General features: G+C 40.8%; 4 protein-coding genes across 13 annotated transcripts in view; 1 reads left to right on the top strand and 3 right to left on the bottom strand.

Annotated features, from left to right (window-relative positions):
- Window positions 1-3403, top strand: part of LOC139444856 (phytanoyl-CoA dioxygenase, peroxisomal-like) — a 15798-nt gene extending 12395 nt beyond the window's left edge. For both annotated transcript variants that reach the window (XM_071225845.1, XM_071225843.1), the window contains exons 8-9: window positions 923-1063; window positions 2590-3403. In XM_071225845.1, coding sequence (XP_071081946.1) covers window positions 923-1063; window positions 2590-2643 — 195 coding nt within the window. In that variant the 3' untranslated portion in view covers window positions 2644-3403. The remainder of the gene's footprint in view (window positions 1-922; window positions 1064-2589) is intronic.
- Window positions 3404-6900: 3497 nt separating this feature from the next.
- Window positions 6901-118152, bottom strand: LOC139446075 (ras association domain-containing protein 1 homolog). 9 transcript variants are annotated; one of them, XR_011651912.1, is made up of 9 exons: window positions 116882-118152; window positions 22646-22956; window positions 21690-21716; window positions 15333-15488; window positions 14216-14409; window positions 12360-12469; window positions 11398-11516; window positions 8834-10855; window positions 6901-8738 (listed from the first exon to the last, which is right to left on the bottom strand). XR_011651912.1 is itself a non-coding variant. In XM_071227348.1 (9 exons), the coding sequence occupies exons 2-9, from the start codon at window positions 117015-117017 to the stop codon at window positions 10682-10684; spliced, it is 1227 nt and encodes a 408-aa protein (XP_071083449.1). In that variant the 5' UTR covers window positions 117018-117029; window positions 117700-118152; the 3' UTR covers window positions 6901-10681. The 9 variants fall into 9 exon arrangements, 5 of the variants coding, with proteins under 5 accessions (XP_071083449.1, XP_071083450.1, XP_071083446.1 ...); XR_011651913.1 differs by having other exon boundaries at window positions 8929-10855; XR_011651911.1 differs by having other exon boundaries at window positions 6901-8979; window positions 9024-10855.
- Window positions 118153-125362: 7210 nt separating this feature from the next.
- LOC139445768 (high mobility group protein B1-like) lies at window positions 125363-130058 on the bottom strand. The gene is made up of 6 exons (XM_071226979.1): window positions 129960-130058; window positions 128962-129101; window positions 128677-128787; window positions 127756-127912; window positions 126699-126805; window positions 125363-126504 (listed from the first exon to the last, which is right to left on the bottom strand). The coding sequence occupies exons 1-6, from the start codon at window positions 129961-129963 to the stop codon at window positions 126361-126363; spliced, it is 663 nt and encodes a 220-aa protein (XP_071083080.1). The 5' UTR covers window positions 129964-130058; the 3' UTR covers window positions 125363-126360.
- Window positions 130059-163815: 33757 nt separating this feature from the next.
- On the bottom strand, window positions 163816-277010 carry LOC139445527 (uncharacterized). The gene is made up of 24 exons (XM_071226669.1): window positions 276771-277010; window positions 260059-260130; window positions 236705-236788; window positions 218203-218274; window positions 214601-214672; window positions 212311-212388; window positions 211517-211588; window positions 210837-210908; window positions 210255-210323; window positions 209603-209674; window positions 208727-208798; window positions 207138-207301; window positions 200689-200832; window positions 198582-198722; window positions 195729-195911; window positions 176176-176238; window positions 174995-175110; window positions 173665-173896; window positions 172033-172143; window positions 171093-171301; window positions 168916-169038; window positions 168221-168429; window positions 166482-166587; window positions 163816-165856 (listed from the first exon to the last, which is right to left on the bottom strand). The coding sequence occupies exons 1-24, from the start codon at window positions 276974-276976 to the stop codon at window positions 165677-165679; spliced, it is 2922 nt and encodes a 973-aa protein (XP_071082770.1). The 5' UTR covers window positions 276977-277010; the 3' UTR covers window positions 163816-165676.
- Window positions 277011-288358: the final 11348 nt, after the last annotated feature.

Genomic DNA, 288358 nt, shown 5'->3' with positions numbered 1-288358 from the left:
CACTGATAGACACAACAGCCCTAGTTATAAACACACTGATAGACACAACAGCCCTAGTTATAAACACACTGATAGACATAACAACCCTAGTTATAAACACACTGGTAGACACAACAGCCCTAGTTATAAACACACTGATAGACACAACAACCCTAGTTATAAACACACTGATAGACACAACAGCCCTAGTTATAAACACTGATAGACACAACAGCCCTAGTTATAAACACTGATAGACACAACAGCCCTAGTTATAAACACACTGATAGACACAACAACCCTAGTTATAAACACACTGATAGACACAACAGCCCTAGTTGTAAACACACTGATAGACACAACAGCCCTAGTTATAAACACATTGATAGACACAACAGCCCTAGTTATAAACACATTGATAGACACAACAGCCCTGGTTATAAACACATTGATAGACACAACAGCCCTAGTTATAAACACACTGATAGACACAACAGCCCTAGTTATAAACACAGATAGACACAACAGCCCTAGTTATAAACACACTGATAGACCACAGCCCTAGTTATAAACACACTGATAGACCACAGCCCTAATTATAAACACACTGATAGACACAACAGCCCTAGTTATAAACACTGATAGACACAAAAGCCCTGGTTATAAACACACTGATAGACACAACAGCCCAAGTCGTAAACACACTGATAGACACAACAGCCCTAGTTATCAACAGACAGACAGACAGACAGACTCTAGGATGAACACTTACAGATGAACACAGACTTGGTGATGACTGTAGGATGAACACTGACAGTTTCTATGATTGACTCTATGACAGACACTTCGATGAACAACTCAAGAGTGAACTCGGACTCCAGGATGTACTGACTATGTGAGAGCCTCCATGATGACCTGACAGACTCTGTGCTTCTCCTTTCAGTCCATCTCTTGCCACTACGCCTCTGGCAACATGGAGTACATTGACATAGACAAGGGACATGTCCAGTCCACCATTGCAGACGAGGTGCTGGACCTGGCTCAGAAGAAAACAGGCCTGGATCGGGACCAGATCAAATTTGCTGTAAGTGTTGTAGGAACAATGAATGCAACGTACCTTGGTGCAATATGTTCTCTTTTGTCATGATGCAATAGCATGCTGTCGTGCCATGATGTTTGCTAATGTAGGGGAGGCTAGGAATGTAGATTACCTTGAAGTCATGGACATATATGTTCAGTTGTTTGTTTGTTTGTTTGTTTATTCATTTAATGCCGCACTCAGCAATATTCCAGCTATATATTGGCGGTTTGTAAATAATCAAGTCTGGACCAGACAATCCAGTGATTGGTATCTTGAGCATCGATCCCCACAATTGGGATATGATGACATGCATCAACCAAGTCAGTGAGCCTGACCACCCGATCTCATTAGTCGCCTCTTACAACAATCATATTCGCCTCTTGTCGCAAACATGGATTGCAGAAGACATATTCTGACCCGGGGTCTTCATGAGTCCAGTTATTTGTAGTTTGAGTCAGTCGAGCCTAGGACCAGTGTGTATGGTGCTGATATTGATTGTGATGGAACATTTTAGGAAGATAATGTAGTACGAGCTGGTGACGGAGTTGGGTTTCACACCACTGTGAACAGCATTTCAGTTATATCACAACGTGTTAGCTTGATTATGGAGGAAAGCCTGATGTAATACAGGTCTTAGATGTTTACCACTTTGGTGAAACCCACGAGCATTGGTTTGGTGCTGATGAAACTAGAATTATTTCGAACCTACAATCAAAGATTCCTGGCACAATAGGGGATGCCGTTCTGCACAGTGAAACGCAGCTGCTGAGATGACTAGGTCTTTGACGCCCGCCCAGGTTAATGAAATCTCACTTTGTTGTAGGACTTAATAGTTTTAAGTCTTTACTCTGTACAGAAGTTTCAATATAATATTTGAAGGTCACAGTTGACTTGAATGTCTTCTTTGAAATATATTAAGCAGTTTGTCATGATAAGAAGTAATTAGTTATCCATGTCCATTGTTTTATGTTGAGTGTCAACCTTGAAAATAACTTTGCACTAATATACCGTATATGACCGCGTATAAGCCGAATTTTGAGGACCAGAAAAAAATCCGATAGATTACAACTTCCCGAAAGTTGGGAAATTGCCATGACTAGAGCCATTATTGTCATAAATTATCAATAAAGTTATTATTATACACCAATGTTGTCATTATTAAAAAAATGTTATGCATGTTACTACTTCCGATAATAAGTTTGCAATTGAATGTTCCAAGTTTATCATCTGTATGTAGTATATTTGTCTTTTTTCATAAAAAGAACTAGTAACGTCAAAGTTAGTTTAAGGATGGTTAGGATGTTTTTGTGCTTTTAGCAATTTTCTGGAAGGGTACATTGTTGCGAATCAAACTCAGGTAATTGGTATTATAGGTGAAGCTTGAATTGTTGTGCTGACTACCACCTTAGTGTAATAAGGGCAGATAGTGGAATTAATGTTTAGTTTGGACAAGAGTTCTGTCCCTTGGACTAGGTACAAGGTCACTATCATCTCCAGTATTGCTGAATGTATATTTGTTATTTTTGCAGGATATCTGGAAGTTCAAGAGTCGCCTGGTGAAAGGGGAAGACTGCAGCACTTAAATCTATGAACACAGAAATGTAAACTGACCACTGAAGACAGAGCTTCAAGTCCCTAGTTGATTAATTCTTGAATTCTCGTACATGGTACTTGATTGACTTATCTCCCGTTAATCCCACTGGCTTCGTCATATTGTTAACTTTGTATATTAATCCTACCTTTAATCCAATTTAGGTACTCTCATGAAAAAGACATTGTTCACAAGACATGGCACTAAGTGTGTAACATTAGACATAATAGTATTTATACTGATGGCCAGAGTATGCAATCATGTGATTCGTCACATTCGTCCACAAGTAAGTATTACCTTTGTCCTCCATGAAATCCCAACAAAGGGAGCCTGTGAACTTACCAAGTTCGAGCCTGGCTGTGTCTTGACAGTCTGTAGACCCATAGTACACTGTGTGTGTCACACAGCAAGATGGAAGTGATGTTTGTATTCTGCAAGTGTTGATTTCAAACAGCCTATACCCAGAATAATGGATTCATGAAAAGAAAATACTTGTTATTGTATTTGTACCAGTTTTAGTTGACTATAGGCTGTGGACGTACAATGTTGACAAGATGAGTACATCGGCTTCCTGTTGATCTGGTTGTAGAATGTTGTTGATAATGTACAAATATGTCACAGATTATACGATGTATCATCCCACTGATGTAATTAATGTAATGTAATTTTGGAAATGAGAAAATGACATCAACTGAGTGTCTGTGATTTGTAAATAAAATTATTTGTTGATGAGTAACCAACTGTCTTATTGCAACTCTATAAATATCAAGAAATTGGATGAGAATAGTGTCCAGATTGAAAAGTCCGATCATCTATCAAGGACTTGGATGATCGGACTTTTCAATCTGGACACTCCAGTATCATCTATCAAGGACTTGGATGATACTGGAGTGTCCAGATTGAAAAGTCTGATCATCTATCAAGAACTTGGATGATAATGGAGTGTCCAGATTGAAAAGTCCGATCATCTATCAAGAACTTGGATGATCGGACTTTTCTATCTGGACACTCCAGTATCATCTATCAAGGACTTGGATGATACTGGAGTGTCCAGATTGAAAAGTCCGATCATCTATCAAGAACTTGGATGATAATGGAGTGTCCAGATTGAAAAGTCCGATCATCTATCAAGGACTTGGATGATACTGGAGTGTCCAGATTGAAAAGTCCGATCATCTATCAAGGACTTGGATGATACTGGAGTGTCCAGATTGAAAAGTCCGATCATCTATCAAGAACTTGGATGATAATGGAGCGTCCAGATTGAAAAGTCCGATCATCTATCAAGAACTTGGATGATAATGGAGTGTCCAGATTGAAAAGTCCGATCATCTATCAAGGACTTGGATGATACTGGAGTGTCCAGATTGAAAAGTCTGATCATCTATCAAGGACTTGGATGATACTGGAGTGTCCAGATTGAAAAGTCTGATCATCTATCAAGAACTTGGATGATAATGGAGTGTCCAGATTGAAAAGTCTGATCATCTATCAAGAACTTGGATGATAATGGAGTGTCCAGATTGAAAAGTCTGATCATCTATCAAGAACTTGGATGATACTGGAGTGTCCAGATTGAAAAGTCTGATCATCTATCAAGAACTTGGATGATAATGGAGTGTCCAGATTGAAAGGACAGAAGTTGATGTAACACAGCATGAACTGATCAGTCACTGCTGAGTATAGCCACATGTTACACCGATAAGCAAGTTGGGCTTCTGTCCCGACATGCTGGCTTAATGCTGCCATTGCTATTCTGTAGAGCAATTAAGTTGCAACCCCAAAAGACACTGAGCCAGCCATGGCCACGAACTGAAAGCAAGTTGTTCCTCTGTCCCAAGTTGGTCTAGTGCTGCCACTGCTAACAAATCACAGCCCCTAAAGACACTGGGCCAGCCTTGGCTACAAACTAATAATCATACCCAAGGTGATTCTTGTCCCCAAGACCAGCAGCAGATCCTTACATGACCAAGAGATGCAACTCCGTCACATAACCTACAAGATGTGTCTTTAATGAACTATGTATGATGTGAATGATAAAATACAAACATATGATTCTGAATTTTAAAATATTTTATTCCAAAAATCATTCTACAATGGTATTTTTCATTCCTCAACAATTAAGTGAGCTGATTTTGTGACATTTTCAAGTATGCTAGACAACAATATTTTAATATATATATGTACATTTGTACAATGCAACATTAACGACACTGTCGACACACTCGTAATGATTTCAACAACATGATAATAACACTTCACTAATCGGAACCACATGGGCACCAAGCTAGCTCAAGAAAGATCTTGTATTACTGATACTGTGTGCAAAATAATTTATTTAACAAAATACCTCTTACAATGATTGTTCATATCGTTAAATTGTGGAAGACAACATCAGACTAAAACGAGAACAATGTTAACATTGGGAAGAGAATACTGAATTGTGCATATTAGTGAAATGTACAGAAAACCAGACTTGAGTATGACAGCAATCGTGGCCATGCTTGAGTAAATGCTTAACGGTAAACGAGAGAAATAATATCTATCAGAAACTTGACATTACAAAGAAACATTTCTTGTCAAGTGACTGACATCTTGAAAAGAGCATTAGACAAACCCAGTACCCAGATCAATTGAAAACTAACTCATTTCTGAACATCTGGGATGAGGCCATGCATGTAGCAGCAAATTTGACTTAGTCGTAAATGAACTGGACATATGATGAGACGCCCCACTATATATGTATCAAATAGGCATCCTACTTTGATTCAAATCTGATTGAGTTAGCAACATACATTAGCCCATAACAGGGATGTGATGTCGATCACTCTTGCCGAGATTGAAATATAGGGTGCAAATAGCTAGCCACTTGCTGTAGCAGCCTGAAGCAATTTTCACTCACTTGCTCATTCACTTGTGAGATATATATACGAGCAAAAAACAATGGCAACTAGGTATAGGCTAAAAGTAATGTTTTTCAGGCAACACCATATCACTAAAACCACAGACAGTCGGTCGTATATCTTCCCATGGCAGCATTGAATTTTTGCTTTAAAATGGCGCTGCCTGAAAGCCAATTTTGCAGCCAGATATCATAAATAATGACTGAATGTACATCACTGGTCCAAAGAAATGAGTAATGTTATTAAAATCAAACATTTTACTCGGATGGAGTGGTGTCGAATTGGAGTAAAATATCTGACTTTAATGAGATTTAAGAAACGAGAAAACAAATATTGTCCCCTGTAACTGTAGGTAGAAGGAGATAAACATGAAACGGTTACATCACGTGGTCACTATCTACAGAAATATTTCAAAGGATGAAATAGGGTAACAATTATGCACATAACAATTGAGTTTTGCCAATAGGAAACCGCGAATCCAGTTAATAGAGGATCGAGGTGTAACACACTGTTGATTGTATTGCAAGAGTGTTAAATAAGCATTGAGGACACTACTATATACTAGGGCTATGTTGCCATACAAACAAAAGATTGAACCTAACCTCAAACATTAGATCAATCAGAAAACAATGTATGAATTTTAATTCACTTAAAGGACATGGCAAATATGTTCATAGAGAATTATTCTGAAATTCTCGGAGCATGAAACAACAGCTTTAGCCATAACTCTCTTCTTAATGGCACTGTAAGATTCCTGAAAGACATATTGTCAGTCCTTTGAACATTTTCATTAATGTTCCTTAACTATATATCCATTGTTGTGAACCTCAGTGCACCCCGTCCTAAATCATACAGCAAATAATTATATTTTTCACAACCTGATATATTGTTACATCCCTAACAATATCACACAGTCTGGTCAAAGAATGCTGGTAAAAATGTTACAACAATTACATAGTTTTTTAAACAGAGTTTTCTTATCTACCTTCCCAATAGACCAGGAAGGTCAAGGTCAAGGTCACATATATAACACAGCCTGGTCAAAGAATGCTGTTCCAGTGGTAGCAAGATGATATATTACATAAACATGTGATGCTTACACATAATATAGTCATGTTATTAACATTAATCTTTATCTGATGAAAGACAAGGAAGGTCAAGGTCAAATATATTTGTTAATTGTATAATGTCATGTGACGTTCTTGTACCAGTTTGAAGTCGATAATTTCTCTGGTTATTAAGTTCATTCTTAAGTACATGTCTGATGTTGTGACTTGGCAATCCTAATCCGTTTTTTTGGCACAAACCATCATCACTGTTTCATAAGTTTTTGTTACACTAGTTTGCAATACAGAATATGCAAGAACCAGATCCATGGTTGGACTCAACATCTGTGTAGGTTGTCAGATCCCAGGCAAACTTCCTCCAGATAGTTCTCATTATGGCATATCACCCAGAACCTAAATGAATAATGGTTCACATTTGTATAAACAGGACCATCCTAACCTAGAATATAACTGACGTGTAGGAGAGTAAAGGGTGTCCATGGGATGAGATAGGAAAGGCTGTACAAGAAGCCACAAGACCCACAATGATTAGAATATTTCTTGATGAGATTGCATAAGAAGTCATGAAATCATATCAACATGACACCACATCAACATTGACATCATGACATCACATTAACACGACGTCATGACATCATGCCATCAACAAGATGGAATGAAACTTTATAGGTCTCATTTATGACGAGGGTATCTAACACTTCCGTCAGGAGTCAGACAATCTGACTCAGTGCAACATTTTTTGTCGAATCAGTCACACCACACAACCCCAGTCAGACAACTGCAGCTCTAAACACAAATATCAGGAAAGATGCTTGCTTGGTCAAGCAGCTGGCACATTGTGCTCCAACACAACATGTAAACAATGGGAAGAAGTCCGACAGAATGTGCAAGCACCTGTCACAAGTCACAATCACTCTGAGTGAAAGTTCAACCACTCGGACACAAGGTTCAACCACCCCGACACAACGTACAAACACTTCAACACAACTTACAACCACTCCAACACAACATTCAACCTCATTGACACAATGTAAAACCATTTTTCACAACATTCAACCACTCAACACAACATTCAACCTCACTGTCACAAAGTAAAACCATTTGTCACAACATGCAACCACTCGACACAACGTTCAACCTCACTGACATAATGTAAAACCATTTGTCACAACATGCAACCACTCGACACAACGTTCAACCTCACTGACATAATGTAAAACCATCTGTCACAACATGCAACCACTCGACACAACGTTCAACCTCACTGACACAATGTAAAACCATTTGTCACAATATGCAACCACTCAACCAACGTTCAATCTCACTGACACAATGTAAAACCATTTGTCACAACATTCAGCCACTCAACCAATGTTCAACCTCACTGACACAATGTAAAACCATTTATCACACCATTCAACCACTCTGACACAACATTCAACCTCAGACACAATGTAAAACCATTTGTCACACCAATTAGCCACTTGACACAACGTGCAAGCACTCGACACAGTGTGCAAGCACCTGTCATAACTTTCAACCACTGACACAATGAAACATAGAACCACTCCAACACAATGTTCAAGCACAAGGACACAACATACAACCACTCCTGCATACATTATGATTGTGAGTCGCGGGATGCCTTGCGGTAAGGCACGTGTGGTGTCCCTGATGACAGAGGATGGACATGATAACGAGGAGAATGACGACTTGGGAGGGATATGTACGATGGATTTCTCTGAACCAGTTTTGTGTAAAGCTTAGCAAATTGTGTTCCATTGAGAAGAGATTTAAAAGGAACTGACTAGATGTTACCATAGTTACCAGCACCAACAGGTGATGACCTCATACTGAAAGTAGTGAAATAGTTCAAAGGAAAACAGTACTACCGCACTGACCATTGTACAGTGTAGGACAGATACAGGTGTCACAAGACTAGTTATAGATATTGAGAAGAAAAGGGAAGGCGTCATATGGAATTATGACAAATATACACAGGAGATCTGTTGAGAGAAAGTGCACAAGTGACAGCCATGTGATGAGAGAGCAAGCCTGTTGAAGCTAACAGACATTATTTTAACTAACAGTTCATGGACAATATTCTGTATGTTAACCTATCCATACATATTCATCAATGGAGAATATTCTGTATGTTAACCTATCCATACATACTCATCATCAACTGATGGAGAATATTCTGTATGTTAACCTATCCATACATACTCATCAACAACTGATGGAGAATATTCTGTATGTTAACCTATCCATACATATTCATCAATGAAGAATATTCTGTATGTTAACCTATCCATACATACTCATCAACAGCTGATGGAGAATATTCTGTATGTTAACCTATCCATACATATTCATCCATGGAGAATATTCTGTATGTTAACCTATCCATACATACTCATCAACAACTGATGGAGAATATTCTGTATGTTAACCTATCCATACATACTCATCAATGGACAATATTCTGTATGTTAACCTATCCATACATACTCATCAACAGCTGATGGAGAATATTCTGTATGTTAACCTATCCATACATACTCATCAACAGCTGATGGACAATATTCTGTATGTTAACCTATACATACACTTATCAGAACAGCTGATGGACAATATTCTGTATGTTAACATACAAACTTTAGGCTGTGGATACATGGCGAGAGGGAGCTCATGTACAGGGCACCTGTCACATAACATGCATCAACAACCTGCTACTGCTACGTGCTGTGCAGGACACATGAGAAACAGACACACACCCTACAGATTATGCAGCAACGAGAATTATGGGAGTGAGTGAGATTATCATAACACACATACATTCTTAATCTCCAGTTCTGAAAGAAAGAACATGAAAATAGTGTAACCAGTTGAAATCTAACTGTGTAAGTCCCCCTAAAAGTCTACTATTCCTCCAGTGATAAACAGTGATAGAAACACAAGCCCTCATGATGCATCAGTATTGGAAAGTGAATGAAACATGTTGAGAGTCAGACATTGCATGTATTGTCTTCTCACCTCCATCTCCAGCAATATCACATGGTTTGTCACAGTATCTACAGTGTTAAGGCTCTCTCAGGAAACCAAGGCACTGGCAGTTGCAGACATAATACAACAAGCTAGGTCTGCATGTACAACCTCAGACAGAATTGATATCATGTGGTAGAGAAATCAATGCCAATATCGATAATGTACACGCTTCATCAACGGTGTCAGTGTTTCTATATTTAACAGAAGCATATCATTGGCTTTCAATGTTCGGGAGTCACATCAACCTATTAAAAGACCAGACTAATTTAATTTCTTCTTTTACAAACATCTCTATGAACAGGCCAAGAGGTAGCACAAACCAAAAACACATTGTTTTCAGGGTTTGTTTGATGTTAAATCCTTAAAGAAATATTCTAAACCATATTTTTAAAAAAACATATTGTAGTGCAGTATTTCTATTTTTGCAAATTTCTTTACTTTCTGAACAATTTGAGTAGACTTGTTTATAAAACAAGAAATTCTTCTGGCCTAAATAGTATACTGTATTCGACATAATAAGCGCCCATGGCACTCTCAAAATTAGAAATAGGGGGCTCTTATTAGAATATTATTTTGGTGAGAAAAAAAAACAGAGTAGAAAGATGAATTTCGTGGTTTATGCTGACAGCCTGAAATGTTTATGTACAACATATATTTTTCCAGAATTTAATTGCCCATAATTAAGGGTGCATATAACAAATGGTTGCATTTTATGTGCGAATAAATGTTTTGTGTACATTGATCAATCGGAAGGGGTGCTAATTGGGATTGTTCAATATCCAATATAGTAGCAAATATCGCCGTGGGCGCTTATTACGTCGAATACGGTAACCCAAGTGAGGATGAAAACAGGAATGGCTGATAGTTAGTCGCAACAAAGCTCAAAATCCTTTCAGGTCTTTCGAAAGGAAGGGCTGTCTCCTCTTTGGTGGGGGTTTCCCGGTCAAGAGAGTCGTCTTTGTAGTCGTGACTGTGGAGTGGCGGCGGCAACTACGGCAGGGGTTTCCCAGTGTCAGGACGGGCTGGTGCCAGAGGTCTTGCGCTCCTTCCTGAGTTCCTTGAGTCTCTGGTTGATGATCCGTTTCATCACCTTGTACTTGTAGTGGAGCTGGCTCACACATTCTTCCTCCTCACGGTCCAACACCTTCAAGAAGTTGTTCAGCTCTGGTCTGCTGAACCCCTCCCACTGGAACAGAGATGAGTGAGTGAGTGAATGGTTAGGTGAGTGAGTGAGTGAGTGAGTGAGTGAGTGAGTGAGTGAGTGAGTGAGTGAGTGAGTGAGTGAGTGAGTGAGTGAGTGAGTGAGTGAGTGAGTGAGTGAGTGAGTGAGTTAGTTGAGCCTCCATGACACTAGTCAGCTTCAAAGACTTTGTGACCTGTGAAGATCCGGGTAAGAACTGGTCTTCAGCAACCGATGCTTGTTATAAGAGGCGACTAACAGGATCGAGTGGTCAGGCTCACTGACTTGGTTGGTGCATGTCATCATATCCCAAATGAGTGGATCGATGCTCATAATATCGATCACAGGATTGTCTGGTCCAGACTCGATTATTGACAGACCATTGTCATATACCTGTCAATTGCTGAGTGCGGCATTAAACAAACAAACAAACAAACAAAGACACTGGAATATTCATATTTTAGAGGTTCAATCTTGATACAGAGGCATCTGCAACCTTGTGTTTATGGTGGTTAATGATAAAGGTATTATCAACTAATGCAACTTACCACTATCTCTCCTGTCTCATTTTCTTGTAGTACCAGGCGATAGTTGGTAAATCTACGAGGGTCCCAGTTGAGGAAGACCTGGAGAGGAAAGTCCTTATCCCCAACTCTCTTCAGCCTCACTGAAAAGTACAATCAAAATATTGTTATATTCACTATTCTGTCCTGTCATAATATCCACCTCAAATAACGCCATATTACATTCAAAACATATTGGTATTATCAAATCCCTTATTGCAGTTATATTCAGCTCAAAACAATTTGAAAATCAACGCTTGCACACATTACTTCAATTTATTTGGTAATTTCTGATAAGAATGACACTGAATTAAATTCACAAGCATGCTTGCTTTAAAAGGCAACTATGCTTGTAAGAGGCGACAAATGGGATTGGGTGGTCAGGCTCGCTGACTTGGTTGATGCATGTCATCGATCCCAATTGTGTGATTCGATGCTCATGATATTAATCACTGGATTGTCTGGTCCAGACTCAATTATTTACAGACCGCCATCATATAGCTGGAAAATTGCTGGGTGCGGCGTTCAACCAACCAACCAACCAACCCAACCCAACCCAACCCAACTAATACATAAGGAATATGACAGATACAAACACAGATTCCAATAGATTGTCTCCCCTTGAATGTGCCCATCTAATCTTGAATGATTACCTCCCCTTGATCAAACAGCCACTTCACTCAACTTGATCTCAAACAGGAATGCCTGTCAGTCACATGACTCACCTCAACCTGCCCTCTACTGTGAATCTTACATATAGTGTTTCTGTTCGCTTTTGTCTTGAAATCAAAGTGCTTAAATAATTTCTGTTAAGCACAGGAAAACTATTGTCATGTTATACGAACAATATGGAATGGGATCTTGCGGAATTCCTACGATATCACTCCTCCATTGGGGTATTATGTAGGTAGTGGAATAAAACAGGAAGCAAGTGTGTGTTTGCTCACCCAGTTTGTTTTTGGAGAATTCCTGTTCATACATGGCAAACTTGCGTGGGTGATCCAGAATGTGGAACTTCTTCAACAGAGCTGCTACAACTTCCTTCGTGGTCGTCTCGCTGGAAACATATCCAACTCACATAAGTAGCTGTTTCTACAGATCCAGGGGTGGGTTAGTTGTGTATAACACCGCTTTAACATCCTGTTGGTTTATGTCAGGCGTGGGATGACCAAGGATCAAAAGTAGGGTATAACTAGGATTCAAACTCTTTGTCAGATCCTTGCAAGGCAAAGGGGCATAACTGCCCGACAAATAGTGACAGCTCAGTGGCATGACTTTATTCTGTCAACAGTTGTTTAATGACCAAAGTAAGCAGGTTCTGTTTAGAAATGTTACATGTCTCCGAGGGTACGTGGACATTAGAACGAACTTGATGTGTCAATACTACATATATACATGTCCTTGGGTATTGATTGTTTGTAAGATGTTTAACGCTGCACTCAGCAATATTCCAGCTATGTGACGGTGGTCTGTAAATAATCAAGTTTGGACAAGACAATCCAGTGATTAACATGAGCATCGATCCACGCAATTGGGATACAATGACATGCATCAACCAAGTCAGCAAGCCCGACCACCCGATCCCGCTTGTCGTCTCTTTCGACAAGCAGTTGCCTTGTGCAGCAAGAATGGGTTGCTGAAGACCTATTGTAACCCCAGTCTTCACTGGTTCTTGGGGCATGTAGAATGTTCTATATATACCTGGCCACATGTATGGACTTGATGGTGTCTCGGGGCATGTAGAATGTTCTGTATATACCTGGCCACATGTATGGACTTGATGGTGTCTTGGGGCATGTAGAATGTTCTATATATCCCTGGCCACATGTATGGACTTGATGGTGTCTCGGGGCATGTAGAATGTTCTATATATACCTGGCCACATGTATGGACTTGATGGTGTCTCGGGGCATGTAGAATGTTCTATATATACCTAGCCACATGTATGGACTTGATAGTGTCACGGGGCATGTAGAATGTTCTATATATACCTGGCCACATGTATGGACTTGATAGTGTCTCGGGGCATGTAGAATGTTCTATATATACCTGGCCACATGTATGGACTTGATGGTGTCTCGGGGCATGTAGAATGTTCTATATATACCTGGCCACATGTATGGACTTGATGGTGTCTCAGGGCATGTAGAATGTTCTATATATACCTGGCCACATGTATGGACTTGATGGTGTCTTGGGGCATGTAGAATGTTCTATATATACCTGGCCACATGTATGGACTTGATAGTGTCTCGGGGCATGTAGAATGTTCTATATATACCTGGCCACATGTATGGACTTGATGGTGTCTCGGGGCATGTAGAATGTTCTATATATACCTGGCCACATGTATGGACTTGATGGTGTCTCAGGGCATGTAGAATGTTCTATATATACCTGGCCACATGTATGGACTTGATGGTGTCTTGGGGCATGTAGAATGTTCTATATATACCTGGCCACATGTATGGACTTGATAGTGTCTCGGGGCATGTAGAATGTTCTATATATACCTGGCCACATGTATGGACTTGATGGTGTCTCGGGGCATGTAGAATGTTCTATATATACCTGGCCACATGTATGGACTTGATGGTGTCTCAGGGCATGTAGAATGTTCTATATATACCTGGCCACATGTATGGACTTGATGGTGTCTTGGGGCATGTAGAATGTTCTATATATACCTGGCCACATGTATGGACTTGATGGTGTCTCAGGGCACGTAGAATGTTCTATATATACCTGGCCACATGTATGGACTTGATAGTGTCTCGGGGCATGCAGAATGTTCTATATATACCTGGCCACATGTATGGACTTGATGGTGTCTCGGGGCATGTAGAAGGAGACCGACTGTGTGTTCTGCTCGATGATGTGTTCCTTGGTGAGCAGGTCGTAGATGGACGGCGGCCTCATGCTCAGCGACATGGTGATGGGCCTGATGAGGTTCAGAGTGACCTTGATGAAACCCTGGAATGCTTCTCCCTGCTCCTCCTACAACACAACACAAACACTGAAGATTCAGGTCATGTTAAATACCCGGGGGCTGTTCCACAAAGTGATCATTGCGCTACAACTGCCGAAAGTCTATGTTAAAGTACGAGAGTGACTATCTCAGCGCTATAATCGCTTTGTGGAACAGAGCCCAGACAAAAGTTACTCCAACACTGCTTACATGTCTGTCTGTAATATCTATGGCACACGTTTCTTTCTCACGATCACAACAAGAATGAGTGAGGGAGTTGGGTTTATACTGCTTTGAACAGTATTCCAGTTATATCACAGCGTGTCAGTTTAAAGTAGGAGTGAGTGAGTATGGTTTTACGACGCTTTTAGCAATATTCCAGCAATATCATGGCGGGGGACACCAGAAATGGGCTTCACACATTGTACCCATGTCGGGAATCGAACCCGGGTCTTCGGCGTGACGAGCGAACGCTTTAACCACTAGGCTACCTGACCGCCCCGTTTAAAGTAGGAGGAAAACCCTCAGTGATGCAGGTCGTACCTGTTTACCACTTTCATGAAACCCATGTGCACAGGCATGGTATCCCCAGCCAAGGATCATAGTTAGTGTGAATCGGGATTCGAAGCCATGATCATCACATTCTGGAAAGCCTAAGCGACACAGCAAATGGTAACAATTGAGAGGAACGAGCTGCCTGCGTCAACATGTGACCAAAAAAAACCTCTGTACTTGACGCATTGCCTTGTTTTGTTTTAAGAGGGGAAGCTGTACTTGTCAAAGTCTGAACAAATGCCACTTATTAAAGACTTGGTTGGTAATGTGTATGCTTTAAAAAAGACTCATAAAATATCCTCTGTCCTTTTTAGTTTTTACAACCATTAATCAATTTCATGTCTTATAAAAAAAACTCATGACATCCATCCACCATGAGTTATCTCCCTTGTCTCACCGTTAATTCAAACTCTGAACCAGGCACCAAGTGGTTATATTCTGCAATCTTTCTTCTCAATTCATCCCGATTGAGCGTTGCCTGGCTTGGCATTTTGGGAAGTTTCTCATCCGGAATCGTCCCTGACCGGTACCCGCTGTCTGTCTCATCCTTCTCCTAGAAACAATACAAATGATTAGGACTCGGACTAGTACTAATCACACATTAGTCTGACCTATTGTAAACTAAACACAAACCCACCCATTCAATATTACAACTGTTCTCCAGAAATTAACAGAGAGAAGTCACTTTGTCTACAGTTACCATGATGATGAATGATGAATATGCCCATACTGTTGCTGATCCAACTGATAGTAATACTTCTGACATTGATAAGATTTAATAACATGAATGTTTATTTAATGTCGTATTCCAGGGGGTGGTCTGTAAATAAACAACTCCAGAACAGACAATCCAGTGATCGACATCACAAACATTAATCTACGCATTTGGGATATGATGTGAGGCTTTAAGTCAGCGAGCCTGATCCCCCGATCCTGTGAGTCGCCTCTTACGACAATCCTGAGTTGCTAGAGACCATTTCTAACAAAACCTTGATAATATGAAGTATTATGAGCTACTGAAAACATATCAAGTTATCCAAAGTTCAAAATGCTTATTTTAGGCCCTAGTGACAATGATTCTATGAGCATGATAACATCTCAAGGGACATGTCTAGTTTAGAAACACTGCGATTAGCTGCAAGATTGCTGATGCGTTATGCAGTAATCACTCCTCATTCTAGCTTACAAGGTAAACTGTAGAAAGATTAATGTGACCATGTAGGGATTGAAATTAATCAAGGAGGTCTACTAACCCTCAGCATACCTTCAACATGTGAGTGAGTGAGTTGGGTTTAATGCCGCTTTTAACAGTATTTCAGTCATATCACAGCGTGTCAGCTTAATGTGGGAGGAGAGCCCCAAGTGATGCAGGTCTAAGACGTTTACCACTTTGGTGAAACCCATGAGCACAGGTATGGTGCTGACCAACCTAGAAACACAATCAGGGTGAAGCGGGATTTGAACCCACAAGCATAGGTTTCTGGCGTGCCCAAGGGACGCAACTCTGCACAGCGATTCGCGGCACCTTAGATGACTGGGCCACCTGTGGCCCCCCTTCAACATGTACAAAACTAGTCCGGGTTAGCGGGCTAGTACTTATTTCCATCCCTGCCGTCTCATACTGATCACATGGATTTTGTTTTCTTGTAAACAAATGATAAAACATCAAACCAAAGACACGGTTTACGATAAATCACAACAGTAATTCGATCATTTAAACTTAAACTTGGCATTCTTGATTTCACAAACATTTATGAACATCCTAAATAAACACAGAAATATATCACACACAATACATCAGGTTATGAAAACATCATGCACAATCTACAACATGGCTCGTGTATGGTGGGTTATGATGTGTCTCCATGGCAACAGACATGCAACAGAATCGCTAACCTGTATCAACTACATGATGTAAATATCAACACTATTTCTAATATAAAACACATCATCACACACAAACATAGAAACATGATAAACCATATCTGTGTTGGCCTCTAACCAGGTCTCTTCACGTGGCCATGTCGACGTCAGCTGTGTGGTGGGGAACATGCATGCTTGTGCATCAACGACCCCGCCCCTACAATCTCTCGCAGGAAAAGGGTGGGAGCCGTTAATTATTTATTTGGGTTGTTACTGCCGATGTATCGGCTTGGTACAGATAGCTTAGGTTTACAACGTAATGTAAACATGAAAGCTCTTTAACTGCTGGAAACTGAGCTCTTAGTGATGCAAGATTTCAATTAATGGAAGGTAAGATTGTATCTAGATTTATTCTACTGGAAATATATGGTGTGAAATTTTCACACAATTGTTTCAACTTTCCCCCATTTACTTTATTTATTAAATTTCCTTTTAATTGGGGATAGGAAATAAGACCCTGCTGCTACAAATGACATGTTGGGAAAAACTATGCTGAGAAAATAACTTTCCCTATGGACTCTGCCCAATAAGGAAGAAAATTTATGGATGACAACTTCTTTACTATGAGGAACACAACGTTTTGTATGGTTTATATTGTTCCTGCTTCATCAGGTGACCAATTATGAAATCATTGGATTCTGACTACATAAGGTATATATTTAGCAGGCCTCAAAGTTGCGACTAAAACGGTGGCCAATGCCACCTAAATTTCAGTTTGTCTACTGCCTAAAATTCAGAGGTAGCCAAATGACTACCTTGAAAAATATCTTGTTGCGACTAAATTCTATTGCTACATATCTGTAGACACAAAAATAAATAACAGCTGATCTTGGAAAACACGTCTGCTAACAACTGTACTCGCAAATAATTCCTCCTAAAGTTGACAATGAACCGAAATACAAAAATATTAATGTATTTAGTACTTTATTTTAGTTGACAATGCTCATTTGATAAGCAAGGATATACCTATATATTCTGGTAAGATAAATTGCATCATTATTCGTCATCTTCGAGTCTCAACAAAAGTCAAGTACAGTTTCCACTAATATACAATTCCAAGACTAGTGTTGTAACTTATATATTATAATAGTTATATGTTTAAAAATGATTTCAAATGATTTTGGCTACCTACAACATTGGCTTGACTTCTTGATTTTACCACTGGCTACATGGAAAAAAAAACTTGTAGCCAAACGGTTACTTGATAAAAATTTAAACTTTGAGGCCAGATTTAGGGTTGCTCAGTAAAACCTTTTTCTCATATTTTAACAAAATAAATACAGACAATAGTTCTGTCCTCATTTGATTATATTTTACGCTTATTACCCACCACATGAACAGGATTAAAATAGCATCTTTGGGACAGTTTACAGGCCACAAGCACCTGCTGGATTGTCCATTGGTCATGTGACTCTCCAGCTGTTGCCCATCTACATAGCTGTCACCCATATAGATCAGTACTGACATACATAGATCTATGTCTTGATACAATGCCAGCTGATGCTATCATTGTACACGTAACAGGAATATTGACACACACAGGACTAACAGAAAACTTGAAACATAACACGCCATCCTACACCAATTATCGGTTCATCCTATATTTTCACAGTACATAGACCAATTTATGTAATACTATATTTCATATTATATTGCTTTTTTTACAAATAATTATTCAATAAGTTAAGGATATGTTTTTAAAAAATATTGCACAGTGTTTATAAACATAACACTAAAGAATGGATCCTAATTATTTGCACTTCGATTCCCATGGGATACAAAAAGGTCATTGAAACCAATTCAATTTTAGCATATAATTTAACATTCATAATGTTGGCAAATAAGGCACTCAAAATCTAAGATTTGATTGAAATGAGAGTGGTCTAAGGATTCACTCATCCTTCATCTGTTGTTGGTACTGGGGTCACTTGGACCCCCATTTTTATGTCTGGGACCCCCCTGGAACTCACAAATAGGATGGTCCAGAAACTCCCTAAATATCTGCCACTAAATTGTTTAATTTGTTGCGAAAAGTTGAATGTTTTTTCTCCAAGATTCTGTAATAAATTTCATTTCTGCTGAAATGAAAACAAGCAGTAATAGTAATAGATTTACCATGATTTCAAATGATTGTAATTTTAAATGCAACTACTCAAAAACATGAGCTGAGGAGCGTACAGGTAAATGGGCTGTGGAACAAGTTCTTCCACTCTGCTCTCATCCATCACTGGAGATAGATTGGAGACAGAACTCTCAGGCTAGGCAACCACAGATGCTTCAGATTACACCTTAACTCAGGAACACGCCTCCATTTTAAACTTGTGCACATGTGCTAAGATGTTCTACTATGACAACACTCAGTCCATGTCAAACTGACATTTACAGGCTGTTTACTGTTTCAGTCAAAAATGATGTCCCTTTGTTTGAGATCATCATCATCATCATCATCATCATCATGTTCTTATATTTCGGGAAATCACCATATCAGAGTGAGTGAGTGAGTGAGTGAGTATGGTTTTACGCCGCTTTTAGCAATATTCCAGCAATATCACGGCGGGGGACACCAGAAATGGGCTTCACACAGTGTACCCATGTCGGGAATCGAACCCGGGTCTTGGGCGTGATGAGCGAATGCTTTAACCACTAGGTTAACAGACAGCCCCGAGTTTAGAAGTTTTGAATGCCATAAACCGACAGCAATATTCCAGTGATATAACAGCAGCCTTTGAATAACCAAGTCTGGATTAGACAAACCAGGGATGAAAATCATGAGCAACAATGCACACAATCAGGGTACAATGACATATGGAGTATTATGACATCCGGGGTAAGATAACATCCGGAGTACGATGACATCCAGGAGGCCTGAGGTACTGGGAACCTATTCTGACCCAGAATCCCCACAGGAAACCAGAAGTTGATCACTTGAGCAGGGATCCACATTGTTGGTGTACATGGCTACACAATCCGGTTGAACATAGTAACCAGTTAATGCCCATGTCCGTTGGTCCTCATGGGAAGTATGGCGAACTGGGAACCTATTCTTACCCAGAATGCCCACACAGGAAACCATTGGCTGATAGCTTGAACAAACATTTACGTGGTACACAATCAGCCAGATCACATATTGTAACAATTTCCTAATAAAGTTGACTCTTAAGTATGGGGTACTGGGAACCTGCTCTGAAATCCCATCAGTGACTGTGCTTGGGGGCTGACTGCCTTTTATGTCCACATGGTGAAGGTTGTCTCATTCAAGAGAGTGAGTGAGTATGGTTTTACACTGTTTTTAGCAATATTCCAGCAATATCACGGCAGGGGACACCAGAAATGGGCTTCACACATTGTACCCATGTCGGTAATAGAACCCGGGTCTTCGTCGTGATTAGCGAACACTTTAACCAGTAGGCTACCCGACCGCCCCCTCACTGAAGTGATTAAAGTAAAGATGGTCCTATGTCTGAGACACTACAGTAATGTGAAAGGGTCATAACCCACGTAATCACCCCATCAGGGCAGATTGGAATTGAAAATGCCATTACCCAAGATGCTACTTTACATTTCCAAGTAGGTAATCCAATCTTGAAGTGAAAGTGATGAAAGTTATTTTAGCAAGTGAGAGAGTCTCTTACACCGTTTGACTTCCAGCTTTGATGGAGGCACCAACAGTGTTGGTATTCCAACACAGAAGTAGTCTGACATTTTGCAGCATACTTATCATTTATATACATTTGACAGTGTTATTGATGAATGTGTACTCTCAGAGTAAACCACTACAGCACTATGATTAACTTGTTTTGTGATCTGCACAACCATATTAACCATAATATGCGACCATGGAGCTAAGAAATTTGACAAAGAGGGCGCTTATTAAAACTATGAATTAAATTTGTTTCATTGTTCAAGTTTTGAACAAACATAGTTCAACATCGATGAAACTAAAACTGTTTTGATAACAGTTACTAGGCAACTGTAGACATCTTTTGCGCTGCTGACTTTTTGGTAAAACAAAATCTGTGACATACACATGAAAATATGGATTGAGGTGTAAATATTCAGTCTCTTGTAAAGAATACAGATTGGTCTAGAAGTTGGTCACGGTGGGCTTTTTGAAACATGGTAGGCTCTTGTTTTTAGATTACTGGGTCTACAGACTATTGTATTCTCTGTTAAATACATGTGTATTGTATCCTGTTTACCCACTGGTCTGCAACTCGGTTGATATGATCATTACATTAATGTCTACCCAGGCAGCCACATCCTGGCAATAAAAGATACCCCTGTAACTCCTGACAGTCTAAGTCACAGTTGTTCCTATGGAAACTTGAAAAATTTATGTTGAAAACCTGTCAAAAGGCATCAGTTTACCACTAGACCAACCATTGTGCCAAGTTTGAGTTTTTCAAGATCTGTTCGGGAAAGTAGCACTACCACCATTTGAAGTCTAATTCAAAGTTGTTGCTATGGAAATTTGAATAATAATTTTTTTTTAAATCCCAAACTATCAAAAGCCACCAGTTCACCACAAGACCTATCTATGTGCAAAGTTTGGTAAAGACATCTCTCATGATTTTTGAGTTCTGTCCCCGGCAACAAAATGTGACAGACGGACGGACGGATAAGCAGACAGCACCCATTCTTATATCCCCCCTATCCACTTCGTGGCAGGGGATAACAAGCCATATTTATCTAAGGCTGACATGAAACTACACATGCATCTTGTCTACAGGACAGAGCTGCTCACAAACCATCTGCCAGCTACAACTCCACATACACTATTGAGAAAGAAATATCACAGATGCAAAAACCTAAACTGGTACCAAATACTTGCTTTTTTTAATTTTCCTATATGTGATTTCTGCAATAGACAGAAAGAGCAGGAATTGGGAGAATGCCATGCAATGTTTGACCTGTGTGAACTTCCTTACCATGTGTTCTGTGGGTGACAGGATCATATTACCCAACAGAAACATCCCATTCATTTAAAAACAAAAAAACCAGATGGGCCAGATGTTGGAATGTTACTTTTCAAAAGAATTTAAAAGATACTGGCAAAAAAACCCAATCCAGTTAATAAACTCCAGGAATTTGAGAGCTCAGAAATGTTGTTAAGACAGAGTTGTCTTTTCCTTCCTCACGGAGAGGTTTAAAATCATATTCATCACTTTCTGACATTAGAAACCTTGTTTGCATCAATACATATGTACTGGCTGAACAATATATTAGAACAGTTTGCAACCAACTAACATAATTTAATTCTCATTTCTTAATATTCCAGCATGCTTATGCAGTCTGTGCCTTAGCATTTCGAGTCCAACGAGCCCGAACAAGGCTCCAAGCATAATTTTCAGTAGAGTCTTATAAGTGTCATATGGACTATTATTACCTGAGCTAACTGGACCAAACAAAATATTACTAGACTTCGGCTTCAGGCTAGTGGCTAAAGTCACAGACTGCTTATATATCTTAGAATCAATAACAGACATCAACGCTACTATCAATGTAAACATTCTCCGAATCAGTGTAACATCAGTCAGATTTCTTGATATTTCATAAAGGTTGTGCAACAGTTAATGATAGTTGATCCGCATTAAGATATCACATCAAATTATTTCCAGATTAGTTGATCAGACACATCAACTAAGCAAGAGGAGTTAGTTATGTTAGTACTAACATAAATCTTACCTCGGTAGCAACATGTTAGGAATACAAAAAATCTACATTAACCAGAACCCAGTGCTTCAATCGCCACATATATCCAACACAGAATATCACGGAGTTGCTTACATTGGTATTGTCCGCTGGCACATCCACCGAATTATCCACGGTATGTTCCACCCGCTGGGCCACGCCCGGTACCGATGACGTCGACAGTTGTGCAAGTCTTTGTGAAATATCCTCATTTTGGGAGCTTTGTAACACATTGTTTTTAGATATGACAGACTTTGGCGAGTTGCGTAATTTTGGTTGTGATAATGAGGTTTCTGCTGCGCTGCCAGTTTTGGGCGTGTCTTCCCCGTTGGGAGATCCCTGGGACACAGAGGTACAGTCTAAAGTCACAGACCCTACACAGTTGTGATGGCAGGTGTACTGGCAGTCTGAAAACAAGAGAACACATGTCACAATAAGCAAATATACATCAGAATATGCAAACATACTTAAGAATATGCAAACATACGTCAGAATGTGCAAACATAAGTCAGAATATGCAAACAAACGTCAGAATATGCAAACATGTCAGAATATGCAAACATATGTCAGAATATGCAAATATATGTCAGAATATGTAAACATATGCAAACATATGTCAGAATATGCAAACATACATCAGAATATGCAAACATACATCAGAATATGCAAACATACATCAGAATATGCAAACATACATCAGAATATGCAAACATACATCAGAATATACAAACATACATCAGAATATGCAAACATACATCAGAATATGCAAACATACATCAGAATATGCAAACATACATCAGAATATCCAAACAAGAGAAAGGTAGGGAATATGAAAAATAAGTGATTGTGAGCAATGAATGGTGTTTGTTTGTTTGTTTGTGGTTCTATGCCATCTTCAGCAATATTCCAGCTTTATGATGGGTGCTTGTAAAAAATATCAAGTCTGGACCAGACAATCCAGATCCACAGAGTCTTGGTAATATGACACGCAATCAACCATGTCACCAAGCCTGACCACTGGATCCATTAAGTCACCTTTCACAAGCAGTGTCGGTGGCTAGGGATCTAACTAAACACCTCATGGATCACTTGTATTTAAGTGGGCAAAGAATGTGTTCTACATGTCTCCAAAAAATACTTGATTCTGATTGATCAATCAGAGGTTTCAAATCACAATATTATCATGCCATAATGATATGGCAATTTGTCCTAGAGTCGCCGTTTGTTCGTCCATTCGAGAGTGAGTGTTGTTATGAATGAGTGAGTTCTGTTTTTTAATCATCACTCCTCCTACTGCCAAATCATGTGACCATTTAATCAGGACTGATCAAATCGTGGGACCAACAATAACACACATGTGGAAAGATAACATGCAATCAACATGTCCACAACTTGTCTGACGATCACCAAACTTATATTTATCTTCACATATAAATAGCCACATTCCCCAAAAACAACCTTAAATATGATGACTTGACACAAACTTCATCTTTTCTAAAAACACTTTAGCTCAACTTCTACACTTGTGCAAACAGTGTTGCAGCTTATTTAAACAGTTGTATCTGGATAGTCTATATTTGTCTAAGAAGTTGTGGACAAACACAAAGTACTACACCAGACACTTTTACAAAGCAATTCTTGCACTAGCAGAGCCCTCTAACATCTCACCACAGATGTTGAAAACAATTATGGCAACCAATGCATGTCAGCTAAGTGATCAAGTGCAATTCAATTTGGTTTTTTTTTTAACCTCAACTAATTTCATGATGATATTTACAATAATTATCCCAATAAAACACTATATCATTCTGGGCAGTGACATTTCATTGCCTGGTCCCGGACTACAAATTAATTCCTTATGGAACAAATGCCACCGACATCACGTAGAGCAAGCTATGTAACACTCACAAATGAAATAGTTCTATTTCATTTTCAAACTCTAAAGGTCGACAGGAAGTAGCATAACTTCCTCTTGAGAACATTACCTGTTTATTTTCACATTCTTCACGAGGTCTGAAGAATAATGCCCAACAAATCCTGCAGTGCTAACCATCAGTTCTTATGTCAGAGCACCCTGCCATGGGTGATAATTGAAGAAATGTAATTAAAGGAAGACAGCAGTAAACACGAAGATGGCATGTTGTACTCGATTCACTCTGGTAGCCAGGCTATGATGTTCAGAAACTGGGTATGAGTGAGTGAGTGAGTGAGTGAGTGAGTGAGTGAGTGAGTGAGATGGGTTTAACGCCGCTTTTAACAGTATTCCAGTTATATCGTGGCATGTCAGCTTAATGTGGGAGGAAAGCCTGAAGTGATGCAGGTCTCAGACGTTTACCACTTTGGTGAAACCCACGAGCACGGGTATGGTGCTGACAAACCTAGAAACATAATTGGGGCGAACCGGGATTCGGACCCACAATCATACGTTTCTGGCGTGCCCAAGGGACGCAACTCTGCACAGCGAATCGCGGCGCCTTAGACGACTGGGCCACCCGTGCCCCAACTGGGTATGACAGGGCAGTAATACAGGAAAGATTCAGAGTAAGGATCTTATCGCATATCGCGATATCGATAAAGTTTTTAGTGTCTATACTGTATCAATACCACAGAAACGTTAACATTTTCTGAGTGAGTGAGTGAGTGAGTGGATATTGTTTTACGCCGCTTTCAGCAATATTCCAGCAATAACATGGTGGGGACACCAGAAAAGGGCTTTACACATTGTACCCATTTGGGTCTTCGGCATGACGAGCGAACACTTTAACCGCTAGACCATCTAACCGCCCATACATTTGTGTAAAGATTACAATGAGGAAGACGGACAATAAGAAAGTAGAACATGTAATTTTGAATATTGGATCACCCTAGTTCATATTAGAAAAACCCGCTGATTAAGGGCAGGTCTAAAAAGGAAATTATTCTGGCTTGTTCTCTATACACATACAGAATAACTTACTTGGTTATTATTTATCGATATATGGAAACAATTTTGAGTCAACATATCAATACTAAACTTTACTTCAGAGTGAGTGAGTGAATACTGTTTTGTGTGGTATCAACTGTTGCCATATTGTAGGCATGTCAAGGAAGAAAGACCCCAAAACCTCATCAGGTGCTTTGAAAATGAAACATTAGACTTTGCTGGGAGTTTCATGGCAATATGGCAGTCATTTATATAATGTCTTATCTTTGACTTTCATCACACCAGTAAATATACAGAATCAAACTCAGTCTTTGGCATGCGGTCACCACTGAGCTACCCTACTGATCCTAATGCTTTAGAAATTGAAACAATATGACATACAGCATAATACCTTCAGCAATCTAAAAAAATAATCAAGACAGGGACAATACTTATAGGATGTTTTCTGAACACCATCTTGTGACACTGTACACCATAAATGGCTGAAGTAACACATGTACTAACGGCGCACTAGACAAAAAAGCAGCAATGACCCATTCCATACATAACCGTAGAACGTATCACAGCATACAGTTCCTTCAAGGTTTGGTTTATCCAATGCTAACAAGGGGTGATGTTGATCGTAAGAATTTGGGTACACAGTAGTTGTCATTAGTGGCGTATGTTCATGGCACTTTGCCTCCAAATGTCAGCTCACTGAAGACAAGAACAGGTTAACCAATTACTGGCACATCCCTGCACGTGACTAACGATCGACTCGGGACTTTTCACAATTCAAAATTCTCTGCCTGACAACCATTTTTTAAAGTCACAAAGAAAACATAACAGTTTAAATGGTTGACTGAAAGGCTGAATCTATTGGGAAGAGAAAGGGCTTTGTTTCCAGACACAGGAACTTATGGTTAAACAAACCCTTCATATTATTTCTGATTCAGCCTCCTCACATTCAACTCAGGCTCTTTATCAGTGAAAGACTTCCAACATCAACAATGGCAATAATTATCCAGACAGCTCTACTCTAGATGCAGCTACTCACGCCACTAGATGTCCTACTTCAGCACATGTATGACCAATCAGAATACCTAACAGACAAGTTACAAATAACACGAGCCCTCGTCCTAATTACATCCCCATCAGCCTCATCAATCCGGGGACTGCTGTTCAATGTGCCACATGTCGCGGCAGCTGCTAAGGAGTCTCTACATGCCTAACACACACACACACACACACATATCTACAGTAGGCTGGTCCGATTCGTCACCACATCAAACTTCATCACACGCTTTATACATGTTAAGTCCATTGTTGAATCTGATCATGTAATCGTGTTCTCTTAAAATAGCTTAGCCTGTGATGTAAGAATTATCCAGAAACGTGTAATTCAGACTTACCATAATCGACATAATAAGCGCCTAGGGCGCTCTCAAAATTAGAAATAGGGGGCTCTTATAAAAATAAAATTTTGGTGAAAAAAAACAGAGTTGAAAGATCGTAAATTTCGTGGTTTATGCTGACAGCCTGAAATGATACAAAAGAAAAGTCTGTGTGTGTTATACACGACAGATATATTTTTCCAGTGAGTGAGTGAGTGAGTGAGTGAGTGAGTGAGTGAGTGTGTGAGTTGGGTTTAACGCCGCTTTTAACAGTATTCCAGTTATATCACGGCGTGTCAGCTTAATGTAGGAGGAAAGCCCGAAGTGATGCAGGTCTCAGATGTAAATAAGTTTTGTGTACATTGATCAATCAGAAGGAATTGGAATTGTTCACTAGTCAATATATCACCAAATATCGGCATGGGCGCTTATTAGAGCAGGGCGCTGATTACGTCGAATATGGTAATTAAAGAAGTGCGACGCTTTCAGCAGTATTCTAGCAATATTTCACAGCAAAAATATTGTTATATGTTCCAGTAATATATGGCTGCAGCATATATTGTATATCACGGCAACATTCGACAGCAACATATCAAAGTAAAACTGGTTAGTCACCTTATCTGAGGCAAGGTGAGTTGAAAAGGGGTTTAACATGGCGTCCAGGATTATTGCACTTATATAGCAACATGCATGCATGCTTGTGTGTGTGTGTGTGGTTGCTTGTTCTAATCTGGACTGATGCCGATTTTATAGTGCTAGCCCACTGAGAAACCATGCTGCAATTTAACATGAAAACTCCACCCAGTATACCGACCAGTCCTTGTTTTAGCCCCTTAATGCTGAGTGCCAGGCAGGGTAACAGCAAGTACCATATTTTTTAACTTCTTTTGGTATGACAAGGCCAGGGATTGAACCCCACACCTTCAGCTCTCTGTGCAGACACTCTACCACTAGACCACGGAGGGGTCTCACCTTGCGTGAGTGGGTAAATCAAACCAAGGTTTTTCAGTGAGGTATGGTAACTTAAGTTTTACTTGTTCCTTCTACTTTAAGAGTGAGTGAATGACTTCTTACAGCTGTTTTTATCTATACTTCAGTCACATCACAGCACTACATGGGAGGAAAGCTTGATAAGACATGGGACAAAGACGTTATAATCACTGGCAAAAATTTGCTAACACGGCCAAGGGACACACCTCTATACAGTTTATTGGGGCACCTTACACAATGGGGCCACTCATTCCTTCTTCACATTCAGACACCTATGTCATTATATACAGGGTCTACCAAGGTATAGCCAGGAGACATTTATAACCAGGATTATCTCCCCATTGTCCTAATTATTTGCATCTTTTTCACATCAGAAACCTAGAAGGAAACAGAACCCGTCTGAAGTGACAGAACCCTAAGTCCGCCATCAAAATGCCATTCATTATCTACAGTACCCACAAGACACAGCTTATCACTCAACGTAGCTCACTAAACCTTTGTACAGACAGTTTTATGTGGGGAACACGCTAACAAAGTAAAAGTCATTAAATTGACTTCTTGATGGCAAAAACCAAATGGCTCTCCACATCATGAACAGTTTAGTCACCATAATATTCAGCAATTTCAACATCAGGGTTCGACACCATGGTACCAGGTCTTAAAAAGTCCATAATACCAAGTGATTGATTGAATGCTTGAGACTGATAAGTCAAATTTGATTTTTATATCACAGTGAATGAGAGAGAGAGTGTGTGAGAGAGAGAGAGAGAGAGAGAGAGAGAGAGTCACAAACAGAGAGAGGAGAGAGTGGGAGAGACAGAGGAGAGAGTCACAAAGTCACACATAGAGGAGAGAGTCAGAGAAAAAGAGAGAGAGAGAAAGAGAGAGTCTAATTCCAGTTTCAGAAGCACTTCAATCATTGCCGAGTGAGTGAGTGACTATCACTTAATGTTGCATGCGACATCCTGCTACTATTCGTTGTTATCATTACAGTGGTTATCTTTAAAGGAAAAAAGTTCAAAGTGATTATTTCGACTTCCACCATCTTTTGAAACTGATGAGAGTTGTGTAAGTACTCTAGACTGAAACATTTTCTTATTTCATTTTGTTTGAGACAATGCTGGTAGTCAGTTCATTATTGGAGACAAGCGAGCATCTTATCTTTATCATTGCATAAACATTTACATGGAGCCATTCTTTAGAAAGTGTACATTACAGCTCAGGCCTGGGAGTATGGGGGAGATGAAGATGAAAGGAAGGCAGATGGGGTAGACGCGTGTACGTGCAGTGGCAGGACACGTGTCATGGCTGGCTTTAAGCACTGGAACCCACACATAAACCACACTTTCACTGATGTTTTGTCATCTCAAGAACCTTGTTATCAGTCTGTGACCCACTGTACTCTGTGAACAAAGTATGTCCCAGGACTTTGCTTCAAGATATCTCAGCTGTTTACAAATATTTCTTGTGTAATTTCTATCAAATCACATACAAGTTGAGAATTTATCACCTACATTGTGAAGATCATCTTCACCACCGCCAACCATACGCAAAAATCAGAGAAGCTAATAATAGAGGTTGTCTTCCAACCCCTTGATACAAATCAGATCAACCTCCAGTCCAACAGGCCTTCCGGACAGCTACCTTAATGACCCGAGAAATTATTGGACCACCTTGTGGTCATCTTAGGTCCCCAACGGACAATAAATATTGAAACCTCATTAGCAGCGGTTCCTTCATGGCAGCCAGCAGCTCACAGCATCAACTTGAACCCTATCAGTCGGACACAAGAAACTTGACAACGAGAAAATCCTATTAGAAGCTCAGAACCATCAATGCCAAAATGTCACAACAGAAACACTCGTATTTCATGGCACAGTGGTAATCATGAAGGCAGTGGGAAATATGACAGGTCATTATGGAATGATAACACCTTGTTGGAAAATCCAGGATAGAATATGGTTATAAGCTACAAAATATTGGACAAGTAATGGCCATTATCACCAGATTGACTCGGGAGTGAGCATGCCCCGAGAATGTTGTAGAAAAGGAAATTCCTGCCACGACTGCGCAGCCAATAATGCTACAACTGCATTACCCATAATGCCTCATCAAATCATAGAGAGACATTGTGTATCGGCTAATCTGTACCAATTGAACATGTACCAAAGAGATTTAACTAAGATTTCACTGTTTGACAAAAAAATCAATAGAATTTCCTTTTTGCTGCAACCAGATCCAAGCTAAACTGATTCATATTCACTGGAATATTTTGGTGACAAATGGGAGATGTATGTATGTATGAAGTGTAGAACCTGAATTAATGGCATAGTGTCTGACTGACAATCGCTTTGAATCATAAGAGAGGACAAAAAAAATCAGTTCCAAGGTCTTCTATCAGCATAGAACATATTTTGGAATGATAAACCCCTGATTTTCATAACAGAAATGGGTTAGATCGGCATTTTCCTCTGAAATGTCACATGGTCAGCAGAAAACCCAAAACAGAATCTTCCCCATCCCTGAATCAGGACAAGACAGCTGTAGCAGACGTCATCATCTGCCAAAACAAGCAGCCGTAGAGGAAGTGGCATGTGCATGTAATTGGTGCATTGTGGGAAGATAGTGTGTACCTGTTCTTTTTGACGTTAGCATTCAATGATAAGTGGTGAACGAAACAAAGGTCGCATGAGGATGCACGAACCTCCATTAGATTCACGTGTGTTTAATGGTGGCTTCCTAGAGAAGAACTTAGCAGGTATTTGGATGATAAGTGAAGAACATAAACCATTGCTCAAAACCAAATATGAAACAGAAGTGTACTAACATGATTAGACAGTTGTGAAAAATGTTTTGGAGAAAAAGTATCAGTTCACTTAACCTTGTTGAAATGAAATACAACAAAGAAAATTGTTAAGGTATTTTTTCTACCAGTGATGATTCCAGAGCAAAATTGGTCACCATCAACCACATCTTGTACGAGGATAGAATGGTGTGACCCTACTGATGATGTCTTTTATACCCCGGCTGTGTGGATGTCTGTGTGGATCGTGTAGTGTGACTTGAGTGAACGTGTGTCTTTGTACCCCGATTGTGTGGACTGTGTAATATGACCTGACTGAGTGTGTCTTTGTACCCCGATTGTGTGGATTGTATGGAGCGTGTAGTGTGACTTGAGTGAACGTGTGTCTTTGTGGATTATTGCTCATGCAATCCATCATAGTTAGCCTGGCCCATATTTGATTATTTACAGGCCACTGTGACATTGCTGGAGTATTGCTCATAGCAGAGTAAAACAACATTCACTCACTCACTTTGATCAACTCAAAACCACACAGAGGAAAATACAGCAGAGAAAACAACACAAGATCCGGGGTAGAATAGGTCTTCAGCAACCGATGCTTGCCTTAAAATGCGACTAAGCTTGTCGTAAAAGGCGACTAACAGGGTCAGGTGGTCAGGCCCGCTGACTTGGTTGATGCATGTCATCGATCCCAATTGCATGGATCAATGCTCATGATATCAATCACTGGATTGTCTGGTCAAGACTCGATTATTTACAGATCGCCGTCATATATCTGGAATATTGCTGAGTGCGGGGTTAAACAACAAACCAACCAATCAATGGAAAGATCTTTACAGTATTAATTATTACCAATCTTTTAGAGAAAATCCCCTACCTGTCATTATATTACTGGATAGCATCACATGTCATCTGTGACATCAGCCAAGGAAACAGAACACAGGAAATAGAGTACATGCTTCCTGGTGATGCATAACAGTCAAGGGACAACGACTAACGTCAACTTTCTGTTTGCATTCGTTTTAAGGACAAATAAACAATGAATCTTGTGACTTTGAATCAAACAATGACTTAGCATAAATATTCATCAAACTGTATAAAGATATAAGTGCTCCCACATGTTTAAACTAGAACTATTTATGAACATGTAAAGATGAGCAAATCTTAAACAGTGTTAAGTTTGCAAAAGTACACAAAATATATGAAAATGTTGTGTTTGATTGTAAATATAATTTCATAAATATCTTTTTTGTCTGCAATTTCTTAAATCTTGTGATGAGGTTTGTTTTAGTAAAAATTCAACTCTTATCTCTTGGGGGTGGGGGTGGGGGTGGGGGTGGTGTGGGGGGTTGGTGCTCCTGTATCTTGTCTTAATGATAAACATTACACTTTGACGCACAGATTGTAGTAATAAGATACCATTTTCAACAACTCATTGGCATCTTGCAGAGACGTTACACTTTCTTCATGACTATTCTCAGTTGCAGATGAGCTTCTCCAGAAAAAAAATAAACTACATGTTCAGAAAAACATTTCGGAAGGGCTCTTATTACAGCAGTCGATTCGTGGGTAAAAAAAATAAATTATATTCTCTAAACCTCCTCACCATCTGTTTGAGAAAACAAGGAAATATCGCATCATTAAGACATTTTTAACAGCGGGCTGCTCAGAATATCCGCCATTGTTGTCAAGAAGCTAATTGCAACTTGTGAGCGACATGAGACATTTTTCACCTATTTGACGACTGGAGTCCAAGCCGACCATTGAATGCTCCACATGATAATGACTTTCACCCAAAACAACTATTATGGGATGACAACCTTCAGGTGTTTGGGTTCAAAGTGAGGACTGTTATAGCTCTCATCATCTTAGTATCTGTTTTAAGGTCAAATTGCTGTTTTGTTCTTTGCAAGTCTGTAATATTTTTACCATGTCATAAAGAACATTCAAACAAAGTATGAACAGCTAAAATTACAAATAATGTTTGTTTCTTAAAGTTTATCATCAAAACATGTCACAACGTGTCAGCATCACGTATGTGTGTTTGTCACAAGCTTACTTTACACATTGACAATGACAGTAATACAATCAGGGGCTGAAGCCACCACTTTGTGCCAACTAAGGACCGAACATTTCATATCCTGAGTATTGCCAAGGATTTTATTGGTAAAAATTATTGAAAAATAATTATTATTATTGCATGCCACAAAAATTACATTGTTACAAGGTATTTTTTCTTAAAAAAAATTCAGGTGCAGAGTTTTAAATAAAAACATCTGGTTTTGTAGCTGAAGCTGTAAAAATATCTAATCTCCATACAAAATCCCAGGCCCGCCCCCCCAACCCCAGAATATCAAATAGTTGGTTCCTAACCCACGGCTCATGTTAGTCGATACATGTATTGGGTAATATATGTTTGCTTTGCTTGTATCTTTCAAAGAACACTTTTGTTGATCTATCCCCTCAGTCAGCCGAGTGACACTACTTCTCGTCAACTAACCCAAAGCTCATGTTTGAAGTCAATTTTGGCTAGTATATTAATGACTGGCGTGTATGTTTCAGTAACACCTTCCCCAGCACCTTGTTCCAGATGGTACAAGGCCAACTGACTGTAAAATATTGAATGTGTTCCTCATAAAATTAGAATTTAATAGATTGATTTAAGAGAAGCAGCTGAGAGCGGCGTGTGACTGTAGTGTGGCGTTTTAGGTTTCAGTGTTAAACACTCCTTCTCACAGAGACTTGTCATTAATTGGACTCAATAAGTTTATGAATGCCCCAATAACCCAATTAATTAACAACATGAGTGAGTGAGTGAGTGAGTGAGTGAGTGAGGTTTTACGCCGCTTTTAGCAATATTCCAGCATTATCACGACGGGGGACACTAGAAATGGGCTTCACACATTGTACCCATGTTGGGATTCGAACCCGGGTCTTCAGCTTGTCGAGCGAACGCTTTAACCACTAGGCTACCCGACTGCCCCTGAACAAAATGAGGAATGTGTTTCTGATAGATAACGTTATATATCTGGAGATATGCATAAGAAGTCTAAATTAGTTGAAGTGTTGACTGTTGATCATCTATAAGAATTAATTGTTCCTCAATAACTCCCTATGAGTGGGGCATTAAACAACAAACAAACAAACGGACCCGCCAAAACGCCATCTTTATATATTGTCTACAATGATGTCACTCTGATATCCCACTGAAACCTTATCTGGACTATATACTTATATAGGTTTTCAGCTTGCCTTGAACAATGGATGCCGGGTGGATATACTGTCACCAGGAAACAGACTTGTCCTTCCAACTTGTGAATGTGAAAGCCGTTCTCCACACACACTTACTCTGCCTTGAACATTTTGTGGCATAGTGTCAACAAGAATATAAACCTGCACGGCATAATACACATGCTCTGCTGTCTCAAACTTTAGATAACTTGATAAAACTTTTAAAAGTTTCAAATTAATGAGGTTTTACTGTAGGCAAAGCAATAATTATGTCAGTCACTGGGACACAAATGCTGATTACAGAGAGACTATCGGTGTTTGACTTCTTTAAAGGTCTGTAATCACCATCTGCAACACAAGACAAAGCTGTAACTGTTGAAGTTCTGTTGATTCATTTGGCTTGGATCCAGGACACTCCGGTCAAACCCCCAAACAGTCTGGTCCAATTATCAGTAAAGTATCTGTTCAACAGCACTAAAACCTAAATGAACCTATTTCCTGGCTACTTTGATGGTTTAAGACGTTACATAATCAATATGTTGGCAAGTTGCGGCAACACGCTACTCTGAAGGTGACGTCCCTTGTGTGATGTTTGCCCGACATTCTACCATGACACCAGAATGACTTGTAAACAGCAGGATTGTGACATCTGAGGATTAGTGTACACAGCAGTGTCAGAAGTTGTAAGGACAATGGCCACGATGTAGTCAATGCCGATGATGTTACATCGTGAGATGGTGGGCTACTTTGCACACAGACATTCTGAAACGTGATGGGAGCGGCCATCTTGATGTGTGTTCTCTCATCATGACATTAAGACATTCCAGGAGCCTGTTATTGATGGTGCGTCAACCAGGGGGACTCAGATGAGTTATTGAGGGAGTATGGTCTCATAGTCCTCTTAGCATTATTCCAGCAGTATTAGGACCAGAGACAAAGATTTCATACAGTGAGTGAGTATGGTCGTATAGTCCTCTTAGCATTATTAGTATTAGGAGTGAGTGAGTGAGTGACTTATTCCTCATTCCTTGGCACTATTCCAGCAGAATTAGGACCAGAGACAAAGATTTCATACAGTGAGTGAGTGAGTGAGTGAGTGAGTAAGGTCACATAGTCCATTTAGCATTATTAGTATTAGGAGTGAGTGAGTGACTTATTCCGCATTTCTTAGCACTATTCCAGCAATATCCAAACTGGCGACACCAGATATTGACTTTGAATTCAGGCCTTTAGTGCGATGAGTAAATAACTGGGTGTCCTCACCGCCATCCCGTTTCCCTGCTAAAGAGAAGCAATGACAGGACATAATTATATTCCAAGCATGTGTAAAACCATCATGTAGTGAGTAACCAGTGAGTAGGCCCTCTGGCATTCCACATTTTTACCATTGAAAAAAATCATGATGATTGTTCAACGCAGTATCATGACACAATCTGGACATCATCCAGAAACCATCAAGAATGTCTTCAACAGGTTTCCACCAAGTCAGACACTGGAAGAATGTAGTGAAACGAGTCCCAAGTTCCAACAAAGCGTTTTCCCAGGATCTAGTTCTATTTGTCAGAACCAAACCACTACCCCCAACTTTCAACAACTGTAATGTCTATCAAACACTTGGTGTCTATCAACACCAAGTCTTCCGTCTTGTCTACCTTCTGCCCTTGAAGACATCTGAACAAACAAAATGAACCAAAGATTTTGTAACCAAGATACAATTCTTCCAATCACAACATTACACGACCTTCTGGAACGGAGGAACCTCATTAGATATCAGATCTGATGATCAGGTGTGGCCGCAACAAAGGTTTTCGACTGACAAAATACACACCGCTCTGATCCGTAATCACCTCCAAAGCCAGGTTTGGAGGGCACCATCTAACACAGCCCATCTAACATAGCCCAGACCAAGGTTTGGAGGGCATCTGCCACTTGTTGGGATGTGAACATATGACTGTGTCTCTCATCTCTCATCTCCCTACAGTGTTACCAACACATCTGGTGTGAGAAGTTGCACCATTTCACCAACAGAAATGTCTGTGGGAAGGACCCAAGCTTACATAGTATAGATATAGTTGCTACTTCATGAAAACCATAATTTGATCTTATAGACTTGAAATTGTAAAATACATTATGTACTCACAGCTCCAGATAAGTTTTGGTGTTGTGGGTATTTTACCAATGCATTTTTAAAACATTGGTATCAGTAACTCTATCTGCGTATTAAAATTTCTGTCACCCACTAGTTTTTACACATGTGGGTATTTAAGTTAAATATTTAACAACACTATTCATCTGGTCCCTGCAAACTGGTGTCATGTGGGTTAGAGAGCTTTATAGGACTCACAAATAACACGATACTTCCACAAGAAAGTGTGATGGCAAATGATCATGATGTAACTGTCATTGTGGAGTTTGGCAAGGTTGACGGAATGCCCGTTTATAATTAAAAAATAAGTTGCTGATTCACTTATCGAATACGCAGGGTTACTTCACAATATTTTGATGATACGCACAAGTTTTATTTTTGTAGCATATCAGTAATGTTCGTTGCGTATTTGATACGCTTGGATTTTATTTTACTGCATATTTCTACATTTCTGATGCGTATTTTAAGCAGATTCGCAGCTTATCTTGAGCTCTGGTACTGTGCATATTGCACATACTGTGTTCACTATAGATAACAAATCTACCTGCGAATGTTAATAGTCATTCCAACTTAATTACCAAAGATTTGAGATCAAATGTAAAGACATTGCTTGGCAGTACGGTGTTGGGAGGATAAAGTCTGACTGCCAGTCAAATCTTGTTCACTGCTTTGATTGGAGGGTTACATATGACAAAATAACCATTTTTTTCCAAACTAGGAAATCTGTAGAGTGACAGCATTTTCCAACCAGATTCCAACACTGATATAGAGCTAAAAGGAATTACTTCAAGGTAAACTTTGAGTGAAACATGTAGGTGTTAACTCTCACACCAATGTGTGTGCCAGATAGAATCAATGCCACATTGATTAAGACGTTTTCAGACATGACTAGCCAAGGTTGGGGCAAAGAACATTTCTGGTAATGGCTTTAATCCTGAAAATTGTGTTGATCCAAGGACCTCTGTCTGGCAGCCTGGTGACCTTGAAGGTCATACAAAATCACGAGAATTGCAAATGAAACAAGATACCTAGGATTTGAGATGTGGCAAAATGTTATTATCTGTTAATATCCTACTCGTTCTTAGAGACTTGTTGCATTCTGCAAGCAAAGGGAAAATTACAAAACTGAAAGGTTCACACATTAGACTTCAGGGACACAGAACACTTCCACAGTTTAATGGACAAACATTTTTTGTCATCCAAGAATCTCCCCTACATTCCAGAGAAGGTGTACCCTCACTGGTGAATGAAGAGGTCAGATGTGCCCCACCATGCATTCCCTGACCACACCACGACTGCAAGTACATCAGACCAACTCTGTATTTATGGAATCCCAACCAAAAATGGGAAGATTTCTCTTTAAACAACAAAACATGCTGATTAAAAATGCGCTTATTGAAATCCTAACTTTTCTGTGTTACATAAAAATACTGATATTATCTTGTCTTTAATTTAATTTTATATTTGTACTTGACTTGACAGCAGCAACATAATGCAAGAGGCTTGACATTGGAGAATCAACGAGTTCAAGGAAGGCTAGTTGGGTATGTTTTTAATCCCTGGCCCCTCCCCGAGAGATGCCACGGTACATTTTGAAGTTGCAGCAGCAGGAGGAGCATGTACTGAACCCATCCACCAGACGGATATCTCCTTATCAGACTATATCTCCACCTTCAGGGGAGCTACACTGCTTAGAAATAACCTTCCCTCACCTAGAATAACAAACACGTGTCGCCCAGTAGGTGGCTCACTTGATGAAGATCCTCACTCATAACACTATACTGTATCAAACAGTCGTTGCATCAAAGACGACTTTCACAACACGTTGAAGGACATGCAGTACAGCAGTCTCCGTAACATGGCTGCACCACAGAAACATACTTGCCTCCAAACTGTACTATTCTACTTTTCATAGGGATATTTTTATCTTTCCATGATACACAAACTGATTCATAATGTCAAGTGTATATTTGAATACAATGACATATCGCATTATCCCTATCAAAAGTGCAATAGGAAAGATTGTTTTTCTAGGGATCTCCCAACTCCTGATGTCTGTTTCCAGGTAGTCAACACATGATTTGGGGATCATGCCCACTTTCACAAAGAATCAAATTTAAATTGAAAGAAAAAGGTTAGTCAGTATTCAAATATATCAATGAACTAAATGGGTATTCCACATAAAATGAAAGTCAATAAGACCATCTTGAATTTTACTGTCATAAGCTGATGTTGGTCGGTTGATTTAGCAGCAAAAATCATTTCTAATGATATTTAAGCTAAAGATAGTTTAACCAACAATATTCCTGCTTAGATATGGTGTTATTCAGGCGATACCCTATGTTTTGTTAATCAGAGCCTGACTGCTTTACATATATCCAAAGGGGGGCTGTATCATAAATAGTTCCCCTTATTTGGGAGATAAAATCTCTTTACACTGTTTGTTCAAGCTGTGGTTGGTTATCAGCCCTCCTGCCAGTACAATGTTCCATTTCATTACTCTAAGCCATGCATTAAATTCCAATTATGCCTGCTCTTTGAAGTGGCCAGTAAAACAACTGACCAGCATGTATCTAATGGAGGCCTCCCAGGTGTAGTGGCGTTGTATCAAAGGAACCCAACCCCATTTGATAGGGACAAAGGCTACATTTGGTGGTCATCTTCCTCTTGAGCTGCCTCTCTGTAGTCCTATCTAGACTGTTTACAGACCTACCTACAGGACCACTTGGTTATAGCAAGCACGACTGAAGCTGTGATAGCATGCACTGCCTTGTTTTCAATAGACTAAAACGTTTTGTAGCGTTTCTGAAAAGTGTTTTGTTTTCTTAATGAACGTCTTTTTTGCAGTAATGTTTTTGAAAAATGTTTCGCTTAATAAACGCCTTTTATTAAGTGAGTGAGTGAGTGAGTTGGGTTTAACGCTGCCTTTAACAGTATTCCAGTTATAACACGGCTTGTCAGCTTAATGGGAGGAAAGCTTGAAGTGTAGTCTGTCTTACAGACCCTGATACATTTATATCAACTACAGCCCATGCAAGTCTATAATGTTTGGCAAGTCTAGATTACTGCAGTATCAGGAAAATGAAGAGAATCACTGGGCTCCCTTTTTATTAGATTTTATTTTCTGTATGATATGTTCATTTCAGAGACTATATGTTAGTCTACTTGAAGTGATGCAGGTCTCAGACGTTTATCCTTGTATTAAGCAAAATGGACGACATTGTACTGCAGTTCTCTTATGTTAATTAATTGAGGACGACAGCCAAATCCCAGCGAATGTAGCAGCTGCACAATTACTAACATCATCAACCATGGTTGTTGGTATGTTGTTACCACAAAGCCAAGAACAGCTGTCCAGTGTGAAGGGCTATGTCGACGCACAAGAACACAATCTCTTATGTACTGGGTGATTTTCGATTTGTTATACTGTTGTCACAATTAGGACAATTGCGCACACTAATAGTCTCTATTACGACTGCTTTTGGACACACTAAGTAATATTAACACTACAGTCATACCTACAGGACCACTTGCTTATAGCAAGCATGACTGAAGCTGTGACAGCAAACCCTGCTGTAATCCCATTGACTGTTTACAGTCACACCTACAGGACCACCTGGTTATAGCAGGCATGACTGGAGCTGTGACAGCAAACCCTGCTGTAATCCCATTGACTGTTTACAGTCACACCTACAGGACCACCTGGTTATAGCAAGCATGACTGGAGCTGTGACAGCAAACCCTGCTGTAATCCCATTGACTGTTTACAGTCACACCTACAGGACCACCTGGTTATAGAAAGCATGACAGTAAACCCTGCTGTAATCCCATTGACCGTTTATATTCCTAATTGGCTCAGTTTAGCTCTCGCTGCATTGATTTCGAGTGCCTCCTCTATCCTTAAGGCTAGTTGTGTTAGAGTTGAAGGTTACCCCCTTTCAAATCATGAGGATGAGGCACCCCTTTACGACCCTTAGGATTAGTTGTGTTGCGGCTTGTGTAGGTTACCCTTAATTCTATCCTTAGCCCTGTGATCCCCTTTCTGGGGAGACATCCCTTGACGATCCTTAGGGTTAGGCTCCCTATACGATCGTTAGGGTTTGGCACCCCTTACAGTCCTTAGTGTCAGTTAAGCAGCAGGGTATGGGTTAGCTATCTTTTAACAAATTAATCCAATTTAATTTGAGGAGAAAATGTCCACTGTGCATGCACAGGACGGTAAACAAAATAGGGCCCAAGGTGAGTTCTAGGTGAGAGAGAAACTTGGATTAATTACTGCGTGTACATATGCTGACAGCCACCCATGTCTAATCCATGCTGCGACTCCCGGCAGATGATTAGCTGTGTTATCTGGGAGGGCAGCAGGATGTTCCCGAGATAAGTCACACATCGACAGCTATAAATACACCTGCTCCTCCCTGGTGTGGATGCAGACTAAACTCACATGGAGAATGTTTTCATCGGCTACTCAAGGTGATGAACTGTTTCTCAATCATCTATCATGATGTTACAGCTTTAAGAGGCTTAGTGATAGATCGTCATCAGAGAGCTGCCAGCATGATCTTATACTAAAAACATCATCAGATTATGGATAAAATGTTTCATCATCAAACATACATGCTTATAGTTCTCAGTCAAAGAATAACTGGAAATAATTCTTTGACATGGTACTTGTACCAGTCCTCAAAAGTTTTGCTTCTTATTTTCTCACTCATTTAGATTTCCGTTTTCCATAGAAACCATGCAAGCTATATTTTCATTTTCAAACATTTCAAGTAATTCTGAATTCATATTTTGTGGACTTCAAATCTCAAATAGGGTTTGTAATATTAATCAAAGTATTCTTACAAAAGTTTTTTTCCATCACTCCAACTTCAGAGGTGAAGGGAATTAGGGTTTTATGTCTATCAATATTTTATGCACAGCTCTTTGAATTCTGCCATTTCAAATACCATCTGTATTTCCTCTTCTCACCCAGACATCTAAGCCCTGATGTGGAATCCTGTCTATCTTCATGCTATCATCCCAGAACACATCAATGACCCATCAAAGCCCCACGGGGCATCAGAAGAAGTTATTCCCGACCCTGGGGAAGGATATCTGCCTCATATTTCCCACAATTCAGCTCTGCCACCTGAATGTCTGCTGCCTACACAATCTTTCAACTCAGTGAAGCCATATAAATATTGAGATGATCACACCCTCCATGAAGAAAATAAATCAGTATTTCACAGCCTGGTATTTCAGATACCGTATGTAACGCATTCAACTCCGTCATGAAATGACAATAAATAAATTGCAAGTGATTCCATGACAACTGATTGGCTAACCAAGCAATATTTTTTGTGTTATGTTTCCATAAGTTCAAAAAGAAGTAGGCTACACAGATTTAGACTGCGTGCACACAAGTTTTTAAGTTTAAACCTCCATAAATGCATAAACTATTGAAGCCAATTCTCAAGTAAATATGTTGATATGTCCTTATTATCTCGTAACTTGTAATGAACTGTTCACATGCCTAAAACATTTGGAACAGGGGTCCAATAAGGGTTCACAAGTGGAAATATTTCATGGCCTTAGCACGTAATATGTTGATCAAAACATTCCGAGTCAGAAAAACAAACAGACCATGGATGCTTGATCATATCTCTAATAACAAACATGCTCTTCCCAATACTGAATAACTTCACATATTTCATGATAGGAGTCAAATTACAAAGCAATTCTGTGACAATTATAACAAAACCTTTTTTTATTACACCAAAACATATGGCATCAAATTTATCATAATTTAATTCATCATCCAAAACTGGCTCCTACAGTCACAATCAAATGGCATCACTAATGGCTCTGCTCCTAAAGCTGTTAGCAGTACTTTTTACACTTAAGACACTGCTAATTACTGTCTACAAATTGAAAAGGTTGGAAGAATGATGTTGGATGATAAATAAAATCTCACTCTCGTATCTTTTGATATCAAATATACCAACACTGGCTAATAAAAGTGGATAATAAAAGCCTCGGGATGTTTCCACTTTTATCAACTCTTGTTGATATATTTGATATCAAAAGACACTTGGGTGAGATTCTCTATATAAGATATTGGTCAAGTAAGTCTGGATCTGGGATTTCAGTAACTTATTCAGTTCACCAGCATGAGACCAATCTAATCTCACAGGCTATAAGGAAAATAAAAAGTCCATAAAGTCCCTGTAAGTATAAACTGACCACAATAGACCATTCCCTTAATTACAGCATGTACCAGGAAGGTAGGAAAGCAGCATCCATCAGGTGGGTGGTCATTTATCCCATCAGTGGGTCCAGGGAAGGGCAGATGCTGAACAGGATGGGGGGGCAATTTACTGATGCCAATTCTCAGCATCCACATCTGCTTGTGATCTGGAAATTATTGTACTACATCTAATAATCAAGCACACAGCTGTTTGAAACCCCTGGCCTCTGAATATGTTGCACATCGGCGTCTGATGGAACACCCAAATGAAATCAATGAGTGAGTGAGTGAGTGAATGATGTTAAATGGCTTGAATCTGGGACAAGCACACCAGTTGCAGATAGCTTAGCGAAACATGCAGTCGGTGTAAAACTATGACGGACTATCTGTCACGTTAAAATGATGAAGGACTAGGGGTCAGGGTTAAATAATATGAAGCACTAGAGTCAAGGTAAAAACAATGACGGACTTAATCAGTCAGATCACACACTGTAACCATCCATTCCTTAACTATGGCACTTATCGCAAACACAGGAGTGAGTGAGTGACTATTGTTTAACACGGAATCAACAATCTTGCAGCTACTTGGATCTGACAACCATAGGATGATAGGAATCTATTCTGACCCAGAATCCCTATGGGATAATTCAAATTAAATATCTGTCCAGCGATAGAAACCAATATTTTTTATCTACCTTTAAGTCTCATAATGACAACATAACCCTTAAAAATGGCACATTCTACTTGTCCTAATAATTAACTATATGGCAGTTTGGTAAGGACTTTTGGGCTAGTGCAAATTTCTGTCGCTGCAGTTTCTGAGAACATTCTGTCAGTTCTGATAAAGGGGAACTTTCCAAACAGAACATTTAGATGTCCTTCTCTCATTGATTTGACACCAGGGTTTGACCTTGAGGTTCCATTGTAATGTTTGCAAGTTCCATCACTTCCCAGACCCAACTGATGATGCTCGGTACTTCACAGCGATACTTCACTCAAGTCCTCCAGACAACATGGAGTAGAATACTGACATGCCATCACTCAATACCAGACAGGCTGTGATGAGATGATATATATTCTATAGAATTCAGACCTGCAAGGTCATAAATCTGTCCTAACAATGTCATAAATAGTATATAAAAACAACTATAAGAAATATCCACTTAAACACATCAAACGCTTATCATGAAATGAAATCTGTATCCCAAAATGATTTCTTGGTAAGCAAAAAAGTACTTAATTAAAATGTGTAGAGAGATTTGGCCTACTAAAAAAACTGATTCATGTCAAGAAAAAAACACATTTGCAAAAAGTGATCTGCACTAGGACTTTGAGAGAATGAGTGAGGTGGTTTTAACCCCACTTTGAATAGTATTCCAATTATATCACAGTGTGTCATTTCGATGTGGGAGGAAAGCTTGAAGTGTTTGTTTGTTGTTTAATGCCGCACTCAGCAATATTCCAGCTATATGACAGCGGTCTGGACCAGACAATCCAGTGATTGATATCATGAGCATCAATCCACGCAACTGGGATATGATGACATATAATCAACGAAGTCAGCGAGCCAGACCACCTCTTACGACAAGCAAAGCTGCCTTTTATGGCAAGCATGGGTTGCTGAAGACCTATTCTAGCCCGGATCTTCACGGGTCTAAAGCCTGAACTGATGCAGGCCTTGGATGTTTACCACTTGGGTAAAACCCACAAGTTTGGGTATGGTGCTGACAAACCAAGAAAAATAATCAGACTGAACCAGGATTCAAACCTACATTTAAAGGTTTGTGTGTCTAAGGAACACAACTCTGCTAAGTGAATTGTGATGCCTAAGACGACTGGGCAATCTGTGCACCCAAACATCAGTATAAGGTGATTTGCACAGTCATTTGAAATCCTCATGCAGATCAGGGTTAGAATTACTCTTCAACAACTAATGCTTGTCCTAAGTGGCGACTAACACGATTTGATGGTCAGACATGGTAACTTGGTTATGTATGTCATTGCATCCCAATTTGAGCACATCAATGTTCATCATGTCAATTACTTGATAGTCTGGTCCAAAAGTGATTATTTACAGACAGTTGTCATATAGCTGGAAGATTGCTGATTGCCACGTTTAACAACAAGCAAAACATTTGAAAGCATCCAATCACACCACACCAACATGCCGGGAGCACGGCTACTACCCATGGAAGCCAGAACACAAAATCCATGATAATTGAGTGTGTACCTCACCGAGTCAGTAGTCTTACAATGCTAGTTTCTGGAATGCAGTAAAGCCGCTAAATCAGCGATTGTGTTCTATAATAATATTGTCCCTTAGAACAAAGAAAACAAGTCGAAATTTGTGAATTGGTCGGTAAGTGGCCTTCATGGAATGGATACAGGACATTCTGTGGGCAGAGACAAAAGGGGAGAATAATTGGGGGCATGTTCATCTCTTAAGTATATAAATACACAAGTCAGAAACGATGCCAGCAGATTGGGTTGCTCTCTCCACTAAAAGGCACAAAGACATAGACAACTAACAGGGCTCTGTGTCCCAGAAGAGGTAGAATTCCCAAGGAGGAAGCGTCATGGTTAATTTACATCACTACAAACCTGAACATGCAGTTTTTACTACTTTATAAAATTATGAACGAACAGCACAATCTTCAAGGGACCATGAAAGAGGAATCAACATCTTTACAATAAAAAACTTTTCAGAGCCATTAGCTTTGCAAATTAAATAAATACAAAGCTGTCGGTAAATTACGCACAAACTAACGTTGTCTGATCATCATAGGAACCAATGATCACTGTGGGAGAAACAAAGAAAGGACTTCTCACATCGTCGCCCTGATCTCCAGCAGCATTACTAGGCAACAGCACAATTTCCTACATCATGCAAGCATCATATTCAATTGCAAAGCAAAGGTACATTTAGCTAAAAGACACTTGAGACACTTACTGAGGCAGCTGCACTACGCTTCTAATTACGCTATGCAGTAGAATTAATATTTCTGAGATCGCAAGTCATTAAGCAATATTTTTGTGTGTGTGATTCAGTTAATGTCTTGAAAGAATGGCATACATAACTAAAAAAAAGTTTAAGAACATCAATTTTTTTCATATAACTACAGTTAATCTGTCATGGATGGCGGTTATTGCCACACACAGCCTTCCTGTTGTAGGTGTTCTTTTAACTTGTTTTGAGCAGAAAATGTCTACAGTTGGTGCCAAACAGTATTTTGGTCATCATTTTGACCATCATTTCAGCAAGTTTTAAACATTTAAAGTGATGTTTCAAATGATATAAAACAGTATTGTTACACTGCAACCAAGCCTTACCCTCTATCGATACCAACTACCATATACAAGCAAATCTTAATTTCCAGGCTTGTCAGATGTTGAGTACTGTGAATGAATGAATGAATGAATGAATGAATGAATGTCACAAGCTTGTCATATGTTGAGTACTGTGCATGAATGAATGAATGTCACAAGCTTGTCATATGTTGTGTACTATGAATGAATGAATGAATGAATGAATGAATGAATGAATGAATGAATGTCACAAGCTTGTCACATGTTGAGCAATGTGAATGAATGAATGAATGAATGAATGAATGAATGAATGAATGAATGTCACAAGCTTGTCACATGTTGAGTAATGTGAATGAATGAATGAATGAATGAATGAATGAATGAATGACACCTGTAAGGTGACTGTAGCATTTCAGTAAGGGCTGGGCAGAACGAAAAATAACAATGTTCAGGGACTGAAAGACAGACTAGGGTACCAGATATGATGTCAGTCTTGACTTTGGGCTATGTCTTCTGTTGTGGATTGGAGGCCAATCTTGGGATACAAATTGAAACACCAATCAGAAAGTATTCTTTGAGTTATCCAACTCTTGTTCACCACGATCACGGATACGTCCCATATTGTCACCCACTTCAAGACACATGCTATATCATTGTGGCCATATGTAACACATAGTACTCTTCTTCTGTCCACATTTGGCAATGAGATGGCTATGGCGCATTGATCTTAACACCAATAGGACTTGAATGTCAATTAAACCTACATCCTAATGTTTATCCCAGCCTGCCCAAAGACCTCCTTTTTCACATAAGTTCTGCTTCAAGTCAATTAAATGTTATTTTCTAGTCTGGAAATTGAATAAAAACTATTGGATAACTCAAACATGTCACGTTGACATCGATCAATAAAATTGAAGAGAAAATTGTCAGTCACAAAGTACTAGAACTTTGGAGGAAACGGAAAAAATGCTGATCAAGCAAGTTTTTGCAGTGACACTGACCTTCCTCAGGGCAGAAGCATGATCCCAGCATGCAACAGGATACAAGCGTCATTTGTCCCGGAGTGATTGCCAGGAACTATGATGCAAGGCAGGCACAATCAATAAGAACCCAACATTGAGAGCAGCTTCCACAAATATAGATAGGGAAATTAGGAATTATTTCTTGGCAACCAAATTTAAGAATTGATGTTTTCCCCAATTTATCATTTGGCTCTATGCCGTCTTTAACACTTAAGCTTGGACAGTATCATTATGTCATTTCTTATCGCAAAAGTTACATGTCCATGGGGATGCTAAATTTTCTAAGTACAGCAAAGGTTTTTGGATCAAAGTGAAAATAAAATAAATTCAATCCAGCTGTTAGCAACCAAACTTGATTCCTGGAAACAATAGTAATGCCATACTTTCAGCAAATCCAGAGGCCCATCTTAATTGTATTTCTATATTGTTATTTATATCAGTGAAATAGACACATTCACACTCCTAAATGAAATTCATGCACCCATCACTCATTCATGCATCAACTCACTCATTCACCCACCTGAGGCAAATCATGCACCCATCACCCACCCACCCACCCACTCACTCATTTACCCCCGCACAGACTCATCCAATCCCACTCACCCACCTGACTACCCCACAACACTGAGTTGTAGCAGTACCCAGAGCTATTGTTGCACTAATAAAATTGTCATAAATGTGTTGTTAAGCTGCTGAACATACGCATCTTATAAACCCATCTCAGGAACAACAGAGATTGTCAAAGAAAACAGTTGTGCAAACAAGATGTGCCCACGCATACCACCACGGCCTACACCTCACGGTGCCAAGAGTTCACAGAATATCACCTTGTCTACAGGGACCCACCAAAACAGGTGTCACTGCCAATATACCACCACTACCCTCTCACTGGGGGCCACTGAGTATCACCTTGACTACAAAGACACCATGGTACCAGGTACATGAGTCACTGATAAGTATTAGAAACAGGTGTCATTGATAAACTGGCAGTGGTTCTCCAGTATGACTGGTTCCAGGTAAGATGGCCATGCATAGCTGCCCATGTACTGCCATCTTGGGCATCTACACGCCATAGAGCATGTTGGCACCTCAAGTGATATAGTCAGTAAGCATTATGGTCAATTTGCCAAAATATTTGGGGGAGACAGTGAGTTTGATTGTTTTGCAAGCTCCACTAGCATCAGATATATTCTACAAAGGCACTGTTAAAAGGTTAATCATCGTGTTCATACCCCATCAAGTTTCGTTAATGACCGAAGATTTTTCAAATGAACCATTACAATGGTCAGTGTTGTGCCAGTCATAAAGACAGACAATCATTGGCTTATTTCTAGGGATCGGTGTTATTGTCGTGCTGTGTAAGTCAGTGTGAAAGTAAAAGAGTTACGAACATCAGCATTAAGGTCGTTTTGTGAATGGATTCCCGTCCTAGAATGAACCTTGGCATTCATTTGTTACATAGCAAAGTTTGTCACTAAGTCCCCCTTAGCAACATATCAGCACTATTACAGCAATGTGCTGCCCACAACAGACAAACAAATGAACTTGAACCACAAGACACTAGCCTACCATCCCAGTGTAATGAGCACCCCTCTTGGTGAATAGTGGATACAAAGAACATGCACAGATGTTAACACTGACAGAAGGTCTTCATTCTCAGATCTACCCCTGCTGGACAATGGTGCCAGTTTGAAAAACACCAATGTCAGCATTCTGTGTCCAGGGAAATCTAAGGCTGATTAGTGTAAAGGTCATACTGCTGGTTCTTCATGGAACAAATGGAGGTCATTTCTGCGTGTAGGTGTTGCTGAATGTTTTCTATACCAATGGTGTGTATTAACCCACACTACTGCTACAGAAACAGCTGTAGTGGCTACAGTCAGATGGAGGCGGATCTGCACCAATGGTGTGTATTAACCCATATTACTGCTACAGAAACACAGCTGTAGTGGCTACAGTCAGATGGAGGCCGATCTGCACCAATGGTGTGTATTAACCCACATTACTGCTACAGAAACACAGCTGTAGTGGCTACAGTCAGATGGAGGCCGATCTGCACCAATGGTGTGTATTAACCCATATTACTGCTACAGAAACACAGCTGTAGTGGCTACAGTCAGATGGAGGCCGATCTGCACCAATGGTGTGTATTAACCCACATTACTGCTACAGAAACACAGCTGTAGTGGCTACAGTCAGATGGAGGCCGATCTGCACCAATGGTGTGTATTAACCCACATTACTGCTACAGAAACACAGCTGTAGTGGCTACAGTCAGATGGAGGCCGATCTGCACCAATGGTGTGTATTAACCCACATTACTGCTACAGAAACACAGCTGTAGTGGCTACAGTCAGATGGAGGCCGATCTGCACCAATGGTGTGTATTAACCCACATTTCTGCTTCAGAAACACAGCTGTAGTGGCTACAGTCAGATGAAGGCCGATCTGCACCAATGGTGTGTATTAACCCACATTACTGCTACAGAAACACAGCTGTAGTGGCTACAGTCAGATGAAGGCCGATCTGCACCAATGGTGTGTATTAACCCACATTACTGCTACAGAAACACAGCTGTAGTGGCTACAGTCAGATGGAGGCCGATCTGCACCAATGGTGTGTATTAACGCACATTATTGCTACAGAAACACAGCTGTAGTGGCTACAGTCAGATGAAGGCTGATCTGCACCAATGGTGTGTATTAACCCACATTACTGCTACAGAAACACAGCTGTAGTGGCTACAGTCAGATGGAGGCCGATCTGCACCAATGGTGTGTATTAACCCACATTACTGCTACAGAAACACAGCTGTAGTGGCTACAGTCAGATGGAGGCCGATCTGCACCAATGGTGTGTATTAACGCACATTACTGCTACAGAAACACAGCTGTAGTGGCTACAGTCAGATGAAGGCTGATCTGCACCAATGGTGTGTATTAACCCACATTACTGCTACAGAAACACAGCTGTAGTGGCTACAGTCAGATGGAGACTAATCTGTCTGGTACGTGGTATCAATCATAGCAGCATAATGTTTGACATTTTGACAGATCTCACAAAGGTCAAAAGCTTTGACTAATGATTTTTGTATTACCTATTAGGTATTGAATGAATGTCTGTACCAAAACCTTTTGAGTCTAATCACCTTAACCTAGCTCTTAGCGTCATTTTCATTCGATTATAGTAGTTTTATATGCCATCTTATTAGATGAGCTAGCTTGAACGAAAAACATATTACTAGACTGGGACTTCAGTGTACACAATGTATTACAATACAACAGTGTTACAGATCTGGGACAATCCATGGACACATGATGTGTGGCATACCAGACTGATATAGCCTATATCTACCATGACTCACACCACCACAGATCAATGACAGGTACAAGACAAGAAATAATAAATCGCAGGTGTTTCCATCTTATCAATAAAGCTGGTGCTTAGACTGAGGAGGCGGGCCATTTCCAGGGACTATTTTCAGCCATTTGGCTGCTTATTTTCTTCAGATAGAGATATTTGTAAGGGCTTTTCAATGAGCCACTCTTAGCAGCAATACATGCTGGGATAAGTATTAATGGGGTCCCAAATTTGAAACAGTGCTGTGAGTAAATAAATCAAATATTTCAAAGAAGACCTCAAGTATGTGGAGAAAATCTCACCCGAGTGTCGTGATATCAAACATATCAACACACTGCGATACAAGCTTTAAAACCAAGGCATCATTCAATGGTGTTATTTTAACTTTCTGTCAAGTAAATCAGTTTTTCTAAAAATTGGTTGTATCATTTTATATTAATGCTACAGTTCATATATATATTCCAGCTATATCACGGCTGCAATATAATGAACAGCAGCACTGAACAGAGTTATACAGCTGGTTTCTGTTACTTTGATTTGAAGTTTCTTGCAGGCCACTGTATCATTGGCTGGTTGGTTTGTTTGTTTGTTTGTTGGTTGGTTGGTTGGTTTGTTGTTTAACGCCGCACTCAGCAATATTCTAGCTATATGACAGCGGTCTGTAAATTATAGAGTCTGGACCAGACAATCCAGTGATTGATATAATGAGCATCGATTCACGCAATTGGGATTGATGACATGCATCAACCAAGTCAGCGAACCTGACCACCCGATCCCGTTAGTCGCCTCTTTCGACAATAATAGTTGCTTTAGACCTATTCGACCCCGGATCTTCACAGGTCACCAGGGTAAAGAGAGGATACACTATAAAAGTTGTACACTTCAAACTAAATATAGCCTTGTTCATTTCTCTTGAACATATTTACATATACTGATATAGGTAATCAAAACTCAATCTGGTGATTAATTGAGCTTCACTCATCCTAGGCACAACTGAAATACTGAAGTCCGTTTCACATGTCCACCATTAAACAAGGTGACACACTGAGATAATTCTTGCAACATTCCCAGCACCATTGGGTCAGTAGCCTTGGGGTTGACATTTTCACAACCTAATCATAGCAGCAGTGTGTCACGAACCAACCAGCACATTTACACAAACTGTTACACATAATATCATTCTGGTGTGATGTTCGTTCACTCTGCATCAGATGGTCTGGGTAGACAGTCAGTCACTGTAGGTCACGGCTGACAGTATAAGTGAGTTGGGGTTAGCAATGAACTATATTTCAGTTATACCACCCCATCAGACAGAGAAGTGTCAAGGGAAAGCCTCAACATTGATGTTGATGTGTACCCCAGGAAAATGTAGACACTTTCAACATTCATATAAATAACTGACACTATTTATTTATCATTAGTACAGCGTGTTTGAAGGCTGAAGAAATGAAAAACAATTGTATTTAAGTGAGTGAGTGAACTTTCATGCCATTGTCAGCTATATTCCAGCAATATCTCATCCTGGGACACCAAATATGGGCCTCACACAATTTATCCATGTTTGGAATCAAACCAGGGCCTTAACAGGTGAACTCTTTAATCACAAGGCCAGAGCTCCAGATAACTTTTTGAGCAATTGAGTTTTTACTCTTGGGTTTCTATTTAATAATTGGGTTATTACATTTTTCATTGGGTAACCAACATTTTTTCACTCATCTATTCATCAACCTATTGGGTTTTTCACAAAATTAGTAAACATTTTAAGATTTAAAAAAAATGAAATAATGTTTTAGATGTATATAACTGTTATAAATATATAGGCTTGACTCGGAAAGTAAATTAGCTCGTATTTGTGTTTCAGAAATTAGCTCTTTTGAGTTAATTGAAAGTAATTGGGTTTTGAATATTTTGGGTGTGTGTGTGTATTTTATGAAAATACACTGTTTACCTGTAGATCTGCAAACTAACCCAGTGCCCCCCATTTCTAAGGTGATGACTTTTCTACTAACTGATTTCATTTCATCAAAGAGCACTTTCAAGATGTAATTTTGTTGTTGTTTTGTTTGTTGTTAAACACCGCTCTCAGCAATATTCCAGCTAAATGCTGTCTGCAGTCTGTATATAATCGAATCTGGACCAGACAATCCAGTGACTGACATCATGAGCATCGATCCACGCAATTGGGTCAAGATGAAAACAGTGAATCACAAAGCATTGACAGAATGTTCTGGTAGTTCATTATAACAGGCAGTACATGAAATCATAATTTTTTCTCTTGGTTTTACCCATATTTCTACAAATGTGTTTACATTTTAAACAAATTCAGGAACTGTAGTTATAGATCAGTTTCACTGAAAAAATAATATCAACCAGGGAGATTATGATCATATAACAAAACCAGAAACAGAACAATCTGCCAGAACATTTGGCATTACTCCAAATAGGTGAGTTAGTATTGGTTAATACTGTATAAACAACTTGGCACCTATTTACAGAGAAAATACCACCTTTAGAACGCTTATATTCTTCGACTTCTTTCAGAAAAAATAACAGGTGATGTAATTAGGCACTTTATTATTTCAGAAATGTGGTAAGCCTTGCCCTGATTATTTTTGATTCAAATAATCATAATGTGTGTTTTAAAGTTATATCAACATTCTCCCATAATAAACTTTTCCTTTTTCATAAACACGAAAAGAAATATCTTGTTTGTACCTAATTGTTCATTTACTTGTCTACTAAACACGACCTCACTTCATAACCACATGATATGTAATCTAAGCAGGCCTTGGTTGAATGCTGTTTGTATGTCATTTCCCAGTGTGATCTACAGCGTAATGGACGTGGTGAACAATTCTGTACTGTGTGGGTGATTAGCAATCTTCATACAGCTTCAACACTTGTGGCTGGCCCAGTAGGTTGGATATTTAAAGAGAAAAGTTTGACCTCATTGCACCGCTAACTTGACTCGCCTAAAACTTATGTGCAAACTTATCCAAACATCAACACTATAGTGAGCCCAAATCATTTAAATTGGGATTTTCTCATTTTGAAAAAACAGGTGAAGATATAATGGAAAAGAGATTTTGAGCATGAACCTTTTGAGAAAAAAGAATATTAAAATGTTTTCTAGTGTTTAACAAGGTATGATTTTTTTATCAAGGATTTAGAGTAGCACATGAAATAGTGAGTGAGATTAGTTTAACGCCGCTTTTAACAGTATCCAGTTATATCACTGCATGTAAGCTTAATGTGGGTGGAAAGCTCGAAGTGATGCAGGTTCGGACGTTAACCACTTCGGTGAAACCCATGAGCGTCGGTATAGTGCTGAGAAACCTAGAAACATTTTTGGGTGAACCGGGATTCGAACCCACAATCATAGGTTTCTGGTGTGCCCAAGGGACGCAACTCTGCACAGTGAATCGTGGCCCCTTAGACGACTGGGCCACCCTGCCCCAGGCACATGAAATATAAAGACACACTTAGTCAATGGTGTCTTCGGAAACAACACTTCTCATGAATTACAACCAATCACACACATTGGAAATAACATTATCCAACCACACCTACAGAAGGTTGACTAAGTCTCAATAATGTTTTTCTAATATAATGTATTGCAATAGTAGGACATATCAAAGTATCCTTATCAAACTTGGGTAGTATACATTCCCAAACCATTGACAGCAACTGAACAGACATTACACTGGATGAATCTCTGTCGGTATAAAGGATGGTTGACAACACTGTTCTGAAACACACTTCATCAAGATCCACATCAATTCAACGTTTTCTGTTGCACAAGTTAGGAACCCATTTTCCCCATCTTACAAAGACAACAACCTACATGCGAGACACGAGGTTCCAAGAACAGACTACATGACGGGGGGCTGCTGTCTGCCACAATGCTAGGAAGATAGATACAAAGTGGAGCTTGTAGCATCAGTTTCATCTCCTGATAACACATGATATATTCATTGCCATCCCAGCAGGGGACAGCGGTTCACAGCACCAGCAAACACAGCCTGGCAGGCTACTATGTCATTATGTAACAGACACGAAGTGGGCTTACTGTACATCTATCATTAGGCACTCTACTGTAGAGCCACAATTAGGCACTCTGCTATATAGCCGCTCTACTGTATAGGCACTATTAGGCACTCTGCTATATAGGCACTATTAGGCACTCTACTGTATAGGCACTATTAGGCACTCTACTGTATATCCGCCATTAGGCACTCTACTATACATTTATCATTAGGCACTCTATTGTATAGCGACTATTAGGCACTCTACTGTATAGCGACTATTAGGCACTCTACTGTATAGCGACTATTAGGCACTCTACTATACATCTATCATTAGGCACTCTACTGTACATCTATCATAAGGCACTCTGCTATACATCTATCATTAGGCACTTATCTGTATAGCGACTATTAGGCACTCTACTGTACATCTATCATAAGGCACTCTGCTATAAAGCCACTATTAGGCACTCTACTGTATAGTCAGTATTAGGCACTCTTCTATACATCTATCATTAGGCACTCTACTATACATCTATCTACTGTACAGCAACCCTAATCCACTCTATCAAACATCCAACACAAGGCCCTTTATCACCTAAGTTTTCTGAAGTTTCTGTCAATACCATTGTGTATTCATTTCTGATTTCTCCTATTCATTATCACAATGACTTATGCTGACTGAGAAACGTTTCAAAATGTTTTTTTTTAAAACCAATATTGCCCATGTGTTAGAATAACTTGAGAACATGATCATTCCTCTCCGACAACCATGTACAGAGATAACCATTAACAAGGATTGTTAAAATAGGTTTGCTGTCTCAGCATTTCGTTGTCTAAATTTTAATCATGTTATTCATAACACGTACCAAACAAGAACAGGCCTATCAGCCTTGTACATATCTGATTGTTTGTTCCATGTGTAGCCATTTTAAGTGGCTTTTCCACATCTTCCTTCTTCCCATCAGTAAACCTTGTGGCCGTAGAAAACTTTTTAAAAGAGGGTTAACTAGCAACGTTAATGAGGAGTATGGTTTTAGCCTGATTGTCAGCAGATGATAGTCAAGCCAGATCATGGCAAGGAGGGAGCCCCATGAATGTCAACTTCACACATCTTACTCATCTGGGTCTACAGCACTGTGAGCAAACACCTTCACCATTGGGCTACCCTACCACCAGTTAAGTAAAAGAAACAGAGTCCAGGCCTGGTGGGATGATATCTACCACTCTCAGACTTATTTAGCCGTTCAGGGGCTTCTGCATCCGAAAAGTCTTGCTAGTCTTGTAGCAACTGAAACTGCTTCTGTGCTAACAAGCAACCTTGATATCACCCTCTGATGTGAAGACATGCACTTCATGCTCCTTGGACAGGCTACATGTACAGAGTGAGTGAGTGAGTGAGTGAGTAAGTATGGTTTACTGCCGCTTTTAGCAATATTCTAGCAATATCACGGCGGGGGACACCAGAAATGTACTTCACATATAGTACCCATGTTAGGAATCGAACCTGAATCTTCGGCATGACGAGCGAACGCTTTAACCACTAGGCCATCTGAACACCCTACATGTACAGAGAGAAAGATAAGTTGCAAGACCATGTTATTCCATTCCCGCATTCACCCTGCTTCATCAGCCAGTGTGGCAGTTGCAGACTGGAACAAACACGAATCTGTACCCAATCAGATGACATATGCACAAGGTGACGCTTAAACTCTCAATACTTTTCATCAAAGGTATCATGTTACGAGGCTAAGTCAATACAAGCTGAGGAGGCGTCCAAGAATAAGTCATAAACTACAGAAATCTCATGAAATACATTTTGCAGCAGACGCAGCCAATCAACTTTCAGCATGGTGGTGACTCAGAGTGTGATGTCCGTGCATCTTGTCTTCATCTCCTGGTTATCTCTATCAGATAGATATCGAGGTGGCGGGGTGAGGGGGAGAAAATCAAGGTGGCAGGGTGGGGGAGAGGAAATCGAGGGGAGCTGAGGGAAATGTCTTCTAGAAGAGGGATAGTGGAGGTGGCTCTCCGCCATCTTTGTGAAGGTGATGGGACAAGAGAGTTGACAGGATAAGACAGACTTACATATAGTCACTGAATTAAAGTTATGTATACGGTTAAATATAAATAATTCTACAAGGGAACCTACAAGTGTGAAAGGAAATCTCAAGTTTCTTAATTTCAGAGCTGAAATGGGGATGAGAATAGCATTCTGGCCATGTTTCTTGATTGTGTTAGTGTATGTTCAAGTTCAAATAATCTTAACAACAGTTATTGAGCTAAGGTTTATTTCTGAACAAGGGGATTGTTATTCTACCACTGTCACTACTTTCATTATTCATCTTGAATTGAAATCTGAAAGTCTGGCCAGTTATACAGTTTGACCAAGATTCCTAGACTAAGGTGGGGCGGGGAGGTCATTGTCGCTCAGGTTCAGGTCCTTGACCTTTACATATGGTGCTGAAAAACCAAGAATCACAAACAAGGCAAATCTGGGATTTGATCCCACAACCATAGGGTTCTGGCACACTGTGATGACTTGATGTCATGAAGAGATGATGAAGAGCAGTAGCGGACTGGTAGATGGTTTTCTCCACCATTTCCCCATAGAGAGAAACACATGCACGTAACATGGCTGTCTCACTTAATGTAGGACCCAGACTATCAGTGTGTTTCAACAGCTGACGTAGCCTCTCAGCACTTCAGCCAGACTGGCCCAGCCAGCAGCCATGATGACCTCCCCTGCCATGTTGTCAAGATATGCATGTAGACTTACTCCTTCTTCTTCATTCAAGGGCAACCTGAGTCATAAACAATTGTCAATTTGGGCTGAACGCCATAGCAAAGAACAATCCTCATATTTGTAAGATTTCTTTCCACCTTGAAAAAAGTCACAGGAGATAACACCACGTCGACATAAATACTGGTAATGGGGTGACATTCAAATTATGTGTACATTATCTAAGTGAAAAACACTCAAGTTCAGGAGGATAAGTGACTCAGTCAACAAACACTTGAAACAAATATCACAACTTGAAGAATTCACATCAAATCAAATAAATCAATGCAAATAATTACATCCAATATACTGCAAATTTAATGGAAATTACCATTCTGAAAACAATTGCCTGTAAGATGATGTTAAAATCTCATTTTTCACTTGTACTGAAAACATGTATAGCTGCTATTTTTTTGGCATTGAGGACAGTGATCAGTTTGAGGAGATAGATAGTTGTCCCCCATTAGCATCAGGCTGACATGTGGACTCCGGGAGAGGCATGACTGAGTGCAGTGCAAACAACGCAACCTGCAGTAGGTGGGCGGCCATGGTCAAGTGTACACACATCACTCATAATTTGTCAACAGTAGAAGCAATGTTTTATAATCTTTTTGTCAGTTATCAGTTGCTTGGCTGTTTTGGGGAGCGAGTGTGTGGGTTATGGCAAGGTGGGTGCAAGGTGGGTGCAAGGTGGGTGGGAGATAGGGTGGATGAGTGTTTTGGGGGGTGAGTGTGTGGGTTATGGCAAGGTGGGTGCAAGGTGGGTGGGAGATAGGGTGGATGAGTGTTTTGGGGGGTGAGTGTGTGGGTTATGGCAAGGTGGGTGCAAGGTGGGTGCAAGGTGGGTGGGAGATAGGGTGGATGAGTGTTTTGGGGAGCGAGTGTGTGGGTTATGGTAGGGTGGGTGATGGATGGTATTTTGGGGGGTGAGTGTGTGGGTTATGGTAGGGTGGGTGCAAGGTGGGTGGGAGATAGGGTGGATGAGTGTTTTGGGGAGTAAGTGTGTGGGTTATGGTAGGGTGGGTGATGGATGGTATTTTGGGGGGTGAGTGTGTGGGTTATGGTAGGGTGGGTGCAAGGTGGGTGGGAGATAGGGTGGATGAGTGTTTTGGGGAGTAAGTGTGTGGGTTATGGTAGGGTGGGTGATGGATGGTATTTTGGGGGGTGAGTGTGTGGGTTATGGTAGGGTGGGTGATGGATGGTATTTTTGGGGGTGAGTGTGTGGGTGGGAGATAGGGTGGATGGGTGTTTAGGGGGTAGGGGGGAGGGGGGATAAGAGTACAGGTTGATGGTAGGGTAGGGATGGTTTTGTTTTGTTTTCTTGCTTAACGCTGCACTCAGCAATATTCCAGCTATATGACAGCAGTCTTTAAATAATCGAGTCTGGACCAGACAATTCAGTGATTGATATCATGAGCATCAATCCACGCAATTGGGATGGATGACATGCATCAACCAAGTCAGCGAGCCTGGGTAGGGATGGTAGGTAGGTGGTACTATAACCTTAACAAGCATGAGCTATTACCACAATCTGAAAACTTTCAATTATGGACCAGACAAACCAGTGGCTGCTCCAAATTTCTATTAGAAGTTCAATTCCTGAAATTGTGCACTGCAAAAATATGTCGTAGCAGTGGTTTTCTACACCACTTGACGCATATGACAATGAGTGACACCATAATTAGGCTTCACACGTTGTATCCGTGTCTTCGACCCACAAAAAATAAGACTGGATGGTGTGTTCATTCACAAAAATCTAAGAATGGGGTCTCCCTCTCTATCTGCATAATTTGCAAAACCAAATTTGAATATATTCCAATAACCAGCTTCAGTCTGTACCCACTCCCTCACTCATACTGAATCTGCTGTGTAACTTCATGGACCATTCTTATCACATGAGTGAGTGAGTTGGGTTTAACACTGCTTTTAACAGTATTCCAGTTATATCACAACGTGTCAGCTTAATGTGGGAGGAAAGCCCAAAGTGATGCAGGTCTCAGACGTTTACCACTTCGGTGAAACCCATGAGCACAGGTATGGTGCTGACAAACCCAGAAACATAATTGGGGCGAACCGGGATTTGAACCCATAATCATAGGTTTCTGGCATGCCCAAGGGACGCAACTGCGCAGCGAATCGCGGCGCCTTAGACGACTGGGCCAGCCGTGCCCCATCTTATCACATGAAGAGGAAGCACTACAGCAAGACCATCCTGAAATCTGCCTCCATGTTGACACAGTACGCAGGTACAGATAACGGGTGATTGGAAACTATCTCACCTCCACCATAGTACCTGTTTCCCTTGCCCTCAAACACTGACAGTTCAAGGTGTTCATAGTTACATAAATATCTCTCCATGCTAAAACACACAGCTGCCTCAGTCAACCTAATCATACTGAGTTTCTCATGCCATTATCGTGAGACTTTTGATATGAGGGTTCTTGATGATCTGTGACAAACCTCAATCAACAGATAGTATTACTTGCACAACTGCTTATGGATAGTTGATGTCAAAGAGGACTTCTGTAGAAAATCTCAAGATTTTATAGTGTGATGACAGCCAAAATACAGGATTTATGACTATGATGTAGAAGAGGTGGGAATTCGCAAAAATTCTCATGTCATTTTGTGACCTAGATTGAGTGAGCCAATCTCCACTCTGAACAGTATTTCAGACATCTATCACAACATGTCAGCCTACTGTGAGACAAACGCCCTCAGTGGGGCAGGACAAAGACTTTTACAACCTTGTTGAAATCAGGCACTGTTTGGACAGACAAATTCTCAAACTTTTGAGGCTTGCCCCATAACCAGCTGATCCTGGTAGCCCAAGGGACACAACTCTGTAAACCACTGGACCACCAATGCCTGCATGAGACATGTACACATGTACAGATTGCTGAGTGTGTTGGGCTTAATGGGGGTCTGAACAGAAAACATATTGCAACCAATCAGAACATGTCAGCTCAATATGAGAAGAAACATGAAGTTGTCACCACTAGATGTCACCACTTTAGTGAAACCCATGCAAGGGTATGGTGATGACAAACCAGGAATCATTATCAAGGAGAATCTGGGATTCGAACCCATGATCATTGGGGAAGCAACTCTGCACAGTACATTGTGGTGACTTTGACCACTGGGCCAACTAGGCCGCTGTGAAACACCATAAATCTGTTCCTTTAACCCCTGACCACAGCAGGCTGAGATAGATCGTCTGTACCTTCTAGATGTACTATGGCAAATTTCCACACCAGTTCACAGACTCAAGTACAAGTACTACAAGTCTTTGAGAACACAAGCCCTTCACAAGCAACCCCTCATCCCAAGTTCATCGGTTCACACCGACAATCAGCAATTCACCTGGCGACTCGCACCTATCTCATTCACCCTCCCCTGTATACTACAGAGTACTTCATTACATACACACGACCTGTGTTGCCGCAGGGGAAGTGTTAAATCTTCACCTGCTTAGATTCCAGTTATTCATTATAAACAAACACATGGAAGAAAGTGAGTCTGACCGATTGTCCTGGCCGGTGACCCGTCACATCTTCTGCGTCAGTGAATGTCTCAAACTGGACTAATGAACTGCTCCATATAATCTGATTCAAATCTCCATACCACCCTCTACATGTAGGCCTGTCTTTTCATTGAGAAATGTGGGCGAGTATAAAGACATAAAAACAGTTGCCAATAGGCATGTGTCATGAGCTCTCGCTGATACATGTTTCCTCTTTTTTTTATTTCCAATAAATATTGTGCAGTAAACCTTGAGCACTTCAGTCAATAATAAGCTTAACTGGATATACACTACATATTTTTCTAATTCACACAACAAAGACATATCAGCCCACACCAGAAAGACCTCATTGAATTCAAAACACCACTGAAAACAAACCTGTTTAAAATTGCATACAAGGTTCTATCATTTCTAGACTCATGTTAATCAACTATGAGCACTGTATTCTGGTTGTTAAAGCCATATAAATCCCTACAATATTATTAAAAAGACAATGCCTTTTAGAAAGAGGTACAATGTAACGTAAGTTATATTTAGGATTAAACTTAATTAGTAAATACAAATACTAGTTCTTTTTTGAATTCGAACCACACTATGATACTATTTTTTACAAAGTGTTATATATTATGTAATTAACAACTGGTTGCGGAAGTTCTGACGTACAATCAGTTGCTATCAGTGTTATTTCCTTACAGCTATTGAACTGAAATCTCATTGCAAGTCAGTGAACTTTTCTAAAGCGTCATTTATGAAAAGATGATAAAACCTGATGCAATAAAGATAGTACACAGATCCAACTTGTGTACGTAACACTCGAACGGGATCTAATGTCCATATTGACTTTCAAATGCGTTACCTGTCACGCCAGCTCTCTTGGAGAAACCCATTTTCTTCCTGGTGTGTCATGGCTAAGCCATCTATAGGTGTTACCTTATATGTCGTCCATCATTGCAAGGAAATAGGTACAACGCAATGTCCCAACATATTGTTCTCAGTAAAGGTTTTTAAGAAACATTTTTTATCATCAGCTTGAGTGGCTGAGTGAATAAAAGTTACTTTTTTATCATCAGTATTCAATCTTTATTATTTTTTCACGTACTGTCATAGATCAGATCAACAAAACGATCTTGTTTTTAAAGGTGTCTTTATTACAGTAGTCAATCAAAATAGGGACCATCTCAAAGCATAAAAAACATCTGCAACCTATTTCCTGGGTAACATGACTGGTTCAATGAAACTGTACTGGGTTGCCTTTACTACAAAACCTAAGGTCACCTAAACATTATGTAGTTTGTTGATGAATGACAGAGATAGAAATTATCAACCGACTATCACAGAGGTTGTATACTTTTCAAAGGGCAAGGGTTGGAGTATAACAGGGCACCCATGGTCACCCATGTCATGTATCACGGAAAAGCTACATTTTAATTGAGCTAACATCATTCTGCACTGACTTCCTGCTAGTATTCTGTCAATTTACATGTGAATTAAAACATGCACATATGAAAACTTGTGATCACCTTGATAGGTAGGTAGTATGCACATCAGTCCCTTTGAACCAAACAACCAGAGCATGGCTAAACCTGGATCTGCAATGGCTACCCCTGGCTAGTAAATGATTTGTCAATCTGGATAATAAAGTTCTGGTGTTTATTTTCAATGCTATCAAACATTTAAAACCAAACATGACAAATTAACATAATAAAGTAATTTTGCCAAAAAAATTATTTTAAAATATGTTTTTGATGTGCCATTTTGAACATCTTGAACATTTTTTTGCAGTTTCATCACAGCGCATCAGCTTGATGTGGAACTCGTCTCCAAGAAATTATATAACTTTTTTATCACAAAGAAAAAAGCCTTAAGATTGAAGAGATGATCCCCAGCATCCTCTCAGGGCAATAAAACAGTTATTGTCCTCCCTGCTCAACCCAAGCAACACAGCACAATCACCTCAAGGAGAAACCTCAGCTTTGTCCTCCATGCAGATGTTGCGGGTACAAAGACTGCTGTCACTGCCGTCTCCGAATCACAACTGACAGATGGCAGTGGTCCGACAAAGAAGGTAACGGACAGCACCAAATAAACGCCATCCCTTCGTTGTTGGAGATTGATTTGACAGGAATACATTTCTCATCAACAATAGTGGATCTATCTTACCCCTGAAAACTTTGTGTGACGATGAGGTTGAAAGGGAAGCAGCCTGGCTTCTTATTACTCAAATACAAAATCAAATGTAAGAAAATAGAAAAAAACTATTTTTTATATTCTTGAACACTGGCAACATGACTTTTATAATTAAACAGCAACCATGCGTGGCAAGAACGGTACACTCTATATATCTAGACCGTGAATATCTTCTGAGTTTGGTTTAAATAGATTTTCACTTTAGGCCAGCAAGGATTTAACTCCTTGGTAATAAACCAGAGATTTCCATGTAACCACCAAGACATCCCACCTTGCAGTTACATGAACCGGTCAGACAAACATGCAGACTGTAAATTGGCAAAATGTTGAAATATCCTTGATACAGATGGTGAACTAGTCACTGCATTGTTGTTAGTCGTTGATGGATAACAACGGACAATACCCCACGTTGTTGTGTAACAATCCATCATCAGGTCGTCCAGGTACAGAAAAAATGCTGCATTGATTGTGTTCTTATAACATGGAGATAATAACTGAAACAATGTAGGCCACCAGGCCGTCATGGATGTCGGGACATTCTATATTTACTGATTAGATGTGTGTTCTTTGTGTGATCCTACAAAGAGGATTATGTACAAGGTCGATATTACTCCTCACATGGACCCCCTGACTATACCCACATGGACACCCCACCCCTCTACCCCTGTCCTCAAACCACATATATGGATGCCCCCAACCCCCATCTACAAAGACATCCCATCGGGTCCTGCCCATATCGTCAGGGCCCAAGGGCAGACTACTGTACTGTGGGCGCTGCAAGCTTCTGTTTGTTTGTTGTTTAACACCGCTCTCAGTAATATTCTAGCTATATGACAGTGGTCTATTAATAATTAATTCTGAACCAGACAATCCAGTGATTTACACCATAAGCATCAATCCACACAATTGGGATTGATGACAAGCATCAACCGAGTCTGTAGGCCTGAACACCCGATCCCGTTAGTTGCCTGTTACAGCAAGCTTCCGACTCCCCATGGGGCTAGAGAGAGTGAGCCTATGTCAACCCTGTACAAAGCTCCCTACAACCCAGGATCTGACTTGGTTCTGACTCCCCATGGGGCTAGAGAGAGAGCCTATGTTAACCCCATACAAAGCTCCCTATAACCCAGGTTCTGACTCCCTATGGGGCTAGAGAGAGAGCCTATGTAAACCCTGTAAAAAGCTCCCTACAACCCAGGTTTTGAAATCAGTCCATCACAGAATGGTGCAACTCATTATAACATCGACCCAGACATGGCCTGTTTGTCATGTTTGTTATCCTACAATGGTTACGCATTTGATTAAGACACACTGAGTAATACTAGAAGATTTGCATTACAGCTTTCTCGCATCTCAAAAGGATGTTCACAATGGCAGGCAAGATGAAAAAATGTAGAAACTTGTGTAATGGAAATCTGTGTAAGAGAAATTTGAATAGATTCATGGGAACGTTTAAAATCTGATAATGTGAGGCAAGGTTATAACAAGGTCCTAGCGCCTGCTTCCTAGATGACTGGAGATGAAAGGAGGTTTGTGGCTATCATAATCAGCTCTCCTCATGGCGACAACTAACGACTCATGCACATATACCAATAGATATATAGCAAGTGGGGCATTAAGTACAACTGAAAAGACGACTCGCCACAGTCAAACTCCAGGAAATATTTGCAACATGGAATTTTACTTTCGTTTTTATTTTTAATCCTAAGGAAATACTTCATAAAAATCATGATATGGCAGGTTGTGCACATATATAGTCTACTCAGCTTATGCAAATATCCCACGGCATGGGGGCTTTAAATACGTCCTTGACTTCAGGAGTATTTTCACATAACTAAGTATTAAAGTATGTTTCCTTTATCAATGGAATCAGAGTGAGTGAATGAGTACAGTTTTAAGCCGTTTTTAGAAATATTGGGGGACACCAGAAATGGGCTTCACACATTGTACCCATGTCGGGAATCGAGCCAGGGTCTTCGGCGTTACTAGCAACTGCTTAAACCACTAGGCTACCTGACCGCCCCTAATGGAAGAAAAAAATGATATTAAGATACACTTAACAAAAACATACTGGAAAATAATTTGTAATCTAATGCAGAAATGTTACTGACATTTGCCTATAATCCCAAGCAGGTATCCCACAAGACATGACCACAGCTAGATTCTCCCTTGCTGACGTCCTGCCTCCAACCGGGCAGGGAACCCCAAATAATCAAGTTAACATGATGCACCCAAGACGATTAGCATAGATCATCTCCATTTTACGCCCCATGAAAACTTATTTTCTCTTAGGACCCTTATAAACTGTAATACAACATCCACAGCACACACTAGACGTGCGGTGACTGAGTGCATCTATCTGCCTCTTGCCCAACATCATCATCATCATCATCATCATCGTCATCGTCGTTGTCCTTATCAGTAGACAATTACACAGACCTCCCCAAACATGTCTTGATGTCTGATATCCACATTATTTCAAAGCATCGGATTACGATAAAACACAGACATGTGAAGGACCAGGATGTACTTCTGACAACAGACAGGCAGGATTTCATCAGGGCTCACATTGATTCAGTCTACAGCTCATTTATAGCATCAGGTTTCACTACAGGGACTTCATGACATAACAAAAGGCGTTCTTGAAACACTTCTTGACTTTTATGAGACAGCTATCCTTCTCACGACGTAGGCAGAGGCATTTAATGCCAACAATTGGATTGCAGGAAAGGGTGGGTATTCCTGTCATTCTTGTTTTTACTTGGTATTCTGACATTAATAGCCACCTTCATCGGGGACAAGAATGTAATTATTCCACTTTGTGAATATATAAGAAGTTTTACACATTTTGCTAAGGGAGACAAATATCTCAGATTCAATAACTCTTAGTATATTTGTCTGTTGTTTAATGCCGCACTCAGCAATATTCAAGTTATATGATTTCGGTCGGTAAATAAGCAAGAGTGGACCAGACAATCCAATGATTGATATCATGAGCATCGATCTACTCAACTGGGATACAATGACATGCATCAACCAAGTCAGCGAACCTGACCACCCGATCCTGTTAGTTGTCTTTAACAACAAGACTCTTTGTGTAACACGTATGACATGGATACACGTTAAAATTACAGTTAAAATACTAACACAATTCACCCAAGCTCAAAGTTGAACTCGGCAATATTCCAGCCAAATGACAGCATGCAGTAATAATAGAATCTGGACCAGATAAACAAGTGATTGATATTCTGAGCAATCATCCATGCCATCAAAGTACTATGACATGCAATCAACCAAGTCACTGAGTCAGAATCCCTCCTAGGTAGACTGTTTATGAATTGAAAATGTCTCATCCCAGGGTGAACATTAGACATAAACAATACAATATATTTCCCTGTGATAACCATAATGAGTCATAACCACATTCATGAACTTTAACTTAAAACAGTGGACCGCCTCCGTGGTCTAGTGGTAGAGTGTCCGCCCAGAGAGCGGAAGGTCTGGGGTTCGATCCCCGGCCGCGTCATTCCAAAAGACGTTAAAAGATGGCACTTGTTGTTACCCTGTCTGGCGCTCGGCATTAAGGGGTAAAAACAAGGACTGGTCGGCTCGGAGTCAGTATACTGTGTCTGAGTGGGATAGTCATGTTAAACTGTGGCATGGTATCTCAGTGAGCTTAGCACTATAAATCGGCATCGGACTAGTACAAGCAGACACAAACACACAAACACACACACACACACACACACACAGAGCTATACAAATGCAATCATCTTGGACGCGACGTTAAGCCCCATTTAACCTCACCACACCTTGTAACAGTGTAATGCGTGAGGCATGGTAGCATAAAATCTTGTGATATTCAGAATATATACATATATTCTTATATACCAGCATCTACGACAGCTTGGTATATAGGCACATATACAAGAAACACATTGCTTATTTATTGCATTGTCCATGTAATCGGATCCAAACGATTCTTTCAGGAACATGATTAGCCTATTTTCATGTTCCCTAAACTTAGTTTTATTAGAAGAGATATATAAACATGCCTCTTACATTAACAAAAGTTAAGGGAACTGAAGGACTTTACAAGACCTGAAATCATGTTGTGTACAAAGACTTGCCTTTAAGTAGGACATTCAGGACTACTTTGTGAGAATAAATTAAGTATTCCCCGAAGGCCAAATACCCACCTATTCATATACGCCGTCTCACACAAGGATATACAGTCAGTCATCCGTGAACGTGGGCTGAAGTGCTTGTAAGCTGGCTATCCAGATTGCCCCACAGCAATATGAATCACCAACTGATTGTATCTCCATCAGAAAAGCAGTTATTCATTTATATACAAACTTAAAGATAAGAGATTACTCTGACAGATCATTCAAGCTTAATGACCGATATATAGTCCAGGTGAGTCGGCCCCTCATCTATTAGTTCAAGACTTGAGATGATTTGTTGATTCTAGTGAATACACCTTAACACATCCCCTATACATAAACCCCACTGCAGTGAATAATACACCAATGCCATGTCTCACTTAATGCAATTGACACACATTTATCACTTGTTTGACCTTTTGCAACATCTGACAAATTTTGGGCAGAACATGAACTAAAGAAAATTAGAGGCAACCTGAAACAGCATTTTAAGCAGAATTTTTAAAAATACATTCTACTCATTGGTTTATTGAAGACAGAGTAAAGGGAGATCTAAAGGGGTAAGAAATAACAATACCACAAAAAACCCGGAAGCCATCGTTGTTGATTTTCTACAACAAATGCACAGATTGTTATGAACAGCTGTCACAGTGAGGCAAAACGTGTTCTTGACCACTTCTGAATAATATTCTCTAATTAAAACACGAATCATTATTTCTGATATTTGCCACCTGTATAACAGTACCAAATGACTGTATGAATTACTTAGAACCGCTGAAATCATCGTTGCTGACTTTCTACAACATAGAATTTTATGAATGGCTGTGATGGTGCAACAACATCGTGTTCTTGACCATTTCTGAATAATATTCTCTAAAGCGTCAATTTTACGATTACACAACAAACATGCATAAAACTTGAAAATAAGACGCCTCGGAGCTGTTTGATCAGCAACTTTACAGAAAATCAATGTCCAATCAGGAAACGTAATGTCTATTTCATGCATCCAATCAACGTGAATCATCGAATATTAGGCGAATTACTGTACACAGAAGAGGACAAAACTAGGGTGAGCCCTGTCTTACAGAGATGCAATACAGCCATTTGACTGAAGTCTACATATCTGGAAAACAAAGGAAGATCCTTCAACCACTGCTGCATGACTGAATGAGGTTTTATGTCTTTTTAAAGCGTATCCTATATCACACTGGGGGGGGGGGGGGGGTCAAGAATAGATTTCAAATGATATCACATCGGAGAGGGCATGAATAGATTTCATATATCACATCGGTGGAGGTCAAGCACAGATTTCAAATGATATCCCATTGGGGAGGTCATGAACAGATTTCATATATCACATCGGTGGAGGTCATGAACAGATTTCAAATATCACATCGGGGAGGTCAAGCACAGATTTCAAATGATATTCCATCAGGGAGGTCAAGATCAGATTTCAAATGTTATCACATCGGGGAGGTCAAGATCAGATTTCAAGAAATGTATCAATGCTTAGTAACCATTTCGGCTATCTGATTCACTTTCACTGATGTGATCTTTCAATAACTGACATCACTTGACAGGACACTTATGATGACCTATTCATACCATCTGATTATAACCTATACACAACTACCTCCATCTACAAAACCTACTCTTGTCCATGACATTACTAATTGCCAACTGTCTCCATTGTGCAACCAGCATCACAACAACCATTATCTCTTCAAAGTGGTGCGTCAGAGCTATTACTATCTGGACAATCAGTGACAGGAAATCAACCTACGAGCTCCATACAGTGACTAGACAGGTAAATGGGACCCCCTGACTTCAACAATGTATGGCTCAGTGTCACATAGGCCTACATGCCATGAAGACACAACCATCCTGTTTCAGTGTCACATTAATACAAGACTGACACATTTCCTCCTTTATTGCAAATATACCTCGACAAGATCTCAGTAATAACTCATGTTAGGCAAAAGACAAGGGATAGCAAATGACATGGATGGTACCTACCGAATTAACTTAGTGAGGCAGTTTATATCAGTGAGTGAGTTACTGGTTTTAAAGCAATATTCCAGACGTATCTGTCACATTATTTCAATTGTTTACAAAAATAAGCGTTCACATTAGGACAAACTTATCAATTATTTTATTAGATATTGGTCACAAATCTATATTATATATACATTTTCTTTACCATGCATCAATCCTCTTTACCAATTCGCCTTGCAAACATTCCATCAATAACCAAACATGGCAATGTACCCAAATTTATATATTCTACCATTGTCAAATGCCACACAAAATAACAAATATCTCCAAATATCACCTGTGTGCATCACAATACCTGGGGAGGCCTTGGTCACGTGGCCTTTGATACCGAATAAACTTCTTCTTCTTCATATTTCAAAGTGTGCTTCCTAACAAGTGGTTGTGTCAAGGATATAGCAAGACACGATCACAGAACATTAAGCATCGCTAGTCTGGCTCACCAAGATGCCAAACTGACACATAGCTTTCATTATAAAGGACACAGAATGCTGTCTTTCTCTGCCATCAGTTAATAAGAAGAAAGTCAATTTATTATGAAGAGATATAATTCCAATATATTATGCTTAAATAACGCCAAAACAGTGTTAATAATATGACAATATCAAATATGAAGCACAAATCTAGCCCTGTTGTGTAATATACTATGGTGGTCTGGGGAATTTCATTATCAAAGGGGGTTAGTATATTACAGATGACAGTGGTTTATTTACAGTCTGCCATCAAATGACGGTATGCACACATCAGGGTGCATCTCTCTGCCCCATGGCCGCCACCACCACAACATCACTACCGCAGAATGCACAGGCAACTCAAGACACCTGAACAAATGGCACACTGCCTGAATGTAAACATCACACAATCAGTTCCCCATGATATTTTCAGCAAATGCCAAGAACTGCGTCACCCTTCAACCATACTGGGTACAACAAATCTCAGAACAAAACACATTGCCAAATACCTGATTATCACTCTACTCCCGAAACTAATGTAGTTTGTTGTGGGTTAAGTAATTTGCAATCTACAAGGAAATTAACAATGAGGGATAATCATGTTTGACATGGACGACTTGAGTAGGTCGTAAATAGGGAACTAACCTAAAACCAACAAAAACATGATTCTATTCTTACATGGCTGAAAAAAGATGACGAAAGATTAAAAGAAAAGAGATCTATTTCCAGGGAACGCTCGTAAATCAGAAGCTGAGAGTCTATCCAACTTTAAGACGCCTGAGGTTGTCATGGTCTGCTAGCATCACAGTAACTATGGCGATTCTTACACAATCAGGAAATCAGCAATACAAAGAGATGCTCAGTGACAACACAAGGGGGAGTCTAAAAATATAAATAGCTTAGCGATGGTCAGAAGAACTTATCTTACTTAAATATAGATTTCATGTTGTTCTTTCTCAAAATTAATAACAATCTGTACATCATTATCACAAAGACATCACAAAAAAGGACAGCCATTAGATAGGGTCACCTCCAAAAGACATGCAATGTTTCAAATATATCCACATCTTTAGGACAGTATTTAACATGACCAGCCCTGTCTTGCCCCTAAAATAAATAACCCCTATAATCCTGATCCGAGGAAGCATGAACTGAATCTTATTAAGCTGATTAACATCAATCACAGGCTGTTGCAAGTTATTATGTAATGGAATGTAATTTGCTCAACTCAGATACAATCTCACAGGTGTTACAGCGCATACCCCCACCTCCTTTTACAATTGACAAGGAGTCCCTTCAGTAATTTATCAATCAAAACAATGTCAAGCTTCAAACATGAAAGGGTTGTTTGGAAAGTTTCCAAACAATATATAAATCAGTCATACTAAGCTGAACCCACACAGATGATTTGAACCTGTCTGAACTACATGGAAACATCTACGAAATTTGTGTATGAAAACAAAAATAATTTATTACAGCATTATGACTATCGGAAAAATCCTGACAAAATAGGCCTTTGTCCCTGAACGGGAGTGACAGTCTCACAATACACTTACCTTTATCACGACTGGGTTGATCTTCTACCTGGATTTTGTGTACATAAATAGGTTCTTCACTGAATATATCACAATCAGGGGGTGGCCCTTTATCGGAGAATAATCGGCTATTCCGTTTTAGTTTGTTGAGAACAAAGTCCCACTCCTCGGCCGAGTTCCACATTTTACTGTCTCTATCACAGTGGTCACTACCTTTAGTGGAGTCTCTGGAAGAATCACTCTTCAGACTTCTATCACAGAAAGCTTTCACATCTCCGAATATATCACAACTACTGCGTCGGTTGAGCCCATCCAATACCCGAGATCTTCGATTACTTTTGAACTTTTCCAACTCATGCTCAAACTCCATAAAATCTTCATCATTGTTAAAAAAATCCAAGAAGCTGTCATCCATACTGAGATCCGAGAAAGCATTCTCATAAGCGTCCCCCTCTGTCCTTCGACTTCCCCTGTCTCCCCCCACCCTGTCCTGACTCGAGTCCCTCCCCCCACACGCACCACCCCCCTCCCCACTACTTGCAGTAGACCCTTTCCCTGTCCACTTGAATGGGTCAAAATCAGTTGAAAATCTTTTTCTGCTACTGATTGTGTCAAACACGCGTTCAAACTCCTGAAAATGCTCATCCCCTTTAAAGAACTCCATTAGGGGGTCGTGAAGAGAGTCTCTGCTCCCAGTGAAACAGCGACTACGCCGGTGAGTCGTTTTTGTTATGATGCCGTTCCGCGAATCAGAATATTCATACACCTCTTTCACTTCTTCTTTTAACCTCCTGAAATCCCTCAAATCTTGTTTGAACTCTTCAAAATCCTCTTCATCTTTGAAACCATGTCGAAAATACCTGTAAGACTTAGACTTGCCTATATCACTGAACTTAAGATGGAAGATGTCATCGGGAGGAAAGTTTTCACTGCTGCCACCACTGTTGAATTTAAACTGATCCGACCGCTTGCTGTAGTATCCACTATCATCCATCCCTGCTACCCAGCTTGCTATTACTGTGAGCAGCGTGAGGTAAAGAACTCATCCTCGGTTTTGGCTGTCTTTCAACCCTGGCAGTAACTTTTAGATCAACCTGTAGCCCTGAGAGCAGACGGCACAGTATATCCAAGCTCTACTCCGATTACCCTCTCGTACTCTAAATATAGCTACACGACTTCTCTCCCTGATAATGTGCACACCGACTCTTAGTATCCGTGTGGTATCCCTACAGCCACATCAAATGTACTATTTCCCATTCAACATGTTCAACAGTTCCTGTACTGTGCCTCAACAAATTTTGTAATGACAGCGGACGTCCTTCTTTCTGAGCATGTGCAGACAATCCTCGACTCAACTCCTGTTAGTCACCCCATACGACGCTGTACAGGTGAACGTTTAGGCTACAGGACACAAATCTGCGTTCATTCAGCTGTGTCACTCTGTAAGGACCATGGTAATGTTATGTCTATCATTGATGTGGACTCAGCCACCCTTCCCGACGACTCATAGGAGTGGAAAATGTAATGTATGCCGTGAACCCACTGAATTACTTGCTATACACACAAATAAACACACACCTTCATAAATACATCACACTTCCCTGAGAGAAACAGTCCACATAACACCAGGACAGTTATCGATAACCCGTCTACATGTCAATGGTCTGCCGAAATTCTCATATCAACAGCTGTGACATGATCAGAGGTCATAGGTCACAGGACAGGGGTTGAGCCCCTTGTGGATAGAACAGTTGGATACGGCTGTTATACCACATGTGTGAAAACAATCTTGGTGTCACATTTCAAATCAAGATCAAAAGATGGTAATCAATTGTAGAAGTTTAAATTAAACCCATTCAATAGAAACTGCACACACTAATGATTTAGGGAATATTCTTTCAAAAATAAGTGCTTTTAAATTAATTATTGGCTGTTTTCGTGGGAAAATGTCAGCATTTTGAAGACGCATGTCATGGAGACTTAATGTTTGCGTTGAGAGGTACAAATGGGGACGTTGAACTCATATTGCAACCTTGACAGCATTGACTCTCTGTAGAGCAGGTGCTTGCTGCTAGACTCCTTATCAGGTATTAGAAATGATAAACAGCTTTGTATGATATAGGCAAACTCAAAATTACTTCAACCAACCAAATTAATAAATCTGAAAGATCCATTTCTCTTAATTAATTGACTATAAATTCATTGTCATTTAGAGCTCCTATGCAGTATTGGACAAATTGTTTGATAGGCATTACTTAGAAGTTGACAGATGACAAAGTAGACACAATTTCTGGTAACAGTATTATTAGAAGTTGTTATACTATCATGGAACTGTTCTAGGTGAACAATACCTTCCAAATGACGTGCTGGTTTTCTTGGGGAATTAGTCAGCAAAGAGCCAGAGTCACAGGAGACTAATTACAATTTTATTTACAAGAACAATTAACAATTTACAATTTATGCTTAGATAATAACTGAGGGTGCCACAGAGAGTCGGTACACACTCTGGGCTGTGGGAGAGAGGTCTGCTTTGTAAGAGAGTCAAACCCCTTCTCTCCTAGAACTTGGCTACAGTATGTATTTAATGAAAGTTTGAACAATAGAAAGGTATGTGATTGGTTGATACACGATTGGTTGTGTCCTATGCTAAATGGATGGCTGGACAGAGGGGAATACTAAATCCTGTTAATCCTGTTGGACTGGCACTAATCTTGTTGACATATTTACTGGATGCTTTGAAAGAGATTAGGGTGTCACTATAGATGAGCTTGTGTGGGGCTAATCCTTAATGCCCTATAGACGAGCTTGTATGGGGGCTAATCCTTAATGCACTATAGACGAGCTTGTATGGGGCTAATCCTTAATGAGTCTTAATTGAAGTAATGTTATTCTAATATACCCCGGTAGGTGATGACAGATATACTTAAATAAATATCCTTTGTCTGGGAGATGGGATCTTGATACCTTAGGCTAGCAACCATCTAAAAAGCTATAACTGAAACTACTGATATTTTATATATGCATTTTACCTGATGATAATTATTACTTGCTAAACTATAATTATATGAAATGGTGTATAAATATTACACCATGATAACTCATAAAAGCACTTGATGTAGATCTAATTATTATAAGATAACTTAGTATAAATGTTAACCATGATAACTTCCCCTCCGTCTGAAAAAGTTTGGACCCCAAACGTGTAAAAATAAAAATAATGAAGGCTTAGATGGACAATGTATAAAGTTACACTGGTAGTAGTGAATAATAATTATTATAGAGTCTCTTTGATATAAGGAAAACATAATATAAAAATGCTGTCATCAGGGAATCTGGATGTGGAGCTGGCTTGTCTTGGCACTCTGTACTGGTGGTTTTATGGGTGATGTAGGAGGCCTTGAGTTCCACATCCTGGATTGGGGTTGTAAGATAGTAAGCTGTGTCCATGGAGGTTTACATGGAAACAAAGAAAAGAGAGTTAGCATGTTCAAATAATATGTCATATATAAATACTTCCTCAGTTTGTCTGTAATAACTAGAAAATAAAACAAATATGATAATTATGATGTAAAAGATCAGTACATAATTATTACTAAACGGTGTCATGGCCAGGAAGAATGTATTGGCGGCAAATTACAAAAGTATATCATGAGAAAAATAGTAATATCCTTCTATTTTTGGATACAATCATTAGACGAATTATATATACATATATGTGCATGTGCATATAACAAGTGCATCGTTTATTACACTAATACGGTATACAAAAGGTGTTAGAAAGGTGTATAACCTTTTTAGAATTCTTTGTTAGTTTTCGTAACTATTTGGTTTGCCTTTTCTTTGTTTTGGTTCATTTCGGTTGTTAAGTTTGCTTTATTTCAATTTGGTTTGTTTCGCTTTGATTTTCGTTCGGTTCAATGTGATAGGGTTTGGTTTATTTTGCTTCGGTACGGTTTGCTTCGCTTCGGTATGGTTTGGGTTCGATTCGCAGTATGGTTTGCTTCGCTTCGGTACGGTTTGGGTTCGGTTCGCAGTATGGTTTGCTTCGCTTCGGTGTGGTTTGGATTTCGATTCGCAGTATGGTTTGCTTCGCTTCGGTGCGGTTTGGGTTTCGATTTGCAGTACGGTTTGCTTCGCTTCGGTGCGGTTTGGGTTTCGATTCGCAGTATGGTTTGCTTCGCTTCGGTGCGGTTTGGGTTCGATTCGCAGTATGGTTTGCTTCGCTTCGGTGCGGTTTGGGTTTCAATTCGCAGTACGGTTTGCTTCGCTTCGGTGCGGTTTGGGTTTCGATTCGCAGTACGGTTTGCTTCGCTTCGGTGCGGTTTGGGTTTCGATTCGCAGTACGGTTTGCTTCGCTTCGGTGCGGTTTGGGTTTCGATTCGCAGTATGGTTCGGTTTCGTTTCACTTCGCTTTTGAGATTGGTTGATCAGGTCAATGCTCAAAATTTGCTGTGATACAAATAACTCAGATGATCAGGCTGATGCCATTTGTTCTCAACTGGCAACCCATAGTGAAAAGACTGGACACAAGTAAACATAACAAGATACAGCTAATAGCTGTTTCGTGATTTGCACCGTTTATTCAGGAGATTTTGTATTTTGATCAAGAATATGTTCAATTGGCATTGTTCGGTATGTACGGCGAGTTGATCCTGGTATGGTCCATGGGGACTAATGTCTGTGAGTGAAATACGGTAGTAAAAGGTGTTCATGTTTCCAAAGTCTTCATGTGGAAAAATAACCCTTTGGGATTTATAAATTGGTGCTTCCTCTGGATCATATCGAGGATTATCTTCTAGACAGGACCAATTACGGAGATCCTCCCAGCTATCATCAAGGTAGCGCTGTATGAGGTGGGGAGGAACACTTTCAAAATAGCATGTGAAGTCAGTATCAGGAAATCCTTTATATAAGACCTTGACATAGCAGTCTCCTTGAATAATTTCAATGCCCAGAACTCTTTCTATTTTATGATCTATTTTTCGTAGGTGTTTTGGAAAAAACAGATATGGTTTGACATCTAATTCTATGCATGGTTTGGTGTTGACTTGCTGGACATTCCCTGACATTGAATTACCTGACAGAACATTGACTGATTTATTGTCTTGTGCTGTTTCCTTTTGGTCGAAAAACTTATGATTCTTCAGTGGACGTTTTCGACGTTTTCCTGACATACTTCTTTTGAGGTGAAATTCTCTCCGAATGGAGTCTGGAATGCTGCTGCCATACTCCCATGTGTTTCCTCTTTCCTGATCCTTCCATTTCACTCTGTAGTAGATTTTGCCATTTGCTCTCTTGGAACTAACAATTGAGTGGATGTCCTCTGGTTTGAAAACCTGAGGGATATCCTTGGTTTGATTACCTGATGTTGGACTTGGAGGTTGTACCGGGCTGTCGTCAGGTTGTTTTCTGGATTTGGGCTGGTGATGCTTACTATTCACTCCTCTTTTCCCTTTGTTTACCTTTTCATTTACCTTGGTTGGAGCACTAGGACCTGGTGTGGCATGATTTTCCTTCATTGTTGCCGTGGGACTGGTAGGTTTTTCTGTTGTACTTGAAGCAGGGTTTTTCTTCTTTGTTGGGGTCTTTTGCTTCGGACTCTTGTTGCTGGAAGTACCTGCCTTTGTTTTGGAATTGACCTTCTTACCTTTCTGTTGTGGAGGTGACTGATCAGTAGCCTGGTAAGTTGAACTTGTTGATGGGGAATTGTTGCTGTCAGGCTGTGAATCACTGACTGGTTCCTCATTGTCATCCATGACTCCTGAATCTATGTTACTGGTGTCATTGAGGTATGGTTCTGGAGGATACTGTGGACGATCAGCAGGATCAAAATATGGCTTCAGACGGTTGGCATGGACCAGTGGTTTGTGTATTTTGTCGTCAGAACTTCGGCGTAGTTTGTAGGTATAATTTGGACCTGTATGGACGATATAATAGCTACCATACCACTTTTTGGTTAATTTGTTGGAAAGGCCTTTTTCAACTTTTTGACAGTAAAGCCAAACTCTTTGACCTGGGGCGAATTCTGGTTCTTTAGCTTTTCTATTATATTGTTCTGAATACACCTCCTTAGCCCGAGCAGTGTTTTCAGCTGCGATTGTTCTAGTGATTTCAAGCTCCTCAAGCAAATTGGAAAGATAACTTTTGTTATTGTGGCCTAAATTTTCTTTTGGAATTAATGCTACATCTTGTGGAGCTCTCATTTCTCGGCCAAAAAGCATGACATATGGGGATTTTTGTGTTGATGAATTTGGGGCCATCCGATAGGCCATCATGATGCCAGGAATAAAACGGGGCCAATCATTTTGAGACTTGTTACAATAGGCTCTTAGTGACTGATTGATATAGGAATTGAGCCTTTCTACACAGCTGTTTGTTTGAGGATGGTATGGGCTGGTATGGGTAAATTTAATTGCCAAAAGTTCACAAATTGCTTTGATAAGTTTGGACATGAAGTTCTGACCTCTGTCTGAAATTAAGGTCCTTGGTGCGCCATACCGACAAAATATTTCTCTGACGAGAACATCTGCTACTTCTTTGGCTTCTTGGGTCCGAAGTGGGAAGGCTTCACACCATCTGGATGATGCATCTGTGATAACCAAAATGTACTTGTACTTATCTGGTGTTGTTGGCAGGGGACCGAGAATGTCAACGTGCCATCGGGTGAAGACCTCTTCTACAGGTAGTGGACGAAGTGGTGCCTTCTTAGCATGGTAGTGCCTCTTGGTCTGTTGACATACCTCACATGTCTGGACATAAGTAGCAATCTCGCTGTACATTTTGGGCCAGTAGTACTTAGGTCTCATGGTGTTGTGCATCCTTTCTTTCCCATGGTGGCAACCGCCAAACTCTGAGTCATGATAGGATTGCAGGACTTGATTTCTGAGGGTTCTTGGGACTGCCAGCTGTTTAATGAACTTGTCTGCATGGCCTTTCTGTCTTTGTGGAACAAATCTGTATAGGATGCCTTCATCAATTTCAAAAGTATTGGCTTCGATAAGAATCTTTTGACGATCCTTTTCATTTTGTGGAAGGACATCATCCTCTTTGTAGTCAAAGATTTGGATGAAATCTGGACAAATCCTTTGTAGGTGACGTAAATTTGGATGTTCTTTTATACTTACTTCAACCAATGCGTCTTGGGTAACATCAGCATTTGTAGCATGTAATGCTGCGACAACATTAACTGGTACTGACTGATAATCCTCTTCATATTCAAAGGTGACTGACCAATGTGTTGTCTGTGTGTCTGATTCTAAGTGATTGACAATAGGTGTGCAAATATCCTCAGTCTGAGTTGTCTGTGTGACCCGTGTGGATGAATGGGTGTTTGGCAAGATTGTGGTATTGCTAGTTGATTTGCTTTGCTGAGTTGAAGTTACTGAGAAGACTGTTTTCTCAGCATCTTCTTCTGTCTGATCATTACAGTTAATATTTTCCTCATATTCCCTACGTGAGAGAGCATCGGCATTCCCATTGGCTTTGCCGCTGCGATGAACAATGTCAAAAGTGTAGGTAGAAAGTTCCAAAGACCATCGCCCTAACCTACCTGTGGCATCCTTGATGGATTTCAGCCATTTCAATGCTATATGATCAGTGTAGACTGTGAATTTGGAATTTGCAAGGTATGGACGAAAGGATCTAATGGCTTCAACTAGAGCTAAGCCTTCCTTTTCTGTAATGCTCCAGTTCTTTTCGCTGCCATGAAGAGCTCTACCACCATAAGCTATTGGATGTTCATTATTTTTCTCGTCTTTTTGACTCAAAACAAAACCTATGCTCATATCACTGGCATCAGTTGCAAGAAGAAATTCTTTGTCAAAATTTGGATACGCCAGAACAGGTGTATTACTCATGGCATGTTTGAGTGTGTTGAATGCCTGATCACACTCAAGTGACCATTGGAACTTTGGTTTCTTTCCTACTTCTGCCTCCGAATGCTTCTTTAACAAGGCATTCAGTGGAAGCGCTATGTGAGCGTAATTTTTCACATACTTCCTGTAGAAGTTCGTGAGACCTAAGAAGGAGCGGATCTGCTTTTGTGATTTGGGCACTGGAAAGGTTCTAATTGCTTCAATCTTTTTGTCATCAACTTGAACACCTCCACATGATAAAACATGACCCAGAAAAGAAACTTTGTCTGTTGCAAAATTGCATTTGGATGGCTTTAGTGTTAATTTTGCCTGTTTGAGATAGTAGAATACTTGCTCCAAATGTTGGAGATGCTCTTCAAAGTTTTTGCTGTAAATTATCAAATCATCAATGTAAATCAGCGCAACCTTAAAAAGCAATTTTCTTAGCACCTTGCTCATGAGCTGTTGGAAACAAAGTGGAGAATTTGTCAAACCTTGGGGTAAACGTTTGAACTGATAAAGGCCTTGATGGGTGACAAAAGCAGTTTTATGCTTTGAATCTTCATGTAATGGCACTTGGAAGAAGCCATTAGCAAGGTCTAAAGTAGAGAAGATCTTAGCTTGTGCATTGGCGATGTTATCAACAACATCATCAAAAACAGGAAGAGGCCATGACATTGGTAAAGTGACAGAATTCAACTTTCTGTAGTCACAAACAAATCTATATGAGCCATCGCGTTTCTTGACTAGGATAATGGGAGCTGAATACATAGAAGTAGACTCCTCGATTAAATCATACTTCAGAAAATCATCTATAAGTTCTTCAGTGACTTTTTGGAGATGAGGAGATTGGCGATATGGTCTACTCTTAACGGGTGGGTGGTCGCCAGTGTCAATGATATGTTGGTGCATGTCAGTCTTTCCTAAATCTGCAAGACTCGTTGAAAACATGTCTCTATTTTGTCCCAAGAATCTAAGTAGTCTGTGTCGTTGGTCTGGAGTCAGTTGTGTATTGGTCAAATCAAATCCTAATTCTTGTGCAATTTTAACATAATCCCTGGTGTCATTGTCTCTCTTCTCATTGTCAGTGTTAACGGTACTGATGAATGGTTGGTCACAGTCGATTGCATAAACAGAGTCTTGGTCAATGTAACTAAATTTGCCTACAACTGTTCCCTTGTCAAGAACTTTTTCTTCTTGGGAGGGATTCATAAGCCTAAATGTAGCAGTTTTGCTTTTCACTTTGGAAAGAGTTCTACCACCTGCTACTTCAGTATGAGCAGTGAGGGAAGCAATGGGTTCAATGAGGATGAGGGAATCCTCTTTGGTCTCTGACAGTCTGACCTTGAAATGAATTTCACTCTGAGGGGGGATGTAAATCTGATCTATTGTTTTTGCTAATCCACTAATCTCTTGCATTGAATTGGCTATGAAATTGATATATTGCCTATCTGAGGTGCTGTTGTTAAGTATCAAGGAATGACAGCTATAATCTAAGACTGCATCATTGTCATCAAGGAAGTTCTCGCCTAGTATCACTGCTTCTGGTAGTGTAGGCAGAACATAGAATCTTTGAGAAAATTCCTGATCCTCAATGACAAAATCTAACACAACTGAACCTAACACTTTATGCAATTCGCCGCCAACACCTTTAACCTGTGGAAAGGGTGAGTTTCCAAGAGTAAGGTTTTCAAAAGCTGTGCTCAGAAAAGCAGACGAAATACAAGAAATGGATGCCCCTGTATCTACTAAACAATTTGTTGTTTTTGTGCCAAATTTTGCCTGAATTACACTTTTGGCAAGGGGCGTAACTAAAGACACTGTTGGAATTTCACTTTCGAAGTTACTTTCCATACCAGACTCCATATTTGCCATGACACCTATTAGTATGTACCGTACTAAATTAAAGGAAGACAAGTAATCAACAATGTAGTACTTACAATATTTGAAGACTTTTTCTTCCTTTGTTGGTGTCGTTGGAGGAGTTGGTTGTCTTTAATCCAGTGTTGAGGTCAGAGGTAGATGCAGCTTGCTTGTTATTCCATCAGATGATCACGGTTGGACATGTCCTCCAATGGGTTCTTGTAGTTGGTTGTAGTTAGTTCCTGGACTCCGTGGTTCCGAAAACGATGATTCTCCGCCAAATTATCATGGAACTGTTCTAGGTGAACAATACCTTCCAAATGACGTGCTGGTTTTCTTGGGGAATTAGTCAGCAAAGAGCCAGAGTCACAGGAGACTAATTACAATTTTATTTACAAGAACAATTAACAATTTACAATTTATGCTTAGATAATAACTGAGGGTGCCACAGAGAGTCGGTACACACTCTGGGCTGTGGGAGAGAGGTCTGCTTTGTAAGAGAGTCAAACCCCTTCTCTCCTAGAACTTGGCTACAGTATGTATTTAATGAAAGTTTGAACAATAGAAAGGTATGTGATTGGTTGATACACGATTGGTTGTGTCCTATGCTAAATGGATGGCTGGACAGAGGGGAATACTAAATCCTGTTAATCCTGTTGGACTGGCACTAATCTTGTTGACATATTTACTGGATGCTTTGAAAGAGATTAGGGTGTCACTATAGATGAGCTTGTGTGGGGCTAATCCTTAATGCCCTATAGACGAGCTTGTATGGGGGCTAATCCTTAATGCACTATAGACGAGCTTGTATGGGGCTAATCCTTAATGAGTCTTAATTGAAGTAATGTTATTCTAATATACCCCGGTAGGTGATGACAGATATACTTAAATAAATATCCTTTGTCTGGGAGATGGGATCTTGATACCTTAGGCTAGCAACCATCTAAAAAGCTATAACTGAAACTACTGATATTTTATATATGCATTTTACCTGATGATAATTATTACTTGCTAAACTATAATTATATGAAATGGTGTATAAATATTACACCATGATAACTCATAAAAGCACTTGATGTAGATCTAATTATTATAAGATAACTTAGTATAAATGTTAACCATGATAATACATTAATTGTGTCTACTTAGTATTTGACAAGTATTGCTCCTGGAAAAACTAATTAATCTTCTAAAACATGTAACAAAAGGTCATAGCTTTCAAACATTTTGCCAAACATTTCAATTCAAACCCCGGTACAAAAGAGGCAGTACAAACCTAAAAGTTTTGATCAACATAATCATCTCCCACTAGATGAAAAGGGGGATCCAACAAAGCAGCCACATTATCTTGCAACTCAACCAACCATCTCTTCATTTCCCTATCAATCTAAACTGAGAACACAGGCTTATTGTCCAGCACAAATGACATGTGTTTTTTAATGACTGTGACAAGCCTTGGCCTTGCCACATGTGGATCTCCTCACAATGAGTGTGTATATAACATTACATCCACAATGGTGTTGTAAACCCCCTGTCTCACCAGGTCTCCAGACAGACAGACAGTGTCACAGCATAGCTCCACCATCATACACTGGTGTGAACAATTGGCTCAAATTACAACTCTTATCTTCTACATCTCCTACACACAGTCTCCCATGAAAACAAGAGCTATTCTTCAGCCTAAAACTTTTGGCTAACATTTTGTGTCTTCATGACATGACTAAGGTTAATGGAAGACTTGGATGGATGCACAATGTTGATATTGTGATATACATGGATTCAGTCTTTTCAACACCAAAAATTATTATTTTGCACCTATTTTGTTCAGTTAGAATGTCATTAATTATAATACACAGACGATACAGTGCTGAAGACCAGATACATACATGATGCCCCACACTGTCAGAAGGTCATTGATACACATCTACAAAACCACCAACATGGCCCGTCTGTCAACTCAAAAGTTATTTACTCCGGTATCAGCTCTACGACTATCATCATCCTGTGTAAGTGTGAGCGCTGAGCGAGTGAGTGAGTGAGTGAGTGAGTGAGTGAGTGAGTGAGTGAGTGATCCCGTTAGTCGCCTCTTGCGAAAAGCATAGTCACCTCTTACAGCAAGCAGGGGTTGCTGAAGACCTATTCTACCCCGGATTTCCACGGGTCCCTGAAATGGGAATTGGCTGGGCACAATGACAGCTGGGTATGGCTAGGACCTCTTGGATGGACTACAGAGGAAGTATTTTTATATATACTACTCAAAACAAGTTAAGGAACACCCAATTCTTTCATATTACTACAGTAATATAGTCATGGCATGACAGATTAACTATAGAAAATGAAAGATAAGTTTATTCATTGATTAATGCGCACTCAGCAGTATTCGTGCTATATGAAGGCATCCTATAAACTGACAATCCAGTGAGTGAGTGAGTTGTGTTTTACGCCACTTTTCCAAACTGACATGAACACTTCAACCACTAGGCTACCCCATCTCTAAGATCACTTTGAGTAGCTAAGAAATATACACAGTCTCTCAAAACAATTCTTATGATTTCATTCCAATGTATACCCAATTCAAGAAACGTATACTAAAACTGTAGATAATTAAAACAGACAGTTAAGGTGACCTTCCTGCCTGTTAAATAGCTGACATCACTGATACAACTGTTCAAATACACAAGACATAGGTACAATCTGTTCCAGCCGATGCCAGTCATACAAGTTGCCAGGTAAGCCTAATCGGCCTGCTGCAGCACAGGTAACAATGCAAGCAAGGTGTGTTTACGTGTCTATTGTTACAAGTGTCAGCGCAATCCCCTCACCGTCAACTGTTACTTCGTTGTCCCCACCGTCACAGGCGCGTGGTGACCTTCTCTTTAGGATGCTATATTTTTTCAAAACTTTTTTCTCCGTCACTATTCACTCAAACCGGTGTCTTTGTCTTGAAAGTTGCTTGAAACCCCTTCCAAAACCTTCAGAACACACTCACACATTAACACTATTTCAGTTCTTTACGAAATCTGGGATTTTCTAGCATTAGCTGCTTCTCTGGTGCAGTCATTCCTACTGGTAACAATTTTTAACATTTTTAACTAACTCAACATTTAAACAGGTAATGACTATTAGACAATACATAGGCAATGAAATATACTTCAATAACACCTATAAGAGGAAATATGCCTCCAATTATAAACCCATGTTACAATATTCCACACTCCAATACTCCTACATCAACATATAGTCGATGACATTTTTTAATACTTGATTACAACTATTTTTACTAAAGCTGGTATCATATAATGCAACATACCTAGCTAGGCTTGTTTTTTTTCATAATATGGTTTTGATTAAATAAAATGCTGGTATTTCTCATGAAGCAGGACAAACTACTCCATGTTTCCTGAAATGGGTTGGTTTGTTGTTTAACGCCGCGTTAGGGGTGTTAAAAGTGTTCGCTCATTATGCTGAAGACCTGGGTTTGATTTCCGACATGGGTACAATGTGTGAAGCCCATTTCTGGTGTCCCCTGCCGGGATATTGCTGGAATATTGCTAAAAGCACCATAAAACCATACTCACTCACTCACTCACTATTACAGGTGGCTGCGACTGACTCCATCCAGGAAATAAATACTGTGACATCATCACCCAACTGCTTTGAATCAATTGAAGTTATTGGTTTGTCAGCTCCAGAAACAAACTCAAACATATTCACTGTACAAAGAACATTGGTTTATTGTAGCTGATCATGTGTCTTTTTATTTAAAAAAAATAATATATACACACATACTAAAACATTGGTAGTAAACTTGATAAAAAGAAATTGTTATTCCTATGTTTTTTATATACATTTGTCTTTCCAAACATCACAAAATGATGTTTGTTATTCAACAATGCACCCCATAACATTAAACCATACAGAAGTCCAAGCTAGCTCAGGTTTGAAAAACTGTACATGTTCCGACATAAACACCTCCTGTGATTAACAAGGCAAGCTCTCCTGTCAGGTAAAGAACGTATATTTGTAGAAATGTAGAAAGGCCTTGCAAAAAATACCATATACATCTTTGCCAATGCATCTGAGAGCTGAAGCTGTTTAGCGTCTGTCCACAAAGAAATGCTGTGAGGCTTTAGTAACACCATGACTCAAACACAGAGCAGATCACAGGTCCTGAGGATCCACAGCCTTCCCTATTATTCACTCATTGTGAAAATATTATCATACCTGACAATATCCTTAACAGAGCTATCCAGCCTTTGTTTCACATCTTTCCATGACATCTAAACACTCCTCTTTCAAAATTGTTTTTCAACAAATATAATTAATTCATATTTTTAGCACACGTTATGGTCCAACTGTTCTCCACAACCATGAGTTATTTCATATCTATCCAATAATGAGAAAACTATTTGGCACAACATACATAAAACCCTCAGACAAGAGGGGTATGTGTTACCACCAAACTGCATGAGCTATTCCAGAAACATATCTAGCCAGCAAGAGTTACTTCCCTTCAGTTGTACATGAACAAACTTCTTCCAAGCGTTTGACACCTTCGTTACACTCCAGGTAACATCGCTGCAACCAGTATGGAAGCGGCCATTACAAGAATCTTGAAATTTGCCCTCTAACCCCAAATGTAGTGACAATGTTATATTTATGTGTGTATTATTCGGAAACGCCATCATAGTGCATTTTGAAAAGGTTTACTAATAACTTCCCAGATGTTTTTACCTTTTGTTTGCTTAATCATGTTAATCAGATTAGTTCGTGATTACAGATTAATAGCAAAACACACAGGCTTCCCCCTTATATTCTTACTACAGTGATCGCTCGCTATTGCGCTCTTCGATAAAGCGCTACTTCGGTTACTACGCGCGGTAACGCATGGCTCCCAAAATTTATGTACACTTTTATTACTGATAGTTTTACACAGACATAATTGTATTGTTGTTCGTTGTTCATTTGCACATAACGCTTCTAATTGCATAATCAACCGTTTATCGCTGAATGGAGTTCTAATAATCTGTTTGAAAACATCCGCGGCAAGTCCCGGAAATACGATTGTTCAACTAGTTAACTTTTCACAGTATCGACCTTTGATCTTAGAAGCGCATGCATGCAATAAAAGAGAACCACAAGCGAAGTTTATATTCTTAATTAGTGGGCAATCCAATTTGAGGCGACACTGTCACACACATGTAGTTGCTGTCACAACACGGCGGTCATTCATTTCGTAATCGCGCTTTCGTAACATCGCCTGGTTTTTTCCGTAGTTATAACAAGCGATTTCATTGGATTAAAATTTGTTTCTAATGACGCTTTCTTGCCGAAATCTACTACAAATTTCGTGATTGGTCAATTTTGAGCACGTGACCTCAGGCAGCCAATCAAATTATAGCTGTGATACCAAGCTCGTGTTTGATAAATTTCAGAAGTTGGCGAAAGATTTTTTGTTAAATCGTGTTAATCTGAACGTTTTAAGCAGGAAATCACGTTTATATTTTAAAAATATGGAACTTCGCGAATGTATCGTGCTAGGTTACGAGCTGTGACAAGATTTTTCATGCATATATTTTTGCATTAAACATTGTGTCCGAGCCGAGAATTCAAGGCGACGAAAGCCGAGATGTCATGTGACTTACATTACACGCGATCGCACGAAACGATGGAAATAATAACTTAGATGTAAGTTTGATTACTTTTAGATATATTTTTGTTGATTTTATTTATCACTTTGTATAATATATTTAAAGATTTGTTTAAAACGTCTTTATTTTGCTCTTTGATGTGGACCCGTTGTCGAAATGTGTGTCCGAGAATTTTATTTTCAATAACATCGCGGGAAATAGTGAATAATTTTTTAATTTATCGATTAAAAATGATAAATTGAAATGGAATACGTATTTCAGACATTGTGAAATGTGACAGATTTAATAAATGAATGATATTACAGGTAGATCTAGGTCCATAAAAATATATACTATTTTGATGTGACGTGAGATAAACACATATTGATGATTTGAGATTTTCCGAGCGCGCCCATTGGCCTCGGTTAAACGGCTCATCGTCTATAACGCCCACCAATTATTTGGACCCCATTGGTAGCGTTATAGCGAGCGATCACTGTATATGAAATTACATGTTAGTTGAAATAGAAATTCAAATTGACAAAGAAAATGATTTAGCCTAGGAAAGAGCATTTGGCATTATGACGGTCATCGCTTGTTTGTAAACATAATGGTCAGTCCGTTGCGAGTTCAACTCCACATATGGTTGTGGCCAGCTGTCACAGTGGGGAGCTCTGACTGGTAGCAGTTATAGTATAGACAGCACCGCAAATGGCCTATCAATGTAAGGAACTTGGTGCATCATTGTCAAGGAATGAATTCAGACTAACTCATTCAGAACAGTGAAAATACCCAGCTAATTATTTTTGTGATTACAGAAGGAACATCAAATGTAAAAAATCTATCAAGTTAATTTAATATTTAGATGATAAACCAGTGATGTAAAAAAATACATACATGCAAATCCTTAACAAGGGAGGTAACTCCTGCAGCCTTAATCTCTGAAATACAGACCTCATAAAAAAACTTCTCAAAATTAACATATGATTAACCCCCGTTGTTTCGTTTTTGATATTTATTTCTGTGAAATAATATCTATAATTTTCCAATGACATTGTATTGTTCTCTGTGTCTAACCCCTTTTACAACCTAGTAACTTTAGACACATTTAGATTGATAGGATGAATTATGCATGTTGCTGCATACACTTGCCCCAATGTTGGTGGTAACTGTATGATGGTACTGTCAGGGCAAGCTGACATTCAAGACCTTGTGATATTTCCACACTTCTGTAGAAGGCATCTGCTCCTAGCCACAACATAATAATGCATGTTTTTGAGGCAGAATAAGTCTTACGAACAGACAAATTGAAGATCTGAGGTCAAACTGAGCTGTCATTTCCCAGCCCAAATAGCCAAAAGGACCAAGCAGGTCTTGTTTTTGTTTTGTTTGTTTCTTTGTTGTTTAATGACGCACTCAGCAATATTCCAGCTGTATGATGGTGTCATGAGTATCGATCCACGCAATTTGGATACGATGACATGTATCATCCAAGTCAGCAAGCCTGACCACCCAATGCCGTCAGTCGCCTCTTACGGCAGGCAAGGGGTGCTGAAGACCTATTCTACACCGGATCTTCACAGGTCAGCAGGTCTTGTGAAAACCTGGGTACCTTTTCCACCTAAGAAAATCCCTGGTCAGATTGCTAACTGTTCAAAGACAAAATGTTGATGCTGCAATACTCATACTTCAGCATGAAGAGACTCCCAGCACGTAGCTTGTTTGACATTCGGTCCATACCGGTTGGAAGCTCAGCACAGTGCCATATGTTACCTGTGTTGGATCTATACACCGAGAATACACACATACCAAGGCTGCCCTCTGATGTAGAGAGTTATTCATCCTTCATGTATCATAATCAAGTCATTATGGCAGGCACAAAGATATTGCTGGGTTATCATCACCAGTACTATTTCACATATCAGGGTTTCTTTGAGAGGCATTTAGAGTAAGTGAGTGAGTTGGGCTCAACGCCGCTTAACGCCACTTTTAACAGTATTCCAGTTATATCACGGCGTGTCAGCTTAATGTAGGAGGTCACAGACATTTACCACTTCGGTGAAACCCAAGAGCAAGGGTAGGGTCCTGACAAACTTAGAAACATAATCAGGGCAATCGGGATTCGAACCCACAATCATAGCTTTCTGACGTGTCCAAGGGATGCTACTCTGCACAGCGAATTGCTGGGCCACCCGTGCCTCGAGAGGCATTTAAGATTTGGGAGTACTAAGTAAGGATCAGATATATGGATGAGCAACTTCTTTATTACAATTAGGCGTAGGTTCCACACGGTTCTAATACACATCACTTGCTTGATAACAGTGTTAGATTCAACACCGAATCATGGTTCCTAATTGTAATAAAGAAGTTGTTCGTCCACAGAAATAATGTTTTAGTTGCCAATGAGAGCAGTAAACAAGATTGGTTGGTTTGTTGTTTAACGCCGCACTCAGCAATATTCCAGCTATATGACCGCGGACAAGACAATCCAGTGATTGATATCATGAGCATCGATCCACGCAGTTTGGATCGATGACATGTATCAACCAAGTCAGTGAGCCTGACCACCCGATCCCTTTAGTTGCCTTTTCTTCCCCGGAATCTTCACGGGTCGCAGTAAACAAGAAAACATATTCCACAGAGACTTGTCACCAGTTTATAACCATTGTACTAAGTTTTCACTTCTTTATATACCACATATTTGAGTTTCATTACTCATTATGTTAGAGGTAAACAGATATAAAAACTGACAGTGTACACTGGGGATAAGTTAATTAGCAAACAAATATTTTTAAAATATCTTCCAAACATCGAATAACGTCTCACAATTTATTAAGCAATCTGTCTAGAGGTACCTTTACATAAGCCAACGTCCTTATGTATATCAGTACACTCCATTATCTTGTTCGATGAAAATAGACTGATAGCCAATGGAAACAAAAAACTGTCTGACTAAAGAAAAATGACCAATGGTACAATCTGTTACAGACTGTGCCTGATTTAGCAAGTTTTAAAGGAGAACTGTAATGCAATCTCTGCTAATCTCTGAGTTGATTTGTCTGCACTGAAAATAAAATCATTTATTTCTAACCCAAAATAAAGGTATGAGGCCAAACCAGTTTGTTTTAAATGTTAATGGTTATTTCTAAATATCTTTTTGTTGGTTATTTTTTCGAACATAAAATTTCAAAAGCTTTGAGGATTTAACTCAAACTAACCCTGCCAAAAATAACTGTATCATGCATACCAAAATAATTCATTCCTAAAAATCTGTTCTAAACGTTTTGTTTTTCTACTTCATGGTTGTATTTGGACAGAACAGGGTCACAGATATTGCGGGTGGATTGGTCACAGCAAACGAAATATTTCCCTCCTAGTGGCAAGTAAGAGCCAGAAGCAGGGGAAAGGATTCCAGCCTGTGCACTACATCCTAGGACAAATCTCAGAAAATAAGCACAAAAACAGAGATGCATCTCTAGCTGACAGATGTGGGGTGTCCTGGTGACTCAGAGGGGGGTGGGGAGGGGGGTGGGGAGGTGAAGAGGATAGTATAGGGGGCCAGATGGCTGGCTTCTCACAGGATAATCCCAGTGCTCTGAGGTCAAGCTATTGGTAGAGATGTGAATGTGTTGGGTTAAAGTCTCAATCAGGGGCTGGCTATTCACATGGGGACTTGGACCAAGGCTGTGCTCTGTGAAGGGGCAGACAGTACAATGGCCTTCAGAAGTTTCTACTGAAACTAAAGTAGGTTAATGTAACATTTCAAACTGGGGTTTAAACTCTTGCTTGGTACCATTAACCTGAAAAGCCCTACCATGGATGGAGAATCATGTGTAGTTTCGGTAGTTTCATCCAAGGGATAATAAATAAAAGAAGGAATTAATGGATATGCATCCACCATATATCATTCTGGAAAACAATCATAAGGAATTTCTAGGCTGTTAATTGTTTCTAGCTACACTCAGCAACATTCCAGCTATATGACAGCAGTCTCTAAATTAAGTTTGGACCAGACAATCAAGCAAGTGATATCATGAGCATCAATCTGGCTGTTAAATCATCTTAAAATCTATATTTGTATGTTGCGATACTTAAAAACCTTCTCTTGATATTTACACAAACATAAGAACACAGATTCTTGATCATGTTGATTGAATGGACTTCACACAGAACAGCAGTAACCAAAAGCATGTGTGACTTTAACAATGGACAATGAAATACAGTTCATGTTTATAAGTCATGCCTCAATCCAAAAATAAACTTTCTGTTTCTCCTTGAAAGAAATCTCCGTTAATGCTTACTTCAGAAAAGATGCCATGTTCTATACATGTTATGGTGCTTTGTTTACCAAGGTCTTAGCATCTCACAAACTCTGCAACAGCGTGTGATGTAAGAAGCTCCTGGCAGGGTGTGGAGGAATGTTCTCCTGACAATACAACCAACACACAGGAAGTGACCTCTGACCTGGGTCACATGTGTCACAAGGCCCAGATGGGGAGGATGTGATCAGCTGATGTACTTGAGTGTCTCACATGCCATTATAATTGTCACAAGTGTCTCCACCATTTAATCATGAGAGTCATTAGGCTCTGTAGCTCACCTAAATAATCATATGAAGGTGTGTGTTTGGTTTTACACCGCTTTAAGCAATATTCCAGAAATATCACGGCGGGGAACACCAGAAATGGGCTTCACACATTGTATCTATGTCGGGATTTGAACCCGGGTCTTCGGCGTGACGAGTGAACGCTGTAACCACTTGGCTACCCGACCGCCCCAATAATCATATGAAATAATCATGGAAGACAGTGTTTGAAAAAAATCATGATGGATAGCTTTGCACCCAATATCACTAAAAATACTATTAAATCCACCAGAGCCTTTTGCAAAAATTATCTCCAATTTCATTCATAAAATGTTCTGGTGAAGAAAATCTGCATCTCCTCTCTTGCAATATAATCATAGCAATATTTGTATTCTGTTGTGTATATCAATGTTTTTAATTAGTCATGTTCATGTTTTGCCCCTTGTGGATATTTATGTACAATGAATCTTCTTCTTTATGGTGTTTTATGAAAATGTGCAAAACTCACAATACAAGATTCTTCTGTGATATCCATAACACCAGCAAATAAAAAACAGTGATGACTAGGTCAAAATTACAGTTTATAATCCCATGAAGATTCGGGTTACAGTTTATCTTCACCAACCCATCTTTGCCGTAAGAGGCAACTAACAGGATTGGGTGGTCAGGCTTGCTCACATAGTTGATGCATGTCATCGTTTTCAAATTGCGTAAATTGATGCGCATGTCAATCACTGAATAGTCTAGACCGCTGTCATGTAGCTGGAATATTGCTGAGTGCAGCGTTAAACAACAGATATAATGTCATGAATCCCCACATCTACACATCAGCACGATGAAAAATGTGGTCATGTGTTTATGCAACAGAAATAGCCAACTTTCCATTCATTGATTATGAAGGATAATAAAACCATATTTTAAGGACATGGTCACAAAAAACGATAAGGATATAAAATGTACATTTTACCCATCAATCGCCCAAAACAGTCTGTAACTTCTTCCATGGTTTAACCCATCCTGGAAACATTGTATTGATCAAACACTAGTCACTTCCCAGGATATATCATGCTGTATACCATATGGAATAATCCCATATCAGTGAGAGAGAGAATTTAAGATATTATTCATACATGATGATGAAGAAGTGCCTGAGTACTCTGGAAACTTTCCATGATCAACCTATTTGGTTACATGACAGATGTTGGTTGGTTGGTTGGTTTGTTGTTTAACGCCGCACTCAGCAATATTCCAGCTATATGACGGCGGTCTGTAAATAATCAATTCTGGACCAGACAATCCACTGATTAATATCATGAGCATCGATCCACGCAATTGGGATCGATGACATGCATCAACCAAGTCAGCGAGCCTGACCACCCGATCCCGTTAGTCGCCTCATACGACAAGCATAGTCACCTTTTACGGCAAGCATGGGTTGCTGAAGGTCTACTCTACCCCGGATCTTCACGGATCACATGACAGATGTGGATGCAAGCAATGGATTCATCCAACATCTCATCCACGACAAATGGATGACAATTGCTCATATCGCTTTAAGGCGATACATCTATGTAGACATTTGTTTCAAACTGTATTAATACACAAAATTGAATATTGACATGAATATAATTTTTATCAAGATCATACCAAGACATCATTTGAACAACTGGTTATGATTCTGTTTTTAAAACATACTGGTCATGTCATGATTCTGTTTTTAAAACAAGCTGGTCATGTCATGATTCTGTTTTTAAAACATACTGGTCATGTCATGATTCTGTTTTTAAAACATACTGGTCATGTCATGATTCTGTTTTTAAAACATGCTGGTCATGTCATGATTCTGTTTTTAAAACATACTGGTCATGTCATGATTCTGTTTTTAAAACATACTGGTCATGTCATGATTCTGTTTTTAAAACATACTGGTCAAGCCATGATTCTGTTTTTAAAACATGCTGGTCATGTCATGATTCTGTTTTTAATATTTTACTAGTTCTAGCAAGATGAATTTTGCACAGCTGGTTCAACAACCCTAACCTGATTGTTTTTAACGTCTTATGCGCAACGTGCAGTAAATGTCAGAGTGGCACAAGAGCAGAAAACATGAGTCTGAAGTATCCAACAGACTCACGTAGTGGCCTAGTCACCATAAACCGTCATTCACAAGATATTTATAGTCTGCATCTGGGATTTTTGAAGCTCTTATGTTTTTATTTTCAGAGGTATTTAAACATTGCCCTATAAGATTATATTGAATACAATAATGTAAAAGTTAGCTGCATCCTCTTTTTCAGTCCTGTTATCAATGGAATACAAGTCACCTTGACCAAGCCATCACATCATTTATAACTGTATTTGTATGAACTTGTTATAGGCCAGTTAAAACAAATACTATAAACGACGTAATAAGCGCCCAGGGCGCTCTAAAAATTAGAAATAGAATATTATTTTGGTTAAAAAAAAAAGGAGCCTGACCACCCGATCCCGTTAGTCGCCTCTTACTACATGCATGGGTTGCTGAAGACCAGTTCTAACCAGGATCTTATTGTACTGTATTGCATTGTACCCACTTGGCTTAACATGGCAAATGGACTTTCATGTCTGACATTTTTCTGGGGAATTTATATTCATCAAATTAAATTAGACAATTTTCCACCAAGATATGTTTACCATAATCTCTTCATATTTGAACGAACTAGTCATGTCCCAAATCTGTTAAGCCTTTAGCATGTTTAGTGAAAACTAATTTACACAGTGAAAACCCGTATCTGGATGGGAACAAGGGACAATTATCTGTACCTATGATTCAAAGGGACATTACTTCATTCCTATGAATTGTTAATCTTTGGGATTTGTATGTCAAGTTGGATTATCGGCTTGTACCTTTCACTGAGCCATGATCAAGCCATGACTTTAGAAGTCCAGTTTCCACCCTTGCCCAACTAGGCTGCAATTTCTGGGCTCGATCGTAGCACCACCAGTGGTTATTACCAGTTATGTCCCTTCTATGCCTCTCATGACCAATCAGATTCCACCTCTCGTATCACTTGCATTTGCTTCAAACAAAATGGCAGCGCCCAGTCAAGACTATCTATATATTGTGATAAAACGAGTCTTACATCCAGAAGTGCATCAAATCACGTGAGCACCTTGATTAAAAACATGAAAATGTTGACAAGTTAGCTGTGCACACGCTTTGCAAATCTTGCTATCGACCTAAATCTGCATGACAGTTTATGAACCGGATTACAGTTTTGTAGCACGATTTTATTAACTCCATAATACCAGCCTAGTTTGTTCGGCAAGGGTAGAAACTGGACTTTTATAGTCAGTTTACTCACTAGCCTCAGGAAGATGGAACAAGCCTGTACATAATAACACAAAACCCTTGAACGAACTAAAGCTCCGAAAGAAGACGAACCAGAGATTTAATTACATTTCCAAACTAAGTGCTCTTGGCAAGCAAATTTTGATTGATTACTATTATGTTCAAAGTGGGATTTTTGAAGCTCTTATGTTTTTATTTTCAGAGGTATTTAAACATTGCCCTATAAGATTATATTGAATACAATAATGTAAAAGTTAGCTGCATCCTCTTTTTCAGTCCTGTTATCAATGGAATACAAGTCACCTTGACCAAGCCATCACATCAGTTATAACTGTATTTGTATGAAATTTTTTATTCCCATTGGGGAATTGTAACTGACAATTGCTGCAGACTTGGGGCTGATTACATCGGCCTCTAGATAAATCCCTGCAGATGTTACCATCTGTACATGCCTGATGAACGAACCTGGGAGAGTCTGGGTGATCAAGAATAAGGTAATAGTATTGTACACATGTTACAGGGATATTTAGGTTAAATAGTGGGTGGGTATTAAGCATTAACACAAACAAAGTTAATGTCAACAACAGTGTTTACTTCAATCAAATCTCACTATAAATAATTAGAAGTACAAGATAACAATTCCACCTCTGACAAAATCCCTTTCTGCCCCATAGAAAGTCTTGTCAGCAAACTTTGAGTGCCAAATCAAAATGAAGGCTGTATGGGTTCTTTGAGCCAGTCAAATGTCAGCTATCTAAAGCAATTTGGCTTCAAATCTTTACAACCTTGATATAGAAATTTTGATCTCAGCAAAATAAAACCATTGTAGAAAATATCCATGACAATATAATAGCACAGCTTTATTTGTTTGCATTCGGAACTCCTGATTATGTCTGTTTTCGAGAAAGCCTAGGCAAGTCTCTCTCTCTCTCTCTCTCTCTCTCTCTCTATATATATATATATATATTTATATATATACATAGTTATACATAGTTATAATATATATAGATATATATAGATATATATAGTTATAGTTATACTAAAAGCCTAGGCAAGTCCAGTTCAAACTAACTCAAGTCTAGATTCCTTGATTCCAGGCACCAGGGCCCACTTGCACAAAGAGATCTTAGCGCTAAGACCACCATAAGCCTATGTTAAAGTATGGGAGTTACGGTCATCTTAGTGCTATGCTAAGATCGCTTTGTGCAAGTGGAAGAGCAAAAAGAAGAGGAAAGGTTCTTTCGAAGAAAAGAAATGAAAAATTACAGAAATGTTTTCATTGACTGAATGTTAGTCTATGACAGTTGCTGCAAATAGTTGCAAAATCCTGTGGAACTAAACATCACTCACTCACTCACTGAGTGAGACCAGCTCAAGTTAACTCCTGCTGACAGACTGTGGAAGTGTTGGCCAGATAACCCTAACATGTGCAGACTCAATCAAGGATGTAAAATAATGCCTCATCGCAACTTGTGATGTTTGTTTAGGCAGACTGTATGGTGCTGCCAAAATATGTCTGCTTCCACAGTGTTCACGTAATCTGTTGAGCAAACAAGATTCTGAGGGTAAAGAACCCAAGACAGTCTCCCACGGAGGGTCAAGTCCTGCTAAGCTGCCTTTGTCGTAAATGCATATGAGTGAGTGAGTGAGTAAGTAAGTTGTGTTTAACACAGCTATGGCAGAGTTAACACAATCATAACATTGCATGTATGCGCTTAACAGAGTGTGTGGGGGGGGGGGGGGGGGGGGGGGGGGGGGAGAGAGAGAAGAGGAAGAGGGAGGAGGTTGTAGACTTTCACCATGATAACAGTGTTTGATTGGCATTCTAGAAGTTGGTGAGTAGAAAAGACAATTTACAATTCATGGGATAACAACTTCTGGTTTATTGCAGTAGCAACATTTCAAGGCAAATTCTTCCACTGTTATCAAGAAGTGTAAGAATCTACATTGAAGCTTTGTTAATGCAGTAATGCAGTAGTTGTTATCCATAAAGTTGTACATTGTCTTCTTCACTGCAATCGGGTGAAACCAATGGGCGTCAGTGTGGGGTTTCGACATAAGGGTCATGTTCGAACCCACAATCATTGGTTTCTGGCATTCCCAAGGGATGCAACTCTGCACATTAAATTGTTACATTAAGTAGATGATTGGGCCACCCATGCCCTCCATGACTAAGCTGGCAACAAATCATTTGATGATAGGGGCAGTATAATGTTAGATGATTAGTTTCAGCAAGTAGTAGCAACAGACAGTAGGAAGTGCAACAAGCCAGGAATCCAGCAACAGTTAGACAAGGTATTTGTACAATCCCTCACATAATGGCTAATCTATGTTGCTCAGTGGCATTCGTCACCACTCGACCCTTTCCATAACTTGCAAGAAGTCTCGCCCCCCCTATCGATGAATGTTATGTGCGAAAATACGACAAACCAAACCAATGATTTCAAGTTCTTCGTCGAAGAATCCCCCAGAAAAAGTTTTTGATTTTACATGTCTTGCATCTAAAAATATACCCAAGAAACAGTTATATGTGTTCAATCATACTGTATGATTTCGCATGTCCCGATGTGCTTTAATCGCATCCGAAAAATATATAATATATGGGGAAATATATGTGAACCTTTACCCAACGAGTTGACAATTGTTTCAGGTATGCCCATTTGCGGAACCCGGTCGCAAAAATGGCCTTGAGAGGGCCACAAGTTGCTAATCAGCTTGTCCAAGAATAACACAAGTTGGTCATGAATGGCTCAGTGGAGCCAATAAACTAAACACATGCCCGAGTACTTTCCTGAACTGTATCCCATATGATATGATGCAATGTGAAAATGAACTCACTAGCTTATGGCCTTTGACCTATCCTGTGAATGACATCAAAGTTTTAATTCAAACTGCATTGCAATGAGATTGACCATAATGTTTCGGTGGACAGAAGTTGGCACTACATCATTGGTTTGCTGCTTTCATCATCTTTATTTACAGATGTCATCTTCATTACTATGTGATCTTCATAATAAAGAATAATAAAGAACTTGACATCCCTAAATTCTCTTCCTTGTGTGCATCACTTCTTATGCCAATCAAAGACTTGATCTTCATCAATGTTGAGTGGAGACATACTACCTGTGTTCAAAGAGGAAACCCCCTGTTTAGAATTGGTGCCCTGCAACTGTGCTAGTCGTAAGATGTATTGGGTGGTCAGGCTCAGTTGTTTTGGTTGTGTGTCAACCTACCCTGACGGTGTGGATCGTTGATCACAATATCAATCACTGGATTGTCTGGTCCAGACTTATTGCTGAGTGCGCTTTTAGCAATATTCCAGCAATATCATGGCAGGGGACACCAGAAATGGGCTTCACACATTGTACCCATGTCGGGAATTGAACCTGGATCTTCGGCGTGACGAACGAACGCTTTAACCACTAGGCTACCCGACCGCCCGAGTGAGACATTAAACAACAAACACACACTCACTCAAGATAAAGGTGTTTAAGATTTTAATACAATGGTGAATCAAATATTCAAAACAGTGTAAAGATTCAGATGTGCAGGTCGTTATTAATGTTTGTTTGTTGTTTAATGCCACAGTCAGCAATATTCCAGCTATATGACAGCGGTTTGTAAAATAATCAAGTCCGAACCAGACAATCCAGTGATTGACAGGCATTTATTTGGCTTCAACAACCAAAATACAGTGCCCATAAATGCTCACCGTGAATCTAGAAGTGATTGAACCTTGTATGCAATTTTATTTGTTTGTTTGTTTATTTGTTGTTTAACCCCGCACTCAGCAATATCCCATTCAATGACATCGGTCTGTAAATAATCAAGTCTGGACAAGACAATCCAGTGATTGACATCATCAGCATCAATCCTTGCAATTGGGATACAATGACATGTATCAACCAAGTCAGCGAGCCCGACCACCCGATCCTGTTAGTCGTCTCTTACATCAAGCATGGGTTGCTGAAGACCTATTCTAACCCAGATCTTCACAGGTCATAATGGCTTTGTTGAGGTACCGGATATATCACGGACAGCAGGCCCAATAAAGTGAAAAAGTCCTTAATGTTTAGTTTTACATTATTGCGCTGAATGCAACGTTAAAATATATCTGTATTTAGAAAAATAAGATCTTTTTAAAATCCCAATTTTGAACAAAATAATGATGTTTTCCTAAATATCCTGCCATGGGTGCTGACTTTAGAATCTCAGATAAATCACTGTCTTAGCCGGACCATATATGTTTTTGCTCTGGCTCAGTGCAAGTTAAACTAGTAGAGAAAATATCTAAAACTTTCCATCTTCAAAACCAAATCATGACATTTCAAAAAGATATAACATTATTAACTGTACCATCAGTTTGGTAAAAATCCAACAGTAAACAATTAACATGGTACGGCCAAGGAGACACTGGGAGGTACCTTGACCTTTTCAGAGGTCAAGGTGGATCTGCAGCAAATGACAGTAAAAGTTTCCACTTTGAATTAAAAAAAAATCCTAATTCCTCAGAATTTTCAAATTACAAACATTAAAAATATCCAATTTTGAACAATATCACATTTTTTTTTCAAATTTGCCGAAATCACTTGGTTCGGAATCCTAGATAAATCCCGGAGACATCCCCCAAGGAGTTTCTCACAGACTTCATCTCACTTCATCACCTGAAACAAAGCCTCATCTCCATTCCATCTTTCTTATACTCCCCAGGCGTGTGGATCTCCCAACTTCAACTCTGACCTATTGGTGCATGTAGATTCATGCTGCCATCTGTGTGAGGCACGAATCCCGGCAGCTTGTACTTGGTGCTGTGTGCTGGTGCTGTGTGTTACCCTTGCCAACATCTCACGCTACATGATAGTGAGTTTCGGCTCTATTTCTGTCGGGAGATATTGATGTGTATATGAGAATTTTACCTCCAAATGCATTGCTTATCATTTTTAGCAAGGTCTAGGAAACACTTGCCACGATGTTCCTAGTTTCATGTTTCAAGCGTGCAATATACAGTACTCATGATGAACTTTTTAAAGCAAGATTGGAAGATTACAAAAAGCTATCTTCAGCCATAGGGGAAAAAGAATAACAGTAAATGAAATCATTGTCAACAACACACTTCAAAGAATATGAAATATTCACAATAAATAGTTGAAATAGTTCTAAATGATAGAAATGTCTTAATACTATGTATGAAATCTTGATTTTTTCGATCAGCATAATTTCACATCATCAGCAGTTGATTGAATGTTGTTTATTGCTGCAGTATCCCAGCTGGCTGTACATAGTCAATTAATCAATACTACATTATGTAGGCCAGTAACAGCAATGACTGAAAGAATGAGACACAAGGAGACAAGTCAGCAAGCTGGACCTTCCAATCCATTTCAGTCAGCGCTGTGAACATCCGGGTTGAATGGAATTGGTGCTCAGCAACCTATACTTGTTGTACGGGGCGACTAACGGGATCGGGTGGTCAGGCTAGCTGACCTGGTTGATGCATGTCATATCCCAATTGCACAGATTGAAGCTCATGTCAATAACTGGATTGTCTGGTCCAGACTTGATTGTTTAAAGACAACTGTTCTGAAATACTGCTGAATGCAGCGTCAAACAAGAAACAAAAATTTTGTGAACACGTACAAGCCCAGACCCGAGAAGATCCCGGATAGGAAAGGACTTCAGAAATCCATGCTTGCCATAAAAAGCTATAACGGGATCGGGTGGTCAGGCTTGCTGACTTGGTTGATGCATGTCATCCTATCCCAACTGCCTGGATTGATGCTCATGATGTCAATCACTGGATTGTGTGGTCCAGATTCGATTATTTAAAGACCACCGTCATACAGCTGGAATATTGCCGAGTGCAGCATTAAACAACACACAACCAACAACCAGCATAGGTTACTTGGTACCCGGCCTTCCACAGAATCCCCATGTGGTTATAAATGATAAAACAAACTTTCTGCTAATTAAATCCTGCATGAAAACGAACAAAAACGCCACTTCAATAATAATCATGATAATGAGAAAATGTACTGCAATCTACAGCCAAGAACCTTGATTACATAACTCCTGGATGCACACATTTGTCAATAACAGGTCACTTGTGATCAACACAGTCGACCCACACATGTACGACATCTCCCTTCCCAACACATTTCTCCTCAGTTTATGACAACCTCATAAATCACTGCCTTAAGCAGGTCGCACAAACATGTCTATTTCTGACAAGCCTTTCTAATCAATATGTCTAATTAGACATCCTACTATATGGACAATGGGCAGTCACTGACCAAAGGTGGTGAAATAGGTCACTTCAAACAAGATGAGAGTGGGGTTGTATGGACAATGAGCCCAAATGATGCTCTTATTTTGAATCAGTGCAAATGTGTTAGGTTAAATAATGATTTGTCATGACCTAATTCTTGGGATAACATAATATATGTATATATATAGGTATGTAGATTTGAAATTACTGGTACTCCATTTCAGCTAAAGGTCATGTAGAATAGGGCAAGTTTTAAAGACAATTGAGCTTCTAGAGTGTAAGGTAGGGCTTGGACAGAGTACCCTGGTACTCGGGTCGGGTAGGAACTGAGAAGGACCCGGGTACCCACAAGACTACCCAGACTCGTGGTTAGTCATGTGATGTATTGTTAAATGACAAAAATTATCAAAAACTATATGGTCACACTACTAGTCACTAATGTTCACATTTCTTTCTGACTATGAAGCCATTCCTTCTGACTTTTATATGTTTGAATAACGATGAATCTTCAGTCAACTTCAGTGTATGCATAACCAGATTGTTATATACCTGTATCTAAAGACACTTTGTCCAGGACTACAGTCAACCTATTCCCAATCGGACATTTTCTACCTATCTATTGAGACCTACAGCGGGAACCCGGGTAGGGTCGGGTAATAGGAGGGTTGATACCCAGGTAGTAAATTTGGACTCGTCCCAGTCCTCGTGTAAGGATACTTATTTATTTAACTTTCAGGGCGCTGTAATAGTCTGTGTCTAGTGTCTATGTAAGTGGCCGAGTGAGAGTTGGGTTCAGCATTGCTCATATTAAACAGTTATTTAGTCATATCATGTTGTGTCAGCTTCATGTGGAAGGAAAGCCGGAAGTGATGTTTATCATTTTTGTCACACCAACGAGCATGGATGTGGTGCTGACAAACCAAGAATCAACCCAGGGCAAATATGGGATTTAAACCTACGACCCTAGGAGTGAGTGAGTGAGTGAGTGAGTGAGTGAGTGAGTGAGTGAGTATGGTTTTACGCCGCTTTTAGCAATATTCCAGCAATATCACGACAGGGACCCTAGGAGTCTGCTGGCTAAGGGTTGCAACTCTGCTCAGAAAATGGGAGCAACTGTAGACAAGTGTATCATACTGGGACGCCATGTATTCAGCCTTTCTGTACTCCAGCGTATACCAGATACTGACTGATGAAATATGGCTGGGACTGACAAATCTTTCTGCCCAAGTGTCAAGTAGAAATATATACATTTTTGGTTGTTAGCTTGTAGGCATTATGTGACCCAACAGAATAAAATCCTTCCGTCATGTAAATGTACGACAAAAAATAATGTAGAATGCAAGTGAAATGACATACAGGGATTTCCGTTCTAAATATAAACATCACTCAGACAGATGAAATATCAACATTTGTGGCTTTGCTTTCATTGGGATAGATTCCAGGTCATTATCAATTCAAAACTTCTCACAGGCCAAGCACAATGTGATGATAACATGCCAATATTACTTGACTGGGCCAGTGTTTGATAAAATTTTAAAACCCAACAAGACAGGAGGGCCGGTGACCCATAAATGTTGCCCGTTCATCTTCAAAGTTACCTACCCGCAGACATAAATATTGAGAAGTCATGGAAAATAAGAGACAAATTATGTCTTGATTCAGTTGACGTAATGCTATCAATTACTTGAGAATCTATGAAGAGTTAAAATAAAAATGAATTGGAAGTAGTCTTAAAATAATCTGTCAGGTAGTGGAGGAAAACTTCATGCAGCCCGACAGAAAAGTTACCAGCCACGGGCAGGCGGGCAGGCAGTCATGTCAAACTGTCAAAATATCATTAGGGGAAAACGGTATTCTTACTCTGACAAGGATCCGATAGATTGAAATGAACTTGAAAGACAACATTTAAAAATATCAAGTATCCAAATGGTTGAAATGAAACTGACTGGCAAAATTTACACATTTCAAAGATCCAAAAGGTTGAATGAAACTGACTGGTAAAATTTAGAAATGTCAAGCTTGTGTTTATTAGATAAAACAACCTGAAACACTGAGTAAGGCTACGAAACAATAGATGATGTTTGGGTGCTTATTAAATTGATTTCACTATCTGAATATAAGTATAAGTGTATCCATAGAAATTATTTTTATTTAACATCCTAAGATTAATATTGGTAAAAATTTCAACAAATTTCAACAAATTCTTTTCCTGCTCTGACTTACTCCATAATTTTTTTATTCATCCATAAATCGTTCCCCTTGTCCATCCATGTGCAAAGAGTTGGCAAATGACAGATGCACCGCATCCCTCATCAGCAAACAAACTATGTTCAGACATGTTCAAAGCCAGCCGTGACCCACTTACCAACTAAATCCTACTTTCCCAAACCAGCTTATTCCAGCCATGCAGATAGTTCATTGACACAACAAAAGCAATGTCACATAGGATAAACCCCATAACACTGACTAACCGACTTCCTACAAATCCATACTCCTTTTATAATGCCTAAATCTTCATAATACATTAACAAATCCCTCCAGTGAAAATATGAGTTTTTTCTAAATGCGTACTATTTATCAAGAGCTATCCGAATAATCCTTTTCATAAAGGACTGACTGTCTGTTTGTCGGTGTGGATATCATCCATGTTTTCAGACAGTGGCATGTTATGGAGTCGTCTGACAACTCACACTGGGAAATGTCAGACAATGTTGAGCTTCACATGTCATGCCGCAACATAAACACTTCCTGTACACAGTGGAATGTCAGTGTAGTGCATCTGTTGGTAAATGTTGTGCTTGGGATGCAACTATCTCCACTACTTATGGTATATGTGACACTATTACACAAGTGATGGAACATCTCCACTGCCTGTGGTATATGTAAACGTAAGTGATGAAACATATCCACTGCCTGTGGTATATGTAAACGTAAGTGATGAGTCGTATACACTGTCTGTGGTATAAGTAATACACAAGTGATGAAACATATCAACTGACTGTGGTATATGTAACATACAAGTGATGATACATATCCACTGCCTGTGGTATATGTAACATACATGTGATGAAACATATCCACTGCCTGTGGTATATGTAACATACAAGTGATAAAACATATCCACTGCCTGTGGTATATTTAACATACAAGTGAAAAAACATCTCCACTGCCTGTGGTATATGTAACATACATGTGATGAAATATACCCACTGCCTGTGGTATATGTAAAATACAAGTGATGAAACATATCCACTGACTGTGGTATATTTAACATACAAGTGAAAAAAAACATCACTGCCTGTGGTATATGTAACATACAAGTGATAAAATATACCCACTGCCTATGGTATATGTAAAATACAAGTGATGAAACATATCCACTGCCTGTGGTATATGTAACATACAAGTGAAATAACATCTCCATTGCCTGTGGTATATGTAATACACAAGTGATGAAATATATCCAGATATAACTACTCAAACAATATATCCTATCTGACAAGTGAGGTTACGCTTTAACCAATTCAACTTTCAAAACATAGTAGTTGCCCAATGGCCTGTTATTTTCCTCATTTGCATTATTCCAAATCACTACACAACAAGGTTTTGACATTTGTACACCATCTACCCAACCCCTATAAAGGAGGAGGTATGATAAGGGCCCTATTTCGCCCATTGGAAATGTCAGATTCTCACTTTACTGAAAACTTTAGAGCATTGGCATGAAAATTATCAGACATGTTCAAATGGTTGACAACTAGCCATTTTTCTATCTTACACTAGCATGTTTTGGACTTCTGGCATGACCAAGTACATAAGAATGGCTGCAAAAAGGGAGAAAGGACAATTGTTTTGTCAAGAGTAAATTTAACTATGAGTAAGTCCGTGGCCCAAGATGAATTCTTCACCATATATTTGTACTGTCTACTGCTCCAAAGTAAATTAGCTTGGGCAAAAGACTTGCTCATGTTCAATTTGTAAAAAACGGCTTCCTGTTAGCCTCTAAATTCATTCTTTTCAAAACATATCAGCCTCACATACTAGCCTCAAAAATGAAAATATTTTACAGAAAAAAACAGTTCTCAAAATATCTGTTCATTTTCAGAACCTGAAACTGCAGTAATCAAGACTTGCCAATTGTCCTGATCTATTATAGACTTGCAGGGGCTGTATCAGATATATTTGTTTCAGGGTCTAGCCTAGCCCTATACATACCATGCACATAATGTCTACATCTAGTGTTTGTATAATTTTAGTGTTAAAATAAACAAAGTGTACATAGCCTTGTTCTCATTCATGTGTCGTAAAAGGCGACTAACGGGATCAGGTGGTCAGGCCCACTGACTTGGTTGATGCATGTCATCGATCCCAATTGCGTGGATCCATGCTCATGATATTAATCACTGGATTGTCTGGTCCAGACTCGATTATTTACATACTGCCGTCATATGGCTGGAATATTGCTGAGTGCGGCGTTAAACAACAAACAAACAAACAAAACCATTCATGTGTTGTTATCATTGTCATTGTCCTCTCCAACAAAGTACAGTAAACTATGTTTATAACAAACTGACTGATATAACGAACAGTTATTTATGCTGCATACATGCTTATAACGAACTACAGTTCTAATGAACTAAAGGAGTGAGTGAGTGAGTTTGGTTTAATGCCGCTTTTAACAGTATTCCAGTTATATCGCGACGTGTCAGCTCAATGTGGGAGGAAAGCTTGAAGTGATGCAGGTCTCAGACGCTTACCACTTCGGTGAAACCCACGAGCACGGGTAAGGTGCTGACAAACCTAGAAACATAATCGGGGCGAACCGAGAGTCGAACCCACAATCATAGGTTTCTGGCATGCCCAAGGGACGCAACTCTGCACAGTGAATTGCGGCGCCTTAGACGACTGGGCCACCCGTGCCCCCACTAAAATTAGGAGTCCTGTGAGTTTGTTATAACCGTAGTTTACTGTAGTTGGTATACAGTCTGCAGTGTTAATGTGCAGTCCTGCCCTGAGACAGCAAGAGTTAAATCAGGGTTTTCCGGGATGCATAAATTTGTGTCCTGTACGCACAAATGTTGAGATTGGATGCAGAAAAAAAATAAACTGAGGGACGCACAATAATATTCACTGCACCTACAGCGCATCAAGAGCCGTTATGGGTGTCTGTCACTTCATCCTCCAATCATAACCACCGATTCATTCCAGGCTCTAAAGTAATTATCAGAACATACAGTACACCACACCATTTCACGACTTTACAGGACTCATATTGCCTGCAAGGCCCCTAAAATTAAAAACAGTAAACTATGTTTATAACAAACACGCCTGTAACCATGATAACTAACAGATATAACAAACTATTTCTTGGTCCCGTCCATTTGCTGTATACATGTTGTACATGTGCTTATAACGAACTACGATTATTAAAAAATAACTTTGCGGTCCCTCTGGGTTCGTAATAACCATAGTTTACTGTATTTGTGGTCCCTGGACCCCTATTTCTGCAAGAAGATAAAACTCACAAATTATCACATCATAAAGCTTGCTTCCCAATCTAGGCAACCAGACATACGACTGGACATTCCGGCCATCACAAAGCCAGACTAGTCATTTATGTACATGTGCAATCTCAACTCCAGGTTATCAAACCATCTAATTTTTTTCTAAATCTCAATTTACTTTATAAACAGGATGTAATACAAATCGAATACAATGTTTTAAAATGCAGGTTTAATGATAACCCACATGTATTATCACAGGCCTGCACAAGATGGCAAAACGTGACACAAACAAGTCGTGCACCTCATCATATTTTTAGGCCTTGCACCATGCACAACATGACCTTTCCCTTCAGTTAGAAATACACTCGTTATCAACTTTCAGCTATAGCATTACAGCGATAGTGGTTGGCGAAAAATATCCTACTCATATTTGTATCTGAGATAACGACACAGGCATAAGTATTACGGGAAAACTCAACAACACTTTGGGTTGTTAATAACTCCATAACACAACACTCAAACAAAAGGCAGTAACTAAGGCACTTGTGCAGTACTCTCATGTTTTCACTCATAACCAACCACTAACAAGACATATTACAGGGCAATAATTCCCTCCCACTGCACCTACACCAGAAGTAGGTTTGTAAGAACATTATCGTGGCGCTAATCTAACACCTGAGTCCTGGGCTTTATCATGGAGCACATCTCAGCTCAGGCACAGCATGTAACCTAGAGGGCCTGGGAAATAAACACTGACTGTATCTTCACAATTACTGTATACTATCAGACTTATCTCATTTCAGTTTGTTCACCATGACATACACATAACGTTTTCATTTTTTGTTTAACATGTTTAAGCAAAGTGTTTGTTTTCCTGCAAGTACCAATCAAAGAAAACAACCATTTTCCCTCAGGGAATAAGTCCCAGCAAAGTACACATTTTTATATACTGTATCCATAAAACCTATAGTCCAGTTACAACCTTGTCATCGTGACCAGCGTCTACCCTGCAGTCAGGTAACAAGCCTTGTGGCTCAAGCCAGTGTCTACCCTGCAATCCAGTAACAAGCCTTGTGGATCAAGCTAGTGTCTTCCCTGGAGTCAAGTAATAACCCTTGTGGCTCAAGCCAGTGTCTACCCTGCAACCCAGTAACAAGCCTTGTCACTGCAGCCAGTGTCTACCCTGCAGTCCAGTAACAAGCCTTGTTGCTCAAGCTAATGTCTACCCTGAAATCCAGTAACAAGCCTTGTGGCTCAAGCCAGTGTCTACCCTGCAGTCCAGTAACAAGCCTTGTTGCTCAAGCTAATGTCTTCCCTGCAGTCCAGTAACAAGCCTTGTGGATCAAGCTAGTGTCTACCCTGCAGTCCAGTAACAAGCCTTGTGGCTCAAGCTAGTGTCTCCCCTGCAATCCAGTAACAAGCCTTGTGGATCAAGCTAGTGTCTACCCTGCAGTCCAGTAACAAGCCTTGTGGCTCAAGCCAGTGTCTACCCTGCAGTCCAGTAACAAGCCTTGTCACTGTACCCAGTGTCTACCCTGCAGTCCAGTAACAAGCTTTGTGGCTCAAGCCAGTGTCTTCCCTGGAGTCCAGTAACAAGCCTTGTGGCTCAAGCCAGTGTCTACCCTGAAATCCAGTAACAAGCTTTGTGGCTCAAGCCAGTGTCTTCCCTGGAGTCCAGTAACAAGCCTTGTGGCTCAAGCCAGTGTCTTCCCTGGAGTCCAGTAACAAGCCTTGTGGCTCAAGCCAGTGTCTTCCCTGGAGTCCAGTAACAAGCCTTGTGGCTCAAGCCAGTGTCTACCCTGAAATCCAGTAACAAGCTTTGTGGCTCAAGCCAGTGTCTTCCCTGGAGTTCAGTAACAAGCCTTGTGGCTCAAGCTAGTGTCTCCCCTGCAATCCAGTAACAAGCCTTGTGGATCAAGCTAGTGTCTACCCTGCAGTCCAGTAACAAGCCTTGTGGCTCAAGCCAGTGTCTACCCTGCAGTCCAGTAACAAGCCTTGTCACTGTACCCAGTGTCTACCCTGCAGTCCAGTAACAAGCCTTGTGGCTCAAGCTAGTGTCTACCCTGCAGTCCAGTAACAAGCCTTGTTGCTCAAGCTAATGTCTACCCTGCAATCCAGTAACAAGCCTTGTGGCTCAAGCCAGTGTCTACCCTGCAGTCCAGTAACAAGCCTTGTTGCTCAAGCTAATGTCTTCCCTGCAGTCCAGTAACAAGCCTTGTGGATCAAGCTAGTGTCTACCCTGCAGTCCAGTAACAAGCCTTGTGGCTCAAGCTAGTGTCTCCCCTGCAATCCAGTAACAAGCCTTGTGGATCAAGCTAGTGTCTACCCTGCAGTCCAGTAACAAGCCTTGTGGCTCAAGCCAGTGTCTACCCTGCAGTCCAGTAACAAGCCTTGTCACTGTACCCAGTGTCTACCCTGCAGTCCAGTAACAAGCTTTGTGGCTCAAGCCAGTGTCTTCCCTGGAGTCCAGTAACAAGCCTTGTGGCTCAAGCCAGTGTCTACCCTGAAATCCAGTAACAAGCTTTGTGGCTCAAGCCAGTGTCTTCCCTGGAGTCCAGTAACAAGCCTTGTGGCTCAAGCCAGTGTCTTCCATGGAGTCCAGTAACAAGCCTTGTGGCTCAAGCCAGTGTCTTCCCTGGAGTCCAGTAACAAGCCTTGTGGCTCAAGCCAGTGTCTACCCTGAAATCCAGTAACAAGCTTTGTGGCTCAAGCCAGTGTCTTCCCTGGAGTTCAGTAACAAGCCTTGTGGCTCAAGCTAGTGTCTCCCCTGCAATCCAGTAACAAGCCTTGTGGATCAAGCTAGTGTCTACCCTGCAGTCCAGTAACAAGCCTTGTGGCTCAAGCCAGTGTCTACCCTGCAGTCCAGTAACAAGCCTTGTCACTGTACCCAGTGTCTACCCTGCAGTCCAGTAACAAGCCTTGTGGATCAAGCTAGTGTCTTCCCTGCAGTCCAGTAACAAGCCTTGTGGCTCAAGCCAGTGTCTACCCTGCAATCCAGTAAAAAGCCTTGTGGCTCAAGCTAGTGTCTACCCTGCAGTCCAGTAACAAGCCTTGTGGCTCAAGCTAGTGTCTTCCCTGCAGTCCAGTAACAAGCCTTGTCACTGTACGCAGTGTCTACCCTGCAGTCCAGTAACAAGCCTTGTGGCTCAAGCTAGTGTCTTCCCTGCAGTCCAGTAACAAGCCTTGTGTTTCAAGCTAGTGTCTTCCCTGCAATCCAGTAAAAAGCCTTGTGGCTGAAGCTAGTGTCTACCCTGCAGTCCAGTAACAAGCCTTGTGGCTCAAGCTAGTGTCTTCCCTGCAGTCCAGTAACAAGCCTTGTCACTGTACGCAGTGTCTACCCTGCAGTCCAGTAACAAGCCTTGTGGCTCAAGCTAGTGTCTTCCCTGCAGTCCAGTAACAAGCCTTGTGGCTCAAGCCAGTGTCTACCCTGCAATCCAGTAAAAAGCCTTGTGGCTGAAGCTAGTGTCTACCCTGCAGTCCAGTAACAAGCCTTGTGGCTCAAGCTAGTGTCTTCCCTGCAGTCCAGTAACAAGCCTTGTCACTGTACCCAGTGTCTACCCTGCAGTCCAGTAACAAGCCTTGTCACTGCAGCCAGTGTCTACCCTGCAGTCCAGTAACAAGCCTTGTCACTGTACCCAGTGTCTTCCCTGCAGTCCAGTAACAAGCCTTGTCACTGCAGCCAGTGTCTTCCCTGCAGTCCAGTAACAAGCCTTGTGGCTCAAGCTAGTGTCTACCCTGCAGTCCAGTAACAAGCTTTGTGGCTCAAGCTAGTGTCTACCCTGCAGTCCAGTAACAAGCCTTGTGTCTCAAGCTAGTGTCTACCCTGCAATCCAGTAAAAAGCCTTGTGGCTGAAGCTAGTGTCTACCCTGCAGTCCAGTAACAAGCCTTGTGGCTCAAGCTAGTGTCTTCCCTGCAGTCCAGTAACAAGCCTTGTCACTGTACGCAGTGTCTACCCTGCAGTCCAGTAACAAGCCTTGTGGCTCAAGCTAGTGTCTACCCTGCAGTCCAGTAACAAGCCTTGTGGCTCAAGCTAGTGTCTTCCCTGCAGTCCAGTAACAAGCCTTGTGTTTCAAGCTAGTGTCTTCCCTGCAGTCCAGTAACAAGCCTTGTGGCTCAAGCTAGTGTCTTCCCTGCAGTCCAGTAACAAGCCTTGTCACTGTACGCAGTGTCTTCCCTGCAGTCCAGTAACAAGCCTTGTCACTGCAGCCAGTGTCTACCCTGCAGTCCAGTAACAAGCCTTGTGGCTCAAGCTAGTGTCTACCCTGCAGTCCAGTAACAAGCCTTGTGGCTCAAGCTAGTGTCTTCCCTGCAGTCCAGTAACAAGCCTTGTGGATCAAGCTAGTGTCTTCCCTGCAGTCCAGTAACAAGCCTTGTGGCTCAAGCTAGTGTCTTCCCTGCAGTCCAGTAACAAGCCTTGTCACTGTACGCAGTGTCTACCCTGCAGTCCAGTAACAAGCCTTGTGGCTCAAGCTAGTGTCTACCCTGCAGTCCAGTAACAAGCCTTGTGGCTCAAGCTAGTGTCTTCCCTGCAGTCCAGTAACAAGCCTTGTGGATCAAGCTAGTGTCTTCCCTGCAGTCCAGTAACAAGCCTTGTGGCTCAAGCTAGTGTCTTCCCTGCAGTCCAGTAACAAGCCTTGTGGCTCAAGCTAGTGTCTTCCCTGCAGTCCAGTAACAAGCCTTGTCACTGTACCCAGTGTCTACCCTGCAGTCCAGTAACAAGCCTTGTGGCTCAAGCTAGTGTCTTCCCTGCAGTCCAGTAACAAGCCTTGTCACTGTACGCAGTGTCTACCCTGCAGTCCAGTAACAAGCCTTGTCACTGTAGCCAGTGTCTTCCCTGCAGTCCAGTAACAAGCCTTGTGGCTCAAGCTAGTGTCTCCCCTGCAGTCCAGTAACAAGCCTTGTGGATCAAGCTAGTGTCTTCCCTGCAGTCCAGTAACAAACTAGTGTCTCCCCTGCCAGGAATCAGAGACCTGAACAAGACAGCAACTACAAGACCGGCTGTTTGTATACTCTGCTAATGCCAAGCACCTGTCTGGTGGTGAAGAAGACGGATAGATCAGACAGTGTGTATACCTACAGCTGGGATTGGTAACCTAGTGCCAGAGTGTATATTTATACTGTCAGCACCAAACAACACCAAGGTAACCCTCACACACTGTCTCTCTACCACTGTAGGCAGCTACTGTTGCCTTCACAGTAATACTAGACAATCGGATTGCTAATTGCTGCAGGCACCTCTAAACAAAAAAATATGATATTGGGGTGTGAGGAATCTAGGAGTTATAGGGGTTTGGATGTCACAGCTTTACACATTCCCATTAACGACTGTTAGAATGAGGTATACACACACATTCAGGGAATACAATTCCAATGTTCAATATGGTACAACTGCTTGCAACTGTTACTGATTTAAGAAGGTAGATTCAGGTGAAATGGGGTTTACATCATGTTGAAGATTATTGCACTTACATAGCAACATGCATGCACGTGTGTGTATTTTTGTGTGGCTGCTTGTACTAACTAGTCTGGACTAATGCCAGTTTTATAGTGCTATCCATCTGAGATACCATGCCGCAGTTTAACACAGATACCCCACTCAGACACAGTATACTGACTTCGAGCAGTTCGACCAGTCCTTGTTTTATACCCGTAATGCTGAGCTCCAGACAAGGTGACAACAAGAACCATCTTTTAATGTCTTTTAACGGTATGATGTGGCTAGGGATTGAACCATGAACCCATGGCTCTCCAGGCAGATGCCGAATCCACTTCACCACAAGGTTTGTTTGTTTGTTGCTTAATGCCGCACTCAGCAATATTCAAAAAGTATGACGGCGGTCTGTAAATAATCTAGTCTGGACCAGACAATTCAGTGATTGACATCATGAGCACTGATCTACACATTTGGGATACAATGACATGCATCAACGAAGTCAGCAAGCCTGACCACCTGATCCTGTTGGTCACCTCTTACGACAAGCATAGTCGCCTTTTGCGTCAAGCATGGGTTGTTGAAGACCTATCCTACCCTGGATCTTCACGGGTCACCACTAGGTACTAGGGTTTTACTGTACACAACAACACAACAACACACATAAAATATCCTACCGGGATACCTTACTGAAATCTGCAGATAACAATAACCAAATATTTACTCTTTCATACTGTCAACAACACACACACACACAAAATCGAATTGTAGTAAGATATATGTCCCTAACTTTCCTCAACCATTTTATCTAAAGCTTCCTGAAACTATTCACAAGCTTAGTCAAATCAGGTTTTTAATCGATTTGGGCTGGTATTAATTTCACCCTTCATTCAACTACAAATGACGTCACATTTAGAATCTGAAGCTTTAATTAAGTCGTGGAGACCAACATGTCTTCAGCTGATCACATGACAAGTATACAATTCTCAAATCAAGTACACGACTTAATGTCTATTGATCGGTCTCCCACTGTGTGACCCCGTGTCAGCTGTTACAGCAGTGTAGTTGATAGATACCCTCACAACTAGGGCTGGGACAGGTATCTCGAATACTCGAGTCGGTACTGACTAGGTCCTTGTACCCATAGGCAGAGCTACAGATAAGCTGTGTATTAGCGTAAAATACCCCCCAAAAACATTCAAAACCCAATTACTTTCAATTAACTTGCGTACAGAAACACGTTTTAAATGAAAAACTCAAATGTATAAAAACAGCACGCATAAATACCAAACGAAGCTTACGAGCTAATTTACCTTCCGAATCAAGCCTATATTCAGATCCGTTATATACATCTAAACACTATTTCATTTTTTTTTAATCTCAAAATGTTCACTCATTTTGGGAACAAATCAAAAGTGTGATGAATATATGAGTGAACAAATATTGGTTACCCAATGAAAAATGTGATAAACCAATTGAAATAGAAAACCATCAAGAAAAAACTCGAGAGCTCTGCATAAGACACCACCCTGACTTATGGTTACTCGTGTGATTCATTGTTTGATGACAATAACAATTAAAACTCCATGGTTACACTACAAGTCGCTAATGTTTACTATTCTTTCTGAGTAAGCACTCAATTCTTATGTGTATGACTTTTATTTGTTTGAGTAAACATACACCTTCAGTCAACCTCAGTGTATGCATGACCAGATTGTTTCATCCGTGTATCAAAATGGTTTTTGCCAGGGCTCTGGAAAAAACAGCTGCCAATCAGACATTTTGTTCCCAACTCTGGGCACCTACAGCAGGCACCCAGGTAGGGTCGCGTAACAATGGACATGGCACCTCGGTAGTATATATGGACTTCTCCCAGCCCTACTCAAAACATGCAATTTTGTCAACATCATTTGTTCGTTAGTTGCCTAACACTGCATTCAGAAGTCATTTGATTGTGGCCTATCTGGACCAGTCAGTCCAGTGACTGACATAATGAGCAACTATCCACACTGTTGGGGAATGATGACACACAATCAACCGACGAGTCTGACCACCTGATCCATTAAGTCAACTCTTACAATCACAGGTAGACTAGACTTGGTCTCCGAAAATATGTAGTGTTGACTACAATCAACTAAATTTAAATAGCATGGGTTGGGCGGAATGGAAAATAATATGGTTCAAGGACTGTGACACAGAGTAAATCACAGGCTACTGTGCAAAGGATCTTTTCTACCCTTGAGTTCCCACTGGTACTGTTCAGTTAAGTGGGTGAGTGAGTGAAGATTTTGGGTTATTGCCGCTTTGAACAGTTGTCCAGTTAACCATGGCATGTCAGCTAACAAAAGGGGGAAAGGCCCACATGGTGAAGCTGGCACTAGATATTATACCACTAGAGAAAAACACAAACAAACTGACCACTGAATCTGGCATTCACATCCCAGAGAAAGCTGATCCTGTCGTGACTAAGGGAGGGAATCCACATGAACATTTTTTTCGAGGATTATCAATTGCTCTATACAGTCAAATAGATTCCAAGTCCCATTGGTGAATGATGAGTCGGTAAAAGTCTGTCACATCACAGTGACCTGTAATATGAGTGAGTGAGTGAAGTGAGTGAGTTGGGTTAAGTTATAGCGCCGCATGTCAGCTTAATGTGGGAGGAAAGACCGAAATGATGCAGGTCTCAGATGTTTACCACTTCGGTGAAACCCACAAGCATAGGTATTGTGCTGACCAACCAAGAAACATAATCAGGGCAAACCGGGATTCGAACCCACAATCATAGGTTTCTGGTGTGCCCAAGGGACGCAACTCTGCACCGCAAATTGCAACGCCTTCTACAACTGGGCCACCCATGCCCCCTGAAGAATTTGGGTTATTGCTGTTTTAAACAGTTGTCCTGGCGTGTCAGGGGGAAAGCCCCAAGTGAAGCTGGCAGTAGATATTTCACCACTAGAGAAACACACAAACAAACCGACCACTGCATCTGGCATTCATATCCCAGAGAAAGCTGATCCTGTCCACAGTGACCTGTAATATGATCATGCCTGGACCAGACAATCCAATGGCTGCATGGACTATATTATAGCAACATCATGTGGTGCTGACCTTACCATAGATCTTCCCACTTTGATGATACCCATGAGCTGCACTTCATTTCAGACTAGTGGTGTATGAAAAGAGATTTTCAGAGTAAACAAGTCACTCTGGATTTTCACTCGTCTTGGACTAACAGACTAGGGACCATGTCTGTTCCCGCTTCACCCATTGTACCCATGCCAGGAATGGTGAGGTGAGGTGTTGTGAGGTGAGGTGAGGTGAAATGGGGTTTAACGTCCCGTCCAAGATTATTGCACTTATATAGCGACGTGCATGCACGTGTGTGTGTGGCTGCTTGTACTAGTCCGGACTGATGCCGATTTATAGTGCTAGCACACTGAGATACCATGCCGCAGTTTAACCCCCAGTGAATACCCCACTCAGACACAGTAAACTGACTCCGAGCCAACCAGTCCTTGTTTTAGCCCTTTAATGCAGAGCGCCAGACAGGGTAACAACAAGTATCATCTTTTAACGTCTTTTGGTATGACGCGGCCGGGGATCGAACCCCGGACCTTCCGCTCTCTAGGCGGACGCTCTACCACTGGACCACAGAGGCGGTATGCCAGGAATGGAACCCGGATCTACCCAGAGATAAACCAATGCTCCCACCACAAGGCTTCCATACTGCTGATGGGAAGAGATGAGCAGCATGTCAGAACATAATGCTAATTTTAATGCCTTGACAAGGTATGGTTCCAACTTTAATTCTAATCATGACAGCCTCTGTGAAAGTTCAACACTATGGACATGTTAACATGGTTAACAAGTACACGATACAACAGATGTCGGTCCAGGTACTGATGTGTGAAGAGGAGGGGGTACCTACACCTGGAGCAAGGCGAGCGGAGGTAGCTGGATTCTGACTGATAACATGTCTGCTTCATATTTACTTAATGCAAACAACACGTGCAATAAAGGGATGATTTAACCTGATTACTGCATGCCCTGGGTATGATAATGTTTACCATTAAGACTGTTAACAAGGTAAATATACAAAAACCTGAAGGGGGCCAGTTAAAATTAGATGCTCCTTGTTTTCTTCATACAGATTTATCTGAATTGATTATCAATAAATCATTCATTCTTCATATATCCCCAATGAAAGATTCTATCTACCACCCAACATATATAATAAATAACAATACAAAGTCTCTCTGTGCTGTCATCAAGGTACGCACTGATATAAGATCAGTATCCATTGTGTATATGTGCCAATACAATATTTTATCAAATGGAGAAATGTTAGTATTAGTTCTAATTAGTTTTATGTCTGTAAGTATAGACATAAATTATCTGTATAAACACTGCCTTCTACCTGTATTAATACTTGTCAACCATACTCTGTACATCACTTGCTTCATAACGGTGTTACAACCTACACCGAAACGTCACTCCTAACTGTAATAAAGAAGTTGTTCATCTATATATCTTATCCTTACTTACATAAATTATCTTCAGAAACTGAAACACATGTACTTGTCTTATTTCATTAATAACTGTTCATGCTGACCTGTGATTATTTTCAAATATTACTTAACTAAAAACATTTCTACTAGTCCTACACCATGACTGTGGAATACCTGCATTTAATTTAACTAAAACTAATCTAGATAATAAAACAGGCAAGTCTAGCGAGCTGTATTCTGTCAGCATTAAAATATAGATTCTAGAAGTGGAATATCTGCTTTTAATTTAACTAAAACTAACCTACATAATAAAACTGGCAAGTCTAGCAAGCTGTATTCTGTCAGCATTAAAATATAGATTCTATAAGTGGAATACCTGCATTTAATTTAACTAAAACTAATCTAGATAATAAAACAGGCAAGTCTAGCGAGCTGTATTCTGTCAGCATTAAGATATAGATTCTAGAAGTGGAAAAGAGAAATGTATTGTGTAATAAAAGACTTAATAAGACTATATGTAAGTCTACATTTGTACAAGGGGAAGGGCTCACAACAGACCTTCTTCTCACAGTCACATGTCGGAACAGACAAACCCTGACTGCCCATCCTGTCACAATCAACTGAGGATTCCTGATGTTTCAATATTATAAGTACAAAACTGGAAATAAAAGATATTCAAAATTGATCAGCCCCATGAAGCATTACCTAGAGTGGTTAATTTAACAGGAAACTGACAACAGTTCACTAATAGTACTACTGTGAGAGAAATAACATAAATACAGCACAGTTATGGCAAAGATATCAATTATATGTGGTGTTGAAGGTTCACATGGTACCTCTAGTACAACTAAATCTAGCCGTGCTGTTTAGTCTGTCAAAATATACCACTAGCACAACATGCAGATGTGACTCTATAACATGTAGCCACCATAATCACTTCAAGTATTCTCCCACTGGTGGCAAGTTAAAGTGACATGCATGGGACTAATTTTAAAGTAGGTCAGAACGAACATTGTTTACAAGCCAAATATAATTGAACTTGGGTCTGCTGGAAGAAAAGGTCAAGCAACAAACTCAATTTGATAAGTCTTTAAAAATGAAAGTCATTTATTTATCCACTGCCAAGACACAGCATTGTAACAAGAATTGTGATGTAGGGAAGGATGGGACTTTGTAGAAAGCACATGGCGCGTTATAGTGTGTGGGTGTGTGCACTTGTTTTAACAGTTGGTTCAATAAAATGACTTACTTTTACATCGTAGACATTCCTTGTAGAGTCCCCAGATGAAGTCCCCACACTTGTCACACCAAGTAGGATTTGTCAACTGGCATGTCACAAAATCATGACCCCGACCAAGTCTTCCCTCACTGTCAATGCTTTCCATTTCAATGTGCTCCTGGTAAAAACAAGAATTAGCCAGGTTCAGGACATGGGTGTCATCGTCATTGCTGCGGCTGTCATTCCTCTTTTTCAATTGCAATCCAATACCTTGCATGACATTTTTATAATTTTGTCCAATATTTGCTTGCACTTTCACAATTCTCCTTTTGATAGCATTGAATATGTCAGGAGAAGTACTTTCTGAGCAATTTCCTGACACCGAGTTGGCTGCGGCCATAACTTTCTCAACTTCCTGGATGTAAATATCCTCAAAATATTCTCTTGCCATCTACATGAGGCAAACAAATTTGTTGATAATCTTCTGGCACTCCTTCGAACAACAAAATTGTTTCATAAATGTGTAACAAATTCTTTGCACTTAGTTACTACATCGGCTCATCAGATAACTGGTTCAAATTTAACTATTTGTCCAGTGACGGGAGGAGCTTTCCCCAACCAGCACGTCTACTTTCTAATTCCTTGTTAAATTTTCTGTTTTGAACCCATCCGTGTAAAGCAAACAAAACACAAAATGTCAAAGGCCTGTGTTGACTGTCAATTTTAGATTCATTGGGAATCTTGTCAAACAGTTATAAACTCTTCCCGCCTATATTGAAATACCAACTCAAAACCATAGGAACTATGAAATCAATCACATGCACATTTCTTCATGACATGACACCCACACTGTATATGTTTAATTCAGCGATTCTTCCCAACTTCTCGAAAATGGTGATCGCAAACCGAAAATCATTTCAACCTGTTGGAACAGCTGATGCAACAATACTAACAGAACAGACTGATTCCGCCTGAGAGAACTCCGCGAGCAGGCGACAGCCAATGAGACAAAGAACACGCTAGCACTGTGAGTCACCGAGCTCAAAGTAGAAACATTTGACGACACAGGAAGACTCCATTTTCAACTTCCGTCAAACTCCGAGCATGGCCGACGACAACAACACCGAGAAAGAAAAATCGCCAGACACAACAACAGCAGCTGATGTTTTCTTGAACAAGGCCCGCTAGGTTAGAACAACTCGTTGAATTAACGAGTCCATACAGACACTGTGAACAAAGACGAAATCTTATCTCTCAGGCTCTCTTCACTCAGCGAGGTCATACATTTACCAGCCATATTCCCTCCCCTTTTCATAGCCTCGTTCACACAGTCAAATATTTCGCCATTCTCTTAAACTGAGACCGGGATAGCGAGTCTATTATATATACCAACCGCTAAAAAATAAAACGCGCACCTGTTCAATGCATTTCACCTTCAACAAACGGGTTTTTTCCTCACTACTTGGTGGCGAAAGATTTATGTATATTATGAAGTAAGTCACACAATTACGACTTGTATAATATCACCTATAAAGATAATTGCATGGGAAAATATGAAATAACATTTTTGCATAGTTTATTCAATATCACCTTCATTTTTTTGTAATTTTGTTTAAAATACTTTTGATTTTAATTATGTAAATATCTAAACACTCTTTCGCGACTATTAGATATTTGTTTTGTTACAATAATGTTTTTGAAATCATATTTGCATATCCCGTCTAAAGCCATAGTATATTTTCCTATTCCCATGGAAGAATATTTCGTCAATATTCACGTTCTGTAGTTATTTTTACGTTTTTATAAGTCAATGTTAACTTCAGACAGCCTCATTCTTTGACGTGCTACATAACGTTACATCACGAGGTTTTTCCAAATATGTAGTGTTTCATAGCCGTATTGATGTCGTTACTCTTCTACTACTAATTATCTAAACATTTATTTTATTTTCAAGGACTTTGTTCAACGTAAGGAAGATAATTCATGGATGTCAACTTCTTTATTATGAGGAACACAACGTTTCGGAGTACATCCTAACTCCTTCTTCAGGTGAATACATACTATGAAGCAGATAACACGTGTGTGTGTGTGCGTACATATGTATGTATGTATGTGAAAGAACAAACAACAAAAGTATAACATAACAATTGCTGTGTTCCTCATAATAAAGAAGTTGACATCCATTAATGCACTTCCTTATGTGTATCAATTCTAAATACCATTCAAATATTTATTCAACTTGTTGAAACCTCTATTCAAAAACAAATTTACTAATACGCATTTTCACATAATGGAAAACGACCCGTGAAGATTCCGGGGTGGAATAGGTCTTCAGCGACCCATGCTTGACGCAAAAGGCGACGATGCTTTTCTTAAGAGGTGACCAACAGGATCAGGTGGTCAGGCTCGCTGACTTGGTTGATGCACGTCATCGTATCCCAATTGCGTGGATCGATGCTCATGTTATCAGTCACTGGATTGTCTTGTCCAGACTCGATTATTTACAGATCACCATCATATGGCTGGAATACTGCTGAGTGCGACTTTAAACAAACAAACAAACAAAACATAAGGAAACCGAGCCTGGCCAACAAACACACGTCACTGCATGGGTCAGCATGACTCACTCTATTGTTTCAAATGTAGAACATATGAAACGAAATGACAGCGTACTGACCTACATTCTGCAATGTAGATTTTAAGCTCATGCATTCATTCTAAGCACGTACATTACGAATGGCTCCAACAATCAAATCCAACAAAATCACGTGCAGTGCGAATATACGGGCTAGTTCAAATGCAGCACGGACAATATGCACGACGTATCACAAATATTTTGCTTGACATCACCGTGCAGCATATTTATGTTGTATTTGTTTTTGTTTTCATTTATTTATGTATTCATAAAAAAAAATCACCTTTCGGGCTGTATTGTAAATCTTATTACGCAGTACTTTGTAACTTTGAGGTTGCATTTTAAGTGAGACAACGCTCGCGCAACCGGACGTCTGAGATTTGAATAAATTATTCTATATATACTGATGGAAACGCATAAAGGAACAATGAAAAAATAGGGCAATAAGATTTACTGATGGTACATTTAAAATAGCGCGCATATAAAATCCAACACATGTCAGAATCCAATGTTCAGATGTGTCTGTGTGCATTGAGTGAGTGAGTGAGTTTAGTTTTACGCCGCTTTTAGCAATATTCCAGCGATATCACACATTGTACCCATGTCGGGATTCGAACCCGGGTCGTCGGCGTGACAAGCGAACGCTTTAACCACTAGGCTATCCGACTGTCCCTGTGTGCATTGTTTCCAAAGCGTATTTGGTGTAGACAAGGCTGGAAATCCATAATAGTATATCATTTGATTGTGTCTTAAACTGTGTGTTCCCTTATTTATTTCCATCAGTATATTACCCACACTCTTGTTAATGTAGAATGGGAGTTTCGCGATCACAAGTGCAGACCCAATTGAGTCAGTCTATTTTTAGAACTACGTCTCGCTGAAGATTGTGAGGTAATGAACAATGGATGACATCATCTTCAATTATTTGCGACAATGTGTTGATATGGCCGCATCGCAAACAATAAACACAATGGAACAATTGAAGTGGACCATCAATATGACTAACTAAGACAAAATTGTTATGGATGAGCAACTTCTTATTACAACTGGGCGATGTTTCGGTGTAGATTCTAACACCGTTATGAAGCAAATGATAACGGTGTGTGAATCTACACCGAAACGTCGCTCAATTGTAATAAGTTGCTCATCCATAACAATTTTGCCTTAGTTACCATTCCAACTTCTAAATGCCACTCAAAGAAATCAATATGACACAAAAAATATTAATTTCAGTGACGATAATTAAATAATTACAGAGGCATCCGTGTCCCTGTGGGTAATATATAAAATAACTCTTGTATGAAAAGTTGCATCAAGACAAGAGGGACATTTTCCTCTGTTTATACGTGATTCGTTAATCCAGACTATGTCACTGGGAACGGTACAGTCCGGATTAACGGGGCTGTCAATGTATAGGAGCAAACACTACCACGAATGTATGCTAACATTCTCACCTAGACTTGCCGAGTACCTATATAGGAAGTAAACGCAGATTTTACAATGAGTACATGTGCATCAGAATGCTGCAAGCGTAAACAAGTTCATAGATATAACAACAAAGCATGTTGTAATATGGATCGTTGATACAACAGAATCAAATTGTAATGCACGTTTTAGGAAAATGTGAACCAACGATATGAATAAGTCGTAACCAATAGAGATCTGGTCATGTGCCGACTTGCGCATTAACCCTGTGATTGCCGACTCTGAGTCAACTTGTTCATCGGTATACCCGATGCCCTGGCGCATTCCAGTCAATAAATTGGTTTGGAGTAACTCAGATCCGAGGTAGAGTAGGTCTTCTGCAACCCATGCTTGACGTAAAAGGCGACTAACGGGATCGGGTGGTCAGGCTCCCTGACTTGGTTGATGCATGTCATCGATCCCAATTGCGTGGATCGATGCTCATGATATTAATCACTGCATTGTCTGGAGCGCGGCGTTAAACAACAAACCCAACCAACCAACGATTATTTACAGACCTCGTCATATATAGCTGGAATATTACTGAGTGCGACGTTAAACAACAAAGAAGTATTGGTCTGGCAGGGATTATTTACAACCCGCCATGATATATTTACACGTGTAGATGAAACGTTACTGACTGTAGCGTTATACATCATTTACCTACAATGTCACTTAACAACACTCAGCATCTGTCAGTAAAGCAGTATGCAAAGTAAACGCCTGTCTGGTAGCCAGTGCCTGGCAACTTTGTTTTCTTTCTGGTAGTGAAAATAAGACCAAAGTTGTCCCACTGGTTTTCTTAATTTTCTATCGCCTGAACTATACTATTCTTATTCAGCTGTCAAATATGAACAAAAATTCTTCCAAAATGGCCAGTAGCTACACAATGGCTGATCTCTGGGATGTGGAGTAACAATAGTGGATTTTGTTTACTACTTTTTTGTCACTACAGTGACGGAAACCCGTTTGGCATTGACTCAAGACTGAATTTCTAACCTTGAAATATCATTTCCTTCTCTATAAGAATTTTCCTTGTAATTGGTAGTGTGAACAAAAACAACTGGCTACTTTAGCTATAGGTAGCAGTAGTATAGTAGTAAAAACGCTAATTTATAATATCATATTATACTTTAAAGATACTCATATATCTTGACAACCTGTGAAGATCCGGGATAGAGATCTTCAGCAACGCATGCTTGCTGTAAAAGGCCGCTATGCTTGTCGTTAGTGAGCATGGCTTTACGAAGCTTTTAGCATTATTCCAGCAATATCACGACGGGGGATATCAGAAAAGGGCTTCACACACTGTACCCATGTCGGGAATCGAACTCGGGTCTTCGGCGTGAAGGGGCGAACGCTTTAACCACTAGGCTACCCGACCGCCCCGATTGTCGTAAGAGGCGACTAATGGCCTCGGTTGATGCATGTCATCGTATCCCAAATGCGTGGATCAATGCTGATTATGTCAATTACTGGATTGTCTGGTCCAGACTCGATTATTTACAGACCATATAGGTGGAGTATTGCTGAGTGAGGCGTTAAACAACAAACATGTATCTTGGGAGTTCATTTATGGTAAAAGTATTACCTTTGCTTATGGTGTGTGTTGTTTAACGCTGCAGTCAGCACTGTTCCAGTTCTATCACCTGTAATCGATCCTGAGCCAGCCAATTAGTGGTTGATACCATCAGCATCGTCCCATGCATACCGCCAGGACACCATGACAGCAATCAGCCATAACAATCACCGAGTAGACCCTTCGATTTAGTGAGCGAGTATGGTTTTACCTGACTTTAAACATTCCAGCCACATGTGTACGTTTATCACTTTGGTGACAGCCACGGGCATGATCGGCTAGAAACTCGAATTCGAACCCGTCACTGCCAGATCGCTGCGCGGTTATGGGACGAATCTCTTCAGTGAAGTGCGTCGCCTTTGACCATCCGTGTACCTCAACGTGTGAAATAAGTTTGATTTCGATATACAATATGGCTCCGTTTAATATTTGACCTGCGACAGTCCATATTGTACGGAAGTGACGATAACACAACATACATGTAGATAACTCACATGGGAACATCTTTATCACGGTGACCTATTTTCTTAGATCGCCAACCATATCAGCTTTTGTGGCGATCAGATCCCATTACAATATTATTCTGGAATAATCACAGGGTCTAACTGCATGGGACCCTATTGTCTTGAAATTCACTCAATTAAAAGTGTAAGAAAGGAGGAGTGGGGAGTAATATGCCGCTTGTCACCCATTTGTAATTGACATCATGAGCATCGATCCATGCAATGTGGGATACGATGTTCCAACCAAGTCAACGAGCCTGACCACCCGATCCTGTTAGTCGCCTCTTACAGTTTTGTCATTAAGTGCTACACATTGGAAACATCTCTTCATAACGTACATACTTGTCTATGTTACTGTTTCGCGTTTCTTTTGGCGGTGAGTATATATAAAAAGAATCGGGTTGTCATAGTATGCGAAATACGCTACAGTCGGAAAGCGCACGTTAAATCTTCTATATCAGTCATAGTATATAACAATTTTAAAGTCGCTATGACATTGCTTCGGCCATGTAGCGAGTGGAACGGTCATAGACTTTCCCATTTTATCGTGAGGCATTGTGCTCACAGACCAAGGGTCCAAATCGGAGCCAATTTTCGCACGATTTTGATGCCGTATCTGCCTTGTTAATTAATCGACCCTCAACATGTTATAAAGTTGATCATACATGTTGACGCGAGTTTGTATGTTGTATTATCGACATCGTATAAGATATTGCATATCTTCGAGCCTAAATTGGTATGTGAAGTAAACAGGACGCGTGTGATGTCCACAATGCCCTGTGATGTCATTAAACATGACCGTCAAAATGAAAGAGTTCGACTGAAACAGCCAATTCACCATCACCTTGCAAGACAGGGAAGTGATATATTCTACCCTGGTATCCCACGTTGGCCCATCCCCTCACCATGGTACGGAGCCACAAAGGCTATATAATTCTGGACCAGGTTTACTCGTGCCCAAACTTAAAAACAAACTGGTTTTCTTTCATAACAAATATATAAACACTGCACAATTACCAAATACGTTCAGCATGAAAAATTATTTATGATCCACACAATGACCAATACTTTGTGTAAAATGAAGATCCAGGATATAATAGGTGTTCAGCAACCCATTCTCGGCGTAAAAAGGCAACCAACGGGCACGGGTGGTCAAGCCCGTCGACATGGTTGATGATGCATGTCATCGTATTCAAATTGCGTGGATCGATGCTTATCATGTCAATCACCGGATAGTCTGGTTCAGACTCGTTTATTTACAGACCGCCGTCATAGAACTGGAGTATTGCTGAGTGCCCCGTTAAACCAACAAACTTTGAAATACTGTTCAATCATACTAGGTCACCATGAAACGGGGGGGGGGGGAAGAACATTGTTTGATATGATATTGTAACCGAATCCATTACATATTATGGAGCATTGGTGTGATCACTGGAACGAGGGCAATAAAGGCCACATCAACGGATTCCCTGCTTACCTTTTGGCATTCCGAACCCCAATACTCTGAGTATGCGCCTGGGCAAATCGTCAGTCATCACAGCAGCAACAGGTTCCATTCCAGTGCTAACACATGTACCAGTTTGTGTTTTGTAACATTTTAAACATGAATACCCAAATTAGACACAAAGCAAGCTATATAAAAATAATCAAGTCTAGGTTCCTTGAATTCACATGAAACACCAGATGGAAAAGTTCTACTGAAACAAACATAATAGTAACGAAATGTTTTCAGTCTTAAGTTAAAATGGACTAGACATGCTTACTCTAAGTAAAAGGTTCAGCATGAAAAAGGGGCCCCAGGGGAATGAAAGGAGGTTGGCTCAGCTTTGGTATTAAAACAATAAATTACTTAATTGAAATATTAGAAAAACACTGCATTAACACCTAAAATGTACCTTTTGACACGTTTTATTCTTGTGATGTTTGGTCATGGGTTCAAAATAGGCGATGGATGAAAGAGTCTCGTTCTCATTCATATAAGGCCCTTATACCATGTCTTTTCAAATTAACAATGCAGTTAATATTACATACTAACAATCATAATCAACTTGTTCATCATTGCCAACAATCAGTCTTTTAGCAGATTTATTTGGTCATCTGCATGGTTGTAGATCGTTAAAATATTTGAACAGAATTGATATTTTTTGCAGTGTGGCTGTATGTTTCCATGTCATTTACAAGATCTCAGAAGTGGTTGCAAGTCCTAATGCGTTGTCCTGCCCAGCCTAATGCAACAAACTTTTTAACTACATACACCTCCAGATGCATTCACCAATAAACAGGTCTGAAATAATTGAAAACAGTTTTGTTGGATAAACAAAACACTTGAGAGTTGTGAAAAGAATTTATTCAACACTGAAAAAAAAATGATTAAAATTCGAACACGGACATAAAATGAGGTCCTCGTGGTCTGGTCAAGCCTTCTATAACACGATCAGCCTCATTACAGACCTCATTGAATACAACACAAATGGATGACCAAGCAGTATGAGTGACAATTCAGGTGAGCAGGTTCTCAGCAGTGCTTGAGAAACCATTTATCTTCCTACTTCCAACTGACTGGCCTCACAAGTTCATGCAAACATGACTTATTCTATACACAACCTTAAGCTAGACATGATATGTTGTGCTCAACACTTGAATAAAGACACATTATTTCTTTGGCTTGTTTATTGACTTAGTAAGAATGTTTAGTACAATCTTGAGCACAGGTCAAGTGAACATGATTATGACATCTAACTGAGGAAATGCAGCTAAATTTTACACATTATTCATAATAAGTCCTGTTATTAAAATGCAACCAGTTTGGAATGGCGATGATAGTATTTGCCCAATTCTAAACTATCTTGACAGTGAATGCATTTCCAATTAAACGTTTTCTATGCTTGTGATAAAATAACCAAGGGAGATTAACATGCAGTGTATGTCCCTGAGCTTTAAAACAAGGCTTAAATGTTCAGATCTCAGTTTAAACCCCATTAGAAAAATACAAACATGAATATATGTAGCACTTTCTCACAAGAATGTCTTTTGGCATTTATTTTGGAATATTGCTATTTGGAGCTGCCTCAATTTCAAACTTGTTTCACATGTATGGAACAAAAGGCAGGTTTAGATGACAAAAGTTGTCAATTCAATAACAATGTCATTTGTCAAATTTTGATCTAAAGCTTTCAGCACCTTCTGGGAAATTTGAATGCAACATTGCCAGACCAGAGCACATATCCTTGTTGAAGCAGATGTCTGGTCGACATGTTGCAAGACGGTGCTACAGGGAGTCTCCTGGTGGTCTGCCAGTCACAACAATAGAGCATTTGTTTCATTTATTTCACTCATCATCCTCATCATCGTCTTCCTCCTCTTCATCATCATCATCCCCTTCTTCCTCCTCTTCATCTTCTTCCTCTTCATCATCATCATCTTCACTCTTGCCATTTGACTGTTTTGTCTTCTTGGCAGCAGATGGTCCACCCTAGAAAGGAAACAGCATTTTGAGAATTCAGGGCAAGCTTTCAAAAAGTTCAGGGCATAAAAACATGCCACATATATTTACTACACTGAGCATTTGATATCATGACTAGAATGCTGCATTACATTAAATATTAAACATGTCACCAGTTAATAGATTTCCTAGCTTCAAAATTACATATGTTGCCAACAACCCACCTTTCTCCATTCTTCCATTGCCTTTTCATATTTCTTCTGCTCTTCAAGTGCACCTTTCTCGTATGGTTTCTTCTCGTCGTCAGTAAGTTTTCGCCATTTCTCACCAGCTAAAATATAAACAAATATATTTTTATTTTTATTATCAAAGCATGTAAATGTGTCACTGATGACACATGGCATATTTAGAATATTTATCAGTGGCTGAAATTAAGGATGTTCACGGGGTCCTTGAGATTTGCTTCAATAGTATTTGGGGCTAGGGACTCCCTATACCTTTTACTTTAACACTGGGGTTATGACAAGGAAACCCATGAACAATAAGTATTCAGCAACTCATGATTGTCGACTAACAGGATTTGGTGGTTAGGCTTGCTGCCATGGTTAATGCATGTATACCAATTGTATGGATCGATGCTCATATCAAATCACTGGATTTCTGGTCCATACTCCGTAACCTAAAGTCGGCTGTCAAAAAGGAATATTGCCGAGTGTGGTGTTAATAAACAAACTATGACGAGCACCCCTTTCATGCTTAACTTTAACCATTGTGAATGATATTGGATGACATCACAACACACTGAACTGTAAAAACAAGGATGCATCTAGACCTGCTCAGACCTCTATACTTGGCCCCAAGTCTGCAGCAAATGAGGTAATCCCAATTTGAATTAAATTTCCCTATTCCTCGGCATTCACAAAAAAAAAGAGAACAAAACAATAATATCCCTGTCAAAACGTCCATTTTCCTTTTAGATTATGTATTCTGCCAAAAGGAAAAGCATTTGAATATTTTTTCAACAAATAAACATATGTATTAATTTTTGCTCTTCTGGTGAATTCTTGGCAGCTGTTATAAAATGTGTTATAGTATTTAATCTGGATACCATCCATTTCTTTCACTTCTGCCCAAGTGATGCCACTCTAATAAAGGAGTACAAAATTGACAAAAACTTCACATATTAAGATACAGAAAAAGATTACAATTAATTACATGCATCACAGAAGTTTTTCATACACTAATATAGTTCATGAAAAAATATATTCACGATTGCCATACCTTGTCTGAGAATATCTTTGTGACCGATATCTTTGCCCTTGCATTCCTTTCTGTGGTCGGCAAGGAAGAGAAAGTATGCTGACTGTGGTCGCTTTGGTTTACCATCTTCTACCTTCCCACCAGTCTTACCTCCCTTAGGTGGTTTGTAATTTCCCATCTGAAAGAATAGTTTTTACAAAAATTACAAACTGTCACTAAATGCCCAGCAAAAAAACATGGCTCATTATTAATATTGATTGATACACTGGCTATTAATGACCAAGCTTACCAATCCAACCAGAATTCAATTCAAGTAGCTGAAGTCGCAGACTGAATTGTTAACATTGGTATCACACTGTTACTTAAGCAACTAGACTTCAGCTGTTGGCTTGGAGGAGATCTGGGCAGTCATTCAGAACTTTCAGAACTTCACAATCAGAGCTACCTCCCTTACATTCCCAGCAAATGTTTGTTACCAAAAGAATGTTAAAATATACAGAAATCCCACATTGTGGGAGAAGATACCATGAAAATACCAATGCAAATACTGTTCAAGTGCAGGATGTTTACGATATTTAGTGACTTTTTGTAGGTAAGTTTAGCCACTAGTCCAAACCCTCTAAACATCTAGGAAGCTCAGATCAAAAAAGTATATGTAAAGTCTACTGGAAATATATAGAAATTACTGAATTACTCAGTCAAAGCAGCGTTAGAAATTGACACTAGTCCTGTAGTCCTTGCCAGACTGTGCAGTAGTTAAGGTATCATAAGGACAAGTAGAAATTTGCCAATTTTAAAGGTATTGCTATATGTTATTATTAAGAACTAGTTGACTAAAACTATTAGTTAATACCACTGCAAAAACTATTCTCTAAGAAGCAATTATTTTATAAGGGATGTAATATATTTGGTGAGAATTTTACGACATGGTCATGTACCAACCTCTTTCTGATATCTCAACTTGTCTGTTTCTGCTTTGTCATTGAATGGTTTCTTTGTCGTGTCATTCATGTCTTTCCATAGTGCGGAACATTCTTTTGTGAATTCTGCAATCTGGAATGTACAAAAACATGGACACATTAAACAAGGAAATGAAGTTTGCATTTGTTACAGAATCTATGAAACTTATCCATAACCTCAAATGGAATCTAACATGCTTGCCAGTCTTAAAATTATTAAGATAAAACATATGGGAGCCTTATGATGTCTAAGAATCATATTTTCTACCTTTGATATAGATCTGCCTTCCTTTTGAGCCTTTTCTCTACAATGAGCTAGGAAGTAGAAATAAGCAGATGTGGACCTCTTTGGCTTGTTCAAATCCTTAACCCTCTTCCTCTTTTTGGGAGATTCGGCTTTCGTGCGACCTAAAATCAGAAACAAAACAATCATGGTCATAATAGGTTCCAAAGAGCCTCAATTCACTTGCATTTATGCGGTCTACATCAAAGCTGAAACACTTCCACAATTCAATGCATGCTGTTTTCGTAAACAAAAAGACAGATCAACTGTTGTGTATAGTGATTGTGAAATTATTCAGTTAAGGCATTCTGTCATACATCAATAAATATGTTTATCCAAACAAGTCACGAATAATAATAAAAATCGTGCAAAATTTGAAGCAAATATTTAAATCGAAAAATCGCGATGTTTTCTGAAGCTCGGGTCAAGATTTTACTCCTGCTTCTACAAACCTCGAGTTTAGCACTTATATTATGGAAAAACAAGCAAAATCAGCCATGCATGCTATTAGTCAACGTTCGAGAATACTTTCAGACAAGAATATCTATATTACTTCACGTTTAACACGAATTCTTCCCTTGGAGTGTGTAAACAAGCTTTGTTTACAAATCTGTTCTTGATGCTATCGCTAAATTTTATACCAATCTAATCCAAGATATTCCTTCACTACATAAAAATAAACAAAAAAATCTGAAAGTGTGTCTCGTTCTGACCACTTATTACCAAATACTAACCATCCAAGGCTGCAATAGTAAGAAATGACCCTTAGCAGGTCCCCACGCGGACATGGGATTCAAAATGGCCATTTGAAGAACAAACCAAGACAATGGAGCAGGTCGCCGGACGGTCGTTATCAAAAACTAAATTTACTACGTAGCGATCGCTGGTTTGAAAGCACTCGAATAGCACAATATTCTCCGATAGTAAGTGCAAAAATTCAATCAAACGATGAAGGACGGCATTGGAAATCAAGGTTCACTTACCCATGTTGCTGCTCTTCTTGTCTGTGATGCTAGCTGCAGTGCGTTAGTCTAGCCGGTTCAGTCTAGTTATTATAGCCAGCTTGCCATTCACGTGGTCTAACAAAGGAAGCCCGTATGGCCTTTCCCGCCAAAAGGGGCGCAACTCTGATTGGTTCACGGGCACCTGTCAAACTTCAATGCTTTGATTGTATTGTGTATCAAGTGTGAATTATATTTGAAAGTGCTGTCGGACTTTTCATGTTAAAGAAACGTAACACATTTAGGAAATTCTGTTCTTCTTAATGTAAAAATGATGTATATGGTGGTAATGTAAGCAGCATTTGAACGCATATATCAATTTAATCTGAAAGTGTTATTGAATGAGTGCTAAACCATTATACATCCACATTTTCCTCGCCAAATAGCAATAATCGTCAAATGTATTGGTATAAAATACCACACCAGTGAAAGTCACTTTATATTTTGGTACAAAATATCTGCATTTTCCGAAACAATTTCTTGAGGCCCAAAACTGGGTTCCCATAAAAGCGAAACTTGTAATGGTTTTTAGTAATGTGATACCCTTGTTTTACTGGATTTACAACATCATCAAATGTGCAATGAGAACCGCGTGCAATCAACATGTGGCATGAATGTTTATTGCTTTGACAACTGCCTATCATCCAGTGTAATACGCAGGGAGCAATTAGCAACTGCCACTTCTGTTAAACACGTGTTACATGTATTTTGCATGGACTTTTGAAAATGCGTGGTCTTTGAAACTGTGTATCTCAACATTCAGTTGAAAGAATTCATTTCGTACACATTTAATTATCAATTTATCATTTGTATAAAAATATTTCTCAAACTGGCATTGTGAGCAATCTTTATGCATAAAAGGCTTGATTTGTGACTTCATGTCAATGTATATTCGACAGGGTAATTACACCTATTTCAGTAGCGGCCCTGAACGAAATCGACGCCCAAATTGCAGGTCAGCTATTTGCCCTGAGGAATTCACTTTCTCTCTTACAAAATCAAAGCAGGGTTGGAAAGATGATATAAAGCAGTTTAAAAAACAAAGAGCGAGAAAATAGCTTGGAGTGGAAATGCCACCATGGACACCCTGCGTAGCCAGTCCCGCACAATAGACAATGGTCACTCGCCAAGCAAACAAAGGACCAGTCACGTGATCGAGACGCTTGGCGGGTCAGTCAAATCTCACACAGACTAAGCCCTTCTGTAAACAGCGCGTAAATCGCACGAAGGGATTCTGTGATGTCATGCTATCATTCCCGCCACGGATATTCAGCGGCCATAGAAGAATGTGACCTTGACATAATCAGGCCGGGTACTTGTAAGTCGCAAGTCGAAAGTTGTATTTCATTAGGTCAGAACCGGGTCAACAACTACTGACAAGCCCTTCAACCATGCATGCGATCTTGTAACATTTTAAACGTATAGATTGAAAAATAAAAACACAGACTTGTAAACAAACATGTTAACACTTTGTCTCAACCCCATTGACTCTGTACACTGTGATATTTATTGGTATGTTCAAGACTATGAAACATTATGTGATAATGATTACAATAATGATTTTTTTTCAAGTATTACATCGTAATCGAGACTTAATTATTACAAGTCACTGTCATCCATTCCTTATGCAGGCAGGAATACACCATGAGACGTTCTCACTTACAATAACATGAATGAGTTGGATTTGAGGCTGCTTTGAAATCTATCTCAGCTATATTACGACAGGTCAGTTTAATGTGAGAAGGGAAATTCAAAATGACACCAAGGTATACATGTGCAGATCGAAGGATCATAATTTGAACCGACAAGACAATTGTGTAGGGGACGCAACTCCGCGAGACACCCGTGCTTTTCCACCCACAATAAAGAAGTCCTCAATAATACTGTTTTATTACATTATACATGTGACTTGAACTTTTGAACGTCGTTATTTTAAAATCTTGTGACAAGACGATGGCGGTGTGGCAGAAGAGGGCTGGCCTGTGCTCAGTCGCCTGAAGCCATTAGAAGACGTACAAGCTATAGTCTGTCGTACAGTCCCTAAACTATATTAATTGATTTGATTTAAAGCGTATACAATATTTACTATACAATATTTAAATTTAATTATAGTGATAAGTAAACTGCATAATACTGAAAGAACCTATATGTTGAAGGTTATGTTTATGTCATGGTATTATAGTTACGACGGAAAGATGTTCACGCAGACTAAAGTGAGTGAGTATGGTTTTACGCCGCTTTTAGCAATATTCCAGCAATATCACGGCGGGGGACACCAGAAATGGGCTTCACACATTGTACCCATATCGGGAATCGAACCCGGGTCTTCGGCGTGACGAGCGAACGCTATAACCACTAGGCTACCCGACCGCCCCTCACGCAGACTAAACAACACGCTGGCACAATAACATTTTGTGTAACGAACCTATTATTACACAATACTTTTCGCTTCTCTCGGGGGCAATTAAGGGGGGGGGGGGGGGGTGAGGCCCAGCTACATCCAAGCCGTAGAACTGAGTTTGCCAATGCATTGCAGGAAAAACGTCACGCAGATTTATTTCATGCACACAATAAACTATACGAAAATCTACCGGTTGTTAAAAATCTATCGCCTGCAGCACCTGGTATCCTTTATGTAAAGAAATACCCAGCGTGAAATCGATGTCACCGGAAGTGCTCTTGAGTAAGTATGGGAGACGATGTGAATGGTCTCTCAAAACAAAAGATCCTCTTTTTTATGTTGTATGTATGCCGCTGAGACCGCGAACAGAGACGACGCAATTTCCCGATGTTAGCTGCATCCATGGCAACACGTTGTTGGTCGGATAGATGAGATTAAAATGACAACAGGTGATAGACAGTGAGTGGGAACCGATGAAGTGATAATTAGGCTATTATAAGTATTCAGTGTCGACAATACCGCAAAATGTTCTATTGTTAAAAAACCCACTGACACATGGTCATTCCATAATACAAACAAACGTCAAAAAGACTTATGCCATATATTACCTAGATATACTACCAGAGAGTTATTAATGTTAAATTAATGATTAATAACCAGAGAGTTGAATCTATATAGGCACCGCATGGCCTATATATATTAGAGAATTGTCAATGTTATGAAATGTGGATCTGTCATATGCACAAGCTTCAACTGATAAACACGACTGGAACACGTTCTTATGGGGTAGAATAGATCTTCAGCAACCCATGCTTGACGTAAAAGGTGACTATGCTTGTCGTAAAAGGCGACTAACGGGATCGGGTGGTCAGGCTCGCTGACTTGGTTAATGCATGTCATCGATCCCAAATGCGTGGATCGAGGCTCATGATATTAATCACTTCATTGTCTGGTCCAGACTCGATTATTTACAGACCGCCGTCAAAAAGGTGGAATATTGCTGAGTGCGGCGTAAAACAACAAACCAACTTATCCCATGAACCATGAAACTAGTCTGTCTCACAGTCCCTGAACCTTATTATTTCCCCCTCGGCCTAGTCCTTTCTGAGCTACAAAAGCCCTAAATGAAGCAAGTCTAGATTTTCCATCTTAATCTTCCATCTCTCTGGTGCCCCCTTTCAATTTGGATGGAGTTATTTGTTTCTATCAAAATCATATATTTTTAGAGAATAAGAGTTAGCCTACCTTTGGCACACACTTTAACACAACTCAGGGACTGGGTGCCTCCGCCTCTTGACCCGTGAAGACCCGGGGTAGAATAGGTCTTCAGCAACCCATGCTTGCCGTAAAAGGCGACTATGCTTGTCGTAAGAGACGACTAACGGGATCGGGTGGTCAGGCTCACTGACTTGGTTGATGCATGTCATTGTATGCCAACTGCGTGGATCGATGCTAATGATGTTAATCACTGGATTGTCTGGTCAAGACTCGATTATTTATAGTCCGCCGTCATATACCTGGAATATTACTGAGTGCGGCGCAATTATTTTTCCGACATCAGCATGTGCTCAATTATTATTTAAAAAAAAAATAAACATGACGAACTGTATTCTTTCAACACTTTAATATTCCCCGGTTGTCTGCAAGAAAAGGGCACACTATTTCTGGCACGGCGGCAACTCACTATCTTATCGAATTGTTATCAAATTCTTCAGTCATACAAAGGTAACACTTGCAGGAAACGTGCATCAGTAATCACCAACACATCACAGTATTTGAGACCCTGCGTATTACAAAGACCAGACTTTGATGTTTTGGGACAGAGCCTATGACCCGACGTCAATTGGAGGCCAGCGTATATATTGGAAGCACGGCGTCTAATAGAGGTGAGGTGAGGTGAAATTGGGTTTAACGTGGCGTCCAAGATTATTGCACTTATATAGCGACGTGCATGCACGTGTGTGTGTGTGGCTGCTTGCACTAGTCCGGACTGATGCCGATTTATAGTGCTAGCCCACATGCCGCAGTTTAACATGAATACCCCACTCAGACACAGTATACTGACTCCGAGCCGACCAGTCCTTGTTTTAGCCCCTTAATGCCGAGCGCCAGACAGGGTAACAACAAGTACCATATTTAAACGTCTTTTGGTATGACGCGGTCGGGGGTCGGGGGTCGAACTACGGCCCTTCGGCTCTCCGGGCGAACGCTCTACCACTAGAGCTCGGAGACGGTCTACTTACACTACTCTCCTCCTATATCGATGCGTTTTCCTGGGTACACGATGTTTCAGATTTGTTGCAGCTCACCAGACCTAATTCATATACAAGACATTTAGTTACGTTCATATGTTTTTTAATATGTTCTTGTTTTACAACCTACGTGCATATATGATACATGGTAATGGTTACTCACTCGCTAAAATTGCCCTTGAACGTATGGAATGATTTGCCATGACGAATAAGTACCGTATTTCCTCTATTGGACGGACCGCCTCCGTGGTCTAGTGGTCTAGTGGTCCGCCTGGAGAGCTAACACAATAATTGTTAGTCTTAGTCCTTTGCATTATGTATTGTTTGAGACCATAATGACAATGCAAAGTGTTTTGTGTTGCGGAGTTATTCTATATGTAATCTTCTTGGGAGTAATAACATTGGTCGCCATTTTTGTAATAAATGTGACATGGTGTTTCCTAAAGTTTATGCAACGACCATGGCGGTGTTCCAAAGCATCGTAAGTTTTACATAGATATTCCAATGAAGTGCTGTAATCTCTGGAGACAGGGTCTCAGTGTGTGTGTGTGTGTGTGTGTGTGTGTGTGTGTGTGTGTGTGTGTGTGTGTGTGTGTGTGTGTGTGCGTGGAGAGGGTCTCAGTGTGTGTGGAGAGAGGGTGTCAGTGTGTGTGTGTGTGTGTGTGTGTGTGTGTGTGTGTGTGTGTGTGTGTGTGTGTGTGTGTGTGTGTGTGTGTGTGAAGAGGGTATCGGTGTCTGTGTGTGCGTGGAGACAGGGTCTCAGTGTGTGTGGAGAGAGGGTGTCAGTGTGTGTGTGTGTGTGTGTGTGGAGAGAGGGTATCGGTGTCTCTGTGTGCGTGGAGACAGGGTCTCAGTGTGTGTGGAGAGAGGGTGTCAGTGAGTGTGTGTGTGGAGAGAGGGTGTCAGTCAGTATGTGTGTGTATGTGTGAAGAGAGGGTGTCAGTGTGTGTTTGTGTGTGTGTATGTGTGTGTGTGAAGAGGTTATCGGTGTCTGTGTGTGCGTGGAGACAGGGTCTCAGTGTGTGTGGAGAGAGGGTGTTAGTGTTAGTGTGTGTGTGTGGAAAGAGGGTATCGGTGTCTGTGTGTGCGTGGAGACAGGGTCTCAGTGTGTGTTGAGTGAGGGTGTCAGTGTGTGTGTGTGTGTGTGTGTGTGTGTGTGTGTGTGTGTGAAGAGGGTATCGGTGTCTGTGTGTGCGTGGATACAGGGTCTCAGTGTGTGTGGAGAGAGGGTGTCAGTGTCTCTGTGTGCGTGGAGACAGGGTCTCAGTGTGTGTGGAGAGAGGGTGTCAGTGAGTGTGTGTGTGGAGAGAGGGTGTCAGTCAGTATGTGTGTGTATGTGTGAAGAGAGGGTGTCAGTGTGTGTTTGTGTGTGTGTATGTGTGTGTGTGAAGAGGTTATCGGTGTCTGTGTGTGCGTGGAGACAGGGTCTCAGTGTGTGTGGAGAGAGGGTGTTATTGTTAGTGTGTGTGTGTGGAAAGAGGGTATCGGTGTCTGTGTGTGCGTGGAGACAGGGTCTCAGTGTGTGTTGAGTGAGGGTGTCAGTGTGTGTGTGTGTGTGTGTGTGTGTGTGTGTGTGTGTGTGTGTGAAGAGGGTATCGGTGTCTGTGTGTGCGTGGATACAGGGTCTCAGTGTGTGTGGAGAGAGGGTGTCAGTGTCAGCGTCGGTGTGTAGTGTGGTGAGAGGGTGTCAGTGTGTGTGTGTGTGTTGAGTGTGTGTGTGTGTGGAGAGGGTATCAGTATCTCTCTCTCTGTGTGTGTGTGTGGAGAGAGAGTCGCAGTGTTTGTGTGGTGTGGAGAGAGGGTGTCAGTGTCAGTGTTTGTGTGTGTTCTCTTAGAGGTTAGTGTTCTGAATACATGCCTAGAACACAACATGCAAGTGTTACATTGCAAGAACCCGTGGAAACGTTCTAAATATACAGTAGTATTCTGGATCGACAACTGGAACTACCGCCGATCGAATGAAGGCCTTGGCTTAACGGTCGTATCCTACCGGAACTACGGTAATACATCGTACATCGGTGTCGACGAATTGGGGATTTGCGAGAGGGACAGTGTCAGTACTTGAAGACCATTGAATCGTCTACGACAGTTCTCCCAGCAATCACAAGATATTTTTCAGTTGACTTGTTTTTTATACCCACGTTTTAGTCTCATAACTGTTTACATGCCACATTTCATTACATTTAAGACCGCAGCCTAGCAATTAGTCTGTCTTACAGACCCTGATACATTTATATCAACTACAGCCCATGCAAGTCTATAATGTTTGGCAAGTCTAGCTGAAAATGAAGAGAATCACTGGGCTCCCTTTTTATTAGATTTTTATTTTCTGTATGATATGTTCATTTCAGAGACTATATGTTAGTCTACCTAGCAATATACAATTCAGTAAAATATGATACAACTTTATATATAAACTAAGCGGCAAAAGAAAGTATAGATAGGCAATTTGTAATTTTCCTAAAAACAGCGATAACTAGTGGAAAGTGGGTATTGGGAATATGACTGCCCAGGAACAGGTACCAAATAACACCTCACCCGAACGCGCCACCTTTGACGGCGCTCGTGCGGTGAAAAAAAATGGTGAAACAGGTTTCCCGCCGATGGCATAAACTGCACGTGCATGTTAGCTGTATAGCTCTGTAGCTGTCTGCAGGGTATAACCACACGTGATGAAAGCACACAAAAGAAATGCCACGACTGTCACGAGAGAGAGAGAGAGAGAGAGGTTGTACACCATTGACAGTAGCCAGGCTGATTATACGGTACAGGCAGACAGGGAGGACACAGGACAGGCCTAGAACCGGACGACCCCGAGTGACAACACCACTGGAAGACGGTCAGATACGGCTCATTCACCTGCGAAACAGATTCGTAACGGCGACGGCAGCAACAGCGTTGGGACATTCCATTAGCCAACGTACAGTACTACGACGACTTCGTGCTGCTGGAATTCGAGCGTATCGTCCTTTCCGAGAAATGGTACTGACTGTTCAACATCGACGCCTGAGACCTCTATACCTGGTGCAAAAACGAATGAAAATGTCAACTTTGCCAAGTCACGAGACAAATGTCCTATTTATCTTGTATTTTCGAGCTGATCTTTAATGTTCATAGAGTCAATCAGGAAGGAGGGCCGATAGGTTAGTCTAGTGGTCAAAGCTTTTGCTCTTCAAGCCGAAGCCCGGGTTCGATTCCCCACATGGGTACAATGTGTGAAACCCATTCCTGGTGTCTCCCGCCGTGATATAGCTGGGATATTGCTAAAAGCGGCGTAAACCCATACCCACTCAATCACTCACTCAATCAGGCAGACTAAACGTAGTTCCAACAAAAAGTGTCATTTCACCCGACTGAACTATCGATTCAGTATTTTCATATAAATGTTGCATTTCCACAGTAAGTACATAATAGCGATCTGTTATGATAACACGGGTGATGGTAATTGATCAATATAATTTTCCCATACTGACGATTTTACTACCTGCGTCAAAACGTGGATACCGTTCTTTATGGTGAAAACATACGTTTCCCTGCGATCCCTGGCACCATTATACCGACATGTGGTCTCTTATACTAATACATGATCTCAGGTAGTATCTTATACTTTCATCAAAAGGAGACAACTTTCCTGAATTAGAGCGAGTGAGTGAGTGAGTGAGTGAGTTGAGTTTAACGCCGCTTTTAACATTATTCAAGTTATATCACGGCGTGTCAGCTTAATGTGGGAGGAAAGCCCGAAGTGATGCAGGTCTCAGACGTTTACCACTTCGGTGAAACCCACGAGCACGGGTATGGTGCTGACAAACCTAGAAACATAATCGGGGTGAACCGGGATTCGAACCCACAATCATAGGTTTCTGGCGTGTCCAGGGACGCAACTCTGCACAGCGAATCGCGGCGCCTTAGACGACTGGGCCACCCGTGCCCCCTCCTGAATTAGAAGCATGATGATTCGAAAATGGAACATCCTGATATATTCTCTGATGCGCACGTAAAATCACCATGATCTGCCCGTGTAATCCCGGGCTTCCCCAAGTGAGGCGCTAACTACAGCCTTGCAAATATATTATATACAGGTCAGAAAAGTCACCTCACCGCAAAAACGATAATGTGTTGTAATTGCAAATTTTGTGACACAAGTAATAGACCCACCATAGTCACCAAGATACGAAGAGCTGTCTACAGCAAATTTCTAAACTTATTTTTTTATGCTCTTTTCACAAATTATCAAGTATAATAACAACTTCCATGTGATATGACAGCAAATGAAGTGAATTGCCATTTACAGAAATGTAATTTGAGAAATTGCTTTTGGCAAGTTTGGAATTTAAATTCAAACTGCTGAAATGTATATGTATATCTGACTTTTTAATTTGTGTTTTAATTAGAAATTCATAGCCTACATGTCATTGGTATTCCCAACGTATATAGCGCTTATTGTGTTGTTAAGTATGTCAGCTGTAATAATTTGTAGATTGCTTTTAGGTATTTGAAATACTTTTACAATGATTAAACAGCATGCCTTGGTTCGACAGTCCACACAGCACACACTTGTATTAGGTGGTTGTTTTGTTGTTTAGCCGCACTCAGCAATGTTCCAGCTATATGACAGCGGTCTGTAAATAATCGAGACTGGACCAGACAATCCAGTGATTAATATCATGAGCATCGATCCACGCAATTGGGATCGATGACATTCATCAACCAAGTCAGCGAGCCTGACCACCCGATCCCGTTAGTCGCCTTTTACGACAAGCATAGTCGACTTTTACGGCAAGCATGGGTTGCTGAAGATCTATTCTACCCCGGATCTTCACGGGTCCACACTTGTATTAGTGGGGTTGGCTTGGATGGAGCCGACATGCTGCTTATACGCAAGGAGCCCCTGTTATACAAAATCGGAATGAAATATTTGATGTCTATGGTCACACCTATCATGTACCATTGGGAATGAGTGAGTGAGTGAGTGAGTGAGTGACTCTCGTTTAAGTATTTCAGTCATATCGCAATGCGTCATTTTGATGTGGGAAGAAAGCCTGAAGTGATGCAAGTCTCTGACGTTCCCCACTTTGGTACAAGTTTTGATTGAATCATTATTTTTGTCGCTTTTATTTACAAACGTAATCCAAAATGGCTATCTTGTAATGAAGATTTATTTATTGAAACAAAATTGTATACACACGATTGTATGTGTTATATATTTCAGTTTTGATAAGTCGCTTGACGTCATGAAAACTGACATTAGGGAATGCGCTATCTACCTTGGCGATTACGGTCAAGTTCTTTATTATTATCACCTAGTAAAATGACGTTTTTACACGAAACCATCAGAAATGACGATCAACCTAGTTTGAGACAAATAAAACCGCCAGACATGGCTTGATCTTTGCCTTCAGGACGTGTTACGTTATCAGAAGGACAGTGCACAGAGTGGCGCATTTTCGAATTCTGGTCTCTGATGAACAGCCACGTATTTCCCACTTTCAAGCTCCAAGAGTCTCGCCAAGATCACTGAACATAAAGGCGAGCCTAACCTCGCCAGCACCGTCACCCATCACCCATCTAACTGTGGACATATCAAGCCTACCAAGGCCCATCTTGCCGTGGTTCAGGGGCGGTCGGGTAGCCTAGTGGTCAAAGCGTTCGCTCGTCACGCCGAAGACCCGGGTTCGATTCCCGACATGGGTACAATGTGTGAAGCCCATTTCTGGTGTCCCCCGCCGTGATATTGCTGGAATATTGCTAAAAGCGGCGTAAAACCAAACTCACTCACTCACTCACTTGCCGTGGTTCAGTCTCAACTGAGAGTGAGAGAACGTGACTTTGAAGCCGAGCTGAAGTAAACCATGCTAACTGTGTTCGGGGCTCTGAAGTTTCAGGTCAATTCTTTTCCAAACGATAAATATGTTTACTTCCACGAGAATAAAATGCCAGATAACGAACCTTACACCAGAGGCATCTAAAACATGCATCCTAGGTAGACGTTGGTGCTCTACCGGATACTTGTGCATTTGATACAACGTTTATTCTATGATGTAATGCAGCAACATCTGAACCATGATCCTGGTCTCCAGTTAGCATCTTGCGCGTGAATAGGTCTTCAGCAACCCATTCTTACCGTAAAAGGCGACTATGCTTGAATCAAGATGGGTACAATTGATACTTGTGCAAATTTTTGTAATGAATACATTTGTTTGATTCAGATACAGATTGAGACCAATTTTGTAAATATAACTTTTTTAGTCTTTGTGTCAATGATCTAATAAAATAATGACATTGTATATTTTCTTCACACCATACATAGCCATAATCAACGGAAAATAGAAAGTCTTTAACGTCTGTTACCCAATTTCGTTTTCCATTTTTATAAAAGAGTACATGTACCATCATATTATAACATTTGTTCGAGAACCTATACGATGGTATATTCAAGAATCTTAAGAAAGATTTCATTACCTTTATATACTGAACACCAAAAGAAACGCGAAATCTTCAAGTTCCTATTTGATATGGGAAATGGTTGTGAAAACGGTTGGCTGCTATGGTTCCATTGTAATGGGCTTTAATTGTTTCAAAATGACCAGAGTTAAGGGCAGTGAACTCTTAATCCACAGCGCTCAAACGCACCGACGTTGAAGTCAGTGTGGGATGGATACACACGAAATGCACGCGCTGCTTATGCCTCAAAAACTGTCCATGAAGATGTTGTCTTTAAAAGACACGAAAGTGTCACTGTGAATCATTCATTCATCAATGTCAGTGACAATGCCACGACTGTAACAGATCGATCGAGAGAGAGCTATTGGGCAACTTCAAGCTGGTGAGAGTGTTCAGAGAGTTGCAAACACCTTTAACGTCCACGTTTCCACCATCTACCGTCTGCAGGAAAGATTCCAGACAACCAACAGCACCAGAGACAGGCATCGTACCGGCAGACCACGTGTGACAACACAACGTCAGGACCGTCACATTCACAGGTCACATCTGCAAGAACGTTTCCTGTCGGCCAGTGAAACTGCTCGGAACGTCGGTGGAAACCACGGTAGGGCTGTAAGTTCCAACACAGTAAGACGGCGACTTCGTGACAGAGGGATTCAGTGTAGGCGACCATCACAAGGTCCTGTTCTCACTCAACGTCACCGTCTCCTGAGACTACAGTGGGCCCAAGCACGCTTGAATTGGCGTCATCAGCAGTCAGTGGAGAAGAGTTCTGTTCTCTGATGAAAGTCGGTATTGTGTTGATCGTGCCGATTGACGTATGGCGACGTTGCGGTGAGCGCTATCATGACCAGTGTGTCCCTGAACGGAACTCGTGGGGTGGTCCTAGTGTCATGGTTTGGGGTGGAACAGGGTTAAATCAGAACGTTGGAGCTGGTAGGGGCAATGGTGTCACTGCTCAGCGTTACATCGATCAGGTGTTGAGGCCCCAGGTTGTACCGTTTTTTGACAGCAACAGAAGACATGGCAACTTCCAATTTCAACAGGATAACGCTCGTCCGCCAGGATTACTCAAGCCTTCTTGCAACAGCACAATATCAACACCATGCCCTGGCCGGCTCTTAGTCCTGATTTCAACCCTATTGAACACTTGTGGGATGAAGTGCAGAGACGTTTGAACATGGCGCGTCCGAGGCCAAGGACAGCTGCACAGCCCGATGTTACCATCCTGCAGGTGTTCCGTCACATCCCCATGAACACTATCAACCATCTTATTCACTCCATGCACAGACGGTGTGTCGCGCTTGTGAATGCAAATGGGGGCCACACCAGGTATTGAGGTGTACACATACTTCAGTTGACTTCAGCATGGTCACGTGGTGTTGTGTTGACGGATACAGAAGATGTCTGATGTCCAGAGAACTGACTCTTTCTTATTGCTAATGAATTGTGTTGTGTCCATCATTATTATGTTTATACCAGCTGAAACAAAATACATCATGTTTCCTATACCTTCTTGATTCGCGTTTCTTTTGGTGTTCAGTATATTTGAACATATACTGAGCAACAAAAGTTCCTGTGACATTGAATAAGATTTAATGCAAAGTTATGTTTTTTACCAAATCTGAAACAATTTCTGTTTGTAACAGATAAAAGAATCCTATAATTGTTCAAATAGTTTACATAAAAAAACATGAACATGCCAAAATGTCAATTTACAAATCAATAGCGTGTGTGTCCACCTCTGGTTGCGATGCAAGCAACACAATTTCGTCTCGTGGAATGGACCAGGCGTCGCACAAAGTCGTGTGGGATATCTGTCAATATCTGCTGGAGCGTGTTTCGAAGTTCCTGGAGTGTCTGTGGAACACGTGGTTGACGTCGAAGGCGCCGATCCATCTCATCCCACATGTGCTCAATTGGTTAGAAATCAGGGGAGCGAGCCGGCCAGGAGATGACATTCACGTTGTTTTGTTGAAGAGATTCCTGAACAAGTCGAGCAATATGAGGCCGGGCGTTGTCATGTTGAAAGGTAATGCCTGGGCCATGAGGACGCAAAAACGGTAGAACAACAAGGCCGATGATCTCGTCGCGGTAGCGCTGACCATTGAGATTTCCCTCTACCACTATCAAACGGGTCCTCTGTTTTGCTGTAATCCCACCCATACCATAACGCTGCCGCCCCCGAACCGATCTTCTTCGTTGACACAATGATTGACGTAACGTTCACCTCGACGTCGGTACACTCGAATCCGTCCATCGCTGTGGCTGAGGTGAAAACGAGACTCGTCAGTGAGTAGAACTTGTCTCCACTACATGGCCGTCCAGCGTAGACGCTGTCTGCACTACTGTAGACGTGCTTGAGAGTGGTTTTCTGTCAAAATGGGACGTCTGGCGGGTCTTCTGGCGACAATCCCTGCACACCTGAGGCGACGACGTACGGTTTGTGAAGATATTCGTCGAAGGCCAGGGATGCTTCTTGCAGTCACTGTTGCTGGCTGGAATCGATTTCGTAGGTGTGTTGTTCGAATTCAGTTGTCTTGTCGATTATTGGTTACGCGTGGCCAGCAACCCCGAGGATGGTCTCTGACTGCATTCGTCTGTTGCCAACGTTGCCATAAGCACCAAATGGTGTTTCTGTGGACGTTAACTTTTCTTGCAACATCACGTTGACTCGATCCTGCTTCAAGCATACAAATGGCTCTCAGACGCTCATTTTCGGACAGGCGTGGCATTTCGTAATGTTGAATAATTGCGTGATTTTGTTGTTTTTCTGAGTGGTTGTGGTCAGCATGATGCTAAACAATGCATATGGAATCCCGTTAACGCACATGTTTTTATACCCATTCTTGGGTTGTGAAATGCACGGGGATTGCATAAAAGTAAACTTTTGCATGGAATCCATGATTTTCTGTAGCAGGTGCGTTTTTGTGACTTGATTCCATACATGTACTACAATATTGAAAACCAAACTTTACTTGTTTGAAAAATACACTAAAATATAGGTGTCACGGGAACTTTTAATGTTGAGTATATATATATACAATGGAAATCTGCCGTAATCGCCATATACAATAACATTTGGCGTTTTTACCTTAAACACCAAGGAATTTCTTGCAGGCATATAAACGTACTTTTTCTATTGTTTCAAGCTCACTGAAAGAACTCATACAATTTAAAACATCAACTGTTTCACATCAGCTGAGTAGCGCATTTTGTCAGTCAACAACGACGTGTACCATGTAGCACGTGAAGCGCGTGTCTGTGCTGTTTCTTCTACCGTTGTGCCCCCCTCCGTTCAAGATGTCAACTTGTACACATAACAGCATGATAGTTTATTAACACCTTTTTCCAGTGATGGGAATAAAAATAACAAACAGCAGATATTGTTGGGTACAGGGTATTCATTGCCGTTACCGTGATGACATTTAATAGATTTTAATGTTCCCGATTTTGAGTTATTTTGCAATTTATTGTTCTCATTTGGGGCCAACCAGACAGTAATTCAGTTACCCGAAACTCCCCCTCAATCACCGCTAATGGAGACGAACTAGAGCGTAAGAACATACTCCCAACTGTCGCAATTCCTTTTCATGTGCCGAGATTTACTGTATGTTATCCTTAACCTAACATGATACTGTCGAGATAATTGAGCCGAAGATGCGTTAAGGATAATTTGTCAACGCAAACGATTTAACCGATCCAATTATTTTGTTTGGTCCTTGTGCTATGATCACGTCGTGCGGGTAATCACATTGAGGCCAGGGCTGAGGGCACAAACACTCGAGACTGTCTTCTGGCTATTATCTTGCTTCGTGGGCGGGTGGAAACCTGTATATAGCACCTAGCACTCAAGACCAGTATCCCCACTTTTGGAGACAGCGTTGGTTTATGTAGTCCCGTCTGTGTGCAACAATCGATATTCATAAAACACAGTCTGATAATGTCTAACACACCCCGCGGGGATGCCGGTCTAGTGTGAAACAGATGTAGGTTCTAAGTAGTCTTTTCTGGTCCTACGGAAGGGACCAGAATGGATCTTGTTTACAGGGACTCGGTGACTTGGTTGATGACGTGTCATCGTACCCCGACGGCGTGGGGTGTGGCTCGTCATTACGCCCCCTGGGTTGTCTGGCACAGACTTGATTATATACCGTGGCGTCCGTCCGTCCGTCGTCCATCGTCCGTACGTCAACAATATATTCCAACGACTTCTTCTTCTGAACCACTAATTGGAAATTAACGAAATTTGACTGGAAGCATCCCTAGGTGGTGGGGATTCAAAATTGTACAAATGGAAGGGCTGACCCCCAAGGGGTTGAGGGGCGGGGCCAAATAGGGGTTATTTGGCGTTATTGCTTTAAACGACTTCTTCTCTGGAACTTAGAGATAGATATCAACCAACTTTGGTTGGCAGCATTCTCCGGTGGTGATGATTCAAAATTATACAAATGGAGGCGTTGACTCCCATGTGGCTGAGGGGCGTAGGAGATAGATATCAACCATATTTGGTTGGAAGCACTATCCAGTGGTGAGGATTCAAAACTGTACAAATTGAGGCACTGACCCCCAAGTGGCTGAGGGGCGGGACGAAACAGGGGTATTTTGGCTATATTGCTTCAAACAACTTCCTCACTGGAACTAAGAGATAGGTATAAACCATATTTGGTTGGAAGCATTCTCCATTCGTGGGGATTCAAATTGGAGAAATGGAGGGGCTGAACCCTACCCCCACCCCCGGGGACTAAGGGGCGGGGCTAAATAGAGTTTATAACTTGGACACAGCTAAGATCCCCACCGTATAACCATATGTACAATTGAGAGTATAATGAGAGGAATGCACATATGCTGCCAGGACTGGCCCTTCTGTTCATCTGTCCGGCACTCCCAAAGGAGTTAGAACCTTGACCATAACATGCAAACCGATATTATCCCCAACCTATAATAAACAGATACATTGTATACATTTGTTTGTTATGAAGAGAGTAATACCTTTAATATGATTTATCCTGGATCATAACATGGAAACGGTTCAGATCTTTATGCTACATTTGTATCCAGAGAAATACACGTTCATGCTGTCAGATTTGCCATCCACCCATTTTAAATGCTGACAGTCAAAATTACGAAATATTTGCAGTATTATTTACATGTACAATGCAAATGTATATTTTGTCATGATTGTGTAAATATCCAGGTGAGCGATACAGGAACTATTGGCCTTTTGTTTAGAGGTCGCCTTGGTATGGTTTGGATATTGTTGACTTCGGTGTGAGACTATTTTACAAGTAGTTTTAAGGATATTGCACGCAAATACTCGGGTTTATGAAACGGCCGTAAAATACTCACGTGGCGACCATGAAATATATGTTTGTTGTTGAACGCCGCACTCAGCAATATTCCAACAGTGGCTTGCAAATAACGTAGTCTGGACCAGACAATCCATTGATTGACATCATGAGCATCGATCCATGCAGTTGGGATACGATGCATCAACCAAGTCAGCGAGCCTGACCACCCGATCCCGTTAGTCGCCTCTTACGACAAGCAAGGGTTGCACAAGACCAAATTCAACCCGGATCTTCACAGGAGACCATGAAATAAAGAGGCTGTGTAGGTCCAGCTGTCTATGCAAACGTAAGTGATAATCAACTGCTACTCAGATCTGTCTGATACCATTTACATTAATAGAAATACCCGATCTCATTAAAATCATATCTTAGTTCTCGCTGCCGCTAAACAAAGATCTGAGGACATCCAATTACGGGTCGCGTCAGAGCGAGCTTTCGCGAACTTTGACCGACCACTGAAATGACTAACAAGAAGACGACATCAGCCAATTAGAAAGCAGCTTTCTCGAGCTTTACGGCACTCGTGTCAAGCTGGCGACTTCCATTTCAGACAAGGCTGACACAGTTCTCGATTAAAATTTGGAAAACTGAACAAAGGAACATTCTGGAATCTCTAATATATGGTTGAGATTGTATGGCAGTGCTTCCCACGTACTGTTCAAATGTTTATCCCACGGAGGCGAGAGATAGACGATAATTTTGACGGAATCAGCCGTACGGGCCGTAACTGTCGTTCGGAATACCCTGTGTTAACGTTTTCGAGGTTGCATGATTAGAAAACTCTTTCCAACTGTCACTTTCATGATCTGGTAAGCGAAGCTTTGATTGATCGGATGAAAGGTGACGTGACCTGTAATGGGATGTCCTCAGATCTTTGTTTGGCGATAGCGAGAACTGAGACCTGGTTTTAATGAGATTGTAGAAACATCACTCTCCCAAACCAGTTTTTTCAACGTCTGCAAAAACATCAACGTGTGTTTACATGTTATGTTAAAACACAATGCATTGAATGCAGAACGATTTCCCTGTAGAGACGATGCCGTTTGGTGTGACGTGGGTGGGAATCGGACCACCGAACCGCTCTCATTTAGACATGCAGAAGTCTTAAGATGCGTCCGTAAAATATTCATTGAGCGATGTTGAATCACCACTTAACATTTGTTTGTTCAATTAATTTGTTAACAAACCGACAGCTCTAACAGTTTGCACCATGTCGGTTTAGTCTCACAGAATCAGTGAGTGAGTGAGTTTCGATTTTACGCCGCTTTTAGCAATATTCCAGCAATATCACGGCGGGGGGACACCAGAAATGGGCATCACACAATGTACCCATGTCGGGAATCGAACCCGGGTCTTCGGCGTGACGAGCGAACGCCTTAACCACTAGGCTACCCGACCGCCCCTTTAGTCTCACTGACCATGAATGGATATGTAAAGGAAAATGTCAATTTGTTGTTTTAGAAACAGAAGGAAAATGAAAGTATCAGATTTGAAACCTTTGAGAACCCATACAACCAGAACCATCCTTTTGCAACCTTTGTCACGCACGCACGCACGCCATGTACACCTGATTAACTCTTCCCGCACCTCACAGCATGTCATCGAGGGTAGCATCAGAAGCGATGTGCATTTGTACGCTAAGAAAGAGCATGTTGTAAACTGGCGGGCAAAAGTACGGAAGCCTTTTAGGGCCATTTGTTTTACTTTTTCTTTTCTTTAAATTTCAAGATTCTAAGTTGAAATTTCAAGATGCTAAGTTGAAATTCAAAATGTTATGTTGAAATTTCAAGATATATGAGTTGACATTTCAAGATACTAAGTTGAAATTTCAAGACATTAACTTGAAAATTCACTAAAAAAAAATGGCCTTAAATGGCTTCCGTACAAAAGAGAGTATACACATAAAAATTGATTTGGCCAACACAAACGCTATGAGAACGGTACAAGGCTGACCTGATGTGAGACACTCATTGTGTGGTATCGCCTCTGATATTCGTATCCAATACGTCACCATTGAATAACATGGGTGTCTTCTTTCTACTGCCCGGCAGTTTAGTGACAGTAATGCCCCGATATATCAACAGCACTTGCCCACTTCCCTGTGCCAGACATACCTTACAGTTACGTAGAGGTTAATAGTTCACACCATCATCTCCATAACAAGTCACACTGGCCAGGAAAGGGGGCCATTTTGCGGTAAACTCAGTGTGCAAGACGCAGTGTTATAGATATAAGGAGGATGTAGGGCCGACAGTGACGTCAAGAGCTGTCACGACGACACGCGTTGCATATCTGGATGTATGTAATATATATATTGATAAGTGTCGCAGAAAGCTATCATTCCTCGTCAACGTCCAGGGAGCGGAACGGGGGTACAGCCTGGCTAATAGCACAGAACCCAGCGGGAATCATGGGTTACAGGAGGAAGTTACGGAAGCCTTTTAGGGCCATTTGTTTTTTAAAATTTTTTTCGATTCTATCTTGAAATTTCAAGATACTAAGTTGAAATTTCAAGGTACTAAGTTGAAATTTCAAGATATAGAAGTTGACATTTTAAGACTAAGTTGAAATTTCAAGATCCTTTCTTGAAATTTCAAGATACGAAGTTGAAATTTCAAGAAGCAGAAGTTGAAATTTCAACTTGGTTTCTTGAAAATTCAAGAAAGTATCGAAAAAAATATAAAAAACAAATGGCCCTAGAAGGCTTCCGTAGGATCTTGATATTTCAAGATTATTCACTTATTCACATATTTTTACATCTTAGGATGTAAACTTATTATCATGAAATTTGAACTTAGTGTCTTGAAATTTGAACTTAGTGTCTTGAAATTTCAATTTAATATCTGGAAATTTGAACTTCTGTATCTTGAAATTTCAAAATAGTATCTTAAAAAATTTAAAAAAACAAATGGCCCTATAAGGCTTCCGTAGGAAGTTCCGGGTAGACTGTACAGGCTGCAAACAAAGTTTTGATCATCTGAGCCAATCATACACAGGAGCATACACTGAGTATCCAATAAACCCATGCGAGTTTATCACGAGTAGGTCAGTGCCATTTGTGGACGGTAATAAGGTTCGCACCGATGAGGAACCACTGCATGTAACGATACAAAGATAAAAACATAATTGGATGAAGTCTTGTGATGTTAGGCATGTTTGTAGTCCCTTTAAAGATAGCACAACATGTTTTTCCTGCGTGTGTCTGGGGGATTGAATTGGCGTTGGAGTGGTCAGGTCGAAGAAGTATGAGGTCACGAATGTCGGAAGAACACGCTTATTCTTTGGTCGTCAACGTTGATTAATTGTTTGTTCTTTTAAAACTCCTGAAATATATCTCATTGAAACTGATTCAGACTATCTTTAGTGCTATTGAAACTCTGTTTAATACGTTTGTTCAAATGTTTAATAACGGATATCGACCCGTGAAGATCCGGGATAGAATAGGTCTTCAGAAACACATGCTTGCCGTAAAAGGCGACTAACGGGATCAAGTGGTCAGGATCGCTGACTTGGTTGATGCATGTCATCGTATCCCAATTGCGTTGCTCGATGCTCATGATGTCAACAGCTGGATTGTCTGGTCAAGACTCGATTATTTACGTACCGACATCATATAGCTGGAATATTGCTGAGCGCGGCGTTAAACATCAAACAAAAACTTTATCAAACAGCGTCAAATGACATCATGTGCAGACTGACTATTTCAGGCATCAGCTGGTCATTCAATTTGGGGCATCGATTGCACTGTTTCACTGGACTCTACAACTTCTGTTCTTCCCCTAGACTAATAATCTATTCCCGACAGAGGCTACTATTTATAACAAAGCACCAGAGATGCATGGACACAAAATGAATGCATCTGAAAACTCGCTGTGCTCTAGAATATTTTCCTCGTAATTGTCAAAGCAAAGTCGGTGCCCTTCTGCAGTTGGTCTATTGCAGGAAGAAATACGTTTGAAATACAGAGTTAAAAGACTCTCTCTTTTGTATTGTAAGTAGTGCAGAAACCCTGGTATGATAGGTTCGGAGCATCACAAATGAACGCACGCACGCTCACGTACTGGGAGCAAGTGGACAGTCGTTACAAATGTCGTCCTCATGTCAACTGATGCAAGCTCGTGTAATGGCAATGAGTTCCACCAGATGACTCCAATGACATCAGACAGCCAACTTGACATGACTCGATGAACCGATCGCCTCTCGGGCGCCCGTTACAAACACAGAACGCCTTGAAAGCAGAATTCTAACTCGGTATGTTTGTGTTTATAAATGCCATATAAACATGATTTTGGAATCGGCATCTTATCGTTCCTTATTATCGATCTAGGAGAAAGCTGCTCACTTTATCGCCTGGTTGCTCCACGAGGGAACAGTTTATGGTCGAACAATCAGCTTCGAGTGTTGTTTGTTTGTTTGTTTGTTTGTTTATTTGTTGTTTAACGCCGCACTCAGCAATATTATATGACGTCGGTCTGTAAATAGTCGAGTCTGGACCAGACAATCCAGTGATTGACATCATGAGCATCGATCCACGCAATTGGGATACGATGACATGCGTCCACCAAGTCAGTGAGCCTGACCACCCGATCCCGTCAGTCGCCTCTTGGGTTGTTGGAGACCAATACCTACTCGGATCTTCTATGGAGGACAAGCATGGGTTGCTGGAGACCAATTCTAACCCGGATCTTCACGGGTCTCGCTCTCTTTAACACAGCGTATTACAACCCAAGAGCAATAAATATCATAACTGCGTATCGGCCGTGTAACGGCATGGCATCCATCATTATCTGTTACGATAAGTTAAATGATTGACGTTATCCTCCTACATTGTCTCTATGCGTAATGTGAGAATGGAGGACTGAAATGCTTTTTACAAGTCTGATATTGAAAAAGACTCTCTAAATGACTTCTTGATTCAAAAACATCCTGACATATCCCCAAATGACATGTTTTTCCCCCAAGTTCCGACATAGTGGAGTCAGATAGTACAAGTTGACGATTGTTGACCAGACATTATATTGGGCCGTTGACAGATCGAAAGGGAAGTGAATTAATGATCAGGACAACGATACGTCTTGGTAACCAACGTCAGTAAAACTTCTGCCCATGCAGAGTGACTTCATTCTCAACCATATTGTGTTTACAGGGTTTGCAAACTGACAATATACCCCCATGATCTTGTCCTCTTGTGGTCTAGTGGTAGAGCGTCCGCCCGGAGAGCGGAAGGTCCGGGGTTCGATCCCCGGCAGCGTCATACCAAAAGACGTTAAAAGGTGGTACTTGTTGTTACCCTGTCTGGCGCTCGGCATTAAGGGGCTAAAACAAGGACTGGTCGGCTCGGAGTCAGTATACTGTGTCTGAGTGGGGTATTCATGTTAAACTGCGGCATGGTATCTCAGTGAGCTAGCACTATAAATCGGCATCAGTCCGGACCATTACAAGCAGCTACACAAACACACACACGTACATGCACTTCGCTATATAAGTGCAATAATCTTGGTCGCGACGTTAAACGCCGTGTCACCTCACCACCACCTCACCTCTTGGGTCCTGTATTTTCACTGCCTATGCATGTTGTTCTTTTGTTCGTCAGTGTATCAGTGGAATCACCGCTAAAGCTTATGTCTTCATGAGAAAAAGAAAATCGTTGTCAATCACGGTTGTAATATAGTTTCAAATAATTATATTACCAAATGTATTTTACAAAATAAAGGGTTGCATTTCCGACAATATTTCAGGTATGTCTGCAAAATAAATTTTGGCCAGAAAACACAAAGGACATAGACTGGAGCTTGAAGTTTGGCGTTTATCTTTCGACTGTGGCGCCACGTCTAATGCGTTGCAACTAACGAAGTAACGTCATGATAGTTCTGCGAGGTTTAGAACAAAGCTTTGCAAGGTTTGTTTCATTGTCCACGGATGTTGACTGTGTGACACACGTCCAATGGCCCTAATGTACGACTCAATATCCATGTAAAAAGTCCTGTTTGTGTATACAGGAAGAAAGGGGCGATGTATCTGCTGTCCCTACACTGACAAGGAAACACATCGTCCTTTGATCATCTGGAAAGCATCTGTAGTGTGATTTAACGGAGTTTTCTTAAAAAATATATCAAGATTTTAACTTCCACAACACATTGCTTCTAAGTTAGTTTTTTGTTGTCTGTCCTTTCTCAAATCAAACATATCAAAAGTCACAATAGCTCTTTATAATATGTTTTGTGATTATCGTTAAAATATTAAAATCCTTATGTCGATCATTATTAATTTTGAACCGAGAAAGGACTCGTTAGGTAATTTATCAATTTATAGATTGACAGGTTTCCCAAACCACACACATATGTTTCATATTTTTATTGTGATATGTGTTTGTGTTGCTAAACGCACACGATCTATTCCACTCAAAAGAAGTTAAAGAACACACGTATATTTCTTTCGACTACAGTTATAATGACATGGTTTGTGGGTATTGCAATACACAGTCTTCCAGTTGTGGCTGTCTTGTTTTTACATTGTCTCGAGTCGTGTTAATTTCTGGATTAACGTTTCACATCCCCACCGGGTTGTCTATGGAAGTTTTACTGACGTTGGTTACCAAGACGTATCGTTGTCCTGATCATTAATTGACTTCCCTTTCGATCTGTCAACGGCCCAATATAATGTCTGGTCAACAAGCGTTAATTTGTACTATGTGACTCCACTATGTCGGAACTTGGGGGGAAAACATGTCATTTGGGGATATGTCAGGATGTTTTTGAATCAAGAAGTCATTTAGAGAGTCTTTTTCAATATCAGACTTGTAAAAAGCATTTCAGTCCCCCATTCTCACATTACGCATAGAGACAATGTGGGAGGATAACGTCAATCATTTAACTTATCGTAACAGATAATGATGGATGCCATGCCGTTACACGGCCTATTCGCACTTATGATATTTATTGCTCTCAGTGTGTTAGAAAGAGCGAGACCCGTGAAGATCCGGGTTAGAATTGGTCTCCAGCAACCCATGCTTGTCTCCCCGAGAAGATCCGAGAAGGAATTGGTCTCTCGTAAGAGGCGACTAACGGGATCGTGTGGTCAGGCTCGCTGACTTGGTTGATGCATGTCACTGAAGCTAAGTTATTTTCAAGGCTGCGGTGGGTAAATGTACGTGACAACACAATATTTCCCTCCAAACAGCCAAACTCTCAAGATGGTGGGTGGACTCACTTCACTGTTCTCACCACTCATTGGTCACCAGGGATCATGTGATTAAAGTAAGCAATACATCGGCTGTTTTAGACACCAACAAAATGGCAACAAATGGGAACAGCCAGACGCCATATTTATTTATAATATTTACTGTTGACACTTGGTGGTTGTAACACTAATTGGTTCACTCTTTCTGTCATTAAACAATTTATAGGGCAGGCTTTCTAATCCAAGCAGCATGCTGAGGGTGGTCCTAGATAAACACCGGTTTCTTTATATCAGAGAGAAACATCAACATTTATCTTGCGAATTACATTTTCCAGATATTTCCCTTTGAGTCATTGATTGATACATATTTCTAAATATTATAGTCTAAGATTATTTCTTTTCATTAGATTAAGTAAACGTCTGTAAACAGGAAGTTGATATCTGTTGTGATCACATAACAGCATCTCGCACGCTGATTGGTAAAACACGTTGTCTGCTTTGCCTGCTTGCTTAAACTGTTTAGAGTTGTGCGTACTTTTTGCTTTTGGGCTTGACCATCCATCAGTAATTTTCGCTCTGTTTTCATATTGTGTGTGTGAGTGCGCGTGTGTGTGAGTACCACTTATGATACATTGTCAAATACGAGAACTATGGAATCCTGGAAGGGACATTGTCGCCCTTACAAAAACAAGCAATAAGTGTCAGAATTAACCAAACCGCGACAATGTGACAATATGATCACGCGCCAACGCGACATTTTGGACATTTGTCGCGTTGTCGCGCTTTGAATAATCTTTTTTTATTTAACCAAAGGACGATAATGCGACAACGCGACATTTTCAAGGTATAAAATGCGCGACAACCCAACAAGTTGATAATTTCGCGTTGGCACCCTTTTCGATTGTGAATTAATCTACGCTTGTGCGGAAATGGTTATACACATTGCATTTCTATTTAATTTAGAACAAATGATTGTATTCCTTGTGGCCTTTGCCAAGTCTGGGTGCAGCTTATTATAATCCAAACGAAAGAACTGTTTAAATCCAACTTTTCAGTAAATGGTAGGAATAATTATCCTTATAACATCCTTATAACTTTTAAAGTATCTTTTGTCTCTCTTGTTATGTTGGTGCCAAGAAAGATGCTGTTACTCCATATTGGTTAAAGCTTGGAGTTAAGAGACAGTCAAGCTGAAACCATCTCTGTCCCGTGTGTCATTATGAAACTGGGGGCACGGGTGGCTTAGTCGTCTAAGGCGCCGCGATTCGCTGTGCAGAGTTGCGTCCCTTGGGCACGCCAGAAACCTATGATTGTGGGTTCGAATCCAGGTTCGCCCCGATTAGGTTTGTCAGCACCATACCCGTGCTCGCGGGTTTCACCGAAGTGGTAAACGTCTGAGACCTGCATCACTTCGTGCTTTCCTCCCACATTAAGCTGACACGCTGTGATATGACTGGAATACTGTTAAAAGCGGCGTTAAACCAAACTCATTCACTCACTCATTATGAAACTGATAATGATCAGCATTGTTTTGTCCATGTGACAATGCATCAAATGTCTGGATGCAGGGATTAACTGTCAAAATGTGGAAAGAACATTTCAGCCTAACAAGACCTTATTTCTTATTAGATATCAAATAATCAACCTAATTTTACAAGAAACATTCCACTCTTCAGTGAAAATCAGTGACATTCGGGACATCTCTTGTTTTGTTAGAATCTCTTGTTGGACAGCTGATAGCGTCGTCCGCAGGCATAGGCATGTCTGTGCAGGCATAGTTTTGGTGGGAAAAGATATCAATTACAGCATCCAGCCTCATCCTATAGGCTGCGCTAAATTTAACATGCACGTTCGGTTCCCAATTAAGTTTTTAGTGCGGTTAAATCTACAATTAACCTTGATCTACATTGAAAACACAGTGTTTGTATCTCCTAATTCCAAATGTTAGTGGCTAAATTAATGAAAGTTTGGAAAGATAATTTAGGTAAGTGAGTGAGCGAGTAGTGCCTTTAGCAATATTCCCGCAATATCACGACGGGACACACCAGAAATGGGCTTAAGGCATTGTACCCATGTGGGGAATCGAACCCGGGCCTTCGGCATGATGAGCGAACGCGTTAGCCACTAGGCTACCTCACATTACCTGAACAGGTAATGTAACCGGGGAAAACTGAAACACCATTCCGGATTGCCCTTGGTCCAATGATGAATCCGATTGACAGATCTGAGATTATGGCATCTTCAGCTTGCACTGTTTAGGTGAAGAGAATACACAAAGACGACCATGTTCGTGTATTGCGTCATAACAATCTCACTCAAAGGACGCGTTTGTAGCTTATAACACGCTTTGCTTTTCAAAGGACATGCTTGTAGCTTTTCACGCGTTTTACTTTTCTAGTCAAAGTATCCCAATCCTCTTTCGAACATTATAATGTGTACGGATGTCTTAACCTTCATAATACACTTTGATCATATTTTCCGGAACAAAACTGTCAGATTCCTTCTTCCACAGTGCTCTCTAAAATAGTGTTAGGGGAATAAAAACATTTCTATATTCATATCTCCTTTGAGTGTTTGGTGCATGTAACAAGTTATTTATCTGTATCGCTAATATCTTTGTTGATCATGATCGGTTCATCTCCTCTTCTTGATCAACACATATTTTTTAACACCGGAAGCTCCATTTATCAACAGCATCTAAGAGTATTAGCGGCTTGGAAATATTGATGGAAAATTATGCTACCTGCTGAGAATATAATGCGAGTCTTAACTCTGATAAAAATAAGTTACAACAACTTGGAAAAAGTTAGATGTGTATTTGACGTATGTTTCTGGATATCTGTTGTAGGATCTGATCCAAGAGCAATTTTGTCTGATCATTTAATCTTTTCATCTTAATGAGAATAATGTCTGCATTGGGATTGGTCTTAAACACTATCGTACACACACCAGAAATTTAATTAACTTTCGGAAAACATGAAGAAGCAGTTATCACAATGTGATCCCGAATTTAATGACAAGTTCCTGTAATTATGGTTCGTTGATGTTAACCTTACTTCAAATACAGTTGGTATTAATCAGTGTTGCTCAGAGTGTCACGTGGTTCTGTTATGTCCAATGGAATTATCGCCAGATAATCGGGACTGGTTAATCTCTGGCGTTGACATTTTATATTGTATTACGGACTAAGAATTTGAAGTACAGAATATACTGTTTGTCTGTCTTTATCGACCTATCATGTCTCATAACCGAGCATTGCATAGCTACACAGAGAATAGTGGTTGTCGAAGTTGTCTTCCAGAATGAACCTTTTACCTCATCATGTGACATTCTAAATATTGACCAATTAGACTGCGATCTCCTTTAAACTACTATCCAACAAAAATCAATAACCAATTGTCAGCATATATTTCAGTTATTCAACATTGGCGCCAGGAAATCATGAATATTACCAGAGCGTACGTCTTGGGACCTTTGTCTTCCCTTCTCTTCAGCCTAGTTCGTACAGCTTCATCGTCGAAACCGCTTTATCGGTGTTTCTAGAAGGGAGCTAACTCCGCTTGCCTAATCTAAAGTTCGAGATGCATTCGTCACCACTCGCCTCTTTCCGTAACCTGCGGCTTGTCCCGGAATAACACGAGTTGGTCACGAATGTTCGAGGTGTTCCCCACATTCGAAATTGTGTTGAGAATATCTACTACGTAAACAAAGCCGTATTTAGAACTACTATTGTGTCTATTTTAAATAAGTATTATGACTTTTAATTGGATAAGGACGTACACGTACGTAGACACTTCAGCAGAACTCACTTCTACGAACATCACAACACTAGGTCGGGGGATCATTAATATTCATGAGTTATTCCTTTTATGGAACAAGTTCTCGGAAAGGTTTCGAGGTAACTGGCTTGTATCATGTCCGAGTTTGATTCAAGTGTAGAGATATTTTCAGGCTCATATCGTCACCGACATTTATGATTAGATTGATGTGTTATACTGGAAAGAGGGATTGAGTGGTATTGCCTCTGTAAGTTTAATTTGAAGTAGATGCATGTCATCGTATCTTAGTTGCGTGGATTAATGCTGATGATATCAATCACTGGATTGTCTGGTCCAGAATCGATTAACAGACCGCTGTCATATAGCTGGAGTATTGCTGAGTGCGGCGTTAAACAACAAACAAATACAAATAGATCTTGCTGTGTACTATTTTTGCAAAACTATTATGGAACGAGTGTGGTCAGCTATAATGCCGTTATTCAAACATCAAAGACTTTGTGTACTTTTCGTGGAATTAACGTCCCACTAAATGATTTACAAAGACATTTCCCATCAATATTACAAAATGAATATAATATATATTGCTACATGTCCATGCAAAATAATTACCAATGTGAGCCCACTAAATGACCTTGTCAACCCACTGAAGCACAGCAATTTATATAAATTGTGCAATCACTATCATGTAAAAAGTGGGCCCACATTTAGAAACTACATTATCAGCTCTAATTATACAACCCAATGAAGGTAGGCGATATACAAATGTGGGCCCGCTTGGTTAGATCACCATGGAAGACGGGGGAAATGGGCCCACATTTTAGAAAATGGTTATCAGCACTAAACCAATCTGAGAAGATTTACTGATGGAAAGATAGATATATAATGCATTCAAACATTTTATTAAGAATATGGTTTACCTTCTGGATACGATGGCCATTTAATAGTTAGACCAACAGCAACGTACAGCGTGACTGATGCCATTTCTCGCAAATACAAAAACAATGGCGATAGCCCCCGTTTGAGAATAGAGTGACCTCCCTTTCCAAATGTGAACCCAATATGAACCACTGATAATGCTCCATCTATATTGACGTTGACTATTCGCACATCCACTCTCCAAACTGTATCTTACAAGTTCGTACACCCACTCTTCGAACTGTATCTTACAAGTTCGTACACCCACTCTCCCAACTGTATCTTACAAGTTCGTACACCCACTCTCCCAACTGTATCTTACAAGTTCGTACACCCACTCTCCCAACTGTACCTAACAAGTTCGAACACCCACTCTCCCAACTGTATCTTACAAGTTCGTACACCCACTCTCCCAGCTGTATCTTACAAGTTCGTACACCCACTCTCCCAACGCCTTACAAGTTCGTACACCCACTCTCCCAACGCCTTACAAGTTCGTACACCCACTCTCCCAACTGTATCTTACAAGTTCGTACACCCACTCTCCCAACTGTATCCTACAGGTTCGTGCAGCTCCATCTGTTTTGACGCTAACCAACTATCCCAAAATGTTCGTATTAGCTTCATAATCTTGAAGCTGCTTGTTGTCCTTTCAGCACGAACAAGAATAATCATGTCTATCAACAGGGCGTTGATCGTCGTTCGTTCTGCCACCATTCCAGATTCGAATATACAACCCATAGAGATATACGAGGGTTGATTGCTAAGTTCAAAGCCTCACGTGGAAGGAATTACATAACCTTGAAATCTATTGTAGTGGACATTACGTGATGTCATAGAGGTATATCTACAAGAACTTGCAATTTGTATACCCAAAGTATAATATGCAGACCTTTGAAAAATGGGCAAACTCGTGATCAAGAACTTGACACCAAAAGCCATCCATGATAGTGAATACGTAATGACGATAAATAGCTGTAAAATAATTTCGGGCCAAACCCTTCCTTCCTGGGGGTAGTGCATCGTCTGACCACTCCTTCCTTCTCTCCCCTATCTCACACCTTGACACCCTTTAGAGCCTTGACCATACCTCCCACCACACCCAACAACCCATCCTGACGTCCCAAACGAACCCATTGCCTTCTCCCAACCACCACTCAACGGATTTCACCATGCCAAGCAAAACCAAAAGGAAAAGCTAAAATTCATCCAGCGGAGCGTGTGTAGCTGAAAGAGTGTAATCGTTTTTTGCAATGGTGTGTCACTGCAATGAGAAATCTTTGAGCAGGGCGTGTTCCTTTGAAGACTCATCATAAGTCCTGGCTGTTGAGACACCAGATTGTGAATCCTCGTCTCTCTGCCGATGAACGTCTGAGTTACCTTGATGCAGTGGGATTCGTACCTGAGACGTTTTGATATGCATTTTGCTGGACTGGCAGTCCTACCTGCAACAGCTTCCACGCCAAACTGCACCACCATGAAAAAAGGCAGCACGAGGTGTTATACAGAACAGAAAACGTGTACAGAAAATAACACAGCAGAAAACAGCAGCAGTAGCACCTGATACATCAATGACACGTATGCTGTTAAGAAGTCGAGCCAAGGAGAAAATTTCATCAGGGACATTGCCCTCATCCCTTCACATTCATCACCATAAATAGAGACATCCAGCCACTTTAACAGCAGCAACATCAACAACAAGAACAACAACAGCGAACACCTATCATGTCTCGACGTTTGGTGCCATGAAGATGAAAATCAAAGGACAATCAACCAGTAGTGTTGTCTAAGCCATTCCAAAGAAGCGCTGGTGCCTACCCAGGTTGGGGAGACTCGACCAAACTTGAGGATCCCAAGAAAGGAGCGGCCGTCGCCCTAAGTGGATTCACTTTTAATAAACAGGGCAAGGTCAGGGATAGTGTCATCATGAGTCAACCCTAGAGAAAGATAGGCAACACTGCCCCAGGCGTGGGCTTATCTTCGCTCAAGAAGACGTTGCCTCCTACATTGACACGATGGCTCTAAGACACCTATTTTGATCTCTGACATCCTGCGGGGTATCGTGGCTTGCATTATGGCAGGCAGCTGGACGCAAAGCTAAAGATTCTGGGACGTCCTCAAGGCCGACACAACGCCGGATTCATCAATGGCTGAAAACCCAGGACACGTATACATCGCACAAACCTGACCGGCGATCGTTTCCCAGGAACCATTACCATGTGGTGGCGTGGATGACTTGTGGCAAGCGGGGACTTGTCCCATCTCAGTTAGACAGACAAAGGCATCGTATTTGTCAATAAACCTTTCAGGCGTACATGAAAAAACGAGGGATCAATTTCTACACCAGTCAAAACCCAGAAGCTAAAACATCAGTGGTAGAGCGTTACCAAGAACCTTGAACAACCGTATGTGGCATTATTTCATAAACCATGGAACATGTCAATACTTCCGGGTTTTACTAAAACTGATCCATGCCTACAATAATTGGATACATCCTACAATTGGAGTACGCCCTTGGATGTCCATTCCAACACTACTTTGGTTAAAATTCGTGTCTTGGATCATATGGAACAACAACTGCAGCAGCAGCACAAACACCATCACAAACAACAAGAAGACGAAGGCATCACCAAAACAGCTACTATTACCCAGTTCCCGAGTGTGTCTAAACAAACCAAAGGGACGTTTTACAAAGCTTATCTTCCCAACTGGACGACTGAATTGTGTACTGTTGGCCGGGAAGTGAAGGGGCATGTCCCTTCTGATCCCTGTTCCTCCTGATCCCTGGCCATTTGGTCCTTAAATAGAGCTCCCCTGTCTCAACCATCAGTTGTGCTCTGGACATCTTGAAGAGTGAACCCATCCCACGGTTATGTCCTCCTCACTTGGTAGGAGCAGCAGCAGCAGCAGCAGCAAGCAACGTTCACCAAGCTGGTGTTGCTTTGACATGAACTTACCTGGAAGTAAAGTGGTGCTTTTCTAAAATATGGTGTGGTCATCATGAGTATGATTCAGTTGGCTTTGGACCACGGCGAGAAGCAGTTGTGGACAGCCTTGTTGGCGTGGGGTATTGGCTCCCACAACCCACATCGTTATGTTCTACGCCTTTAGCCACAAGAGCGTTAGCTTCCTCCGCATCCAATACCCCATCCGTGTCAAGTTACGTCCCTTAATGGTGTCTCATGATGTCTGTGGTGAATACATTGATTTCCATAACGGACTTTTATGTGACATTTCCAAGTGATGATATGCACTTTATTTCTAAATTCTGAACATGTTTAAAGGTGTTTACATGTTTGGATGATGGGGATGTTGTGTTTAGGTAGTGTTTAGGCTGAGGCGATAGCTTATTACATGTGTTTAGACCCTACACTTTACGTGTTTAGTTAGAACACGCTATATATGCATACCGTCTTGTATTCGTTTACATTCCTAAAAGATATTTTACAGTGTGGATTAAGTAGTGATTTAATAAGTAATATGTACTAATCTTCAGTAACTTCGTACAGGCAGGATAGTAAATTCGCTGTTTACTAACAGTCTGGCCGCTGTCACTAATTAAGTTAGTAGAATTCACTAGGCTTCCCAGTGTGGGGGAATTCAAGGCAATGCACCAATGCACAAATCAACCGTAGCCATGGATTTAGTGCACGAGTGGGGATTTGAACTTCAGCACTCATCTGTTTCTCCTGATCCCCAACCGGTACCAAATTCGACTCGAACGATGGCGGCATACAACTGTACTTTTGGACAGCAAAGAGAGAGACTTCTACGAGTCTTGGATTACATTCCTCCAACATCGTCGGTAAAAGTGTAACAATATGGAAGGGGATTTTGTTGAAAAATAAATAATTTAATGTCTTAAGGTCAAGTATTTCTATGCGAGGCTCTGAGCTTATCAATCACGCCTCATTGCTCGACCAGACTCATATATATTTCATCCCACTAGGAGACAACCGGAGCCTACTATATAATGTTCACTCTGCAATGGCTCTCTGATATGTGATTTAGTGTCTGTTCGTGATAGGTTGTGGCATTAGCTTCACATTAGTGAGCGAATGATGAGTTTAATGCCCCAGTCAGCACCATTTGAGCTTTATCACAGCTGCCTGATCTGAATCGGGTCTAGAATGATTAGCAACGATCCACGCCATCGGTGGACCAGATTTCTAGAATGTTTAATTTGAAGGACTTGAGGGGGGGTGTTCGGCTACTGGATTGCGTTTGTTACACGCTGGATATCACGTCGAGGGTACAAAACAAAGCGGCTGAAAGCATGATGTGCTGAAGTAGTGAGTGGGCTTAAGTGTTCTATGAAAACAGCATTGTCATGTAGATATATTTAGTCCTTCTTTGAAAGGACAGACGTTACTTCAAAATGTTAAGCTGGAGATCGAAAGTTCTTCAAAGGAAGTATTCAGTCTTATTGAAAGTTCGCACCCAAAGGAGACATAGGCACAGGCATGCTTCCATTGTTTTTGCAGGTGTCGGTTAAATCTTTATTGACATCGCCATCTTGACTTTATTGTTTTTTAGACATTGACGTAATTACATATGTGCGCGCTGACGTGCTACTGAAAGGAATAGTTTCACAGTTTCATATTGTGGGGGATGGGTGGGTGTGTGTTGATGGAGTTTCCTTGAACCTCTGTTTCTCCACTGTTTGATTTTACGAAATCTCAAAGGCAAGGATTTAAAAACCAATGTGGGATAATCCAGATGGTACCGTTCTGAGCGCAGTAGTGCAGATTATCAGATTATCCACTGTTTGATTTTACGAAATCTCTAAAGCAAGGATTTAAAAACCAATGTGGGATAATCCAGATGGTACCGTTCTGAGCGCAGTAGTGCAGATTATCAGATTATCCAGATTTATGGATACGAATAATGTTCCTCTGTTTATATGAATAATGTTCCTCTGTATATATGAATAATGTTCCTCTGTGTATATGAATAATGTTCCTCTGTATACATGAATAATGTTCCTCTGTAGATAGGAATGATGTTCATCAGTATATAGGAATAATGTTCCTCTGTAGATAGGAATGATGTTCATCAGTATATAGGAATAATGTTCATCTGTATATAGGAATAATGTTCATCAGTATATAGGAATAATGTTCCTCTGTATATATGAATAATGTTCCTCTGTATATATGAATATTGTTCCTCTGTATATAGAAATAATGTTCATCAGTATATAGGAATAATGTCCATCTGTATATAGGAATAATGTTCATCTGTATATAGGAATAATGTTCATCTGTATATAGGAATGTTGTTCATCTTATATAGGAAAACGTCCAAAACAATATCATCCGCTAAGCAGGATTTCCTTACTAACGTGGGTCCAGAACACCGAGTTTTCATAATTCACAACACACTGAATGCAATACAAATGCTGGTTTTAGATATTTTATGTATAAGGCAACAAGCATTAAAAAAGGTTCAACAAACAAACACTTTGAGAAACATTGCGCGAAGCAAAACATGGAACTCCATCAGCTTTGTACGTTGAAATGTTTATTGTTCCCATGCCTGGATGTCCTCCAATGTATTGCTCCAACATATAACCATGTCCTTCAGATGATTGCCTTTGTCAGACAACTGGTCCTATATACAACAATAGTCTTCTCTCGTCAGAAATGTCCCCAAGGATAAATAAAAAAAACTCCGTAAAATCTGAACTAACAAACCAGTTGGTAGATATACCAGTATGTATATACAGTCAATATATCACACTCCCTTCATCTCCATCTTCATCTCTCTGATACATTCATACTACGTGACAGGGAGAAACTCATCTTCTCGGCCAGTGTTGGTGATGGCACATTTCAAAGGGCCAAACCCCTTCCCATAATCCAAAAATCTCTGCTTTAAGCAGAGTCCATTGACACGAGAACATCTCGCATATTTTATGACAGTTATCCTATGGGAAACGATCGTCAATATATCATGGGTTTGTTGAAAATACGTTCCTCCATGTTGCACAAGAAATATTGCCATTTGTGCGGTGTGCGATGTAATCAGAGCGTTGATTGGTCAACTCGCTGGTTACTTGGTCGAACCAGACCGTGGCTTGATTCGGTAGTTACAAACAGCGGCCACACTACGTTTGTAGAAAGGAACGTGTATACGTGTGTATTTAAGATATAAACGATGAGTGGGAGGTGTTGAATCGTACAACAAAGCACTGCATGGGGGATAAACCATGAGTGTCGCTGCCCCGAGTGGTATATTCTCCCTTGAGTGATTTATTGTACGATAAACAACGACCACGACTCGTTTATTTGTTATATGAGATATGAACATTATGTACAGCCTCTTTAAAGATGTTGGTAAATTGTCACATCGATTATCTATACCTTTTCTCCTACTACCAATTGTCAAATCTATCCCGGTTTTGGATGCGATAGTTCGGCCATCGCGTTTACCTGCATTGCCCCGCTACATCTATGGGGTAGAACTCACTAGACACTCCCCTCTCAGAAAAACATACGACGTCATCAAGTTGCGAGTGCGAGTTCGATTCTCCAGAAATGACGTCATGACAGAACAATGTTTTATCGTGAAAAAAACAATACTTCGTTCTTCGTTGTTCTTTGCGATTTATAGCTTAGCTATCGTATGTAAACCTGTAAAGTATTGACGATGTTCGAAAGGTCAGATACACACTCATAGACAAAGTTACAAGGTTACCACAGGCCAGTTCTTGCATCAGTAATAAAGTCTTAAAGGCGGGACCCTCTCTGCCAAACACGCTAGCAGGACTACCGTGACCTCTCCAATCAATATTCCATCAATATTCACACTTGATGAAGTTGTCCATCTGGTAGTTCCAGGGTTCCAGCTATATAAGTGCCAAATGTCACCTAGGCCACATATGTTGTAGGCAGAACCTGGTTAAAGGCGGCCTCTTCGCGGTACATAGAACACAATGACCAATGTAATATCACATGAGAGATGAGTCCATACAAATCTAAAACAAATCCCACATCAAACTCTCACAAATGAGTTCTGACATATGGACATAAGTTGTTTTTTTTCTATCGCGTTAGTGAGTAGGTTTTGTAGCAATGATCCAGCGATATCTCAGCGGAGCACACACAAGGTTCGGACACATTACACAGTACCCATATATGCAGAATCAAACCTGTAGTTTCCACGTGACGAAAGACTGTTTTACCCATAAGGCAACTTGAACACCCGTTTCCTGTCGACGACATCAATGTTATGCTGTCTGTCCAAATCTGTACATGGCCTTTAAGCTACAGTTTCACACCTGTGTCGATGTTAATGTGAAGCAACTGTTTCAAAGCGAACCACCGAAGCGAATCGTAAGTACGTAAATCGTTTCGTGGAACCTGTTTACAGAAAAACTTCAGGAATAAAAACCAGCCTGCGAACTGGAGTAACCGGAAGTTGACATGTCGCTGTTGTCCACGCTTGTCATTCCCACAGCTCCTTTGGTGTTTTCTTGGCGGACGATTGTATCAGCTGACTTCGCCTGCGACGAGTGGAACATCTCCTGTTTGGGGACACTCTCCAGTGCGAGGTATTCCTGCATGGGGAAAGATATGTATCAACGAGGTTCTATATATGGAACCGACAGCACTATGTCTTTCTGAGGGTTTATATGCGCCCGGAGGCGTAAACAAACTAAAAGACGGAATTGGGGTTGGGGTATAACGCCGCTTTGAACAGTGCGTCAGTTATGCCAACACGTGACAGTTGTTTTGGAAGACAGCGCAACGTGATAAGAACAGACGTTTTACCACTTTGGTGGAACCAATGATAATAATGGTTCTACTAATTTACCTCCGACATCAGTGAGTGACAGAGTTGGGTTTCACGCTGTAGTTTCGCCAAATGTGGAAGGAAAGCAAGACTTAATAGAGGACATGAACCTTTTCGCAAGAGTACTTGTATGGAGCTGACAAGGAATGGCGAGGGAGTATCGGGATTTGAACCACGACTATAGGATCCTGGTTTCCCCAAAGGGACGCAACTCGTACAGCGTGCAACAAGTGCAGCGCCTAGAACGACTGGGCAACACAGGGCCCTCGCAATATTCAGGTCCCAAATGTTGCTGCTCCTATCATTAACACAATGGAGTAAATTTCAACTCGTAAACTTCACGGACGAGTCTCCAAGGAAATATCCTACCTGTGAACAACAAAACTTACCCGCTCTGCAACTCCAAGAAGCAGCTGGTCAAGAATCTCAGTTAGTCTGTGGAATGGCGGCCTCTGTCTGGGATCTTCATTCCAACAGGCATTAATAATTCCATACCTGAAGCAAATATAGTGTGACGTTGATGCTATGCTTACATACTCATCAGTTCAGGCTAGGAAACTTCACATTGAGTCTCGTTCATCGCGACGGGGCTTAAGCTTGTGCTTTTATGATTAACTAAAAATGATCACATTTAGCTCCCTCTGTCTGGAGGTCAGGTCTGTCTGGAGTGTACTTACAGTTTGTCTGGACAGTCGGTGGGTGCGTCATGCGGAGATCTGTCTGGAGTGTACTTACAGTTTGTCAGGACAGTCGGGGGATCCGTCATGCGGAGGTCTGTCTGGAGTGTACTTACAGTTTGTCTGGACAGTCGGTGGGTGCGTCATGCGGAGGTCTGTCTGGAGTGTACTTACAGGTGGTCTCGACAGTTGGGGGATGCGTCATGCGGAGGTCTGTTTGGAATGTACTTACAGTTTGTCAGGACAGACGGGGGCTGCGTCATGTAGAGGTCTGTCTGGAGTGTACTTACAGGTGGTCTGGACAGTCGGTGGGTGCGTCATGCGGAGGTCTGTCTGGAGTGTACTTACAGATGGTCTGGACAGTTGGGGGATGCGTCATACGGAGGTCTGTCTGAAGTGTACTTACAGTTGGTCTGGACAGTCGGAGGCTGCGCAATGCGCAGGTCTGTTCGGAGTGTACTTACAGTTAGCTTGGACAGTAGGGGGCTGCGTCATGCGGAGGTGGGGGTGGAGTATACTTATAGTTGGTCTGGACAATCGGGGCCTGCGCCATGCGGAGGTCTGTTCGGAGTGTACTTACAGTTGGTCTGGACAGTTGGGAGGCTGGGACATGCGGAGGTCTGTCTGGAGTGTACTTACAGTTTGTCTGGACAATCGGGGCCTGCGCCATGTGGAGGTCTGTTCGGAGTGTACTTAGAGTTTGTCTGGATAGTCGGGGGCTGCGTCATGCGGAGGTGGGGGTGGAGTGTTCTTACAGTTTGTCTGGACAGTCGGGGGCTGGGCCATGTGGAGGTCTGTTCGGAGTGTACTTACAGTTTGTCTGGACAGTTGGGGGCTGCGTCATGCGGAGGTAGGGATGGAGTGTACTTACAGTTTGTCTTGACAGTCGGGGGCTGCGTCATGCGGAGGTCTGTCTTGAGTCTACTTACTGGTTGTTTTGACAGTCGGGGGCTGCGTCATGCGGAGGTCTGTCTGGAGTGTACTTACAGTTTGTCTGGACAGTCGGGGGCTGCGTCATGCGGAGGTGGGGATGGAGTGTACTTACAGTTTGTCTGGACAGTCGGGGGATGCGTCATGCGGAGGTGGGGATGGAGTGTACTTACAGTTTGTCTGGACAGTTGGGGGCTGCGTCATGCGGAGGCCTGTTCGGAGTGTACTTACAGTTTGTCTGGACAGTTGGGGGCTGCGTCATGCGGAGATCTGTCTGGAGTGTACTTACAGTTTGTCTGGACAGTTGGGGGCTGCGTCATGCGGAGGTCTGTTCGGAGTGTACTTACAGTTTGTCAGGACAGTTGGGGGCTGCGTCATGCGGAGGTGGGGATGGTGTGTACTTACAGTTTGTCTGGACAGTTGGGGGATGCGCAATGCGGAGGTCTGTCTGGAGTGTATTTACAGTTTGTCTGGACAGTCGGGGCCTGCGTCATGCTGAGGTTGGGATGGTGTGTACTTACAGTTTGTCAGGACAGTTGGGAGGCTGGGGCATGCGGTAGCCTGTTCTGTGGAGCTCCGACAGGTGGTCAGCAGGCACTCCGGGGTAGGGGCTACCTCCAAGGGTGGCGATCTCCCACAGAAGGACGCCAAATGACCACACGTCACTCTTGTTGTTGTACTGACCCCATAGTAACGCCTCCGGACTTAGCCACTTGTAGGGGAGACGACCCTGTACAGGACAGAGGGAAGATAATGCTGTTATTAAATACATCAGGTATGTTCAACTCCGTAAACTACGCCATCGACGTCTTCACCACCAGCATCAATACGTCACGGTAGACAATGACATGTTGACATTAACGGGATTTGATGCATCAACATCGATGTCAAAGATGACAGATGACAGCCCACGTTCCTGTTCTTCAGAGTGGGTGAGTATGGTTTTACGCGGCGTTTAGCAATATTCAAGCAATATCACGGCGGGGCACAACAGAAACAGAAATATGGAACCCGGGTCATCGGTGTGACGAGCGAACACTTTAACTGCTTGGCTACCCCACCAACCCCTAATTTTAAGAACATCGTCATGTTCACTACGTCATATCTTTGAACGTATTCATCACCGTCGTCAATATCATCACAACTACAATCATCATTACATCGTCATCATCATAATCACCATCTTCATAATCAGCACCGCCACAATCATCCTTACCTTAGATGTTCTGAAGTAGTAGCCATTTTCATACACGTCACGTGTGAGGCCGAAATCAGAGATCTTAGCGATTGGTCCCGCTGCAATGAGGACATTCCGCGAAGCGAGATCCCGATGTACGCACTGGAGCAGAAAAGTGTGAGTGTGTTGTGTTTTAAACCGCCCTGGACAGTATGTAATTTATATCACGATGTGTCAGTCTCACGTGAAGCAGCTCGTACAGCGTGCAACAAGTGCAGCGCCTAGAACGACTGGGCAACACAGGGCCCTCGCAATATTCAGGTCCCAAATGTTGCTGCCCCTAAAGTTTACAAAATTCAGTGAAACTCAAGAGCACGGCAATGATTCTTACATCCCGGATCTGACGACCTGGGTTTCACGGACGCTTTATATCTCCAGACTACCAGTACACACTGTCCAGACATGGAAAATCTAATATAAGTTTAAAAACAAATTCATGAAACAGTGACAATAGAGCCAACGTTGCCTGTCGCCTAGGACGACGCTTTACTTCTGCCTCTGTTGTCACATTTCATATTATATGCATGTGTGTGCGTGTGCATAAACAGTTTTACTTTTAATTTTAAAAAAATATGCAGCCAATATTACAATGAGGCGTTCTTTTTAACCGTTTATCAGATTCCTTTATAGTTACCACATATATTTACAAACAGCAAAGCAATGGGAACTAACCAGATCGATATACTAGTATATCAGGCTTGACAAAAAGGACAAGAAGCTATTATAAATATAGCATGTGTAATCATGAAACAAACAATCAAATAAATATGACAGGGATTATGATTATCAGGCAGTGAAAATAAAGGCCCCACGAGGACAACAAGGACATGGAGGTATAGTGTGAGTGTGAAGTCACTGTAAACATAATATGGTTGAGATTAATGTCACCCAGAAGCCTAAGCTATAGTCATTTACAGTATTAATCTGGACGTGACATTTCGTGTCTTGTGTCAAACTGAGACACCGTCTTTGTGTATTTAGAGTTGTAGCTAAGAACCAGACTAATGTACCTGATTAAAGTTGAGTTAACAGCCAGACAAAATGGTCTTCAACGATTTCAATCAAAAGTGTTAGGACTGCTAATCCGATAGTTTATCCTGTAAACTCGTTGAGATTCAAAGGCCCCTTGCATGTTTGTTATCAAAGCACAGCACAGATGTTCGAATGGTCACTCTCCATGGCTTTGCTGATTTTGTATCATTGTGTTCCGATTGCGTCCGTTGTTTATTGTGTTGTAAGCCACTGGTCTGTCTGGTCTAAACTCAGTCTGGATTATGTCCATCCTGTCGTGATATAAAGCGAATGATGCTGACTGTGTCGATTTATTACATACTTCAGTGTGAAAGACTGTGTTTTCTGAAGTTGAGAAAAGTGATATTTTCATTGCAGTGAACATAACACTTGATATTTCACTGCAGTGAACATAACAACTGATATTTCACTGCACGAACATAGCACGTTGGCGGAACTATGTTGGCCTACACGAGACAGCTCGTACACAAACTGTTGATTTACGTCAGTTCAACGTTGACAAGTCATATAATGACAGATGGTCATTTATGTAGTTAATACCGATTCTTACCGTTTGTTATTTTGTTGAAAATGATTTGTATTAAACAGTGAATTTCTCTTCTGATTTGTCAGTCGATACTTTACGTTTCGCAAAGCGCCATTTTGTTACTTGAATTGCGTGTATTCTTTCGCTTCGAACAACCGTCTCATTGATTTGAATTTTTTTTTTTGATGAAGTTGATTTTGTATATAATCATATCCAAATATATACTAAAGAATTTTAGTGACATCAAATATTTTTGGTTACTTTTGTTTATATTTGGCAAAGACTGAACTACATTTTTAGTCGTTCTTACAGGGGGTGGAAAACCGTCCATGTGTGTTATGTAGGGAGAATTTACGCTTGAAGGTTTTACATTTGTAATGAAATAATTTAATCTTCCTGCAGACAACTACACCAAAAGTATATAATAAATAGGATATTTTATGTGTCGAGTGAAATATCATGTTTCTCTCATCTCGTGACGGGGGGAAAGGAGATATTTCACTCGACACATGAAATATCCTCTATATATAACATCTTTCGTACGTTTGTTAAGTCACTTTAAGTCAGGGTAACTCAGCGTGAACGGGTAGATAGATACCTTGAGAGATTCTAGATGCGCCATGCCCCTGGCGATCTGCCAAGCAAACAGCATCAGCTCGGTCTCCTCCGTGATTTGGCGAGACTTCTCTTCGGCGATAGCTCCATCTGCACTTACACTAACGTAGTTCTCCAGCTTCGCCGACTTCTCCTTCAGATATGACAACAAGTTCCCCATCTCCGCGTACTCCATCAGTATTGCCATTTGACCTAAAAGGGATGACAAATGTGATATTTACTCTTGATATAAGGAAGAAGAAAATTAATCTACGAGTTCGCATGGGCAGACCACGATTGAAATGTGCTGTTGTAGCGATTTCAAGCAAGTTTTATATCAGTTGAATCAGTTGAAAACACACAGGTAGATATATAGTTTAGGAAACATTAGGATTCTCGCTAACAACAATGGCGATGATATGCATCATTGAGGCACAATTAGGTATTTTCAATAAACACATATCTGAAAGTAAAAATAAACTGCCGGGCAAAAGAAAGTAAACACTTGGAAATTGAATTTGACCAAACAGTTATAAACGTTATAAAAACGTTACTTTAGGCTGAAAACAGTCACCAAAACAATCCAAAACAAATCTATAACACCCGTATCAAATCCATCCCCATCGATTAACCATTTCTTGTTCGTGTCATTTCTAGCCACCATCAATCATGGGTGCATAGTTTCGTTTGCTCGGTAGGTTCAGATACTTGCATAATCGTAATCAAGCCATCCACGCGTGGGCAACAAACTTTACTTGCCTACAAGGAAGTCATGCCGAATTATTAATTAGAAATTGAATATAATATAAAAGAAATACTTTTAAAACATAGGGCGTGCTTTCGGTATGACAGTAAGGATATCAGTTTTAATTAACCTGCTGTAAAATAATTGGATATGATGACAAGTGTAATTTGAATCTAGTTCAAACATATTCTATATCCACCATTAAGGTTGCATGATCCCACGAGCCCAATGATGTTTGTGTGGTTCCCAAGGAGACGCATTTGGTCCAGCTCTGTCTTAAATGCTTGTCTTTCCTCATCTGACGCGCTGTCTACAAAAAAGATCAATGGTTTATTGATACTAGTCATTTAGTCCTGGTGTATGGATACATTCTGCTTTCAACAAACTCCAGATATACTTTTTTCCTGATTCTACTCTGAGTGCAAAACAACTTCATCGTTTTAGGTTTACTAACGATGCTATATGAGTGGACTAGCTGCCTCTGTCTCTCAGTACTGTGTCCTTTTTTATTGCCAGGATCCGTTTGTCATTGCTTTGATCATGAACTTGGTCTTTCATCGAACTTTTAACGACAACGACACTTGCTATTTGTTTGTTGCTTCCTTCTCATCACACACACAAACACGTATTTTAATGGTCGGTCCTGAATTAATCACCACAAAAAGCTGTACTAGGCAATCCTAGATTCTATACGTTTGTCATAAAAAATTCAATTCAATTTTAATTTCACAAATGTATCTCAAGTAATTGAATTTACAGTTGTGTTTCCTGAATGATTTCTGTGAAGCTTCCATGATCATGCGTTTGTATTTAATGCTAATTTAAATGAGCTACCTTAATTTTTTTTGTATTGATTTTTACAGTGTTTCTGATATCTACCCAACCAAGCATGTTGAAGCAGACACAAGACACACGAGTGAAACGGACTTGTTAAACTAAGAACTACTTAATTGATCAGCCTGAAGTGAACCATCTTTCAATCACATGTAAATTACTGTAACTAATTATACAAATAAATTCTATAATGACAAATAGCATTGATCCAAATGTACCTTTTAGTAGATCTCTTAATTAAAGGGGGCGTATTGATGAAATGGTTCAAGAGAGAGTTTCAGAGAGGGGAAACGGCTGACAGGAGTTGTATAATTGAACTATATACGTGATGGAAATGTACGAACAGTCTCAAGTGTTGTTGAATTGAAATACAATTCGTTAGTACCAATTAACTTGATGGGGTTTTATTCAGTCCCGTCTCATCCATATGTACCTCGAACGTGTAGCCTCTGGTCTATTATCCCTAGCTTCAACTAAGCAACTTGCTTTTCCAGTAAAGCAACGTTTTTAAAGTACGGTTGATAGATTATATTCAATGCTTGTTCCGGAGTTGAAACAATATTTGTGTTATTGGGCAACTAGTTAAATTTTTGAGTGTGTTTTCAAAAGTGTATTTTCTCTCGGAGAAATCAATTCCGTACCCAAGGTCATGCTAAATTACGATGTATTGGTTCACGATAATTCAATTAACTCACTATTTTGCACTTCGTCGTCAAAAAAACACATCGATGGTTTTACATAAGATTGATAATCCCCTTGAGGATCCGGGATAGAATTGGCCTTCAGCAAGCAATGCTTGTCGTAAGAGGCGACTAACGGGATCAGGTTGTCCGGCTCGCTGACTTGGTTGATGCATGTCACCGTATCCCAATTACGTAGACCGATGCTCATGATGTCAGTCACTGGAATGTCTGGTCATATAGCTGGAATATTGCTGAGTGCGGCTTTAAACAAACACACAAAACATAAGATTTATGTATTGACGTGAGAAACTGACCCTTGAGGCGTTTGATGGCTACTCGCAGGGGACGATTGTCTGCTATTCCGGTACCATAAGCAAAACCCTCATGGACGTTTCCAAATGCACCTCTTCCAAGAAGACGTCCAATTTTTAGGCGCTTTACGGTAATATGAGACCATTCGGCATACCTCCCCTCGAAGGAGAAATATTTCCCATCTGTAAATCTGCACTCGTCTGGCGATGCGTGTATTATCTTCACTCCCTTTTTCTGAAAGCAAAGATACCCTATGAAGAACACTGACACACGTTCAGAAAACATAGCATGGAATCAATGACATATACAAATTAAATCCTAACATTGCTACTCATCAGCGCTTATTAAAAGTACAAGTAAGTGAGTGGATGTTGTCAAATGCCACAGGCAGCAGTATGCTACCTATACCACGGCGGTCTGTAAATGTACTGGAGTGAACCCGCCGAACTAGAGACTCAGCATCCATCCACGCCATCGGTTCACGTCATCCACAAACGTTTGACCAACTAATCCCCTTTTCAGTCCTTTTAGCTACTCTTTCTGTCCTGGGTAAAAAGTTGAAGAGTTTATGATGATATATTATTTTGTATTGTTGATGTAATTATTTTGTTCAAATTTGTTAGGTCCTGTGTAACCTTACATTTAGGTGGCTTATTAGATATAATAATGTGTAGGTGAACATGTTGATTACAAATACATGTCATTAATACTTGTTCTTGTTCAACTGTTTCCTAACCTCTCTGACGAGAAATAACTATCACAGTGCATGTATAGCATATGATATTTGACTCCGTGGTGAGTCCTGGTTAGTATTGGTCCCAAGCAACCCATGCTAGGCGTTAGCGACTTCATGGATCGAGTGGTCAGGCTCAGGTGGCCTGGGGGCACTGCTGGCCCAGTCGTCTAAGGCGCCGCGATTCGCTGTGCAGAGTTGCGTCCCTTGGGTACGAAAGAAACTTATGATTCTGGGTTGAATCCCGGTTCGCCCCGATTATGTTTCTAGGTTTGTCAGCACCGTACCCGTGCTCGTGGGTTTCACTGAAGTGGTAAACGTCTGAGATCTGCATCACTTCGGGCTTTCCTCCCATATTAAGCTGACACACCGTGATATAACTGGAATACTGTTAAAAGCGGCGTTAAACCAATCTCACTCACTCACTCACTCGCTCAGGTGACCTGACTGATGTCTGAGTTTCTTCGTACTCTGCGTTGCTCACAATATCAACCACTGGTTTGAGTGTCGGGTCATATAGCTGGAATATGGCAAGGGAGGTAATGCTGGCGTTAGAGTAGAAGTAGACGTGGAGGTAGACGAGGTTGAAGAAATGTTACCCGTGATGAAAAGAATAGCTGCGAGTATCTTGACCGACGACGACGACAGCAGACAGCGATGACGATGACGATGCAGGTGGCGGACAAGAAAGAGGCCACGCCCATAGGTACATACACTGAAATATCACGACAGAAAAGATAATAAGTAACTGCATGTAGGTATAATTGTGTTTTAGGTGTTGAATCCGGTGTTTAGAAAGCAATATTGCTTCACTTGCAAGCTGGTATAAGGGAAAAGGCGATATGAGGCGTTGACACAACATGAAACTCATGGCCGCTTGTATATATACATTGTGCTTAGTCCACAACTGGTTAGTATGGAATATTACAAGGGACATTGTCGCGTTGTCGCTCTTAAGAAAAACAAGCAAAAAGTGTCAAAATTAGCCAAAGCGCGACAATGAGACAACGCAACATTTTTGCCTTTTGTCGCAATGTCGCGCTTTGAGTAATCATTTATATTTTACCAAAACGCGTCAATGCAACAACCCGACATTTTTCATGGTCTTAATGTGTCGCGTTGGCGCATTCTCGCCCCACCAAAAATGCGTAAAAAAGGCGTTAAAATGCGCGACAACGCGACATTTCATAATGTTGCATTGTTGCAATGTCGCGTTGTCGCCATTTTCGTTATGGTGCGCATGTGTAGTAAGTGAATTAATCTATGCATGTGCCGAAATGGTTATACTCCTTTTCCACTGGTCTTTAGTTAGTTCCAATGGTTCTAAACCCAAAGTAGCAAAAGCAATGTGGTTTGCTTTTTCTCAAAATGAAAACAAATCGTTCATCGTTGCTTTAGAAATTCATATGTCGTTATTGTCTGTGTCGGTTTTCTAAACAAAACACTTTGAATTTTTATTTAATTCTGGTCTTTTTTTCAAATGACACACGAGTGGCCCTGTTATTTTAGACGGCGCAGTTCGGGGGTGGTGAGGGGTACACACTCTTCCAATCCTACTGTAAATAAATGCATGTCCCGATGTGCTTTAAATTGCATCTGAAATATATATAATATATGGGGAAATATATGTGAACCATTTCGCAACGAGTTGACAATTGTTTTAGGTATGCCCGTTTGCGCTAAGACAGAACCCGGTCGTAAAAATGGCCACGAGAGGAGCAATAACACGAGTTTGTCACGAATGGCACTGACTGTGGTCGATCCTACGTTGTGGACTCACCTTTCGGGAGGATTGAATTGGGGTTGTCGTGCTCAGCTGGCTCCTCTTTCGCAGGTACGTGCACTGAAAGACAAACTAACGATGAGCGCACGTATACAGGTTGCAACTGTTTTTTCAAAGTGAATGTTGTTTAGCGTCGTAGTCAGCAATGCTCCAGGTTTAAGACGGCGGTCTGTAGTTAATCAAGTCTGCTCCAAACAAACCAGTGATGGTAGATGCCCATATTACACAGTGGCGTATGGCGTATGCCTACGCGCAGATTCATAACGGCGATTGTTGCGCTCATATAAAAACTTTATATAATATTTCCCTTTCAAACTCATGATTGTGTTACATTGAACGAAATTGACATATGCGCATGCGTGTTGATACCAGTGTGATCCGGGTGTAGAAGCAGGTATAGGTACCTAGCAGTAACAGGAACTCACCTTTTCGCGAACACCTGGTTGTATCGCTATTTGATAGTGATTCATAGCACATGCTCATGATATAGTCGGAATCGGAATATCTCTTTTAGTAGAGATTTCTTATGGAAAGGGTTATGTTCGCCTGTATGCACTTTTGGATTCTCTGAATGTTTCCAAGTACGCATTTGGTATTGTTGGTTCAGAACGGGTGGAAATCAAGTCAACAAACATCTTTCTTATGTATATAACTTACACGGCTTCAAGACCCAGCTCGTATTTTAATCTCGCGAGCCGACAAAAAGCAGGACATATGACTTAGCGCAGAGAAGCGCAGACATCAGTTCAACGCTAAGACGACATTAAATCTTCAATCTGTCACAGGGTAACGTCGCACAGAGCTTGGATACATCATTAAGATGAGGATAATACGCTGCTCCCACACACAGAAATTCCAGTCTACCGATAAATGAGCCTTTGTGCTATGAACCTCCTCAACAACTGTCAGTGATGTTTGTTAAGACAACTGACGCCGCCTTCTATTGGCGACGTCATGGGTGATAATATCAGTGGATCCGTCTATTACATGCCTATATTGCTGGTCATATATGTTGACATGTTTCAAAACTCTCATTTCTCATACATGTTGACATTAAAAGGCCACGAGTCTGTCTACATTCGGTTGCATTAGGACACCAATATGTCTTTGCACGAGACAGCAAATATTAATTTCTTTCTTGACTGTGATTGATGCCAAGGTATCTGCGATATATTCTGCCATGACATTTAAGAATCCTGCATCCTGATATCTCTGTCATTTGTATCGAATCAACGTTAGAGCTGAAGACAGCGTCACAGCGTCACATGGAAAGAAAATATTTATTCAGAAGCACTTCTTTTGCAAATACCACCAGTAGGTAATTCCAAATACTTATCTTACTTCATAAACTTTGCCATGACATTTAAGAATCCTGCATCCTGATGTCTCTGTCATTTGTATCGAATCAACGTTAGAGCTGAAGACAGCGTCACAGCGTCACAGGGAAAAAAAATATTTATTCAGAAGCACTTCTTTTGCAAATACCACCAGTAGGTAATTCCAAATACTTATCTTACTTCATAAACTTTGCGAAATGACGTGTTGCGATTCATGAAATATTTAAAGCACGCGTGAAAGTGTATTTCAGGCGGAAAACCCAACGGACAACGATAGTGTATGCTCAAGTTCAGGAACATCAACACAGATAATTTTGTGTGTGCTTCTTTAACAAGTACTGTTTGTTTATGTGTTTGTTGTTTAACGCCGCACTGTTCCAGCGATATGACGGCGGTCTGTGAACAATCGAGTCTGGACCAGACAATCCAGTTATTGACATCATGAACATCGATCCACGATGACATGCAACCAAGTCAGCGAGCCTGACCACCCAATCCCGTTAGTCGCCTCTTACCACAAGCATAGTAGCTTTTTACAGCAAGCATGGGTTGCTGAAGACGAATTCTAACCCGGATATTCACGGCTTTCACGTCACAATTGAATGAGTGAGTTGGGTTTAACGCAGCTTTAAACAGTATTACAGTTATATCACGGCGTGTCAGCTTTATGTGGGAGGAAAGCCTGAAGTGATGCAGGTCTCAGACGTTCGGTGAAACCCACGAGCACGGGTATGGTGCTGACAAACCTAGAAACATAATCTGGGCGAACCGGGATTCGAACCCACAATCATAGGTTTCTGGCGTGCCCAAGGGACGCAACTCTGCACAGCGAATCGCGGCGCCTTAGACGACTGGGCCACCCGTGCCCCCACGTCACAATTGAACATCTTTTGAACATCATGATATCATAAAAGCAGTATGACCTGAGACAGTATGACCGATGATTTATTTCCTGATATAGGAAACAGTTGATGGGGAGTGGGGTTGGAAAGTGTGAGGTGTTTGACAGCTAAAAGTCATACAATTCCATTGTTTTAATCAGACCTTCAGATGCCTTGACACGTTTTTCACGAAAGATAAAAAACTCTGACACACGTCCTCATATTGAGACAATATGCATTTTATATGGTAAAATATGATATTGATATCATTTTAAGGAAATGGCCACTGATTTACATATTTGAGGTCGTGGTTTAAGATAACAGCTGGCTTCAAAGGAAATTGTGATCAATAAAGTGTTTTAAGTGCCTTCCGGTTAAATTAATGGATGCTATATTCGGACTGTCAGCAACGCAAAAGTTCCTTAGAAGTCTTTTAGCAACCAGAAAGCATGAACATAAAACAATATCTTCCTGTCAAATGTCTTCGAGTGTGCAACCAGTATTCGCAATTCTGTCGACAGTACGTCCTGTTTTTCTACATACATCACTCTTCCGGATTGGAATTGGTCTTCCGCAACCCAGCTTGTCGTAAGAGGCGACTGAGCTGTCTTGGTTCATGCGTATAATCATATCCCAATTGTGTAGATCGATGCTCAGGATGTCAGTCACTGGGTTGTCTGGTCCAAACTCGAATGTCTACAGACCGCCGCCATAGAGCTGGAATATTGGTGAGTGCGGTCTGTTGTCAAATTATGTCAATCAAGTATGTGAGAAGCGAATTTATCAATAACCTTTCACAGAAATTTAGTTTTATTTGGCAACAAAATATTGAGTAAAAGCCTTTTTAATTCATTCACGATGACAGGAAAACGGATTTCATAACTACTATGTTACTTCATATAATTAAATCATACAATTAAAGTATTAAAGAAATAACCTTTTACTAAATAAGCTTAGCATGCAAATGCTTTATGGCCATCACATGGGACCGTTGATGTAGGGCCTTGTTGACGTTAAGTCTACGCTGATCAAGCCGAAAAAAGGATTAAAGAAAAGAATAATATGATTAAGCTGGCATATGGCGTTATAGAACCATGATCACTCACTATTGACAAGACAGATCTTTTGTATTATACATTAAGGAACTACACAGAAGAATTGTTTAAATTTAATTAGGTTTTCTTTTTCCGATGAAGGCACTATAAATTCAGGGCATTGCGCTGTGTATTATATTAGTGAAACCAGTTACCACTGTGAGCGACACTGTAATAACTAAATCCTCTTTGATTGGTACCTAACCCTGTCCAAAGCAAAGCCAAGTCTTCATTATTAGGAAGGCATTAAATGGACTTCTGAAACTGTGACGCATCAAAGACAAAATTGATGTCCGATACAATTGCCTATTTAGACTTGTCCCAGATATTCCCGTGTTGTTTTCAGGCGAACAATTGACTTTCTTTAGCATGTGAATTGAACTGAATTTTTCGCGAAAATCTCGTGTCATCACTACTTGATAGTGATTCATAAACACATGCTTATCATAGAGTCAGAATCGTACGATTTCTTGTGAACGTGGAAGGAGTTGTCTCGCGTGTATTTTTCTGAACTGTGGACTCCGGACTGGTTCGAGCAACACACTTGACAACATAACTAAATATCCACTCTAATCATTTTCGAGCATCCATTATTTTGCATTACTTTTCCATCTTGTTAAGATAAATGCCTAGTGCCCGTTCGTTTCCATGACTTTCTGTGTCCGCTGCCAGAATAGCTCTCCTGTCAAATTACACTCATTTGTAAGGGACATCATGTGGAAGTAACCAATAAGAGATTGTGACGCCAGGTCCCAAGCGAAGTTGTGGTATTCAATGGGTCCAGCGTATTTATCATTATAGAGTGTAGATACAGTGCCCTATACAATCAAGGATGTGCATATGGGTACTCACGTAGGAGACACACACTGGTTGTAATATGAAATGAAATCATTTTAAAAAAAGTTCAAGGTTTCCCGCATCTTCCCGAGGCAAGTGAGTTAACTGACTATAAAAGTCCAGTTTCCACCCTTGCCAAACTAGGCTGGTATTATGGAGTTACATTTTGGCTGGACTAACGAGTCTATGCATAGTCCAATCAAAATTGCGCACCGAAATCGCAATCCGGTTGGTAAAATGTCGTGCAGATTTCTGTCGATTGCAGGATTTGCAAAGCATGTGCACCGCTAACTCGTTTTCAACAGATATTTTCAGTCTTTTGGTGTTTTTAATCAAGCTGCTCACTTGATTTGATGCAGTTCGCTATGTAAAACACGTTTTATCACAATATAGATCTTGATTATCGATCAGATCGTCTTGACTGGGCGCCGCCATTTTGTTTGAAACAAATGCAAGTGATACGAGAGGTGGAATCTGATTGATCCATATGAGAGGCTTGGAAGGGACATAACTCATTATAACCACTGGTTGCGCTACGGTCGAGCCCAGGAATTCCAGCCTGGTTCGGCAAGGGTGGAAACTGGACTTTTAAAATCAGTTAACTCTCTTGCCTAGGGAAAATGGGTTTCCTGAGGTTTAATAAAACGCTTTCCATATTTATAAGAAATCTCTTAAAGAGTCGATTGTACCGTTCCCATTATTAGATCATGAGCATGTGTTAATGAATCACTACGAAATATTTGTAACAAATGTTATATTTGGAATAACACTTTCTTAGTAAAGTACAGATTCCAGTACTTTTGGGGCTGAGTCCCATCCGGGATTCGAAGCGGAGGAACCTAATCACCAGCACTCAAAGTCGGCGATCTAACCCACTCTGTGAACTGGCGAATAATTGCCTCACTCTGGCGGTGTACAGAAATAAATAAATAAAAATCCTTGTGTTTCGATTCCTTGACGTCCATGTTAGTTGTTCCAAACTAGGCTTGTCTATTCGGGCGCTAAATGTTTGCTCACAAACAACGAGTGTCTCTTACTTTGTTTTGCGTAAAATCCTTTATCTATTTAATGGGAGCTTCAGGATGAGCAACGATCCACTCCGTCCTGGTGGGATGATATTACATAGGAATAAGGATTTCAACGGACCATTCTGCATTGCAAAGCTCCGAGGATTGTGAGGACTTCAATAACCATTGTTCCTTTCCAGTCATTTTTTCCAATATAACCTTTGCAATATTGATGGAGCAGATGGCATTCTTCCAAACACTCGACATGCCAAACGACTAAGTGCAACTCATATCAGGTGTCAAAAGTATCCACACTGTGTCTGTTCCTTCGCAGACTCATAATAACAAGGGACGGTCGGGTAGCCTAGTGGTTAAAGCATTCTCTCGTCACGCCGAAGACCCAGGTTTGATTCCCCACATGAGTACAATGAGAAGCCAATTTCTGGTGTCCCCCGCGTGGTGGAATATTGCTATAAGCGGCATCAATCGAAACTCGGCCATTATAAAAAAATAATGCATGTTAATAGTTCCTGGAAACCGGCAAAAATGGAGAAGACGGAAAAACACCGACGGATATTCCTTCATGTTTACTGGCTCACAATTTAATGATTTTTCTGTTGTTTGAACATAATATACGTGAGTGAGTGAGTGAGTTTGGTTTTACGCCGCTTTTAGCAATATTCCAGCAATATCACGGCGGGGGACACCAGAAATGGGCTTCACACATTGTACCAATGTCGGGATTCGAACCCGGGTCTTCGGCGTGACGAGCGAACGCTTTAAGCACTAGGCTCTCCGACCGCCCGAACATAATATACGACTAGGTCTGCCGAAACATATACCATTGTGCGTAAAAGGCAAAATAACAGTGACACTTAAATGAATGGATCACTGAAAGTCAGTGATGACACCAGGTGTTCGCGAAAAGGGTAAGCATGACCTGCCCTACCGGTAGCACCGCCCCTCACGACAACTGATATATCAGCAACCCATGCGACTAACGGGATCGGTAGGTCAGGCTCGCTGACAGGGTTGATGCATGTCTTCGTATCCCAAATGCGTAGTCAGTCAATCACAAATTTGTCTGGTCCAGACTTGATTATTTACAGACCGCCGTCATATAGCTGGAATATTGCTGAGTATGGCAACAAACAAAACTTCTGCCATACAAAGGCGGTCTGTAAACAATCGAGAGATGGATTGATTGCATTGAGCATTTTTCAGCATTCGGAATAACACATAATCAATAATGCGGAAATAAAATGCTCTAATTTACCTGCTGAATCGAAAATACCGAAATGAAAACTAGTCCTGTGAGACTTGTCCTTCATGGCATTCTATTACTCTTTCGATGGGAAAACTAATCTTATCCAAATCCCATGCTGATATCAATTAACTTTGTTTTCGAGACAATATAGCGCTCAGGTTTTAAACAACATTACGACAATGTCACACTGGCTGTAACCCAGGACCACAAAACCAACAAAATGGTTCATTTGATCCTCGAATCTATTTTACACCAAAGTGAAGTGCCACACAAAATAAGTAACAGCGACAAAACCCTTTCCATATACATAATAAATCTCTGTCAAAGCAGAGTCGATAGTAAGATTCCGACTATATTATGATCACGTGTTTATGATTCACTATCAATTAGTGATGATACCAGGTGTTCGCTAAAAGGCGAGCATGTCCTGCCCAAACGGTGGCACCCGTCACAAACACATGCAAAGTCAATACAGTTTTTCACCTCAAAATCCCCACGGGAACATATGGTGCAAGTCCGAATAGGGAATTGTATCGGATATCATTTTTGTCACTGATGCGTCAAATTTGAAAATGTCCTCTACGTGTCAACAACAGAAAGTTTTGAAAGCTATACTGAAACCTTGAATGCTGTAACCTTGATCAAACAACTTCTGATCAAGAGTTGAATGACCCTCTTTGAAATCTTGGTGTAAAGAGCATGTCCGACTGTACTTCAAAGGTTGTGAAATGTAGTGAGTGAGTGAGTTGGGTTTAACGCCGCTTTTAACAGTATTCCAGTTATATCGCGGCGACCAGAAATGGGCTTCACACATTGTACCCATGTCGGGATTCGAACCCGGGTCTTCGGCGTGACGAGCGAACGCTTTAAGCACTAGGCTCCCCGACCGCCCGAACATAATATACGACTAGGTCTGCCGAAACAAATACCATTGTGCGTAAAAGGCAAAATAACAGTGAAACCTGTATGAATGGATCACTGAAAGTCAGTGATGACACCAGGTGTTCGCGGAAAGGGTAAGCATGACCTGCCCTACCGGTAGCACCGCCCCTCACGACAACTGATATATCAGCAACCCATGCGACTAACGGGATCGGTAGGTCAGGCTCGCTGACAGGGTTGATGCATGTCTTCGTATCCCAAATGCGTAGTCAGTCAATCACAAATTTGTCTGGTCCAGACTTGATTATTTACAGACCGCCGTCATATAGCTGGAATATTGCTGAGTATGGCAACAAATACAACTTCTGCCATACAAAGGCGGTCTGTAAACAATCGAGAGATGGATTGATTGCATTGAGCATTTTTCAGCATTCGGAATAACACATAATCAATAATGCGGAAATAAAATGCTCTAATTTACCTGCTGAATCGAAAATACCGAAATGAAAACTAGTCCTGTGAGACTTGTCCTTCATGGCATTCTATTACTCTTTCGATGGGAAAACTAATCTTATCCAAATCCCATGCTGATATCAATTAACTTTGTTTTCGAGACAATATAGCGCTCAGGTTTTAAACAACATTACGACAATGTCACACTGGCTGTAACCCATCACCACAAAACCAACAAAATGGTTCATTTGATCCTCGAATCTATTTTACACCAAAGTGAAGTGCCACACAAAATAAGTAACAGCGACAAAACCCTTTCCATATACATAATAAATCTCTGTCAAAGCAGAGTCGATTGTAAGATTCCGACTATATTATGATCACGTGTTTATGATTCACTATCAATTAGTAATGATACCAGGTGTTCGCTAAAAGGCGAGCATGTCCTGCCCAAACGGTGGCACCCGTCACAAACACATGCAAAGTCAAGTCATTTTTTCACCAAAAAAACCAAACACACACGGGATCATATGGTACAAGTCCGAATAGGGAATTGTATCGGATATCATTTTTGTCACTGATGCGTCAAATTTGAAAATGTCCTCCACGTGTCAACAACAGAAAGTTTTGAAAGCTTTACTGAAGCCTTGAATGTTGTAACCTTGATCGAACAACTTCTGATCAAGAGTTGAATAACCCTCTTTGAAATCTTGGTGGAAAGAGCATGTCCGATTGTACTTCAAAGGTTGTGAAATGTAGACACCAAGGGCTGGAGCTTCAGGTGTGTTGCTCGACCCAAAGGGAAACTTGATTATTGGAAAGTCATACAGTCTTGTGGAGGGTGTGGTGGTGGAATGGGGTTTAACGTCGCGTCCAAGATTATTGCGCTTATATAGCGACGTGCATGTACGTGTGTGTGTTTGTGTGGCTGCTTGTACTAGTCCGGACTGATGCCGATTTATAGTGCTAAGCTCACTGAGATACCACGCCGCAGTTTAACATGAATACCCCACTCAGACACAGTATACTGACTCCGAGCCGACCAGTCCTTGTTTTAGCCCCTTAATGCCGAGCGCCAGACAGGGTAACAACAAGTACAATCTTTTAACGTCTTTTGGTATGACGCTGCCGGGGATCGAACCCCGGACCTTCCGCTCTCCGGGCGGACGCTCTACCACTAGACCACGGAGGCGGTTCTTGTGGAGGGTGTTGGGTCACTATGAAGCTTACATGAAAAGATCTGAATATGAAACAGACGAAGTTGGCTTACTTGTTTCCTTTATTTCTAGTTCAGGTGGGAAACCCGTGGACGGTAATTGGCTATCTGATGGTTATTGAGTGAGTGAGTGAGTATGGTTTCACGCCGCTTTTAGCAATAGTCCAACAATATCACGGCGAGGGACACCAGAAATGGGCTTCACGCCTTGTACCCATGTCGGGAATCGAACACGGGTCTTCGGCGTGACGAGCGAACGCTTTAACCACTAGGCTACCCGACCGCCCCTGATGGTTATTGAACGATATCAGATCATCGATATACGTGGAGCTTAAGTTAAAATTCTTGGCCAGAAGCAAGGCTCTATTGCTCACCTGATTTGCATCTACAAATTTGCAGCATTATTTTTTTTAAGAAATTACAAAAATAGAGGGGTAAACAAAAAATGCGAACATAAATAACACCGGTCTAGGTACAATAACAGTTGTATATTTCGGAATAATAGTCCATAGGAGGGACGAAAAAGGTATACATGTTGTTCTCCTACCACATATTTACTACACATAAAATGTCATATTCATACATGTAAGAATGTCTTTATTGGGCAAACATGATTTGGCTGCTATGGCGGGCATGTTTAACATCGGAATAGAATTCGGTGAGTGTATCTAGAGGCATCATTACTATGCTCATCCATTGTAACAGGCCATATTCCAGCGGACGGCAAAACGTACACCGGACAAACTGCCACGACATAAGTACACACGAGCATCCTTTCAGAAAAGCTAAAATGTCATGAGACAATTTGATTATATTTTTTCTTCCAATGCTGAGCTGTGTATGACATACTTTGTTATGGAACGGCACATTTATGTCAATTAAGTAATTATAATGACAGGGAAATATTATTTCTCCTAAGGCAACACCTCCAGCCGTTCTTTGAGACTAGACTCAAAACCCAATAATGTGCGTTTAGGAATGTTTGCTCTCCGGTTATATAAATATTACGTCCAATATTAAAAATATATATATCCTAAAATCATATATTAGAAGAATTGACGTTACACGGGAGAACGTTTTCGACAGTTTGAAATCCATTAGTGTTAACATAAATATGATTATATATAATTATTGTTATGTTATCATTCCCTGAAAAAATCCTCGATCGTTCAAACAATAAACAAACAACTTTCCATACGAACCTTGAACATATATTTTTAATAACGAAACATAAACATGTTGGTCAAATCTTTTTTGTACTTGAACATCGTTGCTATGGATGAGCATGGTAAACAACAGATCGTTATTGTTAACACATATTTAGTTCATTTACATTATCTATTTCTGTCCATTCGCTTATATTATGAAACACAGAGCATTTTTCTATGGTGAGATTATGAACACGTGTTGTCCACAATAACGTTGACATCGATTATTTATCCTATAGATACGGTCAAATGTGTCCTTGCTCACAACATTGACCAGTGTGCACGGAAAGACCTTTTCTATGGCGATGCATTGTGCATACATAGCTTAGGTCAATAGAGCTTTGCGTACTTAAACTGATCTATTTATCGTTTGTATGTCCGATGACATGATCATCTGTATTTGACTCAAATTACCAGGCTTTTCCTCGTGTAACCTGGAAGAGTTGAGACACTGCTATAACGATCTTTTCAAAATACTAACAAACATGCGCCATTTTGTGGTTTATGTGTACGTGAGTGAGAATGATTAAGGCGGTTTCAGTGAGGATAAATGGCTGCACACTTGATACACTTTTTGAACATTACAGTACGGGTTTATGGGCAAGGAACGACTGGCCTGTCCACTCGATATTGTTAGCTATAGGCTTGATATGAGATGAGAATGAAACGACGTTAGAAGGGAGAGGCTAGGCAGGGTAATCAGACGTTAGACAGGATACATCAGATATCAGGCGGGATAAATCAGACGTTAGCATATTTCAGACGTTAGACAGGACATTTTTAGACGTTAGATGGGATATTGCAGATGTTAGACGGAGTTTTTCAGACGTCTGCATATCAGACGTTAGCCGGATAATACAACGTTAGACCGTATGTATCAGACGTTAGACAGGATACATCAAATGTTAGACAGCATACATCAGATGTTAGACAGGATACATCAGACGTTATACAGGATGCATCAGACGTTAGACAGGATGCATCAGACTTTAGACGCGATAAATCAGACATGATACATCAGACGTTGGGCAGAATACATCAGACGTTAGACAGGATACATCTGACGTTGAGCAGGATACATCAGACGTTAAACAGGATACATCAGACGTTAGACAGGATGCATCAGACGTTAGACAGACTATATCAGATGTTAGACAGGATATATCAGACGTAGGACAGGATACACCAGACGTTAAACAGGATACATCAGACGTTAGACAGGGTGCATCAGACGTGAGACAGGGTGCATCAGACGTGAGACAGACTATATCAGATGTTAGATAGGATACATCAGACGTAGGGCAGGATACATCAGACGTTAGACAGGATACATCAGACGTTAGACAGGATGCATCAGACGTGAGACAGACTATATCAGATGTTAGACAGGATATATCAGACGTAGGACAGGATACATCAGACGTTAGACAGGATACATCAGACATTAGACAGGATACATCAGACGTTAGACAGGATGCATCAGACGTGAGACAGGGTGCATCAGACGTGAGACAGACTATATCAGATGTTAGATAGGATACATCAGACGTTAGACGGGATACATCAGACGTTAGACAGGGTGCATCAGACGTGAGACAGGATACATCAGACGTTAGACAGGATGCATCAGACGTTAGACAGGATGCATCAGACGTTAGACAGGATGCATCAGACGTAAGACAGGATGCATCAGATGTAAGACAGGATGCATCAGACGTTAGAAAGAATTACATCAGACGTTAGACGGGATCCACGAGACACGAGACAGAATACATGAGACATGAGATGGTATACATGAGATGAAAGACCGGATACAAGAGGCTTGAAACAAGAGACATGGCGCGGAACGGAAGGTGGTAGTCGTAGTGGCAGTAGTGGTAGTAACAGTAGTAGCAGAAGTAAAGGTAATAGTAATAGGGAAGATATTGTGTGATACGACATGTGTTGTAACAAGTGAGTGCGTTGTTGATGTGAATTACAGGAAAACAACCCGACAAAACCTTTCCATATTCATAAGAAATCTCTGCAAAAAGCAGAGTCGATTGTACAATTCCGACCATATCATGCACATGTGTCAATGAATCACAATCAAATAGTGATGATACCAGGTGTTCGCGAAGGTGGGCGTTACCTGCCCCATCGGTGTCACCCGCCACAAACACATGCATTGTCAAGTCAGGTGTTCACCTGAAAGAAACACAGGAACATGTGGTACAGTTCACAATAGGGACATCTTTTTTGTCACTGATGCTTTGGAATTGTCCTCCATGTGTTTACCATAAAACCTTTCGAAAGCTTTACTGAGGCCTTGAATGTTTCAACCTTCATCAAAAAAACTTTTCAGCAAGGGTCGTATGACGCTCTTTGAAATCATCGTAGAAACAGACTACCTCAAAAGTTGTGAAAGTAGACGCTGAAGGCTGGAGCTGCAGGAATATTGCTCGACATAAAGGGAAAGTTGTCTCCTTGAAAGTTGAAGTAATCCCTCGTGTCAATCTGATGGAGAGTGTTTTGTCATCTGAATCTATATGCATAGTTTTGTTTGTTTGTTGTTGAACGCCGCACTCAGCAATATTCCAGCTATATGACGGCGGTCTGTAAAATAATCGAGTCTGGACCAGACAATCCAGTGATTGACATCATGAGCATCGATCTACGCAATTGGGATCGATGACATTCATCAACCAAGTCAGCGAACCACCCTATCCCGTTAGTTGCCTTTTACGACAAGCATAGTCGCCATTAACGGCAAGTATGGGTTGCTGAAGATCTTTTCTACCCCGGAATCTTCACGGGTCCTATATGCATAGATCTAAACATGTAACAGATGAGGCTGCCTCAATGGTCTCCTTTATTTCTAGTTCAGGTGGGTAAATCAGTGTAAGGTCTCGAATCAGTGACACACCGAGAAACCAAGTCGTGTTACAAACATGTACATGCTCAAACCTCACATTATGTTCACCCTTCTTTTCTAAGCTTCATGATAACGTTGATAGGGTGTCGTTGTCTGACATGAATCGGGTACGAGAAAAGAAAATACGGTCAGTTCTGCACGACGTAGTTCCACATCCCATGTCAATATTATGACGTCATATCGCTGGGTGAGGTGCAAAATATACGTCATAGTTGGACTTTATTCTTAAGAAGCAGTCGTCAAATCCGCTGTCAGTCATATGTGGATGTTATGATTTGCAAACTTTGGCCAATCAGAAGCGAATATTTTCCAAAGCTACGAGTGAGTGAGTATGGTTTTACGCCGATTTTAGCACTGTCCCAGCTATATCATGGCGGGAGACACCAGAAATAGGCTTCAAACATTGTACCCATGTGGGGAATCGAGCCCAGGCCTTCGGTGTGACGAGCGAACGCTTTAACAACTAGGCTTCACCACGGCACTCCCGCCTCCCCACTCCTCCCTCCCCAAAGCTACGAGGGGTGATGAAACGTTCCGAGCCTAACTATTATAAATTGCGTTGATTGCTAATTTTTTTTAAAAACAACCTCCTCTGAGGCCCATACACTTTACCAACGGAGTGCCTGGATGCCATTCGTCACCACTCGCCTCTTTCCGTAACCTGCAAGAAGATTCGGTTTGTCCCGGAATAACACGAGTTGGTCACGAATGCCTGGATGCCTCTGGTGTAGAAGGCTTCCATTCGATGGAAAAACAATCCTCCACAGCTGAAATGTCGTCATCACCATTAGCATAATGCTTGCCAGACAGTTCTTTCTTTAAGATTGGGTAGAGGTGGAAATCTGTCGATACGAGATCTGGTTAACACGTAGGACGTTCAATGAGCCACAAAAATGCACAAAACACAAGTGCATTGTAAGACAGCCGTCTACAAATAACTGCCAGGCCTCTTCATGGGGGATTAGCTATTGGGAGCTAGCTTTGAAACAAGAGAGGGGAGAGCTGTGAGGTCCTTAGGGTTTCTTCAAGCAAATGTGCCGAGGACCAAGACCCAAAGAGTTATACACCCCCACAGCTCTACTCGTATCACATTAACAATTACTTTGATGTTGTAATTTCCGTCTATGTTATCTGCCATGGGCTGTCCAAGGCTGTATAGAAAAGTTTCATTTTTACTTAACAAGTGTTGATTTATTACAACAGTTTTAGATGATGGTCAAAACCTGCGCCAGCTGGTAACAAAACATAATATCATTAGAACAAGGGCCGGTGCGGACGTACCCGCCGACTTTATCTATGATTACGTAATATACTGTTCTCGTGAACGACCTCGCCAAGGGGCAGCCGTAATGGCAGACCAGTGGCGATAAAAAACGCGAATACAGGTCTAGCGACTTTCGAATTTTAGAATTTCCTTGTTAAAGTTTAATTTGTGAAAAATATAAAAAGTGTATAAAGAAATATATGCACTGTGATAATTGTAATACACGGTAAGTAAGTTTTTCACGAATGTGGGCCATTATATTCTCATGCAGTTGCCTAAGCAGATTGACCCGTGAAGATCCGGGTTAGAATAGGTCCGTAAAAGGCGACTAACTGGATCGGGTGGTCAGGCTCGCTGATTTGGTAGATACATGCCATCGTATTCCAATTGCATGGATCGATGCTGATGATGTCAATCACTGGGTTGTCTGCTCCAGACTCGATTACTTTCAGGCCGCCGTCAAATAGCTGGAATATTGCTGAGTGCGGCGTTAAACAACAAACCAACCGACCAGAGCAGATTAGTATACAATTGGCCATTACTGGCTGATCTTTCGGGAGGTAGTCCACCTGTAGGATAAATTTAGAATCTCAGAAAACTGAAACCATCACCTAAGTGTACACTATGTATGCATACGGATAAGGGTGTACTGTACATCATTCATAGGTGATAACTTGGGCATTCCACGTGACGAGTAAACGCTTGTCCCTGTTACATACATTTATGCATTAACAACCTGAAGCATTTTCCTCAATGTTCCCGGTATTATCAATGGTGGTTGGAGAGTGTGACTAATGACATTTGGGCCTGACGTCTCTTTGTGATGCTGGTGATAGACACAAGGAAGATATTACTTTAGCTACAGAGATCAGCTGGTTAATTCTGCAATGAATGTGTCTGTTCTGAATGTGCCATGCGCTACTAGTGAGGTGAAGTTCCTTCAGAAACTAATCAACCGATGGCACCGCCACTAATTTAAAGTCCGCATAAGACATGTAAAAAGATATTACACTTTGTCAGAAATTAATCACCCACATTCTTTAAAAAAAGTGATAGTCAGACTTCAAACAATCTTGAAACGTCTTCTTTGCTGATTTCAGGTACAGGATACAAAAAACCGTCAGTTTCCTTTGTTCGCGTCTGATATTTGATGACATGGACGTCTTGTAGCAACTACAGTTCTAAGTCGCGATCCCATCACGACCCTTATCGAGCAGGTTAATTAAAAAGAGCAGATTGTATGGTTAGCGCCGCTTTTGGCAATATTCCAGCAATATCACGGCGTGGGAGTCAGAAATGTGTACATATTATATCCAATGGGAGAATCACACAGGGCCTGCGGCGTGACGAGCAACCTATAAGTCACCGTCACTGTTTATTAAAGGTCAAGCTGACATATTTCTCCCCGGACAATATTGCAAATAGAACGCGGGCGTGTTTCACACGGTTATTAGACCCATATGGGGAATCGACCTCGGGACTTTGGCATGGCGAGCGAACGCTCGTCACCACGATTAAGTTTTAGAGGGCAAGCTGACGTGTTGGGCGCTCATTGATTTGTCCCGTGCCAGTGGGTTTCACACAGTGTACACTTTTGCTACGAACCATTATATGATTTGCGTTTTTCTTTGTCACATTGGACAGGCTGTATGGATGTTCTAGCAAAACATGAAAAGTAAAGTATTTGTCTCCACAATCAAATTCCATTAGGGTATCGACAGTTCTCTAGTCTGGGACGTGTTTTATCTGCAGTACTTGTAATGTGAGGTGAGGTGAAGCGCGGTTTAACGTAGCCAGAGTATTGCACTTACACTCTTCAAAACAAGAAACGCAAAGGTAGATTTTTAGTAAATGTATTTTACCTAATAAAGTCGATATATTTAAATTTAGTATCATAGATACAAATATGAAATTTTGGAGCTCGATAGTCACATGTTGTCGTTGTACAAAGGCACTGAAAACTGTTCATTGTCATGTCACATAAGGCCAGAAGGTAGCGCTGAACTCGTGTGACCCCGGACAGCAATCACTGCTTTGCATCTCCTCGGCACTGATAAGTGTACGAATTCTGTCCTGTGGAATTCTGCGCCATTTGGCTTGTAACGCGTCGGCCAGTTTTGGGAGTGTCTGCGGCGTGTCCTGACGTTGACGTACACGTCGATCGAGTTCATCCCAGAGGTGTTCGATTGGTTTGAGATTTGGAGATCTCGACGGCCAGGGCAAGACGTTGATGTTAGCATTATGAAGGTAGTCTACCGTGACACGAGCTGTGTGCGGTGGAGCGTTGTCCTGTTGAAACAACTCCCTCTAGCGGTCTATGATTGGAAGAAGGTGAGGTTGATGAATTTGATTCATGTAGCAATTTGCTGTCAAATTTCCCTGAACCACAACCAAGTCAGATCTCGTGGTGTAGGACATGGCCTCCCGCAACAAGACACCACCGCCACCGAAATTGTCGAAATCACGTACACAATGAGGGATAAAACGCTCATTTCGACGACGATAAACACGTCGTCTTTCATCTAGCCGGTGAAGAAGAAATCGTGATTCATCGCTAAACCCCACTTGTCTCCGTTTTCTCAAATTCCAAGGCTGTAAGGTATGGCACCAACGCAAGCGTCGCTGTCGATGAATCTTTTGCAAAACAGGGACCGATAATTGGTCTTCTGGATCGGATTCCAACCTCGCGAAGATGGTACATGACAGTCCGATATCCTCCCCAAGCCAGGGATTCGTCCTGCAGTCTCCGTAGCTGTGGCATTGCAATGACGTAGGTGGGACAGTCGAATGTAGCGACCCTGTGCAGAGGTGGTAACTCTTGGTCGAACGGTTCTCGGACGGTCTGCAGTGGAATTGAACTGTGTGTATCGGTCTCAAAGGCGGCAAATGGTGCTGTGGTGGACGTTGAAGTGTCGTGCAACAGATGACTGCGATTCCCCCTTTGGATACGTCCTATGGCGATGTTCCGATCGGCAGCGTTGATTCTCGGCAATTTCGAACTTGTTCACAATTGAATGACAAATCATTGGCTTATGCTTGCCCTTTTATAGCCACCACCACGAGTTACGAATGCCATAACTTGCACGTGCATTTTGCTTTACTGTTTCCCCCATGACGTTTTTAAACAAGTGTGAAAACAATGCTTTTTAAGACATTGCAAATCGATAATGGCTGCGTTTTGACGCACCGTTTGTCGAATATCAGGCAACCGACATTTTCCAATAACATATAACAAATTTATATACCGGATTTTTTGTGTAGTCAGGTTGAATGAACTACATACTACCTATGCGTTTTATTTTTTGAAGAGTTTATATAGCAACGTGCATGCACCTGTGTGTCTTCTTCTACTAGTCTGAACTAATGCCGATTTATAGTGCTAGCCCACTGAGATGCCATGTCGAAGTTTAACATGAATTCCCAACTTAGACACAGTTTACTGACTCCAAGCCGACCAGTCCTCGCTTTAGCCCCTTAATACCGAGGGCAAGGCAGGATAACAACAAGCACAATCTTTTAACGTCTTTTGGTATGACGTGCCCGGGAATCGAATCACGAACCTTCCGCTCTACCACGAGACCACGGAGGTGGTCTGTACTTGTCATAACCTGAAAGTGTTTGTCAATTTTCTAGGCCATGTTATATCTGGTGTCTCCTGAGGCAAGCGAGTTTGTTCGGAACATGCCCATGTTCAGTGAATGAGTACCAGCAGGAGAAGACGGTAATGTGAGTATTAACCTTCAAGTGTCTCATAGGCAAATTCGGTTGTAGACTCCCAAGGGAGCTGAGAATGACATTCAAAAGCACACTGATCCATTGGCCGGGATGATATTACCGTAGCGCTTTGAGCATACACCAGTGTGTGGCATCTAGCGCAGTATAAATATACTTATTATGTATACTCACACGCAAAAGAAACGCAAGTGGTTTTAAGCAAATAGGTAACAAACACGGAACCATAAATTGATACGACTTTTAGCATGTAATGAAGCCTGATGGTGTTATCAATATTTTTGGTTGCATTTTGGAAGCCCCGAGTAAAAATGCAACATAAAAAACGAATCGCCAAAATGCACCATTTCAATGAATTTGTGGGTATCATGCACCCATTTCTCGCGAAATCGAAAATGCACGAACTGTCACGAACTGTAGTGGGTATAAAACTGTGGCCGATTCTTAGACCTACCACTCCTGGGTCAACAATGCCACGCCTAACTCAAATTAAGAGAAACCAGGCTATCGGACGTTTGCAAGCTGGAGAGTCTGTCCAAGATGTTGCCCGTCATTTCAACGTTAACATAACCACAATTTACCGTCTCCTGCATCGATACAATGCTACACAGACCACAGATGACCTTCCTCGGAGCGGTCCTCCAAGGGTCACCACAGCTCGACAACATCGGCAGATTACCCGTCAACACCAGCGACATCCGTTCCTAACTCCAAGTGAAAGTGCTCGACAGACCATAGGAACACATAATCGACACATTAGCCGGGACTCTGTGATCCGACGTCTCCGTTCCAACAACCTCAGATGTCGCCGACCAGCACGTCGTCCTGTTCTCCAACCACGGATCAGACCTCACGTTGTTCCTTTTGTTGCACAACATCAACAACACATTTTCCAACAGGACAACGCTCGTCCCCATGTTGCCAGAGCTACCATGGCCTTTCTGCAACAACTCAACATCCGTGTTCTACCGTGACCAGCCCTCAGCCCTGATCTGAACCCCATCAAACACTTGTGGGATGAGGTTCAAAGGCGTCTACACAATGTGCGCCCAGTCTCTACAACTGCCGATGAACTATGCACAGCTCCTCTGGATGTGTGCAGGAGGATCCCTAGGGCCTTCACAAATCGTCTGATCCATTCAATGTACAGGAGATGTGTGGCAGTGATCAATGCTTATGGTGGTCATACCAGGTATTGACTGACATTTTGGGTATTGACCCGAAACTGTGTAATCCCTTAACATTTGAAAAACCCAATTATGTCATCTGCCTTTTAATCCATTAAACTGTCTTCAGTCAAATTTTTGTCAATCTTGCCCTATTAGTATTTCTTGTCTTTACTGTTGAAAATAAATAACATGTATACTGCATACTCGACTTGCGTTTCTTTTGCGTGTTAGTATATTATTATTAACACGAATACTCACGCACTAAACAGACTAAAACAGAAGGGACTACCTGTGACTCGGTATGGTCGTAGTGGCGCCTCGCACGTCGTGACGTCCTTGATCGGTCTGCCTGCGTCATCAAGACACTGACACATTTCCTGTCCGGTGCTGCCCTCTGGGCTAAAGGCGTGCTCCTGACAGGGTACGCATGCGTGGAGCCCGAACTGAGACTTGTACGTATTTTCCGGGCACTCTGAGAAAAAAGCCTTTCGTTAAAGAAATGCATGAATACATGTTACGGAATACTGATAAAATATACAACGTCAACGCCTGAGAATAACCAGTCTCGATGATTATCCGCCGAAATGATTATGCATAAAAGGACAAACAGGGGTGAAAATTATATAAATGGATCCCTGACTCAAGGTGTTCGCTGTATGCTGTTACGTTCAAAGTCATTTACACATAACGTGACATTCAACTATAGAAGAAGAAAAACATGATTGATATTTTTATGTGTTAATATTTTGATGAAGGTTATTCTGAAAAAATAATGGAATATAGGATAGGTGGTCGACTTCAGCAAAACCATTTCCATATTCATAAGAAATCTCAACTAAAAGCAGAGTCCGTTGTACGATTCCGACTACATCCTACGAAATCACAATCAAATAGTGACGATAACAGGTGTTCGCGAAGAGCTGAGCTTATCCTGCTCCATCTGTGGTATTTGTCACAAATACATGCAAAGACAAGTAAATGTTTCGCAGAATTAAAAACAGGAACTTATGGTAAAAGTCAAAATATGGAATTGCATCGGACACCATTTAGTCACTGATGTGTCATATTCGCTCAATACACACATAAGTTTGTTAAGGTCAAATAAGTGTTCCAGCAGAATAATAACATACAGGTGGAAGAATGATTATTAAATGTAATTAAATGAATAAAATATTGGCGATGAAAACCGACGAATACGACCCCACGGTTTCGGTATGGATGTGGATATGTCATATGATTGAAGACTAATTTCTTTCTGTTTGTTGGTAAAGAGGGTATGATTGTCTTATTCAAGAATGACACTACTCTGGTGAATGGTCTTCATAATCATAATAATTTTTGTTTAGAAAGACTCTGTCAACTATCCAACAACGATACAATGATACATTTTGCAAAATTTCTAATGTACGTGTTCTCAACACATACACAAAAAAGTATCAATTAGGTAACTCTTAGATAAATATAATTTAAATATATTTTGCACAATGGGTCGAATGGTCTTATATAAATAAATCTGTCTGTCTGTCTCTCTGTTTGTGAATGGTCTGCCGAATGGAAATATTAAGTAAGCTCAAGTGAAATGACTATTTACTTGTGAAACATCTCCTCTGACCTCCCTGTTTTAAATGGAATGAGGCATAATTTCCAATTAGCTGTGGTAATTGGAAGGCCTGCCAGAACAGACTTTGTATCATGGCCATCTTAACAACATGTCCTATCAATCAATCAAGTTTAATTCGTAATTCAGGCCACATGGCCCAAACTACAGTTGTAAGGTAAACCATATTTTAGTTCACATGTCCAGGGTGTTCCCACTTTGACGATCTCATGTTTAATAATTTACATAAATATAAAGCTATCAAGGGTAGTACATTAATATCACAGGAGTTAAATAAAGTTGCAAACGTAATATTACTTTCTAGTAGACATCGTATTCATTCTCTACTAAACAAAAGTCACATTCTTTACATATAAATTCTGTTTGAGGTACATTTAACATTACCTTTTACGAATAATGTTGACTCGAAAGTTGTGAAAAAATATTCGAAACTTACACATTGCTCTAACTCATCGTTTGTCTCTCAGTACAGTCATATGTAATTCGGGTTGCAGAAAAGATTTTATATTTGCATAATGAACTGAAAGGGTAGACGTCTCCAAGCTGTGGTGGGGCTGTCGGGTAGCCTAGTGGTTAAAGCGTTCGCTCGTAACGCCGAAGACCCGGGTTCGCTTCCCGACATGGGTACAATGTGTGAAGCCCATTTCTGGTGTCCCTCGCCGTGATATTGCTGGAATATTGCTAAAAGCGGCGAAAACCATACTCACTCACTCCAAGCTGTGGTGCCATGATTGGAACTATATATCTCTTAAGCGTCTTCTGAGCGCAGATAAAAACATTTTCTTTTCACTGACATCTTGAAATAACCACACAGACGCAAAATCGCTATTAAAAAACACGTGTTTCACATGCGATGCCCAATTGACTTTTCAGTTCTCATCTAATTCCTTAAGCATAACATAACTTTGGAAGGGGCATCGACTTGTATTCATTCGCAAAACCTTAATGTCTTAAGTCGGGGATGGATACCATATAATGACAGCGTGTAAGTGCTATAGAAGTCTACGTAGGGAGGCATTGTCCCCATACTGTGTTCAGAATCCCTCTGTTGATTCTGTTATCAGTCTAGGAAAGATGCAATTGGTAATATCGATTAACTGATGAAGCAATAAATATCAACCACATCAATCGACTCAGACCTGGGCATCGTTCCGTTCCTCGGGGATCATTGGGGCCACTCGGTTTACATAATACCACGCGGCGCAATTGAGTAGTGATATTGCATAATTGCTCTTTAAATAAAACGCCATACCGATCGATCTCTCTGCATATAGTTCGTACACCATGTCGGTCGATTTGGGAATAGACTTTTTGCATTGTTTATATTAATTAGGTATAAAATTTGCATACGTCATGCACGACTGTCCTCAGATTCAAATATGTAATGTGACAGTTATGTGAACGAATGAAACTAGCGAATCCTGATGCAATATGGATTCTTCTCAATTCTGACCTACGAGACTGATGTGAACCTAGTGCTCGAGGATATGCCCTATAGATGTGGCAATGTTGTATCCAACATACCTCGACATCTGCCCCGACGCATTGTCCAGCCTGGTGCACAAACACACGTGTCTGACCCGGAAGTAATAGTACTTGACCTTTCATCACATGGCACACAGGGACCGGGGCCAGAGCTTGCTTTGTAGAACCCCAGTGGACATGCTGCAAGACAGAAGTCAGAGAGAGGCTATTTGTAACGTTCTCTCATGAAAAAGTGAGGTGAGGTGAGATGAAATGGGGCGTCGCGTTCAGGATTATTGTTCTTTTTGTTTGTTGTTTAACGCCGCACTGGCAATATTCCAGCTGTATGACGGCGGTCTGTAAATAATCAGGTCTTGCCCAGACAATCCAGAGAATTGACATCATGAGCATCGATCTACACGACTGGGATACGATGACATGCATCAACCATGTCAGCGAGCCTGACCACCTGTTCCCGTTAGTCGCCTTTTACAACAGGCCTTTTACGACAAGCATAGTCGCCTTTTACGGCAAACCAGGGTTGCTGAAGACCTATTCTACCCCGGATATCTTCACGGGTCTATTGTTCTTATATAATGACGTGCATACACTCTGTGTGTGTGTGTGTGTGTGTGTGTGTGTGTGTGTGTGCGTGTGCGTGCGCGTGCGTGCGCGTGCGTGCGGACGTTATTTGATTTACGCTATAATTGACATTTACTGTCTACAAACGTTGGTGTGATTGACGTGGTCATGTACGACTACCCCTTATGTTACGATTGGCATATCGAGTATTTCTAACCACTAACCCAGTTGGGTTAACATGACGTACGTACGACTACAGACGTCGGTGTGGTTGGCGCTACGAGTAACATAACGAGTTTGTGCGTTGAGTACGTGTATGGGTGTAACATGATGTAGGTACGACAACAGACGTCGGTGTGGTTGGCGCTACGAGTAACATAACGAGTTTGTGCGTTGAGTAGGTGTATGGGTGTAACATGATGTACGTACGACTACAGACGTCGGTGTGGTTGGCGCTACGAGTAACATAACGAGTTTGTGCGTTGAGTACGTGTATGGGTGTAACATGATGTAGGTACGACAACAGACGTCGGCGTGGTTGGCGCTACGAGTAACATAACGAGTTTGTGCGTTGAGTAGGTGTATGGGTGTAACATGATGTACGTGCGACTACAGACGTCGGTGTGGTTGGCGCTACGAGTAACATTACGAGTTTGTGCGTTGAGTACGTGTATGGGTGTAACATGATGTACGTACGACTACAGACGTCGGTGTGGTTGGCGCTACGAGTAACATAACGAGTTTGTGCGTTGAGTACGTGTATGGGTGTAACATGATGTACGTACGACAACAGACGTCGGTGTGGTTGGCGCTACGAGTAACATTACGAGTTTGTACGTTGAGTACGTGTATGGGTGTAACATGATGTACGTACGACTACAGACGTCGGTGTGGTTGGCGCTACGAGTAACATAACGAGTTTGTGCGTTGAGTACGTGTATGGGTGTAACATGATGTACGTACTACAACAGACGTCGGTGTGGTTGGCGCTACGAGTAACATTACGAGTTTGTACGTTGAGTACGTGTATGGGTGTAACATGATGTACGTACGACAACAGACGTCGGTGTGGTTGGCGCTACGAGTAACATAACGAGTTTGTGCGTTGAGTACGTGTATGGGTGTAACATGATGTACGTACGACTACAGACGTCGGTGTGGTTGGCGCTACGAGTAACATAACGAGTTTGTGCGTTGAGTACGTGTATGGGTGTAACATGATGTACGTACGACTACAGATGTCGGTGTGGTTGGCGCTACGAGTAACATAACGAGTTTGTGCGTTGAGTACGTGTATGGGTGTAACATGATGTACGTACGACAACAGACGTCGGTGTGGTTGGCGCTACGAGTAACATAACGAGTTTGTGCGTTGAGTACGTGTATGGGTGTAACATGATGTACGTACGACTACAGACGTCGGTGTGGTTGGCGCTACGAGTAACATAACGAGTTTGTACGTTGAGTAGGTGTATGGGTTAACATGATGTACGTACGACAACAGACGTCGGTGAGGTTGGCGCTACGAGTAACATAACGAGTTTGTGCGTTGAGTAGGTGTATGGGTGTAACATGATGTACGTACGACTACAGACGTCGGTGACGTTGCGCGTGTACCCAGGGAGACATGTACAAGAATTGTCTTTGTCCACTTTGCGGAACGCTGGACACAGTGGACACTCATCCCCTCCTGACCAGGAGGTCACGTGACAGGCCACATGCAGGGAGACTGCAAAATAAATATGGTCATGTTATAACTAGTATTTCATGAAGGGGTCGTAACATTTCTGTAAACGTATCATACACAAGCAATTAGAATTTTAGACTGGCAAACACACTAAAGACGGATAGAGGCTAGTTCTGTAAACGCATCAATAGTATGATAGAACAGCCCCTTCAGTTTCTCCGGAGGGATTGGCTGCTTGTAACTTTGAATGACCATTGTGGAAATTTGTGAGCAAAGTAAAACCACCAGCAAAAATGACATCCACTTTTTAAAGCAGGTACTTTTTACTTGGTTCTTCCTGAATATCAGATTGCCCCGTGAACTGTCAGGACTAATGTTGTTACTTCAGAACTGTCGGTGTCTGAATGACGGAACTGACACGAAATCTGAGAATGTTCCGTAACTGATTGATCTTCCAGGAAAGTTTAATCTCTCCTGTCAGTGAAAGAGAAAGGGAGGTTATACACAGCATCCTCTTCACGGTATCATTGATAAGTTTTGTTCTTAAATGTTTCTCAGCTAAGATGACTTCAGACAGCCTGTCACATGTCTCAGTTCCAATGGAGCGAACTCGAAAAAGACTTGGATCTGGGTTCGTTTTTCGAGAAACATGATATTTCATGAACTAAACTAAGCGGCAAAAGAAAGTATAGGTTGGCAATTTGTAATTTTCCTGAAAACAGCGATAACTAGTGGAAAGTGGGTATTGGGAATATGACTGCCCAGGAACAGGTACCCCAAAACAGCTCACCCGAACGCGCCACCTTTGACGGCGCTCGTGCGGTGACAAAAAAAATGGTGCAACAGGTTTCCCGCCGATGGCATAAACTGCACGTGCATGTTAGCGGTATGAATGCGTTCGTCTGCAGGGTATAACCACACGTGATGAAAGCACACAAAAGAAATGCCAAGACTGTCACAGGAGCAGAGAGAGAGTGAGAGCCATCGGTATGGCCGAAATAGGGGCAACACAGGTCCAAATTGCCAGAAGGTTTGGTTGAACACCTTGACAGTAGCCAGGCTGATTCAACGGTACAGGCAGAGAGGGAGGTCACAAGACAGGCCTAGAACCGGACGATCCCGAGTGACACCACCACTGGAAGATGGTCAGATACGGCTCATTCACCTGTGAAACAGATTCGTAACGGCGACGGCGACGGCAGCAACAGCGTTGGGACATCCCATTAGGCAACGTACAGTACTACGACGACTTCGCGCTACTGGTATCCGAGCGTATCGTCCTTTCCGAGGAATGGTACTGACTGCTCAACATCGACGCCTGAGACTGCGATGGGCGAGGCAGGTTCGACGCTGGCAAGTGAGAAATTGGCGTCGAGTGCTGTTTACTGATGAAAGTCGGTTTAACTGGTTTCGAAATGACGGCAGAGAACGAGTTTATCGACGCAGAGGGTAACGTTTGGCTCTGGCGTGTATTCGAGAGGTCATGGTGTGGGGCGGTGTTTGTGGAGATGTGAGTGAGTGAGTGAGTGAGTGAGTGAGTGAGTGAGTGAGTGAGTGAGTATGGTTTTACGCCGCTTTTAGCAATATTCCAGCAATATCGCGACGGGGGACACCAGAAATGGGCTTCACACATTGTACCCATGTCGGGGATCGAACCCGGGTCTTCGGCGTGACGAGCGAACGCTTTAACAATGTGGAGATCAGAAGACTGATTTGGTGATTATACAGGGAAACCTGAACGCTGTGCAGTACAGAGACCAAGTGTTGCAGCCAGTTGTGCTTCCGTTCTTACAAAACCAACAGCAGGGTCATTGTTTCAACACGACAATGCCATGCCACATACTGTAAGACTGAATCGGATCTTTCTAAACCAGCAGAACGAGTCTTTCTAAACCAGCAGGACGAGTCTTCTTGCAGGTTACAGAAAGGGTTTCAAATTCAGACATACACATCATAGAACATATGAGAGAGAAATGCGTGATTATATACCACCGAACTTAATCACTCGGAAAAAAAACAAAAGCAGCAGATCTGTTGACTGTGAAATATTACCATATAGATAAACTTTCTGAAAACTCGGATTAAAAATATTTTTTGAAGATAGAATAATGTTATTTCAAATATGAAAATGTGCAGTGCAAATAAAATATATATCAAAATATATGTTTACAATATAAATCCAGAAACCATATTAGTTCCTTGTAAATTACGTTTTCTGTTGGAGAATTGGATCATTAATTCGCGTAAGAGTACGAGTGGGTGAGTGAGTATGGTTTTACGCCGCTTTTAGCAATATTCCAGCAATACCACGGCGGAGGACACCAGAAATGGGCTTCACGCAATTTACCCATGTCGGGAATCGAACCCGGGTCTTCGGCGTGATGAGCAAAGGCTTTAACCACTAGCCTACCCGACCGCCCCATCAGTAAGTATACGAGTTGTAGGTAACATACTATGACAGCCCTTGACGTCACGTGGAACGACTATCCACACAATACCGACGAGATGTCAATGTTCTGAGTGACTCTGGGGGCACGGGTGGCCCAGTCGTCTGAGGCGCCGCGATTCGCTGAGCAGAGCTGCGTCCCTTGGGCACGCCAGAAATCTATGATTGTGGGTTCGAATCCCGGTTCTCCCCGATTATGTTTCTAGGTTTGTCAGCACCATACCCATGCTCGTGGGTTTCACCGAAGTGGTAAACGTCTGAGACCTGCAACACATTAAGCTTACACGCCGTGATATAACTGGAATACTGTTAAAAGCGGCGTTAAACCCAACTCACTCACTCACTCTGAGTGGCTCTTTTCAAACTACTAAACATCGATTGTAAAAAAAGCCAATCGCAAAAGTGAGACAAAAGTCATACTTCGAACACGGTTCCCGACATCTGTCCCAAAGTGGGTTACAACAAGTGACGTGACATACATATTCATCGAAAAACGACGTTACACATCAAATCTAAACATAATTGACGTTGAGAGCGGGCTTGACAAATGGGCCCCATTTCTCTGGACTCTCGACGAATTCGTAATTAACTGTCGCCTCACAAAGGTGAATGGCATACAGGAGTATGTGTCCTATTAGCACCTAAAATGATGTCTTCTCAGACTCGAGCAATCCCTCTAACGTGGGTGATGTATTTATGTTCTCGTGTTTTTCCCCCAGATAAACAATTAATGTGCCTGTGCATGTCTTTGTGATTGGTGCCATCTGTTCGCGAACACCTGTTGTCTTCACTACTTGATTGCCATTCATAAACATGATACAGTCGGAACCGTACAATGGAGTTTTTGAACCTGCTTTCTTATGAATATGGAAATGGTTTTATCGCTGTCTATTTACATAAACTGAGGGCCAAAGAAACGCCTCCAAATAAATAATGGTCGTCAGTTTTCAACAAATTTGCCAAACAGCAGGAACATAGCTGGAATGCAACTTACCTATTCCCTGTGAACATGTGCACATGCTTCACGTGATTTGCGAAAAAAAGTGAATTTTATCACTAAAAATGTAAAATGTGCACGAAGCTACCCGTATGAAATTCTGGTATAAAACATTAGCAGGATTGCACTCTCTCATCACATGAAACCGTTTAAAACAACGAACATGCCTCGACTAACCGCAGAGCAGAGAGAGAGAGAGAGAGAGAGAGAGAGAGAGAGAGAGCCATCGGTATGTTGCAAATTGGAGCGACGCAGAAGCACGTTGCTAGGATCATGGGCTGCTTCAAGTGCACCATTGCCAGACTTGTCACACGTCACAGGCAAACTGGCAGTACTGCAGACAGGCCGGGGAGTAGAAGACCCAAGGTCACGACCCCACAGGAAGACCACAGGAATTTACGGGTGCTTCACCTATTGTCCATTTCCTCATGCAGGTGGTAGTGTCATGGTCTGGGTGGCATTTGCAGGGGCCAGAAGACAGATCTGATCATCATCGATGGAAATCTCACTGTATGTCGTTACATTCATGAGGTTTTGCTGCCTGTGGTACTGCCTTCCCTGCAACGACATCCACGGACGCTGTTTCAGCAGGATAACGCCACCCCTCACACAGATCGAGTCACTTGCGACTTTCTGAACGCCAACAACGTGACCGTATTACAGTGGCCAGCATGATCATCGGATATGTCGCCCAAAGAGCACCTCTGGGACCAACATGGCACAAGATTCGGAAACGTCGAGGAATGCCCTGGCAATTGCCCTGCAGGAGGAGTGGCATACCCCCCCCCCCACCCCCTCTTCTGTACGTTCTGGGGGTGGGGATGGGGGTGTGTGTCATATCCAATACAGAACTATGTGGGTAGCACTTTAAAAGAAATCGACGTCGATTCTGCTGGTGTGATCGAATACTGGACAGCGCACCTAGCATGCTAAACGTGTCTGCAGAACTTTAAGTACATGGTTCTTGATCTTGTCATTTTCAAATACCCTTTTTGAATAATTGCTTTTTTATAATAAAACATCAACTGTTACTAAATTTTGCGTCTGTTTTGTTTTAGACCAGAAAATTGTTTGGTGGCGTTTCTTTTGCCCGTTAGTATATTTATGTCAGCCTTTTACGAATTCATTTTGTCTGCTAAATCCCCATGTTTGTGATGACGTTAATACCAACTACATTTTTATAAGACGCAATTAATTGTCTTGTAGAGTATTTGTTTCCTGGTGATTTAAGTGTTTTGAAATAATTTACAGTAAAACCCAGGTATCCGCACGGTACAAATTCCAGCAAAATCAAATGGACAATTACAGTACAGTAAAGTACGGTTATAACGAACTCAAAGGGACTACTAATTTTAGTTCGTTATAAGCATATAAACAGTATAACAACAGCAAATAGTCGGGACCAAAAAAGTAAGTTCGTTATATCCGTCAGTTCGTTATAAGCGTGTTCGTTATAACCGTAGTTTATTGTATACGGTAAGGGAATCTTTGTTGTTGACCAATGTCCCTTGTAATAACCTCGCGGGGACCCGGTAAGGTCAGATCCCCAGCTCCTTATGTGCAATATTCTTTTCGAAATAGGCTAATAAAGTCGTTGGTTGGTCAGCTCAGTGACAAAACGGTATATTACCCGGATAGTTGCTCATAATATCAGCCACTCGGCTATTTTCAGATTACCTTGACAAAACTGCTGGAATATTGCCGATGCGGCATTTCCAAACACAAAATAGCATGCATCTTTTAAATAATTATTCGTTCAAACAATTTCGTCCGGAAAGTGGATTTTGCGAACTGGGTTCCGGATGAGCAGTGTTTACCACAATTAGCATTGCGCGGACAAATGACGTCAAGATCCCACGGTTCAAATAGCTATTCATCAAAACGTGCAACCACAATACGATATCCACAGAGTTCACGAACTAATAGCCCTTGGTGCTACTAATTCCCCTGCGCTATTTCGAGCAACAAAATCAGAACTTCGGTCACGAAGCCAAATCCCCTACATTGATTAAATCTATTTAACAAATGATATCATCTCACAATATACACCTACTTAAACCATTGCGATTGAACCCCTTTAGGCGAGGCACGTTACTAACGGTCGAGAAGACATTTTTTCCTTTGATAAAATTTGTAATCCGACAAATGGAAACAACCTCAGCTGTCGAAAACAAACCAAAAAAAGCTGTTTTGTGAACCGTATAAACTGCCGGGGAAAAAGTATGCACTCATGTCTGCTGGTCGCTAAAAATGAAACAAGAACTGGCTATTCGATGGTGATGTATTTGCTACGGGTATCATAGATGTGTTTTGGACTTGAATTTTGCCGTGTTTATGCGACTGTTGTAACGTTTTGATAACGTTTGTAATGTTTTGGTCAAATCCAGTTTTCAAGTGTATACTTTTTTTTGCGTGTCAGTTTATGTGTCCAAAGTATAAGGGGGCACGGGTGGCGCAGTCGTCGAAGGCGCCGCAATTCGCTGTGCAGAGTTGCGTCCCTTGGGCACGCCAGAAACCTATGATTGTGGGTTCGAATCCCGGTTCGCCCAGATTATGTTTCTAGGTTTGTCAGCACCATACCCGTGCTCGTGGGTTTCACTGATGTGTTAAACGTCTGAGACCTGCATCACTTCGGGCTTTCCTCCCACATTAAGCTGACACGCCGCGATATAACTGGAATATTGTTAAAAGCGACATTAAACCCAACTCACTCACTTACTCACTCACTCACTCACTCCAAAGTAAAAACAAATGTTCTGGTGATAAGGCATAGATGAAGATTATTCTGTTGGTGTATAGTGATATAGTGTATATAGTCTTAATGATATCGACACACAGGGCCCATGGCTGCTGACACCTTTCTGTCCACATGGAAGCCATAGTCAACCGAGATCAAGTTGTTACCGTTATTTAATGGACAGCGCATATCCTGTGGATGAATGTCTCGGATGGCGATGTGAGCTGGCCACTCGCAGACCGGGCTTGAGTAACTGGAGGATTTGTTATCGTACCAATTCCTCAGCCAGACCAATCCACAGTCACACTGCCAGGGGTTGTCAAGCAGGTTCCTGGAAACACAAAATAACCACTCCTTGACCTGAGACTCATATACTCATATTAACGCAAGGCCACCCCTTTCCCATCTCCAACCTCAACCAGCAAGAGAGAGGGCGGCGTAATAAAAAAATAAAATAAATAAAAAACTGTTGTACACTAATTGTTTAACTTATTTCATGACATGTTAAAGTTTAAAACTCTTAGGACCATTAAATTAATTTATGACGTAGATTCAGCCGCTTCGCTTCGGAAACGATTTTTTTATGAAAAGACCATGGTTTTTTTATAAGTCTGAATGGAAGTAGTATTTTATTAATTACCACGAGTGCATAATTTTCCACAGCGGCGGGGAAAATTAAGGGCGGGCGGGTCATGGGAAACTCAGAAAACAATACGTAAAGCCCCATGGACAAACATTTTTTTCTGCTGAATACCACTATTGATTTAAAGATAAAATAGAAATGTTTTAAACGAAGAAGGAAGAAATCGTCTCATTACTCCATGATTTATATTTATTTGGACGTCAAGCTAGCCATTATGGCAGGTGTCGACGTCGTACCAGGAAGTATCAAGGTATACATATCAATCTAGAAAACTGTAGGACTTCAGTCTCATCTGAACTTTTGACTCCGATACGATATCTGTCTGCGTGAAGGTCGGACACGAAGTCGCGTCTGGTGAACTTTCTAATCAGCCAATCAGTGGCTAGGCTTCTAAATTCTCTGTACGAGTGAGCGAAGCATTCGGACCAGCGTATGATATTTCTGTATCTCGAAAACGAAGTTAACCGGCCAATTCTGATTGTCAACAATAAAGGCCGCGCACTTATATTATTGTGGATTTTTTTAAATACTCTGTCGTTTCAGAGCGACATGGCATGAACACCCATTACAATCAATGGAAAACATTTGATGTGTGTCAGTTTTGGCATGTTAAAATCAAAATTTCAGAATAGAGACAAAAACTAATTAACCCGACGCGAGGAGTTCACAGATCTTCTCACAAAGGGATATCGTATCAAAGAAAAAAGATTTGATTTTAATGAGATTATCCTTAATTAATACCCGTCTGACCAGACTGATCAATAGCTACTGATTCGTATTAACTGCTCTTGGTTGCCTGCGAGTTGTTTAAAGCCACAGTCAGCAATATTCTAGCTGTAGGACGGCTGACGTAAGCAAGCAACTACTGACTATGCAAACTAGTGATTGAAAGTAACAGTGCCAGGGTTCCAAATCCCCTACAGTAAAGTACGGTTATAACGAACTGAAAGGGACTTCTAATTTTAGTTCGTTATAACCGTAGTTCGTTATAAGCATGTATACAGCATAACTACAGCAAATAGTCGGGACCCAAAAAGTAAGTTCGTTATAACCGTCAGTTCGTTATAAGCGTGTTCGTTATAACCGTAGTTTACTGTATATCACTGAACTTACACTTTGTCCAGGTAGTGAAATGTCATCTGAAGTTGATGGGGGAGAGTCTTTAACATGTTCCCTTCTATATAACTGCAATGAAAGTCACAATATCACGTTAAAAGAGAGGCGTGTGATACATAGGGAAGTGCTCACCACTTATTCTAATCCTAAACCAACAAAATACAACAAAAACACCCAAAGATTAACCGATTTCCATTTATGTATTGCATATTGTAACTGATAAAAATCTTGAACAATTGACCTGCCTTTGCATGCGTTTGTGACAGGTGCCACCGGTGTAGGCAGAATACGCTTACCTTTTCGGGAACACTTGGTATCATCGCAATTTGATAGTGATTGGAAAACACATGCTCATGATATAGTCGGACTCTGCTTTATGCAGATATTTCTATTCGATATGGAAAGGGTTTTGTCGCTTTATTAATTATCATTATTATGATTATGGATTTTAATATTCAGCACACTTTCGACAACATTTGGATGCAATTATTAAATCAGAGCACGAGACATTCTGTGCTAAGCTAGAGACAGGAGCGATGGAGGTGGTGATTCCACTACTGATATGATGTGTCAAGGGTATCATACTTGTACAGATAAACAATACACTGGACAATCGAGGATGTAACATTACTAGTAACACATCCAATTTTTTTCGTTAGTTATATCATCGATCCCAATAGCGTGGATCGATGCTAATGATATCAATCACTGGATTGTCTAGTCCAGACTCGATTATTTACAGACCGCCGTCATATAGCTAGAATATTGCTGAATGCGGCGTAAAACAACAAACCAACCAAAGCTTCGTTAGTTTCATGTGATGACCTTCCTATAGGTTCAGCAATAAACAATGAAATAAATAGTCCTACTTACATTTCTCTCAGTTTCTCTAAACCACTTAAAGCTGACGGATGAATTATTGATATGTTGTTGTGAGATAAATATCTGAAAGTAAAATTACAACGAGCAAGTAAGAACACATCAAAGTTACTTATCAAATTTACGCTTTGATCTTTCCAATGTCTTTATAAAAATCTCAGTGATTCATGCGACTTAATACCAAGTTACAGATTTTACCATGATCCTGATGGGGAACATCACACTTTGACATTCAACGTCATTATTATAGATCAATAATGATGTTCATGCATAATATCCATCACCTCGATAAGAAAATCTGAATCATTCTGACCGCCTCCGTTGAGCTCGGAGGGCGAAATGTGGGTCGTTCGATCCCCCGTCCGTGTCATACCAAAAGACGTTACCTTGCCTGGCGCACGGCATTTGGGAATAAAACAAGGACTGGTCGGCTCGGAGGCATTATACTGTGTCTGAATGGGGTATTCATATTAAACTAGGGCATGGTATCTCAGTGGGCTAGTACAATAAAACCAGCATTAGTTCGGACGAGTACAAACAGCACACACGCGTTTAACCCCAATTCACCTCACCTCACCTTAACCAATCTTTTGTTCCGTTTAAAAGACGACTACATGTAAGAATACAGTTATACTGAGCAGCTTACAAGTACGCAAGGCTTCTGAGGCTGGCTGTGGTGTCATGCAACTCTCGGACGTCGTTATACCGCGCATATCTGTGGAGGAAGCAATCAGGTAGCATTCATCACATCAATCACTGGGAGTTAAAACACGTTCGTATTTGTATTATAGAACAACTTGTGCGAAACATGTTTTGCATAATGGTAACGAGTAGATGTAACAATTCCCTTTACGTACAAATAATTGTGACTCCATGTGTTCAAACGCCGGTACTAATATAATTGTACTGACCAATATTATTACTGTAATTATCTGGACCGATCTATAACCGTTCTATTGTCATTAACGCTGACCTAAAACAGTATTATAAGCCCCTGTAACAGAACTATAATCCCCTTATACCAGTGCTACAATTCCAAGTACAGGCTGATGTTAAACATCAGGTGATATTATGTTAAGCAGTACTACAATCCCAGAACAGAGAGAAAGTGTTACTGACAGATATTAACAAATCAGGACATTTGATGGATGACATATTCATATTGCATTGCTAAAAGCCATCATTCAGTTCGACGTGACTGTTTAGACTGGTATGACACCCTACTTACAGTCCTCTGAGTTTGGGAATCTTGTTAAGTGCCATCACTGGAAGAGCCTGGAATGCATTTTGCTCCAAATCTCTGCAAAAAACCCAGATGATTGATGAACTGACTGATTGGTTTTAGCGGCCGTCTAACATCAACGTGTTAGAACGTGCGTGTCTGTGACTAATTTACTGAAGCAATACCACTTTTCCATTTACCCGACCCTGGGTATTGTATTTCTGTATGCAGTTGCCTTCATGTCAGATATTCGTTTGTAACTGACATTAGTTGCTGCGTATTTTTTCTTTTCGCCTAACTTTTCTCACTGTCAGGGTCTTAATCTGTTTCACACCAGTTATTCTATATCGGGACGTGCAACGCTTTCTGTAAAATTTGTATTCAAATGTTTGGTAGTGAAGGTACGTTTTGAAATGCGGCTATTGTTTGAATCTGAAGGGAATCTGAAGGGAAGATGCATTTTGAGGACATGGTACATACGTGATGTATCCTTATTTGACACTCTATTCTATTCGGGTTGATTTAAATAAATAAATAAATAAATAAATAAATGAAAAATAAATAAATAAATAAATAAATAAATACACTTGTCATAGGGGCGGTGTTAATCAATTGAATCTGTACAAGAATAACGCTTATTCAACAAGTGTGATGTATGTCGACTGCTTAACAACAAGTATACTTACAAATATTCAAGATTGCGCAGTTGGGAAAACGCTCTCTCGTGGACTGAGGACAAGGAACAATTCCTTAGTTTCCTGGAACATACATTACCAATTGCCACAGTGAGAATTGGCACGAACTGTCATGTTAAGTCGCGAAAGAATGTTAACATAAAAACACAAGCAAAGTTTAACGCAATACAGAGATGACAGTTACAATGGCGTGGGCAGCTGATTTGTAAGAAATGTAATTCTTGTATGGACAATATCACGATCACCTTAAAAACAACTCTGAATCAGCGATCTACGATTCTTGATTTTGGTTTGGTTTGTTGTTTAACGCCGCACTCAGCAGTATTCCAGCTATATGACGGCGGTCTGTAAATAATCGAGTCTGGACCAGACAATCCAGTGATTAATATCATGAGCATCGATCCACGCAATTGGGATCGATGACATGCATCAACCAAGTCAGCGAGCCTGACCACCCGATCCAGTTAGTCGCCTTTTACGACAAGCATAGTCGCCTTTTACGGCAAGCATGGGTTGCTGAAGACCTATTCTACCCCGAATCTTCACGGGTCCTACGATTCATGAATAATACTTCAAGTGACAATCATTTGTGAAACCCGCCACCCAGCTACTGCCTGGTTGGTTGTGTTGAGGCACTTGGCAAGTGTCAAGGTTCACATTATCGCTCACAGGTTTATCTGTTGTGTTTACAGAGGCCTAAACCCCACCCACTCACTCACCTGTGTACCCTATAGCTATCATGTGATATGACTTGTTTCAGTAAATGCATGCGAAGCAATACTTACAGGGTCACTAGATTGTGAAGGCCATTGAATATTTTGTGATTTCTTAGTTGGTTTGAGATCGGGTTATTCGACAGGTCACTGCAAAGGAAAATTACGTTTTCTTTAAAAATGCTATACAATGGATAATTAAACATTAAAAACAACACAATTCTTGTGAATACCGTTATTGTGGGGGTTATGGCGTGTAGTGTGTGCGGAGTGTATGGGATACGTGTGATGTTAAGGATATGTGGGTTAAACATGACATAAAACCTTCTTCCAATATTTTCTCGAAAAGAACTACTTTTTTCAAAAATTTCAGAACATCAGGTCCTTAGCCAGGTGCCCTTGTTGTATCGAAACACCCAAAGTGAGTTCAAATAGTGTATAGTGCACGGGTTGAATACCGACTGACCCTAGACACCGCACCCAGTAAACTTTAAAAGAGTTGCACTGCAGACAAGATTTCAATCAACTTATGAGATGACGTTTCGAATTTCCATAAAAATTCATCCATTATATCATGAACACCGGTTATTTTGTTGCTTTTGAAATGTGTATGCTTCAGTAATGGCTGAACATACTGATTCACAAGTAACTGATATTCTTTGTGAGTAGTTCTGTGGCCGGAAGTGATGCACCTTTCAGGACAATTACACCAGTTTTACATGAGGTTCGAGTAGCAGTCGTAATTAGACGTATATGTTATTTCACATGCGAAAGCTGATGTGTGTGTGGGGTGGAATGCTCTTAGAAAATGATCTCCGGCATTAGTATTGCCTCTGGCCACATTGGAATAATTCTAAAACAGATGTTGATCCATTTGAAAACACATTACCTAAAGGGATAACCGTTTCTGGTGTCTTTTATAGGCTTATTTATCAGGCAGCGATTTCAGCGAGAGAACACTATTTTAAGTTTGATAAATACTCTTTTTATTGTGTTCAATACCTTGAACTGTCTGTAGATGGAGATGTTTCATAATATGTTATACGTTTTCATCCGGGGCAAATAGATTGGGGTGTGGGGTATCTCAAAGGGTTGAAGAACCCGGTTCGATTCCTACATTGGTACATAGGTGCATATTTCTGTTGTCCATCCGCCCAAATATTTGGGGACTATTGCTTAAAGTGGAATGAAACCCAACCCACTCATTCATATCCTAGAAATAAGAACACGTTATACGTGTTTAAACGTCTTTTTACGCGGTGCTTTTGTTCTTGAATCTTTATATCTTTATATGGAGACCACACACACCCACTCCCCCCTCCCCCACCACGAATGTATCATTGCACCAGCAGTTCTCACTGAGACTTTGTCGCTTACTGTTTCTTTTGTCTGAGTTAACACTGAAATGGGAAATATTTCTGATTGTGTCTGTGGGAACGAACATATGCGTCTCACTAGGATATTTTTTGATGAACCGGTTATGGATGATTTAAATTTGACACATACACAAAACGGATACTGAATTACTGGCTAGATGTAAGTTGGGATCAACACTGCTTTGAACAGCATTTTGTCATACGGAATTTTGTGTGGCAGATAAGCTCGCAGTGACACTAGGCTTAGGCGTTAACCACTTTGGTTAAAGCTACGAGCGTGGGTATAGTGTTGAGAGATTATGTATGAGAGATTATATGGGCATATTCGGACCTATGATAATCAGATCGGATGCCGATCCCTCGAACCCCTTTTTATATCAACGGGACGGGTGGCCCAGACGTCTCAGGCGCCGCGATTCGCTGTGCAGAGTTGCGTCCCTTGGGCACGCCAGAAACCTACGATTGTGGGTTCGAATCCCGGTTCGCCCCGATTATGTTTCTAGGTTTGTCAGCACCATACCCGTGCTCCTGGGTTTCACCGAAGTGGTGAACGTCTGAGACCTGCATCACTTCGGGCTTTCCTCCCACATTAAGCTGACATAACTGGAACACTGTTTAAAGCGGCGTTAAATCCAACTCACTCACTCACTTTATATCACCAAGATAGTGCATGTATCGATCAAACGTTAAACACATACTCATAATCTCTGTTATTTCTGATCTTAAACTGTATCCACTTGGACTCCTCGGCATTGATAGCGGTAAGGGGCGTTGGGGTAGCCCAGTGGTTAAAACGTTCGCTCGTCACGCTGAAGGCCCTGGTTGGATTCCCAACATGTTTACAATGTGTGAAGCCTATTTCTGGTGTCCCCCCCCCCCCCCCCCGTTATATTGCTGGAATATTGCTAAAAGCTGCATAAAACCCTTCTCGCTCACCGTGAGTGTATTGATAAATACAACGTACACCATATTGTCACTGTACTTACAGTTCTTGAAGTGTTGGTAAATCCGCAAAGGCATTGGAATATATTTTATCCAATCTGTTATTGCTCAAGTCTCTGAAATAGACAAAGAATGACAGTTGTCCATATTGGTCCAAGACATATTTCAAAACGTGGCGCATCCTAACTTGTACATTTCTTGAGTCCAGGGGTCATGGTTACATCAATGTCAGTTTTGTTTATATGGCACTTGTCCTCAATGACAAATAGTAATACTGGCGAACGAGTTCTACTCGTATCTGTCGACATTCGTCACATGGCACATCAATGAATTGATCAAACCATTCACTAAACCTTGGGTAGTTCTTACCCGTTCAGGAACGGTAGGGTAATCTTGTGGTTAAAGCGTTAGCGCGTCACTCTGGAGAACTGGGTTTGATTCCCCACATGGACACAATGTTCGAAGCCCATTTCTTGTTACAAAAAACTCACCCACCCACTCAGGGGAAATAACAAAAAGCGTTACGATACATTGTTTGTGAAGAACACTTAGCTGCAATGGCTACCTTGATTTACCTACTCACAGGATCTGTGCACAAGTCGAGATATGGTTGGGCTATTGCTAACAGCTGACACCCATTCACAGGATATGTGCACAAATCGAGACATGGCTGGGCTATTGCTAACAACTGATCACCCATTCACATATCTGTGCACAAGTCGAGACATGGCTTGGCTATTGCTAACAACTGATCACCCATTCACATATCTGTGCACAAGTCGAGACATGGCTTGGCTATTGCTAACAACTGATCACCCATTCACATATCTGTGCACAAGTCGAGACATGGCTGGGCTATTGCTAACAACTGATCACCCATTCACATATCTGTGCACAAGTCGAGACATGGCTTGGCTATTGCTAACAGCTGATACCCATTCACATATCTGTGCACAAGTCGAGACATGGCTTGGCTATTGCTAACAACTGATCACCCATTCACATATCTGTGCACAAGTCGAGACATGGCTGGGCTATTGCTAACAACTGATCACCCATTCACATATCTGTGCACAAGTCGAGACATGGCTTGGCTATTGCTAACAGCTGATACCCATTCACATATCTGTGCACAAGTCGAGATATGGTTGGGCTATTGCAAACAACTGATACCCATCCACATATCTGTGCACAAGTCGAGACATGGCTTGGCTATTGCTAACAGCTGACACCCATTCACAGGATCTGTGCACAAGTCGAAACATAGCAAGACTTAGTTAATACAGGCACACCTACATATTTGGGTCTTGAAAACAAACTTGCAAAAAATAGATATAGCCCATCACGCGATTCAGTGATACGATGTTCTGTGTTATATATAACGGGAATATTATATATCCTCATGTACCCTATCATTACCAAAGCAGGTGGATTACATGTGTCTTTGTAATGGAAGTGTTTCATTTCACCTAAATCTGAAGTTGACTCCACAGAAAGAACTGTCGACTGACAGTAATAATACATTCAGCTATGGCCCTGTGTCATTAAGTAGTGAACATTAGTCTTGGGTTCGGAAAACGAAAAATGTTTATTCAGACAATTTGTTACTGTGAACTGAAAGATTAGAGAAATTATGTTGCTTCCTCTTTCTGGGGTTTGAAACAGTGGTCAGATCTAGTTTTCAGTCGCCTTTCAATCACATTTTGTACAGCATTGCAGATTTTGAATATTACCGACAAAGAATCGATACTGCCTCCGTGATCTTTAGATTGTAAAATCCACAAAAGACTTGTTTTGCTTGTTGTTTAACGTCACACAGCAATATTTCAGAAGAATGAAAGCGGTCTATAAATATTTGACCAGACCAGTGGTAGAGCGTCCACCCGAAAAGCGGAACGGCATACCAAAAGACGTAAAAAGATGGTACTTGTTGTTACCCTGTCTGACGCTCGACAATAAGGTGCTAAAACAAGGACTGGTCTGTTCGGAGTCAGTATATTGTGTCTGAGTGGGGTATTCATGTTAAACTGCGGCATGGTACCTCAGTGGGCTAGCACTATAAATCGGCATCAGTCCGGGCTAGTACAAACAGACACACACTCTATCTATTATTGAACACACACACACACACACACACACACACACACACACACACACACACACACACACACACACACACACACACACACGCACGCACGCACGCACGCACGCGCGCGCGCGCGCGCACGCAGACGCAGACGCACACGCACGCACGCACACACACACACGCAGGTCGCTGTGTAAGTTAAACGTTAAACACCATTTCACTTCACCTCACCTCGACGTTAAGTTTAAGATCCTAGCTGATATTCTACTCGTTTACTCCCTGGAAGCTACGGTCTAACCTCCCGGGGTCGAGGAACCAAACATAGCACTTTAGCTTCTGTGACAGTAATTTTATTAATAATGAAGACATTAAACTTGACGGCAGTTATTTGTGAATGATTTTATTAATAGAAGAACTGACGTGTGTAGTTAGCGTGTTATTATTCATCCCTAATTTAATCTTCAGCCCCCGCACAAAATTGAATTATTCCACTCACATGATTACGATGTGGTAAACATACGTTTGCGTGTGCTTGTCTTTTTCGAATACAAAATCTGTTCCCGAAAAAGTTGGACAATTATAATTTGACACCAAACATACATTTATATCTTCATACGGGGAAGGGGATATATGTATATATGAAATGGATGGTCTCGAAGGCTGGTCGCAGTCCAGAATCGCGTCCATTAGCCGTCAAGAATCACCTCTCTTGTCATCATCCTTGGCCACTACCATCCAGACTTTCACCAAAGTGGTTAACGTGTACGACCTGTGTCACTTTGGGCTTTCCTCACATGTTGAGCTGACACGAGGTTATGTTATTAACCTATTGCTAAAAGCACTTGCGTATTGGTGTCGTTGTGAGGCACGTTGAAGGGTATAATTGAGTATGTTAAGTAACACGCAGACTTATGAAACAATCTCATTTCAGGGTCATCATTTACCATTGACGCTTCAAGTTAGCCTGTCATTTCAATGTGTATTTGGCGTGGGGACACCGTATTGGGGAATGAGTGAGTGAGTTGGGTTTAACGCCACTTTTAACAGTATTCCAGTTATATCGCGGCAGTTCAGCTTAATGTGGGAGGAAAACCCGAAGTGATGCAGGTCTCAGACGTTTACCACTTCTGTGAAACCCACGAGCATCGTATTGAAGAAACGTTTACAGAACACTCCAATTATGGACCGGGCAGATAGCATTACTTATACACATAAATAATACATAGGGAAGAACTTGATTAGTGACGTCATGATTTATCTCTCTACCCACTATTTAGAATATAAATAACGAGCATTTTTTGAAGATAGGCTTCTGTCTGCTTAACATGTATAACTTAGTTTGATCTGAATAAAAACGCTTTGAAGCACTAACACCATTTATATAAATGAAAGGTCCCTGATTCATGTCAAGTAGATTATTCCCAGATGGTTCTTGGCCCCGTTCAAAAAGGCGATATAGGTTAAAGAAAGGGAAATACGATCGTCTTAATGCTACGATCGTTTTTTTGGAACGGGGCCCTGAACGGGCGACCCGTCAACACAACATCCGTCAGTACTTACAACGTGTCCAGATTTGTGAAGTTGAGGAAGTCGTCAGGAAGGAGAACCGTCAGTTTGTTTCCGGAAAGATTCCTGTAAACAAACGTAAATTACTGTGTATCACAATTCGCAATAGCTCTATAAATATTACTGACATTGTGATACTGGGAACGCGTGAGTCACTGTCAGCACCATCTCAGCAACGACACCACCGACTAGGCAATGCCAACAACACCATCTTACCAATGTAAGCACCGTCTCAGCAATGTTAACACCACCTCACTAATAGAGAGTCCCGTGTCAGCAATGTGAGCACAACCCCAGCAATGTAATCAGCGTCTCAGCCATGACAACACCGACTCAACAATAGAGAGTCCCGTGTCAGCACTGTCAGCACAACCCCAGCAATGTAAGCACCGTCTCAGCCATGACAACACCGACTCAACAATAGAGAGTCCCGTGTCAGCAATGCGAGCACAACCCCAGCAATGTAAGCACCGTCTCAGCCATGACAACACCGACTCAACAATAGAGAGTCCCGTATCAGCAATGCGAGCACAACCCCAGCAATGTAAGCACCTGTCTCAGCAATGTTAACACCACCTCACTAATGGAGAGTCCCGTGTCAGCAATGCGAGCACAACCCCAGCAATGTAAGCACCGTCTCAGCAATGTTAACACCACCTCACTAATAGAGAGTCCCGTGTCAGCAATGTGAGCACAACCCCAGCAATGTAAGCACCGTCTCAGCCATGACACCACCGACTCAACAATAGAGAGTCCCGTGTCAGCAATGTGAGCACAACCCCAACAATGTAAGCACCGTCTCAGCAATGTTAACACCACCTCACCAATAGAGAGTCCCGTGTCAGCAATGCGAGCACAACCCCAGCAATGTAAGCACCGTCTCAGCCATGACAACACCGACTCAACAATAGAGAGTCCCGTGTCAGCACTGTCAGCGCAACCCCAGCAATGTAAGCACCGTCTCAGCCATGACAACACCGACTCGACAATAGAGAATCCCGTGTCAGCAATGTTAACACCGACTCAACAAAGATAACACCAAGTCAGCATGTTTGTATCACCTCAGAAATAATAACACCTGTCTCAACAATGATGACCCGGACATAGCAATGACTTCGAGGCAATAGCATCACCTCAGAAATATTAGCCCCAAGTCAGCAATGTTTGTATCACCTCAGAAGTAATAGCACCTGTCTCAACAATGATGACCCGGACATAGCAATGACCCAGCAATTTAAGCACCGTCTCAGCAATGTTAACATCACCTCAGCAATATTAGCATCAAGTCAGTAATGTTTGTACCACCTCAATCCGCCGACTCTGCAATGGCACCACTGATTTGTCAATAACAGCAATGTCTCAGCAATGTGAGCCCCGCCCCCCTCAGCGATGACAAAGCCACCTCATCAATGTTAACATCTTTTCAATGACAAAAACCAGTTTATCAGAATCCCGTAATTCCCAGGGAGTCATTTGCATTGACAGTAACTGAGGCATTGTCGAGGGTTGTTTTACCAGCGGACAAATCCCCCGTGCACATTGCAGTCATACTGTTGTACGTACAAGACATATGGTCAATATTCACAGCAGAGTCTCATCATATCGTGGGTTACTCGGATATGATTATACAGCTGATATTTAGATTTATGGACATTGCGTAACAGCTGTTGAACCATATATTAATGATCTTAGAAGTGGACATAAAGAAGTTTCGGCATGAATAATGATATATGGTAAAGTTTAAATGTCACCCTGCAAGACTCGGGAAAGGGCCAATACGCCTCAAATTGAATCTCTGAGCCAATAGAAAATCTGACATGCGTTGCAGAAGTAAGGCATGCAGAAACTGATATATGATACAGAAGCAATACAAAACATGGTAAAGGCACAGGAGAATTCCAAAACTAATATACGTCACAGATGCTATACCATATACGACACAGATGCAATACCAAAACTGGTATACGACAGAGATGCAATAATACAAAACTGGTATACGACAGAGATGCAACAATCAAAACTGGTATACGACGCAGATGCAACAATCAAAACTGGTATACGACGCAGGTGCAACAATCAAAACTGGTATACGACGCAGATGCAACAATCAAAACTGGTATACGACGCAGATGCAACAATCAAAACTGGTATACGACGCAGATGTAACAATCAAAACTGGTATACGACACAGATGCTATACCAAAACTAGTATACGACTCAGATCCAGTAATACAAAACTGATATACGACACAGATGCTATACAAAAACTAGTATACGACTCAGATCCAGTAATACAAAACTGATATACGACACAAATGCTATACCAAAACTAGTATACGACTCAGATCCAGTAATGCAAAACTGATATACGACACAGATGCTATACTTAACCACTACACGACTCACATCCAGTAATACAAAACTGATATACGACACAGATGCAATACCAAAACTGGTATACGACGAAAACGAAAACTGGTAATTCTTTCAGTTATTTAGAATTTGTTTGTATATGTTAAGAAAACACACGCAACATTCCAAACTCACATAAATTAAAGAGTAAACGAATGTGTGTTGCTTTATGCTGGAGTGAGTGCATGGGTTTTAACGCCGATTTGAACAGTATCCCAGTTTTATCACGGCGTGTTAACTTGATGTGGGAGGAAAGCCGAACGTGATGCAAGTCTTAGACGTTTACCACTTCTTCGAAAACCATGAACAACACCTGTATGACGGCAGAGTGTAATAGATCAATCAGGGTCAGGCAAATCAATGGTTGATAACATGAGCAAAGATAAACGAAGTCCAGGGTACCAAGACCCAACATAATCAGCCACATCAACCACGGTAGCCTCCAATCATAAGTCGGGTCCTACAAGGGTGGTATAATAGGGACCTATTCTTCTCCTGAATCCCAAAGATCTGAAACATCTCACGCTTACTCAGTATTTACCTGCTGAAGTTTTTAATCCATAAAAAAGCGCCATGTATTCATCGTATATTATACAACTTTTTGTAATACAAATACCAAACCCATTATCAATTTCAGCAGATACTACACTGTAAACTGTGTGTTTTAAACGTAAACACAGACAGGACATGTTTAGAACTATAAATGATCAGGAATGTGTTTAAATCCTGAACGGAATACACTTTGGTGTGTTCTATCTAAACGCATTTAGGCCCAAACACATAAAATGAGCTATCGCCTCTTGGCCTAAACTCCATCTAAACACAACATGCCCAGAACTTAAATATGTTTCGAGTATATCAAGGTTTCGATGAAGTGCATTTCTTTAGGCAATAAATCGAGTGTGGATACGATGTATAATATACTGAACCGTAAAAGAAATGTCACCATAAGTGGATATATGAGAAACCGTATTTGTCCAAACACTGTAAACTTACTTTGAGACATATTAAAAAGATTAAACTTGGCAAAACTGAGGTTGACATCAAGGTTGACATTAAAGTGTCAAATGTTCCTAAAGTGAAACATAACACTAGTCTCTGAGAAAATGGCATCACAAGTCAGTATCTCGTGTGTCCGCCATGTGCATTCATGTCTGCTGTGCAACGTCAATACATGGAATGGAGGAGGCGGTTGATGAAGGCCATAGGCACTTGAGCCCACACTCTGAGGAACGCCTGACGCAGTTCAGCTGCAGTTGTCGGCCTTGGTCGGATGTCATTCAGCCGTCTTTGAATCTCGTCCCACAGGTGCTTAATGGGATTTAAATCGGGACTGTGGGCAGGCCACTGCATGGTTCTGATGATATTCTGCTGGAGGAAGTCTCTTGTTGCTCTGGCAGTGTGGGCACGGGCGTTATCATGCTGAAACTCGTAGTTGTGGCGACGTGCCTAATGAGGTATGGCGTGTGGTCTCAAGTCTTGAACAATTGACCGAGCAATGCCTCTCCCTGGACTGATGTTCTGGAAGACCACAGGGCCGACCCTCTGTGCAAGACCAATTTCACCCCACACCATGATACTTGGGCCACCCCTTGAGTCTCTTTCAACAACACATGACAAGCATCCGAATAACGTTCCCCACGGCGTCGCCATACTCTCACTGCCATCTGCTGTTGAGATACAGTAACGGCTCTCGTCCGAAAAGAGGACTCTTCTCCACTACTGGTGGCGCCAATGCTGGTACTGTGTTGCCCACTGAAGACGGTCATGCTGAAACTCGTAGTTGTGGCGACGTGCCAAATGAGGTATGGCGTGTGGTCTCAAGTCTTGAACAATGCACCGAGCTGCTGTGACACCATTGCCTCTCCCTGGACCGATGTTCTGGAAGACCACAGGGCCGACCCTCTGTGCAAGACCAATTTCACCCCACACCATGATGCTCGGGCCTCCCTTTAAGTCTCTCTCAACAACACATGACAAGCATCCGAATAACGTTCCCCACGGCGTCGCCATACTCTCACTGCCATCTGCTGTTGAGATACAGTAACGGCTCTCGTCTGAGAAGAGGACTCTTCTCCACTACTGGTAGCGCCAATGCTGGTACTGTGTTGCCCACTGAAGACGGTCCCGGCGATGACGTGGTGTCAGAATGGGTCCTCGGTGTCGCCTGTGACGGTGGAGGTGATCGTCAATTGTCGACGCACGGTGTCCGCACCTATGTGTCGCTGGTGTGTCCCCATGGTCTGTCGAGCAGTTTCCGCAGCAGTAATAAAGCGATCTTGTGCATCAAATTTTCAATTTGCACGGAACTCACGTGCATCGCGTCACCATGGCCGTTGCCGTGATGCGTTTGGGCGATCGGTTTTATTGTCATCTGCTTTGCTTTTATATCATCAAATTTCATTTTTCGGGACAAGGTTATGTTAAATTTTAGAAACTTTGATAACAATTACCCAGATATTTAAATGACAACTTTTCATGCAATGTTACTTGGGGTTAGGTTTCTTTTGCGGTTCAGTATATATATGGAAATCAGATGTGCAAATCAGATTCACAGACGCTGCATAACATGTACACCGAAAGGGCTAACAACGGCGAGGTGGTGAGGTGAAATTGGGTTAAACCTCGCGTCAAAGATTATTACTTATGTGCACTTATATAGCGACGTGCATGCCCGTGTTTGTGTGGTGCTTGTACTGGTTCGGACTCATGCCGATTTATAGTGCTTGCCCCATGAATACCCCACTCTGACACAGTATACTGACTCCGAGGAGACCAGTCCTTGTTTTAGCCCCTAAATGCCGAGCGGCAGACAGGGTAACAACAAGTACCATCTTTCAACGTCTTTTGGTATGAGGCCCCGGATCGAAACCCGGACCATCAGCTCTCCGGGCGGACACTCTACCACTAGACCACAGAGGCGGCTTGACTTACAACGAACGTGATGCAATATTAACATTCATATGTTCAACTTAACAAAACTCAGTTCATGGTGACTAGGAAAAGTGACACTTAAATTGTAAGGACAACAGGTGGTAGCGTGAATGGTTGCTGGTTCAAATGCCGCGGAAGTTAAAAACTCTTTGCTAATAAATGTGTTGTTGTATAACTGTGTCTCATAGTATTTCTCTATTAAAGGAAGCTGATAATGAAAGTATATCTGATTACAACGATAGACCATTAACGTTTTTGTTTTCACCTCCCACCTCTAAAATATTCCATATATTCTGCTAAAATAGCTTTTATCCCCGACTCGCGAATAAAAAGTCAGCAGTGTTTTTTTTCAAACCGATAACCTAGATTACCGGTGTTCCACTGACCCCATGACCGAGAATGTGCACTTATCGTTAGTGAGATCTCGTGGGATGACGGATAACGTGACCAAATTAAACTGGAGCATATCAAATATCAGTAAAACATGTTTCGAGAACATAAAAAATGCAATATGGACAGGAACACGAGGGTGGGGAGGAGGCAATCAAATGGGGTTAGACATGCCTGTTTGAAAAAGCCTCTCCAGAACCACAAACGCATCAAATATCTATCCTACCCAATATGGAACGACTGAAATGAGTGGTTAAAAATGTGTAATTAGTTCATCAGCGATATCACAGAACGTGGGAGAAAGAACCGCATACTGCACTCTCTAGTGTCACCGACAAACCCCGTATGGTGTAGAGTGACAAACTTTTACACCAGGGGCTAGTTATGTCGTGACATCGACAGGAAAGGTTACATATTATTTTCAGTCGACCAGGAAATCACGATCAAATATCAGGCTTGTGAAACGGAAACGTCTTCATCAGTTGATCCTTTTGTTCCCGTGTCACTGGGGACATCCTCGGGCATGAAATACACTGTCGGGCAAAAGAAAGTGTACACTTGAAAATTGGACTTGACCAAGAAATTACAAATATTTTTCAAAACGTTATTAGGCTGCAAACAGTAGCTGAAACAGTACAAACTAAGGTGTACACATCCTTTTGCCCGGCTGTTTATATCCGCTAAACTTATGAAGTACAGTCAAGCACGCTCTTTCTTAGAAGATTTCAAACTTGTGTCATGAGGGTTACAGCATTCAAGGCCTCAGCCAAGTTTTAAAAAGTTTTATGGTAGTCATGTCAAAACATTTGACGATTAAATGTAAAAAACTATGTTCAATGCAATTCCCTATTTGACTTGTACCATATATTCACCTTTTCATAAACACATGCTCATAATATAGTCGCACTCGTAAATCGATTTTTAAAGATTATGGAAATGGTCTTGTCACTTATATTTATTGAGACGTCCTTTGGTTCGGTTACGACAAGCGTCATTCAGCACATCCCCCTACAGTCATGTTTATTTTCTTCATATTATGGTCAGAGATTTCTTTTTACGTCACATTTAAAATTCAGCCAATGGAATATATGTCAAACATTTGTCACTGTTCACTAAAACATAATAACTGCATAGATGTTGGTGATTTTAAAGCCTAGAGTGCAATTTTCGTCAAATTGACTGACAACTGGTCAACTTGACATGTGTTGTACTCCTGGAGGAATGTATTGATGATGGATGTATTGAATGTAGATGATGGACATAATTACAACTTTTGATGTAAACTGAAGAACAAAAGAAACATTGCCAAACTGAAATGTGGACATATTGAGTCAAAATCCCGAATAGTGTAACAAAATAGTTAAGAATCAATCGCCCAAACACAACCAAACAATTTGCTAAATGGTGAACGTCTTCAATACACAGATCAATGGAACTTGAGTTTGAAGAGAAACTTTTGCCAATCTGCCAAGATTTTTGTATAAAAGGAATGATGCACTGTTTATTCACACCCATACCGTTGGACAGTGACAAATGACAAGCTGAAATTAACGCTGCAAACAGAGAGAACAAGCCGTCGGAATGGTACTTCAGGGAGCAACGCATGACCAAACAGGAGTTTTCACAATGCTCGAATGTTAGTCACCATGCGCATGGTCACCATGGGCTCGAGAGACAGGCGGAGTGGCAGACCTCCTGTCACCACCACCTAGGAAAACGCGACATAAGTATCCTCAATCTAAGGAATAGTGTTATCACCTTGACGTCATCAGCTCCGACGGTACAACATCAGAAATAACGGAGACGTAACGCTGACATCGAACACTGACATCGATGGGCTCGTATACCATGACCCTTGTTGAACAGAAACTGGAGGAGTCATATTCACAGGAGAGAGCATATCATAGCTTTTCAGAGCAGGTGAAAGAATTTCTGTCCACCACCGACGAGGACAGCGGACGTGGTGTTGTTCCGTTCAAGATGGCAGACTTTTGGGAAGTGGCAGTATTTGTAGCCAAGTCAATGCGACATCATCAGTGAAGTCAGTGCGGCAACTGTAGCCAAGTCAGGACATATCTTGTTATTTTGGAAAGAAACATCACTGGACAGGGTTATATTGACCAGTCTCTCGCCCCTGTTGTACTACCGTTCTTGCTCAGACTCCCGGACCCTGTTTCAGCAAGATAAGACAAGGCCCCAAGGCCCCATACAACATCTTGCTTGGCCAGCAAAATCACCAGACTTATCACCTATAGAACACTCGTGGGATCCCCTTGACTGTCAAATTAAAGCACGACCAGGTCGCCCTTGTAACGAGAATTAGTCAGCGCAGACCTTCCGAGAAGAATGGTGTCCAATCCCATTTCTTGTGATCAGACGTCTCACATCTTATGTCCGTCGTTGAGTTGGATGTATAGTGATGCCCGTAATGGCCAAGTTCGATATTGACTGACAATTGTGACATTCTGAAGGATTAAGGGGAGCTCTACGTGTTGATTTCAGTCTTGATAGTTAATCTATTATTGAACACACACACACACACGACACACACACACACACACACACACACACACACACACACACACACACACACACACACACACACACACACACACACACACACACAAATGTCAGTCGATACATTCTCTGACACCAAATATAACGGTTACAACAAGTGTCATTCAAGACATCCTCTGACGTGAAACATATCGGTTACAATAATTGTGATTCAAAACATCCTCTGGCGCGAAGATATATCGGTTACAACAAGTGTCATTTAAGACATCCTCTGACATTAAGGCGAATGTAAGGCTAACCTTTCGGTCGTTTTGTTTAACCGCAATATGTTGCTTAATGCCCAACGCTGAACAACTGAAGGTGTGTTTACGTACTTTACAAAGGATTGCTCTTTCCTGTGTCCAGACATATTTCTTGGGGCACCAACGCCCGCATTGGGCAACTCTGCTGTGTCACGGACAGTGGTGTGTATATTTGGAGTAACACAGCGACATGTGAGTTGGGTGACGTCATCTTTATAACCTTGTGTTCATCCATGGCCGGACCGAGAATACGATTTCGTATTCGAAATTAGGTGACGTGAAAAAATCATTATATTTCGTCTAACAAGGTAAATGAAGAGTTTTAAACTCTAAACCGGGTAATTGTCACCATTTGTTACATCCGTGGCTGGTTTTCATTCCCATGATTGTCAACACACTGATGTGTTTAGTAAGACTCATTCAAAAAACATATTACACCGATCGATTATTGATGTGGATGCGCCATCTTGATTCATTGACATAAATATCACTAAGGATGCGTAACATCACGTCAGCCTAGATAAGTGACATAAGCGCAGCACTTAGACACAGTATTTCAGCTTCTCTATGATTGAGTGAGCGTTTTGGCGAGTGATTTCAGGGCCGCCTTAAACAGTATTAACGCACCATCTGCTTGAACCCCGAAAGATATTGATATTTTCACTGTTGTGAAATCTGCGTACATGGTAATGGTGTTGAGAAATCAACAGTCTGAGACTACAGATACATACACAGAGGTATATGCAAGTTTGGTTTTTTTTAGTGACAATTATATCAGAGGAAGAGGGTTTGGGACACTCGATCAGAGAATCATAGTGGAAGATACTGATGAAGTAATCTGTATTTTGAAATATAAGACAGCTACAGGATTAATCGCAAAGAGCAATGAAGAACGAAGCGTGTTTTATCACGATAAAACATTGTCTTATCATGACGTCATTTGTGGAGATTCGAATATGCGCTCGTTATATATTTACGTTATATACGTTATTTTTGAGAGGGAATTGTCCAGTAAATTCTTTCCCATTGATGGGCTATGCAGATAAACGCAATTGACGAACGATCACATCCAAAAGAGGGAGAGATATGACAATCGGTGGTAGGACAAAAGCCACAGATAAACAACGACCACGAGTCGTTAGCTTGAGCTTAATTGGGATCCATTTGAAATTTGTGGGTTCCAACCACATCTTCACCAAACGACCCCGTGGATCCCCCACCCGTGAAGATCCGGGGTAGAATAGATCTTCAGCAACCCATGCTTGCCGTAAAAGCGACTATGCTTGTCGCAAGAGGCGACTGACAGGATCGGGTGATCAGGCTCGCTGACTTGGTTGATGCATGTGATTGTATCCATGCGTGGATCGATGCTTATGATATCAATCACTGGATTGCCTGGTCCAGGCTCGATTATTTACAGACCGCCGTCATACAGCTGGAATATTGCTGAGAACGGCGTTCAAGAACAAACAAACAAACAAACAAAACACTTGCCACTTACCCCTATATGAACATGTTTTCGAATATCATATCACACAGTTTCTCGTTTTCATATAAATATTTTCCTTTCATGAAGATTTCCTTTGCTTCAGACAGAACACCGGGTCATGGCTTTGGTTTCTTATTGCGAACATTTAACACCACTGGCCATGCGCTTCAAAAGGTTGCCATTGATATTCTCATTGACACTTTTTCTTACATTCACAGTACGAGGTCCGTGTTTGATGTGACAGTAGTTACAAAGATATTCAACCCTGAGGTGCTTACCTGTCATATTAAGAATTTAATGTACGTCAATATACGTCCTGGGTATGATTTGATATTTAATAATTGCATGATGTCATGGGATAACAATCTCTCGGAACTGTAACAGGTGGTCGTAGGTGTAACAAGACAATGCGCCGATGCTCTGTGAAAGACTCTTAAGGAGTATTCGTGTGCTCGAGACAGGATTTAATGAACAAATCAATAGTCTAAGTTATCTAAAAGGCAAGACCTAAGATCACTCACTGATACTTACGTTCGTAATGAAAAAATTGTGCGTGGTGGGTGCTACAGGAGAAGGACGTGCTTGTCCATTTTTGCCATCACCGATAAGTGATCCATTCATACAATTCTCACACTATTTTGCCAATGGGATCCGGGGGCACGGGTCACCCTGTCGTCTAAGGCGCCGCGATTCGCTGTGCAGAGTTGCGTCCCTTGGGCATGCCAGAAACCTATGATTGTTGGTTCGAATCCCGATTCGTCCCGATTATGTTTCTAGGTTTGTCAGCACCATACCCGTGCTCCTGGGTTTCACCGAAGTGGTAAACGTCTGAGACCTGCATCACTTCGGGCTTTCCTCCCACATTAAGCTGACATGCCGCGATATAACTGGAATACGGCGTTAAACCCAACTCACCCACTCACTCACCCAATGGAATCTGTTTTGGCAGTCATTCGAGACTGTTTATTGTCTAGCGTTGCCATTTTGAAATTTCTGAATTTTTGACGTTCTCGTAAAGTAGGGACACGTTTGGCAGTTTGGCAGAAGACTTCTACATGGGACTCTAACCTTTATCTTTTATTTATATTTTCAGAGTTGTGGAGTAATATACTATTCCGTCAAAACATATGTCGGAAATGTTGAATGACACAATGCACTCTTTAAAATTCAAAGGTTTTGAAACAACCACCATGTATCTACAAAGAGCTGAGAACATACGTTTTTAAGTAGTTTTAAAAGTATATCTATTTTCGGTTTGATTGCTTGGATTCCACATACACAAATATGCCCTTTCCTCAATAAAACTGATATGATTAATTAAAGTATTAGAGTAGTTAGAACCAAACAAAATAAGATATTTTGTCAATTTAATTTTTATGAAAGATAATTATTAAGCCAAAGTTCGAGATCAGTCCCAAATATTTTAGTTTCATTACATCTCCAAAGACATGGCTGATGTCCTCATTGGTCCTCATCATTACGAAAGCTACATACACTGTTGTCTACAAGATTCACTGTTAATAGTTCCTTTTTTTGTGTAGATAATTCCATGTAGAAATCTGTATTGAAAATCTAAAAAGCTTTACATCCTTCAGTATACATCTATAAACAGTTTTTTTCAATTAAAGTCACAGTCAAAAACAGATTGCCATTTATCACAAACCTTTAGATTATATTCATTTGATATTAATTTATCAAAAATAATTCAAGCGCCTTTAAGAGGTTTCATCAGATCACTTAAGCAAGTGTATATATACAAATTCTGTAAAAAAAAATATTTAGTTTTCTTGATTGTTGTTTTCCACGAGTCTGGTATATTGAAAATTAACTATCTATGGTCTAATATTGTACCTTTTATCGGAAGGGGCTCTAACGTGCTTCTATAGTGTAAATACAGATACAGGGATATAAAAAAACACATGCACTATATAAGGCATATATTCGTGAACGACATATGACGTTTAAAATCCGCGAGTAGGAAAATAGCCTGAGTTTGTTTGTTTGTTGTTTAACGCTGCACTCAGCATTATTTCAGCTATATGACGACTGTCTTTAAATAATCGAGGATGGACCACACATTCCAGTGACTGATATCGTGAACAACGATCGACGCCGTCGGAGTACGATGACACGCTATCAACCAAGTCACCGACCAACCATGTAGGGTGCCATCTGTAGCAACATCAAGCAGCAATGCCAACCAGCGATAGCACTAAAATTGTATGTAAACTCGGTCACACCACCATAATCAGACCTGGACTACACCTACTGAGGCATTCCCAAGTTACACATAGAGTAAATACCACATACTGATGTCAATATTATGACGTTTATCTTTCTAGAGATAACATCCTCCGAGCAATCATCAACTTGTAGCTGTTATCATTAATAGGCAAAACTAGGGTTGTACGACCTTAAAGATCCCTCTTGGCAGTGGTGGCTTCCAATGGCATGTAATCTTTTCCAGAAGGTCGCGGGGAGTGCTTAGAACATAACTTCACCCACAACGTATTGATCATTTACATGTGAGGCCCAATTTACTTTCGCCCCCGAGCTTTTTGTCGGCATGTGAACTTCAGATATCAGATACATTCTTTGAACAGATACCCAAATATATTATGGTATTTCTGCTACGACGAAATAGAAAACAAATTGTCTCTCTTTGAGCAAGGATGATTGGAAACACATATCAAACGATAACCTTGGAATAAGGTCCCTCCGAGGGCATACTGATGGATGCGTGCACAGTCTAATGAGGGCGACACCTACACCTCACCGACAAACAAGTCGGACACGTCTTCAAGGACTTCTTCCAGCGCAATTAGAATACATGCACTACCTTCACAACATTATGTGCTGCAGTTTCGCGTCTGAAGTGTTGTAGCAAATTGATTTGTTTTTTGTTTATGGTCACACTCAGGAATATTCAACCTCAGGATGGACCATACATCATGATTGACATCATGACAATCGATGGCAATCAATCAATAAAGTCATCCAGTCTGACCAACCGCTCCATTTGGTTGCCCAATGCGACACGCATGAGTTTATCGGGGTCTTTTGTCTTACCCAGAGCACCAACGGTAATTAAATCTATACACGGACTGTGTTTTCAATGTTTAAGCTAAGAGTGGGGAGGCGTGGTGGTCCAACTGTTTAAGGGTTAAAACTGTTGGAGTTTCGTGCTTTAACTGCCAGGATCCTCTGTTGTTCGAATTCAGGATGCGCCTTGACTAACAAAAATGTTTTGAACGTAGGTGGTCCTGCACCATACACGTGGGGTTCAGCAAAGTCATAAACGTCTACGATATGCATCACTTTGGGAGAGTTCAAGAAACACACACTTGAAATAGCGGTATCAGTTTATCCGCACGAGTGAGTGACTGAGTGAGTTGGGTTTAACGCCGCTTTTAACAGTATTCCAGTTATATCACGGCGTGTCAGCTTAATGTGGGAGAAAAGCCCGAAGTGATGCAGGTCTCAGACGTTTACCACTTCGGTGAAACCCACGAGCACGGGTATGGTGCTGACAAACCGTGGAAACATAATCGGGGCGAACCGGGATTCGAACCCACAATCATAGGTTTCTGGCATGCCCAAGGGACGCAACTCTGCACAGCGAATCGCGGCGCCTTAGAATCATGGCCACCCATGCCCCCTCTCTGCACGAAGATAATGAGCACGATACACAACATATTCTATAAATAAGTGATTGATTGAGCATGTGCAGTTTTTTTAGGAGTTTTATAATCTAGCTTTGTTATTGCGGACAGCTGTGTTTCACGCACGCCGGTTGTATCCTTCTCTTGTAGCCTAGTGGTAACAACGTTCGCTCGGCACGAGAATTAAAGACATAGTTACGATTACAATATGGTACAAAGCGTGAAGTTCATCCTTGGTGTTCCCTTAACGTACAATGGCTGTAATGTTGCTAAAGTACTATCGGAAATGCTAGAAAACTGCTTTTCTGGCTTCATTTAATAAATACGAGTCATAGGACTATAAAAAGAGCATATATCAAAATAACGCGAATTGACCTTAAAATTAACTTTTACAGGTAAAATGATGATCAACTTTGAAAATATTCTTGAGTTGTCATGCATGTATGACATGGTCTATAACCTGAGGTAATTACCTAACACCTGTCCCGAGGTGATGACCTCACACCGTCCAATACATTCTCCCAGGTGCAAATGTCACCGAGCTTGGGGTGGTCTCAAAATATTGCTGTTATTGTACTTACTTGACATGCGTTGATTTAGGATATGAACTGCATTATATTTACTTGGAATCATGATAGACTAGTTAAGAGCTATGAAACGGGATGAGTAATGGAAGGTTGCGGTTTGGAATCCAGAAGTATTTGTTGTTCTACAGATGGTTTCTTGAGGTAGCATTATCTCCGCTGATGACGAATATGAATCTATACTTTTGAATGTTGGGCTATGTCTTGCTACGAACCCGTTGCACTTAGCCAGGATGAGCACAACAGGGTTGGGTTCAAAATGTTTGACTGGCGTACGTGTACCGTGTTGTGCCGCCAGCACATGTATCTGGTACTTTACTGGTTTCTTATTCAGCCGAATTTTCTCCATGAGTTGAACTATGGTCTGAAATCGACAATGTCATATTCCTGTATGGTCGCCTTCACATTACTCATGGTTTGGGCGACAGATTCTGATTCCCGGACGTTATATTAACTGGCGTTATCCATGACAATGACACTGACGTTGTTTAAGATGGGCAATACCTGAAGTTCCAACCCGTCTATGAACACATCACCTCCTATAATTTCCTTATGAAAATCTCCACTTTTCTTCTTCGCCTCGACAACTAGCACACATCTATCAATTAGCCCAATATCATGGGTTGCAGCGTGAAAAACAATGACACGATTACCTTTACCTGATGGTACCATGGGTGCTTTTTGTCCATCTGCCGATAGCTACATGTAGTCAGTGGAATGCTTCATCAAGGTAAGTTATCTTGTGATAGTTATGAATGGTTCGGAGATAACGTGACCTAATAGACAGAATGGAATATTTTCGTCTGAAAAGTGCTCGGTCATCTCCGCGCGAAGTGTATCGAAATTCCATCTCGTGGAGAACAATAGTTTGTGCAGTTAACATTGATTGTATCTTTAATTCCTCCCAAATTCTACTACAAGTCAGGGTTACCTCTGCTCATAAAGCTTGTACATTATACGCCTCATCACCCTGTATCAAACCTGTCTAATATCCTTTTACGTCCCAGTTATGTTTTTGAGACCACCCCTATACCTGTTTTGTTTTCTTATCATACCGTAGATTTGATCGTATGAATTGAAAACCCCATAGGTTTGGCAGTTTGGGAATTCATCTAAATTGATAAATGGTTTCCGTCTATCTCTCTAAAGTGTAAAAATCTTGTATACATTTCCCAGTTCAGACGCCATATCTTGTACCATGGTTATGGCTATGCAAGTGTAATGTAACATGCATCATGGGAGCAATGTTAACAAAACAAACGCAGCGTCATTTTGTCATATTAGAAGATGCACATTTAGATTTTTCTCCAAAAGATTTTTGTGTGTGGATTAGATGTTTTATGAAGACTACATTATTATCATTATAACGGAGTCACGTGGGCATATTTCTATAGTCCGTCAGACTGCCATCATTGGACTTTGAATGAATGTGAATTTCCTGTTTTCGTTCTAATTTGTCTCCTGTAAGCTTGTCGATAGGACTCCTTGTGACTGAAATACTTCAAACCACAGGTAGGGCGATCGGTAGTTACTCGATATTTCAATAACAACAGTCTGTGTAAAATTATATCCTTTTTAACAGGCAAAAAGCAGCAGTTTTCTAGCATTTCCGACAGTACTTTAAGAGTGCCTTAAAACCAGCCTCGCGCATGCATTTAAGTTCCCATGCTTTTTATTCGGAGCAATCTCAGGGACTGTCATCGTGACAAATGTTATGTTTAGGATCACGTTCGTAACACTTTATGAGGCATAATACAGTCGTAGCCGTCGTCACTGGCATCCTGCAAAAAAAGTGATGAAGAGTCTCTAAAATGATGGAGACGGTTACCGCTGTGGTGAAACCAATGGCTACGACTATGGTGCTGACAGTCCAAGATCTGGGCACCGTTCCACGAAGCGATCTTAGCGCTCCGACTATCGTAAGCCAGTGTTAAAGTATGGGGGTTACGATCACCTTAGCGGTGAGATGGCTTTGTGGAACGGGGCCCTGTTCACTCTCGTAGCGCTTTATGAAAAGAATTCCAGTTCCGAGGCTAATCGGGCTTTGATTCTTCCATTACTACAAGGCCAATAACAGTATTCACTCGCTCTGTTACCCTGACGACACACTTCGAGTTAACGTGGTACAATTTGACGTGCGAGGTTTGCTACATATATGGATGATCAGTGAAGTGGATCTCCGTGCAGTGAGGAGGTTGCAGAGAGTGTTAATATACATCACCATGTCTCCGGCTTCACGTACATTCATTAGCCCTGATCATTAAGTCCATTCTTATAATGATTATGTTGACAGAAATGACTCCTATAGCAGTAAACCACCCCCGAGAGACATTACACTTTGAGGTCTAAGCGACATAGTGTCGTGAACAGGAACTTTTCCATCAATTTCACACCACTGCCTGTTCCTGAAAGCATTATTGGATTGTTTAGAGCCCAGACGCTTCTGTTAAATGGTGTTAGTTGTGAAAACAGACGCGCGGTTGCATGAAGACGTGTCCATTACTGGATTCCAAAGCTCCACTGCTCCAGATACATTCAGCAAATGTAACACCAAATCTCTGTCACAAAGATCAACCATAATAAATCAAGGCATGCTTTTCTATAGATGAATTTTGCTAAGAAATGTAACTTAAGCTTCAGGAATATCGTTGACTGATCTCGTTCAGTTAGTGTCAAAACGGCCAAATCCCTATTTATTCCAAAACTACCAACTTAACCTATTCAATAATCTACTTTCCCTTTGTGTTTAGCAATATTCCAGAAGCTTCGCAACTTTTGGGGTACAATCGAGCAAGCTCTTTCTCCGAGGACTTCAAAGAGCGCCATCCGACTCGTCCTTAAAAGTAGTCTGATCAGGTTACATATTCAAGGCCTCAGTAAAGCTGAGTGACCAATATAATGTTCGATGGAATTCCATGTTTCCGTGTTTAAGGTCAACAGTTCACGTGCCTTTGCATGTGTTTGTGAAACAACATTGCCACACATATATCTCCGACTGGAGATGAACCACATTGTCAGACACTGTTTTCACCCGTGACTGGCGGTAAAATCACAATGCCACATGATATTTACATATGTGGCTGAAGATAAACAACATTGACACACAATATGTACATCTGTGACCGGAGATTAACCACATTATCACACAGTATTTACACATCTGCCTGGAGATAAATGACATTGTCACACAAAAGTTGTACCTGTAATTATGAGATAAACCACATTCTCACTCATTATTTACACCCCTGACTGGAGATAAACCACATTGTCACACAATATTTACACCTGTGATTATGAGATAACCACATTGTCACACATTATTTACACCTGTGACAAGAGATGAACCACATTGTAACAGTGTTTACACCTCTGACTAAAGATAAACCACATTGACACACAGTATATACACCTATGAGTGGAGATTAATCAAACTGTGAAACAATATTTACACCTGTGACCACAGATGAACCATATTGTTTCACAATATTTACACTTGAAACTGTGGATAAAATAAATAAACAGTGAGTACACATATACAAACGAAGACAGATTTCCAATAGTGTTCCGTTAACGAAACAGCCTGTGTCAAATTTGCGCCATCTTCCCGAGGCAAGAGAGTTAACTGACTTTAAAAGTCCAGTTTCCAACCTTGCCGAACTAAGCTGGAATTATGGAGTTACATTTTGGCTATTCTAACGAGTCTATGCAATAGTCCAATCAAAATCGCGCACCAAAATCGAAATCCGGTTCGTAAACTGTCGTGCAGATTTCGGTCGATTGCAGGATTTGCAAAACATGTACACCGCCAACTCGTTGTCAGCAGATATTTTCCAATTTTTTTCATGTTTTTAATCAAGGTGCACACGTGATTTGATGCATTTCGCGATTTAAGACCCGTTTTAGCACAATATAGATCTTGATTGTCGATCAGATCGTCCTGACTGGGCGCCACCATTTTGTGTGAAGCAAACGCGAGTGATACGAGAGGTGGAATCTGATTGGTCCATATGAGAGGCTTAGAAGGGACATAACTAGTAACAGCCACCGGTGGCGCTACGATCGAGCCCAGTAATTCCAGCCTAGTTCGGCAAGGGTGGAAACTGGACTTCTAAAGTCAGTTAACTCTCTTGCCTCGGGAAGATGAATTTACGCACGCCTCTATTGTCTATTTGACAATCACATGGCGACAAGAGTTGGAATACTCACACAACTGCTAAATTTGCTTTAACTGTCGCAGATAGAAACCGTAGGCCTCGACGAAGAGAGTGCAACCTCCCGGATTTGATATGTCTGAAAAAAGAAAGACAATGTCTATAAATAAACATATCTCAACCTACTTGAACATAAATGTAAAAATGATACACTGATGTACATGAACTTTAAACCTGCCTTAACATGATAACTCAACAGAACCACGCCTGGTGTTATATCTGAAGTATGATTCACGTATCACTTCAATGTTCAATCTGTGTGTATATAATGAAGGAAAGTATACACCCATGTTTGATGGCGGCTAAAAATGAAACAACCCCGAAATGGTTATTTGGTGGTGTGTATGTGATACGGGTATCATAGATGTGTTTTGGACCTGAAGTTTGCAGTATTTCGCCGTCTGTTTTCAGCCTAGTAATCTTTTGATAACTTTTGTAATTATTTGGCCAAATCAAGTCTTCAAGTGTGTACTTTCCTTGCAAAATACATGTATAAAACGACATTAAGGTTAAGGCGTTACTTAGTTATTAGAACAACCTTCGAGCACCGGTCCCTTGGGATCGCCAGTAACCTACGATTGTGGGTTTGAATCCCAGTTCGCTCCGATTATATTTCAGCACCATTCCCGTGCACGTTGGTTTCTGCAAAGTGGCTTTCCGATCACAGTAACCTGACACGCCGTTATAACTGAAATACTGTTCAAAGCGGCGTTAAACCAAACTCACTGACACTAGAGCATGGGAAGGTTCACGCTTCACATCAATGTTTGGCTTCATGTACATTGTACATGTACATGTTCAGCACTTGTTATTGCAATGTCGTCTAATTATGGACGTACATGTAGGTGTATGAGAATGGGTTTACGCCTCTTGTGGACATGTTTCATCCATATCTCGATGAGGGGCGCATTATCACATGCTGGGACTCGAACACGTGTTCAAAGCGTGACTAGTTGTTTTTTTAACGACTAGACTCCTCAACCACTCTGCTAAAACTTTCTCTTAAGATGCAGAACAAGATGTCGTTTGTAACTGATCGTTAAAATCTATGGTAAAATCGAAAACAAATTCCCATTTTGAATGAGGCCATGAAAGTATGACCAACGTATGAGGTATCATTGAGAATTAAACTGATGCTGAGACATTTCTAATAGTTAATAACGCCAATGCATCAACACCCGAAGGGAACATTTCTTCTATGAATCAGTTGTCTCTTAGCGCACTATACGTATATCATATCCAGAGGCAACAACATTGAGTGGCTCGTTATAATTTTGTCTGTTGTCGAAATAACTATTTTTTTGCAATTTAAAAAAAAATAACCCTCAAGAAAGATAATTAATCAATAAGATGATTTATTGCGGATAATAAACACACAGAGAGAGTACATTTCTGAAACGTTATCGAGTAACAGCCATTAAAATTAGTATTTGATTATTGGGAAATAACGTTTACTCAACTAATCCTTACCACTAAGACGTTTTCAATCATACACGTTCGTCCGTGTAAAAGGCACTGGTTTCTATTATTAGAGCAATTTATTTGCTTAACAGTATCCACAAATACATAAACGATTAATTATCCCGATCAGCCGTGGATGGATGTTTACGTTGGAGGAAATCCGGATGTAGATGTTTACCGCTTTGATGCAACCCACCCACACGGTCGCCGTGCTGACAAACCTGGGTGTGTTAGTATCCCAGATGCGCCCTGATTATGTTTCTAGGTTCATCAGCACCATGTCCTGCGCGTGGGTTTCTCCGAACTGGAAACCATCTAAGACCTGCGTCACTTTAGGATTTCCGCCCACATCAGGCGTGACATAACTCAAATACAGTTCTTAGAGGTGATACAACCCAAATCACCCATTTACCAACTAGGGATCATAACCAGAATTTGGAACCTTTCAATGACGACAAATATTTATAATCCTCACATCCTAACACCGGAATCCAACAAATCATAATAGCCTTATGTTGCATATTTGCACAGAGTGGTAATAAGGCAACGTGCATTAACGTTTCAACATTTAATTCTACACGCATTTAATGCAGCTATATAAGAGAGCTTCTGGGATCTAAATCAATCCTATTTACACAGGTTGATAACCAAACTCCAGGATAATCACTCGTCACTATTCTGGCAGGGTCATCGATTCGACAAATATACGTCACCTTCAACAAGGTAAATCTATTTTGGGGATCAAGTCCATCACTTGAGTCTTATAATTCAATTCTGATGGTTCTTCTTCCACCCTGTCGTCGATGATTTATATCTGGCGTTAACTAGGCGGTATGCACGGCGAATGTTTGTAGGTGATCGACAATTAATACATGTGATTTGTGGGCGATTAGATCTCTGTAATTCCTGGAACACCGACCTAAATATGTATGCTTAATGTTAAGGCCGACCAGGATTGGGGAATGACGAATGTCTTCAGTGTAATGAATTGATAATATTGTTATTGTAATAAGGAAAATAACGTTTCTTCCCAATATGACATCAATTACTGTCGGACTGGTGCTTATCACAGAGCCGGACTAGTCCTTGTAAGCAATGCAGGAGATACAGATGTGACCCAGAGATGCTGATGCTTGACAACGGTCGGTTCAAGGAATGTAAGGAGCGTACAAACTTACGTGGAAGTATTGAATACTCGAATGAAAGGTTCCAAATGGGCTGTCTAGGACCCACACAAACTACAAATAATACTGTTTTGTAAGTTTTCACCAAAGAACGCATTTCAACATTAAATCCAGAATGATTCCTAGAATGGGGACCCTTTCTGACCTGGAATTCCCACGTGGTCAAGGAAACGCAACCAATGTGGCATAGGTACAAATCAATCTCACACGGTACACATGGACTAGAAAGTAACATGAAAGTCAGTCTGTAAGATGGAACCCATTGTAATCAACCGACTTTCTTTATAGTAGCCAGACTGACTACGCCATCATTGGACTCAGGTAATGATCGGAATGAATAGAGTTACACTTGTTATGATGTTGTTCAAAAGCTCCGCAGGTAAGATACGTGGCTAGTAATTGCTTTGGGCACGTTTCTGTTAATTGGAGGATGGGTGGGGGTGGACACCTGGCGTGACGACTGTACCTGATGGGCGATATATATCTGTCTGTTTGTTTGTTTAATTTGATTTTCAACACAGCACGAGACGATTTTCCAGCAATATAACAAATGCCTGTTAATAATCGAGTCTGGCCCAGACAAACATGTGATTGATAAATATTATTATGAAATTCTCAGGCTGGAGGCTGTATATATTCTACTGTACATTTTGATGCCAGTATCCGCTGGTCGTGTATTCGAATCTTGATAGGCTATGAACATTGATCTCTCAGCACATATTCTGCCCGTGGCCTGGGTTTCACCAAAGAAAAGGTACGTCACTTTGGACGTCTCTAACACATATTTAGCTGACACACCGTAATATAACCGACAAATTGTTTATATCGGTGACGCACACGCACACACACGCACATGATGGGTTGTACTGGACACGACTGCACAATTGTGAATCAATAAACGTTTACAATGGTGAAGTAATGGACATTTTAATAGTTTAATGTTTCGTCCCTGCTTTAAGATGGTATTAGCGACTTATCGTTTATGAACTTACATGCACACCATACTGAGTACCAAGAGTTCTTAATAGTTTCAAATATTTATAATAAGGTAGTGGGAAATTTCTACCAATCACTTGTCTGTGCCCATATATGTGATGTAAGACTAAGTACATACTCGTATTTGTGAAGATTATGGTTTAGCTCATATACCTGAAGGAAGATAAATATAGCCATGTCTATTTTTCTGTAAATCGAATATCCCAGAGAGACGGATATGTTCAATGAATATCAGATTTATCAATAACCGGATCAGTATGTCAATATTTGACAACTTGTAATTCAATGCCCAGTCTGGACGTCTTTTAAAGATAATACTTTTCTGTTGACACAACCACGTCTCTGGGTGGTATCAACACAGCTTTATACCATCGTACACTGAACGAGCCGTTTGAAATAACAAAACCTGAGCCCCTTATAGTCTCTGATTACTCGCATCTGATGGCGATGGACTTGATGTGTCATGTTCACACACACGATCTGTGAATTGATGGCATGTTTACTATTCAAAAAGAGTATGACATCATGAAATATAAATGTTAACGTCAAGCATTACAACAAAGATATGTCCTTTGCAAGAACGTTTATGTCTGTAAAACGTAATACCAAAACACATCCTGAAGTTTGCACGTGTGCCACATACGTGCGTAGTTTTTGAAGCCTGATTTTTACACATTCAAGGACGGTCGATTATTCTCTGAGGACCATTAGTCATGTCAGTCATTATCATAAGTTGTGATTTACTTGATTTCAGTCATTGTTTGACTATGAACTAGCGTTGCAGCGTCTGCAAAACGCGGAGTGCCTACAAGCTATTGGCATCTGGAAACAGACAGGAACCTCCAGTGGCCAATACGTACAATGTTTCACAGTCTCTGATCAGCAGACTATGGAAAAAGTACAAACAAACCCAAAATGATGACGATCGACCCCGTTGAGGGCGTCCCAAGTCAGCGACATGAGTACAGGATCGGGTGATCCGAAACCAAGATCTACGAAATCGAGCTCAAACGGCGAATAAAAAAGCTGCAAACTGTCAACAAGCTACTGGAGTACGAGTTAAGGGTCAGAGTGAGTGAGTGAGTGAGTGAGTGAGTGAGTTTGGTTTTACGTCGCTTTTAGCAATATTCCAGCAATATCACTTCGGGAGACACCAGAAATGGGCTTCACACATGTCGGGATTCGAACCCGGGTCTTCGGCGTGACGATCGAACGCTTTAACCACCAGGCTACCCGACCGCCCCGTTAAGGGTCAGACAATTAGAAATCCTCATATTGCCAACAGACGTCAATGGTGGACACAACGTTGAAACTGGGGTAATAATCGCTGGTCACGTGTCATGCTTTCAGATGAGTCCTGATTCACTATGCACTTCCCTGATTGACGTGGTCGTATCTCACGACCTCGAAATGAACGTCAAGCCAATGACATGACAGATTTAGCGATGGGTCGTTTATGGTGTTGGGTGGCATCACTATGACTGAGCGAATCCCACTCTATATTTTGCAAGGAGAAGTCACTGGACACTACTTTCGTGACAACATATTGCTGTCCCTTTGTTGTCCCGCATGTAGGAAGACGTTTTGTCTTTCAGGACGACAAAGCCCGTGCTCACAGTGTACAAATCGTCAATGCTCACATCCAGCAGCACAACATCCATAGGATGCCATGGCCAAACTTTGAGCCCAGGCCTCTCCCCCTCCCCTCTTGAATACGTCTGTGACATGACAGGGGACGCCTGCGTCAACGTCAGAGACCGTCGACGACGTTGGCTGAACTTGGCTTGGCGCTGCAAGAGGAGTGGAACAGACTCTCTCAAATCGCCATTGGGACACTCATACGCAGTGAATGAGTGTTTGACAAATCGTGGCGGTATTACGCACTACTGAACCAAAAACGTCAGATTTAAAATTTCCCATCTTACCCCTATCGCCCTTCAAGATCGATGGACACCAACTGTCATACTTCACAACTGGTTGTAATGTTCCCGACTCATTCATTAATAAATTCATGATACAACTAATACCAGAAACTAATATCTCTTACAATTTTGATAATGTTAATTTATAAGTCACTGTAGGTTTTATTGTAAGCGACCATCAATCGCTGCTACCGCCAGTACTTCCACTCATTATATTACTGAAACCTTTATCGCAGCTACCATTACCACCATCAGTTCCCCCACCATCATCAACGCTAACTACCACCACCAAGACTATCACTGCAATCACCACCAACACCACTATCAGTGGCACCGCAATCATCACACCACCATATTCTAAATCCCCACACAACCATCATAGCCAACACCATCACTACCACCACCATCACTAATGCCAGCAACATAACTACCATCACCACCACAACCACCAACGCCACCACCACAACCATCATCACCATCACCACCTCCATCTTCTACATCCCTACACAACCAACATAGCCAACACCATCACCACCACCACCATCACCACCACTACCACTACTGCTTCATCTGGAATTCTTGTAAATAAAAGAGACAAAACCCTTTCCATATTCATAAGATATCGCTGTGTCGATTGTACGATTCCGATAGTGTCTACCGTATTAACCAATCACTATAAAAAAGTGATGATACCAGGTGTTCGCGAAAAGGTGAAAACCCCAGCAAAAAGGGTTGTTGTTCTTTCACTTGATTAATGAACGTTTATTGTATACTAAAAAGTAAATATTAAACGTCAACGCCAGAGAATAATCAGTCCCGAATATCTGCCAAGATTGGTTTCATTTGGGGCTTTGATAAGAATTTAGAAGTTAGGAGAACATGGACAGCAACTTCTTTTATTCTTTGTTTCAGAGCTACTTCTTGCTCCTTCATCAGGTGAATGCTGAGTAGGTGCATCGAGTTTATCATGATGTGTCTACACAACACAAAGTGTGATGAACGTACATATATATACACGATGACAACGCGTGTTGTGACACAAGGCATTGTCCATTGTGGTTGATGATGGGATTATAGCACAGTGGAGTACACGCTGGGAAGGTTGATACCTTGGTCTCTGTTAATGGATGCCTTTTTTCTATGGATTTCGATGCTTTCTCGGATGTTTTCTCTTTTTCCAATGGCAGATGATGGTATGGAGAATCTTGGTTTTTTTGCCAGGAACTATGGAATAATCCTGACCTCCATATTTCCTGGCCACAAACCAAGCCCGATGTATCAATAAACCTAACCATGCTGCAAGTTTTATTGCGTACATACTCTATTTTGAATGTAATCAAACCTTACTAATAGGCATATTAAAACCTTCTGATTGATAATGAAAATGTCATTTAGGTATTTGAAGATTCCCGAGCATACAAAAAAAGGCAAACCAATTTCTTATTAGCGTTGAAATTGCTGCCTTTGTAAGAGTACATGCATCTTGTTTCTTCATCAAAGGATGAATTGAGCGGATAGCCTCGTCATCTTCGACGTTGCAATTCGAAAGTCAGATTTTCTCTGATTATTCTTCATGGTTCACTCATTCGATCAAGCGACGAGAGAGTGTGATAGTTGAACATGAATATCATTTGTACATAGAATACCCGTTAACTCCCCTGCATACCAGTTAATACTACAGTACGCTTGCAGCACCACGTTCTTGATATTCAGAAGTATGTTTGCAAAGCAGATAAATAGAAAATATTATTTTTGTCAATATACAAACACCCACTTATGTGCCTAAAGGATATTTTGAAGAAGTGTAAACTACATGTAGCTTAAACATTAATAAAAAAACACGTAAATAAAAAATAATTTATTTGAAGTGCACTGATAAAACCAAAACGGTTGGGAATAAATGTCTTTCTTCAAAAGCAACAAATTACCTACGAAAACAAAAACACCACTCCACTTGGTATGAGTAAAGCACATTTTACCATGAATTTGGAAAATATTGGATTCTGATTCTTAATTCGGAGGTTTCAAATCACAATTACCACATCTGATTGAAACAGCTGATTTGAAGGCCGCGTCCATGTGGAAGGTTAATACAGAACTAATCCTTTCTCAATCTGTGACGGTTGGCACTTTATAATAACAATATGTACAGTCAGAGGTTACCTTAGAGTCGCGGCTACCAGAATAGTCAAAGTTCATGCAGCAATGCAGGTTGTTATAGAAATCGACAAGAATAGTGTATTTCAAGTTTTAGGCATATCTTTTGCATCGCAATAAGCTGTGTGACGTCGTAATACTGACGTGCATTGTAGGTTGAAAACTGGTAAGCCTTACATAGTTTTTGTTATATCGTGTCCGGTTCGTGTTAGGTCGGAAAGTGGTGTGCTATACAATCTCAATGCCTCTCATATATGCTAGTGAAGTGTTACGATTTACCACAAAACATATTTGAGGAGATACTGCATCTTGTACAGTTTCAAGCCTTTCATCCGTGCTTCCTTGATTAAGACTGACAACTCACTCGAATATTTATGTTTTATTTGTGCTGCTGTCCGCTGTAACTTAAAAAATACCCATGTATGTAATGTGTATAGGCAGGAGGTCTAGCGGATCTGAAGTTATGTCTGTCTAAAATGTTACAGTTACTTGTGGTAACACTTTTTTCACCATCATATATTGGGTGACCGTACGCTAATACAGAAGGAAATTCAAACAAGATGTAATAAAAAATGTAACAAATGTGAGTGTTTAGAAGTTTTGTTTTCATATTTAACAACTTGAAAATATGGTACATACACATTATTGTTTCGACGTGATTATATTCTTAGTCATAGAGGGGCGGTCGGGTAGCCTTGCGATTAAAGCGTTCCCTCGTCACGCCGAAGACCCGGGTTCGATTCCCGACATGGGTACAATGTGTGAAGCCACTTTGTGGTGTCCCCCGACGGATATTGCTGGAATATTGCCAAAAGCGGCGTAAAACCATACTCACTCACTCACTCACTGTTAGTCATATGGTTCATTACTTTTCCAGTTTAAACAGTCTTTTTCACAGTGTTTCACAGTGTTTCACAGTGTTCGCTATTTATTTTCTTCTCTACTTGTGTCATCCAAGTTATACGAATGCAATCTTCCTTCCACGGAGGTGACATTGTTGTTCCTGGTGGAAGAGTCGGACGTGAGTGAGTGAGTGAGTATGGTTTTACGCCGCTTTTAGCAATATTCCAGCAATATCACGGCGGGGGACACAGAAATGGGCTTCACACATTGTACCCATGTCGGGAATCGAACCTGGGTCTTCGGCTATCCGACCGCCCCGGAAGAGTCGGGCGTAATTAACTTGACCAGATTCGTCGTCTTTGACTAAGAGTCATGAGGTTAAATCCTTGAGGTGAAATCAAAATGTAATATTAATATATATATATATATATATATAGGTAGGAAGATAGTAGATTTGTCGTCTGGTTTAATTCCTTGATAACACATTGGTATTTCAACAATATGGCTTGATAGTAATGGGACCAATTCCTACTGGCAATGTTTTTTTCATTTTCAACATTTCATCCCTGTCTAACGAATCAGCAGTGACACTAAGCCATTGCATTTAGGCATATGTCTGATATATGGCCTGATAGATTTCATAATTTAATATAATTGGAAGCTAAAGGGCAGCGTAAAAATAGTTTCTTCAATTTCCTTTAATGCCATAATTGTCTGTGCATGGTAGCCGTTCACAGCGAAATTTTTGCTCATGTCGCCATTGAAGTTTCACAAGTTGCTGAGTATCGCATAGTCTGTCAACTTGTGATGCGATACTTGACGTTTGAGTAAGTGAATCAGTAATGTTTTAGTAATATCACAACAATCTGTAAATAATTGTGGCTGGGCCGAATCAGACTTGCTGCCAAATGCATTCTTTTATTTCTAATCTAAAATTTGCACGAAACGGTTACATCTGTACAATCTACGTTTAATAAATACTAATTATTACTGCATTCCTATATGGTTGGGTCAAGCGATGTATGGGTTGCGTACTCAGATCCTTGATTTATCAAGCTCGTGGTCGTACGACCTGTAGGGCGGGACATGCATACCGTTTTCGCGCAAACCTGGCGTCATCATTTGAGCTTTGATATTCGCTCGTGGGTTACAACAAAACTGGCAAACGTCGAAGTCCTTCATCACGTTTTCGGTTCCTCCTTCATCAAGCTGAAGCTCCGGGATATAAATAAACTACAGTTCGAAGCGGCGTTACATTTTCACTCACTCCTAAATGGCTCTACAATAACTAACATAATACAAGTTGTCGACCGATCTCGAGGGGTATTTGGATAGATTTGGGCGATGCGATTCCTTTGCTGCGTCATTTCTTTATTTGTTTCGTACTTTTTTTCAAAGAAGAACAATGAAACAGTCCACTACAACAAACAGCACTGTCTACTTTGACACGCCATCGTGTAATGGAGAATGCCTAAGTGCGAAACGGGATGAAGAATATGATTACTTTGCCGAGGATGACCTTGAACGGAGGCTTGCCGAATGTAGGGAACGGGCTTGTTGTGCGATCAAGCGTGTCATTTGGGAGGACATCTCCTGCATGACCATATATGGAGCCTCTGTATATAAAGGCTCCGCTTCCGCTTCTTAGAAATTGACCGACATGACAAAGCCTTATTTACGAGCCCCTTTCGATGTTTTCAATACGATATGTCAATTAGGGATCTATCAAATTCTGCAGTTCTATATGCCCATGATATTAGCACTTTCAATACCTCTCATTGTGTCTGTTGTTCGCGCGTAGCGCAACACATACTTCGTTTCATGACTTTGCGCCCTTCTTATTTGTAAGTTTACCAAAACCAAGTAAACATTTTTGTACCTTGTATCTTTGTAGATTATCTATCCCTTTAAACATTGATAAACTTTTGATTAGTTTTAGTTATCTTTTTAGAAGGTGTCTGAATAAAGTCAGAGTTGCTTTTTGATGTCACTGCGACGTTTCAGAACAATCGCTAGTACCTTTATTAAACAAACATCAAGTTTATACGTGTGTTACACTTTACGTTCAAATTCCGTTCAAATTCCCTTTAAGCCCCTAGTGAAGTTTTGTCGCTTACACCTATGTTTCCCACTTAGCCCTCCTTATTTTATGCAAAGGGGACCTATGTTTCCCTTTAAGGTTCTCTTCAACTTCTCTCTCCCAGGCCCATGTCCGCCCACCCCTCTCTGTCTCTCTCTCTCTCTCTCTCTCTCTCTCTCTCTCTCTCTCTCTCTCTCTCTCTCTCTCTCTTGTACGGGTTTCTATGGAGCTTTGGAATCCAGTACAAAAGATGAATCGGACATGTCTTCCGGCAAGTTGACGGAAAAGTTGATGGTACCGAGGCATAGAAAGAAAGAAACGTCTCCTGGCACAGATATGCACAACGAGTTACGGTGTCTTTGACAACTGGGCCATCTTTGTCCACTGAACAATTGAGACTGAAGCTGCAGTAACACCGAGAAAGCTTTATTCACTACAACTATATCCAGGACTACCCACTGTATGAAATAAAAGTACAAAGATTATCGGGTCGAAAACTGAACTACATGTCTGTAGGACGAAAAATAGTTAATTGGTCTTCCGACCTTCCCAGCATGTTTCACATTCGTTCAAGCAGGAGGTGATTGCGCATAAGGGTAGTGACGCCAGTTGCGACATCGCATGGATATAATTTAGATTAAACGGAAGCATGGCGTGATAGCGGAAGGGGATCCGTCTCGTCATAATTATAAAAGACCAGCTCCACTGACATTTACTCTGTAGGACAACATGCGCAAAGGAGATTAGAGCATAACTACTCCAGGTATAATGTCATTATTCATCCGCCTTGCGCCTTCGCCTGATGTTTCACCCTACAGTGTGATATACCAACAACTCTCTGTCTCAACGTAACCCTTTAAATCCCTTTCAAGTTCTCTCTCTTCAGAAACACTTCAGTCTTTGTCTCACACATATGTTTTCTTTAAGCTCCTATTCAATTTATTTATGTTATCCTGAGTGTCCGTCTTTAAGCCATGTCTCTCAGACCTATGTTTCCCTTAAGGCCCACTTCCGTGTCTCTCGCTCACTCGTATGTCCCCTTAAGCCCCTCTTCAATTCATGTCTTATCGTTCTTATGACCATTTAAGAGCCCCTTCACCTCCTCAATAGTCCCTCTCGTATACCTATGTTTTCCTTAACATCCCTCTTCAATTGCTCTCTCCACGCACCTTATGTTACTCTTTTAAGACCCTTTTCAGTTTCGCTCGCATTTTATACTCTCGTCGAACATTCAGGTTTTCCCAGAAGCATTCCTCATTTTGGTCTTTCCCAATACAATGGTTTAACGTTGAGACCATTGTTCATTGCACTCTCCCATTACATAGCTTGCCCTTTAAACCTTTACTCTACCTAGACCCTCCCAATTATTTTGCGATTACTTGGTGTTTGGATAATGTCACACCACAAAGCTGCAAATGCTGATGTTGATGTAGTATCACACTACTCTGCCTGCTCTTCCTTGGCAGATGGTCTCTGTCATGCTTAAACTATGAATCAATTATTTCCACAAAGATATTATCAGCAAAATGCGACACTCAACGTTCTATTTATACTTCGGGATCGAAGGACAGAAGCATCATAACAAGTGTCATGGTCATTGGATCGAAAGCCTTATCTTCCACAGAACCAGACAGTTGTTCCATTTTCAATGGTGATGCCTATTGCATCTAGTAAGCTATTTCTACAAACCATTTCAATGTGAACCTGCTTGCTCTTTTGCGATTCTTTGTCTTGCCTTCAGGCATCAAACTGTCTCTTGAAATAATTAACTTAACCTGTTTTTCAAAGCCCCGGTGACAAGACGTTAAAGGTGTTTTTTCTCTACTGTGTTCCTTTGTTTCAGCTATTTGAAAGTAGGTGTAATAAAAGCATGCCTTTAACCATTATGGAAGTTCATATAGTTATATATGTTTCCTATTGGAGCAGTCTCATTTTGCATGTCTAATTTGTGATATTTACCTTATATTTTACTTTCCAAAGTTGATATTATTTAATAAAGATAGAATGTGTTCCCCTCGCTATATGACAGATATTCCAATGCGATGTTAAATGTTAACTCAAATGTTAAATGTTAACTCTCCAACTACTTAGTCTAGGCTATTTGCCCCTTAATTGTGTATCTGTGGCTATGCACACACGGAGGACATGAAGCCCGTGCCAGTCGTACTACATCCCAGAATTACCCTTTAATTAAGGCTTTTGTTTGATCCCCTCACAATAGTAATGTGTGTACAAAAGACTACAGCGTACGTGTCATTTATACTGATTTAAGGGTATTCCCCACCTCAAATCATCACTATATAGTCGGAATCGTACTATAGATTCGCTTTTAGTAGAGATTTCTTATGATTATGGAAATGGTTCTTGTAATCATATTACAACTTGACGTATATGTGTGTATACATGTCACGTCGGGACAAATAGACCACGGATATACTAAAGTACTCACGGAAATGAAAAAACCCTGTTTTTCTCAATTTAAAAATCGACACAAAGTGTTACGTAGCTGTAAATACGAAATAACAAAATAACTCGAAAAGTACTAGTCTGGATTTGCTAGTTTGATATCAGTGAACAATACAAAATGTACTTTACAGGAGGTAATTTGTCGGTGTCAGAGGTCACCTTGATCTACTTACACCTGGTTATGCCCTGTTTCACAATAGTCTGTTTTATTCACATTTTTACACACTTTTACGTGTAAAAAGGCATAAAAACATTTGATACGCTGTATTTGTGCCACGGCCCAATTAGTACTAATTTAGTTGTTTGAATATTTACATATTTTGTATATTAACTGCAATAATTTAAGATCTGAGGTCGAAAAAACAGTTTATTTTCATTTCCGTGAGTACTTTAGTACTTGTTTGATGGGTTGCTTCTGTTGAGTCACTTAAGAACATATGACGGGAGTTCTTACACTTGCTTGTAACTCTAAGAATGGGACGGTTCATCCATTCCTCGAAGCAATCTTTCTTTAGTGACATTATCTGCATGAACATACAATTGTCATGGCTCCGAGGTTGGCTCGCAGAAAGACATTTTCCTCGGAATTAGAGATGCTTTTAAATGTTATAAAGGTGGGAAATAGTTTTCAAAGGGTTGCTTTATATTATTTGTAACTGAGGCTAATAGAAAATGCGTGGAATCCTGGTGTCTGTGGCTATGATACAGCTATAATATTGTTACGAGATGCACAGCATCCATGTGTCTGGCTATGATATTGCTATAATATCGTTACGAGATGCATAGAATCCTGCTGTCTGTGACTATGTTCAAGTTGTTTTATTCATTGCAAACTGAAAGGCCATAGGCCCATAGTTCAAGGTATTTAGAAGGTATGGGTGTTTCTTCTAACTAACAATGCATGATGTATGTACAATGCAATATTTTGTAATAAAGTAATATTTGAAGTTGACATGAGTATGCAAAACAAATTAATATTTGGGTAAGTTATAAACTTCTTTGGAATATACTTGTTTCTTAATTGACGATAGAGTTTACACACAAGCATAAAATGATACTCATTTTCTACAACATTAAGGTTACAAGATGTACAGATATTGTTAGACTTTTTAAATATACCTTTATAGATCTTTAAATCATGATCTCCTGCTCTGAACTGCGCTAGCGATACTCGAATTTGTTTTATTGTAACAGATATTAGATATTCTTCGAGTATAAATTGTTGTTTGAAGAGAGAATAGGTATATGTACATTTGCTATTTCTTAGTTTTTCTATCCACATTTGATGAAAACAATCTTTAGCTCTTTGGAATATTATTGACATAAACATCTTGATATTTCCAACACCCTGATCCACCCGTGACTATGATATAGCTATAATATTGCTATAGGTTGCGTGGAATCCTAGTGTCTGTGACTATTCTTGTTTGAACACAACAAGGATTTGACTATTTGTCCGAATTAGTTGAAAAACATATTTTGAAACGTTTGTACTGAACCAATAATTGCTTGTTTAAAATTTGATATTAGGTACACGTGCGGTCGTTCCTATTCTGTTTTGTTTCATGACTTGCTCTAAACGACATGAAAGTTTCAGCAGGCCTGCTACCAAAATACGTAATCATCTGAAAATTCTTTGATCTTTTCAAATTTCTTCAAGCTACTATTGGAATCATGAAGAAAACGTCTAAGCTGTCTCATTGTATTGCTAGAGAACGCATATCCATGGAACCTTGATCTGATTGTAATGATATAGCTACTCACCAGGAACATAACGATGGCAATTCTGCGGGAATAACACGCGTCTTAACAATCACTTGAGGCAATCCCTAATACTATAGCCAAGCGCCTCAATTGTCAAGAAGTGGAAATGACTCATTATTTGAAATGCTCACAAAAATGCCTGACAGCGAAGTTTAGAACAAATAACATCTATATTCTTGGACGTAGAACTAACACCAGGCCTGCCTCTGAAATGAGTTTGATATCTTCTCAATAACAGCCGTCTTTGAGTGAGCGAGTTGGGCTTAACGCCACTTTTAACAGTATTACAGTTATATCACGGCGTGTCAGCTTAGTGGGCCAGGAAAGCCCGAAGTGGTGCAGGTCTCAGACTTTTACCACTTCGGTGAGCACGGGTATGGTGCGCGGGTATGGTGCGAGCACAGGTATGGTGCTGACAAACCTAGAACATTATCGGGGCGAACCGGGATTAGAACCCACAATCATAGGTTTCTCCGTGCCCAAGGAACGCAACTCTGCACAGCGAAATGCGGCGCCTTAGACGAACACACACACACACCCTCCCCCAATCTTCTTTGAATACGATGTGATTCCATATAATAACACTAAAACATGTGAAGATAAAATTTCTGTTAGCTCGAAGGAGAAGGTTTAATTGAAAGTTTCGAGTTATCCGTAGTTCGAGTAAAGCAGTGCAAACATAAGATCACCGTACAGATAAGCATAGGTCAGGAGTCTAACGTTGAAACCCCTTCAGTCGAGATATTAGATGTCGCTTGTTTCGACGGATAATCGAGACAGGATTTCTCTGGCCTTGAAATTTTATGATATATTTGTTTGTTGTTCAACATCGGTCTCAGCAATATTCAAGCTATACGCAAATAATCTGCACCAGACAGTCTACTGACTGACACGGTCTACGAAATTGGGATACGATGACATCAATCAAGTCAGAGAACCTGACCACCCGATCCCGTTAGTCGCCCCTTACGACAAACATGGGTTGCTGAAGACCAATTGTGACCCGTGTTATTTGACTTGGAGTGAAGAAGTGTTTAATTTCAGATACGAGGAAATCCATACTTTCTGCATTTGTAACACTGATATGTTCTCTGTACATATGCATGAACATTTTCAAACTTTTTATTTGTTGCACTTCCCGTTAAATTGCCGTTGAAGGGCATTCACGTCAGAATTGATCGACGACAACTATTTAGCCTATGTAAACGGTCGAAGGTGGTAGTGTTGGTCGTGAAAGACACTTTATAGATATTTCAATTAAGTGATGTCTGTATCACATTATCCGAAATGGTTTAGGCAACAGAAATTCCAAACGCAATTCTTAACATTTACGCCATTACCCTTTACATGCTCTGAAGAGCAATTATAACTGTCATATTACAATACTTAACGGATCTTAACTGTGTCAGTGTTAAGTGTTTAATAGTTGCAAAATAATCTTGTTTCTATTCAGCGCACTTTGGTCTATTTATATTTTAGGTTGTTATTGAATGTGGTACCCGAACGGCGTTGGAATGTGACGAAATTGGATTGCACGGGCAAGATGTACGTCATGTTAAAATATAACCGAGGCTTTTGCCTAAAGCTATCGGTGTGTAATAGAATCATGATTGTATTTCAGGCAAACTGACTCTTATCCTTACGAACAATTCATTGGTTCACGTTTCGAAGACAAGGATCAATAATCGATTTCTATATCGGGACCTTTCTTCAGAAATTAGAATTGATGGAAACGATGCCGACGTTATAACGAGAAGATTTTTAATCTATGCATTGCCTTCCGGTCTAGCCGCGCTGGTACCTTGGCTTTGAATGAAGTGTAAGATGGTGGTCAATACTCGCTCTACAACACTATCAGCACACGGACGTTAACAAACCCTACCATGTCAAGAGAACATGGACTTTCATATCCTTTTGGATACAAAGAATGCGTACACAAGCGTCTGTCCGATGACACCATATTGGCAGAAAAAAGTATATTTATTAATAACAGAGATATATTTCCGTATCAATGTACTCATAATTATATGCCCAACTTTTAGAAAATGATAATAAACAATAGAGTTTAGTAATGCAGAAAATAGATTTACTAATAACGATAATGGTACCAGTTACTTGTCAGTTACTATGTGAGCAGGTCTACCGGTGTTATAATGGGGACTCAAGGGATAGCGTGTATTGACTGACAGAACAGACTGTGCACTGACATAGAATTGCGATTTATTAGTTTAGCTAGTCAATGTACTTGATACAGATAGCGCTACAAAACAGATGGAATGAAAACATGTAATCTAAGGCAGCTATTAGGTGCATTTGCAGAGTTGCAGCATGTAACTGAGTAAATAATGCTATCGGCAATGTTTTTGCTGTTCAAATGTTTAAGGATGCGTTTTATACACTTGCCCTTAATGTAAACGTATTTACAACTAATTGAGTACAACATGTTTGCTGAAGACATGAACCGTTCTTGCCCTGAAGTATCATCGTCGCACATAATACAGAAGTCCGAAAACGTTACACGACTACTTGCTACACGTCTACTTGCCCGTCCAACGTCTAACGGAGATACAGATTTAACATCTTATGTAAACTATGTCATGTGATAACAAGATTACAGTAACTAAATAGAACATTAGGTTGTGAGGTGAAGTGAATTGGGTTTAACGTCTCGTTCAAGATTATCGCAGTCATTGTGTTGTGCCATTAATGCCGAGAGCCAGGCAGGGTAACAACAAGTGCCATCTTTTAACGTATTTTGCCATGACGCAAACGGGGATAGAATCATCAATTTGATGACGCTAATGGGAGGCGGCCTAGAACAATAGGATAACAAAGGCATTATAAAGGTTATTGGAACCTATTCTTCTGTTGTCTGAATGTGGTCATCTTAGAGGACAAATGTTCGCCAGATGTGCCTTCCAAATAATCTCTGATGATACTTTTATCAATACTCTCACGGGAGCCTTGCTCTAGTAAAGGGCTGACATAAGGAACCCTGGAGAAATGAACGCTCCAATTCCAGGAGCTTAATCTTGTAGGTGTACTGTGAATTAGTGCACGCGAAAGGTCTTAACATACAAATGGTAGTACACGACATATACAGTTCATTGCAGTACTTTGCATTGACTCACACAGCCACCTTACGGGCTATCAACTATTGATGGTTGATTGATAAGTTCCAAGCCTCACATAGAAATATTGACCTGAAGACATTAAATTGATTTACTTCCAACATAATCCCCTTCCACGTTGATTTTGGGGGGATGTTATCACAGTTTAGCAGATGTTCTTCTCTTGGCTGCCCAAAATGTCATCCACAGCTGTCATGACGTCATCGTTCGAGTCAAAGTGGGATCAGGCTGAAGCTTTCATCACGAGAACAGATCGAAGTCTGACGAAGCCACATCAGGAAAATAAAGTGGGTACTGAATGAGTTCAAAGCCACACTCGTCTAAAGTGGTCATGGCAATGACTGATTTGTGCACTGGCGCATTGTTCTGATGGAAGGATATACCTTTTCTCAGCCTCCCCATCTCAGTCTTAACTTCATCCCGTAATTGCCTCAAAAGTGCAGACTAATATACCGTTTTTTGTACAGTAAACTACCGTTATAACGAACACACTTATAACGAAATGGCCGATTTAACGAACTTATTTTTAGTCCCGCCCATTTCTTGTATATATGCTGTATATCTGCTTATAACGATCTACGGTTATAACGAACAAACATTAGTGGTCCCTTTGAGTTCGTTATAACCGTAGTATACTGTATGTCCTTTTGGAAGATAGTCCACCTTGATGACGCCCTCATTATCCCAGAAACGAAGGCCATAACGTTTCCAGTCGTTGGTTTCTTTGGTTACTTGGCTAACCCGGTTTTCACCAAGAGTCAAAAATCGTTGCAAGAACCTATGTGGATGAGCTTAAAATAGAGCTAGATTAACAAGAGGCATGTCGTGCCTGGCCCGTTTTTGATCAGATGTAAGAAGCTTTTGAACCAAACGTTTCTTCATTGCCAGAGTTTCTGCGACAATGAAATGTACTGCCCCAGCGAAATGTCTACGGAAGTACGATGTAAGGGTCAGTTATTCATCTGTCGATCATCACGACATCGTCGATTCTCTGGATAATTCCTGGTGTGGTTGACGATTGAAGCTTTCCAGAACAGGAGTTGCCTTCAAGGCTTTCCCTGCGATGCTTACACTCTGCTGCCGATCGTTTTACGGTGGAATCGGAAGTGGCATCCTTCCCTAGCGTATCTTCATGGTGTTAAGTCCTTTTCCTTCACGTACTTGATCAATGCACATTCCTTAAGTTCGTCCATTTACAAAGGTCACAGTCCCCTTCTTATTTTACTGACAATTTGCTCAATTGAATGTGGAAATACTTCTATGACATCAAGTAAAGTTTTGTTTAACTCTGGCGCAATTCCTTCTATGTGATGACCAATCACCCCTCGTGCGGGCCCAAACGCAGATATTACATGGGTAACGACGATGTTGAAAAGGTGTGTCCATATTACAAACCTTTGTTCATGGTCATGACATGATGGAAAGGTTAAAAATATTCTGTGCTTGATAGATCTTGAACATGTATTATGTGCAAATATTTACTCATGTGACATGTTTAACCAAAGTAAATTTCATTCGAATCTCTCCAATACGTATTCTTTTTGGTATTACCTGTTGTCATTATATGCACTTAAAATGTCTCTGACATTTAACACGTCTTTCAACCCACTCTCTATCAGCAACACCACGGGTGTTCATCTGCCAATGTAACCTGAAGGCTCGCCACACTCTCAAAATGTCCTTATACTCAAATTTCTGGGATTTTTTTGGGAGACAGAATATATACTCTCTCAAAAGAGAAACGCATATAAGAATTTTAACTACAGATTTCTTTTTATTTTGATACACTGTGGACAAGTTAATAGTAAATGGAATTCGAAGAAATTTTACACAGGAAATGTCAAGGTATCACTGTTTTATAAGACATCGGAAAATGTTTATGAATCACACATCGACGTTTGATGGCGCTGAAGTCAGTACCTCGTATGACCACCATTGGCGTTCAGAACTGCGCGACATCGTCTCGACATAGAGCGAATTAGTCTCTGAATCTGATGTTGCTGCAATGTAGCCCATTCTGCCTGTAGTGCATGTGCTAGTTGCTGGAGTGTCTGGGGCTGTGGGTTACGCTGTCGCACCCGTCTGTCCAGGGCATCCCAAAGATCCCCGACGGGTGGCCCTGTCGTCTAAGGCGCCGCGATTCGCTGTGCAGAGTTGCGTCCCCTTGACACGCCAGAAACCTATGATTGTGGGTTCGAATCCCGGTTCACCCCGATTATGTTTCTAGGTTTGTCAGCACCATACCCGTGCTCGTGGGTTTCACCGAAGTGGTAAACGTCTGAGACCTGCATCACTTCGGGTTTTCCTCCCACATTAAGCTGACACGCCGCAATATAACTGGAATACTGTTAAAAGCGGTGTTAAACCCAACTCACTCACTCACTCACTTAAAGCATCATAACTGACATGCGTCATTTGGTATCATCATGTCATGCGTCATAATCGTGCCATGCCATTATAATCACGTCAGGCGTTATGCGATAAAGAGTCGTCATCGTGTCATATGTCAGAAGCATGTCATGTGTTATAAACAATTAGCAGTTTATGTTATCCACCACAATATCTATACGTCACATATCAATCTACACTGTTACATTGTATACTTATGGTGCGTTGTGATGGAATTAAAACTGTTTCCCATCAGGCATCCAAACGCAGTAAACAAATGAACAAAGGCGAGTGAGAAATATTCTAACACCGCTGGCTATAAACATGCTGTTTGCATAATATTGATTGTTAGGTAAACAGTTGTTATTCGTAAGTATAATATGGTAGTTAGCGAGTTGTCAAGACTTTCTTAACACTGACATCTAACGAGTAGGTGATAAGGAAACATGCAACTTCATGGATAACACAACTTCTGGTTTAGGGCATTAAGCAACGTTTGGATGTAGATTCTGACACCTTTACCAAGCTGTTGGTTGGTTTGTTGTTAAACGCCGCACCCAGCAATATTCCATCTATATGACGGCGGTCTGTAAATAATCGAGTCTGGACCAGACATTCCAGTGGTTAATATCGTGAACATCAATCCATGCAATTCGGATTGATGACGTGCACGTGCACGTGATATATTTGTTTGTTGTTCAACATCGGTCTCAGCAATATTCAAGCTATACGCAAATAATCTGCACCAGACAGTCTACTGACTGACACGGTCTACGAAATTGGGATACGATGACATCAATCAAGTCAGCGAGCCTAACCGCCCGATCCCGTTAGTCGCCCTTTACGACACGCATAGTCGCCTTTTACAACAAGTATGGGTTGCTGAAGACCTATTCTACCCCGGGATCTACCAAGCTGTAGTGACTACAACTAAGTAATGAGCCCTACATAAACATGTCATGGTGTGATAAGCAGAAGATTAACATTAACCACAACAGGTAATGGCTTGTTGGTTTGTTGTTTTACGCCGCACTCAGCAATATTCCATCTATATGACGGCGGTCTGTAAATAATCGAGTCTGGACCAGACATTCCAGTGGTTAATATCATGAACATCAATCCATGCAATTCGGATTGATGACGTGCACCAACCAAGTCAGCGAGCCAAACCGCCCGATCCCGTTAGTCGCCCTTTACGACACGCATAGTCGCCTTTTACAACAAGTATGGGTTGCTGAAGACCTATTCTACCCCGGGATCTACCAAGCTGTAGCGACTACAACTAAGTAATGAGCCCTACATAAACATGCCATGCTGTGATAAACAGAAGATTAACATTAACCACAACAGGTAATGGCTTGTTGGTTTGTTGTTTTACGCCGCACTCAGCAATATTCCGGCTATATGACGGAGAGTCGAGTCTAGATCAGACAATGCAGTGATTGATATCATGAGCATCCATCCACACAATTGGGATCGATGACCTGCATCAACCAAGTCAGCGAGCCTGACCACCCGATCCCGTTAGTCGCCTCTTACGACAAGCATAGTCGCCTTTTGCGGCAAGCATGGGTTGCTGAAAACCTATTCTACCCTTCATGGGTCGACTATAACCAAGTAATGAGCCCTACAAAAACATACCATGTTGTGATAAGCAGATTAACGTTAACAACAGCAGGTAATGGATAACAAATAACATAAGAATAAGATGAAGCCTGATTACACTGAGCCAGATGTGAAGTACGACAAAGAATGTTTTACAGGTCGATTAGATACTAATAAAAAAGAACCTATTGCTTGATTAGATCTTCATAGGCAGACCGGATATAATACCCTTGATCTCTGTTGATGAAAGGTTTATCGAATGCCAATGGAATAATGAGTAGGCGAAGAATGCTTGAAGATAGAAAGTATACATCACTTATGTCGTTATGTCCACTTTTGATTTAAATTCCCTGAGATGACAAACCAGTAGTTTTTTTATCACAAAGCTGTAGATCTCTCCGACAGACAATTTATTTATTTATCCTTTATAAATATTCAGTCTATTCAGTCATTTGTTCACATAAAGTGACACGTAATATTATGCTTAATATGTGTAGGTTACATACCTATACATCAGACAGCGAATTTAAGTTGGCTAGCCAGGTCACAGGTGTACAACAATGTTAACAAGTGGGAGGCTAGCAGGCTACATTTGCCATGCTTATTTCGGTCGTCATTAACTAAGTGTGGAGCTAAATTCAGACAGACAAGTTGGCAGGAGGGGTGCATATGCTGTTACTGCGGCAGTAATGTAATGATGGTTAATAGTTTATGACAGTAGAATATCATCAGTTCAGAGCCACAAACGTCTTCCATACGGGAACCATTAGCAATTTTTATGATTTTATTTGTTGTTTAACGCGACACAGGAATTTTCCAGCTCTATAGGCATGTGTGGGTCAGACAATTCCGTGATTGATATAATGAGCAACGATCCAAGCCGTTGGGGGTATGTTGAGGGTACGTTAACGAAGTCATCGTGCTTGCTACTCGATTCATTAAGTCGTCTCTTATGACCATCAAAAGATACCGGGGATCTATTCGAACCCGGACCCCTCCCAATCCCCACCCCACACACACTTCCCACGTGGTACAAATTCCATGAATGTTGACATAGAACCAGCCGTGTTGTACAAAATGAGTTCCGATGATTATGAAATGATAAATTATATATAACTCCTTATATTCATTACGGCGTTATCAGATGAATCTTTCGGATGTTCAACTCTTTTGTTCACAAAACAACCAAACACTAATTTAGTTGGAATTTCATCAATGGCCTGGGCACCTGCTTGTTGATATCCGACTGCAATATTTCGGACGAGTCATGTGTATATTTCTGTCTGAATGCTTTCCATCATAAACGTTTTTTCGCCGTCTAATTATACTGATACGTTATTATTTCTACTTACAGTGTTCTCAGTGCAGGAGACGTTAATTGTTGGTGCTCCGGAAACCCGTCGATGTCCATGTTGTAGATGTACCTGAAAAAAAGATTAAATGCCTTATTATGTATTAAGTGGTGAAATTCTGTATGTCTCTGGAAATGTCAAATCGATATCCCTTGATACTGGAACGCTGGAACATTTAATGCTGGAACCGCGTTCAGCCTGCCTCGGAGACAAAATGATCTATGGATAAAGATAGTGAAGGTCAGTAAGAAAATACATTGACATGTCGTGACATGACAGTTTACATTGATACTCGTTGCTGCGCTACTCTTGAAAAAATGAACTTTGTGATGGCACTTCGTGAGACAAACATGTCATTTGACAAGAAAATACAAATAACCTCGTCCTACGGTTTACGTCGATTGCCATACTTATTATTTGTCGACAATAAGTAAGCCAAATTATCAGCTATATATCAGTGTTATAACTTGCCTCTTAGTTCATGTTTTAAATTTAATTCACAAATAAAACACCGAAGTATAGATAAAATAAACGTGCTTAGTATTTGTGTTGTTGTATAGGTATATGACACTGTAGGGGGAAACATCAGGCGAAGGCGCAAGGCGGATGAATAATGACATTATACCTGGAGTAGTTATGCTCTAATCTCCTTTGCGCATATTGTCCTACAGAGTAAATGTCAGTGGAGCTGGTCTTTTATAATTATGACGAGACGGATCCCCTTCCGCTATCACGCCATGCTTCCGTTTGATCTAAATTATGTCCATGCAGCGATGTCGCAACTGGCGTCAGTACCCTTATGCGCAATCACCTCCTGCTTAGACGAATGTGAAACACGCGGGGAAGGTCGGATGACCAATTAACTATTTTTCGTCCTACAGACATGTAGTTCAGTTTTCGACCCGATAATCTTTGTACTTATATTTCATACAATGGGTAGTCCTGGTTATAGTTGCAGTGAATAAAGCTTTCTCGGTGTTACTGCAGCTTCTCAATTGTTCAGTGGACAAAGATGGCCCAGTTGTCAAAGACACCGTAACTCGTTGTGCATATCTGTGCCAGGAGACGTTACTTTCTTTCTATGCCTCGGTACCATCAACTTTTCCGTCAACTTGCCGGAAGACATGTCCGTTTCATCTTTTGTTCTGGATTCCAAAGTTCCATAGAGACCCGTACAAGTCCAGTAAATGTACTGCCAAATCCCAGGATTAACAACAATCCTTAATACAATCAAGGAAGGACTTTCTTTATATTCATAGAAGCTGTTGCGACACGTGAATTTGATACCATGCTGATTCTCCAAAACTCAAAGGATTTAATCTAATCTAGTTCATTTCTGTCAAAACAAGACTTTGCAACACTGTTCACCATTATCCCATAAGACAAACTTAAGTAAAAACTTCATTCCTTGATCCCAACCTGGTGACCATAGACATAGTTACACATCTATCTTCAGAGGTTCAAGACAACTTGTCCAAAATCAAATCAAATGTCACCTGAAGTTCACTGAAGAAATACAATCATGTGAAATGCAGGAGTATTACTGTACGGCAACAAACCCCGTAGGTGTTGAATGTGTGCGTGGCGGGTGCTATCGGTAGGGCATGACATGCCTACCCTTTTCGTGAACATCACTGTCATCACTGATTTACAGTGAACCAGTGTTGTCACCGCTAATTTTCCCTTTACGCCCAATGGAATCTGTTTCGGAAGATAATCGAGACTGATAAAATCATTATTCTCTGGCGTTGATGTTTACTGTTATATGTGCAGCGTCTAAACAGTAGTTCCCCTGGGAACAATAATCGTTTAGTACAGAGAGGATCTTCAGCGCTCGGAGCTGAACAACGTAAAGGTCTGTTTCCCTGCAGAAACAAATAACAGTTACATGGCATTACGGCTGTTATCGACTAATTACGCCCTCGGGTACGTCTTCGAATTGCCATTGTCTGCATATAATGGAACTGGAACTGCAACATGCACGTAACATGTTGAGTTAGTGAGTGAGTTGGGTTGAACGTCGCTTTTAGCAGTATTCCAGTTATATCACGGAGTTTCAAGGCAGTTGGACACCATTAAAATGCCTCGCAAAAATGCACCATACAGATTATGTTTAAATGACTTCGTGATTGTTTGCAATGTTATGATTGAACATAGTACATTATGATTATGTAATACATTTTATAATCAGCATGATTTACTTATGAACATAACATGTAAATATATACGTTCAGTACCTTGTGATCGTACCGTTATAATGACACTGAATACTAATTCATGTACATAACATCATGCAAGTCACAAATCATGTCCATTACGTAAAGAATATCACATACTAAACATCACGAATATCACGTATTGGTATCATCATGAACTCATCATTAATCGGTCTGCATCACGAACGCCCTAATGTAGTATTGTCATGTATATGTAAAAGCAATGACATCACATGAACACCATGTTGGTAGGTTAAAAAACAACGAATACCCTTAAAGCTCCTGGGACAATAAAATATATCGACTTATCCGATGTTCGATACAAGCATTGTAAAAAGGTTGCATCGCTTTGAACGAGGGATTAAACGGTTACCCTTTCGATGGCTGGCATACGACTTGAAAACAACTTTCTTCAGCTTTTACCCCACAAAAAAATCTAGAATTTCTGAAATATAATGTGTTGCCCATACCTAGATCGTGAGATTGGCTATAATAATAGCCACAAACACTTGTATGACCGTACAAAGTACATTTATAATGTAGATGAGCCATTTAGCCTTGTCGGTTGTGTCAGTCGTCTTTTGTCTCCGTGCAATAATTAACTATGGAGAACACGAAGACAAAACATCCACGAACATTCACTGTAAGCTATGTATATTTGATTTTCGGAACGAGTTATTGACTTGCTCTGTGTTTCAAGTTGTAGGTTGGTTGCCAGAGTGTCCGGGAGGCAAAACATTGTGTGTACGCGTGTTTGCGGAGCCTTCGGAGCATTACAGGCTTGGAAACACATTCCTGTGTTCTGTGTGTACTAGTGTTTACTAACAACCCCTTGAAGAATATAAGTGAACATTAAACCAATAAACATCGTTTGCTATTTACGTAGTGTGTGGCAACCGGAGTCACGTGACGATGTTAGCTCAATACACGCAAGTTGGTAGCAGCAAATAACTACAAAGTAGATAGCGACTCCTTTCTTCACCATTTGTACTACTCTAAACAAGGTAAAGATCATCCAATTTTTCATATTACTATATTTAATATGTCATCGTGGTCGGGTGAATAGGGTGTTCTTTTACTTCTTTTGGGTAGTATTTTTACTCTACATTAGCCGCAGGGTAAAGGTCGCTTGATGCAATCTTGTGTTATTGTTTTGAAAGTCATTTCAATAGGAGCTTAATTCCCGCGTTGTCATTTAGGAACTAAAAGAAGAACGGTGTTTGTTTCCAGTAATCTAAACATTTTCCGTCGCAACTAATTAAGTTATTTTAAAAACAACAACCATTGGATGAAATATAATGAAATAGTGTAAAGCTAGATATAGCTAGATGGATGTACGACGCATCAGTGACAAATATGATGTCCTAGGCAATTCCCTACTTTGACTTGTACCATGTGTTCCCATACTTTTTTCAGGTGAACAATTGACTTTCCTCTGGATGTGTTTGTGATGGGCGCCACTAGTGGGGACAAGATAAGCTCATCTTTTCGCGAACACGTGGTATTTGATAGTGATTCGTAAACACATGCTTATGAAACTGTCGTTTAAGACGCTGCAAATCGCTGTGCACAGTTGCGACCTTTGGACACACCAGAAACCTATGATCGTGAGTTCGAATTTCGGTTTGCCAAAATTATGTTTCAAGGTTTTGTCAGCACCATGCACGTGCTCGCGGGTTCCACAAAAATGGTAAAACGTCTCTTCGGTCATTCCTTTTACATTAAGGTGACACTCTGTGAATACTGTTCAAAATGGCGTTAAACCCAACTCACACACTCTTGTGTTCATGAGAAGCGTTTTGTCACTTTCATTTTTTTTTATTTAACGTCGCTCCATACAATATCAAAATTATGTCACGTCTTGACTGATAATTATGGAAAGGCATCACAACCAAAGAGACACAAGTTGTGTGTGACCCTGTCGAAAGAAGCTGATGTCTTTTGAGGTGTACATGAGTCGTTCTTTGATTCAGACTGGGAAAACCGTTTCCGACGGGTAAAAAAAAGCATCAAATTGTTTGTGTCATTTGGCTTAAGCTTCAGATAGTGTTCACATATTTACAAAAAAAATCATCAAACTAGCCTCCGAATAAGACACTCTGACATGTCAATAGTGGATGTACGAGATCTTACGAGCTGTATTTTAATGTCCATCTCTCAATCACAGGTCCACACATGAAACACATTTTCTTATCCCATGTTGAACGTGATGGTGCAGAGTTCTAGTTCATAGTAAAATACATCTACTTTGTCAATCGCAAAAGGCCTTTGATGCCCAAGAATGTGCATCCATTTGTACGCAATCCTTTGTGTCCATGTCCAGACCGTAGACGTACACAGGAGGGGCCCATTCCAGTCAGATTACTGCGTTCTGAGAGAGGGAGGGAGGGATAATACCCTCAAAGGATGAAACACTTTGGGGGAGAGTAAAGGCTCTAAATACTTGTCGGTAACCATGGCTTTACATATGTAAGGATCACATTAGTAGAGCAGGATTCATACTATTGTATCTCAGACTGAAAACCAGAGGTGTATTTGTAGATTGCTTGAAAATGTTGAGGGTCCTTTGACCAAACGTTTCTTCAAAATAAATCATCTGATCCCTGATAAGATTACGTATCACAAACCACAACAAAAATGAAGAAGGGTTTCAATGTCTTTTGGTCAAGTGATAGTAAAACCTGAGTCAGTGAGTGAGTTGGGTTTAACGCCGCTTTTAACAGTATTCCAGTTATATCACGGCGTGTAAGCTTAATGTGGGAGGAAAGCCAGAAGTGATGCAGGTCTCAGACGTTTATCACCTCGGTGAAACCCACGAGCACGGGTATGGAGCTGACAAACCTAGAAAAACAGTCGGGGCGAACCGGGATCAGAACCCACAATCATAGGTTTCTGGCGTGCCCAAGGGACGCAACTCTGCACAGAGAATCGCGGCGCCTTAGACGAGTGAGCCACCCGCTACTAAAACCTGAGATCAAAGAGGAGATTGATATAATTGAGTTCCAAAAGAAACTGAAAATGCATGATGTGATAAGTTCCCCCCAAACCCATTTGTTTCTAATATTACTTATCAATCAATAATTGAAATATATACTAACTTTGGTGTATACATGTTGTTTTGGGGGAAGACAAGATTCTGTATTGAAACCATACAGTTTTTCTCATGTATTTTCATTTTATCACTTCAATTGCGGACATTTACAGTATTGGAGCTCATTTTGTTCTCGTCAAGGCACAATGTGATGTGATATGGCTGCTAAATCGGGAAGAAGGTCAGCTGTGGGTCTTTGATCTTGTTTCATGATTGGTTTCTTGTTATTGACATCTGCAAGAATTAACGTTTTCTGTTGATGAAAGTCTGCAGTTGTCATGAGGAAAGCATAATTAAACGTGGCTACATCACGAACAAATACAGGTGAGGTGGTGGTGAGTGAGTGAGTGAACGAGCACATCTTTCTTTGCGATGTAGCAGTACTGTTTCATGGATTCAAAGGGAAGTTGAAAGTGTGAAGAAAGTTCAAACGATAATTCTACATGATATTTTAGAATCCTGCATTGTGATGGTTGCTGGTGACTGCATCTTCACGAAAGAAAACATTAATTAAGACACACTTCTTTCTTAAACTTCAGAAACCCATTTCACGTCATAAACGTTGCTAAAGAACGTGTGACGGTTCCTAGAATCGTTAGAGCAATCGTGGCAATGTGTTGTAGGCGGAACACTCGACGAACGACGACCTTGATGGTGTATTGTAAACTTAAGAAACAACACAGTCGGACGGTCAACGCTAAAAGTATCTAGATGACGTATGGTCAGTTTTAAGGTCATATTAAAATAGTATAAGTATGTTTTTGGCATATGAAAGCAAACATAATTGCAGATTAAAACCGATCTTCACTAATGCCTGATTTCGTCAACCGAAGCCACATCATTTATCTCATCTGTAATTTTCAAAGATACTTCGCGTTTATTTTGTGTATATATTGTCATTTTGTTATGTAGATAAACCGTATGTATTGTCAAAAGAAAGCTTTCGAAAAACATTCGAAACCACCACATTGAAAACAATTCATCTCCTAGGTCTACATTTTCGGCCATCAAAGTCTACAGTAGATAGTTTGAACATTGATTGCTCAGTTGAGTGAGTGAGTTGGGTTTAACGCCGTTTTTAACATTATTCCAGTTATATCACGGCGTGTCAGCTTAATGTGGGAGGAAAGCCTGAAGTGATTCAGGTCTTAGACGGTTACCACTTCGGTGAAACCCACGAGCACGGGTATGGTGCTGACAAACCTAGAAACATAATCGGGGTGAACCGGGATTCGAACCCACAATCATAGGTTCCTGGCGTGCCCAAGGGACGCAACTCTGCACAGCGAATCGCGGCGCCTTAGACGACAGGGCCACCCGTGCCCCCTGCTCAGTTGAAAGTTGAATTAAGATCGAACATGAACAGGTACACCATGTAAAAATTCGATGATACACATATATACTCTCCAAACAGTAGGAGATTTTCGAAAATAACAGATCATTACAGAAAACACCAAAGAGTTATTACGTGGTAATGGTTGGATAAAAAAGGAAGGGTTAGGGAACGTGACAATCAAAATGGCATCTTGGGGTTGTATTGTTATGGTGCAAACAATCAAGAAAGTCCGTAGGGGCGTGTAGTAAAACAAGAGTCATCAGAAAGATGACATACCCCCCAAAGTGTTGTAAGAAAGTATTTAACAGTTTTTGAGTTACGCTCCGGAAACGAAAACCACCCAAATAGAACCTAAGTCCAACTTGTTGCCATGTAAACGTAAAAAATATAAATTTATGATATTCCTAAATAGCAAAAGGCACCAGTTCAGTGTGTGCCTGGTAGACATGCAAATTTTTGTAAGAACGTATTTAACGGTTTTTGAGTTACGCTCCGGAAACGGACACCACCCTTATAGAACCTAAGTCCAACTTGCTACCATGGAAACGTAAAAAAGAAAGAATTCTAAAATTCCTAAATAGGAAAAGGCACAACTTCAGTATGTGAGTGATAGATATGCCAAGTTTCGATCAAATACACTGAATAGTTTTCGAGTTCTGCCCCGGAAAAGGAAATGCTTACGGACGGACGGACAGACGGACAGACAGACTGGCTGATCGCTATATCCACCGCGTTATATGCCGGGGGGACAAAAAGTGAACGTTTGAGATAACTTGATCAATAATGGGTCATGCCCCGACGATTGGTCAAACATTTTTTAATATTGCATGGTCCGAATCAAACTCTTAATGAGAATACGGGGGAGTCTTGTCCACTCCTCTTAAAATGCATGGCCCAGTTCGGCTAACGTAGCTGGTGGCCTTTGACGTCGTCGTACACGTCTCTCGAACATGTCCCAGACGTGCCCTATGGGGAAAAGGTCAGGACTTTTGGCTGGACATTTCAGTCTTGCGATGTTTTGGTGCCGGGGGTATTCAGTTGTGATACGTGCAGGATGGGCATGAGCGTTATCGTCTTGAAAGACAAAACGTGGACGAGCACGGCGCGCAAGCGGCACAACTATGGACGCCAGTATGTTGTTTCGGTGGTACTGTCCGGTGTCTCTTCCATGGACAATATGCAGTGGCGTTCTGGCAGTGATAGTGATCCGGCCCATATCATTACAGACCATCCCAAAATCTGTCATTTTGCCTATCGTTGACGTGCGCATGACGTTTGGTAGGACGCCTCCAGACACGTCCACGCCTATCCAGAAGGTCCAGCGTGAATAAGGACAAATCTGAAACCATTACACGAGACCATTGGCGATTTCCCCTTCCTACGCTCTAAACAATATTGGCGTCTGTCTGGAATGTGTCGATTTGTTAACGGTTGTTTAACACTTGGTCGCGCAGCATGCATGGTCAGTAACTTGAACTCCGGTTGCTTGACGCAAGTGAACAGCGATTTCAATGGCTATTTCTGCTCGATTACTTAAAGCCTGGTTTCTGATTAATCAATCCTGCCCTTGTGGGACCGATCATCAACATTTTGTGTCAGCACCTGTTCCAAAGTGTGCAAATCAGAGACACATTGAATATATTGGGTTAGCTCTCGCTGAATTCTACCCGTTTGAAGCAAGCGAAGAGCGCTTTATCACGTCATTCTCAATCAAATACTGCATTAAAGTAGAGTAGAGACCTTACGCGTTACTCTGGATAACGAAAATCAACAAAAAATGGCTCCGAGCGATACGACGGCCTTTCCCTGAAGTGTCAAAGTCAAGAAAAACCAATTGCCAACGTGCATCGAGGAGTTTGATGGTCCACGTGCAATGTTTCGGGTGTGTTGGGGCGTTTCATTTTGGTACCAAAAGCGAAATCTCTGGCAGTCACTTTTCAAAGATGATCTTTCTTTTGACGACAGTTATATTTCACGATCCCCCAATTTTGGGGGAGAGTATGTAACAACTGTACACGAATGGACATACTTGGTACATATAGTGACCCGTGAAAATAGGTCTCAGCAAAGCATGCTTGTCGTTAGAAGCGACTAAGGGGATCGGGTGGTCAGGTTCGCTGACTTGGTTGACGCATGTCATCGTATCCCGTATTACATTGATCGATGCTCATGATATCAATCACTGGATTGTCTGGTCCAGATTTACAGACCGCCGTCATATAGCTGGAATATTGCAGAAGGCGGCGTTAAACAAACAAACAAACAATATTGTACGTAAAGTAGTTTGAAAATATTCTATTCTGGCAAAAAACCCTCTCTCATAAGATTGGTATTTCTAGAATACGTTTTCGAGTGCAGGTGAGATGATGTTGTCAACAATATTACAGGTGTACATTAACATTAACGAATATAGTTCAGTCAAACCAGTGATTGATAACACGAGCACCATGCCATGTCGTCGGGGTACGATGACACACATCGCTTTTGGCAATATTCCAGCTTTATCACGAAGGGGGGACACCAGACATGGGCTTCACACATTGTACACATGTCGGGAATCGACCCCGGGTGTTCGACATGACGAGCGAACGTTTTAACCACTAGACTGAGACACCACCCAGACACACATCGATGTCATGACGCATTGCAACCACCTGAGCTGGAGTTTGGTCGGATGCTATGATTAGAAGGATTTACGTGGAAACTGTTTTCCAGAATCCACCTGGAGGTCATTCGTGATAAAAATAGGCCTGGTCATGTAATGAGAAAGACGATAACGGGTGTTCACAAAGAGACATGAATTATGTCCAACTAACGAAATGCACCTTAATTTGTGATCTTAAGTTACTGAGAATGGAGAGCTTCAAATGTTCTTCCATAATTTTGTTTAAAGAAAAATAACTCTTTTAGACACAAATAGGCGTAGAATCTCCATAAGCAGAGGTAAAGGCAAAAGATCAAATGCCAGGGGTATATTTTCAGTCAGTTGTTATCCTCGTGTTACGTACGTGTTCGAGATGTTTCTACACCATATCCATGAAGGCAGAGAGTAAACACGTGTGTGAATATAAAATGTCAACGCTAGAGAATTACCAGTGTTGATTAAAACAGATTCCGTTGGACTTTAAAGGCAAAATAGCGGTGAAAATTGCATGAATTGACACACAGTGCCCTCTTTCGAGATAGAAGTCTGGCTTCTTTCCGATGTTTTTGAATTTCCTGACAACAAACACAGGCTCGACAAAACAACAAACGGTTGTTATGTAGTTTGGGCTCCAGTGTCTCCTTCCAATCAATATTCGTTGTACAGCGATAGTAGGAGAAAGGCACACGTAATGCTTCCCATACACTATCTTTGACAGTCACAGGTACTTGCTCGACATTTATACGTACAAACCAAGGAAGTTGAGAACAATAAACTGTGGCGTTTAGTGAATTCACTGTCAAAGACTTTCAAAGAAAACATGTTCTCTGAGGACTTAATGACTTCCGATTAGCGATATATGTGTATGCAGATCTTTGACATATGCTACCGGTACATTGGGAAACATATGCCAGTTAGAGAACACAAAGCTTATTTGTGATTGATTACATCCACATTAGCTCGACCTTTTGATAGATTCAGCCCACTCCGATTTTTATATTGCTTCATCACACTGGTGGGGCATGATACGCTCACCTTTTCGCGAATACCTTGTATCATCACTATTTGAGAATGATCCAGAAACATGTTCATGATATAGTAGGGATGTTTCAATGGACTCTTCTTTTAGTAGAGCGTTATGTACATGTATTGCTTTCCACACACTATGGAATCTGTTTCGGTAGATACTCGAGACCGATAAAATCATTATTCTCTGGCGTTGACGTTTACTGTTATATGTGCAGCGTCTATACAGTAGTTCCCCTGGGAACAATAATCGTTTAGTACAGAGAGGATCTTCAGCGATCGGAGCTGAGCAAAATAAAGGTCTGTTTCCCTGCAGAAACAAATAACAGTTACATGGCATTACGGCTGTTATCGACTAATTACGCCCTCGGGTACGTCTTCGAATTGCCATTGTCTGCATGTAATGGAACCGGAACTGCAACATGCACGTAACATGTTGAGTTAGTGAGTGAGTTGGGTTGAACGCCGCTTTTAGCAGTATTCCAGTTATATCACGGAGTTTCATGGCAGTTGGACACCATTAAAATGCCTCGCAAAAATGTTACAGTGGTGCACTGCCAGACTTCCTCATGGATAACATTTATGTGACATTCTGGGATAAGACTTTTAGGCAAGAAGTAGACATCTAAATGGACACCTATTGTCCTCCCCATCTTGGGTCGCATCTCTTTCCTTTTTAAATATGTGCATTAAGATTCAAAGTGACCAAAGCAGCTCAAGGCTTAGGCGCCTCATTTCGCAACTTTTGAGGTACAATCGAGCATGCTCTTTCTGCGAAGGTCTCAAAGAGCGTCAAAAGACTCGTTGTTTGAGCCACAACACAACATCTAAGACCTCTACTCTTTTCAATTTAGTTTCCTGAAATTGCAACATAGTATCTTGAATTTCAAGGTAGACCGTTGAATTTTCAACATTTTCTTGAAATGTTAACACGGCACTTTGAATTTTCGAATAAGCAGCTTATTGAATATAAAAGAAAAATATAAAACTGATAAGGACGGTACGGAAGCACGTTAGGGCCATGTCATTATTCAATAATAATATGGCCCTAATGCGCTTCTGTACCGTCCTCATCAGCGTCAGCCTTCAAGCATGCATTTGGTTCTTGGGATCTGACTCGGAATGCCCACAAGAAGTACCCACTGTATCACAGCCTACTTATAACCACCAGCAGCAGACACTGTGAGCAAGGACTAGGCAAAGGGAAAGCACTTAATCAACAATCTTAAGTATGCGATCATAGTCGGCGCCTTTGAGGTCTCCGCTCCATTTGGGGTGCACAGGTGGCCCAGTCGTGTACAGGACCGCAATTCACTTTAAGAGTCATGTATGGATCCAATGATCGTGGGACGGAAACCTTATTCGCCATGATATTGTGGTTTTCACAAAGTGTCAAACATCACAGACCTGCGTCACTTTCACTTCAAGCTGACACAGCGTGACAAAGATGAAATATTGGTCAAAGCAGCGTTAATCCAAACTCGCGGAGTCAAAGGTTTGTTGTGTTGACACTCTCCCCACCTTACCAACACTTGTGCAAGTCGTATGAAGAAACAGGCTAATGTTAATGATAATTACATATAAAATTCTTTGGAATACGCCCATGTACAGAGTCAGACGTATCCAAGCGAACTAACCTGATGTGGTCCTTTTTGATAAATCCAATGAAACCATTGTATGACCGATTTATCTGTTTCTTTTGAAACTTATGAGATTCAGGAGAAACAAGGCAAAGACAGTATGAGGACCGTACTAACGAAATGTTCGTTATACTCGCCATTCATGACAAGAAAAATCCCAATTCCTGACGCTTAAAATAGTGTTTATATTAATTAGAATGCACACATTTCCAAATGTTCGAAATATTCCAGTGTCCATTCCGTCCACTATCCTTGAAGGATAATGATGACGTAGACGACAAAAAAGACAACGACAACAACGATGTGCTGGATTGACTTTCAGAAAGCATATGATTTTGTCCACTATCCTGGAAGGTGTATCTTGCCCACATATGTTAGCGGGTAGAGACACAAAACCAAATAAAGACATGACACATGTGTATGCATACAATTTGGAATAATATGGACAGTTTACAATCATAGACACATTCCACATTAAGCCATGTTAGATCATGTTTTCACTGCTGTTTTATGTATGAGATCACAGAAAAATACGTTTTTGTCAGTCATTCAAATCTCGGGTTCAGCAAACGTTTTTGTATCTATTTTTAGTAAAAACCGTTAGGAGTTTTGCGATCAGGGTATTAGTTGTCAATTTTAGGTGCTTAATATGCACTTTAATGAATCCTTGGAGTCTGTAACCTTGAGAAACGTTGTAATGTTATTAATACAAAAATCAGTAAAAGGTAAAGCATATATTTTGTAACCGGAACTAGCATGCTCGAGGTAAAGCTTACGTTTTGTGTACCATCAAAAGCATGACAGTGATGACATTTCTTTAAAACATGACAAAATCCCTATCATCCACAACATGAGAGATATTGACCACGAATGTGTGTACCGAACTCTCGAACCTATTCTCCGGCCACGACCGCCTCACCATAAAAATACATAATATAGATTTGGACCTGTGAAGATCAGGGTTAGAACAGATCTTCAGCAACCAATGCTTGTATTAAAAGGTGACTATGGTTGTCGTTAGAGGCGACTAACGGGATCGGGTAGGTTGTCAGGCTCGCTGTATTGGTTGATTGGATGCATGTCATCTTATCCCAATTGTGTGGATAGATGCTCGTGATGTCAATCACTGGATTGTCAGGTTCAGACTTGATTATTTGCATGACCTCCGTCATATAGCTGGCATATTGCTGAGTCCGGCGTCAAACAAAAAAACCCGATCAAACAATTTAAAAATTTATAAATTTAACCGCTCATTTCGAGATAAAAATACATAGCGCCATCTCGAACTCCCAATCTGACTTTACAATAGAACTGTGTACCATTATATCGAAGTTTGAATTTGCCACCGTGACAGCTTTAAGAAATCTTAATTAGAATTTTACTTAACTGTAAACAGTTCTCCTTGATACAGGTTGAGAAATCCGTAATGAAGTCAAAGAAAGTGATCATTTGCAACATTGTCAAACTTAGTTTCATCCACAGCAACCACGGACCTTTTTCGCAAAATTCAACTCAATCGTTCACTTGTTTTTCTGTCACAATGTTTATTGATTATTACCTGCGAGATACATTTCAATTAGCTAAACCTTACACCTGTTGTATTCTGAATTGATCGTCTATGCAATCGTATTTCTATGGATCTATAATACACAGTCTGTTACTCAGTTTTATTTCGCTTATTGACTTTCAACATAGGTGAACAGGGACATTTATTTTACATGCAAACAACATGTTATTCAGGCAAATATAAATTATTACATGATAGGGGTTTGTGAACACACAAATAAATATTTATTCAAACACCTCTTCCTTTAAAAAACATATATATTAACAGACACAAATGGTTGTTACAAACAATAGTTGATTTTATGCTTCCAAACAAACCACACGCAACCTATTGTTGAATTTTAAAATATAGCCAAGGTAAATGTATCCACAATCATATTTAATCACAAATATCGTTCTGTTCTATATATATGTAATAATAATGAACTAACCATTTCAGTGGATCTCAACATGGACAAAACTGTTGGAGATGTTCAATGAGTGAATGTTTATTTAATAAAGTAAAAACGTAGATTCTTTCTTTTGATAAATACATGTAGCTGTACATCTTATAGATGTTCCAAGAGAAAATAATATAATATCTACCTATAAACCACTTTATAGTGTCTCAGATCGCGGTATGCAAAGAAAACTAGGTGCTCAAAGTGAAGCCCTTTTCCCTCTACATTGATGATACATCTGTGTGTTTAAAGTTGATTTTGACAGCCCGGGGCAAGTCAGACCCACCACAAGCCAAACACTTTTGATAGAGACTATGTTGAGAATGTAGAGAGGAAAGGGCTTCACTTTGAGCACCTTGTTTTCCTTAAATACGATGTACTGTGACATTATAAAGTGGTTTATAGTTGGATAAAAAAGCTAAGCTACAGATGTAAACACATTTGATGATACATCTGTGTGTTTAAAGTTGATTTTGACAGCCCGGGCAAAGTCGGACCCAACACAAGCCAAACGCTTTTGATAGAGACTATGTTGAGAATGTAGAGGGAAAAGGGCTTCAGTAGTGACTGTTTGAGATAAGTTTATTATTTATCATATATAGTTAAACTCAATAGATAATTCATAGTCTTTTTATTGTTCAAATAACTAATAAAACATATTTTAACTTGTCCCTTCTAAACATACTTCCAAACAATTCCAAACCATTCCAAGTCATTCCAAACATTTCATGTGTTGGAAATATGTTTGGAAATGTTGCCAATCCAATTTTGGATTTTCCGTAAAGATCGATCCTTCCAAGCTTTGGAAAGGTTGGAATGAGCGATCTTTCCAAAGCAATCCAACGTTCATTCCAAATTGGAATGGACGCTCCTTGGTCTTGTGAGGGTATATGCACAGGCCACACAACGAAACATATAAAACTGCGTAAGGCAAATACAATACATTTTTCAATTACAAGACAAGAAGAAAAAAGGAATGCATCGTCAAAAATTGATACATAAAACGAGAAGTTCTAAACATTTGTATACTGTAACCGATTCAATTTAGACAGGATTGATAGATTTCAACTTCATTTTCTTCATTCCCATGCATGGTTTCGATATCGGGCCAGTACCTTTGTCACTCGAATTGAACTTCTTTTCTATCTTTCCAGTGTGACGAAATGGTATTTGTACCGATACGATTGTAACCGCTGGGCTCAATTTACTCGGGATCTTACGATGATCAAAAGGAATCCCGCCCCCACGTGTTGAATCTACCAATTGGTTGATCGCCTCCGTGGCCTAGTGGACAAAGTGTATGCACGTAGAGCAGTCGATCGATCCCGTGGCAGCGTCATAACAAAAGATGTTTAAGAAATGGTACCTGTGGTTAACATTGCCTGGCACTCGTCATTAAGGGGATATAACAAGTACTGCGTATACTGTGTTTGAGTGGGGTATCTATGTTAAACTGCGGCTTGTTATCTCAACGGGCCAGCACTTTAAAACTGGCATAAGTCCGGACTAGCACAAACACACGCACACAGTTATGAATGCAATACTTATTTCCGCGACGTTAAACCCTATTTCACCTCGCCTCATCATGAACCGAAACGTCGCTTTGGATGTAATGAAAAATAACTTGATACCACTAACTGAGGATTTCACCTTCTTATGTTTTACAGGTATGGCTATTAGTTGCTTTACCCCTTACTTGGTATTAACTATTAAAGTATGATAGACCTTTTTGTTTTAATTATATATTTTCATAATCAGTGAACGATTGACTTGCCTTTGCATGTATTTGTGACGGATGCCACCGGTGGGTCAAGTTTCGCTTACTTTTTCGCGAACACCTGGTATCAATCGCTATTTGATACTGATTCATGAACACATGATCATGATAACATCGGAATAGTACAAACAGAGATTTCTTATGACCATTGAAATGTTTTCCGTCGCTTTTTTCACGTAACGTTTTGTCATATCATTGATCAGTTCCACTGGCTGATGTCTTTACACAGACGAGTTGTTTCAAGATATAACAATGGTAAAGATACGTTTTATAACAATGCCCGAGCTACTTTATATAAAAATGGGGGGCACGGGTGGCCCAGTCGTCTAAGGCGCCGCGATTCGCTGTGCAGAGTTGCGTCCCCTGGACACGCCAGAAACCTAGGATTGTGGGTTCGAATCCCGGTTCACCCCGATTATGTTTCTAGGTTTGTCAGCACCATACCCGTGCGTCAAACCAAACTCACTTACTCACTCAATTATATAAAAATGATGTAGCTACGTTATATAACAATGATGTAGCGACAATATATAAGAATGGTAGAGCTACATTATATGACAATGATAGAGCTACATTATATAACCATGACATAGCTACTTTATATAACAATGGTAACCTACACTCTATAAGTCTGAGACATTTAATATTTTGGAGAAGCCTCGGGTTCTGTGGTGCACGTGCTTACAGGAAAGGGATCATAATCAGGACTTAATCTGGGATTCGAGCATACGATCGCTGGATCCTGGCACGACTCTAAAAAGCGAATTGGCGCCTCAGCGCCCTGGGCCATTCCTGCATCCATATATAACAATGATAAAGTTACATGCCCTGGCACTAATAATGTGATAATGCGCAATGATGACAATGACAGCATGTTCACTGCGTGTATTCTCAAAGATATGATTTTCCTCATTATTTAATATTTTTTACTAACAATAAGTTACGGCAGTTACGGGGTCTATTACTAAATACTCACAGATTTGTTGTTTGAGGTTGAAGATCTGTAAACATGGTGTCTATTGCCTCAGAACTCACTTTCAGCCCACTACAGTTGGCTACCCTCTCAAATGTTCCTGTTTTGCAGTTGCAAGGTATGGGACACTTGACACAAGAACTCCATTGGAACAGACAAATGTGCCAAACACTCCACACTTTAATAATCCAGTATATCTTGTTCACCATGCTGTCACACGCTTTGAGTTGGTACTGCCAGGAGGATAGCTCTCAAGCAGCTGATCCCAAGAAGATGTGTTTACAAATGAGCTGAGGGCAGAGCACTGCTTCACTCAGGAGTAAGTATCGATCTTCGGTAGAGACGAGTACTCGATTTGATAGGAAGACAGTATGGGGGGTTATTACTGACGGGATGTGTTCCCAATCTTGCCTGTTTTAGGAGGATAGCAGGCGACCGTAATGAACTATTTTAGAACCTCTGTCCTGGCATCCAGATGGCATGGTTGTTGGATGTGACAGGGTTAGGCGCCAATTATGGCCGGTTTGCGGATAACAGGATCCAAACATTGGGAATGTCTCAAATGGACAACTATCCTACACGTGAACACATATTTTTCATTTTCTATTGATCTGAAAGGCTAATCTCACTGCAAACACGAAAACGTCGTTTTTTCCCGTATATGGTCATTGGACGGAAAAACGACGTTATTTAGACGTTTTCAAACCATCGTTTTTCCGTCCAAATAACGTCGTTATTTGACATCGGAATTTACTGGGAGAGAACGATAGCGTTAAGCTCCTCCCTTTCTTGATTGACACTGTCAATCAAGCAACAGCGTCTACCGGTATTTCTACTTCTCAGTTTTCATTGGTCAGTCCCCGCGTGTTAGATTACAGGCCCGCGTTTGACGCTGCACTCGAAGCGCTTAGCGGAAGTAATGAAATCAATCGTTCTGCGCATGCGGATTACTTAATGCCTTGACCAAATTTTCCGTTCTGTGCATGCGCGATTTCGCGTATTGTTTCCTAGAATTAATGTCACCACTATTTTTACAATGGTTCATAAACACAGTCACGTGAAGGTTCGGAATCGTAACGAGTAACTCCATTTAAATTGAAGAGTATCCCCAGTGATATGGGAGATTCCAAGATGAAACTATTCTATGGCTATCTAGGCTGCCACCCAAACCGATCTAAACGGGACCCGATAGCTTATTGTATGCTATATAGTCATATGGAAGTGGACAAGAACTATACATTGTATTCCGGCCGATTGTTCTTGCATTTACTTATAAGTCAGGAAAATGGACTTAAAAGGGGAGTTGTTGAATGTAATTTTTTTAATTATTAAATGTTGCCTATACACTAATCTGGACGAACTTCTCATTGTTCTGTTTATGTCATCCTATATACTATTAGTATGTTACCGTTCTAAAGTCATCCTCTCACATAACATTATATTGTTCATAGTATCAAAGTTTAATCAACAATATCAAGAGCAGCGATTTAAACCACTGAAACACCCAAACACAAGGCTGTTATCAAGCGCTAGTGCAGACGTGATGCATCGTAAAACTGTATCGTGATGTCTTCAGAAATACAATTATACTACGAGATAGTACGGCTAACGCGTGACTCACCGGTGGAACAAAGACAATATCGCTAATACAGATATAACGTATTTGAATGTTAATACTAAAGACAAACAATCATTATTTTTGCAGTGACGATATAACACGTATACACGTTTATTGTTAACTTTCATCAGTTTTGCTCTTCATTTTAATAACTTTGTTTTCACATATATATGTAGCAATACCCGACAAGCATGTCATATATAATTATGGGGCAGTTTTCAATCTTGCACTGACTTACTCTGGTGTTAATGAGCGAAGTTTATTGGCTTGTGTGTAAAACCCCGTTTTTCTGGTAATCCTATTATTACTTAGTTTATTTCTATCTAATGACACCCTGTACTCTGGATCATGGCTCCGTGACTATCCATAACAATTAAGATGAACATTCAGTTCAAGTAAATGAATGAGTTTGTTTTGACGCTACAGTCAGTCAAAAAACCAAGGCTGTGAGGTTTGATAACACACTTCCACCAGGTCGAACATCGTGGATCCTCATTTTTTGCCTAAAGAGAATCATAGTTCATATGCTAATCCATCTGCGAATACCCTCCCACTCAAGATGACCTTACTTGTTGCTGAATCTATCATCTATCCCCACAATCTCACCCCCCCCCCCCCCCGCACGCACGCACGCACACGCACACACGCACACGCACACACACACACACACACTCACACACACACACACACACACACACACACACACAAACAACTGACCTAAATAACCTGGACAGGAAATACTGCTGATAGCCTCTGGTCAACTCAGCCGCGCCACCGCAGAATGTCCGTCCAACTCTGCAGGGGGCATTCTCAGTGGCTTCAAACGCGCTGAAATGTTTTCGCCTTGCATCCACGATGGTGGACAAGTGAAATCGTATGAAATTTGGCTATTTTAGGTCTTATCTCTTTTTTGATTACCCAATAAAGTCAATTCATAGTTACACGGTTGTGAAGCTTACAACTTTATCTCATTCCAAAAAAGCTACTCGCGCTCACATAAAGTTGTAGTTATTATGTCACTGTTTTATTTCTTTAAAAATATATTACATGTTCAACAATAACAATTAAGATGAACATTCAATTTCCGATATTAGTAAATGAATAAGACATTAGTGTGTTTTACGCCACAATCACGCCACAGACAAGACCAACGTTGTCCGGTCTGATGACACACAATCTACCAGGTAGCACATTGTGTACACCCTATCCCCATTGAAGTCTCCACTGTGGGTATTCCTGGGGACGAAAAGGTCCCATTTACCTAGGAATTTCATCAATACATCCATGCGCGGCATTCTCTGCTTAAAGAAGATCACATAGTTAACATGCTAATCCAACTCGAACTACCATCCCGCTCAAGATGAATGTTTTATGTAACATCCAACAGGCCCACATTTACGCACGCACGCACGCACGCGCACACACATATTTGGATTTACCAATCCCTGAATTGAGAAGACATGCGTTACGAAGCTCCTCCAAGTCATCATCAATATCCGTATATGTCTGTGATATCATTACCCATCCAAAGCCGAATATACATTTATTGTGTTTTCTTGACAACAAATGTTATAATTGGGATAACACTTTCTGAGTAAAGTACAGATTCTCGTACTTTCTTTGGTTGAGTCCCGTCCGGGATTTGAACCCACACGGTGAGTGAGGCACCCAATCGCCAGAACACAATGTTGGCGATCTAACCCAGCCACCGAACCAAAAATGTTATTCCAGATGACGTATACTTTGTGTACTCCTCTGACAAGAGAAAAATGGCACGGCTTCTATGACCGAAAGCTTTGAACCAACAATGCCTTTAAGAAAGTGGTCAACAATAACACACATTATATTTGGATACCACTTTCTCAGTAAACTACATATTTTTAGGGTGGAGATAATAGACGTTGATGGTTGATTATCAATGGACAAATTCAAGCCAAAACTTAACTTATGAATGATTGGTAATGGGAAATGGACAATGGGCAAACGGGAGGCGGGGTAATCAGCGCCATGCCAGTTATCTGTTGGCTTCCCTTGTTGCGTTCCCATCTTTGATATCTTTTTACTTTTGTTGTTCTTACAGGTATAAATATATGTTCTCTGCCTCATAGCATTTAATAGTATGCACCTGATGAAGGAGAAAGTATATATTCCGAAACGCAGTGTTCCTCCGTTGACATCCATAAATATTTTTCCTTGTGTGTATCAGTTCTTAATGCCCTTCAAAGACTCAATCTAGCTTTTTTTTTAAATGTGGTGATATTTGCATAGAATATAATATGGTCATGCCTATATACATTTGGGTCTTTGTCTACATAAGCATTTAGACATACAATTTAAAGCTAAGGACATTGCTAATTCTGCAGGCATGAAGTACACGCCATAGCAAGCTGTGATCTTTATTCATACTTTAGATATTCGTAATGGAGATCTGTAACTGAAGTTTACCGTAATCTTCCGCAACTCTCACCTCCTGACCAGTTGAACGTCTTAGTGCATTCAGATGCCATTGTAAAATTCCAGGTTGCCCCTCTTTCTGTGATGTTTTGACGGATGAAATCTATTGCGTTATAATAATCTCTGTATGCTGATATATAATATGTACATGTTGTAAAATATTTACGATATTTTAAACGTGTAATTCGATGCATATGCAAGGCAGTGTGAACATAAGTGCGGATGCACGAAGGCGGTTATAGTCATAGTTATACTGCGATGGATGTAGGGGAATGGTAGGGGGGTGTATGTATGTATGAAAGCACGAATACCGATACATGAGGGCGGATATAGTTATAGTTCGATGGATGTTGGGGAATGGTGGGAGGATGGATTATGTATGAAAGCATGCGCATGGATCCATGATGGCTGACGTAGACATAATGGTGGGTAAAGAAGAATGTGATGTGTGTGTGTGTGTGTGTGTGTGTGTGTGTGTGTGTGTGTGTGTGCATGCGTTGTGATACGAGGGTTGGCGAACATGTTGTCAGATGATTGTGTGAGTAAGTTAAGTGGTTGTGGATGTGGCGGGTATGAGTATTCGTACATGCAGACTTGGGGTTGGGGGACTGGGTGTGCCTGTACTGAGGTCTTTTGTTTCACTCACTTATAGTGTTTTCTTTCACTTAAATACTGTTTTACGCATTTTAATGACTGAAACTGTAGTGACTCAAAGGTCATACTGGCCGGGCATTCAACATATCTACCCCAACTACATACGTAGCCATTTTTATGGTGTACAATTCTTCTTCTACCTCTCTCTCACACACACACACACACACACACACACACACACACACACACACACACACACACACACACACACACACACACACACACACGCATTAATTGTTTTATTAAATGTATCTTCGAGAGTCAGTAAGAAACTAGAAATGACTGCCTTTGTTCTGTAAACCTCACCAAGTTTCAGCTTTCGCCTCTTCCTTTGTGGACTGAGGTTTCACATTTGTAAAATGATCTCTCTTATCTGTCTGTACCATCAACTTAACTGCCCTCACCCCCTGCAGTTTTCCCGTCCCATATTGCCAAGCAGGTGACCCACAAGGAGGAATACCGCCCTCCCTCAGTCCAGTGATACTGTTCCTAGCACAATATGTTGGGGATACGTAGCCTTGCTGTGGGCAAACATTTTGTAACAATTTGGCAAACTTTGATATGTAAACAGCAAATATTATTCAGTTTTATTTCAACAAAAACGGAAAAAATCGGATCCTACTTATTTTGTGGATACCATAACAATAAATCAAGCCAATAGATCGTTTGAGCTGGCATGAATATAAAAAATAATTAGCAAGTCGATAGTCATAATTCCCTCTGTTGGTCCCACGTGAAATGTTCTTCACGAATAGAATAGATGGCTGATAGACGTTCGACCGAATAATATCATTTGCTAACTTCAACTGTTCATCTAATTTCCATGAATGTATGTTACATAGTTCATATGTTCATGGGCTTCTACACTGAATGTATAATGTGGAGGACTACTTCGCTTGAGGATAAGTAACATAAATAATGATGATAATTATGATAGTATTGCCATTATTATTCCTTCAGATTATTAAAAAAAAGTTATTATGTTTTCATAGAGAGAAAGAGGTATGGAGATTGTGAGATTATTTTTAGCATCGGAATTGTTAACATAATTCTTAAAGATATTATGTTTTGTTTGTTTGTTGTTAAATGCTGCACTCAGCAACGTAAGGATATTAAAACATTACATTTAGGTTCAGTTGTATTTTTATATTTGTATCATTTTGCAAATGTTACAGAGACCTGATAAGGGATATATAATAATGTATAGTCGCTATTCTTGAAGTAAGAATATGTTAGATTTATCAACCAGAAATATTGCACACAAGAGGATAATCATATTTCATGACACTATACAACGTCGAAGTCAACGATATTTGTGTATGTTATTGCTACATGACACGGATACGTCATGATAAAGCAATTAGAAATTGGCATTTGATGATATAAGATAGCTACGCGATAAATCACAAAGAACAAAGAAGGAAGCGATATTTATTTCACGATAAAAATTGTTCTATCATGACGTCATTTATTGAGATTCGAACATGCACTCGCAACTTGAAAAGTAAAATTTGTAAATTTGACCTTATTTTTGAGAGGTATGTGTCTAGTGAGTTGTTCCCAATAAATGTTGCTGGAGAATCCGAAAGTGAGAGTGATATGACAATCGGTATTGGGAGAAAAGGTACAGATGATTGACGAGAAAATTGTGAGAATATGCGGGACCAAACTCAAATCCTAAAATAGATTTATCTAGCATGGCCGCTGTCGGATTCTATTCAAGGAATCATCGTTATTTAAGTACGGGTAAATATTGTAAAGCGTGTATTTTTTCCTAATTTAACACCCTAAAAGAGGCTGTACGTAATGTTGATATCTCATATAGAAATAAACGAGTCTCGATCGTTGTTTATCGTACAATAAACAACTCCCACTCGTCGTTTGTTTCTTAATTACATGACCATATACACTAACTTTATATCTTTTCATGTTTATCGGTCAACAAAGGCGACATAAGCATTTCCATTATCATGAGAAACTCTTGCCAAAAGTAGCGCCAACTGCACCATTGCGACAACATCAGGAGCATGTTTCATGATTCACCATAATAAATGATGACATTGGATGCTCGCAAAAACGCGAGCTCATTCCGATCCACTAGTGGCACCCGCCACAAACACATCCAAAGGCAAGCCAATTGTTCACCCGAAAAGGCAGAGAATTGCATCTGACATCATTTTTGTCATTGATACGTCAAACCTGGAAATGCCGTCTACACGTCCAACACAAAGCCCAAGCCAGGACCCAAATCCTTCAAACCGGGCCAAAGTTTAATTAATTACATACATTTCCCCCTAACCTTAAATAATCTCTACTAGTTCTGAAGTAAATCGTATTTACCCGTATGAATCGTCTTATGTTATTTATTGCCGATAAACAGAATATGCACACTTTCTGAAAGTACTGTGTGATAAGTCACGCACCAAACCTATACTCTCGATATACATGCTGCTCTTACTTAAAAAAGAATAACAAGGGTTAACAGGATACGTATATTAAAGAACCATGCTTTCCTGATGTGCTCTCATTCTAATTTGAAATAATGGCATAAATAGTTACCACTCATCTTTCAATATTTTTCAAGGTTGGGTTAATCACGAACATATTTGAATATGTACAACATCTATACTTACTTATCTTTATACTTAAAGGCATCAGGATTGTCTGTCATAAGACCCCGAAACAAATATGTCCAACACAGCCCAATATTTGGCTCTTGGCTCCTTGTATTATATTTTATAAGTATTGTTTAAACAACTGTTTTTTTCTGTAAAATATGTTCATTTCAGAAATTAGATGTTATTCTAGCATCAGGTCTGTGGTACGTTTACTGCATCAGCATTACATTAAAACGATATTACATTATATAAATTCATACAGAGGAAATGCTTAACATTTATCTTTTAGGGAAGAGTGCAGGACGACTTGCTTTATACATATAAATGTGGACATATATGTATGGACATTTGGATGATACAGATATACCTCCTTAAAGATAGTACAGTGTTCGTAGATGACTGTAGACAATGGAATAAGTATGTGAGTAATCGGGTTAATACCACGTTCAGCAATATTTAGCCATACTGCGATATTGGTTTCCAACATACAAGACGGACCATGAAATTATGACTTGAATTTGGACCTGGCTTTCTGGTGTGATGTAACACCCCAGAATCTCCGGTAGAAAAAGGGCTCAAAGCACGAATTAAGATCACGAGATGATACTGATGTATGCATCTGGACACATATTTGCGTAGTATTACTACCTTAATTCATCAGTATATATGTATTTTGCATAAAAGGATATTATAGGATCGACGCTGACGCGCATATAACCTATTCACCAGTGCTGTAATATTTCATTTCTTCTGACACATATCGACACGAGAAATTATATTTAAATTTAAAAGGAGCCCAAGTGGGATAGAAATTTGAGTCTGAACCTGTTGAACAAGGCTTGTTTCATTTTGGGCAATAGCATTGCCGCAAGGCCTGGGCGGAAGGGAACACCTGTTTGCACCCATCAGATACCAATCACAACTTCTCTCTCCAAACGAAAACAAAATACGAAAAATGTCGGAAGTGTATCCTTCTAATTTTCTATTTAGATACATGTTTTAACTTTAAAGTAATTATATGTATCTCATGTATTATTGGTATCTGTGATGCTGGTACCGTTTTGTTGCCATTGTGTAGCTTTTGTGGAGTTATTATGAATATCAAATACATGCCTTGAAATATGGACTTCCATGACGAAAGAATACAGAGTATACATAACTCGCAATTCTATATATTCAGCAAACAGCCCAAAACCGAAACTCCACAACATATCTGATTACACTGATTAAGGCTGTCCCAGTTCTCCATGCGATACTGACGCCTGTTCGTCTCCCAGACCATACAGAATAAATTTAAAAGGAATCCAGCTCAAGTCTAGAACGATTTGGCAAGCCTAGATTGCCTTAATTCTATCCATGAAAGTAAGCATTAATAAAAAAATATTGTTCTTGTCTGCTTCAGATTATATTTTGTAGATACTTATTTTAACTAGGAAAATTGTACTGACACCGGCGCTGTCCCTATTGAAGCTATCCATAAGAATTTCGAATTGCCGTCCATTGTTCGATGTCAATACATCGATGACAAGTGAGGATATCATAAAGTAATCGTTGATGCCGCGCTACACTTTGATAAAAATTATAATCAAGTTGACTGGTGTGTACATTACTACAGTGAACATGTACATGATCATGCCCTAATAATCAAATGCCGTAATGTCAAATACTAATTTATTATTGTGTGATGAATTTAACTGGATCAGTGGTAACATGTGATATTAATATTCCATCAATATCTTTCCTGGTTGGTCCATCCATGTCTACAAAATGAAAATAATACAATTAAAATGGAGCATAGAACAATCCTTAATTTCAGGCTAGAGCTGTGGAAATCTAGACTTTCCCAATCATTATAGACTTGAGTTGGTCTCATGTTTTACATTATTCTCTTGGGTCAACGTCACAGCTCATACCATACACTAACAAGACCAGCTTGCCCCCCGCCGGAGCTCCCGGATTTTGGTTATATCATCTAACATGGCCAACTCTGCTCTTAAGTAAACAAGAACCTAATCAGCGAGGGGTCCTTTATCATCCCTATGTGGCTGCTTGTGAAAATCTGATATCTTTTCCCAAAGACCTGGTTAATAATATATTTTCTGCTGAATATTCGAAACAAATAGAGTGAGTTGGTACTACATGTACATATGTATACGGTTCTATTTTAAATGACTGCAGCGCTCCATTATGAAAACAATTTGTTTTAACGCCGCTCTCAGCAGTATTCCAGTAATATATGACGGCGGTCTGTTGTATATGAAATATATGCAAATTGAATCTTGAATCTTGAAAGTTGTAACATTTCCGCAAATAAGTATCACATGCAGTATACAGTATATCAACTGCAATATACTGTATACATCAGTATACAGTGTGTCGCGAGCTCTGCGCTGGGCTGGAGCACACATTTCCTACACCTCTCCCTTCGGCAAACACCTCATGAGGGTTGCAACGAGGTCACAGGTCAGGCGTGCACTCGTCAGTTGTCTAATACGGTCAAGAGTAAGATCTTCCGGAAGACCACTGCACTGGAGGTAAGTGGGTTATTGAGGAGGTACTACGTGTTTGGAACTGGGAGTTGAACACTAAGCACTTTTAGAGAAGAGCTCATAATAAAACGTTATGGACTCGCGGACGGACTTGTGTTTTCATTTCAAGACGTACATTTATCAGGTTGAACTTCCTAACTGTAACAATAACTGAACTTTACGCCTTTTATACACATTTGTGATGGGGCGACAATGCGACAACGAGACATATTTTGACCTTGAAAATGTCGCGTTACGGCATCGTCGCCCTTTTGTAAAATAAAGAAAAGGATTATCAAAGAGCGACAATGCGAACACGCGACAATGCGACAAATGGCCAATTGTCGCGCTTTTGTTAATTTTGACAGGTTTTGCTTGTTGTTGTAAAGGCGTCAATGCGACAATGCGACAACGAGACAATGTCCCTTCCATAGTAATCCGTGCAAATAAAACTGAGTAATGAAATAGAAGTCTGACATGCCAGTTAAAAGATAGAGTGTTGCAGCTTCTGATTTCATAGATCTTCAAGAAGGGGTTATCAATAATGGGATGGGTGATGAGTTCAACTGCATACTCTGTGATTAACAATAATGCTCCGAGTCAATACATTTTGTCAAATGTATGACATGTATTACGTGAATGAACATATTGTTTATACTCGTCCATGTTTTTGACGGACAAAATAATTTACATGCTCGGTAAAACTGAGGACGGGCATCATTGTGTGTTTCCGTGCTTTGTTCAGGTGAACAATTGACTTGTCCTTGCATGTGTTTGTGACGGGTGCCACTTGTGTGGCAGGATACGCTCACCTTTTCCCGAACACCCATTGGATGACCTGAACCATTTCGGATTTTTATCCAACAGCATTCTGATACACCATGATATAACTGAAATACTGAAATACTGTACAGTTGAAAATAATGTTTAATTCGATTACCGTAGTGTGTTACTGCAACTGTTCATATTTTGTGCAGTGATGTTATGTAATATGTAAAAGAAAGCATATTCAATTATCCAATTGATTTGAATAGAATATACTTGCGTCAGTGTATTTTATTAACGCCCCAAATCGTAATTTAAACACATAAAATAACAGATCACGCATGGTGCCTTGACTTACTACTAGATTTAATGGGCCACCCCGGAATAAAATAGTTCCCCCCAAAGCGAGGAACATATGTTTTAGTATGCTTACAAGAAATATATTCCAAACAATATCCTCATAAGATGAGAAGATCTTTTACAGAATTACCTCAGTAAGTCAATTACAATGACAGCGTCGTAATACATTTACATCAAGTACAATACGTCAAAATGGCCGACACGATAAACGTGACGGGAGATATTTTCGAAGTTGTTAATTAACCTGTGGCTATTTCAAGCCTTTGTCATCACTGATCAATTGGCCGATCATTGAAAGGTGATTGTGAAGATGTGTCAAATAGATACTAAGGTAAATTCATAGATTTCTGTAAATTGTCACTGCGACAGTTTGGATTTTTTTTCGTGTTTTTTTTCTCTCTGGGATGGGTTGTAGCGAGGGTATCCTTAAATGGGCTTGCAACCACGCTTCTGTATGAATTCGTACCAGGGAATTCCAAGGGTTTTCCCCAGGAATGTGGAAGCAGTCAGTGTTTACGGCTTTTCAAGAATACAGTCACGTGAAGAACGTCATGTGACCGACCTCGCGTCCAAGTCGTATATCTTGTAAACTTC

This window comes from Haliotis cracherodii, unplaced genomic scaffold, assembly GCF_022045235.1.
Source record: "Haliotis cracherodii isolate W230 unplaced genomic scaffold, xgHalCrac1.p SCAF_6, whole genome shotgun sequence".
In the NCBI taxonomy this organism is placed as follows: Eukaryota; Metazoa; Mollusca; class Gastropoda; order Lepetellida; family Haliotidae; genus Haliotis; species Haliotis cracherodii.
The sequence above is the reverse complement of the archived record's forward strand: the minus strand, read 5'-3'. Positions and strand labels throughout refer to the sequence as shown.

Excerpts from the sequence above, each read along its gene's own strand:
- LOC139446075 (XM_071227345.1), bottom strand. The coding sequence starts at position 117,302 with ATGGCAAGAGAATATTTTGAGGATATTTACATCCAGGAAGTTGAGAAA. Across the intron at positions 15,489-21,689 it reads ATATAGGAAAATTAAAAAAA|GAGAAGGATGAGACAGACAG; the intron begins GCAAGTATTTGG and ends TATTGTTTCTAG. Across the intron at positions 14,410-15,332 it reads GTTCAGAGTTTGAATTAACG|GAGGAGCAGGGAGAAGCATT; the intron begins GTGAGACAAGGG and ends GTTGTGTTGTAG.
- LOC139445768 (XM_071226979.1), bottom strand. Across the intron at positions 127,913-128,676 it reads AGTTGAGATATCAGAAAGAG|ATGGGAAATTACAAACCACC; the intron begins GTTGGTACATGA and ends CTATTCTTTCAG. Across the intron at positions 126,806-127,755 it reads CAAAGATATTCTCAGACAAG|CTGGTGAGAAATGGCGAAAA; the intron begins GTATGGCAATCG and ends TTTATATTTTAG.
- LOC139445527 (XM_071226669.1), bottom strand. The coding sequence starts at position 276,976 with ATGGTGAACAAGATATACTGGATTATTAAAGTGTGGAGTGTTTGGCAC. Across the intron at positions 214,673-218,202 it reads TTCACAAATCTGGACACGTT|AGACTTGAGCAATAACAGAT; the intron begins GTAAGTACTGAC and ends TGTCTATTTCAG. Across the intron at positions 210,909-211,516 it reads CTGCGCAATCTTGAATATTT|AGATTTGGAGCAAAATGCAT; the intron begins GTAAGTATACTT and ends GGTTTTTTGCAG.